General features: G+C 30.9%; 25 protein-coding genes and 4 pseudogenes across 42 annotated transcripts; 21 read left to right on the top strand and 8 right to left on the bottom strand.

Moving 5' to 3' along the window:
- The first annotated feature begins 3,425 nt into the window (after window positions 1-3,425).
- Window positions 3,426-8,348, top strand: LOC113849012 (glucose-6-phosphate 1-dehydrogenase, chloroplastic-like). 3 transcript variants are annotated; one of them, XM_027478536.1, is made up of 10 exons: window positions 3,426-3,713; window positions 4,779-4,963; window positions 5,088-5,182; window positions 5,431-5,545; window positions 6,044-6,249; window positions 6,325-6,474; window positions 6,569-6,689; window positions 6,844-7,073; window positions 7,171-7,371; window positions 7,778-8,189. In XM_027478536.1, exons 1-10 carry the CDS (start codon window positions 3,518-3,520, stop codon window positions 8,025-8,027), a joined length of 1,749 nt encoding a protein of 582 aa, XP_027334337.1. In that variant the 5' UTR covers window positions 3,426-3,517; the 3' UTR covers window positions 8,028-8,189. The 3 variants fall into 3 exon arrangements, with proteins under 3 accessions (XP_027334337.1, XP_027334336.1, XP_027334335.1); XM_027478535.1 differs by having other exon boundaries at window positions 3,427-3,713; window positions 4,773-4,963; window positions 7,778-8,348; XM_027478534.1 differs by having other exon boundaries at window positions 3,427-3,713; window positions 4,770-4,963; window positions 7,778-8,343.
- Window positions 8,139-10,256, bottom strand: LOC113849013 (pentatricopeptide repeat-containing protein At4g26680, mitochondrial). The gene has a single exon (XM_027478537.1). It carries the CDS (start codon window positions 10,037-10,039, stop codon window positions 8,453-8,455), a length of 1,587 nt encoding a protein of 528 aa, XP_027334338.1. The 5' UTR covers window positions 10,040-10,256; the 3' UTR covers window positions 8,139-8,452.
- A 648-nt stretch (window positions 10,257-10,904) lies between these two features.
- On the top strand, window positions 10,905-13,916 carry LOC113849015 (mediator of RNA polymerase II transcription subunit 6). 2 transcript variants are annotated; one of them, XM_027478541.1, is made up of 5 exons: window positions 10,905-11,225; window positions 11,310-11,484; window positions 12,010-12,079; window positions 12,435-12,544; window positions 13,357-13,916. In XM_027478541.1, the coding sequence occupies exons 1-5, from the start codon at window positions 11,011-11,013 to the stop codon at window positions 13,516-13,518; spliced, it is 732 nt and encodes a 243-aa protein (XP_027334342.1). In that variant the 5' UTR covers window positions 10,905-11,010; the 3' UTR covers window positions 13,519-13,916. The 2 variants fall into 2 exon arrangements, with proteins under 2 accessions (XP_027334342.1, XP_027334341.1); XM_027478540.1 differs by having other exon boundaries at window positions 10,964-11,225; window positions 12,426-12,544.
- A 2,982-nt stretch (window positions 13,917-16,898) lies between these two features.
- Window positions 16,899-21,214, top strand: LOC113849014 (inositol oxygenase 1-like). 2 transcript variants are annotated; one of them, XR_003502055.1, is made up of 11 exons: window positions 16,899-17,169; window positions 17,522-17,624; window positions 18,872-18,953; window positions 19,117-19,321; window positions 19,509-19,568; window positions 19,813-19,865; window positions 19,947-20,069; window positions 20,180-20,249; window positions 20,339-20,407; window positions 20,502-20,583; window positions 20,924-21,096. XR_003502055.1 is itself a non-coding variant. In XM_027478538.1 (11 exons), exons 1-11 carry the CDS (start codon window positions 17,136-17,138, stop codon window positions 20,948-20,950), a joined length of 918 nt encoding a protein of 305 aa, XP_027334339.1. In that variant the 5' UTR covers window positions 16,899-17,135; the 3' UTR covers window positions 20,951-21,214. The 2 variants fall into 2 exon arrangements, 1 of the variants encoding a protein (XP_027334339.1); XM_027478538.1 differs by having other exon boundaries at window positions 20,329-20,407; window positions 20,924-21,214.
- A 2,268-nt stretch (window positions 21,215-23,482) lies between these two features.
- Window positions 23,483-37,701, top strand: LOC113849010 (probable LRR receptor-like serine/threonine-protein kinase At4g29180). Of its 5 annotated transcripts, none has more exons than XM_027478527.1 (13): window positions 23,483-23,941; window positions 25,450-26,014; window positions 26,893-27,386; window positions 27,470-27,605; window positions 27,880-27,951; window positions 33,210-33,281; window positions 33,356-33,433; window positions 34,071-34,213; window positions 34,758-34,975; window positions 35,100-35,226; window positions 35,642-35,704; window positions 35,990-36,179; window positions 36,982-37,701. In XM_027478527.1, the coding sequence occupies exons 1-13, from the start codon at window positions 23,800-23,802 to the stop codon at window positions 37,241-37,243; spliced, it is 2,562 nt and encodes an 853-aa protein (XP_027334328.1). In that variant the 5' UTR covers window positions 23,483-23,799; the 3' UTR covers window positions 37,244-37,701. The 5 variants fall into 5 exon arrangements, with proteins under 5 accessions (XP_027334328.1, XP_027334333.1, XP_027334331.1 ...); XM_027478529.1 differs by having other exon boundaries at window positions 23,707-23,941; window positions 34,116-34,213; window positions 36,982-37,526; XM_027478528.1 differs by having other exon boundaries at window positions 23,708-23,941; window positions 25,483-26,014; window positions 36,982-37,599.
- A 2,133-nt stretch (window positions 37,702-39,834) lies between these two features.
- LOC113851016 (probable LRR receptor-like serine/threonine-protein kinase At1g51880) lies at window positions 39,835-46,945 on the top strand. Its single transcript, XM_027481508.1, has 12 exons — window positions 39,835-39,976; window positions 40,713-41,274; window positions 42,154-42,647; window positions 42,732-42,867; window positions 43,143-43,214; window positions 43,573-43,644; window positions 43,726-43,803; window positions 44,859-45,060; window positions 45,156-45,276; window positions 46,035-46,097; window positions 46,180-46,369; window positions 46,555-46,945. Exons 1-12 carry the CDS (start codon window positions 39,835-39,837, stop codon window positions 46,943-46,945), a joined length of 2,523 nt encoding a protein of 840 aa, XP_027337309.1.
- A 2,668-nt stretch (window positions 46,946-49,613) lies between these two features.
- On the top strand, window positions 49,614-54,757 carry LOC113851015 (annotated as a pseudogene).
- A 63-nt stretch (window positions 54,758-54,820) lies between these two features.
- LOC113851014 lies at window positions 54,821-59,789 on the top strand (annotated as a pseudogene).
- A 2,477-nt stretch (window positions 59,790-62,266) lies between these two features.
- On the top strand, window positions 62,267-69,380 carry LOC113851012 (annotated as a pseudogene).
- Window positions 69,381-72,047: 2,667 nt separating this feature from the next.
- LOC113851011 lies at window positions 72,048-77,191 on the top strand (annotated as a pseudogene).
- A 63-nt stretch (window positions 77,192-77,254) lies between these two features.
- On the top strand, window positions 77,255-82,237 carry LOC113851010 (probable LRR receptor-like serine/threonine-protein kinase At1g07560). Its single transcript, XM_027481507.1, has 10 exons — window positions 77,255-77,379; window positions 77,655-77,726; window positions 78,071-78,142; window positions 78,217-78,294; window positions 78,983-79,125; window positions 79,668-79,885; window positions 80,010-80,136; window positions 80,555-80,617; window positions 80,903-81,092; window positions 81,892-82,237. Exons 1-10 carry the CDS (start codon window positions 77,255-77,257, stop codon window positions 82,235-82,237), a joined length of 1,434 nt encoding a protein of 477 aa, XP_027337308.1.
- Window positions 82,238-84,995: 2,758 nt separating this feature from the next.
- LOC113851009 (probable LRR receptor-like serine/threonine-protein kinase At4g29180) lies at window positions 84,996-95,234 on the top strand. The gene is made up of 12 exons (XM_027481506.1): window positions 84,996-85,459; window positions 86,148-86,290; window positions 88,900-89,449; window positions 90,562-91,055; window positions 91,140-91,275; window positions 91,848-91,919; window positions 91,994-92,071; window positions 93,146-93,347; window positions 93,443-93,563; window positions 94,323-94,385; window positions 94,470-94,659; window positions 94,844-95,234. Exons 1-12 carry the CDS (start codon window positions 84,996-84,998, stop codon window positions 95,232-95,234), a joined length of 2,904 nt encoding a protein of 967 aa, XP_027337307.1.
- Window positions 95,235-100,566: 5,332 nt separating this feature from the next.
- LOC113849661 (GDSL esterase/lipase APG-like) lies at window positions 100,567-102,494 on the top strand. Its single transcript, XM_027479718.1, has 5 exons — window positions 100,567-101,051; window positions 101,173-101,303; window positions 101,386-101,619; window positions 101,726-101,981; window positions 102,084-102,494. Exons 1-5 carry the CDS (start codon window positions 100,811-100,813, stop codon window positions 102,278-102,280), a joined length of 1,059 nt encoding a protein of 352 aa, XP_027335519.1. The 5' UTR covers window positions 100,567-100,810; the 3' UTR covers window positions 102,281-102,494.
- A 669-nt stretch (window positions 102,495-103,163) lies between these two features.
- On the bottom strand, window positions 103,164-106,499 carry LOC113850162 (protein CHUP1, chloroplastic-like). Of its 2 annotated transcripts, XM_027480564.1 has the most exons (5): window positions 106,226-106,499; window positions 106,068-106,126; window positions 105,310-105,420; window positions 104,638-105,225; window positions 103,164-104,136 (listed from the first exon to the last, which is right to left on the bottom strand). In XM_027480564.1, exons 1-5 carry the CDS (start codon window positions 106,404-106,406, stop codon window positions 103,285-103,287), a joined length of 1,791 nt encoding a protein of 596 aa, XP_027336365.1. In that variant the 5' UTR covers window positions 106,407-106,499; the 3' UTR covers window positions 103,164-103,284. The 2 variants fall into 2 exon arrangements, with proteins under 2 accessions (XP_027336365.1, XP_027336364.1); XM_027480563.1 differs by having other exon boundaries at window positions 104,638-105,420.
- Window positions 106,500-109,860: 3,361 nt separating this feature from the next.
- LOC113849645 (DNA repair protein RadA) lies at window positions 109,861-117,189 on the top strand. 2 transcript variants are annotated; one of them, XM_027479687.1, is made up of 15 exons: window positions 109,861-110,550; window positions 111,065-111,120; window positions 111,690-111,748; window positions 111,861-111,932; window positions 112,261-112,341; window positions 112,526-112,633; window positions 112,942-113,004; window positions 113,375-113,455; window positions 113,758-113,823; window positions 114,084-114,239; window positions 114,866-114,943; window positions 115,138-115,176; window positions 115,697-115,779; window positions 116,048-116,120; window positions 116,848-117,188. In XM_027479687.1, the coding sequence occupies exons 1-15, from the start codon at window positions 110,081-110,083 to the stop codon at window positions 117,028-117,030; spliced, it is 1,668 nt and encodes a 555-aa protein (XP_027335488.1). In that variant the 5' UTR covers window positions 109,861-110,080; the 3' UTR covers window positions 117,031-117,188. The 2 variants fall into 2 exon arrangements, with proteins under 2 accessions (XP_027335488.1, XP_027335489.1); XM_027479688.1 differs by lacking the exon at window positions 115,697-115,779 and having other exon boundaries at window positions 109,906-110,550; window positions 116,848-117,189.
- Window positions 117,190-117,664: 475 nt separating this feature from the next.
- On the bottom strand, window positions 117,665-120,701 carry LOC113851008 (ATP-dependent 6-phosphofructokinase 3-like). Its single transcript, XM_027481504.1, has 12 exons — window positions 120,578-120,701; window positions 120,351-120,397; window positions 120,171-120,210; window positions 120,027-120,089; window positions 119,794-119,931; window positions 119,407-119,619; window positions 119,257-119,325; window positions 119,027-119,156; window positions 118,543-118,808; window positions 118,261-118,309; window positions 118,008-118,162; window positions 117,665-117,832 (listed from the first exon to the last, which is right to left on the bottom strand). The coding sequence occupies exons 1-12, from the start codon at window positions 120,677-120,679 to the stop codon at window positions 117,665-117,667; spliced, it is 1,440 nt and encodes a 479-aa protein (XP_027337305.1). The 5' UTR covers window positions 120,680-120,701.
- Window positions 120,702-121,473: 772 nt separating this feature from the next.
- LOC113849650 (mitochondrial-processing peptidase subunit alpha-like) lies at window positions 121,474-126,301 on the top strand. 2 transcript variants are annotated; one of them, XM_027479699.1, is made up of 13 exons: window positions 121,474-121,627; window positions 122,008-122,247; window positions 122,383-122,679; window positions 123,645-123,812; window positions 123,936-124,103; window positions 124,218-124,298; window positions 124,419-124,485; window positions 124,689-124,786; window positions 124,874-124,946; window positions 125,033-125,103; window positions 125,555-125,604; window positions 125,776-125,888; window positions 125,966-126,301. In XM_027479699.1, the coding sequence occupies exons 1-13, from the start codon at window positions 121,586-121,588 to the stop codon at window positions 126,016-126,018; spliced, it is 1,521 nt and encodes a 506-aa protein (XP_027335500.1). In that variant the 5' UTR covers window positions 121,474-121,585; the 3' UTR covers window positions 126,019-126,301. The 2 variants fall into 2 exon arrangements, with proteins under 2 accessions (XP_027335500.1, XP_027335499.1); XM_027479698.1 differs by having other exon boundaries at window positions 125,963-126,253.
- A 5,794-nt stretch (window positions 126,302-132,095) lies between these two features.
- On the top strand, window positions 132,096-135,294 carry LOC113849232 (stem 28 kDa glycoprotein-like). Its single transcript, XM_027478984.1, has 3 exons — window positions 132,096-132,522; window positions 133,255-133,464; window positions 134,952-135,294. Exons 1-3 carry the CDS (start codon window positions 132,137-132,139, stop codon window positions 135,130-135,132), a joined length of 777 nt encoding a protein of 258 aa, XP_027334785.1. The 5' UTR covers window positions 132,096-132,136; the 3' UTR covers window positions 135,133-135,294.
- A 1,842-nt stretch (window positions 135,295-137,136) lies between these two features.
- Window positions 137,137-138,661, top strand: LOC113849231 (stem 28 kDa glycoprotein-like). The gene is made up of 3 exons (XM_027478983.1): window positions 137,137-137,528; window positions 137,888-138,097; window positions 138,484-138,661. Exons 1-3 carry the CDS (start codon window positions 137,137-137,139, stop codon window positions 138,659-138,661), a joined length of 780 nt encoding a protein of 259 aa, XP_027334784.1.
- Window positions 138,662-142,467: 3,806 nt separating this feature from the next.
- Window positions 142,468-144,263, bottom strand: LOC113851007 (protein IQ-DOMAIN 14-like). Its single transcript, XM_027481503.1, has 3 exons — window positions 143,856-144,263; window positions 143,156-143,362; window positions 142,468-143,058 (listed from the first exon to the last, which is right to left on the bottom strand). Exons 1-3 carry the CDS (start codon window positions 144,261-144,263, stop codon window positions 142,468-142,470), a joined length of 1,206 nt encoding a protein of 401 aa, XP_027337304.1.
- A 6,514-nt stretch (window positions 144,264-150,777) lies between these two features.
- On the top strand, window positions 150,778-156,221 carry LOC113848973 (nuclear poly(A) polymerase 4-like). 4 transcript variants are annotated; one of them, XR_003502048.1, is made up of 13 exons: window positions 150,814-151,377; window positions 151,510-151,587; window positions 152,194-152,301; window positions 152,541-152,603; window positions 152,691-152,852; window positions 153,002-153,115; window positions 153,228-153,290; window positions 153,402-153,731; window positions 153,842-154,006; window positions 154,140-154,943; window positions 155,374-155,450; window positions 155,538-155,620; window positions 155,920-156,154. XR_003502048.1 is itself a non-coding variant. In XM_027478445.1 (12 exons), the coding sequence occupies exons 1-12, from the start codon at window positions 151,264-151,266 to the stop codon at window positions 155,563-155,565; spliced, it is 2,106 nt and encodes a 701-aa protein (XP_027334246.1). In that variant the 5' UTR covers window positions 150,778-151,263; the 3' UTR covers window positions 155,566-156,187. The 4 variants fall into 4 exon arrangements, 2 of the variants coding, with proteins under 2 accessions (XP_027334246.1, XP_027334245.1); XM_027478445.1 differs by having other exon boundaries at window positions 150,778-151,377; window positions 155,538-156,187; XR_003502047.1 differs by having other exon boundaries at window positions 150,809-151,377; window positions 154,140-155,450; window positions 155,538-156,221.
- A 1,271-nt stretch (window positions 156,222-157,492) lies between these two features.
- LOC113849722 (hexokinase-2-like) lies at window positions 157,493-161,854 on the top strand. Its single transcript, XM_027479827.1, has 9 exons — window positions 157,493-157,786; window positions 158,453-158,603; window positions 158,746-158,928; window positions 159,396-159,470; window positions 159,618-159,773; window positions 159,900-159,998; window positions 160,080-160,210; window positions 160,727-160,808; window positions 161,073-161,854. The coding sequence occupies exons 1-9, from the start codon at window positions 157,512-157,514 to the stop codon at window positions 161,409-161,411; spliced, it is 1,491 nt and encodes a 496-aa protein (XP_027335628.1). The 5' UTR covers window positions 157,493-157,511; the 3' UTR covers window positions 161,412-161,854.
- Window positions 161,855-164,006: 2,152 nt separating this feature from the next.
- Window positions 164,007-167,989, top strand: LOC113850443 (auxin-responsive protein IAA18-like). 2 transcript variants are annotated; one of them, XM_027480997.1, is made up of 4 exons: window positions 164,007-164,626; window positions 165,242-165,528; window positions 165,932-166,121; window positions 167,683-167,989. In XM_027480997.1, the coding sequence occupies exons 1-4, from the start codon at window positions 164,229-164,231 to the stop codon at window positions 167,711-167,713; spliced, it is 906 nt and encodes a 301-aa protein (XP_027336798.1). In that variant the 5' UTR covers window positions 164,007-164,228; the 3' UTR covers window positions 167,714-167,989. The 2 variants fall into 2 exon arrangements, with proteins under 2 accessions (XP_027336798.1, XP_027336797.1); XM_027480996.1 differs by having other exon boundaries at window positions 167,666-167,989.
- Window positions 167,990-175,264: 7,275 nt separating this feature from the next.
- Window positions 175,265-181,862, top strand: LOC113849684 (lysM domain receptor-like kinase 3). The gene is made up of 11 exons (XM_027479761.1): window positions 175,265-176,356; window positions 177,379-177,456; window positions 177,617-177,919; window positions 178,416-178,561; window positions 178,644-178,733; window positions 178,837-178,942; window positions 179,245-179,396; window positions 179,488-179,585; window positions 179,671-179,818; window positions 181,132-181,239; window positions 181,455-181,862. The coding sequence occupies exons 1-11, from the start codon at window positions 175,753-175,755 to the stop codon at window positions 181,617-181,619; spliced, it is 1,998 nt and encodes a 665-aa protein (XP_027335562.1). The 5' UTR covers window positions 175,265-175,752; the 3' UTR covers window positions 181,620-181,862.
- A 640-nt stretch (window positions 181,863-182,502) lies between these two features.
- On the top strand, window positions 182,503-184,102 carry LOC113851006. The gene is made up of 4 exons (XM_027481502.1): window positions 182,503-182,577; window positions 182,703-182,822; window positions 182,895-183,762; window positions 183,900-184,102. Exons 1-4 carry the CDS (start codon window positions 182,503-182,505, stop codon window positions 184,100-184,102), a joined length of 1,266 nt encoding a protein of 421 aa, XP_027337303.1.
- A 1,183-nt stretch (window positions 184,103-185,285) lies between these two features.
- LOC113849270 (protein PAF1 homolog) lies at window positions 185,286-189,574 on the bottom strand. Of its 2 annotated transcripts, none has more exons than XM_027479043.1 (13): window positions 189,377-189,574; window positions 188,393-189,272; window positions 188,118-188,186; window positions 187,910-188,017; window positions 187,645-187,825; window positions 187,492-187,568; window positions 187,281-187,400; window positions 186,994-187,099; window positions 186,476-186,562; window positions 186,305-186,373; window positions 186,061-186,132; window positions 185,812-185,955; window positions 185,286-185,726 (listed from the first exon to the last, which is right to left on the bottom strand). In XM_027479043.1, the coding sequence occupies exons 2-13, from the start codon at window positions 189,208-189,210 to the stop codon at window positions 185,589-185,591; spliced, it is 1,989 nt and encodes a 662-aa protein (XP_027334844.1). In that variant the 5' UTR covers window positions 189,211-189,272; window positions 189,377-189,574; the 3' UTR covers window positions 185,286-185,588. The 2 variants fall into 2 exon arrangements, with proteins under 2 accessions (XP_027334844.1, XP_027334843.1); XM_027479042.1 differs by having other exon boundaries at window positions 185,311-185,726; window positions 188,393-189,263; window positions 189,377-189,514.
- Window positions 189,575-191,453: 1,879 nt separating this feature from the next.
- On the bottom strand, window positions 191,454-192,976 carry LOC113850123 (histidine-containing phosphotransfer protein 4-like). Its single transcript, XM_027480499.1, has 6 exons — window positions 192,863-192,976; window positions 192,244-192,374; window positions 192,081-192,152; window positions 191,828-191,899; window positions 191,623-191,695; window positions 191,454-191,528 (listed from the first exon to the last, which is right to left on the bottom strand). The coding sequence occupies exons 1-6, from the start codon at window positions 192,920-192,922 to the stop codon at window positions 191,481-191,483; spliced, it is 456 nt and encodes a 151-aa protein (XP_027336300.1). The 5' UTR covers window positions 192,923-192,976; the 3' UTR covers window positions 191,454-191,480.
- An 8,588-nt stretch (window positions 192,977-201,564) lies between these two features.
- On the bottom strand, window positions 201,565-206,990 carry LOC113850122 (NADP-dependent malic enzyme). Its single transcript, XM_027480498.1, has 20 exons — window positions 206,756-206,990; window positions 206,247-206,524; window positions 206,013-206,133; window positions 205,793-205,867; window positions 205,060-205,211; window positions 204,830-204,935; window positions 204,663-204,728; window positions 204,339-204,434; window positions 204,155-204,226; window positions 203,982-204,065; window positions 203,801-203,899; window positions 203,541-203,588; window positions 203,418-203,471; window positions 203,232-203,330; window positions 203,056-203,145; window positions 202,892-202,969; window positions 202,648-202,722; window positions 202,472-202,562; window positions 202,246-202,374; window positions 201,565-201,892 (listed from the first exon to the last, which is right to left on the bottom strand). The coding sequence occupies exons 1-20, from the start codon at window positions 206,783-206,785 to the stop codon at window positions 201,804-201,806; spliced, it is 1,932 nt and encodes a 643-aa protein (XP_027336299.1). The 5' UTR covers window positions 206,786-206,990; the 3' UTR covers window positions 201,565-201,803.
- Window positions 206,991-210,689: 3,699 nt separating this feature from the next.
- Window positions 210,690-219,441, bottom strand: LOC113850121 (ABC transporter G family member 36-like). 2 transcript variants are annotated; one of them, XM_027480496.1, is made up of 23 exons: window positions 219,262-219,441; window positions 218,654-219,045; window positions 217,748-217,957; window positions 217,520-217,604; window positions 217,228-217,387; window positions 217,046-217,122; window positions 216,878-216,931; window positions 216,420-216,510; window positions 215,635-215,936; window positions 214,850-215,448; window positions 214,465-214,625; window positions 214,256-214,365; window positions 214,009-214,165; window positions 213,764-213,919; window positions 213,491-213,663; window positions 213,057-213,389; window positions 212,673-212,963; window positions 212,495-212,578; window positions 212,283-212,416; window positions 211,959-212,186; window positions 211,694-211,865; window positions 211,326-211,580; window positions 210,690-211,217 (listed from the first exon to the last, which is right to left on the bottom strand). In XM_027480496.1, exons 2-23 carry the CDS (start codon window positions 219,007-219,009, stop codon window positions 210,945-210,947), a joined length of 4,461 nt encoding a protein of 1,486 aa, XP_027336297.1. In that variant the 5' UTR covers window positions 219,010-219,045; window positions 219,262-219,441; the 3' UTR covers window positions 210,690-210,944. The 2 variants fall into 2 exon arrangements, with proteins under 2 accessions (XP_027336297.1, XP_027336298.1); XM_027480497.1 differs by having other exon boundaries at window positions 218,654-219,050; window positions 219,267-219,441.
- Between the last annotated feature and the right edge of the window lie 7,381 nt (window positions 219,442-226,822).

Raw genomic sequence — 226,822 nt, 5'->3', positions numbered from 1 at the left:
TGGCGGTGTGGCAATGAGTTCAACTTCGGCGATGGAAGAGGCATCTGTATGCCCCTTCGTGGAGCCTCTCTTGCGCTAGCGTGAGAGGTTGGTGGCAGTGGACACATTCTGGTCAGAGTCTTGCTCTTGCTTTCTTGGTCTTGTGTTCTTATTCTTCATCTTCGTCTTAGTCTTGCTCTTGTTCTTGTTTTGTAGATTTTGTTCTTGTGTTCTTGATCTTACTTTTATTTATGTTCATGTTCTTAATCTTGGTCTTGTTTTCTTGTTCTTGTTCTAGGAGTTGATCTTGTTCTTGGTTTGTTTTCTTGTTCTTGATCTTGTTTTTTCATGTTCTTGTTGGGGACTTTTTCTTGTTCTTGGTCTCATTTTCTTGTTCTTGCCTTCATTTATGTTCATATTCTTGATCTTGGTCTTACTTTCATTTGTGTTAATGTTCATGTTCTTGATTTTAGTCTTGTTTTCTTGTTCTTGTTCTTGGTTTTGTTTTCTTGATCTTGCTTTCATTTATGTTCATATTCTTTATCTTGGTTTTGTTTTCTTGTTCTTGTTCTAGGAGTTGATCTTGTTCTTGATCTTGGTCTTGGTCTTGGTCTTGCTTTTTCATGTTCTTGTTGTGGGACTTGTTCTTGTTCTTGCTTTCATTTGTGTTCTTGTTCTGGGAGTTGATCTTGTTCTTGCTCTTCTTGTTCTTGCTTTCATTTATGTTCATATTCTTGATCTTGGTTTTGTTTTCTTGTTCTTGATCTTGGTCTTGTTTTTGCTTTCATATGTTCATATTCTTGGAGTTGATCTTGTTCTTGGTCTTGTTTTCTTGTTCTGAGAGTTGTTCTTGTTCTTGGTCTCGTTTTCTTGGTCTTGTTCTTGGCTTTTCTCTTCTCTATTTCGGTATACTTAGTATTTGTCTGTATGTTTGGTGACTCTGTGTGCAATTTATCAAGATCAGTGCCTCTCCTGTTCCCTTTGTTGCAGTTAATTGGTCACAAAATATCAGAACAAAGACTAGTGCTCTGACTCAATAAATTGCAACAATCAATAATGCAAGAACAGAGCTACTCAATTGAATCATTGAAGCACTTACTCAGGATCCGGGTACCCGGGTGTTCCAACAACAAAGGTGAACAAATGCGTGCCCTCATCCGTGGGAAAGCTTTTGGATAGGCCAAAATCACCCATTTTTGCTTGGAACTTCTCATTTAATAAAAAATTTGTACTTTTCACATCTTTGTGGATTATAGGTGGCTTAAAAGTTTCAACCGTTACGCAGATATTCCAGTTCTGACATCAAATTTTAACATAAATAGATAGGAAAAATCAAGGGATAATAGATGGTAAAGTTTAGCTTCCTTGCAAATCTTGGGCTGCATCCAGTGCTGTTTGGAGTCTGCCTTCCCATGCCAAAAACGTTTATGTTGCTATTTTTTTCCTGCACAATCAAATCAAAATTTATTACCTTTTAGGTAATTTGATTGAATCTCATTGAATGTATATTGCCGTTCCTTGGATTCCAATTCTGACCCATTTGGAGTGTTAGGCTCCAGATCAAAATTCACAGATGCTAATTTTTAGGAAAAAGATTCTAGTTTGTTTTACAAGGTTGTAATGAATCACGACATGCCTAATAAACCACAGAAAAGGTAGTACTAGTTAGGAACAGATTTACTTTGTGTGGTTCTCTTTTTGAGGGTACATATTATAGCTGCTGCTGCTGCAATTTTTTGGATCACCAAAATCTCAGCAACTGATGCTACTACGGGAATATTCAACTGTATTAATTTTGTTCTTTGTTTGATGATGATCTATCTACTGGATGCATGAAGCAAATTCACACAGATTTGGATTTTCCCCCGTGTTAGCATCGTTCATACAAGAATAAAGTTAGAGTAATAATTGCATTTCACTATCACATTTTCATCCGGCTATCAATAACTTCAGTTGATACTTCTTACTTTTAAGTTTCTAAGAAAATAATTTTGCAGAGATAAGAAACAGTGAAGAAAGTGCAATATTTATAATGTGAATTAAATCCCTGCTGCATGCATATATGATCAGGGAAAAATAATAATAACACTATGATTGACAGTCTTCACGTATATAATGGTAAGATAAAAATATTAAGATAGAAATACAATAATTTTCAATACAAAATATAATTGTAACTATGATACATACCTCAATAATGGTGAACCTTTCTTCAAATCTGTCAACAAATCCACTGGGAACTGAACCTGTAAGATTGTTACACCCCCAAGTTTCTGCTAGAACAAGACGAATATGACACCCCTTTATCTTTTATAAGGAAAGAAATTATTTTAAAGCAGCAATATATTATTATAATTAATTCCCTTGTTACTTTTTTAAATTTCATGAACCCTAGCACACACTATTACATTCTTTTAAATTTCTTTATAATATAAAGTATCAAAATCATAAAATAAATCTGTTTATGTAGATTGAATTTTATCAATGATTAGAACTGAAGATTAATCCAGCTCTTTCCTAACCTAAGAAGACCCAGAAAAAGTCAGGGATGTATACAAATAAAATTTAAGTCACGGATATATAAGCTTTTCCAAGGCATTCTGTCATCTTGAGATACTAATCTATATAGCGAGACAAATTCAAAAAACTTATATTGTAATTAGTTGACTTTGCAAATTAACAAATTCATTATATGGATATTGAAGCACAATTTCTTTATTCTGAGAATGCATTCTTATTAAATTAATAATTTAGTAGACGACGGGAAGATAAATGCACTCATGATATATGAAATTTAGATCAATATGATCAGAATGCATTTGAAGATAAATATTAGTTCATTCGGGTAGATTAGCATCGAGTTTTAGCTAACTTTTGGTTATATACAGTAACCTTTTAATTATCTTCATTGAAAAGATAATAATTATAAGAATATGGAAAGTCATAGCGATAAGATTATCTTCAATGTTGCAGATGGGCTGACCACATACGAGCATGATGGACATAACATATAATATCAAAGAAAATGTTCTTAATACAAGTTATTTAAATAAATTTTATTTTAAAAATTTTATTTTTAAATATATTCAGTACACTTTCAAAAAATTAATTCAAAAAATAATTTATAAATCAATCCCAGCCCATTTAATTCAGGTCCCTGTTGTAGTTTGTTGTTGAAAATGAATACCAGAAAGTTTACATTATTTTTTGTAATCATTCGAAAAAATAAAATAAAATAAAATTGAAAGAAAATTTTCGGCCTCTCGTTGAGGATATTTTGTTGCGCATTTACAAAGCAACCCCTCATCTGTTTTAATTTGATTTGGTCGTTTCACAAACTCAAAGGACAACTTTGGTATGATGTCACATTCGTAAATCACAACACAACACTAAATTTATCCATTTTTTTTTATTCAACGATTAACTATATAAACTGAACTCCTACGTTGTCCTCAACTTACTTACCTTGGATTTTTTACTTTGTTGCTGAGTTCTTATGGTTTTGTTGTGAATTCTCAAAGCTTAAACACCAACTTGCATGGCCACTACTCTTTTGGGTCCATCTTTAACCATAATCACGTCCTACGCATTCAGGAATGAACCACTACTTGTCAGTACAAACACTCGTTCGCCACCATGGCTTTCTTGTACTCATCTTGGAAACTCTGCTAGAAACCATTTTCAGGTCAAATCCTCAAATGGGCTTCCACTAAATGCTGTTTCTTCTAGTGATGGTTTGTTCTTCATCTTCATTTTTGCATGATTTGCTTATATATATATATATATATATATATATAAAACTTTAATTAAGGATTGAAATGGTTGCTCATGTCATACCTTGTTACGTGATCTAGCAATCGTTCCTACCTATGGCCCTTCATTGTTGTTTTCAATTATAACTGTGGCAAATTGGTTGCAAGTGGAGGTAGGATTTGAGTGGCTCCTTAGTGTCCTTGTTATCCGAATTGTGAAATTTAATTTTATTGTAGAGAACATCTATTATCACTTCAAATGGTTGATGGTATTCACCTTGTCATAACCGCTGACTTGTTCAGGTCCTACTTCCTAGGGCTTACTTCTTATATCAGATTGAATGCACTATCTGGTCATACTTGTTTTGACAGGCTAACAAAAAACTTCATAATTGTTGAATTCCCTTGATTTGGTAATTCAATTTGTTATTCAGAAAACAAGTATGATTTTCTCACATTTTGAATAAGACGTCATACTATATTCGTTGTGTACAAGTTTCTTCGCTATCTGGGAAAATTTTTACCGCTTATCTCTTACCCTTGTGCTTCCTTGTTATATTATTGGTTTTCTCTTATTATTTTTAATTCTCAGACTCCAATTATGTTGCACACGCTAGGTATGTTAGTTGACTCTGTCAGTCCAAAAATCAAATCATATTGAAAGTTTCCACTAGAGTTGGATCTTGACTTCACATTAAGAGAAGATATGTTGCTATTTTCTTCTCTTTTTATTATTTTGATATTTCTCTAGTTAGGAATATCTATGTTCCTTGTAGTGGCATTTTGATTAAATCTTCAGGTTGAGGATTGAATCTATGAATTCTAATAATTACAATAATCATATTTCATTTCTTCTGTGAAATATATATTTTATTTGTCCGGTTGCCCTGAAACCACACCTTATGTTGCAGGCACATTTACTTTTCTGTTTGCTTCAAGCTTTTGTGTGACTGTTGAGTGTTGAATACTTGTGCATCTGTATTTCATTAAAGTTGTTTAGCTTAGCTAAATTCATATCCCATATATTCACATATCAAGTAGGTTTAGCTGGAAGTTCATTATCCAAAGAGGATACCAAGCCCCAACAACCTGAAGGATCATTTCCCTTCTCAGACTCAGAATGCACAGGACCCAACCTTAGTATAACTGTTGTTGGAGCTTCTGGAGACCTTGCTAAAAAGAAGATTTTTCCAGCACTCTTTGCTCTTTTTTATGAAGATTGGTTACCTGAGGTTTGACTTGTCATAGTATTTGTTTCGTTTGGCAGTTATGCTTAAAAGTTGGGAGATTGAGATAGATTATTTAAATGTTCTGGAACTTTATGTTTGAGTCTGTATGGTTGTAATCTTTATGCAGAATTTTCTTGTGTTTGGATTTGCTCGGACTAAAATGACCGATGAAGAATTAAGGAACATGATTAGCAGAACTTTAACATGCAGAATTGATAAGAGGTAAATGTTATTGCAGAAAAAATATTTGATACCATTTCATAATCAATCGTGGTTGAAGAGAAAAGAGTGAGTTCTTAAAAGTAAATGGGTAAATAATTAAGCGCTATGAACGGTTTCTTCACTATTCTTTTTTCTCGAGTCTATCACTACAACACATTTGTACGATTTATGTTTTATGGTGTTGTGCTTACATGATGTAAAACCTTACGTTATACTTTTCCCATATTGATATGAGTTTAAGCTTGCAGGGAAAATTGCGAAGATAAAATGGATCAGTTCTTAAAAAGATGCTTTTATCATTCTGGCCAATACAATTCTGAGGACCACTTTTCAGAATTGGATAGCAAGCTGAAAGAGAAAGAGGTATTATATTACCATCTTCTGCGTTTCCCTACAGTGCTGAGCCCTGTATCCACAGAAAATGAAAAAAATAAAATAGAATTGGCAGTCATTTTCCATCAGAAGCAAACACAATTAAAAAATGCAAGATAAATCATGTTATCTGATCTTGTATTCTATTTCTTTCTCAAATTTGACATAAATGTTTAAAAAACTGAAATACCCCTAAACATGAACCTCTTCCACTAGGCTGCGTCGCAGTTACTTTCTCAAAGTATTCCCTGGATGTTAAACTGGCTTCAGACAAGGAACTCCTGTTACTTCAGAACCTGAGTGCTGGGTTCTGGAGATCTTTCTTTAGAATAGGAAGCAAGATCCTTTTGAGCAAATGGTGATTTGAAAATGAAAAATGTAGTGCTACAAAATGGTTCTATTATCAGTCATAAAAATTTAAGGCATCTTATATTTCCCATAACTAAATCTATTGTTTCATACAAACAAAAATCAAATTCTTCATGGTAGGGTGGAAAACTATCAAACCGTTTGTTTTATTTGTCAATACCTCCAAACATTTTTGTGGATGCGGTGAGATGTGCTAGCCTCAAAGCTTCTTCAAAAGATGGCTGGACAAGGGTCATTGTTGAAAAGCCATTCGGTCGTGACTCGGAATCATCTAGTGAACTAACAAAATGTTTGAAGCAGTACCTCACTGAAGACCAAATATTCAGGTGCATTTGGTTCATTTTAAATTATTATTTTAACTAGCTAAAGTCAAAAGCTTGAACTCATTGGAAATTTTTTAGGATTGACCATTACTTGGGTAAGGAGCTTGTGGAGAATCTATCTGTGCTTCGCTTTTCAAATCTTGTTTTCGAGCCTCTGTGGTCCCGGAATTACATTCGCAATGTGCAGTTAATATTTTCTGAAGATTTTGGAACAGAAGGAAGAGGGGGGTGAGTACTGTCATGTCATATATGTTTTTTTTATGATATTCCATAGAATGATGATTCACACAACTAATCAAACTGTCTTTGTGCTTTTCTTTAGTTATTTTGATAACTACGGAATCCTTCGCGATATAATGCAAAATCATCTTCTGCAAATACTAGCATTGTTTGCAATGGAAACACCTGTCAGCTTGGATGCTGAAGACATCAGAAATGAAAAGGTACATCTATAGTGTCTATATCCATAGTAGACCTCACACTAGTAACATTTTATTACTGTTTCAATTCAGCCCTCCTAAATATTCTATAATCTTATTGAAAGATTTCAGCTAATATAATGATGTTCAGTGATTACTGAGAATGGTCTCAACTCAGGTGAAGGTTCTGAGATCAATGAGACCACTACAGCTTGAAAATGTTGTTGTTGGTCAATATAAGGGCCATAGCAAGGGTGGTAAATCATATCCTGGTTACACAGATGATCCAACTGTTCCCAATGGTAGCCTTACTCCAACATTTGCAGCAGCAGCTCTTTTTATTGACAATGCTAGATGGGATGGAGTTCCTTTTCTCATGAAAGCTGGCAAGGCTCTCCATACTAAACGGTGTGCAATATTTCTTCTTTCTTTAGGTAAATTATGTATTTGAATTTTCTGTGCATTCTTTGGGATTATTACAAAACAATCCAAAAAATGTGTCCAGTGCAGAAATTAGAGTACAGTTTAGACACGTCCCAGGTAATTTGTACAAGCGAAATTTTGGAACTGATCTGGACAAGGCTACAAATGAGCTTGTGCTTCGTGTACAACCTGACGAAGCTATATATTTGAAGATCAACAATAAAGTTCCTGGTCTAGGAATGAGATTAGACAGAAGTGATCTAAATTTGCTTTTCCGAGCAAGGTATAAGATCTTTTAGACATGTTCTGCATAGAGTTGACTGAATTATACTCAATCGTAAACTTTGTGGTTAAACATTACTGATTATTAATTTAAATTTAAAAGTGATAGTTAAAATGTTTATCTAGTTAATTCACATAAGCTCTTTTTTTTTTTTTCATGAAGGCATCCAAAAGATACAACCTGCAATGTGGAAGTTGTCTTTGACCCTTGTTATCATTTCATTTGTCTCTGTTTTGACTTTTCCTGCTTCATAATGATACTTGGACATAACTCTTGCTTGTGAAATATAGCTTAACAATCTTATAAAAATTCCGTTAGCTAAGAATGATCGTGCTGATATTGGAGGAGATACATACAAACATGGTTTGATTAGGGCAGTAATACGCAACTTTCAATTTCTGTGAAGGTATCCAAGAGAAATACCAGATGCATATGAGAGGTTACTCTTAGATGCTATTGAAGGCGAGCGAAGGCTGTTCATTAGAAGCGATGAGCTTGATGCAGCTTGGGCACTATTCACTCCTTTGCTAAAAGAAATTGAAAACAAGATTGCTCCAGAGCTCTACCCCTTTGGAAGCAGAGGACCAGTTGGAGCACATTACCTTGCTGCAAAGCACAATGTAAGATGGGGAGACCTTGGTAACGAAGACTCATAAGTTGCAGAGCTCTCTTATGATTAAGCATATTCATTCAGTTTCTTTTTCATCATTTTATACGATATTTATGTGCTTGTCTCACAATTGGTTGGAATAAGGAATTTTCATATAGAACGATAGCATACTTCAGTATGTACTATAGCCAGTGCTTTCAGCACTTTTAAGTTGGAGGTTGGCAAGTTGACTTAAAATTATAACTATTGCTTTGTACCAGTAATGAATTACAACTGAAGTCTGAAGCACTACTGGAGCAAATACTGCTCAATCTCAAAATATGTATCTTAATTTTTTGTTATTGATTTAATGGAACATTCTTTACAGTGAAATTTGTCAAGTTAGTGTGAAACAAAGATGGAACCAACAAGTTAAGAATGTAATGTACAGCTGCAGAAGTCATAGAAAACACAGGCAACAACCTGACAAATTCAGTTACTTGTCTCATTTTCTATATGGATGATGGCAACTTTTTCTTTGTCAAAACCTTCTGGCAATAGATGCCTCGCTTCCATCTCATCACACAGGGCCAACGCCAACCGATTTCTCCCGCATCTGCAAAGTCCACTACAGAGCTCATATAAGGTACTAGGAACAGGGGTTACCAATCTGTCCAACATGTCCCTCAAGACTTGCACAGCTCCATCAAAGTCTTCATTCGTGCAGAAGGAAGATATCAACATTTGGAAAGTATTCTCATTTGGATTACAACCACTCCGTATCATGCTTCTATAAATATGAAAGGCACGCTCCGAGTTGTTTCTCACACACTGCCCAGTAATAAGGGCAGAAAAGGTGGAGGCATTGGGGACCAAGTTCTCCTTATCAAGCTCTCTAACCAGCCCTGCAGCTTTCTTTGTCTTCCCGTCCTTACACAGACCCAAAATCAATGCATTATAAGTCAAAATATCAGCCTTAACCTCATTTCTCACCATCTCTTCATAAAGCCTATTACCCATTTCACTGTTTCCAACTTGACTATACCCATTTATCAAAGTATTGTAAGTCACAGTATTAGGAGCCACATTGGCAACCTTCATCTCAGTGAAAATCCCATTTGCTTCATGCAACTTCCTCTCCTTACAAAACCCATTAATAATAGTGTTAAAAGTAACCACATTTGGGTGCACCCCATTGTTCCCCATCGAAGACTTAACCTTCAGGGCCAAACCAAGCAAACCCTTGTTACAACAACCTGCAATCATCGTGTTGAAGGACACAACATTAGGACTCAAACCCATGTTCTTCATGCTCTCCAACACCTCAAGAGCCTTTTGCAGTTCCCCTAACTTGCAATAAGCACAAATAACCATGTTGAGAGTGTACACATTAGGCGAAATGCAAACACGACGCATTTCACGATAAAACGCCAATGCTATATCAGCTCTATGAAGCTGAAGCAATGAACTTAGAAATGCATTGCAAGATTCAACATTGGGGTAGAACCCATATTCCTTCATTCGAATGAAAGTGTCAGTGGCGTTTCTAAACTTGTTGGTGTGAGCAAAGGTCTTGAAAAGAGCGTCAAAAACAAAAGGGGAAGAGTTACAAAGACGGTATGAGTATAACAATGCTTCAAAGAGCTTAGAAGGAAGGTTCATAGTGGGTGAAGCAAGGATTTTTCTGAGGATGGTTTGGGTGGTTTTGAATTTGCGGTTTTTGGTGAGGATGTGAAGGAATATGGAGTGGGATTCGAGGGTGTGGGAAGAAGGGTTGTGTTTGAGAACCCAATTGAAGAATTTTAAGGAGAGAACGTTGTCGTTTTGGAGTTTGAGGAGAAGGTGTTTGACTCTGAATGGGGTGAGAGAGGGTGATAGAGGGTGGAGTTTGTCCCAGTGAGAGTGAATGACGTGGCTATGTGCAACGTTAACAAAATCTAGATCCTGTCCCATGGCTTGAGGAATCGTTCGATGAGGTATAGGTAGATAGGAGGATCTCACAAACATCCTCGTACTTGCGTTTTTGTTGTGTGGTTCGATCAAAGTCGAAAATCTAAGACGACATCCAATGTTTCTCATCGTTTACTGTTTAGCGTTCCCAGTGTGGGAACTCAGAGAAGAAGATTAAGTGAAAATATTGGGCCTTGGTTGGGCTGGCTGTTCATTTGACCCGGCCTAGATATAATTAATGCCCGTGTAATCATACATTGAGAAATATTGGTAAATTTTTTATTTTCAACACTCTTTTGAGGATTATTTAAATTTTATTAAAAAATATAAAATATGAATAAAATTATTACTTTACAAGTGAGAATCAATAAATTAAGAGCAAGATTCACATATATACTTTATAATTTTTAATAAATTTTAATCAATAATTAAAAATATTTTTAAAAAAATGTTAAAAAATTGTATTACTAATATGTATATCATCTTGCTTTTAAGGGAATGATGCAAGCCTCACATTTTGTCTATCCAAGTCTTTTTCTTTTATGATTTTAAGTTGCCAAAGCTTCAATGTGTTTAAATGACAACATAAAAGATAGATATTTTAACTTTTCAACATAAATTTATGAATGATAAGATTAAATTTTTTTATCTTCTTAAGTTTAAAAATTTTTACATTTAATTTAAGATTTTATTTAATTTAAATTTAATAAGTTATAATTTATTATTTTACTAGCTGTTAGATTTAAGATAAATAAAATATTTAAATTAAGTATAAAAATTTTAAATTTATACTAATTTAAATTTTTTTGATATATATATATATATATATATATATATTAAAAAAAATACTGGTATAACTAATTTTTTCATATTTTTGAATTGTCAATATATTTTAACAAATATTTTTTTAACATAAAGAGAAAATGACCCCTTCTAATTCTGTCCTTTTATTTTATTTTTTATTTTTTAAGTTGAAAGGGTGCATTTCATAAATAATCACATAAAATAAAATATATTAAAAAAGAGCGTTTACCTCTTTTATCAACTGTGTCCAAACAAGGCCTTACTTCCAGAGAGGTAAAACAGGGTTTGGGTTGGGAATGGCGACACCGGGGATGGAGGGAGGAGCGGCGCAACCTCCGGGAACGGACATGACCGGAATATGCTTCCGAGACCAATTGTGGCTTAACACCTTCCCTTTGGATCGCAACTTAGTCTTCGATTACTTCGCGTTATCGCCTTTCTACGATTGGACTTGCAACAACGAGCAACTGCGTATGCGTTCTGTTCACCCTCTCGATCTCTCTCAGCTCACGTAATCACTTCTTCTTCTTTACGATTCGTTGTTTCCTCTTTTCGTTTTCTAGGGTTTTAGTTTGACTGTTTTGGATAACGGTAGGAAAATGACGGGCACGGAGTACATGCTTAGTGAAGTTATGGAACCTCACCTCTTTGTTATTCGCAAGCAGAAGAGAGATAGCCCTGACAAAGTTACGCCTATGCTCGCTTATTACATATTGGATGGTTCCATTTACCAGGCTCCCCAGCTCTGCAATGTTTTTGCTGCTCGGATTGTGAGTTCGTTACCCTTTTTTTATTATGATTGTCTATATGTTAGTGATGTAGAATCAAGGACTATTGTGTTTTTATTAACAGAAATTTCAGAGATATTTCGGTATTTTTAGGGACTTTATATGTAATTATCACCTAACTAAGGATATCAATGCCTGATTGCAATTGTGATTCATCTATGGTTTTGTTGTTTTTGGGGTTATGAATACTCTTTTAATGATGTATGTTATTTAGAATTTTTGCGTTATTGATAATCTAGACATTTTTCAGGGGAAAACCCGTTTCAATCCTGAAATTTTAACTTGTTTTCTTTATGGAAGCTGGATTAGGTTCTAACTGTTTGAGGTATTAATGCGCACGATTTTGAATTTCAGGCAGCATTACGACAACAAATTTTATGATTGATGTTTATATATAAAGGCTTTACTCAATAAACCTTGTGCAGTTCAGTAGCTTGTTTTAGTCTATGCTTTTTATTATGGGAGAGAAGGTTTTGTTCAATACTGGTTGTGTCATTGATCTTGCAGGGAAGGGCCCTTTATTACATACAGAAGGCCTTTACTACAGCTGCCTCAAAGTTGGAGAAGATTGGATACGGTAAGTGGAGATAGTAGTTGTTGGTTTCTTTTGTTGGAATGATAAGACACCGTTGATGACAGTAATGTGCCAAAAACTGGACAGAGTTTGAAAAATGTGTTGTTATTAAAGTTTTTCAGCTATAGTAATTTGTTCTGATTAAGCGGAGCTGTTACAGTCTCTGTATCCTCCCTCCCTTGTAGCCTTTCAAAGTAGATAGCCAGATAGGCCAAATTTTTGTTTTTGAATTACTAGAAATCTTAGTGTGAGGTTTATCATGTACCATTTACCCCAGGTGTAATGTAAGTATGTGTTACTGTTCCATTGCATACTTTTGTGCACATTAACTAAATTGTGATTCTTCTAGCTGGGTCAGTTGATTCTGAAAATGAGACTGCACTGCCGGAATCAAAGACTGGTAAGGAGACAATTGACGTAAAGGAAGTTAAACGAGTGGATCATATTCTTGCATCCTTGCAACGCAAGGTAAGTTGAAAAAAACAAAGGTCTTTCCTGTGTTTAATTATTTAGCACGCTATTAGCAGTTACAAATAATTTCTATATCAAAGAAAGAGATATGGGAAAGGTTGAACTAAAACCATTGTCTTGAAGATCCATGAAATCAGTTGTGATATAATATAAAATGTTTATACACGTCATCTTCTCTATTATCTAAAAAACCTTAATTTATCTGTTGTGTAATTCTATATCGTTTTATCAAATCTTCCTTATTACTTGAAGCAGAAAGTATTAAATAAAAAAACTGAAGCAACGAGGCATTTAATATCTTAGGAAGCCCAAAAACATTACATTACTTCTTTTAATAATTAGTAGTATTATCTTCACAAATGAAGAATAGACGGGGGGATCATATTAATTGAGCCTTTTTCTCATGCTTTTCAGAGTCTAGAGAAAAGTGCAATCAATAGGGTTTTTCCAATCCTTCACAAAACAAAAATGTGAAATTCTTTTTTCCTTCCACTGCAATGAGGGTGGATCTAACCATAAGAAGAATAAAACTTTTGGCTGATAAATAACTCACTTAACACTTTCAGGAGGATCTAAAAAAAATTCCTTTCTCTTTGCTCTGTGTCGTCAATAATTTTATTTGGCTGGTGAAGTGCTCAAGAGATGGTGTTCTTTTTGCTCTGTATTCAAATTTGATCAAGTTGTTGTGAATTGGTTTATAAATGTTACGACTGAAAGCATTATTAGAATTTTATCACATTCTTTCATCCATTATTAAGCTCCCCGTCCTTCATTATTGGTGTGAAATGAGTATTAAAATGCTGCTGCAGTTACCACCAGCTCCTCCTCCGCCACCATTTCCAGAAGGGTATCTTCCACCTCCCACAGCAGAATCTGAGAAAGGTACTGAAACTCAGGAAGCGGCAGAATCGCAAGCTCCTCCTGTTGATCCCATAATTGATCAAGGACCAGCAAAAAGAATGAAATTTTGATGCAAAAGACATTCCGCAACAGCTGTCAATATTCAGGTACTAGAAAAGTTGACCGTTCCGTACATGCGACGCATGCCGAAACATGGTTAACTTCATGTTATTCTTTGGTCTAAAATGTGTGGCTCTATTTTTGAGTTCACCATGAATGTACATATTATCAGCTAGGTCCACTGGACGGTAGGATGACATTATTGTTTTCTCCATTCTAACAATGTATTGAGCGACCGTGTACGGGTAAACGAAACTAATCTCCTTCACATTGAACATTTCTTATTTATTCAACTTTGAGATGCGGGGACTTGGTTTCATCCTAGTTTTCCCTGAACACCTCGACAAATTGCATTCCTGTTCAATCGATTGAGATTATAATACATAAATTGAATTGTTTTAGATTATTGACTCTTGATGCTCTTAGCTAGCTGCGACATCTTGTCGTTTGAATTGCATAATCATGTACGCTTATCTGGACTCCAAAATTGAAAAGACGAAATTGAAGATTGGAATCCGGCAACAGTGACTGAAAATATTCCCTCTGATTTTTTGTCTAATAGTAAACAAATAATTAATTTATTATGTTATAATTTTATAGTATATTTTAAACATTTTCATATTTTGTTTATATGAGTAATATATGAGTGTCTTATTATAAATTTAACAATAAATAAAGGTACAGAAAGAATTTGACAATTAATAGTTTAAAACTTTTTTTTTTCAGAGTTTTTTTTATATATATAGAAGTGAAAGAAATATATTATTGAGGGAAAAGAAAGTTAATCTAAATGTATGTAATATCAAATTTGGCCTTGAGGCTTCAATCCAAATAAGCTCTTGTAGATGCGGTCGACATGCTAATGATTTTCTGATGAGGACCCTTAGTAAATAACAGCGCCCGTCTGGATGCTGGATACATGTATGTTGTAGAGGAAGGAGGGGAAGGATAAAATTTTCATTTTCAATAATATTATCAAATTTGATAATTATTTAAATAAAAAATTAAAACAATAGATTAATAGAAATTTAATCTGTTATTTCTAATTAATTTTTATAAATATTAAATAATTATCTTCATTTAAAAATAAACCATTTGTCAAACCTAATTCAGAAACATACCCTTAATTGTCTAACAACGATTTCCACGAGTTGTCATGTTGTTGGGTGTGGTGATATAGTAGTAGTCGCTGTTAACGATAGTTTTCTCCAGGTGACTTCATCATTGACAGATATTTTTTGGGTGTCTTAGGGTAAAATAAAGCACAAGTTTTGAAAGCGATTTGCGTACAGCTATATTCTATGGTGTATAGTCTATAAACAAGGTTTCAATATTATATTTTTTGTGGTGTACCTTTGATTGCATGAGCTATGGCCCTTTGGAGTGCAGGACAGATATTCACACCAAACTCTACAGAGCCTCACAGCTTGCTGAAAGTGACCACAGAAGGAATTTTTGCAACTTGTCCTTTCCCTCTTTCCCCCTTCTGTGCATGCAGTACTTCCTTAATTTGCTATATTCATCCCTACTTTAATGCCTAATATGCATAACGCACTATGATCAGGTGACCTTTGATAAGAAACGCACGTACTGTAGAGTTTCTTTTTTTAATCTCGTTGTGATAGTTTTGAAATATATAAAAATTCGAATAAAGTGATACAAAAATTATATACATCTTACTGTTTATTGTTTTAATTACTTCACATATGCCAAGTTGCACACTTAAGGGACATGCTATTGTTTTTATGTAAATGTTGAATTTTAAGCCAACGGATTATACTTGACTCGGTCAATTCTATCTTGATTGAAGGGAGAGTAGTGAGAATATTTTACAATCTGTTTATTTAGTTAAAAAATTAAATTAAAAGGGAAAAATGAAAAAAAAAACCTTACTTTATCTACTTTAGCCTCCTCCAAACTATTTTTTTATTTAAAAATATAATAATAAATTATTTCTTTTAACTCTTAAGAGTAAATATTTGTTTAATTTTTTTTTTCACAAAATTCTTCTCATTGTATTTCATTATTCAATTTAAAAAAAATGCATAAAAAGCTTATCACAAACCACTTCTTCGAAATCGGCAAAATTTCAATGAAACCACATATCAAGAATCAACAAAAATGTTGGTAAGAAACACCAACTTGTGATTAACTCAATATAATTAACTATGATGGTAAAAAAAAACGAAGGTAATAATAACCCTCATAACAAAACTTTTCACTGTAGAATATAAAGCTATTTTTCACCTGAAAATCATTTGAAACCCTCGATGAGTTGGGAACTTGACTAAGAAATTGAAACCCAAATCCATATGAGAGAGTGTTGTCGTTTATTATGATCTGATTAAAAAATTCATGTGGTCCTTATCCTCCTCCGTTTGCTTGATAACAGTGCAAAGTCCACAAGTTTGAAAAATCAGAACCCTATGAATTTTGTCATGGTGTTCACGAAATTATATGATCACATGACAATTACATTAATATACTCAACTTGTCTACCATATATCAAATCAAATTCATAAAACATCTTCTCGGGGCACATAAATTTGATATATTCCATTTTTTCCTCAACATACATATATATCTTCTGTGCATTGTTGCAATTGATATTATTATTTATCCTATCTTATTGTAATATTATATTATATAGTATTCGGAAAAGTTGATGTACAAAACAAGCACGTAAGAATATCCTCGGACGTGTAAGGCTTCAATGCATTCTATATTTCGTGTTGGATTTGAAGCATGACACGTGTCTGATTCTTGAGGTATCAAGAACGAACGGTGATTATAAAACTGGTGATGAAAAACTTGTGATTCATGAAACGCCTCATAAAAACAACACGTGTGGTACAACGTGACTCGATGCCACGTCACTGGGCCCCACTTTTTGGGAGATATTTATGTAATCCAACTCAAGCTGACTCAGTCATGAGTCTTATGACAATAAATTCCGACCAAGGTGGGACCCGCACAGATTATTTAAAAATGATTATATGGTTAATATTAACATTTTTTTATTTCTCACAACTTTACTACATGAATATAGTTTTATTTACTCTCATTAATTACAGATTAATTTTATAAAATAATCAAATTGTGTGGGGTGTTAAATGTATAGTATTATTGAAGATTCAGATTTGTGATAAGTTATATGCATAGTGATATATAATTTAAAAAATATAGCCATGTTATCATACATTATAAGTAAGATTTGATCTATATATTAAATTACTTGCACAAGAACATATGAGAAGTCACCAATCAATTAATCACAGTCTATCCGTGGGATTGTGATGTGCCTTTGAGATTGCCAACTTGGGTGGTACTTTCTTTCTCTATCCAATATTTATAAAAATGGCGGGTGGGTTTTTTCTTGGTGTAAAATGGTAGTTATTTATATTATAGGGAGGATTAAATGGTGCATAAACTTGTCTGTAGTGAAGATGGAAAGAAAGAAATAAGAAAGTGAGATTTTCAGGGAAGGACTTGTGAACTCCCAATTCTCAGGCAAGGACTCTCCGGCCAGTTATAAATACCAATCTCTCAACAGCCATGCCACCCCACCCCTTTCAACTCTTTTCTTCCCTATATTCTCTTTCACTTTCCTTCAACTCTCTCACTCAACATGACTATCCTCATTCAGCAACCTGATCACTTTGGTAATTGATTTTTGTAACCCTTCATTTCTTTAGCAAAATCTATTATTACTATGTTGAGAATCATAGGGAAAAATCTATATTTTGGTGCAATCTTTTCAATTACCCATCTAATGGAAAAATTAAGAAAGGAAAGAGGGTTAATATGGTTGTTTTTAGTGTAACTTTTAGTTTAAGATAAAATGGGTTTTTTTTTTTTTTTTCATTCTGTACCATTTTCTTGTGATAGTAATCGGTGAAAAATGTGTCCTTTTTTGACCCTAAAGAACACTTTGGATTCGGAAGTGTAAAGTGTCGACCAGATAGTGTGGTTTTTTTTTTTTTTTTTTCAGTTAATAGCTTTGGAAAATTGCAGGGGGCGATGTAGAGGCAAAGACTGCACCAATAAATGAGAGAGAACTGGTGTTGGATGGTGGATTTGTGATACCACAGACCAATTCATTTGGGCACATGTTTAGGTTCCCCTCTCCATAAACTATTCACTTTTTGTGGTACCACACACATACTGTATTATATACCCTTTTACGCCTTCAACTTAAAATTAAAGTGACTCATCCATTTTTCCTTATCCAAAATTAATACAAAAAAGACAAAGCCACTCGCCAATTTAAACCTTTTTAATGATTTTTCAACGTTAATTTGGGAGTTGATAATGATGATTAATGGATGTATCTTGGTGCCCACGAGGAGTGTTATGTGTTTTATAGCTGAACATAAGAAAAAATTTTCATATTAAAGTAAAAAACAAAATAGATATAAACTCTCTAATCCTTGAATTTCCCGTACTTCCTTTCCCTTTCACTTTCTTTTGAGATTTTAATCTTTTTTGTTTTATTTTCCTTTTGGGATGGAAAAAAGCTTTTTGATTATATCACAATTGATAATAGGAATTCATCCTTATCATCGATAAAATGACTGATTTTCCTTTGTTTTTCTGGGTCGAACAAAATCAGCGTTGCCAATAAGTGTTTTAATTGAGATTCGTCAACCATAGCATCAATATCATTGTTGAACTTTGGGATAGGCCAATCAAGTCCCTGCTCTGCTCTTCAGCTTTGTAATAAAACTAATATATATAATTCCGCAGAAAAAATAAAATATATAATATAATAAAAAGAAAGAAGTTTTGAAGTATTATGATTCAATTTTAGAATCATGCTATTCGAAAGTAATCTACCATGACTCGTCTTATGATCATTTTAATACACCTTAAAATTTTTATTGAAAGAAGTGACAAGAATTTTATTGTAGAAAAATAAGCCAAAATTATTTAACTTAGAATATTTACAAACTTCCCAAATTTAGAATCTTATAATTTTTAAAATTTGTAATTTTCTTCAAAATTGAGGTGAAATAAATCACAAATATATCTGTTAGTGAATGCCTCAAATTCATATCGGTAAAATTAGTTGTAAGCTATATATTGGTCTGATACTAATAAACTATATTTAGGATGAAAGAATCATATTTTGATTCTTAACTACTTTTTTTATTATAAGGAAACAAGTAAACTGAACGATTAGAGCTATTACCCTTTTTCCACAATTTTTGGAAAAAATAAAATGAACAAAATGCTACTTGTCATTTCACTTGCGTATTACTAAAATCGTGAAAATGAAAACTGATTAAATCTTCTAGTTCTCTATGTTCATACGTTAACACACTACTAAAATTATCTTAAGAGTGACAAGCTACTGCATAACAGGGATTACGGTGCTGAAAGTGAAAGGCAAGAAGGAGTGGAGAAATTCTACAGAAAAAATCACATTTACCAATCAGTTGATTTTGTAAGCATCCACCAGAAAATTTGCATTTATTATTATTTCTATCTCAACTTATGTTTCTTCAAGATAAATGAGCACAAAACATTTGCACAAATTGGGCTAGCATATTTTTAAAATTATAAAGATGTGAAACATGGTATTAATATGAAGAATATATATTGTACAGGTGAAGAAAATGAGGGAGGAGTATGGAAAATTGAATAAGGTAGAGATGAGCATATGGGAATGTTGTGAACGCCTTAATGAAGTGGTGGATGAGAGTGATCCTGACTTGGATGAACCTCAAATTGAGCACTTGCTCCAAACAGCTGAAGCTATAAGGAGGGACTACCCAAATGAAGATTGGCTCCAGTTAACTGGCCTTATCCATGGTACAGTTTTTGCATTATAATGACCCTTTTACACTGCTCCTTATTATTTCATTGCTTTGAAGATCACTTTGCTGTGATATATTTTTTGTATTTTTGGTTTAATATGGACTACTGGAAATGAAAGATGGAAATTTAATTGTAAACCTTCACTTCTTATACCACAATGACCAATTTGGTTTCAATGCAGATCTTGGGAAGGTGCTTTTGCTTCCTAGTTTTGGAGAACTTCCTCAATGGGCAGTTGTAGGTAAGTGACTAAGTGTGGTGTTTATATACAATCAAATAATTATAAATCTTGCTACTTTTTATACCTGCTAATCCTCTTAAATACTAAATAGAAAAATTATTAAACATTTTTCATATTTTTAAGACAATAAATGCATTTTTTATGTATTTATTACTTAACAAAATAATAGAATGGTTATTAGAAAAATTTGTAGGAAAATGTAGAAAAGCCTAATTAATCTTTAACATTTACTGTGCTCCTACAGGGGACATATTCCCAGTTGGTTGCAGATTTGATGAATCCATTGTTCATCACAAGGTATCAAGTCATTTTATTGTTGGGTGGAAAACAAACAATATGTTGAAATGAAACCTCACATATGTTCCATTCTCATTTCAGTATTTTAAGGAAAATCCAGACTACAACAATCCACATTACAACACTAAATATGGAATTTACTCAGAGAAATGTGGACTTAACAACGTGATGATGTCATGGGGACACGATGACTATATGTATCTAGTAAGCTCTTGGAAAGTCCTAGTAAAATATGTTTTATTTATGTTGGATATTTGATGCTATTATTTCATTCATTGTAAAGGACAAGTCTAAAATTTTGGTGATGTCTTCAGGTGGCAAAGGAGAACAAAACTACACTGCCCTCAGCTGCTTTATTCATTATTAGATACCACTCATTCTATGGTAAGCTCAACCTAGAATCCAAAGTTCACTACTCTTGAGTTCATACCAATAAAATTTGATGTGCTCATTTGTCTTGCAGCATTACATAGGGAAGGAGCCTATAAGCACTTGATGAATGATGAGGATGTTGAAAATCTGAAATGGCTACATATATTCAAGTAACAACATTATACGAATTTTTTCAAAATAAAGTATATTGGTAAATGATGGCTGGCTAATAAGTCTGCAATTTTTTCTTTCTTTCTTCTGTAGTAAGTATGACCTTTATAGCAAGAGCAAAGTTCGAATTGATGTTGAAAAGGTTAAACCATACTATCTCTACCTCATTGAAAAGGTCAGCACTACTCTGAAACTTTCATTTCCTTTGCTTCCAATTGAAAATGAAAAAAAATGAAAAAAAGAAGAAGTTTTTTTAGTCACCACATTAGTATATACAACTTGTTGGGTGCTAGGAGCCCAAAAACAAGGGAACTAAGCCAATGAGCCAAGGTAAAGGTAGTAGATCACAACAATGAATATGATGCCACATTTTTACCAAAACCTTAAGGAATAAGATATATGAGTGTGATCTTTTATATATCTTTATCTAGTTTATTCTTAACTAGTGTAGAACATAAGTTCACAGTTGAATTTGCAACACTAAATTTGTACTGACGTGTCTTTCTCTGGTGCAGTACTTCCCTGCAAAGCTGAAGTGGTGAAAGTGTTGGAGCCTTGAAATGCCAATAATTTAGAATGTAGGCACCTAGTTGGAGTAGAGGGAATAAGATATAAAGCTTCAGTTGCATTAATTTATATGCTTTGATGGTAAAATATTCTTGTATGAAATAATATTAGAAGTGAAAGCCCTATGTGAATTTTTCCCCCCCTTCTTTGTGGAATTAATCTCTTGAACTAAGGATAAGGTGATAAACGAATATTTAAGCAAAACCTATTCAAAGTATCAAATTCAAGATTTAAACTCCTAAAATTGCATATTTGTCATGAATTGGTCCAAGGCCCCCTCCCTGCCTACAATATATCGAGTTAGTGAATAAAATTCTGTTTAGTAAGAATGTATAAAAAGAAAATAAGATAAATTATAAGACAAAATAAATAAGCATTTTTAGCATAAATTAAAATCAATTTAGAGATCTTCAATTTTTTAAAAGCTCTATATCTTAGTTCTTTCAAAATACTTTAAAACTTCTTAAAAACCTGAATATCAAAATATTACAATTAAAACCTTCATAAATTTAAAACAGACTCAAGCAGAACCTCGAAATTGATATGGAATCCAATTGGTGATGTCGTGGGCCTCGTGGCCCTGCCCCTGTCTGCACCCAAAGGCCTTTTTTTCTGCCTTCCTGTTTGTTAGAGCTGGACAAAACAATATAATTTTATAAATTCAATTCATAAATAATGTTAAACTAGTTTTAAAAATTTATATTTATATTAAATTAATTCTTTAATTAAATATATTTATGTAAATAATTTAATAATCTAAATTAACTTTTTAAAATTAGTTTTTTTAATTTATTCAAATTAATAAGTATAGAGGTATTAATTTATGTTTTTATTTATTAAATATTTATGTTATATTAGTTCATAAAATTTTATTCTGACTATATTTTATAACTAATATTTTTTTACTAATTTTAATTTTTATAATTAAAATTAAATATTTAAAATAATATTTTTAAAATATAATTATTATATTCAAAATTCTAAAATACAACAAATATTTTTAAATTAATTACTATTATTATATTTATATTTATATTTATTTTTTAATTTATAAAATGTTGTAATAATAATTTTATTATTATTTATACTATTAATTTTTATTTTTATAGATTTTAATTTAAACTTTCATCGTTATTAAAAATAAATTATAAATAATAATAAATATTTTATAAACTTTTATAAAATATAATATAATTAAAAAATATTATTAAATTTTTTTAAAACAAACTAATTTAATGTAATTATATGTATAAAAAATTAGTTTTACTTTAAAAAATAAATTTATAAATATATTAAAAATCAATTTTATCTTAAAAATTAAATTTAAAAATAAGTTAACTTAATTTTTTTAATAAAAACTAATTTTAAAACTAATTTTAAACTAAATTTAAATTTTAAAACTACTTTTAAATTAATTAAAAAATAAAATAAAATAGTTTAAAATTCAATCTGTGTAATTAATTTTTGTGGTGGATAAATAATAAAAAGTAGAATATATATATATATATATAAATATTTATTAGTTTAATACAATATAAACATAAGAAAAATTGTATTATTAATAGATTAAAATATATAAATATAATTTTATATTAGTTATTATAAAATTTAAATATTTTTAATATAATAATTTAATAATAATATTAAAAATATTTATAGTATATTTTTTAGATTTAAAATTATTTTAAACTAAATCTAAATTTTAAAATCAAATTTAAATTAATTTTAAAAAAATTAAAATAGATTAGTTTAAAATTCAATCCATATATTTAAATTTTAAATTTAGATTGATTTTTAGAAATCCAATTCATGCACACCTCTTATACTTCTTTATATATATATATATATTCAAAATAATCTTTTAAAAAAGTATTTAATTAAATTAACATTGAATAATATTTTAATAATTTAAACTTTAATTTATCTTAAAAAGGATATTTTAAATTAAATTTAAATGTAGAAATAATATTTAAAACATAGAAATTTATAAAAAGTGTTTATTATAAATAAAAACACGTAATATAGCAAAAGTTTAAAGAACTTTTTAAACAAAAAAATGAGTAATATATAAAATTTGCTTACAAGTGGCTCCTATGGAGTGAGGTTGACCGTTGACCCCTCCGTCTACGCACAAGTATACATCACTGAGCTTTCCCCGAGCTTCACGCTCAAGTCTGCACCACACATTATCAATTATGGATTTTTCTGCCTTAGCAGATAAACTGCTCCTCATGGATTTAATAATTTTGATAATGGGAATGTTTTCAGGGTGTGGTCGGATTAAATTGTTTCTATAGATTATTATCCATTTTGTGCAAAAAGATTGTTTATGATTCTGTTCTCTCTTGTTTGGGTAATATTACTTTAATTCTGAAGTGAACATGTGTGTATATATATATATAACAAAAGCCACAAAAATATGTGAAATAAAAAAAAAATAATATACAATATCATATGGAATATCAAATTTTGATTGTAATAAAACTAGTAAAGCAAACTGAAACTCTAATTACTTTTGAAACCCACGCATCAATTTTTTTTTTCTCTAAATTTTTGTAGTACAGAAGATTATCACACTCGCCCTCAGGACACGCAAATGAAGTTTGCAACACGCACAGTAGTCAAGAAACGAATCTCTTGACCCAGTCGATGATATGACAATAAGAACTAGCTGTTCAAAAGCACACTGTTATATACATATATATAAGCCTAACAACATATCTCACAAAGTGTGATAGCTGATACTTTGCTTTGAATAAAGTTTTTGGTGAGTTCATGTTCGTCATTCTTCTCGTTGCATAAGCTCGTCTGCATTGCATAAAGCATGGAAATAGGACCACAATGGATTGTCTCCTCAAAGTTGAACACATGGCTATGGTTTGTCTTGGTTCCAATTTTCATTACTCACGCCAGCTCAAGACTAGACAAACCTGTTGGAAGAGAAATTACCAACGATAACCATCCAGGTATCTACTACTAATTAAGTACTAATTTGGCTCAAATTTTAAGAGCATTTGAGTACATTGATGTACAATGTCTCGAGTATATCCATGCAAAATGCTGAGTTTTATTGCTAATTTGTTTAGTTTTCTATTTCACGTATCCAAATTATGTATCTAGTTGACTTTTTTCGTTAACTTGTTAAATCTATTTTATGAAGTTTTGTTCAAAAATTAGAGTTGAAATGATATCTAAAATTGAAGATAAAAATGAATTAATTGAGTCGTAGAAAGGTCCATAGCTTGACCCATATTATATCTAAATTAAGTCATGTTTATTTACTAAAAGCATTAAGTTAATTTTTTTTGGACAAAAAATATCTTATTAGTATTTTTATAAATAAGTCAGTCTTTTTATTTAAAAAAATCGAGTTTAGGTTATTCACGAAAACATTTAAGTTCAACAAATCCACATGTCATTGTTTAGAAACATCATGTGAAAAAATGTGTTGAAGCTTTTAATAGGCTATTATATTTAAATTGCTAATCATTATTAACGATCAAAATAGTTAATATATTTCTTTTATATATATATATATATAATTTACCTTGGTATTGTTACACTGTTATTTTATTTACAGTATAAATAGAAATTCAACTAACGGTTTGAAAAGGATAGTTTAGATATTGTTATTTCAATTCTTATTACAGCAATCATTAAAGAATTCTATTTTTTTAAGTGTGAGATGAGTGTGGGAAACAGAGATTGGAAAGAGAAAAAAAAATGTAATAGCAGAAGAGTTATTCTATTTTGATGCTTCTTAATTCATCACTCTCTTAAATTTATAATAAAAAATTAAATTGTAATGGTTATATTATATTAATCAACAAACACTGAAAATAAAATAAGATGCACTATTAATCAACATGGTATATGAGAAATACCATTCTTTAAGACATGTTTTATCACTATTCCACTATCAAGTTTGCTAAAATGCCAACTTCTTTTCATCAATTCAAGCTTTGTTATTATTTTTTTAAGTCATGGTTGAGGTTAGTTAACTCATTTGATATTCAAGTGACTATGAAAACACTTTATTTAGAACTTGTCAACAAGTCATCTTTCTATTTATATAAATACTTTCTCTGGTCTTATTTATAATATTAACATTTTTTAAAATTATTAAAAATAAAGATTCATTTTCAGATATATAATTTGTTAAATTCTTTGTATAAAATTAATTTTTATTTATCATGATGAATTAGTTATTTTTAAAAAAAAGACAAAATATTATTATTTAATAATATTAAATAGTATATTTTTAAATATTCTTTATTTTTATTTTGTTAATCATTACTCATAGCAAAACTATATAAAATTAATTTACTTACACAAACCATATAAGTCTTTATTATTATAGTGATGATTTAGATGTGCAGATCTATTAATTTTATCTGAACTTGTGCAAATAACATTTTTCCAACGTAGCTCTTCTACTTTCACATTCATATAATCTGACATACATATTTTATAGATTTCATAAGCATAGATTGTGGATCACTCATAGATTACTTGGATCCGGAAACTGGAATTCGGTATCAGACAGACGAAGATTTTGTGGAAACAGGATCGAATCATAAGGTTTCATCAAGTGTGGACCTGAGCTATCCCTACTTTGGGAAACAATTGAATACACTGAGAAGCTTTCCAGAGGGAGACAGAAACTGCTACACCCTAAAACCTAAACAGGGCAAAAATAATAACTATTTAATCAGAGCTTTCTTTTCATACGGAAATTATGACTCCAAAAATGAAACCTCATCTTTCGACTTGTACATTGGGGTCAATTACTGGTACACAATAAATATAGATCTGGACAACGGTTACACCTTTGTTGAGGTTATTCACACTCCCTCATGTGACACTATACAATTGTGTCTTGTAAAGACTGGACCAACAATACCTTACATTTCTTCATTGGAATTACGCCCTTTGAACAATTCCATTTATCAGACAATGTCAAGTACTACTTCACAACCGCTACTGCATAAGCAGTTAAGGATCGATGTTGGCTTCCGTGGATTCCCTACCCACTCCAGGTAATATCATCAACCCCTTACCATGATGAGTTAATGGACGTGAGTTTTTCTCTCATTGCTGCTACTGTAACAAAAATTAATAAATTGTTACTGAGACATAAAAATAATCTCTTGCATTAAATTTAGACATGATATTGGTACAGCTGACAGACTATTCGGACTTCTAAAATGACTACCTTACGTCGATCATGTGAGACAATCATTATTATCATTGTTATTAGCAAATAGTGGGCTTATTTGGGTTAGTTCGCACTTGACTTAGTTTTTATTTGAGTTGGGTTAAAAACAATTCAAATTTCTTTGGGTCATTTCTTAAATTTAATTATTTAAGTCGTACCCTTTAATGAGTATATTTGGGCCGACTCATTATATTTAATTACCTTTCCAATTCACGATTGTGGTCAGCACAACGCTCGTAAACAAAATAATTTCACCATACACTCGATTTGGGGTATATGAAGTAAAAAGAAAAGAGAGAGAGAGAGAGAGAGAGAAAATTGCGATAGATGGTGTAGTATGAAGTAAAAAAAAGAGAGAGAAGAAAGAAAATCGAGGCAAGAAAGATATAAAAATATTATACAAGTATATGAATATAATTATTGTAAAAGAAAAAAGCAGTGGTCAATATTTTAATATTTGAAATAAATGAAATACAATAAATGTTAGTCAGTGGTTACCATTTCTTTGCCATGTATCATATTGGAAGAAAAAAGAAGGATGGTTTTTCATTTTAAGTTAATATTGTAGATTATTATAAAATCTCCAGACCTTTTATACATAGTTCTATTACGCCATAACGAAAGTTTAAAGTTGCTTCTTTTTCCCAACAACATTTGAATCCAAATGTAATCAACAAATAATAATTGTAAATCTTTTAGGTACAAAGACGACGTCTATGATCGGTTGTGGCGATATGACAAATATGAAGTTACAAACAGTTGGCTTCCTTTGGACGAATCAATTGATATGGATCCTTCAACCAGTGCATATAAATTGCCAGCCCAAGTATTAAGGACTGCATCCCAATCACTAAATGTCTCGTACCCCTTGAAATTTGACTATGACTCTCTGTTTAACGACCTGGATACAAATTATGAGTATCGTGTCTACTTTCACTTTGCTGAAATTGAGGCACTTCCACCGGGTCAAAATAGAATTATCAATATCACCCTTAATTCTAAACCCGTCCTCTCACACCCTTTGGTTCTTCAATACATGAAGCCAGTCACCATTAGTCCTCAAGATGCAGTCCGAGGTAGAATTTCATTTAGCATTAGTGCAACGTCAGAATCTGCTGCTCCTCCCATCCTTAACGCCTTTGAGGCCTACAAGTTGATACCCGGTCTTTATTCCCCAACAGACGCTCGAGATGGTTTCTACTACTACTATATGTTGTCTTGTTGAAGAATTAACTGTTTCAGAGAGCCTATTGCTAACATTTTCATTATGTTTTAGCTGGTGCTATTATGGACATTAAAAGCGCCTACCATATCACTTGGCTGAATTGGCAAGGGGACCAGTGTCTTCCAAAGCAATTTGCATGGGAGGGTCTCACTTGCAACTCTGACACCAATCCCAGGATCACAGCTTTGTGAGTACTAAGCTTCTTCAAGTCACTCTATATACCATCTAGGGTACAAGGGGTGATTAATGCTATTAGAAAAGACGTATAAAAAGAGAGGAGAAAAAAGATTTACTTGTGTTTAACATCACCGTAACACTTTAATGCTAGTGGAAGATTATAGCACCGCACATTGTCCAAACAGTGTGTATAAATTTAATTTCTTCTTCTTTTCATGTGTTATGCATTTATCTGTACTTTTGGTTCAAATGACTTGTTGAATTCATGTCAAACATACGAGCAGGAACTTGAGCTCAAGCAAATTGACAGGGGAGATAAATATTTCATTCTCATATCTTACAGTACTAGAAATCCTGTGAGTAGTTATTGTCGTGGCTGATTCATTTTGTGCTCAAATATTATATATACTATGTTAGAAACAGAGTACCAGTATAATAACACACCACTAAAATAAAAATGAGAAAAATAAGAGTTAAAAGAGACAGTATAATAACACACAACTAAAATAAAGATGAGAAAAATAAGAGCTAAAAGAGAGACAATACTGATGATAAAAAAAAAAAAATTTCTGGAAGAAAAAATATAAATATTACACTACTCCTCACTCTAAAATTTACTTCTCAAAATAGGAGACTACTACTACTAAGTACAAGCTCAGTGTAATACAAAATTAGTGGGAGAGAAGATTTTTGGGATAATTTGTTAAGGGACCCCAAGCCCCTATTTATAGCTTAAGAGGGGTCTCCCAAATTTTAACCCACACGATGTGGGACTAACAATTCTCCCACTTGAAGATTATAATTAAATTAATCATATCTTCACACATTACAATTATATGTTGCTTATGTTTCTAATAGGCCATACAAGGATCGACACCATGTAAACTTGTCATTGTTTACTGGTTTTGTTATTATGTCTACTATGTTGTCTTTGGTATGAATTTTCTGCATATCCACCATTCCTTCCTCTACTACTTCACGAACAAAGTGGTATTGTATACCTATGTGCTTTGTTCTGGAATGAAAGGCTGGATTCTTTGCAATATGCAAAGCACTTTGACTGTCACAATACACAGTAGTAGTCTGCTGTTTCTGCCCAAGTTCCTCCAATAGCCTTTGAATCCAGATTGCTTCCTTGCATGCCTCAGTAGCTGCCATGTATTCAGCTTCTGTAGTAGACAAAGCCACAACAGTCTGCAACTTAGATAACCAGCTTACTGCCCCTCCAGCAAGTGTAAACACATAACCAGTAGTAGATTTCCTTTTATCCAGATCTTTTGCAAAATCTGAATCAACATAGCCTTTCACAATAAATTCTGATCCTTCAAAACATAATGCAACATTAGAGGTTCCTTTTAGATATCTAAGGATCCTCTTTGCAACATTCCAATGCTCTCTACCAGGATCTGCCATGTACCTACTGACTGCTCCCACTGCTTGTGCAATGTCTGGTCTAGTACAAATCATGGCATACATAAGACTTCCCACTGCTGATGCATACGACACTCGAGAAATTTTCATCTTCTCTCCTTCATTACTAGGCTTCATACTTGAGGATAATTTGCAATTGACAGGAAGTGAGGTAGAAATTGGCTTACAATCTTGCATGTTGAAGCGCCGCAAGACTTTTAGTAAATAATTCTTCTGAGAAAGCCAAATCTTCCTATCTTTTCTGTCTCGGTGAATTTGCATTCCTAAGATCTTGTTTGCTGATCCAAAGTCCTTGATGTCAAACTCCCTAGCTAATTGTGCCTTCAATTCTTGGATTCGATCTTTGCTGGGGCCTACCACCAGCATGTCATCCACATACAACAACAAAATAATGAAATTATTATCACCAAACCTCTTGTAATACGTACAATGGTTTGAACTCAGTCTGTTGTATCTGAGGCTAACAATGAAGGAATCAAATCTCTTGTACCAACACCTTGGCGCCTGTTTTAAACCGTACAGAGATTTGGTCAACCTGCAAACCAAGTCTTCCTTTCCTTGTTCTTCAAAACCTTCTGGTTGGAGCATATATATTTCCTCTTCAAGTTCACCATGAAGAAAAGCAATCTTTACATCTAATTGTTCAAGATGTAAATCAAACGCAGTACACATAGCCAACATTATTCTAATAGTGGTAAGTCTAACCACTTGAGAAAATATTTCATTGAAATCAATGCCTTCTTTCTGAGCAAATCCTTTAATCACCAGTTTTGCACGATATCGCTCCACTTGATCATTGTCATCATGTTTGATCTTATAAACCCATTTGTTTCCAATGGCTTTTCGACCTTCTAGAAGTGTTACAAGTTTTCATGTCTTGTTTCTATGTAAGGCTTCCATTTCTTCCTGCATTGCTGCCATCCACAGAAAAGCATCTGAACTGCTCACAGCCTCTTGAAAGGTTGATGGTTCTCCTTCATCTGTTAGAAGACAATATGCATCGTGGCTTGCCATCACATAGTCTGAGTGTCAAGATGGTCTCCTTATCTCACATCTTGTTTGTTGAGTTTCTCCATCATTGGCATCATTTGGTTCTTGTTCTGCTTCAGAGTTGTCATCTTCTTTAGCCTTCCTTTCTATCACTACTGAAGTAGTGTCTTTGGTAGTACTGTCATCTTTCTGCTCCTTTTGCAGTTCATTTTCTGCAAAGACTACATCTCTGCTAACAACAACCTTGCGGGCAGTGGGATCCCACAAGCGATACCCCTTAACATTGTCAGTATAACCCAAGAATATACATTTCTTGGATTTTGGATCCAATTTTGTTCTTTCTTGGGAATTGTACATCACGTATACAGGACATCCAAACACATGTAATGAAGAATAATTAGGTGGATTTCCATTTCATATCTCCATTGGTGTCTTCAAATCAATTGTTGTTGATGGTGATCAGTTTATTACATAACAGGCAGTTTTCACTGCTTCTGCCCAAAAAGATTTAGCCACTCCTGCTATTCTTAGCATAACTCTTGTTCTTTCTAGAAGAGTTCTGTTCATCTGCTCTGCTACACCATTCTACTGAGGTGTATAAGACACTGTGAATTGCCTTGAAATACCCTCTTGCTTGCAAAATGCCAGAAAATCACCATCTACGTATTCTTCTCCATTGTCTGTCCTTAAGCATTTAATTCTTTTCCCAGTTTCAAGTTCTACTAGTGCTTTGAATTCCTTGAACACTGGAAACACATCTGACTTCTTCTTGATTGGGTATACCCACAATCTCCTTAAGTGATCATCAATGAATGATACAAAATATTTTGCTCCTCCAATAGATACTTCTGGTGATTCCCATACATCAGAATGAATCAAGTACAGTATGTGTCTGCTTCTTGTAGTCACGTTGCCAAACTTTAATCTATGCTGCTTACTTGTCACACAGTGCTCACAAAATGGTAAGGTTACCATTTTGAGGCCGGGCAAGAGATTACGTTCTGCTAGAATTTTCAGGCCTCGTTCTGACATATAACCAAGTCTACGATGCCACATCATTGTTTCTTCTTCTTGACTAATTGCAACTGATGCATCTGCTTCTTTCAACGTATCTCCCAAAAGCATGTATAAATTGGTTGTGATCTTTTCTGCTTTTATCACCACTAAGTTGCCTTTAACCACTTTCAAGATTCCACCTTCAATGTAGATCTTGCAATTGAGGTCATCCAATTGCCCAATGGATAATAGATTCTTTTTCAAGCCCTTCACATGTCGTACTCCTTGAATTGTACGAACAGTACCATCATGCATTTTCAATTTGACAGTACCAATTCCAACAATTTCTAGGGCATGATCATTTCCCATGAACACGGATCCTTCCGAGATAGGTTCATAATTGTAAAACCAATCTCGACATGGAGTCATGTGCCAGGTTGCACCTGAATCCAATATCCAACATTCATGAAGTTGTCTTCCACCTCTAGAATTTACTGCTTCACTATATAAGATTTCACCATCATCTGAGGTACTTGCAACACAACCTTGAGAGGTTGATGCTTCAATATTCTTCCCTCCTCCACTCTTCTTGTTCCAACAATCTTTCTTCACGTGCCCTCTCTTGCCACAGTTGTAGCATTTGAGCTTCTTCCTTCTCTGAGATTTTGATCTACCATGATTCTGACTCCCACTGGAACCATGTTCCATTGATCTTCCTCTCATCATCGTCAATGCTTCTACCTGTTTAGAATTTTCCAGTCTATCTTCCTTATTCTTTCGCCTGGATTTTTCTTCAAAAACTGCTCTAACAACATCATCAAAGGATAGACGATCGATAATGTTGTTGTTTGTTATATTGATGATGAGTTGATCAAATGAATCTGGTAAACTCTGGAGTAGAAGCTCCGCACGTTCATTTTCTTCTATGTTGAAATCTGCGGCTGTAAGCTGAACAAACAGCGTATTCAAATTGTTGATGTGGTCTGTTACTGATGTGGACTCACTCATTCGAAGAGTGTAGAGTTTCCTCTTCAAGAATATTCTGGTGTGAAGTGACTTGACCTCGTACAACTTGATCATTGTGTCCCAAATCTCCTTTGCAGTCTTCTTCTCTGCAACACTGGATAACACTGAATCTGCCAATGCCAAGTGCAAATTGACAACAACATTGTTATCCATTTCTCTCCATTTTTCTTCTGAAATATCTACGGGTCTGCCTTCAATTGCATCAAGACAATTGTTTTTTCTCAAAATTGCTCTTATCTTCAATTTCCACAAGGAGAAATTACTCCTATAAAATTTCTCTATCTCATATTTTGCTGCCATAATTTCTATCTTAATTATACCGACTTATGTAACTTTCACTGTGAATAGTACTACCTACTGGAACAATAATAATGGTAAACTGTGAATAAGTACACACTATATATGCACTTTTACACTACTAAAAAATTGTATACCTAGTAACAAGAATAATTCTTTTCTGATGTGACAGATCAGACAATACTGCAACCACATAGCATACTAAGAATTTTCTCTAGCACTATACCAATGTACACTACAGCGAAATAATATAAACAACCTAGAAGCTCTGATACCACTGTTAAGAGCAGAGTACCAGTATAATAACATACAACTAAAATAAAGATGAAAAAAATAAGAGCTAAAAGAGAGACAATACTGATGATAAAAAAAAATATTTTCTAGAAAAAAAAATATTACACCACTCCTCACTCTAAAATTTACTCCTCAAAATAGGAGACTACTACTACCAAAAGCTCAGTGTAATACAAAATTAGTGGAAGAGAAGATTTTTGGGATAATTTGTTAAGGAACCCCAAGCCCCTATTTATAGCCTAAGAGGGTCTCCCAAATTTTAACCCACACGATGTGGGACTAACATACTAAAGCATTGGCTCATTATAAGCCTCACTGGCAGTATTATGCCAGCATTTTGTGTACAAGTTTACGCGACTGCTCCAAATTATAAGGAAAAAACGTAGATATAATATTATAGACGCTTAATATTGTTCTTCAATTTTTATCTTATGCTTTCATCTGAATAACTAAATTATTGGCAGTTACTAATTTTAATTCAAGAATAGAACAAACAATATTCATAATTTTGTATCTATTTTTTGTCCTTTCTGTAATCTGCCCACCTGAATTTAATCCATAATGCGAAACAATGTTCCAGGGATTTGTCAAATAACTATTTAGAAGGACCTGTGCCAGAATTTCTGGCAGAATTAACCAAGTTAAAATTACTGTAAGTTTGGTGACCTTTAACTTCTTTCCTTCCTGTTAGGCACTTGAGTAATATATATTTCACTGTCTTTGCAGTAATCTCACAGGGAACAAGCTTTCAGGCCCAATTCCTAAGGCTCTCAAGAAAAAGGCCGATACAACTCTGCAATTGAGGTTTCTAGTATAATATTTTATATTCTTTGGTTCAATTGTAGCCCTCCTTTTCATTCATTTGATATTCCCCACAATATAACGAATTGTGATTTGTTGATTGATGCAACAGCGATACTGTAAAATATGTTCATATGGCTATATATATATACCAGTTAATGAGCGAAATATGTAAAAAGAAAGATATTAAAAATTTAATATCTACACTTAACATCATTTTTTATTTTAACACCTTAACAAAATTTATATATTTTAGCCCTTATAAAAACCAGTCCCTATTTCTTGCTGATCAACAATCAGCAATGGTGAGAATGAAAAAATTAAACAACATGATGCACTATGCGTTTAACTTCAACCCCTTTGCCTTTTAGATCTGTAAGTAAATTGGAGAGGTTGTTTGTATCTTTTAATATATTTTTAAAATACGTGTATATATATATATATATATAAAATAAAAATTAAAAGAGATAAAAATATAGATATTCGGTATTAATTTTAGTGGTTCAAACAAAGGCCCTTCATAATAACTGAATTTCGATGATGTATGATTGAATGTCAGTAGTTTCAAAACCTATTATTATATAATGCAAAGGTAATCCATTGTATGATAACTAATATCGTACACTTTGACCTTTTTCAGTGTGACTGATAATCCTTATATTTGTATGTCTCATTCATGCGAAAGGAAGAACTTCGTTGCACCACTTGTTGCTTCAGTTTCAGCTTTAATTGTAATCATTTTGATTGCTCTTGGATTTTGGATAATCAAAAGAAGACCGAAAGGTATTTAATGTACTTGTACCCAAGTTTCATGACTGAATGAACAATGCTATGAAGTACCTTGAAGCTATAATCGATTTATGTGAATATATTTAGCAGTTACTATTGCATGAAGAAGTTGGTTATATGTATAGTTTTGTCTTCAGTTGCCTTAATTCCTTCGCTTGAGCCTTTGGTATACTTAGATATAAAATCATTTGAAGTTTTTATCTAAACAGGTTTAAGAGATTTTGCTTTTGACACAATTATCTCTCTATTAGAGTCTAACTCTCCTAAAAGTTTTTTCTGTATTATGTTTAATGCTTGTATCAGTAATTTTAATTGAAAAGCTTTTGTAGCTTTTCTACTACCAAACGATTAACTTCTATAAATTCTGAATGGAACCATTAAAGAGATGTCATACTTGTACAAACTTATGAATAATTATTTCTACAATCAAGAGAAAGATAGAAAGAGAAGTATGAGATAAGACATGAATGTTGTGATGAAGAGAGATAGTGAGATCAACTTTGCTTCGTTTTGATTCGGTTTTTCTTTATTATTATAGTTATGCGTTCTGATTCTCAAAAGGGTAGATCATTGAAATACAAACATCGAGCATTCAGTTATAGTGAGATTCTCAATATTACTGAAAACTTCAAAACTATTATTGGAGAAGGAGGATTTGGAAAAGTTTACTTTGGCACTCTGCAAGATAACACTGAAGTCGCTGTTAAGTTGCTTTCACCATCATCAATGCAAGGTTATAAGGAATTCCGTTCTGAGGTCAGATACAGCACTCAAGTTAAAACACGTAATTTCAAATTTGATGTTAGTAAAGTAATATTTACATGGAAAATCCTACAATGTTTTTTAGTTAACTTTGGAATGGCTAAAATTTGGTACGCAGGCACAACTTCTTATGATTGTTCATCATAGAAATTTGGTCTCTCTAATTGGGTATTGCGATGAAGGTGATATTAAAGCATTGATTTATGAATACATGGCCAATGGAAATGTCCAACAGCACTTATCAGGTAATTTCTATTTTTCTCGAGTAATCAATCTATCGGCATGCATGATAGATTTAGTGTGTATTTGACACACTGAAAATTCTGTAAACGTGGATCAACCATAGAAGCTACAGCTAATAGCATTGAAGTAAATGTGGATCCATGCTCATTCAAACGTGAATCCCAACATGTTATTATTCTATCCTACTAACATAATATGAACAAAGGTGGAGTGCAAAACCTACATTAACTTTTCAGTGCACATGACATGATATCATTAGAAGGAACATGAATAAGGCAGGGAGGCTAAGAGGAGGAAATTTAATTTTGCCTAATTTTTCATTTCTGAGTGTTTCTACAGAACTGCAAGTGTGACGTCTATTTATTTTTCCATGTGAACCAAAATAAAATGGGCATGTTAATATATATTTGTGTATAGTGGACAATCCAAATGTCTTGAAGTGGAATGAGAGACTTATTGTCGCAGTGGATGCAGCACAAGGTATACAATCCATTTCTATTTCTATTTAGGACAAAACTTAGGTACAAATTTTTAATGTACTTTTACTATTATTTCTAATCACAATTAAAGTTTAACTTCAAACTGCACAATAGAAGTCGTCATTTAAGGTTATCGCAATTTATTAAGGTGAAACGCTAATGGTGATCGGAAAAATAACACCAAAAGTACTTAATTGCACCTAAGTTTTGTCATTCTATTTATGGCAGTTTGTGTTTCTTGCTCCATTTACTCTAATCTAATTCTCTCTTTCTTATGGACTTTTAGGACTAGATTATCTGCATAATGGCTGTAAACCTCCTCTTATCCACAGAGATTTGAAGACTTCCAACATATTACTAGATCAGAACATGCATGCCAAGATTTCTGATTTTGGTCTATGCAGAGCTTTTGGTAACGATATTGATTCTCATATATCAACTCGTCCTGCTGGCACAGCAGGTTATGTTGATCCAGAGTAAGTAATATTAGATTTACTGAAGTTCTATACTTTTGCAGTATTTACTCCGCAGCTGCTTTTTTTTTTATTGAAGTAGTGGATTTCATGGCTTTGAATTGAAACTACCCTCTGAACAAATTAAACGTGCATCTCTTACTAGTTTAAAACAATGTTAGCTTGTTTAGAGTTGCCAAAGAGATTGTTGTCTAAGGATTTCATTGGTCAAATTACATAATAGGTAGTGTGCTGTTTTCAGTTTGGTTTCTATGTTTATTCCTTTTTAAACCCTCCATCCTTACCAATTGATTACTATAGAGTGGATGTAATGTTGTTCAAGTAGAGCAAATGAGATAAATTTACCAATGACTTGAATTACTAAACGTTCTAAACAAAATCTTTGAATCAATCAAAACAAGATGAAACTTGAAGCTCAACAAAGCTTACTCATTTAGTTTGAAAAGGACATGAAGCATCCTATCCTCTATTTTTCTTCCCATTTGGAAGAGTTTACGGCGAGCTTATAAAAATAACTTGCGACTCTCATAACTTCTTTTCAGCTTATTTCAGTTAGGTATTCGATGAACTTATCAGAATAAGCTCTTTTGAACTCATTCCCAGAAATTTTACGGTGAAATATATGCTATAAGGTGTCGTGTAGTAAGAGCTTATTGAAGAAACATAAGCTATGTTTCAAATACACCCTCACTACAAAAAGACTTCCTTATTTTAGTTGATATCTTATGTAGTTAAAAAATGGAGGGAAAAGATGCGATACACAAGCTTTGGGTTCACTAATGCAGTTTGTTTGTTTTCTTAATAGATTTCAGAGAACTGGAAACTCAACTAAGAAAAGTGATATCTACAGCTTTGGGATAATTTTATTTGAGCTAATCACTGGGCAACAAGCAGTATTAAGAGCACCTGGAAGAAAGATTCACATCCTTGAGTGGGTTATACCAATTGTTGAAAGAGGAGATATTCAAAATGTTATTGATCCAAGGTTACAGGAAAAATTCAATGTCAATTCTGCATGGAAAGCTATAGAGATTGCCTTATCTTGCATTTCACCAGTTGCAGCTTAAAGGCCAGACATAAGTGAAACATTGGCAGAGCTAAAGGAATGTCTACCTTTGGAGATGGTTCAGAGACAAGCTGAAAGCGAAATAAGTATAGTTGATTCAAGTATTTCTCCCTCAGCTAGGTAGCTACCATGCAATGATCTCTTGTGTGCTATTTTATGTCACTGTTATTGCCTTAGTACAATTTCTCATTTATGTCACAATATACATGGAAGAATGTGCATGAAAAAGCAACAAATGATTAGTAGTTTACTCTTAAACCAAGGATTTGACAGAATATTAGTACTCAAATTGTGTGCCTTCTGTGTCAAGATAACTTTGTTATCCAATTTATAAAAAAAATCAGTGTAGATAATTTTTATAATAAGGATGCATAAAACAAGCAGTGTTCATGAAATTTGAGCCATATTGGCTTTTTCATTTGTATCCTTTGCATTGATATTTTATGAGTTTGGATTTTGTCCTCCGTACGTACGCGAGAATAGGACTATCTAATTTTATTTTTATTTAAGTAAATTAAAATTTACTTAAGAAAATCCTGCTAGAAGATTCAGGAAAAAAAGAATGGAAAGATAAAACAAACGACTAATGAAATGCTTAAAAACATTGAAAATTTAACAATTTTACAAAAAACAAAAGATGGGTTCATTATCGTTATGAACACAAATTCACACTTCCCAGAAAAACTCCACTATTGACTCATTGATTAGAAGAGTTTCTTCTTCTTCTTCTTCTAAGAGTGTTACACACACAAAATAACAGTGATGCATTGGAAGGGTACTCTCTGCTAAAGAATAGAGATTGGAAATTGAAGCAAACAAAGGAACTTTCTCTTCTGTACTTTTAAGGTTTATTTGATGAGTTCCATTACATTTCAAAAATATTGTCATTTCTTCTCTCTCTCTCTCTCTCTCTCTTTTTTAACTCGTCTGTATTTTCTGCAAGAATATTAAACTTTTGATTTTTATTTTTTTTTAGTACTTCATTAGTTATTTGTTTCATCTTTTCATTTTTCTCTAAGTCTCCCAAAATTCGTTTAAACGAATATAAACATTCTTGTTAAGATTTGGATCTATATTTTATGTCTATTACCATTAACAATCATTATCATTGTAAAACTTTAAACTAAAACAGAAACTAATATATTTAAGATGCTTGCTTATAATACCTGTAAATTTGATAGAGTATTTTATACTTTTCTTATATTAATGGGTGTTTTATTTATATTTTAATGATAATATTTTAATAATAAATTATAAGGTAAATATTTGTTTTACACACAGAAAGTAATCGTTAAATCATATAAATAAATATTTACATCACATGACACATAAATATGGCATATAAACATGTGGATAATATAATTATAGAATAATTTTTTTTCCCTTCCAAATCATTATTTGCCCTCGTGAATCGCGATGGTTTATTAATTGCATGCCCCACCTTGACCTGACCGCCTCAAGTTGCCACGATAATACCATATTATTATTTACAATTATATTATTATTAATTTTTTACACTAATTTTAAATATTTAAATATTTTTAAAATCTTTTAAAAAGTCCTATGTTTTAACTCGATCTTGTGTAAAATTATTTTAGGTTAATAATAATCACAAATCCATTGCAAAAATTATTTTTAGACCCTTTAAAGTTAGGACTATATATACCGAAGCATTTTTTTTTTATTTAATTCATCCTTGCTTTGCTTGGGGAAAAATCAGAAACAAACGGTAAATTTGGATGGATGAGAAAAAAAAAAAAAGATTATGTGCTTAGATGTAAAAGAAATTAGGAAAATATTTTTTATAATTTATTTTTAAAAATTATATAAATAATATTTTTATTGAAAAATATAATAATAAAATAATTGTTTGTAATTATTTTGTTATTTACTTCTTTTTACTCATTTTTTATTCATTTAAACAGAAGAAAATAATTTTTTTTCTTATTCCAACTTATTAATATCAAATTTGTGTTTTTCTATTTGTTACTATTTATTTATTTTACCTCTTTATTTTCTCTCCTACCCAGGTGCAACATAAGGGTAGGAATGAATTCTCGTGATATACGTGCTTACAACGTGAGTTTCGATTATTTAATGTGATTTTTTTCATTTAATTTTAGATATAATTTCTTTATATAATTTTTAAAATTCTATCACTTTATTTTAATATTCCATTGGTCATTTTTAATTTAAAATGTATTAATTATTAATTTTTTTAATATTTTTTAGTAATTTTATTAAATATATAAATTACCAAATATATTATTTAATATCGTAAATATTTAATTTTTTATTTTCTATAAAAAGGATAAACTCCACGCATTGACTTGAGCTTTGAAATCCACACATCATTATTTTTTCTCTAAATTTTTTTAGTACATGAAGTTTAAAACACGCAATCGATCGATGACATGACGATAAGAACTAGCCGTTCAAAAGCAGTGTTAAAGACATGTATGTGTGTATATATGCTAAGCCTAACACATCTCACAAAGTATGATAGCTGATACTTTGCTTTGAATAAAGTTTATGGTGAGTTCATGTTCGTCATTCTTCTCGTTGCATAAGCTCGTGTGCATTGCATAAAGCATGGAAATAGGACCACAATGGATTGTCTCCTCAAAGTTAAACACATGGCTATGGTTTGTCTTGGTTCCAATTTTCATTACTCACGCCAACTCAAGACTAGGCAAACCTGTTGGAAGAGAAATTACCAACGATAACCATCCAGGTATCTACTACTAATTAAGTACTAATTTGGCTCAAATTTTAAGAGCATTTGAGTACATTGATGCACAGTGTCTCGAGTATATCCATGCAAAATGCTAAGTTTTATTGCTAATTTGTTTAGTTTTCCATTTCACGCATCCAGGTTTTATCACTATTCCACTATCAAATTTGCTAAAATGCAAAGTTCTTTTCATCAATTCAAGCTTTGTTAGTATTTTTTTAAGCCATGATACGGTTGAGGTTGATTAACTAATATTTGATATTCAAGTGACTATCAAAATACTTTATATAGAACCTGTCAATAAGTCATCTTTTTATTTATATAAAATATTTTCTTCGATCTTATTTATAAAAAAAAAAATTAACATTGTTTAAAATTATTAAAAATTAAGATTCATTTTCAGATATATTATTTGTTAAATTCTTTTTATATATTTACTTTTTATTTATCTTGATGAATTAGTTATTTTTTAAAAAATAAAAAATATATTATTTAATAATATTAAAAAGTATATTTTTAAATATTCTTTATTTTTTATTTTGTTAATCATTACTTATAGCAAAACTACATAAAATTAATTTACATACGCAAACCCACATGTAAGTCTCTTTATTATTATAGTGATGATTTTAGATGTGCAAATCTACTAATTTAACCTGAATTTGCGCAAATAACATTTTTCCAACGTAGCTCTTCTACTTTCACATTCATATTATCTGACATACATATTTTATAGATTTCATAAGCATAGATTGTGGATCACACAGAGATTACTGGGATCAGGCAACTGGAATTTGGTATCAGACAGACGAAGGTTTTGTGGAAACAGGAACAAATCATATGATTTCATCAAGTGTGCACTTGAGCTATCGCTACTTTGGGGAACAATTGAATACACTGAGAAGCTTTCCAGAGGGAGACAGAAACTGCTACACCCTAAAACCTAAACAAGGCAAAAATAATAGCTATTTAATCAGAGCTTTCTTTGCATACGGAAATTATGACTCCAAAAATGAAACCCCATCTTTCGACTTGTACATTGGGGTCAATTACTGGCACACAATAAATGAGGACCAACATCATTTCATCTTTGCCGAGGTTATTCACACTCCCTCAAGTGACACTATACAATTGTGTCTTGTAAAGACTGGACCAACAATACCTTACATTTCTACATTGGTATTACGCCCTTTGAACAATTCCATTTATCAGACAATGTCAAGTACTACTTCACAACCGCTACTGGATCACCAGACAAGGATCGATGTTGGCTTCCATGGATGGCCTATTCACTCCAGGTAATATCATCAACCCCTTGCCTTGATGAGTTAGTGGACGTGAGTTTTTCTCTCATTGCTGCTACTGTAACAAAAATTAATAAATTGTTACTGAGACATAAAAATAATCTCTTGCTCATTAAATTTAGACATGATATTGGTACAACTGACAGACTATTCGGACTTCTAAAATGACTACCATACGTCGATCATGTGAGACAGCATTAATAATAATATCATTAAAATCATTGTTATTAGCAAATAGTGGGTTAGTTCGCACTCGACTTAGTTTTTAATTGAGTTGGGTTAAAAATAATTCAAATTTCTTTGGGTCATCCTTAAATTTAATTCTTTAAGTCGTACCCTTTAATGAGTATATTTGGGCCGACTCATTATATTTAATCACCTTTCCAATTCACGGTTGTGGTCAGCACAACTCTCCTAAACAAAATAATTTCACCATACACTCAATTTGTGGTATATGAAGTAAAAAGAAAAAGGAAATAGAAAAAGAGAGAGAAAAAAAAAATTGCAATAGATGGTGTGGTATGATAAGAGAAAAAAAAAGAGAAGAAAGAAAATTGAGGCAAGAAAGATATAAAAATATTATACAAGTATATGAATATAATTATTGTAAAGAAAAAAAGTAGTGCTCAATATTTTAATATTTGAAATACAATGAATGTTAGTCAGTATTTACCATTTCTTTGCCATGTATCATATTGGAAGAAAAAAGGAGGATGATTTTTCATTTTAAGTTAATATTGTAGATTATTATAAAATCTCTTGACCTTTTATACATAGTTCTATTACGCCAAAACGAAAGTTTAAAGTTGCTTTTTTACCCAACAACACTTGAATCCAAATGAAAACAACAAATAATAATTGTAAATCATTTAGGTACAAAGATGACGTCTATGATCGGTTGTGGCGACATGACCAATATAACGTTACAAATGGTTGGCATCCTTTGGACGAATCAATTGATGTGGATCCTTCAACCAGTGCATATAAATTGCCAAGCCAAGTATTAAGGACTGCATCCCAATCACCAAATGTCTCGTACCCCTTGAAATTTGACTATGACACTCTGTTTAAAGACCTGGATACAAATTATGAGTATCGTGTCTACTTTCACTTTGCTGAAATTGAGGCACTTCCACCGGGTCAAAATAGAATTATCAATATCACCCTTAATTCTAAACCCTTCCTCTCACACCCTTTGGTTCTTCAATACATGAAGCCAGTCACCATTAGTCCTCAAGATGCAGTCCGAGGTAGAATTTCATTTAGCATTAGTGCAACGCCAGAATCTGCTGCTCCTCCCATCCTTAACGCCTTTGAGGCCTACAAGTTGATACCCGGTCTTTATTCCCCAACAGACGCTCGAGATGGTTTCTACGACTACTATATGTTGTCTTGTTGAAGAATTAACTGTTTAAAAGAGCCTGTTACTAACATTTTTCATTATGTTTTAGCTGCTGCTATTATGGACATTAAAAGCGCCTACCATATCACTTGGCTGAATTGGCAAGGGGACCCGTGTCTTCCAAAGCAATTTGCATGGGAGGGTCTCACTTGCAACTCTGACACCAATCCCAGGATCACAGCTTTGTGAGTACTAAGCTTCTTCAAGTCACTCTATATACCATCTAGGGTGCAAAGGGTGATTAATGCTATTAGAAAAGACGTATAAAAAGAGAGAAGAAAAAAAAATTTACTTGTGTTTAACATCACCGTAACACTTTAATGCTAGTGGAAGATTATAGCACCACACATTGTCCAAACAGTGTGTATAAATTTAATTTCTTCTTCTTTTCATGTGTTATGCATTTATTTGTACTTTTGGTTCAAATGACTTGTTGAATTCATGTCAAACATACGAGCAGGAACTTGAGCTCAAGCAAATTGACAGGGGAGATAAATATTTCATTCTCATATCTTACAGAACTAGAAATCCTGTGAGTATTTATTGTTGTGGCTGATTCATTTTGTGCTCCAATATTATATAAATAAAGCATTGGGTCATTAGAAGCCTCGCTGGCAGCATTATGCCAGCATTTTGTTTACGAGTTTACGCGACAGCTCCTAATTATAAGGAAAAAAAACGTAGATATAATATTATAGACACTTAATATTGTTCTTCAATTTTTATCTTTTGCTTTCATCTCAGTAACTAAATTAATGGCAGTTACCAGATGAAATAGTAATTTTAATTCAAGAATAGAACAAACAGTATTCATAATTTTGTATCTATTTTTTGTCCTTTCTGTAATCTACCCACCTGAATTTAATCCATAATGCGATACAATGTTCCAGGGATTTGTCAAATAACTATTTAGAAGGACCTGTGCCAGAATTTCTGGCAGAATTACCCAAGTTAAAATTACTGTAAGTTTGGTGACTTTTAACTTCTTAGTTCTTACCTTCCTGTTAGGCACTTGGGTAATATATATTTCACTGTCTTTGCAGTAATCTCACAGGGAACAAGCTTTCAGGCCCAATTCCTAAGGCTCTCAAGAAAAAGGCCGATACAACTCTGCAATTGAGGTTTTCTAGTAAAATATTTTCTATTCTTTGGTTCAATTGTAGCCTTCCTTTTCATTCATTTGATAACCCCCACAATATTACGAATTGTGATTTGTTGATTGATGTAACTGCGATGCTGTAAAATATGTTCATATGGTTATACCAGTTGATGAGCGAAATATGTAAAAAGAAGGATATTAAAAATTTAATTTCTCCACTTAACATCATTTATTATTTTAACACCGTAAAACAATTTATATATTTTATATTGTATATTTCCTGAAGGAGAGGAAAAACTCTGCAGATTTTCATGAAATGTTTTGGACTTTTACTTTCGTTTTTGCTTATTTGTTCACCAACTAAACTAGTTGAAACACATACAAAGTTAAAGTTTGTCAATTTAAAATGCGAGTTCTCAAATGCAAAATAAGAAATTATGTATTTATTTTAAGAAAATTGATACAGACTCATTCCATATTATTAGTTCAATTAACTACTAACCCACATGTAAGTTTTATATGTTAGTTTTGGGGGAAATCCAAATATTTGTACCTCGACTTCATGCCACAAGGCCAAGAGAAAAAAGGTAATGATTCCATTGGTAGTATCACTTGTGGGAGCCTTCATACTTTTGACAGCAACACCCTTTATTTTTAGAAGAAAACTACAAGGTACGATATAACAACTTCTCTCATTGATTTGGAGGTACAAAATTGCATGACAAAATCATGAACTGGCCAAATATTTTCAAATATATATATATAAATATCATCTTTGAAATTTTGTTAAAAATTGATAAAATCAAAAAGAAATTGAATAACTTTCTTACTCTTCGTTGTTTTAGAAATGTTAATAACATTATTTTTAATACATGCTTTGTTATCGATTAAATTTTATTAAAAAATACATAAATTATGTGATCATACTTTTTCTTTTAATTTAATATTTTTTAAATTTTGAATAAAGTTTAACCAATTATATACATTATCCCTCTTATTATTCTATTTAACATGCTAACAAAAGTGTATTAACCAAGTAGTACTATGTTTTCTTCTATAAGATGTGAACAAGTTGAGTTGTTCCAACACATTTGATTATGTGGACTCAAATACGCAAGAGGTCACCTACGGGGAGATTCTAAGTATCACCAATAACTTAGAGAGGGTGGTGGGTAAAGGAGGATATGGAACTGTCTACTATGGTTGCATAGGTGAAAGACAAGTAGCAGTGAAGATGCTTTCTCCTTCAACTCAAGGTTTTCAGCAATTTCAGACAGAGGTATTATTTGTATTAATTATTGATTCCCTTAAACTCTCACTATACTCAATAGTTCAAGTCTCTTAAGATGAAGGAATATTAACTCTGATCTGCAGGCAAAAATTCTCACTAGAGTACATCAAAAGTGTTTGACTCCTCTAATTGGATATTGCAATGAAGCCTCGGCACTCATCTATAAATACATGCCCAATGGAAACTTGGCAGACCATCTTTCAGGTAAGAATTATTTTCTGATTCATTTTTCTATTTTCATTTTCTGAAAATACTTTTCATTTTTAAATTTTTAGTTAGAAGAGTCTTGCTAATATCCTGTGATTGGTTAAAGAATTAATATATTATATATTTTTAGTAAATATCATGTCGAGGGTACATTAAAAATTATGAAGAGAGTATTAATTTCACACATTTTTATAAACAAATTTTACTTTAAATTTCGTAAATAGAACTATTAAGACACTGTTTAACGTTTGTTATGTAAAAATTATATAAATGTTAAGTCTTAGTGATTATAAAATTGTGCTGCACATTATTTTATTCATATTACAGATTAATTTCAAATTTCTTTTGCAAAATAATTTTACATTTTATTGTCATTATAAAATGACACTTTTTGTGAATGCTTAATTAATTCAGGAAACTGATGATAATATTTGAACTTGATTTTAGCAATAATTGCATAAATGACATTATTTTCACTTTGTTTCATGTGTTTATAATATTTATATATAAAAAAAAATTTAAAGTCTTATAATCCTTATTTCTTATGCAAATCTTTCAAAATAAAATAAAATACTGTGTGATCTTTTAATTCCTTTAATTTTTTCTATAACTATACTAACTACTTACATTTCTAAAATTAAATCGTATATATTGCATATCACTTATGTGACTATTCTCCTCTTTCATAGCATGTCTGTTTGTTTGTGTTTTATTGACCAAGGTCTTGAATCTCAATACTTACAATATTCATGCAGATAAAAATCAATTTTCCCTAGTTTGGAACCAGAGACTTCAAATTGCTCTGGACTCCGCAATAGGTGAGGAAAGGGGAAAAAAGTTGTATTGGTCTGTGTTGAACCAATTCAAGCTTAACAACATTACTATTCTATCTGCATGCAGGCTTGGAGTATCTTCATAAATGTTGTAAGCCTCCAATTGTACACAGAGATGTCAAGACTAGTAACATTTTACTCGATGAAAATTTCAATGCTAAAATATCTGATTTTGGATTGTCAAGGATCTTTTCAAATGAATGTGACACCCATGTGCTAACAAAAGTTGCAGGCACCCCAGGATACTTTGATCCTGAGTAAGTAATAAATTACCATTTTAACTTTAGTGTGCATACAACTAAGTTTAAGAAAATACATTTTTTTTAGTACAATTAGAAATTTCTTAATTAGTGTTCTTCGGTTCAAAAATTACAAATAATTTTTTTTATTAAAAAACATAAAAACACTTATTAAGTAACTACATTAATTGTTTGTCATGCAGATACTACAAAACAAACAAGTTGACTGAAAAAAGTGATGTCTATAGTTTTGGAATTGTTCTGTTAGAGATAATCACGGGGCACCCTGCTATTTTCAAAAACCATGAGAACACACACATAGTTCAATGGGTGAATTCCATGTTAGAAGATGAAGGTGAAATTGATACTATAATGGATCCAAGGTTACAAGGAACATATGACACTGGGACAGCAAGTAAAGTGGTAGATGTAGCAATGGCTTGTGTAGCTCCGAGTTCTATTAAGAGGCCAACAATGAACGAAGTGATGATAGAATTAAAACAATGTTTTCCCATGGAGAATCTTGATTGTTCATCATCAATTGAATCCTCAGTGGCACCATCAATTAGCGGAAAAAGTTCTCTTGAGAGGTAGTAAGTTTGCAAATTTGAAAGGAAGAGGAATATATAACTTTAAAGGTTAAGTTTTCCATCATTTTTATTTTTTAATTACAAGAGCCATGGGAGTAGTCAACATTTTAAAAATTGTGCTACACTACAATTGTCATTTTTGCTTGTATTAAGAAAAAGCAAAGACCCATCACTAGATCATTGAAATAACATTGACATATTTGATTTTACATTTATTTCAATATTATTAATTATAATTTTTATATTATATTTATATTATCAAACTTTTTAAATAGTTGAAAAGCTGGAACTCCTGCTGGAGGAGACAGACTCAAATCCTAAACATGTGAATTTGCCGTTTGGCAAAAGTTACTGTGACATTCTCTTATGCAAGCAAAAATGAATTAAAAAAAAGAACTGATACTTCATGTGAAGACCTAACCTGCATTCATTTTCCCATAAATTCACCAAACGCTTTGTTGAAGGAGTCTTTATCGTGTTGTCTCAGAACTACAGCAACCAGCGTATATTAATATTCTGTACCCATTGCAGAACGTGTGTTGTCTGGTGTGAGCCGTTGACCAGAACTTTTTAATAAATAAATGAATGTGTACTGATCAATATATTAATTTACTCTTTATAATTATAAATAACAATTAACATTAGAGTCAAAACTACTGTAATTTAAATATTAAAACTACCCTTGTTTTATAATTTTAAGAACTATAACAATATCTGTTGAAATTTAAATAAGTTTACGTATTATAAATTGTCAACATAAATTGACAACACACAAGAAGAAGTTATGAATAGTAAATTTTTATTAAAAAAATATATAATATTATTAAATTTAATGCATTAATAATATTATAGTATAGTCATTAGTTTAACCTGGCAGTAGATTCCGGCCAGCTAAGAATTACTGGTTGGTACACAGTCTTGTGATTGAGTACTGACTTGGTAATGAAACTGAAGAGTGATGTTGCTGTGATATGAAATCCAACTAAATGGAAGACTCTGCCTCATCTGTCCACTGAAGGCAACCTAGTAATTGCTGATAGCAACTAGCACCAACTTTCATATGTTCAATTGGACTCTATTCTCATGATCCATCACTAATAAATACAACTCACAAATTTATTTGATGTCAAATATGATCAGGTTTAGTTTATAACCATCCTCTAAAGTCTGGTTAACGATATACATGGTGAAAAAAATTAATGAATAATATTTTATTAAATTATTAAAAACTTACCATACATCAATTTCTTTTTTATTTTTATCATCTAGCTAGTTTCAAATCAAATAATGATAGGTGAATATATTTTCAATATTAAATAACCTTCATTATCACTTGTCTTTATTTGACCTGAGAATGTGAGTGTAAGAAAATAAGAAACTTGTTTAAATTTTGTCTTTTTTATTTATTTATCTATATTAGTTGTAATACTAATTAACATGCGTTTATGGAAATAGATTATTTTAGAAAATAATGTTTTTTAAGTTCTTTCAAACCAAACATACACTTAATCGATTCAAATTCTATTAGACACTTGTTCGAAATTAACCGTGAATTATTTGCACCCGCTAGATTAATTTTTTATTCTGTCATTATAATCCTTTATTCAATGATAATTAAGGGAGTAAATTGGGTCTGAATGAGCCTGTAGTTAAAGGAAGTATTTTCTTGTTCTCCTTAATTTCTGCTAGATATTTTGAGAATTAATCCCTGGAAAAGTAGTTTAGTTTCCTACCTGAATAATGCTGCTATATTTCAAATTAAAGTTGGGCAGACACATCTACTTCATGATTGTGACAATATTTTGATGGTAACTAACAACTACATTTCAGTAATTAAGAGATATAACCTAATCTTTGACAAAATAATCATGATCATTTTAATCAAGTACTCTTAAAAATGGTATATTGAATTTCGGTCCATTACATGTTATTCTAATATTATAGATAAAATAAGTTTCCTTAAATTACGATTTAACATTTCTGAAACCAATTATTATTACATGAAATAATGTATTAAATCAATCAAACTAAATTTTATATGTAAATAAAGAAAATTAGAATATATAAAGAGACTCAATGTACTGTAGTTTTTATATATTGAAGAACTTTTTAAGTAATAAAGAAACAAGATTGAGGAAAAAAATTATCATTTTCATGATGGCGACTAAATTGACTATCAATAGTCTAACCAACTGTCTAATAATATTAAAAATCTATTCAAGCAAACTAAAAGCAATCAATATCGTATTCATGAACACTTAAAAAAAATGAATATACAATATCATATGTAATATCAAATTTTTATTGTAATAAAACTAGTAAAGCAAACTGAAACTGTGAGTACTTTTGAAACCCATACACATCATTCTTTTTTCTCTAAATTTTTTCAGTACAGAAGATTATCACACTCGCCCTCAGGACACGCAAATGAAGTTTGCAACACGCACAGTAGTCAAGAAACGAATCTCTTGACCCAGTCGATGATATGACAATAAGAACTAGCTGTTCAAAAGCACACTGTTATATACATATATATAAGCCTAACAACATATCTCACAGAGTATGATAGCTGATACTTTGCTTTGAATAAAGTTTTTGGTGAGTTCATGTTCGTCATTCTTCTCGCTGCATAAGCTCACGTGCATTGCATAAAGCATGGAAATAGGACCACAATGGATTGTCTCCTCAAAGTTAAACACATGGCTATGGTTTGTCTTGGTTCCAATTTTCATTACTCACGCCAACTCAAGACTAGACTAAACCTGTTGGAAGAGAAATTACCGACGATAACCATCCAGGTATCTACTACTAATTAAGTACTAATTTGGCTCAAATTTTAGGAGCATTTGAGTACATTGATGTACACTGTCTCGAGTATATCCATGCAAAATGCTGAGTTTTATTGCTAATTTGTTTAGTTTTCTATTTCGCATCCAAATTATGTATATTGTTGACTTTTTTCTTTAACTTGTTAAATCTATTTTATTAAGTTTTGTTCAAGAATTAGAATTGAAATGATATCTAAAATTAGAGATAGAAATAAGTTAAGTGAGTCGTAGAAAGGCCCATGACTTGACCCGTATTATACCTAAATTAAGTCATGTTTATTTATTAAAAGCGTTAAGTTAATTTTTTTTGACAAAAAATTATCTTATTAGTATTTTTATAAATAAGTCAGTCTTTTTATTAAAAAAATCGAGTTTAAGTTATTCATGAAACCTTTTAAATTCAACAAATCCACGTGTCATTGTTTAGAAACATCATGTGAAAAAAAGCTTTTAATAGGCTATTATATTTGAATTGCTAACGATCAAAATAGTTAATATGTTTCTTTTATATATATATATAATTTACCTTGGTATTGTTACACTGTTATTTTATTTACAATATAAATAGAAATTCAACTAACGGTTTAAAAAGATAGGTTAGATATTGTTATTTCAATTCTTATTACAGCACTCATTTAAGAATTCCATTTTTTTAAGTGTGAGATGAGTGTGGGAAACAGAGATTGGAATGGGAAAAATATTGTAATAGCAAAAGAGTTATTCTATTTTGATGCTTCTTAATTCATCACTCCCTTAAATTTATAATGAAAAATTAAATTGTAATGATTATATTATATTAATCAACAAACACTGAAACTAAAATAAGATGAACTATTAATCAACATGGTATATGAGAAATACCATTCTTTAAGACATGTTTTATAACTAGTCCACTATCTAAAATGCAAAGTTCTTTTCATCAATTCAAGCTTTGTCGGTATTTTTTTTAAGCCATGGTACCATAAGGTTGATTAACTCATATTTGATATTTAAGTGATTATAAAAATACTTTATTTAGAATCTGTCAATAAGTCATCCTTTTATTTATATAAAATACTTTTTCCGGTCTTATTTATAAAAGAAATATTTTTTTAAAAATTATCAAAATAAAGATTCATTTTCACATATATTATTTGTTAAATTCTTTTTATATAATTACTTTTTATTTATCTTGATGAATTAGTTATTTTTTAAAAAGACAAAAAATTCTTATTTAATAATATTAAATAGTATATTTTTGAATTTTTTTTTATTTTGTTAATCATTACTCATAGCAAAGCTATATAAAATTAATTTACTTACACAAACCTACATATAAGTCTTTATTATTATAGTGATGATTTTAGATGTGCAGATCTATTAATTTAATCTGAACTCGTGCAAATAACATTTTTCCAACGTAGCTCTTCTACTTTCACATTCATATTATCTGACATACATATTTTATAGATTTCATAAGCATAGATTGTGGATCACCCAGAGATTACTTGGATCCGGAAACTGGAATTTGGTATCAGACAGACGAAGATTTTGTGGAAACAGGAAAAAATCATATGGTTTCATCAAGTGTGGATCGCGACTTTGGGAAACAATTGAATACACTGAGAAGCTTTCCAGAGGGAGACAGAAACTGCTACACCCTAAACCTAAACAAGGCAAAAATAATAACTATTTAATCAGAGCTTTCTTTTCATACGGAAATTATGACTCCAAAAATGAAACCTCATCTTTCGACTTGTACATTGGGGTCAATTACTGGTACACAATAAATGTAGATCTGGACGACAATTACGACTTTGCCGAGGTTATTCACACTCCCTCAAGTGACACTATACAATTGTGTCTTGTAAGGACTGGACCAACAATACCTTACATTTCTACATTGGAATTACGCCCTTTGAACAATTCCATTTATCAGACAATGTCAAGTACTACTTCACAACCGCTACTGGATCACCAGACAAGGATCGATGTTGGCTTCCATGGAGAGCCTGTTTACTCCAGGTAATATCATCAACCCCTTACCATGATGAGTTAGTGGACGTGAGTTTTTCTCTCATTGCTGCTACTATAACAAAAATTAACAAATTGTTACTGAGACAAATAAAAATAATCTCTTGCTCATTAAATTTAGACATGATATTGGTACAACTGACAGACTATTCGGACTTCTAAAATCACTACCCTACGTCGATCGATCATGTGAGATAGTGGGCTTAGTTGGGTTAGTTGGCACTTGACTTAGTTTTTAATGGAGTTGGGTTAAAAAAAAATTCAAATTTATTTGAGTCATTCCTTAGATTTAATTATTTAAGTCCTACCCTTTAATGAGTATATTAATAGAGTTATCAAAATAAACTAAAGCTTTGACCTGTTTTTTTTTTTTTAAATCTTATATTTAGTGGATTTACGCTGGCTCTAAGCCTTAAAATAAAAATAATAGTGAGTTAGAGACAAGGTTAGAGATGATCTAACCCACTTATTTTATAAAGGAAGTAATAATTATTATATTATTTTTTATAATATTTATTAAATTATTTTATTTAAATGAATTAAAAATTATATTTAAAATATAAAAACTAATTTTAAAAATAAAAAACTATATACTCAATATATTAAAATTTTATCATAAAAATAATATTAAATATAATTATGTTATAAAATTAAATTAAACTTAGTTTTTGCACTTGTTTAATTTTATTAATTAAATTTAATATAGTATATTAATAATTTATTATTTTAATTAAGAATTAGTATTAAATATTTTTAACTAAACAATAATTAAATGATAAAATAATATTATAAAATAATATTTAATAATTATTTTAATAAATTTAATCAATTCTAGTATATTTAAATATTTTTAATGACTTTTAATAATTGTAAATTCATTATAGCTTAGGTTTATACATGGTATGATTATTTTTAATATAAATATAAATACGTAGAATCTTAAATAATTAATTTTAATAAATTTTATATAGATATATAAGTATAGATAGATTTTTATTATTAAAAAAATATAATTGTTAATATACATTTAAAATTTAATAATTAATAAATACTTAAATAAATCAACTTATAAATAAAAAATTAAATTATTATTTAATTTATCAATTTATATGTAATATATAAGTATGTATTTTAATTTATCGTATACATACTATTTTTTATATTACTTAAATGTTATGGTGTAGTTAATTTTAAGTATATTTATAGGTTTAAAATAATAAATTAATGTATAAAATAAAATTAAATATTATATATATATATATATATATATATATATTGCATGTAATTTAAAATTTTATATTAAGTTTTATCATAAATTTTTTATTAAAATAAAAATTTAGAAACACATATTATTTTAATTTAAATATAAATTTTATTAAATAAGATGAGTCAAAAATTAAATTTATAAACATTCATTAATTTTTACTATGTTCACATGTTACTTTTTTGCATCTATAAATTTTATAACATAAAATATTATATGCCTACAATTTCTATGATGAAAATGTTTATTTACTTTTTTTAACATATTAACTTTTATTTACTAGATTTAACAAATTTTTTTAGTATTATTTTTTATTGTTAATTTTATATGTTTACTATGACTTTATTTTTTGAATACAAGATATTTTTATATAAATAAAATATGACCCTGAGAATATATATATATATATATATATATATATTTAATATTTTTATAAAAAAAAATTTATAATATAAAAATTTACTTAGATATTCTAATAATTATTGCAATTCATATAGAATTTTCTTAAATATAAATTTTTAAAAACATATAATTTATTTTTTTTACTTATAAAACTCTGACCTTAATTCTAACTTGTAGGCTTTTTGGTTCGCAGGATTTTGTAGCCCAAACTCACATACACTAGGATTAAGGCTGGGTTAAATGGACTTTTTACAGCTCTAAGTATATTTGGGCCGACTCATTTTATCTAATCACCTTTCCAATTCATGGTTGTGGTCAGCACAACGCTCGTAAACAAAATAATTTCACCATACACTCGATTCGGGGTATATGAAGTAAAAAGAAAAGAGAAATAGCGAGAGAGAGAGAGAGAGAATTGCGATAGATGGTGTAGTATTGCAAGGAAAAATAAAAAGAGAAGAAAGAAAATCGAGGCAAGAAAGATATAAAAATATTATACAAGTATATGAATATAATTTTTGTAAAGAAAAAAAGGCAGTGCTCAATATTTTAATATTTGAAATACAATAAATGTTAGTTACCATTTCTTTGCCATGTATCATATTGGAAGAAAAATGGAGGATGATTTTTCATTTTAAGTTAATATTGTAGATTATTATAAAATCTCCTGACCTTTTATACATAGTTCTATTACGCCAAAACGAAAGTTTAAAGTTGCTCTTTTTCCCAACAACACTTGAATCCAAATGTAAACAACAACAATAATAATTGTAAATCTTTTAGGTACAAAGATGACGTCTATGATCGGTTGTGGCGATATGACCAGTATAAAGTTACAAATAGTTGGCATCCTTTGGACGAATCAATTGATGTGGATCCTTCAACCAGTGCATATAAATTGCCAACCCAAGTATTAAGGACTGCATCCCAATCACTAAATGTCTCATACCCCTTGAAATTTGACTATAGTTCTTTGTTTGACGACCTGGATACAAATTATGAGTATCGTGTCTACTTTCACTTTGCTGAAATTGAGGCACTTCCACCAGGTCAAAATAGAATTATCAATATCACCCTTAATTCTAAACCCGTCCTCTCACACCCTTTGGTTCTTCAATACATGAAGCCAGTCACCATTACTCCTCAAGATGCAGTCCGAAGTAGAATTTCATTTAGCATTGGTGCAACGTCAGAATCTGCTGCTCCTCCCATCCTTAATGCCTTTGAGGTGTACAAGTTGATACCCTGTCTTTCTTTGCCAACAGACTCTCGAGATGGTTTCTACTATTACTATATGTTGTCTTGTTGAAGAATTAACTGTTTAGAAGAGCCTGTTGCTAACATTTTTCATTATGTTTTAGCTGGTGCTATTATGGACATTAAAAGCGCCTACCATATCACTTGGCTGAATTGGCAAGGGGACCCGTGTCTTCCAAAGCAATTTGCATGGGAGGGTCTCACTTGCAACTCTGACACCAATCCCAGGATCACAGCTTTGTGAGTACTAAGCTTCTTCAAGTCACTCTATATACCATCTAGGGTGCAAAGGGTGATTAATGCTATTAGAAAAGACGAATAATAAGAGAGGAGAAAAAAAAAATTACTTGTGTTTGACATCACCGTAACACTTTAATGCTAGTGGAAGATTATAGCACCACACATTGTCCAAACAGTGTGTATAAATTTAATTTCTTCTTCTTTTCATGTGTTATGCATTTATTTGTACTTTCCGTTCAAATGACTTGTTGAAATCATGTCAAACATACGAGCAGGAACTTGAGCTCAAGCAAATTGACAGGGGAGATAAATATTTCATTCTCATATCTTACAGAACTAGAAATCCTGTGAGTGTTATTGTTGTGGCTGATTCATTTTGTGCTCAAATATTATATATACTGGAGCATTGGCTCATTAGAAGCCTCACTGGCAGCATTATGCCAGCATTCTGTGTACAAGTTTACGCGACAGCTCCTAATTGTAAGGAAAAAACGTAGATATAATATTATAGACGCTTAATATTGTTCTTCAATTTTTATCTTATGATTTCATTTCAATAACTAAATTATTGGCAGTTACTAATTTTAATTCAAGAATAGAACAAACAATATTCATAATTTTGTATCTATTTTTGTCCTTTCTGTAATCTACCCACCTGAATTAATCCATAATGCGATACAATGTTCCAGGGATTTGTCAAATAACTATTTAGAAGGACCTGTGCCAGAATTTCTGGCAGAATTACCCAAGTTAAAATTACTGTAAGTTTGGTGACTTTTAACTTCTTACCTTCCTGTTAGGCACTTGGGTAATGTATATTTCACTGTCTTTGCAGTAATCTCACAGGGAACAAGCTTTCAGGCCCAATTCCTAAGGCTCTCAAGAAAAAGGCGGATACAACTCTGCAATTGAGGTTTTCTAGTATAATATTTTATATTCTTTGGTTCATTGTAGCCCGCCTTTTCATTCATTTGATAATCCCCATAATATAACGAATTGTGGTTTGTTGATTGATGAAACAGCGATGCTGTAAAATATGTTCATATGGTTATACCAGTTAATGAGCGAAATATGTAAAAGAAAGATATTAAAAATTTAATATCTACACTTAACATCATTTTTTATTTTAACACCTTAAAAAAAAAAAAAATATATATATATATATATATATATATATATAATATATATATATAATTAGCCTTATGAAAACCAGTCCCTATTCTTGCTGATCAACAACAGCACTGGTGAGATGAAAAAATAAACAACAGGATGCACTATTCTTTAACTTCAGCCCTTTGCCTTGTAGATCTTTAAGTAAATTGGAGAGGTTGTTTGTATCTTTTAATATATTTTTAAAATACGCCGTGTGTGTATATATATATATGTGTGTGTATAAATAAAAATTAAAAGGGATAAAATAATAATATTCGGTATTAATTTTAGTGTTCAAACAAAGGCCCTTCATAATAACTGAATTTCGATGATGTATGATTGAATGTTAGTAGTTTCAAAACCTATTATTATGTAATGCAAAGGTAATCCATTGTATGACAACTAATATCGTATCACTTTGACCTTTTTCAGTGTGACCGATAATCCTTATATTTGTATGTCGCATTCATGCGAAAGGAAGAACTTTACAGCACCACTTGTTGCTTCAGTTTCAGCTTTAATTGTAATCATTTTGGTTGCTCTTGGATTTTGGATAATCAAGAGAAGACCGAAAGGTATTTAATGTACTTTTATCCAAGTTTCATGACTGAATGAACAATGCCATGAAGTACCTTGAAGCTATAATCAATTTATGTGAAATATTTAGCAAGTTACTATTGCATGAGAAGTTGGTTATATTATAGTTTTGTCTTCAGTTGCCTTAATTCCTTCGTCTTGAGCCTTTGGTATACTTAGATATAAAATCATTTGAAGTTTTTATCTAAAAGGGTTTAAGAGATTTTGCTTTTGACACAATTCCTCTCTATTAGTCTAACTCTCCTAAAAGTTTTATCTGTATTATGTTTTATGCTTGTATCAGTATTTTAATTGAAAAGCTTTTGTAGCTTTTCTTTCTACCAACGATAATTTCTATTAATTCTGAATGGAACCATTAAAGAGATGTCATACTTGTACAAAAACTTATGAATAATTATTTCTACAATTAAGGAAGAATAGAAAGAGAAGTATGAGATAAGACATGAATGTTTGATAAAGAGAGATAGTGAGATCAACTTTGCTTCGTTTTGATTCGGTTTTTCTTTACTATTATAGTTATGCGTTCTGATTCTCAAAAGGGTAGATCATTGAAATCAAAACATCGAGCATTCAGTTATAGTGAGATTCTCAATATTACTGAAAACTTCAAAACTATTATTGGAGGAGGAGGATTTGGAAAAGTTTACTTTGGCACTCTGCAAGATAACACTGAAGTAGCTGTTAAGTTGCTTTCACCATCATCAATGCAAGGTTATAAGGAATTCCGATCTGAGGTCAGATACAGCACTTAAGTTAAAACACGTAATTTCAAATTTGATGTTAGTAAAGTAATATTTACATGGAAAATCCTACAATGTTTTTTAGTTAACTTTGGAATGGCTAAAATTTGGTACGCAGGCACAACTTCTTATGATTGTTCATCATAGAAATTTGGTCTCTCTAATTGGGTATTGCGATGAAGGTGATATTAAAGCATTGATTTATGAATACATGGCCAATGGAAATGTCCAACAGCACTTATCAGTAATTTCTAGTTTTCTCTTGAGCAATCAATCTATCGGCTGCATGATAGATTTATTGTGTATTTGACACATTGAAAATTCCTGTAAATGTGGATAACCATAGAAGCTACAGCTCATAGCATTGAAGTAAATGTGGATCCATGCTCATTCAAACGTGAATCCCAACAATTTATTTATTCTATACTATAACATAATATAAACAAAGGTGGAGTGCAAAACCTACATTAACTTTTCAGTCCACATGATATGATATCATTAGAAGGAACATGAATAAGGCAGGGAGGCTAAGAGGAGGAAATTTAATTTTGCCTAATTTTTCATTTCTGAGTGTTTCTACAGAACTGCAAGTGTGACGTCTATTTATTTTTCCATGTGAACCAAAACAAAATGGGCATGTTAATGTATATTTGTGTGCAGTGGACAATCCAAATGTCTTGAAGTGGAATGAGAACTTATTGTCGCAGTGGATGCAGCACAAGGTATACAATCCATTTAATATTTCTATTCAGGACAAAACTTAGGTACAAATTTTTAATGTACTTTCACTATTATTTCTATCACAATTAAAGTTTAACTTCAAACTGCACAATAGAAGTCGTCATTTAAGGTTATTGCAATTTATTAAGGTGAAACCTCTAATGGTGATCGGAAAAATAACACCAAAAGTACTTAATTGCACCTACGTTTTGTCTTCTATTTATGGCAGTTTGTGTTTCTTGCTCCATTTACTCTAATCTAATTCTCTGTTTCTTATGGATTTTTAGGACTAGATTATCTGCATAATGGCTGTAAACCTCCTCTTATCCACAGAGATTTGAAGACTTCCAAACATATTACTAGATCAGAACATGCATGCCAAGATTTCTGATTTTGGTCTATGCAGAGCTTTTGGTAAACGATATTGATTCTCATATATCAACTCGTCCTGCTGGCACAGCAGGTTATGTTGATCCAGAGTAAGTAATTTTAGATTTACTGAAGTTCTATACTTTTGCAGTATTACTCTGCCAGCTCCTTTTTTTTTAATTGAAGTAGTGGATTTCATGCTTTGATTGAAACTACCCTCTGAATTAAACGTGCATCTCTTACTAGTGTAAAACAATGTTAGCTTGTTTAGATTACCAAAGAGATTGTTGTCTAAGGATTTCATTGGTCAAATTACATAATAGGTAGTGTGCTGTTTTCAATTTGTTTTCTATGTTTATTCCTTTTTAACCCTCCATCCTTACCAATTGATTGCTATAGAGTGGATGTAATGTTGTTCAAGTAGAGCAAATGAGATAAATTTAACCAATGACTTGAATTTTACCTAAACGTTCTAAACCAAAAATCTTTGAATCAATCAACAACACGAATGAAACTTGAAGCTCAACAAAACTTACTCATTATAGTTTGAAAAGGACATGAAGCATTCTATCCTCTATTTTTCTTTCCCATTTGGGAAAGAGTTTACGGCGAGCTTATAAAAAATAACTTGCGGACTCTCATAACTTCTTTTCAGCTTATTTCAGTTAGGTATTCGATGAATTTATCCAGAATAAGCTCTTTTCAACTCATTCCAAGAAGTTTTACAGTGAAATATATGGTATAAGGTGCGTGTAGTAAGAGCTTATTGAAGAAACACTAAGCTATGTTTTCAAATACACCCCTCACTATAAAAAGACTTCCTTATTTTAGTTGATATCTTATGTAGTTAAAAAATGGAAGGAAAAGATGCGATACACAAGCCTTGGGTTCACTAATGCAGTTTGTTTGTTTTCTTAATAGATTTCAGAGAACTGGAAACTCAACTAAGAAAAGTGATATCTACAGCTTTGGGATAATTTTATTTGAGCTAATCACTGGGCAACAAGCAGTATTAAGAGCACCTGGAAGAAAGATTCACATCCTTGAGTGGTTATACCAATAGTTGAAAGAGGAGATATTCAAAATGTTATTGATCCAAGATTACAGGAAGAATTCAATGTCAATTCTGCATGGAAAGCTATAGAGATTGCCTTATCTTGCATTTCACCAGTTGCAGCTGAAAGGCCTGACATAAGTGAAACATTGGCAGAGCTAAAGGAATGTCTACCTTTGAGATGGTTCAGAGACAAGCTGAAAGCGAAATAAGTCTACTTGATTCAAGTATTTCTCCCTCAGCTAGGTAGCTACCATGCAATGATCTCGTGTGCTATTTTTCACTGTTATTGCCTCAGTACAATTTCTCATTTATGTCACAATATATATGGAAGAATGTGCATGAAAAAGCAACAAATGATTAGTGGTTTACTCTTAAACCAAGGATTTGACAGAATATTAGTACTCAAATTGTGTGCTTTCTGTGTCAAGATAACTTTGTTATCCAATTTATAAAAAAAATCCGTTAGATAATTTTTATAATAAGAATGCATAAAAAAAAGCAGTGTTCATGTAATTTGAGCCATATTGGCTTTTTCATTTTTATCTTTTGCATTGATATTTTATGAGTTTGGATTTTGTCCTCCGTACGTACGCGAGAATAGGACTATCTAATTTTATTTTTATTTAAGTAAATTAAAATTTACTTAAGAAAAATCCTGCTAGAAGATTCAGAAAAAAAGAATGGAAAGATAAAACACGAACTAATGAAAATGCTTAAAAACATTTGAAAATTTAACAATTTTACAAAAAACAAAAGATGGGTTCATTATCGTTATGAACACAAATTCACACTTCCCAGAAAAACTCCACTATTGACTCATTGATTAGAAGAGTTTCTTCTTCTTCTTCTTCTAAGAGTGTTACACACACAAAATAACAGTGATGCATTGGAAGGGTACTCTCTGCTAAAGAATAGAGATTGGAAATTGAAGCAAACAAAGGAACTTTCTCTTCTGTACTTTTAAGGTTTATTTGATGAGTTCCATTACATTTCAAAAATATTGTCATTTCTTCTCTCTCTCTCTCTCTCTCTCTTTTTTAACTCGTCTGTATTTTCTGCAAGAATATTAAACTTTTGATTTTTATTTTTTTTTAGTACTTCATTAGTTATTTGTTTCATCTTTCATTTTTCTCTAAGTTCCCAAAATTCGTTTAAACGAATATAAACATTCTTGTTAAGATTTGGATCTATATTTTTATGTCTATTACCCATTAACAATCATTATCATTGTAAAACTTTAAACTAAAACAGAAACTATATTATATTTAAGATGCTTGCTTATAATACCTGTAAATTTGATAGAGTATTTTATAACTTTTCTTATATTAATGGGTGTTTTATTTATATTTTAATGATAATATTTTAATAATAAATTATAAGGTAAATATTTGTTTTACACACAGAAAGTAATCGTTAAATCATATAAATAAATATTTACATCCATGACACATAAATATGGCATATAAACATGTGGATAATATAATTATAGAATAATTTTTTTTCCCTTCCAAATCATTATTTGCCCTCGTGAATCGCGATGGTTTATTAATTGCATCCCCACTTGACTGACCGCTCAAGTTGCCACGATAAATACCATATTATTATTTACAATTATATTATTATTAATTTTTTACACTAATTTTAAATATTTAAATATTTTAAAATCTTTAAAAAGTCCTATGTTTTAACTCGATCTTGTGTAAAATTATTTAGGTTAATAATAATCACAAATCCATTGCAAAAATTATTTTTAGACCCTTTAAAGTTAGGACTATATATACCGAAGCATTTTTTTTTTATTTAATTCATCCTTGCTTTGCTTGGGGAAAATCAGAAACAACGGTAAATTTGGATGGATGAGAAAAAAAAAAAAAGATTATGTGCTTAGATGTAAAGAAATTAGGAAAATATTTTTTATAATTTATTTTTAAAAATTATATAAATAATATTTTTTGAAATATAATATAAAAATTGTTTGTAATTATTTTGTTATTTACTTCTTTTACTCATTTTTTATTCATTTAAACAGAAGAAAATAATTTTTTTTCTTATTCCAAACTTATTAATATCAAATTTGTGTTTTCTATTTTGTTACTATTATTATATTTACCTCTTTATTTTCTCTCCTACCAGGTGCAACATAAGGTAGGAATGAATTCTCGTGATATAGTGCTTACAACGTGAGTTTCGATTATTTAATGTATTTTTTTCATTTAATTTTAGATATAATTTCTTATATAATTTTAAAAATCTATCACTTTATTTTAATATTCCATTGGTCATTTTTAATTTAAAATGTATTAATTATTAATTTTTTAATATTTTTTAGTAATTTTATTAAATATATAAATTACCAAAATATATTAAATATCGTAAATATTAATTTTTTATTTTCTATAAAAAGGATAAACTCCACGCAATTGACTTGACTTTTGAAATCCACACATCATTTATTTTTCTCTAAATTTTTTTAGTACATGAAGTTTAAAAACACGCAATCGATCGATGACATGACGATAAGAATAGCCGTTCAAAAGCAGTGTTAAAGAATGTATGTGTGTATATATGCTAAGCCTAACACATCTCACAAAGTATGATAGCTGATACTTTGCTTTGAATAAAGTTTATGGTGAGTTCATGTTCGTCATTCTTCTCGTTGCATAAGCTCGTGTGCATTGCATAAAGCATGGAAATAGGACCACAATGGATTGTCTCCTCAAAGTTAAACACATGGCTATGGTTTGTCTTGGTTCCAATTTTCATTACTCACGCCAACTCAAGACTAGGCAAACCTGTTGGAAGAGAAATTACCAACGATAACCATCCAGGTATCTATACTATTAAGTACTAATTTTGGCTCAAATTTTAAGAGCATTTGAGTACATTGATGCACAGTGTCTCGAGTATATCCATGCAAAATGCTAAGTTTTATTGCTAATTTGTTTAGTTTTCCATTTCACGCCATCCAGGTTTATCACTATTCCCACTATCAAATTTGCTAAAATGCAAAGTTCTTTTCATCAATTCAAGCTTTGTTAGTATTTTTTAAGCCATGATACGGTTGAGGTTGATTAACTAATATTTGATATTCAAGTGACTATCAAAATACTTTATATAGAACCTGTCAATAAGTCATCTTTTTATTTATATAAAATATTTCTTCGATCTTATTATAAAAAAAAAAATTAACATTGTTTAAAATTATTAAAAATTAAGATTCATTTCAGATATATTATTTGTTAAATTCTTTTTATATATTTACTTTTTATTTATCTTGATGATTAGTTATTTTTTAAAAAAATAAAAAATATATTATTTAATAATATTAAAAAGTATATTTTTAAAATATTCTTTATTTTTTTATTTTGTTAATCATTACTTATAGCAAAACTACATAAAAATTAATATTTACATACGCAAACCCACATGTAAGTCTCTTTATTATTATAGTGATGATTTTAGATGTGCAAATCTACTAATTTAACCTGAATTTTTGGCGCAAATAACATTTTTCCAACGTAGCTCTTCTACTTTCACATTCATATTATCTGACATACATATTTTATAGATTTCATAAGCATAGATTGTGGATCACACAGAGATTACTGGGATCAGGCAACTGGAATTTGGTATCAGACAGACGAAGGTTTTGTGGAAACAGGAACAAATCATATGATTTCATCAAGTGTGCACTTGAGCTATCGCTACTTTGGGGAACAATTGAATACACTGAGAAGCTTTCCAGAGGGAGACAGAAACTGCTACACCCTAAAACCTAAACAAGGCAAAAATAATAGCTATTTAATCAGAGCTTTCTTTGCATACGGAAATTATGACTCCAAAAATGAAACCCCAATCTTTCGACTTGTACATTGGGGTCAATTACTGGCACACAATAAATGAGGACCAACATCATTTCATCTTTGCCGAGGTTATTCACACTCCCTCAAGTGACACTATACAATTGTGTCTTGTAAAGACTGGACCAACAATACCTTACATTTCTACATTGGTATTACGCCCTTTGAACAATTCCATTTATCAGACAATGTCAAGTACTACTTCACAACCGCTACTGGATCACCAGACAAGGATCGATGTTGGCTTCCATGGATGGCTATTCACTCCAGGTAATATCATCAACCCCTTGCCTTGATGAGTTAGTGGACGTGAGTTTTCTCTCATTGCTGCTACTGTAACAAAAATTAATAAATTGTTACTGAGACATAAAAATAATCTCTTGCTCATTAAATTTAGACATGATATTGGTACAACTGACAGACTATTCGGACTTCTAAAATGACTACCATACGTCGATCATGTGAGACAGCATTAATAATAATATCATTAAAATCATTGTTATTAGCAAATAGTGGGTTAGTTTCGCACTCGACTTAGTTTTTAATTGAGTTGGGTTAAAAATAATTCAAATTTCTTTGGGTCATCCTTAAATTTAATTCTTAAGTCGTACCCTTTAATGAGTATATTTGGGCCGACTCATTATAATTTAATCACCTTTCCAATTCACGGTTGTGGTCAGCACAACTCTCCTAAACAAAATAATTTCACCATAACACTCAATTTGTGGTATATGAAGTAAAAAGAAAAAGGAAATAGAAAAAGAGAGAGAAAAAAAAAAATTGCAATAGATGGTGTGGTATGATAAGAGAAAAAAAAGAGAAGAAAGAAAATTGAGGGCAAGAAAGATATAAAAATATTATACAAGTATATGAATATAAATTATTGTAAAGAAAAAAAGTAGTGCTCAATATTTTAATATTTGAAATACAATGAATGTTAGTCAGTATTTACCATTTCTTTGCCATGTATCATATTGGAAGAAAAAAGGAGGATGATTTTTCATTTTAAGTTAATATTGTAGATTATTATAAAATCTCTTGACCTTTTATACATAGTTCTATTACGCCAAAACGAAAGTTTAAAGTTGCTTTTTTACCCAACAACACTTGAATCCAAATGAAAACAACAAATAATAATTGTAAATCATTTAGGTACAAAGATGACGTCTATGATCGGTTGTGGCGACATGACCAATATAACGTTACAAATGGTTGGCATCCTTTGGACGAATCAATTGATGTGGATCCTTCAACCAGTGCATATAAATTGCCAAGCCAAGTATTAAGGACTGCATCCCAATCACCAAATGTCTCGTACCCCTTGAAATTTGACTATGACACTCTGTTTAAAGACCTGGATACAAATTATGAGTATCGTGTCTACTTTCACTTTGCTGAAATTGAGGCACTTCCACCGGGTCAAAATAGAATTATCAATATCACCCTTAATTCTAAACCCTTCCTCTCACACCCTTTGGTTCTTCAATACATGAAGCCAGTCACCATTAGTCCTCAAGATGCAGTCCGAGGTAGAATTTCATTTAGCATTAGTGCAACGCCAGAATCTGCTGCTCCTCCCATCCTTAACGCCTTTGAGGCCTACAAGTTGATACCCGGTCTTTATTCCCCAACAGACGCTCGAGATGGTTCTACGACTACTATATGTTGTCTTGTTGAAGAATTAACTGTTTAAAAGAGCCTGTTACTAACATTTTTCATTATGTTTTAGCTGCTGCTATTATGGACATTAAAAGCGCCTACCATATCACTTGGCTGAATTGGCAAGGGGACCCGTGTCTTCCAAAGCAATTTGCATGGAGGGTCTCACTTGCAACTCTGACACCAATCCCAGGATCACAGCTTTGTGAGTACTAAGCTTCTTCAAGTCACTCTATATACCATCTAGGGTGCAAAGGGTGATTAATGCTATTAGAAAAGACGTATAAAAAGAGAGAAGAAAAAAAAATTTACTTGTGTTTAACATCACCCGTAACACTTTAATGCTAGTGGAAGATTATAGCACCACACATTGTCCAAACAGTGTGTATAAATTTAATTTCTTCTTCTTTTCATGTGTTATGCATTTATTTGTACTTTGGTTCAAATGACTTGTTGAATTCATGTCAAACATACGAGCAGGAACTTGAGCTCAAGCAAATTGACAGGGGAGATAAATATTTCATTCTCATATCTTACAGAACTAGAAATCCTGTGAGTATTTATTGTTGTGGCTGATTCATTTTGTGCTCCAATATTATATAAATAAAGCATTGGGTCATTAGAAGCCTCGCTGGCAGCATTATGCCAGCATTTTGTTTACGAGTTTACGCGACAGCTCCTAATTATAAGGAAAAAAAACGTAGATATAATATTATAGACACTTAATATTGTTCTTCAATTTTTATCTTTTGCTTTCATCTCAGTAACTAAATTAATGGCAGTTACCAGATGAAATAGTAATTTTAATTCAAGAATAGAACAAACAGTATTCATAATTTTGTATCTATTTTTTGTCCTTTCTGTAATCTACCCACCTGAATTTAATCCATAATGCGATACAATGTTCCAGGGATTTGTCAAATAACTATTTAGAAGGACCTGTGCCAGAATTTCTGGCAGAATTACCCAAGTTAAAATTACTGTAAGTTTGGTGACTTTTAACTTCTTAGTTCTTACCTTCCTGTTAGGCACTTGGGTAATATATATTTCACTGTCTTTGCAGTAATCTCACAGGGAACAAGCTTTCAGGCCCAATTCCTAAGGCTCTCAAGAAAAAGGCCGATACAACTCTGCAATTGAGGTTTTCTAGTAAAATATTTTCTATTCTTTGGTTCAATTGTAGCCTTCCTTTTCATTCATTTGATAACCCCCACAATATTACGAATTGTGATTTGTTGATTGATGTAACTGCGATGCTGTAAAATATGTTCATATGGTTATACCAGTTGATGAGCGAAATATGTAAAAAGAAGGATATTAAAAATTTAATTTCTCCACTTAACATCATTTATTATTTTAACACCGTAAAACAATTTATATATTTTATATTGTATATTTCCTGAAGGAGAGGAAAAACTCTGCAGATTTTCATGAAATGTTTTGGACTTTTACTTTCGTTTTTGCTTATTTGTTCACCAACTAAACTAGTTGAAACACATACAAGTTAAAGTTTGTCAATTTAAAATGCGAGTTCTCAAATGCAAAATAAGAAATTATGTATTTATTTTAAGAAAATTGATACAGACTCATTCCATATTATTAGTTCAATTAACTACTAACCCACATGTAAGTTTTATATGTTAGTTTTGGGGGAAATCCAAATATTTGTACCTCGACTTCATGCCACAAGGCCAAGAGAAAAAAGGTAATGATTCCATTGGTAGTATCACTTGTGGGAGCCTTCATACTTTTGACAGCAACACCCTTTATTTTTAGAAGAAAACTACAAGGTACGATATAACAACTTCTCTCATTGATTTGGAGGTACAAAATTGCATGACAAAATCATGAACTGGCCAAATATTTTCAAATATATATATATAATATCATCTTTGAAATTTTGTTAAAAATTGATAAAATCAAAAAGAAATTGAATAACTTTCTTACTCTTCGTTGTTTTAGAAATGTTAATAACATTATTTTTAATACATGCTTTGTTATCGATTAAATTTTATTAAAAAATACATAAATTATGTGATCATACTTTTTCTTTTAATTTAATATTTTTTAAATTTTGAATAAAGTTTAACCAATTATATACATTATCCCTCTTATTATTCTATTTAACATGCTAACAAAAGTGTATTAACCAAGTAGTACTATGTTTTCTTCTATAAGATGTGAACAAGTTGAGTTGTTCCAACACATTTGATTATGTGGACTCAAATACGCAAGAGGTCACCTACGGGGAGATTCTAAGTATCACCAATAACTTAGAGAGGGTGGTGGGTAAAGGAGGATATGGAACTGTCTACTATGGTTGCATAGGTGAAAGACAAGTAGCAGTGAAGATGCTTTCTCCTTCAACTCAAGGTTTTCAGCAATTTCAGACAGAGGTATTATTTGTATTAATTATTGATTCCCTTAAACTCTCACTATACTCAATAGTTCAAGTCTCTTAAGATGAAGGAATATTAACTCTGATCTGCAGGCAAAAATTCTCACTAGAGTACATCAAAAGTGTTTGACTCCTCTAATTGGATATTGCAATGAAGCCTCGGCACTCATCTATAAATACATGCCCAATGGAAACTTGGCAGACCATCTTTCAGGTAAGAATTATTTTCTGATTCATTTTTCTATTTTCATTTTCTGAAAATACTTTTCATTTTTAAATTTTTAGTTAGAAGAGTCTTGCTAATATCCTGTGATTGGTTAAAGAATTAATATATTATATATTTTTAGTAAATATCATGTCGAGGGTACATTAAAAATTATGAAGAGAGTATTAATTTCACACATTTTTATAAACAAATTTTACTTTAAATTTCGTAAATAGAACTATTAAGACACTGTTTAACGTTTGTTATGTAAAAATTATATAAATGTTAAGTCTTAGTGATTATAAAATTGTGCTGCACATTATTTTATTCATATTACAGATTAATTTCAAATTTCTTTTGCAAAATAATTTTACATTTTATTGTCATTATAAAATGACACTTTTTGTGAATGCTTAATTAATTCAGGAAACTGATGATAATATTTGAACTTGATTTTAGCAATAATTGCATAAATGACATTATTTTCACTTTGTTTCATGTGTTTATAATATTTATATATAAAAAAAAATTTAAAGTCTTATAATCCTTATTTCTTATGCAAATCTTTCAAAATAAAATAAAATACTGTGTGATCTTTTAATTCCTTTAATTTTTTCTATAACTATACTAACTACTTACATTTCTAAAATTAAATCGTATATATTGCATATCACTTATGTGACTATTCTCCTCTTTCATAGCATGTCTGTTTGTTTGTGTTTTATTGACCAAGGTCTTGAATCTCAATACTTACAATATTCATGCAGATAAAAATCAATTTTCCCTAGTTTGGAACCAGAGACTTCAAATTGCTCTGGACTCCGCAATAGGTGAGGAAAGGGGAAAAAAGTTGTATTGGTCTGTGTTGAACCAATTCAAGCTTAACAACATTACTATTCTATCTGCATGCAGGCTTGGAGTATCTTCATAAATGTTGTAAGCCTCCAATTGTACACAGAGATGTCAAGACTAGTAACATTTTACTCGATGAAAATTTCAATGCTAAAATATCTGATTTTGGATTGTCAAGGATCTTTTCAAATGAATGTGACACCCATGTGCTAACAAAAGTTGCAGGCACCCCAGGATACTTTGATCCTGAGTAAGTAATAAATTACCATTTTAACTTTAGTGTGCATACAACTAAGTTTAAGAAAATACATTTTTTTTAGTACAATTAGAAATTTCTTAATTAGTGTTCTTCGGTTCAAAAATTACAAATAATTTTTTTTATTAAAAAACATAAAAACACTTATTAAGTAACTACATTAATTGTTTGTCATGCAGATACTACAAAACAAACAAGTTGACTGAAAAAAGTGATGTCTATAGTTTTGGAATTGTTCTGTTAGAGATAATCACGGGGCACCCTGCTATTTTCAAAAACCATGAGAACACACACATAGTTCAATGGGTGAATTCCATGTTAGAAGATGAAGGTGAAATTGATACTATAATGGATCCAAGGTTACAAGGAACATATGACACTGGGACAGCAAGTAAAGTGGTAGATGTAGCAATGGCTTGTGTAGCTCCGAGTTCTATTAAGAGGCCAACAATGAACGAAGTGATGATAGAATTAAAACAATGTTTTCCCATGGAGAATCTTGATTGTTCATCATCAATTGAATCCTCAGTGGCACCATCAATTAGCGGAAAAAGTTCTCTTGAGAGGTAGTAAGTTTGCAAATTTGAAAGGAAGAGGAATATATAACTTTAAAGGTTAAGTTTTCCATCATTTTTATTTTTTAATTACAAGAGCCATGGGAGTAGTCAACATTTTAAAAATTGTGCTACACTACAATTGTCATTTTTGCTTGTATTAAGAAAAAGCAAAGACCCATCACTAGATCATTGAAATAACATTGACATATTTGATTTTACATTTATTTCAATATTATTAATTATAATTTTTATATTATATTTATATTATCAAACTTTTTAAATAGTTGAAAAGCTGGAACTCCTGCTGGAGGAGACAGACTCAAATCCTAAACATGTGAATTTGCCGTTTGGCAAAAGTTACTGTGACATTCTCTTATGCAAGCAAAAATGAATTAAAAAAAAGAACTGATACTTCATGTGAAGACCTAACCTGCATTCATTTTCCCATAAATTCACCAAACGCTTTGTTGAAGGAGTCTTTATCGTGTTGTCTCAGAACTACAGCAACCAGCGTATATTAATATTCTGTACCCATTGCAGAACGTGTGTTGTCTGGTGTGAGCCGTTGACCAGAACTTTTTAATAAATAAATGAATGTGTACTGATCAATATATTAATTTACTCTTTATAATTATAAATAACAATTAACATTAGAGTCAAAACTACTGTAATTTAAATATTAAAACTACCCTTGTTTTATAATTTTAAGAACTATAACAATATCTGTTGAAATTTAAATAAGTTTACGTATTATAAATTGTCAACATAAATTGACAACACACAAGAAGAAGTTATGAATAGTAAATTTTTATTAAAAAAATATATAATATTATTAAATTTAATGCATTAATAATATTATAGTATAGTCATTAGTTTAACCTGGCAGTAGATTCCGGCCAGCTAAGAATTACTGGTTGGTACACAGTCTTGTGATTGAGTACTGACTTGGTAATGAAACTGAAGAGTGATGTTGCTGTGATATGAAATCCAACTAAATGGAAGACTCTGCCTCATCTGTCCACTGAAGGCAACCTAGTAATTGCTGATAGCAACTAGCACCAACTTTCATATGTTCAATTGGACTCTATTCTCATGATCCATCACTAATAAATACAACTCACAAATTTATTTGATGTCAAATATGATCAGGTTTAGTTTATAACCATCCTCTAAAGTCTGGTTAACGATATACATGGTGAAAAAAATTAATGAATAATATTTTATTAAATTATTAAAAACTTACCATACATCAATTTCTTTTTATTTTTATCATCTAGCTAGTTTCAAATCAAATAATGATAGGTGAATATATTTTCAATATTAAATAACCTTCATTATCACTTGTCTTTATTTGACCTGAGAATGTGAGTGTAAGAAAATAAGAAACTTGTTTAAATTTTGTCTTTTTTATTTATTTATCTATATTAGTTGTAATACTAATTAACATGCGTTTATGGAAATAGATTATTTTAGAAAATAATGTTTTTTAAGTTCTTTCAAACCAAACATACACTTAATCGATTCAAATTCTATTAGACACTTGTTCGAAATTAACCGTGAATTATTTGCACCCGCTAGATTAATTTTTTATTCTGTCATTATAATCCTTTATTCAATGATAATTAAGGGAGTAAATTGGGTCTGAATGAGCCTGTAGTTAAAGGAAGTATTTTCTTGTTCTCCTTAATTTCTGCTAGATATTTTGAGAATTAATCCCTGGAAAAGTAGTTTAGTTTCCTACCTGAATAATGCTGCTATATTTCAAATTAAAGTTGGGCAGACACATCTACTTCATGATTGTGACAATATTTTGATGGTAACTAACAACTACATTTCAGTAATTAAGAGATATAACCTAATCTTTGACAAAATAATCATGATCATTTTAATCAAGTACTCTTAAAAATGGTATATTGAATTTCGGTCCATTACATGTTATTCTAATATTATAGATAAAATAAGTTTCCTTAAATTACGATTTAACATTTCTGAAACCAATTATTATTACATGAAATAATGTATTAAATCAATCAAACTAAATTTTATATGTAAATAAAGAAAATTAGAATATATAAAGAGACTCAATGTACTGTAGTTTTTATATATTGAAGAACTTTTTAAGTAATAAAGAAACAAGATTGAGGAAAAAAATTATCATTTTCATGATGGCGACTAAATTGACTATCAATAGTCTAACCAACTGTCTAATAATATTAAAAATCTATTCAAGCAAACTAAAAGCAATCAATATCGTATTCATGAACACTTAAAAAAAATGAATATACAATATCATATGTAATATCAAATTTTTATTGTAATAAAACTAGTAAAGCAAACTGAAACTGTGAGTACTTTTGAAACCCATACACATCATTCTTTTTTCTCTAAATTTTTTCAGTACAGAAGATTATCACACTCGCCCTCAGGACACGCAAATGAAGTTTGCAACACGCACAGTAGTCAAGAAACGAATCTCTTGACCCAGTCGATGATATGACAATAAGAACTAGCTGTTCAAAAGCACACTGTTATATACATATATATAAGCCTAACAACATATCTCACAGAGTATGATAGCTGATACTTTGCTTTGAATAAAGTTTTTGGTGAGTTCATGTTCGTCATTCTTCTCGCTGCATAAGCTCACGTGCATTGCATAAAGCATGGAAATAGGACCACAATGGATTGTCTCCTCAAAGTTAAACACATGGCTATGGTTTGTCTTGGTTCCAATTTTCATTACTCACGCCAACTCAAGACTAGACTAAACCTGTTGGAAGAGAAATTACCGACGATAACCATCCAGGTATCTACTACTAATTAAGTACTAATTTGGCTCAAATTTTAGGAGCATTTGAGTACATTGATGTACACTGTCTCGAGTATATCCATGCAAAATGCTGAGTTTTATTGCTAATTTGTTTAGTTTTCTATTTCGCATCCAAATTATGTATATTGTTGACTTTTTTCTTTAACTTGTTAAATCTATTTTATTAAGTTTTGTTCAAGAATTAGAATTGAAATGATATCTAAAATTAGAGATAGAAATAAGTTAAGTGAGTCGTAGAAAGGCCCATGACTTGACCCGTATTATACCTAAATTAAGTCATGTTTATTTATTAAAAGCGTTAAGTTAATTTTTTTTGACAAAAAATTATCTTATTAGTATTTTTATAAATAAGTCAGTCTTTTTATTAAAAAAATCGAGTTTAAGTTATTCATGAAACCTTTTAAATTCAACAAATCCACGTGTCATTGTTTAGAAACATCATGTGAAAAAAAGCTTTTAATAGGCTATTATATTTGAATTGCTAACGATCAAAATAGTTAATATGTTTCTTTTATATATATATATAATTTACCTTGGTATTGTTACACTGTTATTTTATTTACAATATAAATAGAAATTCAACTAACGGTTTAAAAAGATAGGTTAGATATTGTTATTTCAATTCTTATTACAGCACTCATTTAAGAATTCCATTTTTTTAAGTGTGAGATGAGTGTGGGAAACAGAGATTGGAATGGGAAAAATATTGTAATAGCAAAAGAGTTATTCTATTTTGATGCTTCTTAATTCATCACTCCCTTAAATTTATAATGAAAAATTAAATTGTAATGATTATATTATATTAATCAACAAACACTGAAACTAAAATAAGATGAACTATTAATCAACATGGTATATGAGAAATACCATTCTTTAAGACATGTTTTATAACTAGTCCACTATCTAAAATGCAAAGTTCTTTTCATCAATTCAAGCTTTGTCGGTATTTTTTTTAAGCCATGGTACCATAAGGTTGATTAACTCATATTTGATATTTAAGTGATTATAAAAATACTTTATTTAGAATCTGTCAATAAGTCATCCTTTTATTTATATAAAATACTTTTTCCGGTCTTATTTATAAAAGAAATATTTTTTTAAAAATTATCAAAAATAAAGATTCATTTTCACATATATTATTTGTTAAATTCTTTTTATATAATTACTTTTTATTTATCTTGATGAATTAGTTATTTTTTAAAAAAGACAAAAAATTCTTATTTAATAATATTAAATAGTATATTTTTGAATTTTTTTTTATTTTGTTAATCATTACTCATAGCAAAGCTATATAAAATTAATTTACTTACACAAACCTACATATAAGTCTTTATTATTATAGTGATGATTTTAGATGTGCAGATCTATTAATTTAATCTGAACTCGTGCAAATAACATTTTTCCAACGTAGCTCTTCTACTTTCACATTCATATTATCTGACATACATATTTTATAGATTTCATAAGCATAGATTGTGGATCACCCAGAGATTACTTGGATCCGGAAACTGGAATTTGGTATCAGACAGACGAAGATTTTGTGGAAACAGGAAAAAATCATATGGTTTCATCAAGTGTGGATCGCGACTTTGGGAAACAATTGAATACACTGAGAAGCTTTCCAGAGGGAGACAGAAACTGCTACACCCTAAACCTAAACAAGGCAAAAATAATAACTATTTAATCAGAGCTTTCTTTTCATACGGAAATTATGACTCCAAAAATGAAACCTCATCTTTCGACTTGTACATTGGGGTCAATTACTGGTACACAATAAATGTAGATCTGGACGACAATTACGACTTTGCCGAGGTTATTCACACTCCCTCAAGTGACACTATACAATTGTGTCTTGTAAGGACTGGACCAACAATACCTTACATTTCTACATTGGAATTACGCCCTTTGAACAATTCCATTTATCAGACAATGTCAAGTACTACTTCACAACCGCTACTGGATCACCAGACAAGGATCGATGTTGGCTTCCATGGAGAGCCTGTTTACTCCAGGTAATATCATCAACCCCTTACCATGATGAGTTAGTGGACGTGAGTTTTTCTCTCATTGCTGCTACTATAACAAAAATTAACAAATTGTTACTGAGACAAATAAAAATAATCTCTTGCTCATTAAATTTAGACATGATATTGGTACAACTGACAGACTATTCGGACTTCTAAAATCACTACCCTACGTCGATCGATCATGTGAGATAGTGGGCTTAGTTGGGTTAGTTGGCACTTGACTTAGTTTTTAATGGAGTTGGGTTAAAAAAAAATTCAAATTTATTTGAGTCATTCCTTAGATTTAATTATTTAAGTCCTACCCTTTAATGAGTATATTAATAGAGTTATCAAAATAAACTAAAGCTTTGACCTGTTTTTTTTTTTTTAAATCTTATATTTAGTGGATTTACGCTGGCTCTAAGCCTTAAAATAAAAATAATAGTGAGTTAGAGACAAGGTTAGAGATGATCTAACCCACTTATTTTATAAAGGAAGTAATAATTATTATATTATTTTTTATAATATTTATTAAATTATTTTATTTAAATGAATTAAAAATTATATTTAAAATATAAAAACTAATTTTAAAAATAAAAAACTATATACTCAATATATTAAAATTTTATCATAAAAATAATATTAAATATAATTATGTTATAAAATTAAATTAAACTTAGTTTTTGCACTTGTTTAATTTTATTAATTAAATTTAATATAGTATATTAATAATTTATTATTTTAATTAAGAATTAGTATTAAATATTTTTAACTAAACAATAATTAAATGATAAAATAATATTATAAAATAATATTTAATAATTATTTTAATAAATTTAATCAATTCTAGTATATTTAAATATTTTTAATGACTTTTAATAATTGTAAATTCATTATAGCTTAGGTTTATACATGGTATGATTATTTTTAATATAAATATAAATACGTAGAATCTTAAATAATTAATTTTAATAAATTTTATATAGATATATAAGTATAGATAGATTTTTATTATTAAAAAAATATAATTGTTAATATACATTTAAAATTTAATAATTAATAAATACTTAAATAAATCAACTTATAAATAAAAAATTAAATTATTATTTAATTTATCAATTTATATGTAATATATAAGTATGTATTTTAATTTATCGTATACATACTATTTTTTATATTACTTAAATGTTATGGTGTAGTTAATTTTAAGTATATTTATAGGTTTAAAATAATAAATTAATGTATAAAATAAAATTAAATATTATATATATATATATATATATATATATATTGCATGTAATTTAAAATTTTATATTAAGTTTTATCATAAATTTTTTATTAAAATAAAAATTTAGAAACACATATTATTTTAATTTAAATATAAATTTTATTAAATAAGATGAGTCAAAAATTAAATTTATAAACATTCATTAATTTTTACTATGTTCACATGTTACTTTTTTGCATCTATAAATTTTATAACATAAAATATTATATGCCTACAATTTCTATGATGAAAATGTTTATTTACTTTTTTTAACATATTAACTTTTATTTACTAGATTTAACAAATTTTTTTAGTATTATTTTTTATTGTTAATTTTATATGTTTACTATGACTTTATTTTTTGAATACAAGATATTTTTATATAAATAAAATATGACCCTGAGAATATATATATATATATATATATATATTTAATATTTTTATAAAAAAAAATTTATAATATAAAAATTTACTTAGATATTCTAATAATTATTGCAATTCATATAGAATTTTCTTAAATATAAATTTTTAAAAACATATAATTTATTTTTTTTACTTATAAAACTCTGACCTTAATTCTAACTTGTAGGCTTTTTGGTTCGCAGGATTTTGTAGCCCAAACTCACATACACTAGGATTAAGGCTGGGTTAAATGGACTTTTTACAGCTCTAAGTATATTTGGGCCGACTCATTTTATCTAATCACCTTTCCAATTCATGGTTGTGGTCAGCACAACGCTCGTAAACAAAATAATTTCACCATACACTCGATTCGGGGTATATGAAGTAAAAAGAAAAGAGAAATAGCGAGAGAGAGAGAGAGAGAATTGCGATAGATGGTGTAGTATTGCAAGGAAAAATAAAAAGAGAAGAAAGAAAATCGAGGCAAGAAAGATATAAAAATATTATACAAGTATATGAATATAATTTTTGTAAAGAAAAAAAGGCAGTGCTCAATATTTTAATATTTGAAATACAATAAATGTTAGTTACCATTTCTTTGCCATGTATCATATTGGAAGAAAAATGGAGGATGATTTTTCATTTTAAGTTAATATTGTAGATTATTATAAAATCTCCTGACCTTTTATACATAGTTCTATTACGCCAAAACGAAAGTTTAAAGTTGCTCTTTTTCCCAACAACACTTGAATCCAAATGTAAACAACAACAATAATAATTGTAAATCTTTTAGGTACAAAGATGACGTCTATGATCGGTTGTGGCGATATGACCAGTATAAAGTTACAAATAGTTGGCATCCTTTGGACGAATCAATTGATGTGGATCCTTCAACCAGTGCATATAAATTGCCAACCCAAGTATTAAGGACTGCATCCCAATCACTAAATGTCTCATACCCCTTGAAATTTGACTATAGTTCTTTGTTTGACGACCTGGATACAAATTATGAGTATCGTGTCTACTTTCACTTTGCTGAAATTGAGGCACTTCCACCAGGTCAAAATAGAATTATCAATATCACCCTTAATTCTAAACCCGTCCTCTCACACCCTTTGGTTCTTCAATACATGAAGCCAGTCACCATTACTCCTCAAGATGCAGTCCGAAGTAGAATTTCATTTAGCATTGGTGCAACGTCAGAATCTGCTGCTCCTCCCATCCTTAATGCCTTTGAGGTGTACAAGTTGATACCCTGTCTTTCTTTGCCAACAGACTCTCGAGATGGTTTCTACTATTACTATATGTTGTCTTGTTGAAGAATTAACTGTTTAGAAGAGCCTGTTGCTAACATTTTTCATTATGTTTTAGCTGGTGCTATTATGGACATTAAAAGCGCCTACCATATCACTTGGCTGAATTGGCAAGGGGACCCGTGTCTTCCAAAGCAATTTGCATGGGAGGGTCTCACTTGCAACTCTGACACCAATCCCAGGATCACAGCTTTGTGAGTACTAAGCTTCTTCAAGTCACTCTATATACCATCTAGGGTGCAAAGGGTGATTAATGCTATTAGAAAAGACGAATAATAAGAGAGGAGAAAAAAAAAATTACTTGTGTTTGACATCACCGTAACACTTTAATGCTAGTGGAAGATTATAGCACCACACATTGTCCAAACAGTGTGTATAAATTTAATTTCTTCTTCTTTTCATGTGTTATGCATTTATTTGTACTTTCCGTTCAAATGACTTGTTGAAATCATGTCAAACATACGAGCAGGAACTTGAGCTCAAGCAAATTGACAGGGGAGATAAATATTTCATTCTCATATCTTACAGAACTAGAAATCCTGTGAGTGTTATTGTTGTGGCTGATTCATTTTGTGCTCAAATATTATATATACTGGAGCATTGGCTCATTAGAAGCCTCACTGGCAGCATTATGCCAGCATTCTGTGTACAAGTTTACGCGACAGCTCCTAATTGTAAGGAAAAAACGTAGATATAATATTATAGACGCTTAATATTGTTCTTCAATTTTTATCTTATGATTTCATTTCAATAACTAAATTATTGGCAGTTACTAATTTTAATTCAAGAATAGAACAAACAATATTCATAATTTTGTATCTATTTTTTGTCCTTTCTGTAATCTACCCACCTGAATTTAATCCATAATGCGATACAATGTTCCAGGGATTTGTCAAATAACTATTTAGAAGGACCTGTGCCAGAATTTCTGGCAGAATTACCCAAGTTAAAATTACTGTAAGTTTGGTGACTTTTAACTTCTTACCTTCCTGTTAGGCACTTGGGTAATGTATATTTCACTGTCTTTGCAGTAATCTCACAGGGAACAAGCTTTCAGGCCCAATTCCTAAGGCTCTCAAGAAAAAGGCGGATACAACTCTGCAATTGAGGTTTTCTAGTATAATATTTTATATTCTTTGGTTCAATTGTAGCCCGCCTTTTCATTCATTTGATAATCCCCATAATATAACGAATTGTGGTTTGTTGATTGATGAAACAGCGATGCTGTAAAATATGTTCATATGGTTATACCAGTTAATGAGCGAAATATGTAAAAAGAAAGATATTAAAAATTTAATATCTACACTTAACATCATTTTTTATTTTAACACCTTAAAAAAAAAAAAAAAAATATATATATATATATATATATATATATATATATATATATATATATTAGCCCTTATGAAAACCAGTCCCTATTTCTTGCTGATCAACAATCAGCACTGGTGAGAATGAAAAAATAAACAACAGGATGCACTATTCGTTTAACTTCAGCCCCTTTGCCTTGTAGATCTTTAAGTAAATTGGAGAGGTTGTTTGTATCTTTTAATATATTTTTAAAATACGCGCGTGTGTGTATATATATATATATGTGTGTGTATAAAATAAAAATTAAAAGGGATAAAAATAATAATATTCGGTATTAATTTTAGTGTTTCAAACAAAGGCCCTTCATAATAACTGAATTTCGATGATGTATGATTGAATGTTAGTAGTTTCAAAACCTATTATTATGTAATGCAAAGGTAATCCATTGTATGACAACTAATATCGTATCACTTTGACCTTTTTCAGTGTGACCGATAATCCTTATATTTGTATGTCGCATTCATGCGAAAGGAAGAACTTTACAGCACCACTTGTTGCTTCAGTTTCAGCTTTAATTGTAATCATTTTGGTTGCTCTTGGATTTTGGATAATCAAGAGAAGACCGAAAGGTATTTAATGTACTTTTATCCAAGTTTCATGACTGAATGAACAATGCCATGAAGTACCTTGAAGCTATAATCAATTTATGTGAATATATTTAGCAGTTACTATTGCATGAAGAAGTTGGTTATATATATAGTTTTGTCTTCAGTTGCCTTAATTCCTTCGCTTGAGCCTTTGGTATACTTAGATATAAAATCATTTGAAGTTTTTATCTAAAAGGGTTTAAGAGATTTTGCTTTTGACACAATTCTCTCTCTATTAGTCTAACTCTCCTAAAAGTTTTATCTGTATTATGTTTTATGCTTGTATCAGTAATTTTAATTGAAAAGCTTTTGTAGCTTTTCTTCTACCAACGATTAATTTCTATTAATTCTGAATGGAACCATTAAAGAGATGTCATACTTGTACAAAACTTATGAATAATTATTTCTACAATTAAGAGAAAGATAGAAAGAGAAGTATGAGATAAGACATGAATGTTATGATAAAGAGAGATAGTGAGATCAACTTTGCTTCGTTTTGATTCGGTTTTTCTTTACTATTATAGTTATGCGTTCTGATTCTCAAAAGGGTAGATCATTGAAATCAAAACATCGAGCATTCAGTTATAGTGAGATTCTCAATATTACTGAAAACTTCAAAACTATTATTGGAGGAGGAGGATTTGGAAAAGTTTACTTTGGCACTCTGCAAGATAACACTGAAGTAGCTGTTAAGTTGCTTTCACCATCATCAATGCAAGGTTATAAGGAATTCCGATCTGAGGTCAGATACAGCACTTAAGTTAAAACACGTAATTTCAAATTTGATGTTAGTAAAGTAATATTTACATGGAAAATCCTACAATGTTTTTTAGTTAACTTTGGAATGGCTAAAATTTGGTACGCAGGCACAACTTCTTATGATTGTTCATCATAGAAATTTGGTCTCTCTAATTGGGTATTGCGATGAAGGTGATATTAAAGCATTGATTTATGAATACATGGCCAATGGAAATGTCCAACAGCACTTATCAGGTAATTTCTAGTTTTCTCTTGAGCAATCAATCTATCGGCATGCATGATAGATTTATTGTGTATTTGACACATTGAAAATTCCTGTAAATGTGGATCAACCATAGAAGCTACAGCTCATAGCATTGAAGTAAATGTGGATCCATGCTCATTCAAACGTGAATCCCAACATGTTATTATTCTATACTACTAACATAATATAAACAAAGGTGGAGTGCAAAACCTACATTAACTTTTCAGTCCACATGATATGATATCATTAGAAGGAACATGAATAAGGCAGGGAGGCTAAGAGGAGGAAATTTAATTTTGCCTAATTTTTCATTTCTGAGTGTTTCTACAGAACTGCAAGTGTGACGTCTATTTATTTTTCCATGTGAACCAAAACAAAATGGGCATGTTAATGTATATTTGTGTGCAGTGGACAATCCAAATGTCTTGAAGTGGAATGAGAGACTTATTGTCGCAGTGGATGCAGCACAAGGTATACAATCCATTTATATTTCTATTCAGGACAAAACTTAGGTACAAATTTTTAATGTACTTTCACTATTATTTCTAATCACAATTAAAGTTTAACTTCAAACTGCACAATAGAAGTCGTCATTTAAGGTTATTGCAATTTATTAAGGTGAAACTCTAATGGTGATCGGAAAAATAACACCAAAAGTACTTAATTGCACCTACGTTTTGTCTTTCTATTTATGGCAGTTTGTGTTTCTTGCTCCATTTACTCTAATCTAATTCTCTGTTTCTTATGGATTTTTAGGACTAGATTATCTGCATAATGGCTGTAAACCTCCTCTTATCCACAGAGATTTGAAGACTTCCAACATATTACTAGATCAGAACATGCATGCCAAGATTTCTGATTTTGGTCTATGCAGAGCTTTTGGTAACGATATTGATTCTCATATATCAACTCGTCCTGCTGGCACAGCAGGTTATGTTGATCCAGAGTAAGTAATTTTAGATTTACTGAAGTTCTATACTTTTGCAGTATTACTCTGCAGCTCCTTTTTTTTTTAATTGAAGTAGTGGATTTCATGGCTTTGAATTGAAACTACCCTCTGAATTAAACGTGCATCTCTTACTAGTGTAAAACAATGTTAGCTTGTTTAGAGTTACCAAAGAGATTGTTGTCTAAGGATTTCATTGGTCAAATTACATAATAGGTAGTGTGCTGTTTTCAATTTGTTTTCTATGTTTATTCCTTTTTAACCCTCCATCCTTACCAATTGATTGCTATAGAGTGGATGTAATGTTGTTCAAGTAGAGCAAATGAGATAAATTTACCAATGACTTGAATTACTAAACGTTCTAAACAAAATCTTTGAATCAATCAAAACACGATGAAACTTGAAGCTCAACAAAACTTACTCATTTAGTTTGAAAAGGACATGAAGCATTCTATCCTCTATTTTTCTTCCCATTTGGAAGAGTTTACGGCGAGCTTATAAAAATAACTTGCGACTCTCATAACTTCTTTTCAGCTTATTTCAGTTAGGTATTCGATGAATTTATCAGAATAAGCTCTTTTCAACTCATTCCAAGAAGTTTTACAGTGAAATATATGGTATAAGGTGTCGTGTAGTAAGAGCTTATTGAAGAAACACTAAAGCTATGTTTTCAAATACACCCTCACTATAAAAAGACTTCCTTATTTTAGTTGATATCTTATGTAGTTAAAAATGGAAGGAAAAGATGCGATACACAAGCCTTGGGTTCACTAATGCAGTTTGTTTGTTTTCTTAATAGATTTCAGAGAACTGGAAACTCAACTAAGAAAAGTGATATCTACAGCTTTGGGATAATTTTATTTGAGCTAATCACTGGGCAACAAGCAGTATTAAGAGCACCTGGAAGAAAGATTCACATCCTTGAGTGGGTTATACCAATAGTTGAAAGAGGAGATATTCAAAATGTTATTGATCCAAGATTACAGGAAGAATTCAATGTCAATTCTGCATGGAAAGCTATAGAGATTGCCTTATCTTGCATTTCACCAGTTGCAGCTGAAAGGCCTGACATAAGTGAAACATTGGCAGAGCTAAAGGAATGTCTACCTTTGAGATGGTTCAGAGACAAGCTGAAAGCGAAATAAGTCTACTTGATTCAAGTATTTCTCCCTCAGCTAGGTAGCTACCATGCAATGATCTCGTGTGCTATTTTATGTCACTGTTATTGCCTCAGTACAATTTCTCATTTATGTCACAATATATATGGAAGAATGTGCATGAAAAAGCAACAAATGATTAGTGGTTTACTCTTAAACCAAGGATTTGACAGAATATTAGTACTCAAATTGTGTGCTTTCTGTGTCAAGATAACTTTGTTATCCAATTTATAAAAAAAATCCGTTAGATAATTTTTATAATAAGAATGCATAAAAAAAAGCAGTGTTCATGTAATTTGAGCCATATTGGCTTTTTCATTTTTATCTTTTGCATTGATCGATATTTTATGAATTTGGATTTTCTCCTACGTACGTACGCGAGAATAGGACTATCTAATTTTATTTTTATTTAAGTAAATTACAATTTACTTAAGCAAATCCTGCTAGAAGATTCAGGGAAAAAAGAATGGAAAGATAAAACAAACGACTAATGAAATGCTTAAAAACATTGAAAATTTAACAATTTTACAAAAAACAAAAGATGGTTCATTACCGTTATGAACACAAATTCACACTTCCCAGAAAAACTCCACTATTGACTCATTGATTAGAAGAGTTTCTTCTTCTTCTTCTTCTAAGAGTGTTACACACACAAAATAACAGTGATGCATTGGAAGGGTACTCTCTGCTAAAGAATTGAGATTGGAAATTGAAGCAAACAAAGGAACTTTCTCTTCTGTACTTTTAAGGTTTATTTGATGAGTTCCATTACATTTCAAAAATATTGTCATTTCTTCTCTCTCTCTCTTTTTTTTTTTAACTCGTCTGTATTTTCTGCAAGAATATTAAAGTTTTGATTTTTATTTTTTTTTAGTACTTCATTAGTTATTTGTTTCATCTTTTCATTTTTCTCTAAGTCTCCCAAGATTCGTTTAAACGAATATAAACATTCTTGTTAAGATTTGGATCCATATTTTATGCCAATTACCATTAACAATCATTATCATTGTAAAACCTTAAACTAAAACAGAAACTAATATATTTAAGATGCTTGCTTATAATACCTGTAAATTTGATAGAGTATTTTATACTTTTCTTATATTAATGGGTGTTTTGTTTATATTTTAATGATAATATTTTAATAATAAATTATAAGGTAAATATTTGTTTTACATGTAAATAATTTTTTACACAGAAAGTAATCGTTAAATCGTATAAATAAATATTTACATCACATGACACATAAATTTCGCACACAAACATGTGAATCGCGCTGGTTTATTAATTGCATGACCTTGACCTCACCGCTTCAACTTGCCACGGTAATACCATATTATTATTTACAATTATAATATTATTAATTTTTTACATTAATTTTAAATATTTAAATATTTTTAAAATTTTTTAAGAAGTCCTATGTTTTAACTCGATCTTATATAAACTTCTTTTATGTTAATAATAATCACAAATCCACAGCAAAAATTATTTTTAGACCATTTAAAGTTAGGACTATATATATCCAAGCATTTTTATTATTATTTAATTCATCCTTTCTTTGCTTGTGGGAATAATCAGAAACAAACGGTACATTTGAATGGATGAGAAAAAAAAAAAAAAAAGATTATACGCTTAGATGTAAAAGAAATTAGGAAATTATTTTTTGCATATTTTATTTTTAAAAATTATATAAATAATCTTTTTATTGAAAAATAAAAAAAAATTATTTTTAATGATTTTATTAATTATTTATTTTTGCTCATTTTTTTATTCATTTAAACAAGAGAAAAGAACTTTTTTTTTTCTTATTCCAACTCATTAATATCAAATTTGTGTTATTCTATTTGTTACTATTTATTTCTTTTACCTCTGTTTTTTTTTTTCTCTTTATTTTCTCTCCTACCCAGGTGGAACATAAGGGTAGGAATGAATTATCGTGATCTACGTGCTTACACCGTGAGTTTCGATTGTGTAATGTGATAAATAAATATATATATATATATATATATATATATATATATATATAATTTAATTTTAGGTATAATTTCGTTTTGTAATTTTAAAAATTTTATCATTTTAATTTAATATTTCTTTCGATTATTTTTATAAAAAACAAAATAAAGTACTTTATTAGTTCTAATTATAAGAAATATAAAATACATTTAAAATGTATTAATTGTTAACTCTTTTATATTTTTTTTAGTAATTTCATTAAATATATAAGATACCAACTACAACTACATTATGATATTTTTAAAATATATAACTAATTTAATAACTTTTCTTAGTCTTAGTAATTTAATTTTTTATTTTTTATAAAAAAATAATCTCCACGCATTGACTTGAGCTTTGAAATGTCACATTTCTTAAGGTGGACCATTTAATTCCGCTTGTCCTATACTGCTATATATATGGAAGCAATTCTCATTTTGGTTTCAACAGAAGTTGGATGAATTTGAGATTTTGATAATCAGTGTATTGTTTTGTTTTTTCTTCTTCTCTTCCCATTTATTAATATTTTATATATAACATATAGTATGGGTAGCGTACCAAAATGGATTATTACCTTCAACGTATGCCTTATTTGCCTTCATTTTTTATTTATTCCCAGCAACTCAGAACTACGTCCATTTCTCAGAGACAAAATCTCTACGGACAACAATCCTGGTAAGTCCAAAAACTTTGATTCTATGTGAACTTAATCGTATGAAATGTTTGTTTGTTTAATTAAGATTCTCTCACCCTTAGAATGACATGGGATCAAAGAGATGACACTCATTTATTTTCTGATAAACGCTGGCAACAAATTGTAGGATTCATAAGCATTGACTGTGGAGCAAGTAGGGATTACGTGGACGAGAAAACGGGTTTTTTTTATCAGACCGACAAAGATTTTGTAGAAACGGGACAAAACTTTGAAGCATCACTCAATATTGTTAACGTAAACACCCCTGATTTTGGAAGAAAAATACACACACTAAGAAGCTTCCCTGAGGCAGATAGGAACTGTTATACGCTCAAACCCAAACAAGGTAAACACCAAAGTTACCTTATAAGAAGGGCATTCTTTGCATATGGAAACTATGATGGCAAAAATCAAACCCCATATTTTAATGTGTATCTTGGGATCAATTATTGGGACACCGTTGACATGGATATGTATTATGTTATTCCAATATTGCTGTCTCCAACTTTATCATGTGATGCAGCAAGGTCACCACCATGTAATGACCCAAAACCTTCAATACTCATTTTCTACCCTAATATTTCTCTGCTTTTCATGATATAAGTATGCATAAAATAATTAAAACTTGACAAAGTAAGATTTATAACTAAAAAATGGAAATATTTGATTTTATTGAAAAAGGGTAAAATAGATAATAATATTTTATGAACACACAATTCAAAGAACAAAAATTCATTTCCTTTAATTCTGAAGTGTACATGTGTATATATATAAAACAAAAGCTACAAAAATATGTGAAATAAAAAAAAATTAATATACAATATCATATGTAATATCAAGTTTTTATTGTAATAAAACTAGTAAAGCAAACTGAAACTATATATAAGTACTTTTGAAACCAACACGTCATTCCTTTTTCTCTAAATTTGTTTAGCACAGAAGATTATCACCCTCCCTTCACGAGAGGCAAATGAAGTTTGCACCACGCACACAGTAGTCAAGAAACGAATCTCTTGACCCAGCGATGATATGACAATAAGAACTAGCCGTTCAAAAGCATACTGTTAAAGACATGTATGTATGTGTGTATATATGCTAAGTCTAACAACATATCTCACAAAGTATGATAGCTGATACTTTGCTTTGAATAAAGTTTTTGGTGAGCTCATGTTCGTCATTCTTCTCGTTGCATAAGCTCGTGTGCATTGCATAAAGCATGGAAATAGGACCACAATGGATTGTCTCCTCAAAGTTGAACACATGGCTATGGTTTGTCTTGGTTCCAATTTTCATTACTCACGCCAGCTCAAGACTAGACAAACCTGTTGGAAGAGAAATTACCAACGATAACCATCCAGGTATCTACTACTAATTAAGTACTAATTTGGCTCAAATTTTTGGAGTATTTGAGTACATTGATGTACAATGTCTCGAGTATATCCATGCAAAATGCTAAGTTTTATTACTAATTTGTTTAGTTTTCTATTTCACGCATCCAAATTATGTATCTTGTTGACTTTCTTCTCTAACTTGTTAAATCTATTTTATAAAGTTTTGTTAAAAAATTAGAGTTGAAATGATATCTAAAACTAAAGATAGAAATAAGTTAAGTGAGTCGTAGAAAGTCCCATGGCTTCATCCATATTTTACCTAAATTAAGTTATGTTTATTTACTAAAAGCGTTAAGTTAATTTTATTTTTTTTTGACAAAAAAATATCTTATTATTATTTTTATAAATAAGTCACTTTTTATTTTAAAAAATTCGAGTTTAGGTTATTCACGAAAACTTTTAAGTTTAATAAATCCACGCATTGTGCTAAACTCGGTTTTCTAGCTAGCTATATCATTCTTACAATTGTTGAAAAGATGTGCTGAAGCTTTTAATAGGCTTATATTAGAATTGCTAATCATTATTAACGGTCAAAATAGTTAACATATTTCTTTTATATATATATAGGAGAATAATCTTTTTACACCAGTATAAGTCTAAAAATTCTTACACTCAATCTGAGTCTTTCATTTAACTTAAATTTAATGGTCAGTGAAATAATAAATTACAATCCGTAAGATTTAAGTTAAATGAAAGATTCAGATTGAGTGTAAGAAGTTTTAGACTTAAAAATATTTTACCCCATATATATATATATTATTTACCTAGGTATTGTTACATTGTTATTTTATTTACAGTAATAGAAATTCAACTAACGGTTTAAAAAGGATAGCTTAAGTATTGTTATTCCAATTCTTATTACAGCAATCATTACAGAATTCTATTTTTTTTAAAGTTTAAATATACTTTTACTACCTTTAAATAAGGCTTATTTCGAATTTCTACCTATAAAAATATTTTTTTTATTTTAATACTTAACTATTTTTTTTTATTTTGCATCTGACGTTAAACTTCATCAGTTAAGTGGTGACGTGACTCTTAGTTTGTTATGTCATCTCAATCTCTCTCTTTCATCTTACCTTTAAATTTTCACATCACGAATGTTTTAACTACCTCTAAATAGAGTTTATTTCAAATTACTACCTATTAAATATATTTTTTTATTTTAATGTCTAACTAGTTTTTTTTAATTTTATATTTAACGTTAAACTCGTCAACTAAATAGTGACATTACTCACAATTTATCACGTCACCTCAATCTCTCTTCTCCACCTCACTCTTAAAATTTCAAAAAATTGTTGTTGAAAGAAATAAGGTGAAAATTTTAAAATATTTAGTGTTTGTTCTTTGATTTTTTATTACCATTGTGAATATAGTGATTGTGCTTTGGTTTTTCACTTGAAAATAAAGATTAAGAATATACCCCTTTAGGGTGACATGACAAACTGTAAGTCACATTACTATTTAAATAACAAAAGTTAACGTCATGTATAAAATTGAAAAAATATAATTAGGCATTAAAATAAAAAAATAAATTTAATAGGTAATATTTGAAATAAGCTCTATTTAAAGGCAGTTAAAACATGTGTGACATAAAAATTTAAAAAGGAGATGGAAGAGGAAGATTGGGGTGACGTGGCAAATTATGAATCACATCATCACTTAACTAACAGAGTTTAAGGTCAGGTGCAAAATTAAAGAAAAAATTAGTTAGATATTAAAATAAAAAAAATATAGGTAATAATTTGAAATAAATCTTATTTAGAAGTAATAAAAATACATTTAAATCTTTTTTTTAAGTGTGAAATGAGTGTGGGAAACAGAGATTGAAAAACCAAAAAAAAAATTGTAATAACAAAAAAGTTATTCTATTTTTATGCTTATTAATTTATCATTCTCTTAAATTTATAATAAAAACTAAATTATGATGATTATATTCTATTTATCAACAAACATTTAAAATAAAATAAGATAAACTATTAATCAACATGTCATATGAGAAATATCATTCTTTAAGACATGTTTTATCACTATTCCATTATTAACTTTTCCAAAATGCAAAGTTCTATTCATCAATTCAAGCTTTGTTAGTATTTTTTTTAAGCCATGGTTGAGATTGATTAACTCATATTTGATATTCAAGTGACTATGAAAACACTTTATTTAGAACTTGTCAAGTCACCTTTCTATGGTCTTATTTATAAAAAAAATTATTTTTTTTTAAATTATTAAAAAAATATTCATTTTTCGATATATTATTTGTTAAATTATTTTTATATAGTTAATTTTTATTTACCTTGATTAATTATTTATTTTTAAAAAAAGATAAAAAATATTATTTAATAATATTAAATAGTATATTTTTAAATATTCTATTTTTATTTTGTTAATCATTACTCATAGCAAAACTATATAAAATTAATTTACTTACACAAACCCACATATAAGTCTTTATTATTATAGTGATGATTTAGATGTGCAGATCAATTAATTTAATCTGAACTTATGCAAATAACATTCTTCCAACGTAGCTCTTCTACTTTCACATCATATAATCTGACATACATATTTTATAGATTTCATAAGCATAGATTGTGGATCACCCAGAGATTACTTGGATCAAGCAACTGGAATTTGGTATCAGACAGACGAAGGTTTTGTGGAAACAGGAACAAATCATAGGATTTCATCAAGTGTGTTCTTCGACAATCCCTACTTTGGGGAACAATTGAATACACTGAGAAGCTTTCCAAAGGGAGACAGAAACTGCTACACCCTAAAACCTAAACAAGGCAAAAATAATAGCTATTTAATCAGAGCTTTCTTTGCATACGGAAATTATGACTCCAAAAATGAAACCCCATCTTTCGACTTGTACATTGGGGTCAATTACTGGCATACAATAAATGAGGACCAACATCATTACATCTTTGCCGAGGTTATTCACACTCCCTCAAGTGACACTATACAATTGTGTCTTGTAAAGACTGGACCAACAATACCTTACATTTCTACATTGGAATTACGTCCTTTGAACAATTCCATTTATCAGACTACTTCACAAGCGCTACTGCATCAACATTTAAGGATCGATGTTGGCTTCCATGGATGGCCTCTTCACTCCAGGTAATATCATCAACCCCTTACCATGATGAGTTAGTGGACGTGAGTTTTTCTCTCATTGCTGCTAATGTAACAAAAATTAATAAATTGCTACTGAGACAAATAAAAATAATCTCTTGCTCATTAAATTTAGACATGATATTGGTACAACTGACAGACTATTCGAAATTCTAAAATGACTACCCTATGTGAATCATGTGAGACAGCGTTAATAAAAATGAGTTTTGTTGACTTTAGCTTATGGTTGAGAATAAATAACTAATAATAATAAATTTTTTTAGAAAAAGAAAATTTATTCTATTTTTATAACTTTAATATAATAATAGAGTATTTTTTTATAAAAATATTTTATTTTTAAATATTTATCCTCAATTTTATAGGCTAAGGTTAGCAAAATATAATAATAATATCATTATAATAATTGTTATTAGCAAATAGTGGACTTATTTGGGTTAGTTGGCACTTGACTTAGTTTTTGATTGAGTTGGGTTAATAACAATTCAAATTTATATGGGTCATTCCTTAAATTTAATTATTTAAGTCCTACCCTTTAATGAGAATATTTAGGCCGACTCATTATATTTAATCACCTTTTCAATTCACGATTGTGGTCAGCACAACTCTCGTAAACAAAATAATTTCACCATACACTCCATTTGTGGTATATGAAGTAAAAAGAAGAGAGAAATAGAAAGAGAGAGAGAGAGAGAGAGAGAGAGAGAGAGAGAGAGAAATTGCGATAGATGGTGTAGTATGACAAGAAAAAAAAAAGAGAAAAATGAAAATTTTGGCAAGAAAGATATAAAAATATTATACAAGTATATGAATGAATATAATTACTGTAAAGAAAAAAAGTAGTGCTCAATATTTTAATATTTGAAATACAATGAATGTTAGTCAGTATTTACCATTTCTTTGCCATGTATCATATTGGAAGAAAAATGGAGGATGATTTTTCATTTTAAGTTAATATTGTAGATATATTATTATAAAATCTCTTGACCTTTTATACACAGTTCTATTACGCCAAAACGAAAGTTTAAAGTTGCTTCTTTTTCCCAACAACACTTGAATCCAAATGTAAACAACAACAATAATAATTGTAAATCTTTTAGGTACAAAGATGACGTCTATGATCGGATGTGGCGATATGACCAATATAACGATACAAATGGATGGCATCCTTTAGACGAATCAATTGATGTGGATCCTTCAACCAGTGCATATAAATTGCCAACCCAAGTACTAAGGACTGCATCCCAATCACTAAATGTCTCGTACCCCTTGAAATTTGACTATAGTTCTTTGTTTGACGACCTGGATACAAATTATGAGTATCGTGTCTACTTTCACTTTGCTGAAATTGAGGCACTTCCACCGGGTCAAAATAGAATTATCAATATCACCCTTAATTCTAAACCCGTCCTCTCACACCCTTCGGTTCTTCAATACATGAAGCCAGTCACCATTAGTCCTCAAGATGCAGTCCGAGGTAGAATTTCATTTAGCATTAGTGCAACGCCAGAATCTGCTGCTCCTCCCATCCTTAACGCCTTTGAGGCCTACAAGTTGATACCCGGTCTTTATTCCCCAACAGACGCTCGAGATGGTTTCTACTACTACTATATGTTGTCTTGTTGAAGAATTAACTGTTTAAAAGAGCCTGTTGCTAACATTTTTCATTATGTTTTAGCTGGTGCTATTATGGACATTAAAAGCGCCTACCATATCACTTGGCTAAATTGGCAAGGGGACCCGTGTCTTCCAAAGCAATTTGCATGGGAGGGTCTCACTTGCAACTCTGACACCAATCCCAGGATCACAGCTCTGTGAGTACTAAGCTTCTTCAAGTCACTGTATATACTATCTAGGGTGCAAGGGTTGATTACTGCTATTAGAAAAGACGTATAAAAAGAAAGGAGAAAAAAAAATTTACTTGTGTTTAACATCACCGTAACACATTAATCCTAGTGGAAGATTATAGCACCACACATTGTCCAAAAAGTGCGTGTATAAATTTAATTTCTTCTTCTTTTCATGTATTTATGCATTTCTCTGTACTTTTGGTTCAAATGACTTGTTGATGAATTCATGTCAAACATACAAGCAGGAACTTGAGCTCAAGCAAATTGTCAGGGGAGATAAATATTTCATTCTCGTATCTTACAGAACTAGAAATCCTGTGAGTAGTTATTGTTGTGGCTGATTCATTTTGTGCTCATGAATTTACGTTTTTTCTTATGCTTTCATCTCAATAACTCAATTAATGGCAGTTACCAGATGAAATAGTAATTTTAATTCAATAATAGAACAAACAATATTCATAATTTTGTATCTATTTTTTGTCCTTTCTGTAATCTACCCACCTGAATTTAATCCATAATGCGTTACAATGTTCCAGGGATTTGTCATATAACTATTTAGAAGGACCTGTGCCAGAATTTCTGGCAGAATTACCCAAGTTAAAATTACTGTAAGTTTGGTGACTTTTAATTTCTCACCTTCCTGTTAGGCCATTGGGTAATATATATTTCACTGTCTTTGCAGCAATCTCACAGGGAACAAGCTTTCAGGCCCAATTCCTAAGGCTCTCAAGAAAAAGGCCGATACAACTCTGCAATTGAGGTTTCTAGTAAAATATTTTCTATTCTTTGGTTCAATTGTAGCCTTCCTTTTCATTCATTTGATAACCCCCACAATATTACGAATTGTGATTTGTTGATTGATGTAACTGCGATGCTGTAAAATATGTTCATATGGTTATACCAGTTGATGAGCGAAATATGTAAAAAGAAGGATATTAAAAATTTAATTTCTCCACTTAACATCGTTTATTATTTTAACACCGTAAAAAAATTTATATATTTTATATTGTATATTTCCTGAAGGAGAGGAAAAACTCTGCAGATTTTCATGAAATGTTTTGGACTTTACTTTCGTTTTTGCTTATTTGTTCACCAACTAAACTAGTGGAGACACATACAAAGTTTGTCATCAATTTAAAATGAGAGTTCTCGAATGCAAAATAAGAAATTACGTATTTATTTTATGAAAATTGATACAGACCCATTCCATATTAAAGTTCTTAATTAGTTTCTTTTTATTAGTTCAATTAACTACTAACCCACATGTAAGTTTTATATGTTAGTTTTGGGGGAAATCCAAATATTTGTACCTCGACTTCATGCCACAAGGCCAAGAGAAAAAAGGTAATGATTCCATTGGTAGTATCACTTGTGGGAGCCTTCATACTTTTGACAGCAACACCCTTTATTTTTAGAAGAAAACTACAAGGTACGATATAACAACTTCTCTCATTGATTTGGAGGTACAAAATTGCATGACAAAATCATGAACTGGCCAAATATTTTCAAATATATATATATAAATATCATCTTTGAAATTTTTTTAAAAATTGATAAAATCAAAAAGAAATTGAATAACTTTCTTACTCTTCGTTGTTTTAGAAATGTTAATAACATTATTTTTAATACATGCTTTGTTATCGATTAAATTTTATTAAAAAATACATAAATTATGTGATCATACTTTTTCTTTTAATTTAATATTTTTTAAATTTTGAATAAAGTTTAACCAATTATATACATTATCCCTCTTATTATTCTATTTAACATGCTAACAAAAGTGTATTAACCAAGTAGTACTATGTTTTCTTCTATAAGATGTGAACAAGTTGAGTTGTTCCAACACATTTGATTATGTGGACTCAAATACGCAAGAGGTCACCTACGGGGAGATTCTAAGTATCACCAATAACTTAGAGAGGGTGGTGGGTAAAGGAGGATATGGAACTGTCTACTATGGTTGCATAGGTGAAAGACAAGTAGCAGTGAAGATGCTTTCTCCTTCAACTCAAGGTTTTCAGCAATTTCAGACAGAGGTATTATTTGTATTAATTATTGATTCCCTTAAACTCTCACTATACTCAATAGTTCAAGTCTCTTAAGACGAAGGAATATTAACTCTGATCTGCAGGCAAAAATTCTCAATAGAGTACATCACAAATGTTTGACTCCTCTCATTGGATATTGCAATGAAGCCTCGGCACTCATCTATAAATACATGCCCAACGGAAACTTGGCAGACCATCTTTCAGGTAAGAAATATTTTCTGATTCTATTTTCTATTTTCATTTTCTGAAAATAGTTTTCATTTTTAAATTTTTAGTTACGAAGAGTCTTGCTAATATCCTGTGATTCGTTAAAGGATTAATATATTATAAATTTTTAGTAAAAATTATGTTGAGGGTACATTAAAAATTATGAAGAGAGTATTAATTTCATACATTTTAATAAACAAATTTTACTTTAAATTTCGTAATTAGAACTTTTAAGACACTGTGTAGCGTTTGTTATGTAGAAATTATATAAAAGTTAAGTCTTAGTGATTATAAAATTGTGTTGCACATTATTTTATTCATATTACAGATTAATTTCAAATGTCTTTTGCAAAATAATTTTACATTTTATTGTCATTATAAAATGACACTTTTTGTGAATGCTTAATTAACTCAGGAAAGTGATGATAATTTTTGAACTTGATTTTAGAAATAATTGCATAAATGACATTATTTTCACTTTGTTTCATGTGTTTAAAATATTTATATATATAAAAAAAAATTAAAGTCTTATAATCCTTATTTCTTATGTAAATCTTTTTAAAAAATAAAATACTGTGTGATCTTTTAATTCTTTTTTATTTTTTTCTATAACTATACTAACTACTTACATTTCTAAATTTAAATCGTATATATTGCATATCACTTATGTGACTATCTCCTCTTTCATAGCATGTCTGTTTGTTTGTGTTTTATTGACCAAGGTCTTGAATCTCAATACTCACAATATGCATGCAGATAAAAATCAATTTTCGCTAGTTTGGAACCAGAGGCTTCAAATTGCTCTGGACTCTGCAATAGGTGAGGAAAGGGGGAAAAAGTTGCGTTGGTCTTTGTGTTGAACCAATTCAAGCTTAACAGCATTACTATTCTATCTGCACGCAGGCTTGGAGTATCTTCATAAATGTTGTAAGCCTCCAATTGTACACAGAGATGTCAAGACTAGTAACATTTTACTCGATGAAAATTTCAATGCTAAAATATCTGATTTTGGATTATCAAGGATCTTTTCGAATGAATGTGACACCCATGTGCTAACAAAAGTTGCAGGCACCCCAGGATACTTTGATCCTGAGTAAGTTATAAATTACCATTTAAACTTTAGTGCACACATAACTAAGTTTAAGAAAATACATTTTTTGTAGTACAATTAGAAATTTCTGAATTAGTGTTCTGCGGTTCAAAAATTACAAATAATTTTTTTATTAAAAAACATAAAAACACTTATTAAGTAACTACATTAATTGTTTGTCATGCAGATACTACAAAACAAACAAGTTGACTGAAAAAAGTGATGTCTATAGTTTTGGAATTGTTCTCTTAGAGATAATCACGGGGCACCCTGCTATTTTGAAAAACCATGAGAACACACACATAGTTCAATGGGTGAATTCCATGTTAGATGATGAAGGTGAAATTGATACTATAATGGATCCAAGGTTACAAGGAACATATGACATTGGGACTGCAAGTAAAGTGGTAGATGTAGCAATGGCTTGTGTAGCTCCGAGTTCTATTAAGAGGCCAACAATGAACGAAGTGATGATAGAATTAAAACAATGTTTTCCCATGGAGAATCTTGATTGTTCATCATCAATTGAATCCTCAGTGGCACCATCAATTAGCGGAAAAAGTTCTCTCGAGAGGTAGTAACTTTGCAAATTTGAAAGGAAGAGGAATATATAACTTTAAAGATTAAGTTTTCCATCATTTTTATTTTTTAATTACAAGAGCTATGGGAGTAGTCAACATTTTAAAAATTGTGCTACACTACAATTGTCATTTTTGCTTGTATTAAGAAAAAGCAAAGACCCATCACTAGATCATTGAAATAACATTGACATATTTGATTTTACATTTATTTCAATATTATTAATTATAATTTTTATATTATATTTATATTATCAAACTTTTTAAATAGTTGAAAAGCTGGAACTCCTGCTGGAGAAGACAGACTCAAATCCTAAACATGTGAATTTGCCGTTTGGCAAAAGTTACTGTGACATTCTCTTATGCAAGCAAAAATGAATTAAACAAAAGAACTGATACTTCATGTGAAGACCTAACCTGCATTCATTTTCCCATAAATTCACCAAACGCTTTGTTGAAGGAGTCTTTATCGTGTTGTCTCAGAACTACAGCAACCAGCGTATATTAATATTCTGTATCCATTGCAGAACGTGTATTGTCTGGTGTGAGCCGTTGACCAGAACTTTTTAATAAATAAATGAATGTGTACTGATCAATATATTAATTTACTCTTTATAATTATAAATAACAATTAACATTAGAGTCAAAACTACTGTAATTTAAATATTAAAACTACCCTTGTTTTATAATTTTAAGAACTATAACAATATCTGTTGAAATTTAAATAAGTTTATGTATTTTTTTTATAAATTGTCAACATAATTGACAACACGCACACAAGAAAAAGTTATGAATAGTAAATTTTTATTAAAAAATTATATAATATTACTAAATTTAATGCATTAATAATATTATAGTCATTAGTTTAAGCTGGCAGTAGATTCTGGCCAGCTAAGAATTACTGGTTGGTACACAGTCTTGTGATTGAGTACTTACTTGGTAATGAAACTGAAGAGTGTGATGTTGCTGTGATATGAAATCCAACTAAATGGAAGACTCTGCCTCATCTGTCCACTAAAGGCAACCTAGTAAATGCTGATAGCAACTAGCACCAACTTTCATATGTTCAATTGGACTCTATTCTCATGATCCACCACTAGAAAATACAACTCAAATTTATTTGATGTCAAATATGATCAGGTTTAGTTTATAACCATCCTCTAAAGTCTGGTTAATGATACACATGGTGAAAAAAATTAATGAATAATATTTTATTAAATTATTAAAAACTTACCATACATCAATTTCTTTTTTATTTTTATCATCTAGCTAGTTTCAAATCAAATAATGATAGGTGAATATATTTTCAATATTAAATAACCTTCATTATCACTTGTCTTTATTTGACCTGAGAATGTGAGTGTAAGAAAATAAGAAACTTGTTTAAATTTTGTCTTTTTTATTTATTTATCTATATTAGTTGTAATACTAATTAACATGCGTTTATGGAAATAGATTATTTTAGAAAATAATGTTTTTTAAGTTCTTTCAAACCAAACATACAATTAATCGATTCAAATTCTATTAGACACTTGTTCGAAATTAACCGTGAATTATTTGCACCCGTTAGATTAATTTTTTATTCTGTCATTATAATCCTTTATTCAATGATAATTAAGGGAGTAAATTAGGTCTGAATGTGCCTGTAGGTAAAGGAAGTATTTTCTTGTTCTCCTTAATTTCTGCTAGATATTTTGAGAATTAATCACAGGAAAAGTATTTTCCTACCTGAATAATGCTGCTATATTTCAAATATAAGTTGGGCAGACACATCTACTTCATGATTGTGACAATATTTTGATGGTAACTAACAACTACATTTCAGTAATTAAGAGATATAACCTAATCTTTGACAAAATAATCATGATCATTTTAATCAAGTACTCTTAAAAATGGTATATTGAATTTCGGTCCTTTACATGTTATTCTAATATTATAGATAAAATAAGTTTACTTAAATTACGATTTAACTTTTCTGAAACCAATTATAATTACATGAAATAATAATGTATTAAATCAATCAAACTAAATTTTATATGTAAATAAAGAAAACTATAATATATAATGAGACTCCTTGTACTGTAGTTTTTATATATTGAAGAATTTTTTAAGTAACAAAGCAACAAGATTGAGCAAAAAAAACTTATCATTTTCATGATGGCGACTAAATTGACTATCAATAGTCTAACCAACTGTCTAATAATATTAAAAACCTATTCAAGCAAACTAAAAGTAATCAATATCGTATTGATGAACAATTAAAAAAAATCGTATTGACGAAATTGCAAATTAAAAACTAAAGTGTTGAACAAAGAAAAATAACAATTAATAAAAGTTAGGGATCCCACTTTACTTCCCCACTTCAAATTTCAATTGGGTACATTGAATTTTAAAGAATGTGTACTTTTAATATATGATTTACGTCTTTTCTTGTTATTTATTGAGTAAATTATACTATATAGTCTATTTTATTATAAATATTTTTTAATAATAGAGAATAATTATAAATTTATTTCTCAAGTAGCGATTTAAAACTCAAATTAAACTAGATATTTGACATGATTGATAAGGAAATCAGCCTGGTGACTAGTCTGAATGACCCTCAATCATATAGCTATTAAACTGATCAAGAATTAGTTGAATCAATTAAGAACTGGTAAACCCGATGTTAATTAATGGAAAATAATTTCAGTTTCTTTTTATGCTCCAAAATAATGTGATTTATGTAGGTTTATATAACTTTGCTTCATACTGCAACAAGTGTGTGACACCAAACCAAGCATCTTCAACTCACCTATTGGCGAGCCAGTAAGCAAATAGATTTAACCCCATTTTGTATAAGGCCCTTAAATACATAACTAAACGAGTCAACTCATGTAAACTCATATTTAAATGATTTTTTTTTTTAAGTTTACATAAACTCTACATATTTATATTAATTTCTTACCATAAAAATGCTACATTTGTGGGGTAGTCGATTGAGACCACAAACTCGTTTAAACAGAAAATTTTGCTCACTAACTTAAATAGGCTTGTTATTAAACATAACAATATTTTACCTAACTTAATTAGAATTGATAAAATAGGTAAGTTGAATAAGTATGCTTAAACACAAGACTTGAGATTTAAATTTTAGATCCAAAGATATGCATCTTGTTTTAAAATTCTTTAAATTTAGTGATCTAAATGCATGCAACTCTAATTCTATTCATTTTAAGAGCCTGAAACATGATGATTTAAATTATAGCATGCATCACTTGAAGTTAGATCATTGTCTCTATGTCACCCAAACATGTCTCTATACCAGAAGTTTTAGTTTAATGATTTTTTTAACTTGTACAATACACAATAAAAAGTTATATATAATTTTTTTACTAAAAATTATAAAATTCAATGTAACCAAATGCATTGATAATTATTTTAAAAAACTATTATTTTAAACAGTGAGCATGCTCACTTGTTAGTTTTGTAGCATAGGTAAAAGCCCACGTAGATGTGAAAAACAAAACAGGGAGTTGAATAAGGTGGTCTAAAGCAAAACCGAACCACTAAAAATGGTCCAAAGTGATATTACCACATTAATGTTGCTATATATGACTGAGATTTATAACTTGCTACCTAGAAAGCAGACAAATATAATAATATTTTAATTACAACTTTGTATTTATTGTAAAACTTATTTCTTATGAGATTTTGACGATCAATTTTATCTCTACTTAACGACTTCTCTATAAAAACTCAGAAGCACCCACCATCGTAGTACCATTCTCCAATGTCACAAACACCTTTCCGATCCCCCTCTTCTCATGGCCCCATCATCACATTTCTTTATTGAATACTTTTAAGGAACCCCCCATATCTAAATGAGTTCTAACTTTCAACTTATTGCCATTCACAAGGAGTGTCTTAGAATTGGTGGCGAAGTCCTTTCTCATGGCTTGCTCTTCCCAATTAGTAAAAGTGAAAATTTTGTGTGTTATTATTTAAGTACTATTATTATTATTTATTAAATAAAAGTAAAGTTTTATTTTAATAAATATTTATATTTAATGTGATTATAAAATATTGAGATAAAAATTTAATTATGATTAATAAATAATACCTTTGCATATTTAAATTTTGTTCTTAGTCAAAACCACTCCAAAAACTCCACATAGTGAAACAGACTTCAAATAAACACAAAATCAAATTTTGACCTCAGAACCAAAAGCCCAATTTGATCAAATAAATCCATGAAGACACACCCAAAAAAAACCATCAAAAAGCTTGCTTTTTCAAAAAAGCCCTAGAACATGCAAGTAGCAAAATCATGAAGTATAATCAGAGCAAGGGATGAAAATACTAACCGATTCAAAGCTCACCTATGTTCTGAGCTTTTGGATTAGAGATATCCCAAACATGAACATCCTTTGCATTTGGTTGTAACTTCTCACGTGTGTTCCTTTTGCGAGGTTAATGTTTCTACACTTAGAAGGAACATATTTCCCATCATCTGAAAGAAAAAAATGAGGCATTTCAGAAGATGAATTGACTGCTGCAATATTAGATGATAAAGCATTGCGATGTGTTATTCTAGAGAACGGTGCCTTAACTATGTTTTTCCGTCAACATTTCCTGATTTTCCTTCTGAAACAAAGCATTAGTGTTTTCTTCTTTTTAATCTAACTCACGTAATTCACCAATTATACAAGTTAACTCGTGAATTTTAATTTAAATTATCATTTTCTTATTACTATAAATTTATTTTATTATTTTAAAATTTTGAATGGCTAATTAAATAACCTTAAAATCTTAAAATACTTATGCAAATCAAATTAGTCAATTTGGATATTCTATTTTTTAATATCTATTTGAATATATGTATTCATATTTTTTATTTAAATTTGATAAGTGAAGCCAACTCACCAAGAAGTTAACGAGTTGAACCCAACTAGCATTTTTTACCCACTTGAAAATACTTAATATTAAACTCATCTGAGTTCACTATATCTAATATATGAGTTGCATGCATTAACAAAGAGAGGAATTTTTAATTATCCCAGAAAGAATAAACAAAAAATAAAAATAAAAATAAAAATAAAAACGGGGGAGTATACAGGGCAAGTTGAAGAATGAAGGGTGTACGTACTGAACCTTTTGATATGCAACGACCGAAATAACTCATGCACATGCTCCTCCATAATTATTCATAACCAAGATTGCTACGCCACCTCTCTCACACACAATCTCAACTACTTAGCCTTACCATAGTAAATGAAAGGAACCAAAAAGTCATAATATTGTCGAAACATAAAGAGAGTGATTGATTACTAAAAGAGAAAATTCACATACAAAAGCTAAATTGAATACTTATTTCAGCAAACTATGGATTACGATGAGTTAAAAGTTAAATAGAAGAAACAAGTCCCGAATGTATCAATGGAGGGTATGCATGCGTATGTATGTAATGTAACCACTCTACGCGTTCTCATTTAATGGCTATGCCTAACTCCCACCTTCCTTCTTCAATAGCCATCATTTTCTGGTGCCATATAAGTTCTGGTACACGCAAGAGTGATTCCTAAAGCAGAAAAAAGATGAAAAATACTGAAGCACTTGTTCTGCTCTTTGCATCATTTCTCTTTTTGACTTGTGCGTATGCACAAGACACCCTTGTGCCAGCAATCATAACATTTGGTGATTCTGCTGTGGATGTAGGGAATAATGACTATCTTCCCACTATTTTCAAGGCTGATTACCCTCCTTATGGAAGGGATTTTGTCAACCACCAACCCACTGGGAGGTTTTGCAATGGCAAATTAGCTACTGATATAACTGGTAAGGGAAAACCGTCATATCAAAATTGGAACTTGTACTTTAAACTAGATGGTTACTTAGAGTAGATGTTGCATGCATATATACAAGTTTCATTCTTGTTGGAATGTTTCCTTTTTTGCAGCTGAAACACTGGGTTTTAAGAGTTATGCACCTGCATATTTAAGCCCACAGGCATCAGGGAAGAACCTCCTTCTTGGAGCAAACTTTGCTTCAGCTGCATCTGGTTATGATGAAAAGGCTGCTACTTTGAATGTAAGCTTTGGAGTGAATAACTTTGTATATATGTGGTTACAAAAATTCTGTTACTAACTTGTTCTTTTATTCCTTTTGGCAGCATGCAATACCATTGTCTCAACAGTTAAATTATTTCAAGGAATACCAAGGCAAACTGGCCCAGGTAGCTGGCAGTAAAAAATCAGCTTCAATTATTAAAGATGCTTTGTACTTACTGAGTGCTGGCAGTAGTGATTTTGTACAAAATTATTATGTCAATCCTTGGATCAACAAAGCCCTCACTCCCGATCAGTATTCCTCATACTTAGTGGGTGCATTCACAAGCTTTGTTAAGGTATTGTATTATTAATATTTTGTTGAAGTGTTGCAGTTATTTTGTCACTTGTAGAATACATATTATTGAAGAATTAATGGTTCCACTGATTTGTTTTGACACACAGGACTTGTATGGATTGGGAGCCAGGAAAATTGGAGTGACTTCACTTCCTCCATTGGGGTGCCTACCTGCTACAAGGACTTTATTTGGTTTCCATGAGAATGGTTGTGTCTCAAGAATCAACAATGATGCACAAGGATTTAACAAGAAGATCAACTCGGCCGCATCAAGTCTTCAAAAGCAACTTTCCGGTCTTAAGATTGTGGTTTTTGATATTTACAAGCCTCTCTATGACCTTGTTCAATCCCCTTCAAAATTCGGTAGTCCACTCTTTGACTAAAATATATTCAACAGAATAACATTCATCTCTTGCACCAAATTGATGTTATTATTATTCTAATCTCTCTTATGATGTTTGATAGGTTTTGTGGAGGCAAATAGAGGTTGCTGTGGTACAGGGACTGTAGAGACAACATCCTTGTTGTGTAATCCAAAATCACCAGGAACTTGTTCTAATGCCACTCAGTATGTGTTTTGGGATAGTGTCCATCCTTCACAAGCTGCAAACCAAGTTCTGGCTGATGCATTAATTTTACAAGGCATAGCTCTTATCTCATAAGGACCTGTGATTATTTATCTTTGTTAGATATTATGGTGTACAACTACACATCGTGCAAGTGATGCAATAGTTTCCTGTTTTTCTTATGTTTCAAAAATTCTGTACTCTGTACTTTAGCTCTTGAGAAATTTTAGATTGAGTCGTTTGTAAAACTTTTTATAACAGATAAATTTGTGCTTATTATCTATAAATGCATTGATCTATTTTTGGTTGTTACACCTGGAATACCATGTATGAAAATTGAATCATGGAAAATTTAAAGCAAGGCCTAAAACAATCAAAGAATCTCCATATAACAAAAGGAAACATTAAATTAAATCACGAGGCCTAGGATTATAAGTATAACCCATCCGAAATATACCATAAAAGCAGCATGAAATTGCTATAGGGAAAAACTAACGGTTAGTTTTCATCTTGCAATCAAAGAACTTGACAAGTCCTGATTTACCCCTCCTCTTGCAACCAAGTAGGTTTGAAGGGGAAATTAATATTCAGTTTTGTTAACTTCAGCTGATTTCAAACATACAAAAATAGAAAGTTTTTATGAAAAAGAAAACATTATTATACTTTTTGTATTTTTTATGTAATAAATACTTACTTCTTTTAATAAAATATTTGTTACTTTATATGTTTAAAATCAGTCTTGAGAGTTGATGTTAACACTACTCATTAATATCAATTAATATTAACCTTGACAGCCCAAAAGTCAAAAGTTTCCATTTTTCAACAATGTCTTGCAATATAATTGAACTGAAAAATTAGTAGCTAGAGGAATAACTGGAAGTTAAAAATGTTTCCATACTCAAAACTGGGTTACTGTTCCTGAATGCTTTTCAATGATTATAAAAGCATCCTTATTTAATAATACATGGTCAGTGTCTGATCTGATCTGAACTGCTCCTAACAGCTAATATTGTATATGTCAGAATTGACTACTAAATAGCCTGCTATATGTAACATTCACTGTTGGAATAAACATAAAAGCTTTGCATATAGCTACTAAGTTAAAATGAACTATATGATGCTGATCTTCTACGTACTTTATGTTTGGTACTTCCACTAGAATCTCTTAAAGCTTCAGCATATTTAACCAAATTAGATTTCTCTGCGGCAGCGGATTCTGAGAAAGAATCAAGACGGTTTTTGAAATCTCCTGAACCTGTTTTCCTTACACCGAAAATCTTGGACCTTTTTGGTGTATGGCTGTCTGAATTTCTGCCATTTTCATCCTTCAAACACATTGTCCGAAAGTCATAGGAAGCACTAGAAGCGGCAGTGGGAGTTGCATACTCACTCCTGAGACTTTCAGTTCCAGTTGATATACTCAAGCTGAAATTTGAACTATTGATATCTTCTCTAGAGATAGACTTTTCTTGAGATGTAACACGACCACGTTGGTGTTGGCTCTCTTTACCTCTTATTAGCTTCATAAGCTTGCCAAAAATCTTTGACTTGCTTGTGTTGTTAACTTTGGTATCAGATGATGGATTATCAAGAGGAGAATATTCTTCACACTCTCCAGAATCAGTGAGAAAAGAAGCTTGGGAAGAGGACCATTGATCTGAATCCAAATCAGAAACACTCCCTCCTCCTTCAGTGTTTGCATATTCAAGTATAAGTTGCTTGGCTTTCTTCTCAGATGTTGGACTTAAGCTTTTGCTTAAGTCCCTTGCAGCTGTTTTACCATGTGGAGGTTGATAATTTCGTAGTTCATGTCTTAAGCAAGCATTTATCCAACGCAAGTAAACTAATTCTTCAAGGTCTTGACATCTGTCAGCATGTAGTTGTTCAACTTCTTTCATCAAACCCCCATTCTCTTGTCTAAGACGCTCTCCTTCTTCCTTCAAAGCACTTGCCTGCATCCAAAACCACAAGGTTAAATCGTGTTTATCAAACTGAATGAAGAGAGTATATTCAACTTAAATATGATTTCAATCTTTATCAATTTTATTTTAGGATGTGTTTAGATAAGTTCTTATTCTATAAATTTAACTAAATTTATTAGGATAGGTTAAAAATATCTTTTTTTTTATAAGATACCAAAAAATTTATTGAAATAAAGTTATAAACTAAAAAGATCTTACGAAAAATATAAATTGTCTAAATTATAAAAAATTTGAAAATAGTCTTTATAATCATTTAACAGTGACATGACATAGATGTAAGTCTTACCGCATCAACTATTATTATGAGGCGGCATATGACATCGCATAGCTACATATATATGCTATGTCAAATGCCACTAAGCAGTGACAGGATTATTTTTTAATTTATAAAGATTAAAACTAACAAGAAGTTTTTGAAGAATTAAAATGAAATCATGTTTTCAAGAATTAAAATCATATTATATATATTACATCTGGGTCTTCTAGAACAGCATTTGCAAGGATCTGAGTAGAATCCAATCTTCGAGCTAAGTCAGAATTGTCCATCTGCAGTCTCAAATTAGATTTCCTCAACTGTTCTGACTCAGACTCAAGATCCTTTAGCCTTTTAATTTTCATTTGAATATCTTGATCACTAGCAGCAGCTTTACATTCATGGTCTTGCAACTTGGCAACTTTTTGTTTCAGATTCATGATATGCTCCCTATTCTGTTCAGCTTCATACCTAATTTTCTTCTTCAAAAATTTTACTTTTGTTTTTGCAGCCTCAAGCTCAGACAGCACTTTTGCATGATCAGCCACTTGTGCCACTAATCTCCTATTCTCAGACTGTAAGGTCACAACTTTCAGATTGAACATTTTTGCTTCCATACTACTAATCTTCAATCTATTTTGGAGCTCCATCACTGCTGCTTCTTGCTCTCTAAGACCACAATACTCAAGAAGTTGAACCTCAAGGCTTCTCTCTCTCTCTTGAAGCATTCTGATCATGCTCCTTAGTTTCCGAATCTCTTGCTCATAATCATCCTTCTCAAGACTTGTTGAATATGCTAGAGGAGATCCTACTTTTGACCTTGGTGTTTCTACATCTTTCTTAAAAGAATTACCTGCAATGGTGGCTCCAAAGTCTGCTTCCTTTGTAGGATCATTACATTCAGGTAGGAGGTACTCATCTTTATCTGCACTTTGTTTTGTACTTGGAGAGAGACCAACTGGGGAATTTTTAGTAATCACCTTGGTAATGCATGTTTCTTCCTGATATTAAAGAAATTTAATAACCCTTTGTTAGTTGAACAAAAGAATCTTAGCAATTTTTTACCAACTTTCAATGGCTATTTAATTTTGTAAACTTCAGATTATGAGCAGATGATATGTCATCAGAAGGTTAAAGCAACATGTCTATTTGTTTGCACAAGTGTGTCTTAGATTAGACATAGTAATGAAAACAGAGAAGGTTCAAGATAAATTTCAATTGGATTTCAATTGGAAGTCAAATTTCTGAACTCCCTTCACTTGGTTATTCCCCCCCCAACACACACACACCGAAGTTAAGTTTCTACATAGATACATTGAGAGGGAAAAACAAAATTCTGCTAAAGCAGAAACTCAAAAGCGTTTCTCATATAGAACGTGAATTTTCAAGGGGAAACCAACCAAGAAAGGAGAAATTTTTCTCTTTTCCTTGTAACAAAATTATAAACTTTTGGTTTTAATTCCTCAAAATCATGTTGTGAGACTTCCAAATTCCACTTTATGAACAACGCTACAAGATAATAAACAAGTCAACAGTATCTAGGAAAGCTTGATGGGAAAAATTATACTCAACCTATAAACAATTAAAATGAGAAAGTTGAAATAACAACCAAAAAAGATGTTTTTTTCTCAGGTAAGTTGTTACTCACAGCTTCCAAAAAATTTTCATCTGCAACAGTGCTGCAAGAACTAGATGCTGCCCTTCTACCTGAGAAATACATTATAAATACAAAATATCACTTAGATTCATCATTCGAGAGAGAGAGGGGGGGGGGAGGGAGAGGTGTTTATATGTTTGATAAACAACCTGAAGCGTGTCGCCTGGGGGAAGTAGGGGAAGGCTTGATTCTTTTGGTTCTGATGTGAGAGTAGAGAAATCCAGCAAAGGTAAGAGCCAAAGCCAAACCACATTTGAGGAGAATAGGCTTCATACCCTTATCCTCCCTAGCTATCACAATTAAAAACCTTTTAGCTATGCTTTCCTTCATGATGAGAGAGAGAGATCATATAGCTCCTCTTCATCATCATCCTCCATCTCATGTCATCCCCTCCAAAAAAGCACAACACCCCATTTCTGGTTTACGCCTATAAACACAACAAACCATCATCAATAAGCAAAACTCACATATTCATCAGGAATATCCAATGTGTCCAAAACCATTAAACTCACATGCACCACGTCAAATCAAACATACAAGACCAATGGTATAGAAAATCCAACTTTTTTGAAAAAAAAAGTTTATGATACACAACTTAGAAGGCTTAATGAATCAACCCAATTCAACTTGTGCTGTAAAAAAATGAGTAAAGTAAAAAATACAAAAAAAGAGAGAACATATTAACATATTAAAAAGAACGCAAAAGCTGAAGCATATTAACATATTAAAAAGAACGCAAAAGCTGAAGCAATGAAACCTCTTTGTTTCGGGATATAGAAGAATAAAAATAAGGCTTTACATTTATAGGATCATGATCAAAAGCCTAGCTCGTGCTTAAATTAAAATGGAGTGAGAAGAAGCGTAGCGTTTTGTTCATGTTTTGTTTTGGTAACAGGTTCAATAGCGTATATGGTTGTCCCTCTCGTAGACAAAAGAACAACGTAACTGGGTATGAACGCAACCTTAAAGGAAACACCGAATATGTCTTTACCAACAAAATCTTCCTATTGATTTTTGTCTTAAGTAAACGGGTCATGTCACAGGGAGAAATAGAACTTGAATTGTGAACACAGACCGAAAAGGAAAAAATGGGTAGGAGAGAGAAAGCAATAAGAAGGAAGAAGATTCTAGTACCCTCAGTCAACAACCTATGAAAAGGTTTAAAGTGTTATAAAAGGCAAACTAATTATTAGGTAAATTATATTAGGTTCTAATTTATCCATCTTAGTTGTTTAATTATGGAGATGATTTATGTCGCTAGAGAAAATATAGTAAACACAGAATCCTAATTAAGTATAAATTCCCTTTCAAATCTTTTGCAGTTTTCCCTCCAATGCTGCTTTCCTCGCCCTTCTAAAAATTTTTACTATTTTATTATCATATGTATAAATTTTAAACATCTAAAAATATAATAATTCATTTAATATATTTATTACATAAAGTATAAATTTGTATTAATGAATTTTTTTTATAAAATTTATTATTTTTCATTATTTAAAATCAACTTCTAAAAACTGGATATAACGTTTTTTTTTAAATGTTAATTGCTCTCAGTCTTCCGTTAATAATAGTGAGAATTTATTTACCCGCAAGACTTGACAATTTATTCAGTAAAGTTGAAGATTGAATGTATTATCTATATATATTCAGATGATTTTTGTTCCTTGATAGTAATTTGGTGGTTCAAATCACATGAATATATGCATTAGATTTGGGGTTCAATCTCTAAAAAACCACCAATTCCTCCTCACTTCTGTCTCCCTCTCTCCATCACTATTTGATTTGAATTTGGCAGAAAAACTCTAAAGTTGGATTGATTTGAATTTTTTTATAAAAAAATTGTAGTATTTAATATTATCAATACATTAATTAAATTAAAATTTATGATTTTTAATAAAAAAAAATTATCATATATAACTTTTTATTATATACAATATAAAAAAATTGTTTAAATAATAAGATTGAATCTTTGTTGTTAAATTATACAATTACAAGTTCATCCAACTCGTTGGCAACTTAAACTTTTGTTATTTGTAAATTGACCTAGTTTTTATTTTATTTTTTATATTATTTGTAAATTGACGTCTTGACTCAAATCAATTTCAATTTAATCAAAATTATTCAATTTAAAAGGTTGAACATTATAATTTGTCAAATAAATAGACAAAATAAAGTTTTATATTTAAGAAAAAAGTTATTTTATTTTATGTTTGCATGAAAGAAATGAGTTAAAACCCCTTTAAGGAATGGACGAATTTAAACTAACGCAGATTGAGTTAGGTGTATGTAATAAATGTAGGATTAAGATTTTTAATGGCAATCACAAGGCTTTCTTTTTCAATTTGTAAGATGATGAAGCATCTCTTCCTCCACTTGTTTTAATTTCATTCATTCGTATATTTGGATTGACACTTTTCATCAACTAATTTTCGTTGCAAATTTAATAATTTCCTTTCAAAATGTTAATAAATAACTTAACAATATTTAATGATTTACATTTTTGTGTGTGGGAGAGAGATTATAGTTATAATATTCATCTGTTGAAACATTATAATGTTGTTTTTCAGGACATGATTATTCTTCCTTTGCTTATATAAATGCCACTCGATTATCTTTTAGATAAAGATTATTATAAAATTGTCAAAAATCAATAAAATGAAATTTTAATTAAAAAATCCTATTAAAAAAGGTAATGCATTCTATTTAAATTTGGTTGTTTTTATTTTGAGTAGTTTAAGTTTTTTGCTAAAATATAGTATATTTAAAAATAAATTATCAAAATAAGGGTTTTATGAAACATTTTCTCAATCTAAAATAATTTTTATCTCGTTATGTTGAGTATTATCTTTTACATGATCGATATTTATTTTTTTAATAATAAAATATTAAACATCAATTATATAAAATTTTATACTCATATTCTAATAACAAAAATATAAGTGTCATTAGTGTATAAATTGATACTTATTTTTTAATTATTAAAAAATAATATTATGAATTAAACAAGGAATGAATCTAAGCTACCCTTTGCACATTTCATTCCACTATTTTTTTTCTTTGTATCTTCAAGCAAAAGATCTACAAAGGAACTTGGGTCTTTCACATTCTCAAATTAAAAAAGCAAGAATTTTTTAGAATAATTAGAACCAAATGATATCATTTACTTTAACATATTTTTAACAGCACTATAAAAAAAATAAAACAGATTTTTAATAGTCTTTTTTTAAGCTATTTAATATATTAATAATTTTAAAAATTATTCATTCATGAACGCTATAATCACTTACTCCTTTAGTATTGACATTCTTACGAAACCTTTTTTTTTTTTACAGTTAGTCAAAAAATAAAAACAAATGTCAGTTCAATTTATAATATTATTTTTTAATAATTAAAAAAAATGTTGGCCACACATATAATACTTTTTTTATTAATAAAAAATAATATTAATTTTTATATAACTGATATTTAATATTTTATTATTAAAAAATAAATATTAATCACAACACTTAACATGACGTAAAAAAAATAATTAAAAAATATTTCATAAAATCTTTATTTTAGTAATTTATTTTTAAATTTATCATATTTTAACAAAAAAAAAAAAGCTATAGTTATATTTTATTCTTATAATTTTTTTGTATATTTCTAGTTTAAAACTCATGTTAAAGTAAAATAATTCTTTTCGGTTAAGTATGAAATTTGTATATTTTAAAATAGTAAATACAATATTTTATATAAAATAGAAATAAAAGGTTATAACATTGCTTTCATATCTATAATACATGAATTAATATACTTATGTTTATTATTTTGTATGAAAAAATTAAATATTTGAATGGCTGATTGAGTATGTGATGGGTGTCCAGCGAAGAATTGATGCTTCCATGGGAACAGGGATTGAATGCTGCGATACTGCCCCAAACTATGTTAAGGTGACATAACTTTTCAACTAAAACCATGTTTTAGGGTTGGTTCATGCAAACCCTAACCAGTAACTACCATAAATGGCAATGCTTGCTTTCACCATCTCTGGTTTCCCTTCAAACCACTCGTTATTCCCTCTTCGCAAGCCATCGCCAACAACAAATGCAACATTTCGCATTGACACCATCAATTCAACCCCCACTCATGCCTCGGAATTGCAACAGAACGCTTCATCCGAACATTTTGGAAAAGGAAATGCGGGTGGCGGAGGAAGGAAGAAGAAATCGAAGGAGAAAGTTCAGTGGGTTTGCAGCAATTGCGGATTCACCACTGGGCAATGGTGGGGTGTGTGTCGATCCTGCAGTGAAGCTGGCACTATGAAAGAGTTTCACGAGCCTAAGTTCAGTGATGGTGATAGTAAAGTTAGTGGATTTTCGGTTTTTGATGACTGTGTGGGGTCTTGGCTCCCACAACAAGAAGGTGAGTTGCGTCCCTTGAGATTGGCTGAGGTTAACAGAGGATTTGATCATCTGCATTGGAGAATTCCTTTGTAAGTTTTCTAGGCCTTAAAAAAAGAAAAAAGAAACTTGGTAATTTAGGATGCGTTTGGATGCATAATTTAATTCAACACTCATTCAATATTTTTTTAAAATGATGACTTATTTTATAATTTAATCATGAAATTTATTGAAATAAGTTTATTTTGATAAACAATATTAAAATGCTTATTGAAATAAGTTAAACAGAGCAGAGAGTCATAACTTATTTCATAAGCTCTTTTAAACAGACCTTTTGTTAGATACAATGACACTGGACACTCAGATGCGTAAATGTGAATGATGTAATAAAATAAAATAAAGATTTTAAATGAAGTCTCAGAACCAATAATAAGGATATTTAAATCTTAATCTTATCTTCTACAGTCTCATCTGGATTACGATCTGAATTACTTAGTCTATGTATTGGTGTTGGAGAGCATCTTAGCATGTACCTGCACTTTTAGTCTGAAGGTAAATGTGGTGCCTTTTGCAAGTGTTATACTGTGTAGCTTGCATGGATTCCAGGTCTGGTTCTTTTGGAAATGAAGTTTCCAGAGTGCTTGGTGGCGGTCTTGTACCAGGTTCAATCCTATTTCTTATTTACATTGAGAATATTTTGTTTTTCCCTTCCCTTTGTTCTGCGGGAATGAAGGATTTTTCTGCACAAAATTCTTAGATGCATCAGGCAGCAGGGGTGTCTAACACCATGATCTCCTGAATTTAATTTTTATTATTTTATGCCAGCTTTTAGTTATATATTGTTTGACAAGAACTGTGTTAGCATACCACTCTTATTTATTTTCATCAAACGTTGTTCTTCTGTTTTGACTGCTGAGATTAATCACAACTCTAATTAAATTATGCTTATCTTTGCACAATTTTTTTGTCTTGATCATGTTTGATGGGTATGACTAGTTCAAAGAGTTGCTACTTGGTGATTTATCTTGGTGAATGGATGGTCATTCTTGGTATTTCTGGATTCTGGATTTTTTTTGTGCCTCCCTATGATCCTAATATTTGAATTCTCCTATGAATGCTTCTAGCTAATTGTCTAAGGAGTTATCTTTCTTAATTCAAGTTCACTAGAAGCCTCATTACAAACTGCATTGAGTATTAATGGCTAACTTTGTTAATAATTCTTGGTTTGAAGGCTCATTGACTTTAGTTGGTGGTGATCCTGGTGTTGGGAAGAGTACTCTGTTGTTACAGGTATGAATTATGCTTGGGACAGTAAAACTGGATTTAGATGGTTAAGTTCCTTTTTTTTTACTTGGTAAACGCTGACTAATATTTGTTTTAATTATGATATTTGAATTGGAAGATTGCTGCATTAATTGCAGAAGGAAATCATGATGGTGTAGCATCTCCAGTTGTGTATGTCTCTGGTGAAGAGGTTTGCTTTAATGGTTTTAAATTTTGAAATTTATTAAAGTTCCATATTGCTGAAAAGCTCACAATGTTTGTAAGAGTTTATTCATTTTACTTGTACTTCTATATGATTGAAAAATAATAGAATTTGATGCTAAATTAATCTGCAGAAAATTACTGGTAAGCCATATTTCAATATCATTGACCCCTTGTTTCCCACCCACATAGTATTCCATTGTAACCAAAGGTGGATAGTGTAGCTTTACCTTTGATTTGCAGCTGTTATTTAGGGTTTGTTATTCTTTTTTATTTAGTTTGCATTTTAACATTAATTTTGGTATTTTGTGTGACAGAGCATTGAACAAATTGGTAACAGAGCAGATCGCCTAAGGATTGAATCAGATATTTATTTATATTCAAGTAATGATATTGAGGTGCTAGCATTTTCTTGCACCATTACTTTTTACATGAATTTTGATTATTTATAATATGTTATTGCTATCTAGAAGTTTATTTGACTTAAATGCTATTCTTAATAATTAATCAGCTTGAGTGTAGCATTGTACATGAGTCCAAACAATTGTTTTTCTTTTAAAATTAATTTTTTTATGGTGTCAGGACATATTGAAGAAAGTTCAGATTCTCTCCCCTGGGGCCCTAGTTGTTGATTCAATACAAACTGTTTATTTAAAAGGAATAATGGGAAGTCCTGGAGGGATTATGCAGGTGAGGAATCCAACCTCCTTCATTTCTACCTTAACTTATGGTCATAGCCATGAAGTCTTTATTTTTCATTGGAATATTTTTCATTGGAAAAAGGACAGCAGTTGTGATGCAGTAATCTTCTGTTGCTTTAAACTTTTTAATTAGTTAATTTAGTCTACTTTCCCATGCCACACCTTATTCCATATTTGAAGTTTCATGAATAAGACAGGTTAATCCTCTATACCAAAAACTGCATTAGCCATACCCTTTTGACGGTGAAATGAAATGCTTGGTTCCATGGTTCATGACGTTTAACCAATGTTATACAGGTGAAGGAATGTACTTCAGCTTTACTGCGATTTGCAAAGAAGACAAACATCCCAGTTCTTTTGGTAAGCAATATGTCATCCAATTTTGTGGGCTATACCTTTTAGATGAGTTTAGTGCGTTGTACTTGAGTGGTGAATCATTTATAATTTTTTAAGCCAGAAAATCTTGCAAATATTTCCGTTCTTTTTTTTTTCATTTCTCATGGTTTAGTGTTATGGTAAATGTGGAAATGCTTTATTATTCACTGTATGAACCTAAAACAGCAGTTATGTGTATTATTTAATAATTAATTGGCATTGCTTGTATGATTTCATTTATGAATTTATGGATTATTTGTGGGCATTTCTATAAAACGCCTTTGAATTGTTGACATTCACGGCCATAGTTTTACTTTTCCCCAACTTTCTTTTATTTTTTTGTTCTGTATTTCAGATTGGACATGTGACAAAGTCTGGAGACATAGCAGGACCTCGTGTCTTGGAGCATATCGTTGATGTTGTTTTGTATATGGAAGTTGGTATCTTGTCACATCTTTCTTTCTTTTTAGGGATTGTTGGTAAAGCTGATTTATACTCATCGCTGTAGTTTCTACGAAAATATTGTATTCTATAATTTTGTAATTATATTCTGAAATTTGGTATTGCAGAACATCGTTTTTCCTGTTTCCTTTTCAAAATTTGATCTGAAATATTTTCCAAACTAAACTTTGGAAGTTATGTTTGTAACACCTTGCATTTGTTGTTCATGATACTTGGAGTTGGCTTTTTGAAAAGCACTGTATCTTCCATATGCTAATTACTCATTTCAATGTGCAGGGTGAGAAGTTCTCTTCCCATCGTATGCTTCGAGCTGTGAAAAATCGATTTGGATCCACTGATGAGGTATGGTACTATAATTATGATATGGATCTAGCATCCTTTCCTGATGGTAATGACTTTATTTCTATCAATGCTTTCTATTACTTTAGATAAAGTAACTGTTGGCAATATTTAATATTTGAATAGAGTGTACTGTGTACCGGCATTGCCTACTTCTTCTGGGGATCTGCTTTTACCTATCATCTGTGCTTAAATGTTTTTGACTTGGGCTTATTTACTACATATTTATTTTGATCTGCATTGCTATTGATTTATTTGGTCAGCTTGGAGTGTTTGAGATGTCACATTCAGGACTTCAGATTGTTTCAAATGCCAGTGAAATGTTTCTCAGTGAGCAACACTTGGATTCTGAAATTTTAGCTGGACTAGCTGTTGCTGTAGTAATGGATGGGAGCCGAACATTCCTTATTGAAATTCAGGTATTTTCTTTTGTACTTTGATTGTGTCAAATATTTTTAGTTTTGAAGCTCATTATGAATTTCCTACTATATTATTTAGAGAAACATCACCTCAACCCCATCACCCTTGTCATCAATACACTATTTGTAGTCTTTGGATTTTGGATCAAATATAATATACGGTGTTGAGGTGAAATAGCATTATCGATTTACCGCCTCAGCACCTTTTGTTGGAACTTGTATCAGGTTGAAACCTAAGTGCTAATCAGTGTGATAATGTAACAATGTATCTTTAATTAAACTTCTTAATTGTTGTTGCCCTGTAGTCGTCTTATTTCTCTTATTATTTCTTCACAGTGAAATGAAGCAATAAAAATATGCTTTCCTTCTTTCAAAGAAATCAAGTGTATGATTATTTACAATGTCTAATTTGAAGTAAATCCAGATAAGTTCTTACTGAAGTCTTCTGATCTACTTGCTTTGGCTTTCAGACTTTCAGTTTGTAGTGCTCATTTTTTTCTACATGTTAGAGAAGAAAACACTAGGAACACACCATCATAATGTCGTCAGCATCCTTTCTATTATTTTTTTCTACTCTGACACCTTCAAAAGAAATTTTTAGCTAATTCCAATCGTATTTTTTGCAGGCACTTTGTCTTTCTGGTTCAACAGGTTCAAGGCAAGTTAATGGGATCCAAGTAAATAGAGCTGATATGATCATATCTGTGAGTTATTGTCTCACGTTTTATTAGCATTTTTATCCCTCCTTCCATACTATATGCATTCACCCATCTTTTAATCTTCTCTTGGTGGAAAGTGAATGAAAAGATCTTGATGGGTATTGCTTTCTTATTCAAAGTATAATCTGGCAATTTGCTGCATTGAAATGAACAGTGTAAATTTGTTCCTTGAACTGCAGGTTCTTATAAAGCAAGCAGGTCTTCGTCTCCGTGAACATGTAAGCTGATTTATGAATGTGATATCATTTCAACATTGAAATTTTTACAGTATTAAATCCTCTGAATAAACAGATTATAGAAAAACAATGGGAATACAACAACAAAGTAAAACTAATACCAACAATGAGAATATTGACAAGTATGCGTGTTCTTAGTTCATTGATCTCTTATTTGGTTGCAAGAATAGCATAAGTTCATTCATTAGCCTACTTTGCACTCTTCTGTGGGGAGAAGGCGATACTAATGCGGTCTGCACCTTTCCTTTTTAGAATTCAGAATTTCAAAGAACTAGATAGACTGCAAAAAATAAAATTATTCACATTTGACTTCTCTTTCTGATTTTTGCATGGTCATCTGGAGTTTTCCAGCAAAACTGTGTAAATTAGCTTATCATTCACGTCACTTAACTTTGACTATGAAATCCATTGCCTGTTTGGTGCTTATAATGGAACCAGCGGATATGTATTTTTATATTTTTACTGATTATATTCTATTTCCTTGGCTTGCCTTACACAACAGGCTGTGTTTTTGAATGTTGTTAGTGGATTGACACTAGCTGAAACTGCAGGAGATCTTGCAATAGCAGCAGCAATTTGCAGCAGGTTCATGTTTTTTTATTATCATTAAAATGATGTAAAATATGTTAATCTGATGATGGGTCATTATCATCTGAGGATTGAGGAGGGTGTTGACCATTTCATTTCATGCACCATGTTTGGAGAAATGAATTTTAGAGCCACTATATAACAAGTTAACCATGTGCTTTTTCTCCCATTCCGGCAATTGTTCCAACCTCCAAATACTCTTATTCTAGATTTTTGTCTTAAGTATTTTAACTTCTTACATCTGTTGTCTTTTCCTTTTCCCTAGTTGCTTGGAGATCCCTATTCCAAATGACATTGCATTCATTGGTGAAATTGGCCTTGGTGGTGAGCTTCGCACGGTGAGAATCTTTTTTGTTATGTTAATATTTCTTTTATGGTATTTTAAGGCCAATTCAGATTCAGTAGCATAACAATGTGCTGAATACAATGTTGAGATTAGCCATTTGCCTATTAGATCTCATGCCTGGTGTCTTCAGTGTCATTTTAAGACTTCTAATAGTGATAATGCTGTAAAGATATTGTGGTATTGAACTCTATTATGGGTTTGAATTATTTGATCAGTTACAGATCTAGAAGGAACCAAGTGTTTAGCTGCTTCATTTTTGTTAAAAACTTTGGGCTTAACTCACTGGTAAAAGCTAACTCATAAGAAAAGGATCTATCTCTATTCTTAATTTATATGAGACATTTTAATACACCTTCCTCACACACTAGACATTTGTAGGCAGTCCAATAATCAAACTGAATAGGCTCTGGTTAAGAAATTTAAACCTAACTTAATCCCAAAAACTAAATCATAAAAGGAGGGTTGTCCTAGCCTTTATAAAAAATATTTTGACTTTATTTCTAACCAATATAAGACATCTTCACAATCTTCAAAAAAATATTCATTGGAAGTTTACTAGATTTTGATTTTATCGCTAGCTTCCACCTTAGATTAAAACCTTGAGGTTGAGTTGACCGAGATTTTCAAGAACTTCACACTGCTTGTATCCATTAAGTCATACTTCAACATAGTGGTTTATTTATTATTTATTTTGCATTCTTATTTATGCGATGATACAGGTTCCTAGAATGGATAAAAGGGTCTACACCGTAGCAAAATTGGGTTACAGAATGTGTATAGTACCCAAGGCGGCTGAAAAAGCTTTAGGAACTGAAGGTTTAGAAAAGATGAAAGTTGTTGGTTGCAGGAATCTGAAAGAGGTTATGAACACTGTATTTCCCAGTATAATGAGAAGAAGCTAGTGATTGGTCACACACAGGATATTTGTGTTGTGCTTGTGCAGATCTTTCATATTAATCTTTTAATTTGTATGATGTAAAGTATGACTTGTTATACTTTTGTAAATATATAGCTTACTTACAACAAGATTTGTTCCAGGTATTCCAAGTATCCTTTTTTTTATTCATTAAAATTTGCAGTAAGTTTAAATTTCCTCAACCATTGTAATACATAACAAGAATTTAAGACCCGAGTTTTCATACTATAATATGGGCTATACTTATATTCAAGTGATACTGCGAGGAGTGGTGTAATTATTGAGATTATTTACTTTTAAAAATGGTATTGTAGCGGGCGTGTAAATTCGTCTGAAAGGTTTGTAAAAATAAATGGCCATGGTATGTTAGACATCACAATAAATAAGAATTTCAATTTTTTTTTAATCGTTGTTAAAACGATGCAACTTCCGTGCTTGTTTCAGTGAATTTTTTTTTTCAGGGTTATTTCAATAAAATTTTATGCATGCTATTTTAAAGTTAAACAAGTTAACCCATATATAGTTTTCTAATGACAAAACATTAAGAAGGCAAGTGTCCACACACAACACAAATAGATAAAAACACCTTACTAGGAACTAAACAAGTTGGTCTGTTCTTCTCATTTAGTCACGAGTTGCTTCCCGCTTGATGCGTGGTGTTGCGTTCTTGGTTGTGTTTCTCCAATGATGTCTTTAGGATTCAAGAAACTAGGTTGATTGGTTGAAGATAGTAACCTTGCCCACATACGATCAGTTATAACTACCTTCTTTTGTCTCTCATTTATACGCTGCACATTACACACAAGTTTAGTTTACAATGAACAAACTATGCATGATTAGGAACTTCTCAAAGGATAATATCAAAGACATCAGAATAATTCATAATAATAATGTTGAGAGTTTTCTATCTAATTTTACTTAAATGTTTAGAGATAAGCAAATGTAGAAGTGACAATAACTTACATAAAATGGAATATAAGCATGTCTACCATTGACCGGGCCAACTGTGAAGCCTGTGTATCCAGCCATTGCACCATGAACTGCACTTTGAGCAAGGAGAGTGCAATATACATTATCAGATGCAATACTTGGAACAGCACGAATCATGTAGGTAGGATCTGCCACACACCAAAATTTCCGATTGGTTACAACATAAAGTTTGTAGTTATATAGGTAATACACAATCATTTGCACCTTTAAAAAGAATAGAGCTCACCAATGTACTTCAGATTTATAGCCATTTTTTTACTTTTTGTGAAGTGGTCCTACAAAATAAACAAATAAACTTGTTACTGGGAAAAACGAAAACTGTTATATATCCATGTAGCTAATATAAACAATCAATTCTAAATTTGATCTAATTACATGTGGTTTTTCTTCAGATGCTTGGACGTAACAATGTAAGATACTTGAAAATTGTTAACTATAATGCAAAAATAGTGACTCTCTCTTTTACTAGAAAACACATACTTCAGGAGTATTATTCCAGTTGTTTTACCTTAATCTTCTGGGATAACCAAAGACCAACATCTTGAAGTAACTTTTTGCCAGAATCATCCTGCTTGTCCATAACAGATAGGCTTTCTGAAATAAGCTCCTGACCTGCACCTTCAGCGATTACTATAACTATGTGCCCATTTTCTGTGAGTCTTTTCCTGATGAACTCAAAGAGTCCACCTGGACCCTCCAGGTAAAAGGGTGACTCTGGAATTAAGCAACAATCCACATCTCGGCTAGCAAGAGTCGCATACATAGCTATAAATCCTGTATGATTAGGTCATGTCAAATAACCATAACAACTAGTACTAAAAAAGAAGGAAATGATAAAATTCACAAAAGAATAACTACCAAAAGAAAATGAGAAAGGATTATGAAGAATTTTTAGCATAATCAAGCATGACAAGTAATCTTTCAGATCTTCCACTCTATATAATTACCATCAACTAAACTTGTAAATTACCATAATAATAAAGGATACATACCACTATTACGACCCATTAGCTTGACAACACCAATACCATTCTCAGTGCTTTCTGCTTCCACATGAGCAGCATTTATAGCTCGTTGTGCTTCTACAACGGCGGTGTCAAAACCAAATGACTTATCAATTACCTGATTAATTAAGTGATTTGTTTAAAATCAAATCCCTTTTCCTTCTAAGAAAAATAGCTTAAATTGTAGGACTTCGAAAGTACAATTCAAGCATGCTTACTGGGATATCATTATCAACAGATTTTGGAATTCCCACCACTGAAACTTTCAAGCCACGTCTTCTAATTTCCTGTGAGCAACATAACAAAACCTCAATAATTATATCAAAATTTAAATTGCTGCAAACTGCATACTAACATCAGCTAACTACCTCAAAAATCACAGAAGCCCCTCTCTGAGTTCCATCTCCTCCAAGTATGTAAACCTGATTAATTCCGCGATCCTGAATGCTATCAACAATCTTTGAGGTGTCATGACCTCCTTGTGAGGTACCAAGGATGGTTCCACCACGTTTGTGGATATCATTGACAACCTTTGGAGTTAAAGGAATAGTATTTCGAGAATAAAAACCTCTACAGCCTCCCTGCATGCAAGTGAATGGAAGTGAGGGAAAAGAGAAAGCCATGTTATACTTGAACCAAACACCAGAACCAAAAATCTAATGGTCGTGAAAATTTCCAAATGAAGCAACAAATCTGTCATAGTTTGAAATAAAGAAAACACGAAAAGTGATTAAAGTGTGGTCCATAAACAATACCTCTATTCCCAGGACTTTGTGTACTCCATACATATGGTATAAGCCGCAAACTATTTCTCTGATCACTGTATTTACACCAGGACACAAACCCCCACATGTGACAATACAAGCATACACATCATCTGACTCAAAATATACCTGGGAAGCATTCAATCATTCTTATAAGTTACCCCATAAATCACATAGAACATAGCTAGAAACCAAAGGTTCATCGTTTTTAAAAGAAAAAGAACCTTCTGACGAGGCCCAGCACGGCGAAAATGGGTTCCTCTTGGGCTATTCTTATGTATCACTATCTATACAAAGAAAGAACAAAACTTGAATCAACATTTGAGGAACACTACACAAGAGTACCACAAAAGATGAGAATAACTTGCCTGTTGCGCAACAGTATCATCAACGTTAACAAAATACTGCCTGATGAAGCATAAACCAATCAACTTTATCATCAAATTGAGTTACCATAGCAATGTGAAAAGTCACAACATAGTAACACTAACTAACACCAGGAAGAATCAATGTTCAATTTTACTACAGAAAGCAAGTAAGTAACGTACTTAACAACTGAATAGGAAGGATTGTCTTGCAACGGATTAGGATATGTCTGCATGATTATGACCCAAAAGTGTAACAAAAAAGAGAATCAGAACATGTTTGTAAGCAATCAAAGTCCAAAGACATGCATGAACTCATGCATGCAAATGTAGCACAGAGAATCATTATTTTTCTTCTTTTTCTTTTATTAAAGCAAACAAACAAAGGCATTTGGAGAAGAACAGCTTACAGAGAGATGAGGGATGTAGTCAGCTAGGTGAGGAACATCTTCAAGGATATAGCCAGCAACACCGGTGATGAGCTTGTGGTCTGAGGTGGCAGAATTAACCATGGTGAATGATGATGGTGACGGTTGATTTGGAGAGAGAGGGAAAAGGTTGCGTAATAGTAGTAGTAATGGCAGGGAATGGAAGAGAAATCAGAATATGTGTTGGTGTGATCAATTATCAAAGCAGAGGAATCTGAGAGAAGAGCTTGAAGAAGAGGCCATGAAGGTCGGTGGTAAGTGGAATTGGTATATATAACGGAGTGCAGGGGTGGATATAATCACAGCCGTTGGTTGATGAAGATGAATCATGAATCCAACGGCTAGAGATACAGGTGGGGTTGACCACAACCAAGTGTTTGTTACAACATACTAGTCCAGCGTAAGTGGATCAGAACACAGAAGAGAATGCTAGAACCAGAATGACTACCAAAACATGCTTGTGTCAATTAAAAAAGCACAATCCAATGGCAGGGTGAAACGTGTTCTAGAACTTTGAAAAATTTGGGGTTAAGTAAAATGTTACTCTAAATGGTAAATGGTAAAATTTACATTATGCTGATGACAAAGTAACAAAAAGCAGCGGTATTAACTATTTTAAGACAGTTTGGATTCGGATTCGCATTCTACTTGAGTAGTTAAAATAGTTAACAAGTTTCTCTTTTGTCAAGAAATAATTGTCTAGTTCAAAATGTGGGCCTTGCAACTTTTACTGGGGCAGATACTATCGGCCCAATTACTTTTGGGCTTGGTGGATAGTTGTTTAATTTGATTAAAACTAACATTAATATCAAGGCCGAAAAACAAACTAAAATTAATATTATTGACCATTTCCAAATTAATGTGGTTCTCTATCGTGTGTTGCCCTGCTTCATAGGCGTCTTGCTTTGCGGTGTCAGAAGAAAACAAGCACATACAATACAAGTTCTCTCTTCATTTTGATTTAGGGATTCATTCTCCTTCTAACTCGCCATGTACAGAGCAGCAGCTTCATCACTCAAGACCCATCTCAAGGTTACTACCACTACCATCCTCTCCTTTTCATCCCAACTCAACTGTTGTTCTTATTATTATTTAATGTTTAGAACAAGAAAAAATTTGGAAACTACCCAGATAACAAATTTTGATTTTGATCGGTAAAAATTGTTTTTTTATTGGTTTTCTGAGAAATCAGTTTGGTGGGGTGGGATATTGGACCCTTTTTTTATTATTCATTATATGAAATTAAATCCTAGGCAACCGGTGTTGCTAATTCCTAGATTGTTTTCCGTGTTACAAATGACTTTTTTGTTTATTCCTATGAAGGGGGGGGGGGGAATTGGTTTAATGGAGTGTTCATTTTGTGGTGAATGATGTTTGTGTGATGATGTTGTGTAATGAAACCTTGTGATTAGGGCAATGGAGGCAAGTTGGGATCCGCTAGGTTTGCCACTTCAGCGGCGGTAGCTACAAGGACTTCTTCAGGTGGTTTGTTTAGCTGGCTTACTGGAGAGAGTTCTAGTTCTCTTCCTCCTTTGGACATACCACTTGGTGGTATTGTTCTACCTGATCCACTTCCAGATCATGTTGAACCAAGCAAGACCAAGATCACAACACTCCCCAATGGACTCAAAATAGCATCAGAGACTTCACCGGTATGGACATGTTTCTAGCTTTTTGATGTTTTGATATATGTTGAATGACAACGTTGTTGTAAGATTTAATAGTGTTGTTGAGGTGTTTGGCTAGCATGTTGAATTTTTTGCTTTTCCATTTTGGTTGTTTATTAGAACCCTGCAGCCTCAATTGGATTATATCTTGACTGTGGTTCCATCTATGAGACGCCTTTGTCTAGTGGGGCTTCACACTTGCTGGAGCGAATGGCTTTCAAAAGCACAACAAACCGTAGTCACTTTCGTATTGTAAGGGAAGTTGAAGCAATTGGTGGTAATATAGGAGCCTCAGCCTCTAGGGAGCAAATGGGTTATACTTTTGATGCCTTGAAGACCTATGTTCCCCAAATGGTTGAATTGCTGGTTGACTGTGTAAGGAATCCAGCCTTCATGGATTGGGAGGTCAACGAAGAGGTATTTATTTTTCAGTGACTCTCTTTTCTCTAGGACTGATATTGTAATTCTTAAGCGAGAAACCTCATTCTTCATTTTCTGCAGCAAATTTCAATCTTTTGTGGTCTAGAGTATGATGGATAAACAATTACGTACATTCCTTTTATAGAAAAAATCATGGACCCTGTCATGTCGGGTGATACTCGGTTGTTGATGTGAAAATAGTTATGGGAAAATGAAACACCAATAGTGTCTCTTTATGTTTTTATACAGGATATTCCTCTCTTTTATGTATACCTACGCTTTAATTACCTCCAACAAAAGCATATGAAAGGGAGACAAAGCTATTCATTATTTTTCTTCAGTTACCTATTCTACCCTGCTTAGTTCTAACTATACTAAGTCGTGTGCTGAGTGAAAAATTAATTATTTCTTAGCCCTGACTTCCTTTAAGTATTATCTCCACTTTCACTTTCAAATCTTTTTGTGTTCCGAGAAGGATGATAACAAACGTTGGGAGAACCACACTGCAATAGCAGAAAACCTAGCCATCCTAGTGTGAGATCCCAAGGCCATAGAAAACCCACATTAGAATCCCTTATTTCCAATGTAGAACTTAATTTCCCTAGCTTGCAATTGGACCCTAACATTTCTTTCTACCTAGCTCACTAGCTGTGCATAGTCTTTAGACCCATATATTTTTAGAAAGCTTGGATACTAATTGATATCAACCTCAAGAGAACCACACCATGAAAACTAGCCATTATGCTGGAGATCCCAAAGACATATTAAAACCCATGATGAAATCCCATACTTTTCCAGTGTGGGACTCATGTCCCTTGCCTTGTAATTGGATTATAAGAGTCACACAATACAGGAGTCTTGATAAAAGCATGCCACTCCATTCTGACATTATACTATTATGTGCTGATAGCTGTTATGGTAATCCTTCTGAACTTTTTGACTTGAACCCTCTATTGGAACAGCTTCGGAAGGTAAAAGCAGAGCTTGGAGAACTCTCTAACAATCCCCAGGGCTTGCTTTTGGAAGCAGTTCACTCAGCTGGTTATTCTGGTGCATTGGCTTATCCTCTTTTGGCTCCTGAATCAGCACTGAACAGATTGGATGGCCCCAGTTTAGAGGAATTTGTTATTGTAAGATCTGTTATCCTCTCCGATACTCCATGAATTCTACTGGTATTAATTTATGTCTTACAACTTATTCAGTTATTCCTTTCCGTTTTTTTAATCTGACTGTTGCCAAATGTGAAAAATCAGGAGAATTACACAGCACCTAGAATGGTACTTGCAGCATCTGGGGTTGAGCATGAAGAGCTTCTGTCTGTTGCTGAGTCACTTCTATCCGATCTACCAAGTGTTCCTCGTCCTGAAGAACCAAAATCTATCTATGTTGGGGGTGATTTTCGTCGCCATGGTGAATCAGGGGTGCGTGAAAATTGTTATACAATATTATTTCCATTTTCTTGTATCTCATTCTTTTCAGTTATCGACTTCAAAGACATACTGTTATTCACCTGTCAAGAAATGTTGAAATGGCAGGCCACACATGTTGCTATTGCTTTTGAAGTGCCTGGTGGCTGGCAAAAAGAGAAAGATGCAATAGTTTTGACTGTTTTACAGGTAACCATTTTGTCTGAGTCTTTATGATAGAAATACCGTGCCTTTTGTTTTTCCATCTTTACTTCTGTTGCACAGAAAAGGAAGAAATGATTGAATGGAAATAATAATTGAGTCATGCAGATGCTTATGGGAGGAGGTGGGTCATTCTCAGCTGGGGGCCCTGGGAAAGGGATGCACTCAAGGTTATGTAAGTTTTGCTTATGTCCTCTTGTCTACTATTTAGTTTGGTCATCATCTATGCGCATAAACCTTGTCATTATTTTTTACTAACTTCCATTTGTGAAGAGTAACACTTATCTGCCTAATACCCACTTTGCTTTCTTCTGTCATTGTATGTACACACATTCTTTAACTCTTATATTTAACTTTTGCATGTACAATTGAGTCCAGATCTTCGCGTCTTGAATGAATATCAACAGATTCAATCCTTTTCTGCATTCAACAGTATCTTCAATAATACAGGACTGTTTGGCATTTATGCAAGCACTGTAAGAAAAACTCGCTATAGTTTCTCGGCTTTGTCACTTCTTAATATGTTATGCTTAGGTTGACACATCTGAAATTTGTGGATGTAGAGCCCTGATTTTGTGCCAAAAGCTGTGGAAATAGCAGCCAAAGAACTAATAGCAATTGCATCACCTGGACAAGGTTTTACTTATATTCTTTATTGTTACTGCTGTATTTTAATGACAATCTTTATTTGTGCAAAATTAAACTAGCACTTCTTGATGCAGTTTCACAGGTACAGCTTGACCGTGCCAAAAAATCCACAAAGTCAGCAGTTCTAATGAATCTGGAATCAAGAGTATGCTCTCACTTTTTCATTACATAAACTGTGATGTTTTAAATACTGTGGAAGATTTCTTTCACCTAGACTCTTCTTGTTTACGCACCCTCAAGCAGCATCAATTTTTCCAAATCAATTAGTCTTGCATACTGGTAGGAACTGACAATATATGAATATTATTTATCCATCTAAAAGGGAGCTCAGCCTCCTTACAACCCTGAAAAATCCTCCAGAAAACACCTTCAAAGCAAAACTATGAAAATTAACAAAGATACCACCTCAAACATACAATATCTTGTCTAGCGTTGCCACTGGCTCCTTCCCACCTGAACCAAAAAAGCCTCTTTTAAAAGTATGTGACTATATCATCATTGCATGCTTCTTCCTTTTTGTTGATTACCCTTCTCATTCTTCTTTTAATTAGATTTCTTATCAATTCTCATATGCTAAAAAATAATACTATTTGCAGATGATTGCATCAGAAGACATAGGAAGGCAGATTTTGACTTATGGAGAAAGGTAAACAATCAATCCCAGAAGACCTTAAGAGATTGTTCTTTTCATTCATGTCATCATTGTCATGTCTCTTTACCTTAAGAGACATAAAGAGACATAGGTTACTCAATGCTACCTTTTCTTCTCTCTCTTTGTAAACTGTAATATAAGAAATTTTTCTTATCTATTTCACAGGAAGCCAGTGGAGCAGTTCTTGAAGGCTGTAGATGAAATCACGTTGAATGATATCACTAAAATAGCTCAGAAGATTATTTCCTCTCCTTTGACCATGGCATCATATGGGGATGGTAATGAGTTTTCCCTTTAATTATTTATTTAATGATAATGCTAATCTCCTATTAATCTCTTCTTTCTTTTGTGGCAGTCATAAATGTGCCCAGTTATGAATCAGTTAACAGAATGTTCCATGCAAAATGAAATTGCATGTTATTGTGAATCTTTGGGTCATCATATTTTATAGATCACACGGGTGGCTACTCCCAATTTTCATGAGCAATGCTGAAAATAATTCCCAGAGAAATTTTTGTCCGGATCTGAGGAACCATTCATAATTTCGGTTCCGTGTTTCTCTCTTTCTTTTTTCTTTTTCTTTTTTTTTTTTCTTGTAACGATTTGCCTAATGCATTAGGTGAACGATCTCATGGCTAATGATCACCTCAATTTTTGTTTATTTTTGAATTTATTTTATCTTGTTTCGTGGCTAAAGAGAGAAGATAGAAAATTAGTTTCGAGATAATTATTAATATTATTATTATTATTATTATTATCTTAAGAGTAAAATTGGAAGAAAAAACTAAATCTACCTTCAAATAATAAAATAACTATTATTTTGAGAGAGAAAAAATTAGGTAAAGTATTGTTTATTGTCGGTAATAATTTATTATCAGTCTTTCATTTTAAATTTTTATTACTTTTAGAGGACTGAAATTATTAATATTGAAATAAAAGTTTTGGCCAAATCTAATTAAAATATTTTATCGGTAATATTCTAATAATATATGTTTCTTTCAACTTATTTTTAACGTGTTCTTTGATATTATCAATTTCATTCAGCCTTTGTTCTACTTTGGATAAATTTTAAACAGGTAATGAGGAGAAAAAATTAAAAAATAATAATCAAATTTTTGTATGTTAAAATCAATTTACAAATTTCGTGTTTTAAATTAAAGAACTTTTAAAATAATAAAAGATTATGAATTAGTTTAAATTTATAAATAAATATATATATATATATATATATATATATTTTTACTTTCTTAGCTCCTATAAATATTTATACAAATTAATATAAACAAAGTCTTTATCATTAATTTCTAATGGTATGTTTGTTTATATGTTGTTCGTATCCTATAAGCACAATATATATATATATATATGTGTGTGTGACTTTCAATTTATTCCAACTTTATTTGCATACGTAATATCATTTGTATATATTACCTTTCCATTGATTCATTACTCATGCATGAGTCTCTGTAGGACGACAATGTTGGCCATTGGCAGATCATTTAGTAATGGTATGGAATATCTCGTGCAAAACTAAAACAATATAAAAATCAATTCTTTTATATTTAACTCTTTTTTCTTTCTCTCCTTTGAATTTTTTATTAGCATGCTGTATTTGCTATATCTTACCAAGTATGAAACTATTTAGATGAAGTATATCAATTTTTTTATTTTGCTTTTTTACTATGAAAATCTATTTCTAACTTTACATTTTTTTTTTTTAAGTCTGCTTGCATTCAAGTCAAGAATATTTATAAATATAAATATGAAGCAAAAAATATAATTAATAACGTCAAGATAAATATACATTTATTATTAATTAGATGTGGGTCCAAAAATATTATTAAATATTTTATTACATACTATTAAGCACGTAGATTAATTGCCAGAGAATTATTTTAGTTAAACATGCAGTTTCGAGTTTGAATTTATACAAAGGCAGTAGAGAATATTCATATTACAGAAAGAATAAAATTCTCCGTTGCATAATTAAAAATCACATGCAATCGACAATATCAGAAATGAATCAATTAGGTGGAATTTTATATCATATTAATAATAGTTATTTTAAATAAAAAATAAATACTCTGTTATTCAATCAGAGTGGAAAAACGGGGTGTGGACTTGGAACTCGCACGATCTCTCTTTGCAGATCATTACTAAGAGAATATTTCGAATCAAACAATTTGATTTTTAAAATTAAATTAATCTCTTTTTTTAATGTGTAGTCAAAGACACACAAAATTCATTAATTATATTTTATTAAATACTCTAAAATATATAAAAAAAATACTAATTCAATGATTTTTATATTTTTGAGATGATAAATATCTTTATTTTTTATGAAAAAAAAGAGATTTTAACTGATGCGCTTGAATACACATTGAAAAAATTTAATTATTAATTTGAAAATTTATAAAATACCAATTAATTTAAATCTTGGGCATGTAACTCAAATCTGGTCTGTGGTTGAAGTGAAATTTTCATTAAATATTGAACAGAGATAATGATGTTTACAAGGGTTAGTTGGGGGTGTTCATCTACTAGCATCAACATGGTTTTCTTTTATTTGAAGAGGAAAACTATTGTTTAGCTATGGTTAGTTAACTACATACATCATCATTAAAGCTTTTGTATTATCGTTTTATCTTCGTGAAAGCACTAATTACTATAGGGATAATAAGATAAATACAAATCTAAAATATATATTATTTGTATGTTAAAGAATGATTCACGTGTTGGCAGAAAATTCGATTTAGTTTTGTCATCAATTAAAGTAAATTCGATTTGTACAAATTAATACTCATTTAAAACCAGCGTGGCACAATTTTAAATATTTACTTGTGTTGAATATTATTTTCCCTGAATTAAAAAATGACATTATTCTGCATTTGAAACGCAGTTCTTCTCGTCCCCTTGAAGCTTTGAATGCTAAGATATGATAATTTTAAGAAGTGTATTGTTCTTTTATAGAGAAATTTGAAAATGTTATAATTTCATCCTTATTGTGAATTTAAGATTATATATACTACTAATTCTAAAAGAGGAACATATTTATATTTTAATTTAGACCATTAAAATATGCTACGTGTCAATTTTTAGTTTGACTTCGGTATTAATAACTAAAAATTAAATTTTATAAAAAAGTAAATACTAAAATAAAAAATTATTTAAAAAAATTAAAACAAAAAATTTATTAAAATCTGAAAAAAAAATATTTAAGCTTTTATTTATTTATTTACATGAGGGGTTGACCATTAAATTTTTCTGATTGGATAAGAAAGTAGCTACAAGCCAACAATTATATACATATAAAAGAAGTATATTAAATAAAAATGTTTTTTTATGTAAAAACATGTGAATAAATTTTAACCGTTAAATTTTATTGTATATAATTAAAATTAAAATATAAAAAATATGTAATTCAAAAAATATTATCACTGTATATACAGAGAAAAATTATCAAAACATGGTATCGTAATCGATTTATTTTTGTCCAGAATATTGTTGCCACTTAAAGGAAAAATATTAGACAAAAAGGGAAACGAGCAACTCAAAAGTAAAAAAATTGTGTGAAATAAAAAGTGAAAAATTATTTACAGTTAATTAAAATATAGACATAATTTAACTTAAAGTACAATATAGGATCACTGGTTATATATATAGTATTTTCTCACTGTTAAATAATTTTTTTAGAAAAATAAAAAATTTGAAAAAATTATCAAAAAAAATTTAGAAAACATAAAAGATATATAAAAATATACTTTTTTAACTTAAATTTTATAAAAAAATTGCCATTGTTAATATTTGAAACTTTAGTTATTCAATTTTTCAATTTTTATATCTCCATTTAGAATCGCTAAATTTTAAACTTAATATTTTTTTAATTTTCTAAAAAAAAAAAATATTTTAATAGTTATTATTTCTAAATATCATTTATAAAAAAAATAATCATTTGTCTAAAAACATCCAAATATTATTTTCCGTAAATTTTTGCCTTTAGTGGCGACGGGTACAATAAAGACTGCGCAGAAAAAGTAGTCTGAGAAAATGTAAAAGTAACGAGCAGCACATGGTAATAAAGTAATAAAGGAAAGGAATATTTTTTTATTATTAATTGGAAAATGACACACAAGCCAGAAAATTCAAAATAATGACCTATTTTCCCACACAAAACCAAAAATGAAAAGTGTGTATACATTAATAAATTCTATATATGTGCTTGAGAGAAAAGGAAAAAAGAAGAAAAATTATTTTTCTTATAGTTAAAATAAATGAATAGCACTCTCTTTAGTTCATATCCTAAGTATCTAACTATTTCAGTTTATTTCAAAATATTTATTATTTTAAAAATTTTAGAAAGTATTGATTATTTTTTAATAGTATTCACATTTATTTATATCTCACGAGTAGGTAAATTTATAATTATATTTTAACTCATTGAATAAAGATAACTTAGTTTAAGTAAATTATATTATTATAATAATTTTTATGAAAAATATTTTTAAAATATGTTTTGTCAAAAGATAAATAATACGATATTCATGGAGTCAGATTAGTTTAACGTTGTTATGCATTAGAACATTGTCTTGTATCAGAGCGATCAAGACCAGACTCAATCCTATATCATTCTTCAATAACAGTGAAGATGCTCTAAACATACAATTTAATTAAATATTTATTTCTTAACACAATTGAATATATTATAAATCAATAATAATAAAACTTATTAAAATACATTTCAAAATTAAATATAAATATATATATATATATATATATATATATGCAGTTTTACTAAAAATATTTTTCTAAGCTGCTTTAAGTTTGTACTCAACTTTTTAGTGTGAAATAATAATAACATTATCTTTAGATGACGAAATTCTTTGACATCACATTTTTAATACTATCCTTCAGCAAAAAAAAATGTAAATAAAGGAGTCTATCTATGCATACCTTTAAAAAAAGTGAGTTAATATTTATTTATATTTAAAAAATATAATATTTATTAAAATAAAATAATAGAATAAAATGTTAAATAAATTTTATTTTTTTATAATTTTAATAAGTTAGTATATTTAATAATGTTATATTTATTAATTTTGTATTCTATTAAAAATAATTAAAATATTCAAATTCAAAAATATATTTCTTTTGAAAACTTTTAAATTTTTTTAGCATGATCATACTGTATAAGACGTGCTTTTTTAAAAATAAAATATAAATTATTTAACAACAATACGACTTATAATATAAAACATGTTTAAATTTAATATAGTTGTACTTAAATTTTTTTATTTGAAACTTAACTTTTAAAGGTCATGACATTTTATATATAATTCTGATTTATACAAATTATATATTAATTTTATATAATTTTTTTTAGATTTATTTAACCAAACTCACACAAAATTGAGAATATAAACTAGTTAAAGATGATGTGATTGAATAGAATCATGTTAAAACATAAAAAAAATATGAAGAAAAAATGTAAAAATACTTAAAAATAAAAATAAAGAAAATGTTATATTTAAAAAAAAAAGTTATAAACCGTCTATAAATGTTTTTATTGAATAGATTTTAAAAGATCATATAAAATAGTATATAATTTGTATAAAAAAATAAATGTAAAAAAACTAAGAAATACATAAAAAAAGGAAAAAATGTTAGAATTAAAAAAAATTGAACGTCGTGTAAGTGTTGGATTATATAGATTTTAAAATGTTATACGAATCGCTTAAATTAAATTTTGTACGTTTAAAAGTTTAAGACTAAAAAACTTTTAAATTGAGCATTTCCATTATACTAACTAATCAGCGTGTGATAATGTATGCACAAGTTGTTTCACTTGAACGCAGTCAAATTACAGACGATTTTACTAATATTTAAAAACGATCATGCTTAATATTATATCACTTTGTACTTGACTGCAAGTCATTAAAGTTTTTTGCCACTTGTATACAAACTATAATTTATTTAAAAACGGATATTTTCATATGATTTTCTTTTTTTTATTTGAAAAGCAATATATATACGTGTGTGTAACCTTGGGACGCGAGGATCACGTGGACTAAAATAGTCTCTTAATTCTCCACACATGTATAGGGGTTGGGTGACTGAAGTGGACCACAAAATAAAGTTGAAAGAAACAAACCATGTTCGTAAATTTAAATTCAGAATTTTGTTATATTTTTTATAAACATTTTTAAATAATATCTTACTGTGTAATAAAATATATATTTATTATTTGTAAATATATATTTTAAAAGGTTAAAATTATTCTTAAAACTTATGCTAAATTCTTAAGTTAGAAGTAATAACTGATAAAAGTAGATTCAATATATATTTGCCAACTGATGAAATCTTATCAGATAAAAAGTGATGTTAATAATTAAAAATAATTTATATCACGTGGACAATAAATAATTAAGGGCACTGTTCACAAATTTTATATCCACTAGCAGGAGATATTGTCTATATAAAGAAGGAAACCCTGAACAAGCAAGGTGCAGTAGTTTCTTGTGAAGCAGTCATGAGAACTAAGATAGTTGTTTTCTTTCTTGCTACCATTTTAGCATCATGCCATGGCTTAGAGCATGGTGCTAACTTTCAAATTTTCCCTCTCCGAATGAAAACTGGTTCTGGTGGCCATTACATTCCCGAGGTATCATGCCTAAGTTGGAGGCTTGGTGTTGAAGCCCATAACATGATTGACTGGAAAACTGTTCCTGAAGAATGCAAAGATTATATTGGAAACTATATTATTGGTGATCAATATAGATCAGACTCTAAAACAGTTTGCCGTGAAGCTTATCTTTATGCTAAGAAACTCAATCTCACTGCCAAAGACATTTTCGTGTTCGACGTAGATGAAACTACACTCTCCAATCTCCCATATTATGCTAACCATGGTTTTGGGTATGCTCTTTTTGTTTTCATGCATTTTCTTTTTCGTTTCATACACTGTTTTCTTTCTCCCACAAGCATGGTTTTTTGGTACATTATTGTTTTTTCCGAATAATAACATTGCTTTTATTAAAAAAATTATAATTCATTTTGTAATAAAGGAAATCTTTAAAAGGAAAGAAACATGAGAAAAGATGGATGGTGCTATTAAAAAATTAAAAAAATGTTGTAGAATTTTTTAGTGAAAATAATTAGCATTATTTATATTTGATATCTAACAATCCTTTCTGAATGCAAGCTTCAAATCCGACCGTTCATTTGTTTGACTTTTGAATAAATATTTTTAAATGAATTATAACTTTGTAAAGTAAATAACAATAGTATCCATCATCATCAAGGAACAAGGTTTTAACTTGAAAATAGAAAGAAATAAACAATAATCGTTTCTTCATTACTAGCTCAGCTGATTTAGATTAGTCAGGTCTTGAGTTAAACAGTCATAAACAATTAATAATGATAACATTTATTTAAAAAAATTTATTATATTTTTATAACTTCAATACAAATTATACAATAAATATGAAATATTTATATATAATATTTTGATTTACGTATGTTTAAACTGATTCCTTACGTTAACCAAACACTTTTATTCTTATCTAATTAACATTCTTCTGCATACACCTTTTACATTCTTATGACAGTGTTGTTTTAATTATTTATTGACAAAGAAATTGGTGATAGGGTGGAACCATATAATCCAACGTTGTTTAATGAATGGGTAGACCAAGGATCAGCACTAGCACTGCCTGAGAGTCTTAAACTGTACAACAAATTGGTGTCTCTTGGCATCAAGATTGTATTCTTGACTGGAAGACCAGAGAATCAAAGGGATGTAACTGCTACCAACTTAAAGAGTGTTGGATACCACACATGGGAGAAGCTAATTGTCAAGTGAGTTTCTTTTTCTCATCAAACTTTTTATAAATATGCAATAGTTTAACTCGTAATTTTAATAATCATAATAATAATTTATAGATCTACTTGCACAATAATTTTATGTAACTTACTTTCTATCTTGTTCGGATGCTCTTTATAAAAGTTCAATTTGCATTAAAGTAGTCAATCATCGTCAAAAATTCAACATCAGCATATTTTGTAAGTTTTTTAATGTAAACGTAATTTGTTAATTATTGATTTTAAATAATAACTGTGTATATTTTTTACAACCAAAAATGCTAATATATATTTATTTATTAGTTAAAATATGTTAATAAATTACACTTATAGTATTTTAAAAAATTATAATTATAATTTATTAACATGGTTCTTCTTCTTCTAATAATAATAATAATAATAAAATATCTTATTTAGATCTTTATTTAAGTTCTTCAAAACAAATTTGAGTATTTAAAGAAATATTTTTGTGTTAAGATAACTAGCATGACATCACTCTTAATAATTGAAGCATATTTATATATGTATAGATAACCAATAATTCGACTACTTTAACATGTATTAAAAATTATCTCTCTCAATAAATTAATAATTCATGTCACACCATCCTTAGTTTTGTGCATAATTTATTGAAGGCATTTACTTTGGTGATACATAAAAACACGATTAAAGCATGTGAAAAGCAATCGATTAACCGAAGAAAAATGTTAACAATGTTCTTTTTAGTATACTCTTAATTATTAATTAAATTGATTAAAAGTTATAAAAGTGTAAGAGATGAAAAGATTAGCATAATTTTATAATTTATAATAAATTTTAAATAATAATTAAAAACACGTTAAAAAATATATTGAAAGCATCCCATTCCGATTTATAGATTAGATGTGGTAGAACGATTCCATGCTAATGTTTTGATTTTATTCGCACTGTGTCGTAAGGTGTGAAATAAATGAAAAAGAAAGATACGATGCATAGTATGATTTAAAAATAAAAATAAAAAAATAAAAATATTTATATTTTCTTATATTATTCTTTTTATGAATATTAAACTAAAAAATATAAAAGAAAAATATCATCAAACGAGCATGTTGTGGTTTTTATTAAATAATTAGAACCAATGGAACAAATTTGTTTGAATTTTTATATACATACATGATACTAATTTTTTATTATTCTTTGAATTACATGTCACTTATTACAATTTTTATATACGTATTTTAATCTGATTATGTACGTATATACACCCTATGAGGGTATGACAATTATTGTCCGACAAAGTTGGAGTAGGGTAGTGGACAGTGGAATGGGGTTGCAGATATCACTGACAGGTGTGAGAAAGAAGACAAGTTATCGTAATTCGTGAATGTTAATGGGGTGGGGTTGAGACTTTTTATGTGAAGTTCATGGCGTTTATTGCAGTGAATCATATGAGATTTTGCAGGTTCATATATACTAAAGTTTAACCAATGGGTTATTGGGTACAGGGATACATCAGTGTATGCGGGCAAAACAGCAGTTACATACAAATCAAGTGAGAGGAAGAAGCTGGAATCACAGGGATACAGAATCATTGGAAACATTGGTGACCAATGGAGTGATATTCTGGGAACCAACACAGGCGATAGAACCTTTAAGTTGCCAGATCCTATGTACTACATTAGTTGAACAACTTTGCTTGCTACTGTGTCTTAATTCTCAAATAAGATAAGATATGGGAAGAGTTAACGTTGAGCAGTAGCTATGTGGCTTTTTTAGTTATGGGGTCTATGTAACATTGTCACAATGTTGTTTTCTCTTTCTCCGTTTTAATAATTATGTGTCCTTGTTCCATTTACAAATTCCCCGTTCGGTTTAAACATTTAAAAAAGCTTAATATATTTTAATAAATATTAATAAATATTGGAAAAGGATTCCGATGAAAGAAACGCGGAAATCAGAACGCGACCACTTTGGGCCCAAAGTGGTCCAACACTGAGTGGGCCTAAAGATAATGAGCTGACAACGCAGTACGTTACCTGAAAAATAATAACCTTCAAAAAATCTTTTAAAATATCTTCTAATTTTTTCATAACATTAAGTGGTTTATAATAATTTTATATTTACACTCTTATTTTTATCAATTTAAATATACTTATATATTTATATAAAATATTAATTTAACTTTTTCAACTCGTAAAGATCAACATAAAATGTGATTTCTCCGGTTTCAGCACAGAATCCAGCACTGCAAATAGATGATATACGGGTGAATAAACAAAGCAACGTTGTAAACTAAACTGATTTTTTTGCAACACCTTTCAAGTGTACTTAACAGTAATAGATCTTATCCTAATTCAAATAAAATTTTATAAGTACTTATAGAAAAGAAAAATATTTAAAAAAATAATTTTTGAAAAATTTTGAATTAAATTATTTATTTCAAATTTTAGAAAATAATTTAATGAGAGAATTTTTTAAAAACATGAGATGTATTACTTGATTTTATCTATTAAAAAAATATTTTATGTTCCTATTTTTTTGTTGAAAATTTTATATAGACCTATCTATTTTTACAGACTTTGGTTTCATCTATAAATATTTTGATTTTTTTTCCTTTAATTTTTCATGGAGTAATGCCTGACCATATAATTAGGATTTTAGTTTCACCTCCGAACTTCTTCTTTTTTCTTTTCTTTTTTCATGGATTAATCCTGACCGGGTGGCTAAATCACTTATTTTAATTTTATTATTATTCAATTATCATGCAATAATACTATTTTTTTTATATTAAAATCTCTAATGACCATGCTAAAAACAAATAATAATGAAAAAGTTTGTTACTTTATTACTAGATTTTAAACCTACAATTTTGCTTGATTCTCTAAAATCTTAAGTTTAGTTTATTTGATAGAATTAACTAAATGACAGTGTGATCACATCTTACTTAATTAACTAAGAAATGTTAAAAGTGATTTTTTAAATAATAAAATAAAAATAATGAGACAACTACTATGGTACCAAAAAAAAAATTCATTCTAAGAAAAAGGCTTAAAAATCAATAATTTACCATAATCCTTCGCTATGAATTTTATTACTCGTATTAATAAAAATATAAAATAAAATCAATTCACAATCTTACATAAAAAGAAACTAGAAAGAAATTTGTTTGTATTCAAATGCTTTGACGCCATGGAATTAGGGATGGATCCTATATTTATAGATATTTGATGCTTTTGAAACTCCAATTTTTTGCGTGGGAAAGGGATGAAACACATGACAAACAAGTAAGGAATAAGTTGAAGACAAGAAAATTATCTTTTAAAAAATATATATAACGAGATAAATAAAAGATAAGAAAATCATAAAGTATAGATAACAGATATTAAACTTCAATTTAAAATTTAAAATTCTGTTATTCTTTTAGAAAAACAAATTCATAAATATAGATAAGGGAGTTTTTTTTATTTTATCTATATCTTTAATAAAATAAGAAAAATAGATCAATAGGAAATAATGTATCTAAAATCCTATAAATAAGCAGAGAAAATAGTTAATCATATCACGTAAAGCATGAAAATTAACGGTGTTTTTATCCTCTAGCTAGAGACAGTGTCTATTTAATGAACGAAATTAGCCGGCAGCAATCGGCAAAACTTGTTCTTGTGGTACGTAGAAGAAATTGAAGCATTCATGGGAACGAAGGTAGTTTTTTGTTTTCTTGCTACAGTCATAGCAACATGCCATGGATTAGAGCATGGCACAACCCATCAAGTGTTTCCTCTCCGAACGAAATCTGGCTCCGGTGGGCACTACATTCCGAACCTTACTTGCTCAAGTTGGAGGGTTGGCGTGGAAGCACACAACATCATTCAGTGGAAAACTATTCCACAAGAATGCGAAGGATATATAGGAAACTACATTCTAGGTGATCAATATAGATCAGACTCCAAAACAGTGTGTCGTGAAGCTTATTTTTATGCCAAGGGTCTCAGTTTCGAAAGACACGACAAAAACATATGGGTGTTTGATATTGACGAGACTTCACTGTCTAATCTCCCATATTATGCTCGCCACGGATTTGGGTATGCTATTTTCTTTTTACTGTTTGTATTTTGTTTTGTGTTTTTGCCATTAGAGAAGAAAATTGAAAATTAGAAGGTGTGAGAATTTGCTAGAAATAGAATTTGAATCTTGTCTAGAATGTATATGTTCTGTTAACTCATATTATTGATCTGTCTAATAATAAAAAACAAAGTCTGTCTCGCATATATATTTGTGTGACTTAATATTGAACTCTGATTTGAGTAATGAAAACAAAGTTTTGGTTAATCATCGATTCTTGTTGCATTGAAAAATATTGTTAATAATGTTTGATTGAATTTATGCCTGTTAAAAAAATGAATCCATTTTTGTGTTAATGTAATTTTTCTTCTCCTGATAGGGTGGAACCATTTAATGAGACATCGTTTAATGAATGGGTGGAGCTTGGCATAGCACCAGCACTGCCGGAGAGTCTTAAACTGTACAACAGATTGTTGTCTCTTGGCATCAACGTTGTATTCTTAACAGGAAGACCAGTGGATCAAAAGGATGTAACGGTTAAGAACTTAAAGCTTGTTGGATACCACACGTGGGAAAAGTTAATTTTCAAGTGAGTTTCCTTTTCCTGTAAAACTTTCTTACAATCCTAAAATTGTTTGTATAGGCAGTTCATCCTTTAAACCCATCAAGAAAATAACATTAGGCATTCAACTTAATTATTGAAATATTAAAGTTTTTTTTTTTTCAATTGTTGAATCTAATCATGAGGGAAAAAGGACTAGAATGATCATTGATCATGTTATATTAACAATGGTACTTAAAGTTTAACTAATAACATTTTTATTAAAACACATGTAGAAGTATTTAACTATTAATATTAAATACTTTTTGTTTCGGTGCTTCCCATGCACCGAGGCACCTGTTTGACTTTAGATTCGTGCATATTAATTTTCAGGTTCAAATAATAAACTTTTCTTATGTGATTTTTGGTTGCAGGGATCCATCATATTTTGGTAAAACAGCAGTTACATACAAATCAGATGAGAGGAAGAAGCTGGAAACACAAGGATACAAAATCATCGGAAACATTGGAGACCAATGGAGTGATATTCTGGGAACCAACACAGGCAATAGAACCTTTAAGTTGCCAGATCCTATGTACTACATTAGTTAAGCTCTCTAAGCTCTAGCCTGCTACTATGTTTTGAAATACTACTAAGTTTAATGATGGGAAATTTATAGACATTAATTCAATGCAAAAGTTATAATTAGTAACATAAAAATATACATAAATCTATTTTGAGTCACATAACTCACCTCTGGTTTCCCTTTATGCGTTTTTGTTCCATTTAGAAATTCATCGTTTAATTAAGGGGTAGATTTTTATTTTTTTTGGCAAATGAATAATCTCATTAAAAATATATGTCGAAATATTTTTATCTTAAAAAATTGTCATTCTCGTAAACTGAAAGGCGAAAAAAAGAAGGCTTTATCGGGATTTTTATATATCATCCAAATGCATGTTAAATATCGATGGAGAAATTATTTTATACGATTTTAACAAATCTTATACGGTTAATGATTTTAAATAAATTACAAATTTTAATTTAATTATCTATGTCAGATTATATATATATATAACTAAACAATAGTAAGAATAGAATGAAGGGTTTCTTTTTTATATATACGTTAGAAGTTTACTATGACATTAACATCATCATAATCAATAACTTTGGATAAACGAAAGAAATATTTAGGGTTCATTTGTTCTTTAAGAAGTTTGACCTTGGGCCTATGTTACCGAAGTGGATAAATGTCCTTTATGCGTTCAACAAAAGCCCAAGACAGAAAATATGGCTACCAATACCAGTGGGAATATCATGCATATTGCTAACTACTGTTTTCATAGTTTGTAAAAATGTCAAATGCTATTATCGTTTTTACCTTTTTGAGAAATTCATGATCCAATACTTGTGGAGATTAATTTAATTATTCAGTAGCTAAAAATAAAAAAATAAATATAATTATAAGAATAAATGGCGGGAAGGGAAATGTTTTGAAAACACTTTGGACAACAGTGAGTGATGCCTCGATTGGAATAATTTTCTGACGGAATTAATCAATTTTGTTTCCCATGAGCCAAACATGGTCTAAGTAGTTCACTAAATGGTGTGGAATCTTTTATTCACGCATTACTAACATGCTGTTTGTTTCCAAAAGACAACGACACCATCGAATTGTTTTCGAAACTTCCAAACACAAAATGCCTATAATAAGTGTACGTTTTGGTACAAATGGATGCCAATTACATACCACAATTCACCTTCAATTACTATAATTTTAAGGTATTGATTAAAAATCCATCTTATTAATTGGTGGTTAACCCTAATTAACTGCTCCACTCCAAGGTTACGAATTAAGTCATTAATGTTAAACAAACACTTTAGTGTGAAGATTAAACCTATTTCGGAATCTGGGGTGATGTGGATATTGCTACGGACAAGAGGCCGGCGAAAGGCCCATTTCAACAAAATTAATGGACACGTGGAAGTTGGAATTAACAGACATCATTTGAAGAAAAAGAAAACATGAATAATGAACACAACCTTTCATTCTATTATTTTCTCTCTCTTTTAGTCATTAGCAAGTTAGAAAAATGAAAATATAGATAATTCATAACTAGTGTTGAAATATACGTGTATCCTTTTAAACCAAATCCAAGTTTGTATAAAATAATGTGAATAGTGACGAAAGCAGCAGCATAATAAAGCTTATCGGCCAAACAAATTGGACCTCCATTTCCTTGAACCCTGTGCTGCTTCAGACCCCCGTTTTAAATAATCACTTTTAGTAATGTTGGAATCACAACTTCACAACGCATGTAATAATAATAATAATCTTTCATTAAGGAAGCACTTTGTAATTTAATCCATCTTGGCCATTTCTCAACGTCTCTTTCTCTCTGTTCAAAGAATGGGGTTATCACATTCAATTCCTTTTTTTTAAATTATGACAAAACTATATTAATAAAAGTTCATCACCCTTTTATTAAACATTTTTCTTCAATTTTAATTATTTTACCTTATCTTTTATATCGACAATAACAACGATCCTCAAACTTCACACCCATAAAAAGCTTGATAGTAATTTTATGAGATTTGTTTATTTCATTAGTTAATGAGTAATATTCCCCCAAATATTTATTAAATCAGTATTTTAGCTTCAATTATTACATTATTTAAATAAATAAATGATTATTATTTGAATTGGTTGGAAGACAGGGAAGAGAGAAGGACCATATCGGCACTCTGCACGAAAATATGAGCGATGATGTATGGATGAGGGCATAATTATTCTGCGAAAGAAAGTGTTAATTACCAAAAATACCCTTTTGATAACAGTTTTCACGCAAGCACGTGAGGCATCATAGATGCGATGCATGAAAAAGAAATAGCGACTCGAAATTCAATAACAAAAATGTTCTCAAAACCCATCAGTCAAATGAAACCCTAATCATTGCTGATATGAAATTTAAGATTCAAACAGTGCCTTCCGATTAGACTCCATCTCCATTCAACGCCCACGCTCCTCCTCAGCGCGTCAAACCACGTGGTCAAATTTTTCATTTTTCATTATTTTCCATTTTCTCGTTACACTTGTTCAAACTTCAATCTTGATCGAGATTTGAGCTAAATAAACGTTCTTTATTTATTACTTCCTGCTAAAGACACATACATGGGACGAGCTCATGACATCCAACATTTGTTATTGAAATTGGGTTTGCGTAAAGGGTAATTTTCCTCATGTTTATATATACATTTTTATAAATTTAAGTGTTGATATGATTGTATTTGAATTTAAAAGCAATTTACGACTGCTGAAACCGAAATATAATCATATGTACTACATAATTATGCATTGTGGTTAAAATATTAAGTGACACAACATAGAGAAAAAACACAATACACGTTGAGAAAAAAAATTGAAAATATCTTTGATATTTATTGATTTAAGGCACACACCAAAAATTAATGATAGAAAATTCTCTCGAATTAAATTGCCTACTGTCACGAGAGAAGACAACGGAAAGGAACATTTCTTGTAGTGTCACTGTCATTGCCACTTGATGCTGTGCCATTTCACGCAATTTTTAGAGATTCTTCCCAATTGAACGGCACTAATTGAATTCTAGCTGGTAGATATTGGCAAGCCTTCACATAATTAGCTGGCAATATTAGTAGGAACATTGGAGCTTGGTGAATAAATTAGTGGCATGAGTTGGGTTTAAATTTGGCAAAAGATTAAGCAATGAATAATAATAATAATATATTTAAAACATAAATATTTAATAAAATTTGATTTATATAACTAATAATATTTCTGATCACCCAACTAACGTTGTTCCACTGTTGATTGTCGAACACATGAAGTACTATCAATGGCAAACTCCTTTTTCAGTGACACAGACATTTCAACCATTAGTAGTGAGTGAAACTATTCGGAGTCAGCAATATGATACCCCACAGAGACACTCCATCATTTTGTTTGGACTTTGAAAGCCACCACCAAGTTTCACTTAACAAGCTTTCCTTTTATGGCGTACTAACACAATAGGCAGTTTTAAGTTTCTGTTCATTGGTCTTTACTTCATTCCAAAACCAACAAGCACTGCGAAATAGTTCAAACTAACTACTACAAACCAAAAACAAGCAATTAGTATACAAAAACTTTGCTCTAATAGAACCCAAGCCAAATTCTTTACTAGTAGATGTAAATGAACCGGTACAAGAGAAAGGGCATGGGTGAAAAAAAGAACTCTTTGAAAAAGAATGTACACAAGCAGAATTTCATTCTTGAGTTTATAAGTTGTAAGCACAAGTGGGAAAACAACTTCTAAAAACTAACGTCATTTAAACTTGAATAATTTACTCTCAAATTTTCCTTTTGATTCTGATCCAAATTCTGATCCAACTGTGATTGTCAAAAATTCCAAGACTCTTGAGTTTGGAAGAAATTGGATGGCCTTTGCATTCTAACACCACTAATGCTATTTCTAGCAGCCATCATTTCATTAAGTGAGAGCCTTTTCTTGGGTTCCGGTCTTTGTTTTGGAGCACTATGAGACCTTAGTTTTGCCTTGAATGACTGAGTATTGGCCATGTAGTTTGGGAAATTGGAGCATGGTCTATAGAAGGTGTCTCCACAAAAACTCTTGGCTGGTGTAGCTGGTGCATTAGGACGCACATAGTTTGTGAAACGTGGGGTGCTATGAGCAGTGGAGAACTTACACTCATCGACATTGAAGTACCAATCATAATCTGGAACATGTCTGCAATCAGGAACTGAGATTCTACCTGGGATTGGGCAAGGAAGTGGTGATGAAATTGCATGACAAGACATGTCTTCACCACATTCAGACATTGTGGATGTAAAGCGCCTAGATCTTGATCTAGTCTTGTAAGTGTCAATTTCAACAATTTTGGGGCTTTCATCAAACCCATTCAAGGGTGTTTCATAGGGTGAAGCTAGCCTTTTACTGTGGAATTCACTCCTTGTTTCATCAAATCGTTCCTAGAAGTAATAAAGGACACATGAGCAAGTAAGGCATTGTTTGCTGAAAGGTAAATGAGTGAAGTTGGTATGCAGGGTTAAAGAAACAGTTTTTTACCATAGATTTTCTTGCAAGAACTTCAGGTAGAAATCTGTTTTCTTTGCTCATGGATCGACGAGCTCGTTGTGTTCTAACAGCAGTCTGGGCTCTTATTAGAGCTTGCATACTGTGAAGTGTTGCAGCAGCTCTCTTCCTAACTAGGTAGCCTCTAACAAGAGCTTGAATCTTAACCAATCCTTTCAATGCTCTAAGAGCCTTCCGTGCCTGAAAGTAAACAACATCAAGTTTGAATTTAAGTGCTAATAAAAGTATACATTACGCATTGAAAACCATGAAATTGGTAAGGTGGGTAATGTCAAAAATTCAAAATTGTCAAATATTGAAGATGGTTTGAAAGAGCATCAAACAGAAAATAAGGATGCGAGTGACAAGCCAAGTCAACGAGAATGTGAAGAATGGAAAGTGCTTCTTTCTTGCTAGTTTCACTTTCTTTGACCCAAACAGAAACTAAGAGGCACTGTTTCATTAAGAATCTAAAATAACTTTTCCACCTTTTGAGAGTAGACAAAGGAGTAGGAATCAAGCAAAGCACTTCACTTATACCAACCAAAAAGATTTGTCCCACAGACAGAATCACCTCAAACACATAACAAGGCCAATTAACTAAACAACATTTTCAAAAACTAAAAAAACAGACATACCCACATCACTAACACAAATTTGATTTGAACCTTGCCTAAAAAAACAAGACACATACCAAATAGCCTCTGAAAAAAGTTTGAATCTTCACAGCAGCCCACTTCTCCCTGCTCCCACTGAACAATGTACCTCTCCCCTGGCTTGTTAGCCTCACCACAGCCACCGCCGCCTGTGCTGCAGCCACGGCAGCATCGGCGGCGGCGGCTGTGGCAGCTGCCACAGCAATTGCATGCTTGTTCTGCTCATTCTCAGTCTCAGCAATATAGGATCTGAGCCAGGTGTTATCAGTGCCTGAAACAGCAGTGGGAGTAGAAGTAATGTGAGGTGCCACATCCTTCCCTGGCTTAGCAAAACTCCACCTTTTCTTCTCCTTCTTGTCAGGAGCCAAAGACCCTGAATTGTCACTGTGGTCCTTCTCCTTCTTCATGCCCAACAACCCCTTCAGCCACCTGCTAGCCTTCCCCATATCTTCACTTTCTCACCACAACTTTTTGGTCAGGATCTGAAGGGAGAAACAGTGCCAAAGTTAATCTCAATCTCAATCTCAAATGTGAGTGCAAAACGCAAGTTAAGTGGGTTTGCCTCTTGTAGTTATAGACTTAAGATAAGAGGAAGGGCTTGTAAGTGAACAAGTGTAGCAACCAAACGTTGAATACAAGGGATGTGGTAAATGAAACTTTTTGGTTTAAAAAATGGAGGGACAAATAAACAGGTGGAAATTATTATTGCAAGGGGAGGGTGTGAAGAATCTAGCTGAATCTTTAGCAGAGAAGTGATGAGAGCAAGATGTGGTGGATGAAAAGATTAATAAACGGTGCAAAAGCATCAAACCTTAAAATTAAAATATAAGTGGGAAAAAATTGGATAAAGATGGAACTTTTTTTGAAAATGAACCTCTGACAGCACCTCGTGAAGAATTGCATTAGAGGACAAAAAGAGGTCACAGAAAGTTATCAGAGACTCAAATAAAAAAACTAAAATAGTTTTTGCATAATACACTTCAAAATCTCTCTCATCTCAACTCACCCCTTGGAGTAAAGAGACAAGAATTACAGACAAAGCACAAAGGTGAAATCCTATGAAAAAGTGACATTAATCATAGGAAAAAGCCCCCCCCCCCCAACCCAAGACCAAAAACAGGTTCTTATCTGATCTTGAATTCAAAAAAGAGAAAGAGCGGCGAATTCCCTTCCCACCCAACTCACTCACTCCAATAACCGCTGCAAAACTTTCTGGAGCAACGTGTACTACATATGAAAGATACCCACTGTCACAACAATCCCGTGAGCTTGCATTGAGCAAAGCCTCAACTCAAACAAACCCATTGAATCTCTCAACCTCTCATTATCAAAAGTGTGCTCCTTCATTTGAAAGATAAGAAAAAAATGAGACTGTGACTGTGAGTTAAGTTCTGAAACCAAATACGAAACACTTTAAAGGCTAAAACTTTCTCTCATTGATAGTACCATTCATTAAAGGCTATATCACCAACTAAAAGGGTCCCTTTATATCATCATCTTTTTTGTCTCAGACAATAGGCCAAATTTGGGTCTGAGATTTTGCTTTGGTTTGGAAAAGATTTTTCGGTTTCCGTATCTCATAACAACAGTGATTCCAGAAAACTTTCTCACTGACCATCATCATTCCATTGCTTACCTTCTCTGCCAACTGCCACACTTTCTTCAAACCTCTAACAATGCCTCCATCAAAACTCCCCTTCCCCTTTCCAAACGCCAAACGTGATAATACTATTGTTATTACTCTTATTCATAACATTATCTTAATCTGATTTCAACCATTAATTATTGGGTTAAGATTCAAATTTCGAATTTAAATGTTTTTTTTAAGTTCTTTTTAATTTTGAACTGATATCTTGCCGAGTTTTCGGAGACTACAGTTTATTGTTTTCTTTTTTACTTTGTGTATGATTGCATGAAGGTATATATTGTTGCTTTACCTGAATTTTAAGCTTATAAGAATTAAATGACAAAATAAAACTCTACGGTGAGGACCCATTAGGTAGGTTTTAGTTTTATCATAACGTGACAAAGTGACAAAATACTCTTGTGAGAAACATTTTCTCCGATGATTTTGGCAGACAGTCGGAATCCTAATAAATTCAATTGAATATGCCATCATCTGTTTATAAGCATGGAAAAAGAAATTGAAATCCATCTAATTAATTATTGATACCAATTTCTTAGTGCCAGTGAAGTCTGATTTTTAATATAATTGAAATTACATTTAAATTGTGTGCTTTTATTAGAATGTTTAATTTTTAAAACCTTAAGATAAACAAAGCCACTTGCATCACTGATATTTGATAATTGATATGACAAAATGAAAATATAGGTGTGTTGAAAATCAAATCAAATCAAATCGGTTGCAATCAAATAATAAGCATTATAAAAATGTGAAGCGACGTATATACATTATGAGTGAATATGTAAATGAAAAATATGAGTCTATATAACAGCTGGCGTATGGAAACTCATATATAATTTACAATGCCTTCTAAAAGATTGTAGTTTGAACATTTCACAAACTCAACCAAAATAATTCTTATAAATTGGAAAAACAAAAACAAATTAATGTTTCCTGAGGAAAACCAAAAACACCATGCACCCGGGAGTTTCTTTTCTTAGTTTATTCCCTCAGAACCATGGTTACTGTTAAGTTTCCTCTTTAACTTTCACCACCCTCCAAATCATCACAAACTATCATTACTATTAAGCATTTTACATCATAAATAACAAAACATGCTCAACATTACAATATTAAACAACTTTTTGCTATGATGCAAGCTTTTAATTAACAACCTTCTAAATATACGATATCAGAAAATCCATTGACAATGCAAAGTTTTATACAAGACTGATAAAGCCAAAACTGAAATCTAAACAAATTACTATCAACCACAAAACGTAACGATTCTATACTTGCATAAGAGATTGTTGGAATTTTTATGCATAAACCGATACCCCTTGACTCAGAGTTGTAAAAGTATAAGCATGTATTAAATATAGTGTGGTGTATAAATGTGTTGACTGTATCTACCCACTGTACTCTATAGTTATAATGTGAAGTGTACAAAATGGTCCCGAATGATTGCAATGAGAAGTGGAGTCTGGTATTTTGTACACATTACTGGGATTTAGTGATAGAGAATGGAGCATGGATTTGTATATCCAACCATAGTAGGTAGTATTGGACCACATTCCTTTATAGTATTTGCCTTAGGTAAACAAATTCCTTGTAACAAACACGACCTGCTTCTCTGACTCTGCTCTTTTTGTGATGGGCTGCATGTGGGCTCAGCTCAGCTGCTTGTCTCTTTGAGCCCAAAATCACTTTACAATAGCCCAATCAGTTTCATATTGCACTTTCTTCTATGTACTTTATGTGACAGAAATTGTGACCACGACTTGGACCACCTTATTATTATTATAATTAAAGATATACTCGAACGGGTGAAGGTCCTGAAAATATTATAACTATGGAGATCATAGACAAATATAACAAGTATTTTAAGTTATTGCCTTTCATCTATGACTTAAAAAGGTAATAAAAAGGTAACATATATAATTAATGCAAGATCAGTATGGTGGGGGGTCCATCACGTCATTATTGACTCAATTTAATTAGTTATATGTAATAATAATGGTGGAGGTTTACTAAAAGTGTGTTTTTAAAGAATAAATTATTGAGATTATGTTGTTTTGAAATATATTGTGAAATTATAATTATGTTACAGTTTAAAAAGTGCTAAAAATTCACATTTCTAAGTGATATAATTATATTTTTAAATGATAAGTTTAATTGTTGTTTGGTATTTATAGCTTAACTTATATATAATTGTAGTCACCGAATCGTCTATCTCAAAAATTCACCTGATAATTATAAAAAATATAGAATGTATTATTAATTTCTGTTGATTCAAATAAATATATAAAATAATTTATACATTTAAACAATATCTTATATTTTATTATATATTTGTTGATTATTAAGCGAGTTTTGATGTTAGAATTTTTTTAAAGATGTGAATAATTAAAATTTATAACTGTGTATAAAGCAATGTATAAAAATTAAAATAGTGTTATTGAAATGGTTCTTTCAAAAGTATTGTTTTATTAAATCAATTGAACGAAGCAGGATGTGGATGGTAACCTTTTGGCATAGTGTCCAATTAGGGTGGCTAATTAATTGATGAAAAAGTTAGAAATATATTTTTAAGACATTTATTGTAAATGGTTGGTTTTGTAAAAGGTTAAAATATTTTCTAAAAATATTTAATAACATCAGTGCTTTAAGTTTTCAAAAACAAATCAATCATAAATTGTTTATTTAAGATAGTATTTAAATAAACATATTGCTTGTATTTATACAAATTGACCAAAGGAACCGTCCATATAAATTACAATGCAGATGGCACAAAAATATACATTTAAAAAAGTTTTTTTGCTTACTCTTAAGGCAACCCTTTCTTTACACAGTTTTTTATTAAATAAATTGAGATATTAAAATTTTTTAAATATTAAAAAAAATTAACAATAAAAATATAAATTAAAAAGACACAAATGTGTTGTTTCAAAGTGTGGCTTTTGAAAAATATAAGGACTTAATTGATAAAAAATGTTTTCTTTTCTTTTCTTTGACACTTGACACTTTTGTTCTATTTACTTTCTTTATTTTATAAAATTAGTGAACTGTTAATTTTTTATTTACATTTAATAATTATTTTTTAAAGAACCCTAATAATTAATGTTTGTTTGTAAAGAATAACAAATAAGTGAAGTAATTAATATAACAGATAAATAGTATAATAATAAAAATAATAGCTATTTATAAAATTTAGAATATCAATTGTTTTTTTAATTTACGCGTAAAATCTTAAACATTGAATTTAAAAACAGATGTATTAGTTGATTTAAAAAACCTTAATTAAATAAATTAATGAAAGTAAAGTTCCTTTAAATAAATAATAAAATAAGGAAAATATTGATTTAATACATGTTAAAAAAAAGTGTTTATATGAAAAAGATGCACATTAAGATACTGTCACTCTCAAGAATGACAATTCATATTTTTAACATTAATGTTTGCCACAAATATGAAAAAATAAAATAAAATTGGGGACCTAACCTTCCAAACAGAGTCTTAATTTGATCATGTACTTTGAATTTTAACTTTGTTATGTGATGTTTTCTTTTATTATTTGATGATAATTAGTATATATATTTTAGTTACATTAAATTTTATAAAGTTAAATTAATTTAATTTAATTCTATAAACACATATATTATTTATTGAACTAAAAACTTGTCAGCTAGATTATAATAACTTTAAAGTTCAATATTTGTATCTTATAGCGCCTGAGAATTTTTTAATTAAGCGATAATAATAAAAATTTATCATATTACAAGATAATAAACTATAAAAATACAACATATGTAAAATGATTGCCAAATCAAAATTCAAGATCCACAATTAAAAATTCAGATAAAACAAAAGATAACAAATCAACTTATCAAAAATTTATTAACACGTCTAAAATTAGTTGATGTATAATATTAATTACAAAGCAATATATAGTGATATTTTCATAATTATGTTACAATTATTAATACTATTACACTTTACCTTAATAAATATTATTATTTATCACAATTATGTTTCTATTCTATGTTTTATTAGTTTTTTATGGTAATATTTTTATTTAAATTTTAAACATTACTACACAACAAACGAATTTTGTTTTTAGTAATAAATAAATGAATAAATATTTTATATGGCTGATACTTATTCTTTTAAAATGATATTTAAATTCAAAAACACAGTTATCAATAATTATTAAGCGTAAACCTCTGTTATTGTGAATACTAATAAGATTGTCTAATATAATAAAATTAAGCAATTTGATCTCATTATCAAGACGACGTTTATATAGGTAAGTCAGTTTTATCTCACCATTTGTTTTTCTAAGAGATTCTGTTTATTTTGACAAATATTTAAAATTTAAATATAAATAAATGTATTTTAAATTAATATTTATTATGGTTGTTGTATATATTTTAAATTATTTAATACTAGTTCATACTTGAAGCAAAAGCATTAAGATCAAAGCATACTCTAACCAGTATAAAGAAAGTATATACTCTAACCATTTTGTTTTTAAGCAAATTAGTGAATTTCGTGCATCGTATATGCAATTGATTGAACTAAAATAAATATTTATATTATATTTTTTTAAAAAGCAATAAAATTTATAATTTTTAAAAATATTCTATTACTAGTTTATTGCATTAAATTAAAGAAATAAGATTTGTAAATTAGAAAACTTTAAAATTTAAATTAAGATTGAATTGAAGCTCTTTTGATTTTCACTGGTGTATGAAAAAACAAATAAATTAAATTCAAATAAATATTAAATAATATTAGCTTATTTTGTATTTTTATTAGTATATCAAATTTAAATATTAAATCAAAATAAAAATGAATAAGATTATTATAATCTTAAAATTAAATTTATCTATTTTTAAAAAATGATCAAGCATATGGAAATTTAAAATTAAAATAAAAGTAGCATAAGAAATAATAAAAAATAAAATACCTAATTTAAATTAGACACACAAAATAAAAACATAAAAATTAAACTATTTTTATGACAAATAAATTTAAACATAAGTTTTTTGATAATTTTAATAAAAAATTACAAAATATATAAATTTAAAATCATGTCGAGTGGATCATCCATAGAGTACAAGGAATATTTAGACAAAAAGTACTAAATGGAAGAATTTTAAATTAAACTTTGTATTCAAATAAAATGGGGAAGAATCTCGTAAATCAGAAAATATTTGTTATAAAAACTGAAAATATAGTGAAATTAAACTATGCGAAAAATAATAAAACGCGTGAGTGTCGAGTTTCTAAGAAATTTGGATTAATAAATAAGAAAATAATCGGTTGCATTTGAGATGATATAAAATATCTGAGAAAAATCAAGGAAGGGCTTGGCTTATTAGCTATTCCCCCCATTGCGTATCTTCCTCTCTCTCTCCTTTTCTGAGTGCTGAACCGCTTCGTTGTCCCTTTTTCTCTCAAACCTTCTTTCCGAATCACCGTCCTCTTCTCCTTTCAGATCCAATTTCGCCCTAATCTTCTTTTTCCGCCGCCAATTTCCACCCCTTCTCGTATTTTTTCGTCGTTGGGATCTAGGGCTTGAAATTCATCGTTATAATTGCAACGCTTCCCTTTTTTTTTTTTTTTCTGGGTTTCTGTTTACTGTGTTTTAGGGTTCCGATTTTCCATTGTGGGTGACTTTGATTTTCGATTCGTTCCTTGTTTTTTCAAATCGTTTTCTGGGGTTCCATTTATTTGAACTTGTTAGTCTGCGATTAAAAAAGGGGCAAACTATACATATAAAAAAGATTTCTTTTTTCAAATTTGTTGGCGTTGCGATCATGGGGAGCTCTGAAGGGGTGGGAACCTCGACGAAGCAATATGGTGTCACGAAGCCCATATCAATGGCGGGCCCAACGGTTGCTGATTTGCAAAGGACTCTTGAATTGGAGAAGGTTAGTTTCATTGCTTTCAGTATATACACAATCACACACACACCCTTTCTTTTACCAAGGTTTTTAATTATCAACTAATTGTAATTAATGTTAATTGGTTTGTCTGAAAAAATTCTCTGTTGGGTGTGCTAGTTTCTCGTTGATTCCGGCCTTTACGAGAGCAAAGAGGAAGCTGCCAAAAGAGAAGAGGTCCTTAACCGACTTGGACAGGTAGTGGGAGAGAGCTAGATTTTTTATTATTCTTCGTTATGATGATCGTAGTTGCTGAATCGGTGTAATTCTTTGATGACAACAATTTTTATTGAGATGCTAAATTAAGAGGTGTATGGGTAAATATGGAAATATATGTTTGAATGGATGAGCATGGACGTTTATGGGGAGGGTAGTTATATTGTTTCTGCATTCTGGACTTTGGTGATGATTATCCTTGGAGTGACTAATATTTGCTTATTAAAATTTGTCATTTATAGAAGTTGTTCTGTTACTTTATTCTGCTGGTAATAATTATTGTTGTAGTTTAACTTGCGGGTGTGGTGGTGATTTGGGGTAATATGTGTGCCTATTGCGGCTGATGTGGTCAGCAATCACATCCTTCATGCATTGAGGCGGCCACCAAAAATGGGATGTTGTGATTGCATCACATGATGTGGTCCACTATTTGAGACCCTGACGGTTCTTATTTCCATTTATCAGCTATTGAAGCTATTTTGTTGCTTTGTTAGTGTTTAATGTAACTTAGGGAAATGGTGTATTTTATCTAGGATTCAAATCATTCAGGGCAACTGGTTTTGCTTATAATGTATTTATTTATTTCAGGTAGTAACTAGTTGGGTAAAGCAACTTACCCGCCTAAGAGGATACACTGATCAAATGGTGGAAGATGCAAATGCTGTTATAATCACTTTTGGTTCTTATCGACTTGGTGTGAGTTCACTTGTCCCTTGCATGACATGCCAACCTTTTTGTTTTGGTTTGTTGTTGTTGGATTAAACAACAAATTATATGGATCTTTCTACTGTGTTTGGGAATATGATGATCTTGTTTGCAAGGGATTGTATTGGGTTTTTGGCTGTTAAACTTTGTTTTTACTCTTCATCAAGTATGACATGTAATTTCTATTTATGTTAATTAGGTCCTTTTTTATCGAATTTTTTATGATGTAGGTTCATGGTCCTGGGGCTGACCTAGACACACTATGCATTGGGCCATCCTACGTAAACCGAGGGGTAAATTTGAAGTACAAACAATTTTGGAATCTGTGCTCCATCAAAATTATCATTTCTGTATGTGATCTTTTCGTATTTCTTGATCAGGAGGATTTTTTCTACACATTACATGATATCCTAGCTAACATGGAGGAAGTCACAGAACTGCAACCAATTCCGGATGCTCATGTCCCGGTTATGAAATTCAAGTTTGATGGAATATCAATTGACCTCCTTTATGCAAGTATTTCTCGCTTAATTGTACCTGAAGTAAGTGAAATAATTTTCTTTTCTACTTATATGAAGACACTTGATATTATTAGGTTAATTTTTAATAGTTTATTTGTGCTGTTGATCTGCATCTTGTAGGTTTTTGTCATATATTGTAGAACTTTGTTATGTTTCCAATTTGTGTACAGGATTTGGATATATCTGATGTCTCTCTTCTACACAATGTGGATGAGCCTACAGTGCGAAGTTTGAATGGTTGTAGGGTTGCAGATCAAATTCTAAAGCTAGTTCCAAATACTGAGGTACTTTTTTAGGTTGCTGCTTGTTTCTTATTGCTTCAAGTCATCCATTTCTTATAATTAGTAGTGCCCCTAAATCTTTTAATTTATTGAGTTTTTTGTGTTTGGAATATAGCATTTTCGTACAACACTCCGTTGCTTGAAGTTTTGGGCCAAAAGGCGAGGTGTTTATTCCAATGTGAGTTATATTTTATTTCAAGTCATTTTCCTGCTTTGCATATCCCTTTTTATTTTTTGGGGCTAGTTGTTTAAAAATTTTCCTGTTGCATTTTTGTATGTTCATTTTCAGGTGACAGGTTTTCTTGGTGGTGTAAACTTGGCGCTTCTTGTTGCCCGAGTGTGCCAGTTGTATCCAAATGCAGTTCCAAGCATGCTTGTCTCTCGATTCTTTAGGGTTTATACACAGTGGCGATGGCCAAATCCTGTAATGCTATGTCCAATAGAACAGAACGAGCTTGGGTTTTCTATGTGGGATCCTCGCAAAAATCCTCGTGATCGAACCCATCATATGCCAATCATCACTCCTGCCTATCCATGTATGAATTCCAGTTATAATGTTTCTATAAGCACACTTCGTGTTATGATGGAGCAGTTCCAGAATGGCAACAGGATCTGTGGGGTAATAATTACTCCTTTCTTGTTGAGTTTGCTTGAAACGTCATGGATATTATTGATTATTTGTTTAAATAATTGATAATTGAAGGCTTTGCTTTTGTCAAACAAAACCAGGAAATAGAACTGAATAAAGCCTGTTGGAGTTCTCTGTTTGAACAATACATTTTCTTTGAAAGCTATAAAAACTACTTGCAAGTTGACATAGTTGCTGCCGATGTTGATGACTTGCGTGCATGGAAAGGTTGGGTGGAATCACGCCTTCGACAGCTGACTCTGATGGTATTATTGTTTATTTGTTATGGTGATATTGGTCCTTTTTTAAAAGGAGGTTTTTTTTTAGAACATGTAATTATGTGTAGTTTAGAAAGATGAACATTGACGGGATTTGGCTGGGTTTGGATCCTGTTGGCAGATTGAGCGTGACACTTTTGGGAAGTTGCAGTGCCATCCCTATCCTCATGAGTATATGGATAATTCAAAGCAGTGTGCACATTGTGCTTTCTTTATGGGCTTGCAGAGGAAGCAGGGGGAAGTTGTTCAGGAAGGTCAGCAATTTGATATACGAGGGTCAGTGGAAGAATTTCGTCATTCTGTCAATATGTACAATTACTGGAAACCAGGGATGGACATTTATGTTTCTCATGTTCGTCGAAGGCAAATCCCTGGCTATGTGTTTCCTGATGGTCACAAACGATCGCGACCATCAAGGCCAACACCACAATTGGAGAATCCTCACAAATCATTTCATGAAGATGAGGTTTTTGGGACTAAACAAATTGAGAGAAACCACAAGAGGAAGTACAATGACAGGGTGGGTGAAAGGCTGGATGCATTGAAAAGACAATCTATCAATCCGCCTGTGCATAGCTTGGCAATACACAACAGCCTTCACTATAGTGGTTTGTCTGTTGATGCTATGGCTGATGGTCAAGAGTTGAGAAATGTGGAGGGTGCTCATTTGTCCAACAGCAGGCAAGATGATTTGGATCGAACAGAGTCTCCTGAACCTGCCTCAAATTCTAGTGTGATTACATCTGTTACCAGTGATGCTGGTTCTTCTGAGGATATTGGATCTGGTTATGTTGAGGATAGCACCAAGGGTGTTGAGGCGATAATTAATGGGAGGTTTGGGGATACTACTTATGGGGAGTCTGTGAAAAGTACAGTGGCAAGTGAAAATGAAGTATTACAAGATGAGCTACATGAGCAGTTAGAGGTTTTGGCTTTCAATTCCTACCCAAATTTCTGCTTTCTTACTTTTTTTGCTGGGTTGATATATTTTACCTGTTGTCTTGTTAGTCTAGTAATTGGCCATTTGATCAATTCTTATTTTTCCGTCATTTTTCTATGATTGTGTATAGATTGTACAGCCAAGTGCACTGATGTGCAAGGTCTTCCCTGAAGTACTGTTAAGCCAAAATGCATTGATTGTCGAGCTTTTGGTGATGCATGATATCTTCAGTGAAATTGTGTCTAGTATTAGATAGGCTATCTATGGTCTTCACTGTGCTGTACTGTGTTTAGGAAAAAGTTCACTATGTCATTTTGTACATCTATGTTTATATTTCAATTTTCTTGGTAAGCTTATTATGGACAAGGTTTTGTATTGACCATTATTCCTTTTTTTTTTGGGCTTTTTTGTGAAGCCCAATGCAGTGCTAGGGATGGTTCTTGATTCCAAGCGACAAGTTCGTTCAAATGCGGTGCAAAAGCCAGTTATAAGGCATGTTAATGTTCAATAATTACTGTTTTAAGAGATTTTATGTCAGTATTTTTTCTTTATGCTGTCTCTCGTGCTTTGTGTAAACAGGAGATTGAGTGTAACATCGGCAGTGTGACAGATCAGTAGTTCGATGCTTGTGCGACGGAGAAAGAGGAGAGCCAGCAGTTTGGGTAAGTACTAATTTAAATGCTGGCTTTCATTTCGCTAATTTTTTCAGGCTTGCTTGTTCATTCAAGCTTGCAAATTGGAACTGATTGGCATCAAGCTGAAAGACTTGGAGCTGGGATCAGCCATTTGTATAGTTGGCAATTTTTGTGCATTATGGTGTCTATTGACTAAACTAACTTCATTAGAGCTTTTTTTAGGATTGTCCCTAAACTTAAAGAGGGCATACTAGGAAGGCTTTTGCTGTACTTTGCTATTGTTGACCGTTTGGTTTTTTTCTTTTTAATTTTTATTTTTCTTTTAGAGCTAGAGAGACGGGGGCAAAAGGGCATATAGGAGAGGGTTAGGGTGGTTGAGGGGTTGGCTATGTGAGTGGACTTGGCCTTTTTACTGATTGTTGTACTGCCTCTGAGAGGTTACTGTATAAACTCCACAGTGATTTGGCAACTATCATCTCCACCTTCTTTACATTTGCTTTGTCCCTTGCCTCACATAGGAACAATCAGTGTCTTTCCAATACCATTGATTCAATACATTTTAAAATATTAACAATTATGATTCTAAACTTGTTTTTAAACATGGATTCAATAAACGACATTGACATATAATCTATAAACACACTGACCCTGTAACTCGTTTCAATTGATGGCTACTTGCGTGGGTTTGTGAACAAATATTATTTTTCTTATGAAATATCGCGAACTTAACAAAAATATGTTTCGTGTCTCGCTTGGATTTCAATGGGGATAAAATTTAACCGAATCATAACAAATATGCAGCTGTATTTGAACACTTCATCATCTAGCGTGAGTCCATTTTGACAAATCTAAGATTGTAAATTTATGTTAGTTGGAGTATTCCCGCAATATACAGATTTTAATGTATTAATTATGAATTATTATATCATTGTTGTGAGGATTATTTTGAATGTATTATTTAGGCAAAAATTTATTCGTACAGTTATTAAAATTGAATTCGTTGTTTTTCAATGAAACAAGTGGAACTATATTCGTAAACTTTTCACACATTGATTATAACTTCTAAAAGTATGGCGATGGCGACGTGCTTTTTGCTTGAATCAAGTCTTATTCCCGTGGTTCTAGTTATTTTCTAATAATGATTTCAAGTATTTTCTCTAATGGACAGTACTTTGAGTAAAATTAAAATTTAACTTGGATTAAATAAATTTACTTAAGAAGTGCCTTAGATGCAACTAAGTAATTTGAATGGCATTAGTAAAGACATTTTTAAATATATGATTTAATATTTTAGGATAGATTAGAAATAAATTAATGTGTCCAATTAAATATCAACAAACATAAAGTTCAATTTATTTTACCATAAAAGTTAAAAAATCTTACTTTTATCATTAGGGAATCGAAGTAAACTTTATTTTTAAATTTAATTTTATCTCAAATACTGTCAAACATACTAAACACAACATAAGAAAGCGAACCTCACCTAAATTTATGGTGTAGAGACATGATAGCACAATCTTATTTTGTATTTAATAATTAATTTGTTTATTTAAACTATTATTAGCCTCAAACATGAGTTGCTAAAAAAACACAACGAGGGTTGTTTGCGAACAAGTAGCTTTATTTTTGTCGTGGTCTTGTTCCCAACACAAGTTTCCTTTCCCCATCTCACTTGTTTATACCCACGTGCGGTAAATTCTCAGCTAAAGCATCATTACACATAATAATTGCACGGTCATTCAATTTTATTTCCAATTAAACAATTACTTAAAATTAATTCGTACATCAAAATCGTTATTTGTCTTCCTAATTAGCCGCACTAGTCAATTCAGTAATTTTATTTGACTTTCTATTTATATACATTAACATGATAAAGAGACACATACCGTTTGTTGAGCGTTAAACCCGAAAACGGAAAATGAGAAAGGTGGTGGTGGTGGTGGGTGCGACGGTGATCGGCGTCTGCGCCGTGGCGGCGGCGATGGGGGCGCTGCAACGCTACGTGAGTAAATCTAAACGGTGGGGACGAGCATTGGCCATATTGAAGGAGTTGGAGGAGAAGTGTGCGACACCTACGTGGAAGCTGAAGCTTGTTGCCGATGCAATGAGCGTTGAGATGCACGCTGGGCTTGCTTCCGAAGGTGGTAGCAAGCTCAAGATGCTCCTCACTTACGTTGATAATCTTCCAACTGGGTATTCCATTTCCTTGTTTTGTTTATCTTTCGTGCTTTGATCCAATCTACCTTTATCTTATATTGCTTTATGTTTATGTACTTTCTCTTAAGTCTTTTAGATCAATCTATATCAATTTCCATATCTTTATTTTTTTTCAAAAATAAATAAAAATAAACAACTAAATTTATATGTAGTACTCCAGTTCCTTCTGGTGCTGTTCTCTGATTACCAAGGTGAAATTTCACTTTTAATAGGAAAATAGCGTCAAAAGGACCTAAGTTTTGTCTAAAAATAAATGTTTTTGTCTTGTGGTGGTAGATTTGTTATTGCTCGAGGCTTGGCTGATCATTATTCAAATGCAATGTGTTACTAAAATGTGTGGCTAGGAAGCTAAGAGCATAACCTTTGTATTTTGTAGTTGTGTGTGTGTTGTTTCACTTACTTGAAGAATGCTATGAAATTGCAAGGTAATAATGATGATGGTGAATCAGGTGTAATTGGTTTTCCTTAGTCATATTCCAAAAGAAACGATATCCCTCGATTTCCCATTTTATGCGGTTTATTGATATATCCTCTGTAAATGGATGTCAAAGAGAATCCAGCCACTGACATTTCATACTTCAACTGCTAAACTTTTGAGGTTGCAAACGAATTTGATACTGTTTTGTTTCCCTCCCTTTTTAGGAATGAGGAAGGACTATACTATGCATTAGACCTTGGAGGAACCAACTTTCGTGTGTTACGGGTGCAACTGGGAGGCAAGGGTTGTGGTATTATCAATCAAGAATTTACTGAGGTGTCAATTCCTTCTAATTTGATGGGTGGAACATCAGATGTAAGCCCTTTTTTCCTATCATTTTGAAATTCCTCCTTTTGCCTACCACATGTTTTGTTCACTCTTTTTCCTTAACGATTGTTTATTGCTTTATGCTTATCACGTGAGAAACAAGACCAATCTAAAAAAAATTGTGATTCAGGCACTCTTTGACTATATTGCTGCAGAGCTTGGAAAATTTGTTGCCCAAGAAAATCAAGATTTTCAAGTTCCTCCTGGTAGACAGAGAGAGCTAGGTTTTACCTTTTCCTTTCCTGTTATGCAAACGTCTATTGCTTCTGGGAACCTTATCAAATGGACAAAAGGATTCAACATAGATGACATGGTTAAGTTCTGGATTGCTTTGATGCCTTTCACATTCTTTAAGACTGAATATTTCCTTGTCTTGCTAGCTTTTCAGAGATTTAACCTATTGATTATTAATTCTTATGTATCCAATTGCGAAACACAAGTTGAGTCTACTATTGTGTCACATTCATGAGATCCAAACATTTAATTTTTCATTGGTTTTAAATGTCATCTACTGAGAGATATTCTATATCTCTTCATTTTTTCAGACAGCGTAGATGAACTCCCCTAAACTTAATAACGTGGAAGTAGTTTATACTTTATACTTAGTTCAGGAAGTGTTGAAAACAGCACAAAAATAACAGAAAATCATTAGAAGCTATAAGTTCTTGTATATTTACTTGTTGCTATTGTTGAAACTATTGATTTTGGAGAGTGATGGGTTTTCATACTACTATTCTTTCACCTTTGCTTTCATACTTAGTTTTGTTGTTGTTTAAATAGGTTGGTCAAGATGTTGTGGCAGAATTGACAAAAGCCATTGAGAGACAAGGTCTCGATATACATGTTACAGCTCTGGTAATTAAAATTTTGGACTATTTTGCATAACATTAACTAACTGACAAGACTTCAAAATTTTTTGGAGTTTTTGATAGATCTCAAGGGAAATACATTTTCAGTGTATTTTGTCTGTAGACTCTATACTTATATTCAGTATCTATATAGGTGAATGATACGGTTGGGACATTAGCAGGAGGTCGATACACACACAACAATGTTATTGCTGCTATTATTTTAGGTACTGGAACAAATGCAGCCTATGTGGAGCGTGCTCAAGCAATACCAAAATGGCATGCTCCCTTGCCAAATTCTGGAGAAATGGTGAGCACTTTCTGTCTTACTTTCCATTGGTTGAGTGTGTAGTGTTAAAAATGGCTACAGATTATTTGATATGACTGAATGATAGATAAAATATTGAAGCTTATTCGATATATGAGATGACTTTAGGTTATCAACATGGAGTGGGGAAACTTCCGGTCATCACACCTTCCATTAACTGAGTATGATTATGCATTAGATGCTGAGAGTTTAAACCCTGGTGAACAGGTGAATTTCTGTTACTTCTAATCTCCATCTAGTCTGCCTTAATAAATGATGTTATATAATTATTTTTCGACTATGTTTCAGATTTTTGAGAAGATAATTTCTGGTATGTACTTGGGAGAAATTGTTCGTAGAGTACTATGCAGAATGGCTGAAGAAGCTGGTTTTTTTGGTGATGATGTTCCCCCAAAACTAAAAGTTCCATTCATATTAAGGTATAATGTTAGGTGTTCGACTAGCTGCTCTGTCAACGTGATTTTGTTTATTCATTATTTTTTTGCCTCACTATTTACTCTGTGTGAATAGCTGTCTGTGGTAAACATTTATCCATTGAAGCAAAGAAGTGTGACTTCACTTTGAAAGAGGGTGGTTGGTTTTCAATTGCATATTACTGAATATACAAAGAAATCTTTTAAGCTTTTCTAATGGGTATAGATAGAGGTATCCTTTTGGCTATTGTCTATTCTTAAACAAATAAGCAATTTGTCTAGAGAGGAGAGAATCGCAAGGAGTCATACAGCTTATAAGGTTCAATTCTGGCTATGAGATCCTCACTATGGTGCAAATTTTCAAAATTCACTGGTTGATCCATCAAAGATAACGTTCTAAAGTTGCTCAAACTAGGTCATGATTCAATAAGAATTTTAAGTTCCAAGATTTCTGTGCTTGTTATAATTACTGATATTGTCATAAATTTTTTTGTATCATGATCATCAGCTTTGGATGTGCAGGACACCTGACATGTCTTCAATGCATCATGATTCATCTCCTGATCTCAATGTGGTTGGAAGCAAACTGAAGAATATTTTCGAGGTAAATGAAATTCTCTGTTCTGTTTGGATAAAGATATTCCAAAAAGGCTTTTTAAAACCGTCTGCATATTTACGTTAAGAAAGCTTATTTCAATTGACGGAGATATACACGTTCTCTATGTACTAATAATTAAAGTCCTCATTTTCAATATTTTAGTTCTATTTAAACTTGTAATGCAAGTTGAGACTTCCAACTTTTAAAGGTGGCAATATGATTGAAACTTTTATCAAGCTAACTTTGTTCTCTTTCTTTTAATCACATTAGATATCCGATACCTCCCTGGAAGTGAGGAAGGTGGTTGTTGAGATATGCAATATTGTTGCTACCCGTGGTGCTCGTCTTGCAGCTGCTGGCATCTTGGGTATCCTGAAGAAGTTGGGCAAGGACACCGTCAATGATGTTGAGGGTCAGAAGAATGCAATAGCTATGGATGGTGGATTGTATGAGCATTACACTGAGTATAGCAAGTGCCTAGAAAATACCCTTGTAGAGTTGGTTGGCGAAGATGTCTCAGAAAGTATCACCATTGAGCACTCCAATGATGGTTCAGGAATTGGTGCTGCCCTTCTTGCTGCTTCACATTCCAAGTACCTTGATGGTTAACTACAATGATCATGATAGGATGGTTTTAATCAATTATTTTTGTGGAGGTCATAGTCCGTTTATGACTCCAGCTGTCTTGTAAGGCTTGACTTGTAGGCATATTCTTCAAGCCAATCTTAGCTTAACACCATTTCTTACGTTTATGTATTTAATTCTTTCAGGAGAATCCTACATTTTTCTCTTCCTTTGTTAGCTTTAACATAATATTTCACATCACCTGGGTCTATCCATTTGTTAGGATAGAATACCTTTTGTGACTAAATTGTTGGATTACTTGTTGGTGGTAGGACTGTAGTTATTTTTGGATCAAATATGCAAAAGATTGTCTTGGAAGCAGCCATGTGATATTCTAGTTTCTTGAGGTAAATTTGATGGCCAATTTCGATGTCATTCAAAATTAGCAGTCTATTCTCATTAGCCTGTCTATTCCTCCTCGGATTTTATTGAGCTTGTCAAGGGTTTGTTCAATATTTGATTATCTTAATTAAGGTTAAAAAGTTGAGAGTTTTTAGTTCCCTGTACATTTTGAATAAGCTCTTATAGTATAAAAACTATAAAATGAATCTCTATAATTTGATAAATATTTTTTCAATAGTCTCTTTATCCCGTCCATTTTTATGTCTTAGAATATCCAACTAAGATAGACTTTGAAACTACGAGGACATATTTGTATATATATATATATTTAAAAAAATTCCAAAACATTTTGAGATCCCAAGTGATTTTACATATATAAAATAACACTATGTTTTGTATTGCCTTATACGCATGTATGTACGTATAAAATATAATAGTAAATTAATAGCTTAATTTTAATTCTGAAAATATATTGTTTTTCCTCTTTTTTCTTTTAAATTCACGAGCTCAATTCAATTTTAAAAGGTTGTCTTAGTTTATTCATTTTTTAAATTAATTAATAGCATAAATAAACTCAATATAAATTTCATTTGAATAGTTTACTATTTAATATACAAAATAATACTTGAACAAGACTCTTTTTTTTCTAAATTATACCGAAGTCCATTTCCTTTTATTTCCATTAACGTATTAAATTGAATTGGGATGGTTAAGTTTTTTTTTTTTTTTGAGGAAAATAAGGGCAAAAGTTATTCTTCTTTGAACTGTTATGATCAGCTATCAAAGTCAACCCTTTTTTTCAGCGTAAATATAAAAAAGGAAAATTTAACATCTTTCTGGGTTCAAATTTACGTAAAATATAGACAATACTTCGGATGAAAAGTAATTTGAAATAATACTGATTGTTGCTATTAATATCTATTAACAATTCGTTTGACTTATATATTTTAAAAATAAAGATCTACTAGTTTACTTTATTTTAATCTTTATGGCTAGAATCCCTAGCTTATTTAAACATTAACTCAACACTCATTTAAAAGTCTTGACTCAGCAATTTTTTTACAGGTCTTGACCCAACACTTATTTAAAAACTTAAATGTAAAATAATTCTTTAGATATATTTTCCAGCTAAATGATGCTTAAAAAAAATCATGTCATGGCTAAAAGGTACCTGTATTAAATAGGAAGTTAATGTCAAACTTTATGTTTATAAAATAAATTTAGCCTATCTAAATTAAGGGTCCTGCTAACAAAAATTTTTAGGAAACTAATTAAAACTAAAAAAAGATTAAAAATTATAATAAAATTGTATTTATGATATTTTTAATAAGGACACTGAATAATATTTTTCTTAAAGCTGGCATGCCCTTGCCAATTTCATGCTTAGTTTTCTCATACATCGTATTGGCCTGTGTGAGGAGAAATAGAGAAAGTGCAGAACAAGACAGAGTTACAGATCAGACAAAAATCATGGGATCTGCATGTTTTATTGCAGAATATGGATCATGCAATTCCTCTCACTTCAAAAAGAGTTTTTCTTGAGAAAAAAGAAGAGAGAGAGAGAGAGATTGAGAAAAGTGACCATAGACATCCCATCCATCAATTCAATTTGTTGTTTCTTGTGTGACATATAAAAAAAGGCCAAGTAACACAATTTAATTATGACTAATCCCTTAATATATGTTTATATCTAATCGAAAGTCTTAACCAACTTAACCGGCACTTAACTAGACAACTTTTGAATCGATTAACATCATTGACAAAAGGGAACAACTTTGCCCGTGTTTGTGCCAACAAGGAAAGAACTTGAGTGTGTTAGCGCACCTCTTTTTATTCGAACTTTGAACTTTGACTCCAACCAAAGAGAAAAAAGATGCAAAAGTTTGGAGGGCATGTTTGGAGTGGTGTGCCATCAAGGCAAAGTCATTGTAGGAGCCAAGTAACTGTGTTAAAGGCATGTTTTATGAGAGGTCAGCGCTTCAAGGCTTCCTTGCTTGCTTTGCTTCCTGTGCTAAGCAACCTAACGTTGTTGTTTCAGGTTGCGTGTGTTATGCTCTAATTCCATTCCTGTTTTGTGCATGTTAGGCACAAGGGAATCTCACTACCCTCTTAACCATCTCCTTAAAAAGAGGAAAGAAAGAGAATCCACTAAGCGGGTGAACAAAAGATATAAAAGCAAAGCTAGTCAACAATTCCATGCCATTATGTAGTTCCCTTTCTCTTTGCCTTTGAATGTGTTCCCTTTTCTCTTTGTGGGGTGTCTGTTGTGTTGTGATGATGCTTGTGTTGGCTTGTGTCTTCTAGTACTACGGCTGTTCAAGGTTTCCACTTGCTGATAGCTGGAAGGTTTATCTTATTATAGGTTCTTGTGGCAAGTGCTTCAAGGTTCAATTATTTGTTTGAATCTATCATCAGAAGCTTGTTTGTGAAGGCAAAAAAAGAAACACAACTGGAAGCAAGATGTGGCAAAGAAACCACAAGTCTTCAGAGGAGAGGAAACTGGAGCTTAGGCTTGGTCCACCTGGTGAGGAGTCTCTCAATGAAAGCATAAAAAATGGCAACATAGGAAGAGATGAATCATCATCACTCCCGCTTGGTTACTTCTCAACTCAGAAAATTTCTACTTCTGACAAACCAGGTCCAGGTGGGGTTATATTGCCCCCTGTGTGGCCTTCCACATCCTACCATCACCACAGTCAACACCAGGCTAAAGCTTCATCATTTCTTAGGCTTCCATCAAGCCCGAAAAACATGCTAGTGATGGGAAAGGATGTGTCACAGCCCTGTTGCTTAGACTTGCAGGTTGCAGAGAAAAAAGAATTCAGACCCTCTTCTTCATATACAGCTGTGTCCAAAAGGTAATCCTGCTTTTCTCTGTTGTATATATTATATATTTTATTTTCAACTTTTTATAGAGTATATTCATTCATAGAGCCATCTTTGATATTGTTGTATCCATGCAAAGTTCTGTATTTCCACAGTTTTTAGATAATAATGTTATATTATGAAGCTTTTCATTATTGTTAATTGCAAGTTGTAACATAATTTCTGAATATTTGCTCAGCCATAACAATCATCATTCAATCTTTGCTGGCTTTTTAATTTTCATTTGTAATCCATGCCATGCTAACTTCAGAGATGCCTACATCTGATTACTGATGCTATCTGTCATTTTGTATGTGGCTCCATTATCTATCAAATTTTGACATTGGCATGGCATGTGAATAACTGATCCTACTTCTATTTTCTTCCCTTTCTTCACTCTTCTTCCACTGTCTCTTTTGGCCCCTCTTGGTTAAAGGGTAATTTTGCTTGCGTGGTGGGTTCTGAATATGAGAAATTGAATGCTTACTGAATTGTATGTTTATGCTGATACTGATGTGCTTTGCTTTTGTCTTATTCATAGTGTAGTGCTTATTATTTTTACTGTTCATTTTCATGCCTAACTTTGTATATGGACCCACCAAAAACAGAAATGCTTCTGGGCCAGTAGTGGGTTGGCCACCAATTCGTTCATTTAGGAAGAACATTGCTAGTGGAAGCTCTTCTAAACTGCCATCTGGGTCCCAACAACATCATCAACATGTTGTTCCAGACAAGTTTGCTAGTCACAAACCTACTCACAACTCTGGTAAAGGCTTGTTTGTGAAGATCAATATGGATGGAGTTCCCATTGGGAGAAAAGTGGACATCAGTGCTTATGATAGCTATGAAAAGCTTTCCTCAGCTGTTGATGAGCTCTTTAGAGGCCTCCTTTCAGGTAATATTTGTAGCCATATATTTCAATCCATGTGTCCCGTGTGGTCAATTTAATAACATTTTTTTATTCATTTGTTGTTGACATAATTGTTTGAATATGGGAATTTGTTTCTTTGTGTATGGAATTTAGCCTTGATTGCTATTATCCTTTTGTTAGCTACACTCTTTGACTAACTAGTGATCAAGATGTTATCAACCTTTCAACCTCCTGATATAAAATCCCAACCTTGATCTATTGCAATTGAATTTCCATTAGCTTATAGTCATTTTTTTTTCACCTAACAAATTCTTTAATGTAAAATTTATATGTTACATTTTATACATATTTGCTTTCAATTTATTTTTTATTCTTTTGTTATGTTTTTAAACTCACTTCTAGATTGTCATAATGAAACTTGATGCAGAGATGAATTTATCTCACATTATCTCTTCCCGCTGCTGTTCTGCTCAAAGAGATTCCTCTGCTAGTGGAATTCAAAACAAGGAAGAGGAAGAGAAAATGAATATGGGTTTATTGGTTGGAAGTGGGGAATATACTCTTGTTTATGAGGATAATGAAGGAGACCGGATGCTAGTTGGGGATGTGCCATGGCAGTAAGTATCTTATCAATATGGTGAATCTGATGCATTTTTATCTTACTCTATTCAATATTATATTCCACCACAAGAGTTTGGAGCCAATATAAATATTTCATAATTAGGTAGCATATATTAAATAAGAAGAATGAATTTGAATCATTAAATTTTATTATGAATGATTAATATTAAAATATAAATATTATGTGATATTTTACAAAAATTAAATTACTTCTAAAAATGATCATATAATTTAATTTACCTTTTAATTTTTATCAATCATATATAATTGTAGAACTTAAATATACTCTTCTTGTTCTCGTATAGAAAGTCTTTTTCAATTTTTGCTGGGATAGATAGTGGGATCCGGATTGTCTCCAGTTTTTTTTCCGCTTAAGCAAAAAAATTCGCTTAAGTGAAAATGGGTTATTTTCGCTTAAAATCATGACAAAATAGTTTAAGCCAATTTTTATAAAACAAATGGCTTAAGCGAAAAAAAATAGCTTAAGCAAAAAATGGCTTAAGCGAAAATAATAGGCTTAAGCGAAAAATGGACAGAGAGTTTTAATTTTCACTCAATTTTCTCTTCTCCTTCTCCCTAAATATAACATTTCCTCATCAACCTCCATATTCAACTTTCTTTTTTCTCTTATACTTAACTCTTCTCTTTCCCTCTTAACTCTCTTTTTCTTCAACTTCATATCTGACTCCTCTTCTCATTCTCACCTCACCCAATACCCATCTTTCCTTCTTTTATCTATACTCAACTTTTCACTTTCTTCTTCCTCCACTGCCAAAATTTTTTTTATGCAAAATTAGCTTAAGCTAATTTTCCTAACTTAAGCGAATTGTATATTCGCTTAAGCAAATTATTTTATCTTAAGTGAATTTTGTGTGTTTGAAGATATGAAGGTTGAGTGTAGAGAAAAGAAAGAATTAAGAATGGATGTAGACAAGGAGAGCGATTGATATAGTAGTGACGGTGGAAGAAGAGGAAATTGAAGAGTTGAGTATAGAGAAAAAAGGGAGAGATAGGTATTTGGTGATGTGAGAATGAGAAAAGGAGGAGAGGAGTTAGGTATGAGGTTGAAGGAAAAGAGGGTTAGGAGGAAAAAAGAAGAGTTAAGTATAAGAGAAAAAAGAAAGTTGAATATGGAGATTAAAGGAGGTTGAATATGGAGGTTGAGGAGGAAATGTTATGTTTAGGGGGAAAGAGAAGAGAAAATTGAGTGAAAATTAAAACTCTCTGACTATTTTTCGCTTAAGCCTATTATTTTCGCTTAAGCCATTTGTTTTATAAAAATTAACTTAAGCCATTTTGTCATGATTTTAAGCGAAAATAACCCATTTTCGTTTAAGCTAATTTTTTCGCTTAAGCGAAAAAAGAACTGGATGTCTAGTTCCCGCCTAAACTGGAGACAATTCGGATCTATAGATAGTGATACCAAGCACTACATGCCATGCAATGACTTTTTCTTACGTGAAAACACAAAACTATAAAGAAAATAACTCTTGCAGTTGGATTTTCCCTATGATACAATTTTCATGTGTTTGCTTGGCAGCATGTTTGTGTCAACAGTGAAGAGGCTGAGGGTGTTGAAGAGTTGTGATCTTCCTGCTTTTACCCTTCAATTGGAGGCTTCAACTTAACTGAGAAGAATGAGTTCATTATTCCCCCACGGTTTTGTTTTGGTTGTGATCAATGGTTGAAGTCAACTAGCTAAACCACTTGGCTTGGCAATGAGAGATGAAGGATGGGGCTGTTTGAGGCCTTATTCCATGATGAAACTTGAAGTGTTTTTATTTGACTTTTTACTTTTTGCTTGTCAGTGTTGAAGATCAGGGAATGAAATGTTCAACTTAAAAGTTAAATTGTATGAATTTATCTTGTTCCTAGTGATGATATGAATTGTTTGTGCATTGTAAAAATATAAGTAAGGAAATCTTGATGGATATGTGCACTCATGGTTTACTGTGAGTTTCCATTAACTTGTGTTGGCTTGTATATTCTTATAACATGTTCACAAAAAGGGTGGGAAACTCCATAAGGGTACATGATTTTGGTTTCAATCTAAAATTGATTTGCTCTTAAAACCATGTTTGACTAGAAGTGAAAAAAAAAAAAAAAACCGTAATTTTTCCGTTGAGTTGATAATTCTATATTAAAATTTACTTCAAATTTTGAGATAATTTTTTAAAAATTTAAATCACTTCACTTTAAATTTAATTTTGATTTAAATTATTATTTTTTATCAAGTTTATAATCACTCAACTAAACATACATCGAATCACTTTCATTGCCCTGTATATAGGGTTGTTTATTGTATCATTTTCATCTGAATATCATAAAATGTATTCAACTTGTTTGAGTGAGCATTTACGAACTTAATTTTATAAAATTAATTTTAGATAAACTGATTTAAAAAATCACTTTTAGATGCGTAATAATCAATATATCAGCAAAGTAAAATCAAAATCATGAAGACATTATATCAATACGTATGGTAGTCGTTTTTTTCTACCAAAGAAAAAAACCACAAACTATGGGTTGCATTCGTCAAAATGAAGGTTTTGGATGAAAATTGATTTTGAAAAATTATCTAACTGCTACAATTTTCCAAACACGATGACACCCACTTAACATGATTTTAAGGGTCTAAACTTCTTTAAAAACTTTCAATAATTTCAATTTTATTTTCTGAGTTTTTTATAAGCTAACAATTTTAGTTCCTAACGATTCTGTGACTGTATATTGACACGAAGTAATATTTTATCTAGTTACATCATTAAAGATAAAAAACATATTGAATTTTTTTAAAATGACAAACTAAAATAAAACATATTTTTAGAAGAACCAAAACCAAAATTTTACAAAAATATATTTTTTATGACAAAAGTCTCTCAACTCTAAAATTAAAATACTAGCGATTCACGCAATTTAATATCAATTTGATGAAACATTGAAGTGGATTTGGTAATCTGTAATTCTCATGTTTGGGGAATTGACTTAGTACTAAGTGGTGTAATTTGGAGCCTTTAATCACGTAAATAATAATGGACGATATGGTCAATAGTTAATTGCCCAAGGACATGCAACAAATATCTATGCTTCATGTTTCACAGTTTTAAACAACTGTTCAAGTGGAGTGGATTTAGTTTGTATATTCTTATTAGTTGTTAAATTTTTTAATAAAATTTTATTATTTTTAATAAATTTTAACTAATAAAAAAAGTTTGAAAAGGATGCAACAAGCACGCAATTGACCTTTTACTTTCCCTCTTTTTACCGACAACGTGCATTTGTTTCGCAAATTTTATAGAATGACACTTTTTTTCTTTCTTGAAATAAAGAGTCAATTTCATTTCTAAAAAAATCATTAAATTTATTTTTGTTCTTAAATAGACACCCAATAGAGTGATATCACCTAAATAAGGGTAAGCCCCATACCATTTAATGAGTTTTGCATAAACATTATTGAATTATATATAATAACTTTAAAAACTCATAATTAAAGAATAATATATTTGGAATTGAATTAAAATAGCATGATCGGTTTTATAAGGATTTTTTTTTTGGTCGATAAGGAACGCCGTTTGATGCTTCATGTTGGACAGCAGACCCATTAAGGTGCGATGATGGGCTCGGCGTGGGCCATGTAAAATTGGAATTTTGAAGCAGTACCAGAAAATTTATTTATCTTAGTATTTTAAGCAAGGTTGTTAAACTCATAATAATTGAATAAAGTTTAATAATAAAGTTAAAATCATGCTTAAACAATCAAATCATATAAAATTAATAATAATAGTATAATAATTTTGATGTCATAATTACAAATGTAATGCTTCACAACTTGTCGAAGAAGAAAAAAATTAGTGTTCTAATTCTAAATGGTGTTATTTTGGGGGGGAAAAAATTGTAGTCTTACCCTTTGTTTTATTAAACTCGCAAAATTAGGTATGAATTCATGAGTTTATCCAATTCACTTAAATTTATTCAAAAATAAGTTTACGTGTGATTTGACATAGATTATAAACTCGTAAAACTTTGAGTTAAATAGAGTTTAACGAGCATGATTTAACAATTTGCGTTAGACACATTTATAACATTTGCTATGTCTATAATATAAAAACTCACATTCACTTTTAATACTTTGTATTTTATATGTTACGTTGTAATTATATTTTGTTTTATGATTTTACAAACTTATTGTGCAAAGTGTCTAACTGTCTATGTGTTATCATATCTGTATCAGTTTTATTTATAATTGATTAGTGACTTATTAGGACCAACCGTGTTAAAAAAATATTATTAGTGTGTTTATCTTTTATTACAAATTTCAAATAATTATTTAAGCAAAGAAAATATAAAAGATTAAAAGCATGCTCTAACTTTTTTTGGTAAATCATATTTTAAAAATTTTCAGGCTGAAACCCAAAATAAGCACTTATTAGTGCAAAACTGCAAGTCATGACAATAACCTAGTGCCGATGGAGTGGACCGCATTCAATTTTATTGTGATGCACGTATTAGGTCAATGTCAATGTCAATGTCTAGTTCTTATAATATTATAAAATGTTACACTTTCTCTTTTCTTTTTATATGTGTGTGTATGTTTTAGTAATTTCTTATAATATTATTCTTAACAATTTAATACAAATTTAATAAAAATTAACAAATAAGTGAGATGTTGATTAGTATAATAAATAAAATATAATATAAAATTAAATAATACTTTAATAGCAAAAATAAATAGACAATATTTTTTTATAAAAAATTAATTTTTTTTTTATTTTTGTACAAAACCTTAAATGTAAAAAAGGGACAGAGTAATAATTTAGAGAAGAAAAGTCAAAATATAAATTAGCTTAGCTCATTGCAATTCAATACGTACCCTGTGTAATTGATGCAACCTTAATTACTATTTATAAACCAACCAGCCTCCATGACTTGACATACATATATATACACAATTCTTTCGCCATTAAAATTGGGTTTTAATATAGTTGAATGTATTCATTATTGTAGAGCATAAGTTATTAATCTCTTAAATTAGTTCAGTTGATCAAGACAAAAATTATAGGTATACGTAATTTAATCTCTCATAATGTTTTTTTTTTTTTTTTCATTTTTTCCTTTTTTCTTATAATATGTAAATAAGTTTATCTTTTAAAAAAAGTAAAAGGTTTTTATTTTAAAATAAAACATTAATAAATTATAATTTCTTATTTAAATTGAAATACTTCTATCATTAGTTATCAAGTCAGCTTTTTCTTTATCATAAATTTTCTTCCAAAATGAGAAGATGAAAGGTTGTACACATTGATAGGACTATCACGTTGAGTTGACTCATGGGACTAATTTCTTTACAACATTTCTGAAAAAATGTTTGATGGAATTTTATTAAAAACCCCAACAAGTAGTGTTTGGGTAACGTAAATGAGCTTCTTAGAAGCAATTAATTAATCAACTCCTGCTTCTTGTCACAACATATCTCAAGCATATAGCTACTAGCTACACTCTTAATTTTGTCATTAAAACTTACCAAAACCAAAGACCCTCTATGTTGTAAGGAACGCTAAATAGGGGAAACTTATCATGCAATGGTGATGGGCATTCTCAGACAAGATCCAAGTGTTGTGGGACTTTAGAACCAAAATTATCAAAGAAGAGAATTATGGGTGAGAGAGAATGATATTAAATAGTAGAATTGCACATCTTGCTGAAGCATATTATTCATCAACACATACTAAATACAAAAAAACAATACCCAAACTTGAGTGCTTTTTGCTTAATTTAATACCATGATGAAACGTAAATAATGAGTTGTAGTGTGATGATGCTTCGTACACATGCTCTGGCTTGGGGTTGTGTTCAATGATTTATGCTTGCAAGAGCTTCACATGCAACCCACGTCACCAATGGCCCCATCTTATTCTGATGAACCTTTTATTTCATATAATTTTGTTCCACGTATTAGGTTGATTAGGTATTATATCTAAGAGTTTTAAACATATTTTAATAACACTTGAAAACGATTCCCTTTCATGATGATATGATATGGTGCATCTATTTTTCAAATAGTCGTTTAAATGTTTTTGAGAGATGCTTGTTTATAAGAGTGAGAGATACTTTTTATTAATTTAACATTTCAGTAACCAAAAGTGTTGTGTTTTAGTTTTTAAATTTTTAATATTAATTTAGTTTCTTAATAATGTAAAGTATCATTACTTTATTTTTTAATTGTAAAATATTATTAGATTATATTAGATCATAAACTAATAAGTATACAGTATTCGTTTATTTTAATGTAAGGGGAAACATTTTTGAACAATCGGTTTAATGATAACTAAAGACACTTATACTGAAAACGAAGGTTTGTTTTATTAACTATAAATGCTGTATCTACCCACTGATTTTGAAACCCTGCACAAATCCTCTTCATACGTGAAAATTTATTCATGTTATTGTTTATTTATATGTATTTTTTTAAAGTTTCCCGACTATTTTTCAAATTATAAGTACACTATACAATTTTACAGACTAGTTTGACTTAAAAAATATTAAATATTAACTATTTACATAATTTTAACTTAAAAATTTGATTAATTCATCAAGTCCAGATATAATAAAATATTTTAAAATTATCTTTTGTCTTATCAATTTAAATATAAAACCTATTTCTTATGTATAATTATCATAATAATTAGTTATCCATATAAAATTATATATGTATTTTAACTAATCTAAGCGCGCAAAACCATCCTTTTGAAAAGCAACGTTGAGATCTGTGTCCCACGTGCGGGCCTCACACGAGTCCCCCATTTTATGTCTCTCTAATATGTCGGCTTTCTACAGTGTCAACTTTGTGCCCACTTACTATAATACCATTACCACTTTAGTTGAGTTTTGCTACATTTTTTTAATTGTTTAATAATATTTCTACTCATAATAAAATAAATATTAAATAATATATATCATCTTAAAGCTATAAAAATTATAAGTATGAAAAGCAAAGAGTTTTAGAATTATTTCTTCAAGTTATATCCAATAATTCTTCTTAAAATAATTTTAAATCTTCTTATTTCTTATGTTTATATTTTTTTGTTATTAAATGAATAAATTATTATTATTATTATTATTATTATCTAAATTTAATAACAATAAATGTATATCCTTTTTTATTCAATGTCTACTTTATAATATTATAGAAAATTTATTAGAGAGTTATACATGAGGATAATTATAGTAATTTCAGAATTAATGCTTCGTTTGAAAAAAAAAAAACTATGAAATAAAATCACCTGATTTATATTATTTATGTTTTAAATAGCAATATTGTTATGAGATAAGTTGATATTAATAAATTATTTTTGTGTATGTCTGATTTGCGGGGTGAATTTCTTGTCAAGGTGTAGAGTTAATCTGGTTAGTGTTCAAAGTAGCATGTTTAAGCTGAAGTAATGTAAATCCAAATACTTGTTTTATATATTAGATTAATATTCTTAGTCATACACTTTTTTATATTATGATTAATATTCAGATACTTATTTTGTAAATTATTTTTTGAAAAATATTTACTTGTTAAAACACAATCACAATAAATATATTTAATTTAATGATTTTAAACTTTTATGTAATTAACATTTCTCTTGAGAGGATATCTCAGATTGTCAATATCAATAATAAATTTATTTTAAAAAATAAAAAAGTCCTTAATTTTATTGCATCATTTAGGTAAGAAAAAGCGAGTTGACAAATGAAAAAGACAAAAAAAAGTGAAAAGTCGAACCAGTTCTTTTTAATTATTATTATTTTCTTAACTCTCGGCCTTTTATCTTTTTCTTTAGATATTGGTCCATGTTTTTTTTAATAATAAAAATATTCTAAATTATGAATTTATAATTTTAAATTTTAATTTCAGTGCATTGTTAAAATTGAACTGAAAAATGTTTAATTCAGCTTTAGTTTAGTATTTCGTATGCTTCTTGATTTATAACAGGGACTACAGTATTACTTAATTAATTTTTAATATGCATAAAAATATCAATAAAAATATGTACGTAACAAAATTTCATTAAAAAGCATAATATATTACAAAATTTTGTATATTACATGAATCGATGTTTAATTTGTTGTTTTAACTCTGGTTCACTTTATTACGTACTTCGTAAAGTCACAGACAGAGTGAGGTAAGAATAGACCACGAAGCAGAGAATCATATCTCACACTCTCTGTGTCGGTTTCGGCGAGTCAAACAACCGAAGGGTCAACGCATTCTACATTATAATGGCCGAGTCTCCGATTATTTGAGAAGTCCTCGGCGAGGTTTTGGTCGCATTGGAGACCCTTTTCTGTCACCAAAATTGTCCTTTTCCTTTGCTTATTGCCAGCTATTCGCTGTATAGTGCCTTCGCTTTTCCGTAACTACATGTTTATTTCCCATAATATCCTCACACCAAAAAAATCTCACAGGCATTATTAATATACATATATATTCTAAAATTTTTACTGTAACGTAGGACTAGAACATTTATGAAACAAGATTTTTGCTTATGGGTCCTGTGTTTGTTTGATTACCCAATGAATTCTTTTTGTTCCCCCCACAGTTAATACTTATAAGTTCATATACACCTCTAATAATACCTACCGTTAATGTGCATATTTATATGTATCTAAATTATTATTGTTACAAAGCCTATTATCAATGTTGTAAATGTTGATGAACAGCTATATTTTTTTAAAAAACTTTAAGTCATCATAATTAATTAGCATAATCAAATTTGAAAGTGATACAAACAAGCTCTTAATTAATAGTCTTTATGACCAAAAAAAAATGTTTTGTGAAATTTAGCAAAGATACTTAAGTAAATAATGAATACCATTCAAAAAAGAATAACTTGATTAAAATAAATAGACAATTGACAATGAGATTTACTTGCTCTTACCTTAATTATGATCTTATCTTACAATTAGAAGTTGAATTTGGTTCGTTTATTTGCAAAGAATAGAAGGAAGGGTGAAAGTGTCAAAAGAGAAGTATCTTGAAACATATGGCCTATGGAGGGTGTGGTGGGTGGTTCTGAAAGTTGCCTCTTTGCAGGTCGCTTTCTCTTTTTACTGTGTCCAGTAAGCAGTTTACCAGACAGAGTGAGTAGTAGATTACTAGATTGTTACTTACACATACAAATGCTGTCTTTACACTCCCTTCATTCCTTTCTTCTTCGTCCCTTCAACTTCAAACCCCCTTAGGCCTTTGTTGGTAGTACCACACCACCTTTTTTCTTCTTCTATTCCAGGACTCTCATTTTACCATTCTTTTGTTTTCTTATTTTTGTTATCTTTCGGTTTCATCAAATTGTTAAAGAAGAAAGAACAAAAACATGTTCTTTTGAGCTGGAGCATTAAAATCCCATGACTTCGCTTTCTAGTTCCTGCTTAATCTGGATGCTCCCTTTGGTTTTTCTTAGCTGAATTTGTGGGTTGCGCCATTTTCCTTCAAACTTAGATCAAGTTGATTCCTTTATCTTGCTTCTTCTTACTTTCCCTGGATCAAGCTCGTTTATTTACGTTCTCTGAGTTCAAAGCTGTTTCGGTTCCAATAATTTCAGCGACCCTTTTAATCAAAATTCTTTGAAGTGTTTCCAAGCAATGATTTTTGTACGAAAATTCAATTGGGAGTTGCTTCTCTTTGTGCTGATTTCGTTTCACTTTCACTTCTCCACTTGTTATCCCATGGAACCCATGAACTGTACGGACACAAGCCGTGTTTGCACTTCTTTCTTGGCCTTTAAGCCTGAAGAAAATCAGACACTGGCGGTGATTGAGAGCATGTTTGATGTGTTACCTGGTGACATCACTGTTGAAGGCAATGGGTGGGGTTACATGTTCATAAGGAAGAACTGTTCTTGTGCTGCTGGTATCAAGAAATATGTGACCAACACTACTTTCACTGTGAAATCCAATGAAGGGTTGGTGTATGAAATGGTGATGGATGCCTATGATGGCCTTGCTTTTCTTCCCAACACTACTAGGAGGGCAAAGAATGGTGCTGTTGTGTCACTGAGGTTGTTTTGTGGTTGCTCCAGTGGACTTTGGAACTATCTGGTGAGTTATGTGATGAGAGATGGGGACAGTGTTGAATCCTTGGCAAGCAGGTTTGGGGTTAGTATGGATAGCATTGAGACTGTGAATGGCATCGATAATCCTGATAATGTCACTGTTGGTTCACTTTATTATATACCCATGGATTCGGGTTAGTCCTTCCTTGCAATCTTCTTCAATTCTTTTCTTGGAATATGCCTGTGTGTGTATGTTTATTTAGGTACTTATATATCTGAGAGGGGTGTTCGATTAAACTTTAGTTCTATATTGCTTAATGCTGTGGCTTATTGTTTGTTCGTTACAACTGCTAGATGGGATGTGACAATTGGAGGTTGTGTGAAAAGGGATTTGTGAAAAGTGGCTGAATATAGTGCTTTTTTAGCTTTCTAATTTTAAGGTGTTTAGAGATAGGGTACACATGTGACGATGATGTTTACATGTAACAAACTGACTATCAAGTGAAAGTGATTTCGCATATGTAGTTGGGAATTGGGAAAATCCTTTGTTTGTCATGAGTGGTAGCATTTAATGTGTTGAGAGGTTCATGCATGTATGTGACATACCTTTTACCTCATATCAATTACTAGAAATTTAAAACAGAGCATTGACTATTTTTTGTGCATTGATGAATTAGACAAGTAACTAGACTGGAGGGAAGTTTTAAACCTGGGATTTTTCTTTCAACCTTCTCTTTTCTCCAAGGACTGTCGCATTCTGTTTCCAAATGATATAAATTTTAATATTAAATCAATAGTTAATTGTTGTTATACGGTGGTTTATGTTAGTGTCTCCATGCAGAGTAAAAACTGAAGAATGTCCTATTTTCTATATTGACAATGTCAATCTGTCTTAGACCTGGAGCTTAAGTTAAAGAACGTTATTGTGGATTATATTTTAGTTTCTCTACGTATTTGGGACAAATATGACTGGTTTCTTTGAGGGAATGGATTTGCTACATATGCTGTTTAATTTTGGAGGATATGCATTGGACAGCATTCATTTTTCTTGAATTGACCAAATTGAAACTGCTCATTCAAATATCTGTCTATATCCTCTGCTTCATTGTTTTACATGTATCGGATTTATCTATATTCCCTGTTCATTGGATTCATGAAAATATTACTAGGTGCCTTCAAATCTTGAATGCAATTTGATCATTTCACTGGATTGCAGTTCCTGGTGATCCATATCCCCTGAATAATGCGGCTCCACCAGTTCCTGTTCCTGCCCCATCCGATAATAACTTTTCAGGTATTGATCAACATATGCTGTAAAAGGAAAAATAACTTTTCCTTTGGCTTGTAGTTTGTCTGTTTTCTTAATGTAAATACTAAACCTAGTTAGAATTTTCTAGTTATTTGTGCAATGATAGAATATGCACTTTATTTAATTATTATTTTTTTTGTTACAGCTGATCAAGTCAATCACAAGACTCATGTTCCCTATGGATGGATCGTTGGGGGTTTAGGAGTTGGTCTTTTATTGATAATATTAGCTGTAATTCTCTGTGTTTGCCTGAGATCATCAAAGTGTTTTGCTGAAGCCAAAAGTCATGAGAAAGATGCCGAGGGCAAGATCTCTCATAAATTTCATATTCTTCGGAACCCAAGTTTTTTTTGTGGTTCTGGAAGGTACATATGTGGCAAACCTGTTGACCAGAAGCAAAAAGATGGTGAATCTAGCAATCACACAATTACCATTCCCAAAGCTTCAAGTAACTAAGCTACTGATTGGATCCTCAATTTGTATTTTATACCTATGATTTCAGCTTGAAGTAATCATGTTTTGCCTGTACTGTATTGAGCATGAATGTGCATAGTTCCACTTGCAAGCTAGATCAATCCAGAGAGACACATTCACAAAGTCAGACGCTTAAAAATGAATTCTTAAATGCCAAATGCGATTATGTTATTCAAAGTTGAGGATTTAGGTTGTGCAGTTCTGCATCAATGCCTGGAAACTGTAGATATATGAATTAAGTTGATAGTGCTGAACATTCATTCGGACCTAGTTTTCATGTTAAGTTAATTGTGTTCTTGGGCACACTCCTAAAATGTTTTGTGGTCTTATTTGTTTAAAGGTTCCTTTTCAAATATACATATCTGTATTCACAACTGTATGTTTTGTTATACAACTCTGTCTACCAATATTAATGATTTGTTTTTTAAAATTGGAAGTTATGCATAATACACATACAATTATTATTGCAGCTCTAGGGCCTGACGTATTTGACATGGATAAGCCTGTAGTCTTTTCATATGAAGAGATTTTTTCCTCAACTGATGGTTTCTCAGATTCAAATCTACTTGGGCATGGAACATATGGTTCTGTTTATTATAGCCTCCTTCGCGACCAGGTTTGTTTTGCATACTTTCAGTCTCTTATAATAAGAAGTGAGCATTTTTTTTCTCATACCAATTTTGCTTAAATCCTTCTAGGAAGTTGCTATTAAAAGAATGACAGCTACTAAAACAAAAGAATTTATGTCAGAGATGAAGGTTTTATGCAAGGTTCATCATGCTAATCTGGTAATTTCTTTTTCAATCAAAATAAATGATATGCTTTGATTTCGAAGACAATTGCTTGGCCCATTTCGAAAGTCTGAGTTGTCTTTTGATTGACTTTGTCAAGGTAGAATTGATTGGCTATGCAGCTAGTCATGAAGAGCTTTTCCTGGTTTATGAATATGCTCAGAAGGGTTCACTCAGAAGCCATTTGCACGATCCTCAAAATAAGGGTAAGATTATGAAATTCAGGGTTAATCCAACTGTGTCAACAGATTACCATTTTTACTTTGAGCAATTGATTGTTTTCAATATCTGTTGTATTGGGGCAGTAGTAGGCTGTCAAGTGAAATGTGTTGAAATACTTGAACGAAACTTCTTGTAGAGTCAGTACTGAGAAAGTTCTTATGTTATTCAAAGATGAGGCTTGAATTGGTGTCAACACCCTGGACTGCCTAATTTCCATGTTTTATTGTAGGAACAAGTTTAAGCGTTGCATTTATAGTTCATGACTGATTTTTTGTGTTGCTTATAGGTCATTCCCCACTTTCTTGGATCATGAGGGTCCAGATTGCGCTTGATGCTGCTAGGGGCCTTGAATACATACATGAACACACAAAAACTCATTATGTCCACCGTGATATCAAGACAAGCAACATTTTACTTGATGCTTCTGTTAGAGCAAAGGTAATAACAAATTTATACACTCTTACATCATTTTGAAATGCTTCACATTTCTTGATTGTCATTTTTCTTGGATCTCTTTCTGTTTCTCTAGATTTCAGATTTTGGGTTAGCAAAACTTGTTGGGAAAGCAAATGAAGGAGAAATTTCAACTACTAAAGTTGTTGGTACATATGGATATCTTGCACCAGAGTAAGCAATGTGCAATATTTTTTTTTCAAATTTATTCCTCCTGCATAAAATAATATTTTTCTTTGTTATTTCTCATATTTTGCAGATATTTGAGTGATGGTCTTGCAACTACTAAAAGTGATGTATATGCATTTGGTGTTGTCCTTTTTGAGATTATATCAGGAAAGGAGGCTATTATTCGATCAGAAGGCACAATGACAAAAAATGCTGAAAGACGTTCACTGGCATCCATAGTAAGTTCTTCTTATAAGACATCATTTTGAGCAACAGTTCTACCAGCATATAGTTTTGGAAAGGATTGTAAGGATTTGAATAACTCTAGCAGTCACTCATGAATCTTGATGATGATCTCATCATGTCTTCACTAATGATTCAATGTTCAAGATTGTTAGTAGGGCTGGAAATAACCAGATTGTATTCCCCAACACTTTTCTCTGAAAAACAAATACATGTAGTAAGCCTAGTTTAGATAAACTTCTAGATAAATATTTATAAAGAAGAAAATAAAGACGTAAAATGAATAAAACATATTTTGTAAATTAAAAAAAAATTATGCACTCTAGTTTTAGTAAGATTAAATGAGCATTTCTAAAAAATTAAAAAGAGTTTAAGTTAATTTTAACACATGAGAGGAGATAAATTCATTTTGCTTCTGTTTTTTGTCTGTCATAGGTACTTATTATGAAATTTAGTCAAACTGAGCTGCAATGAAGTCCTCAGATATGTCAAAAGTGAATTTTTGTTGTCACAATATATGCGATATAACATTTTAAATTTACATATTACAATATATGCAATATAATTATTAATTGATCTGTAATAAGTCAACCTCCTGAGATGGTTGAGTTGTGTAACAACCACATACACAGAAGAGTAGAGGAGGGAGACTTGAATTACATTTGAGCCATGTGGCAATATATGCATATGGCTCAATGGATAAAAAATTTGAAGTATATTGTCAATTGATGGTAGCTTGGGACTGTGAAACCAGTATCATACTTGGTAATGATTGCATGGTTGAAGGTTAGACCTAGGTAGAGGTGAGGAGATAATGGCAAATGAAACAACCAATACATTGTATGGTTGTCCTTAGCAGGAAGTATTGCGTGAGAACTTTGTTGAATCATATGCTAATGAAATACAATCACAAACCACTTCCCTGCCTTTCACTAGAGCCTTGGGTGGGGTAGTTGGTTTAGTCAAGGAATATGCTAGATGACCTGGAAGTCCTTATCTGTCATTTGAGCATGTTGTGACTGAAGGAGTGACACAAATTTATGAAAAGTCATCCACACCAAATCTATATCTATATAGTAATTCAAAGGAATCCCATAGTTATGCTACAATTGTGTGCTTGTAGATTTCATAAAAAGTAATGGTGAATTTATTAAATAAGTTTCGGTGGATGCTACTTGTGTGCTTTTCTCAGCATCAGTTGTTTGGTTATGTATGTTCTGAAACCTTTATATTTCTTCTTATTTCATATATGATGGCATCCTTTGCAACTGTTTTCTGGGGTATTGCCTTGACATTTGTCAAATTGCAGATGTTGGCGGTTCTTAGGAACTCACCTGATTCAATGAGCATGTCAAGCCTGAGAGATTATATTGATCCAAATATGATGGATCTGTATCCCCATGATTGTGTATTTAAGGCAAGTTATTTTCTTTATTTTCACTTATTTTTCTTCTGAAGTTTGTTTAGCTCAGAGCATAATCAAAGTTAGTACTTTTAAATTCCTAACACAAGGAATGCATCCAACTGTGTAATTTAACTTCTCATAGTATGATATTATTAGTTTGAAGAAACAACGAGTCCATTTATTTTAATGTTGTGACTCATTTTTGACTTGTTGATTTGGTATATTAGATGGCCATGCTGGCAAAGCAATGTGTGGATGATGATCCCATCTTAAGACCTGATATGAGACAAGTTGTGATTTCACTCTCACAAATTCTCTTGTCTTCTGTTGAGTGGGAAGCAACACTTGCAGGGAATAGCCAAGTATTCAGTGGCCTTGTCCAGGGAAGATAAGTTACACAGCGACCATATCTCTCTTCAACATCATTCTTTTCTTGTGTATCCTGCTTCATTATACCTTCTTGGTTGGTGGGTTGATAATGATGAGTCCATAGGAACTGATGGACCTGGTGGTGGGTCAATATCTATTTTTGGCCATTTATTTTATTCAATGTTTTATGAGCTAAGCTATTCCTTGATTTTATTTAGCTTCATTCCAATATGTAGAAATTTTTTGATGTAATTTAGAGTGTGTGATGAGGATCCAAGTAAACATTTTATTGCTCTCTGATTTGTATTCATAATATAAGTTGTGATTCGACATTAATCTATGTATGTTTATATTCTTTTATTCCTTGCATTTCTCGTGTTCTAATATCTTTTTTGGAGAGTGTTATGTTAAGGCAAGGTGTGATTGTTACTTAAAAAAATCATTTTAAATAAAGCTTGATGCTGATCTTCATCTTCTAACCTCTTGTGCGGCGTTGCTTGTGTTAAAATAATTATATCTATTCCGGTATTGCATACACCTACAATTTTTTCTAATTACAAAATAAAGAAGAAAATGGTTTTAAAAAATGACCACTTAAATATTTAATTAAACTAGTCATGGTTGTTTATTAACTAAGGTTTAAATATTGTTAACTAATTGAGTAATTAATTATTCTTAAAATGAAAGTAGATTAACTAAAAATAATAAATGGCAAGCCCAAGGTTTACACGGGCCGAATCATACAATTTCCGGCTGGAGAGGACAAATTTATGGGCCCAATAAATCTAATATGGCTGATACCAAAACGACGTAGTTTGGTTCCGTTTATGAACCCGCGTGACCAAAAATTCAAATAAGAGAAACGAACGTTTGTGTCGATTCTGGAACGTGAAGAAGAAGAAGAAGATGGCTTGTGAAGTTGAAGATAACGCTTTTGATCTTCATCGTCTTCGTTCCGATATTTCATCTCTTCTCCAACAGGTACTACCAACTCTCTCTCTTTGTTAATTCAATGCTTTCACTTTTCACTTGCAATTGCAATATTTCATTATTAACCCTAAAGAATGAATAAATAATTCAATTAATTACTAAACTACGTTTTAATTAATTCACAGGTTGACGAGCTTGTCGTGGAAGCGATTAAACTGAAGAGGATAAGCAAAGAGGGCGAAACCAAAATTCAATCGTTCTCTTGTGTTCTGTCTCACATGCTTTCCTCATTGAAGGTCAAAGTCAAACCCTATTATCTTTTTTTTTTCTACTCTGCATTTTTTGTAACTTGTTGCTTGCAATTTCAGCCATGGGTTTCCACATTTCAAAGTGCATTTCGCACTGAAACCCAACAGCATCAACCTGTTTCCTGTGATGAGAGCAGAGTCTGTGACAGTCCTCAAGAGGCAACCTTGGACTCTTTGGTGTCTCCCTCTCCCCTTGTTTCATGGCGTGCTAACTGTACTGTTGAGAGGGGGAGACAAATGTTTATGCTCACACCTCTTCCATTACCTTCCAAATCACACTTAAAGGAATTTGCACACTCTAAATCAACCACCCTTTTAGCTTTGCCTAGAGATATGACTAGTTCGACGGGTAGTGTTGTGGTGAAACCAACTCCGATTAAGCTTGTTAATGAAGTGCCAAGGAATCAAGAAAATGGGGTTATTTCTTCACCAACTTTTCCTAAGAGAGATGGGTCCATGCTTGTTATGATGACTCCTTGCTTGAAAATGTCGCCTCCTAAATCTTGTGTTTTACTAGAACCTATATCTGAGATCTCTCATATGGGTAATGACAAGGTTCGCAAGTCCACTCCCTTTCCTGTTGGGATTAATTACAGTGATTCAGAAGGTTCCGAGTCTCCCGGTGGCGATGACGCTTCGCGGGGTTTGGCATTGAAGTATCCAGAGCTCTTGGGGATAAGACATGTTTCTAAGTCAGGAATTGGAAAGAAAACGGTGCAAGAGTCGCCGGATTGGCTTATGTCACCTCCTAAAACTTGTGTTTTGCTGGAGCCAACTGATGAGAAGTCATTGAAGTTGGAGGAGAAGACTGATAACGAGTCGTGTATAGAGATAACCGAGTCCATTCTTAAGCAACAAGTCAGCAAATTTGAAGGTGATGATGATGTTTCTGAATATCATAATCAAGCCAAAAAATCTGGTAACCAAGGTAATGCTAATTGCTTGATCTATTTAATATTTGTACATGAATTCTGGCTTGTGGGGGTTAAAGGTTGCACGCTTGATAATAGCTGTTAAATTTTTGCTTCTGTGCAGGTCATTTCGTTGGCAACTTATCACATGTAGAGAGCACTCCCATGTGGCATGAACCTGAAAGCTTGTTTCAAACAGGGAAACGTCCTGGTGAAAATACTTTGAAGAAGGAGTTATGGACTAGGTTTGAAGCAGCATCCACCTGGGGGTGTCAACCCAAATTACTCACAGTTCAAAATAATACTCAGAAAGGGTTTCTTGACCTACTGGAAGAAGCTTCCTGTGATGATGAATAAATTAAAGATACGAAAATGTCAAAATTTAAGCAAGCAAATAATCTCATTCGAAAATTTTGACATGTATATGCTGGTTTATGTTGTAACATTTGTAACAAAGAAGTCTGGTGCTTAGTGATGATGCGCGCAAAAAAATGTGCTGGTTTTAATACGTTTACATCACATTTTTTATGTTTTTCTTCCTTTTTCATCACATCTTCTACCTTTCTTTTTGTACTTCTCTCTTTCATCATATACCCCATTTTTGGGTACAAATTTTTTTCTAGGCTAATTGTCATTATTATTATTCTCTGGCATTTTCTTCAGTATTAACTTTTTTTGGTCAATATTCAGCATTAACTATCAATATGGACTTCAATATTGTGTACAAAATCCTAGTAAGGGGGTTTCATTTTTTGAACTTTTTCTAGAATTTTAATTTTGCAAAATCTTCCAAAATTTAATTCTGGAAGTGATTTATAAATTATTTTTAAATTTTAATTTTGAAAATTTTCAAAAAAGTCATGGGAGGTGCGAATATATAAAAAAAAAGGTATGAAAAAAATAAGCCTCTCATTAAATATTGAGTTTGGACCTGGGCTCTACAAAACTTCAGATCAAAATATTGGATCCCGGTAATGAATCATCATTGAAGCTCCTACTCTGAATTGTAAATTCAATGACATTAACATACTTTGGCTATTTTTTAATTTTTATTTAATTTTTTTCTTAACGATTACTTTGTGCAAATGCTCGATTATTGCCATTTTTGAAATGTTATACAAAATGAAGAATAAAAACTCTCGGTGTTCCAGTAACTAGGAATTTTTGAAAATTCGTCATAATTTAAAGCCAAGTCATGTATCAAGTTTTGTTAAATTAACCCATAAATGTTGACCTGAAGTATCTTCAAATATTTTGCGAAATTTAAATTACACGTCTCAGTAACATACTATTCATCAAAGGGACAAAACCTTAATAATGTGCAGTGGTTTACAACACCACCATTCTAATTTATAGCATGACTCGATTATAACATTAGTTTCATGTATTTATAAATATTTTTTAAATTCACGTACAAATTTTAAATACAAACATATTAAACAATATCACCATTATTAAATAATGATAAAATAACTTATTTTCAAGAAAAGAAAAATATAATAGATATCTTTATTGTCAATGATGAGAAAAAAATTAATCCAATTATGAACATAAATTGTGTATATCACAATACATCTCAATATCGATTAATTTGATATAATACGTCAAAATTTAAATTCATTTCGAGATTGACTAAATTCAAATCCTTATGGAATGATGGCTAGCCATCTTAAAAGATACGTGTAATTTTACAGGCAATGTATCACATTTAAAAAAAAAATGGGATTTGTCATATGTTATCCTTCATTGAAGCATCACTACAGGTTCAGCTATCTGCAGCCAATCCCACCACCACTTCATTGGACAACTTTCTTTTTAAGGCAGAAGCATTTGCATTAAATAATTAATCAGACATGTCATCTTCTCCTCCACTAGACTGATAATTGTCGTGGTGCGGTGCAACTCTATGTTGATGTTCAAGACCATCATCCATTTCTAAATCCCCTCTCTTCGAGGAATTGCCCTTTGAACTTGTATAAACCTTGAAACGCATCATGGTACAAAATAGCAAATCATTTTATAATTCAAGTAGAATGGCAAAATTATAGAATAATTAAGTGTCATACCCCAGAATCCTTCCGCTCAATTGCAGCAACACTAGACCTCCGCCTTACGGTCACTCTTGAAGGTATTGGACATTGTTCAACCTCATCACCCCATCTTCCCTCTCTAGCCCTCTTTTTTCTTAAAACAAGTTTAGTTGGAAGAGGCTGCATGTAGAATTTATAAAATTAGCACATCGAGACCGAGTAACCAAGAAAGTACGTACCGGAGCATAAGTTGAGAAAGACATAGATATTGGCTCCAGTAAATACCAAGTAACGTGCTTCTGAATCGTCAAATGAAACTAAGAATGTTGTAGGGTCATCTGCATCATCACCCCGAACCTATTAAGATATTTTAAAATATGTCAGAATAGTGTTAAAAAAAGGGGGAAATTTCTTTAACAGTAAAAGGGTTCATGAATCATGACATCAAATTAGTTACAGAAACTTAAAAGCACAAAATGATGTAATTTTAAGGTAACACTATCGGAATTTTTAAAATATTGCAACATACATCCCAATTATACTCGCGGATCCAAGAATACGAGACTTCTTCATTTTCATCATATATATCCTTTGACAGCTGCCATCACAAAATTTAGATAAATCCATAAGTTAACCACAGAATTATGTACAATAACTAGTGTTTCAAAAGTGAGATCCACATTTAAATTTAATTGCATACCTCTCCTGGTGCTGGGGTCATGTATGCCAAAAACTTATCAGGATTAGCAGGATCTGAGCTCGTTGCAACATAACTTTTCATAACAGCCTGCAGGCAATGGATGGATGGAATCAGTCCAACAACAATTTGCAGTCAGCACCATTGATCAACAGAGTAACCAAAATAAATAGTCCCAATATATATCTCATAAGTTGCTTCTTGCAAACACATTCACAGAACCAGAAGATCATCAATCAGGAAATTAATACCCATCACTATCCCATGAATAAACAAAAGGTAAATTGAATACTTCAAGAGTACATAGCTCCACCCCAAATTGAGTCAAAACTAAAAGAGCAAATTAACAAGACTGGTAATGTATGCAACTTTGCAAACAGGTACAGTATCAATACATTTCCTTTTTATTCTGTCATATATCCTTTTCTGAGCTTTTGAACTTTCAAAGGGTGGGGTGGGGGGGGGGGGGGGGGGAATGAGTTATTGATTAGTAATACATTCATCCTTGCAACACAGTCTACCTTTGATTCAAAGGCATCACGAACAGATTTGTCCAACTTAGCATACATTTCTGAATCAGCTGTGGGAGCATTATCAAATGCAGCAACAACAAACTGTTCATCATACCTGCAGATCAGAACAGAAGAAGGTAGTTTAGTCGTTATTAAATATGAATGTTGTCCAGCAGTTAGTATTATCTAGTGACAAAATATCAGGCTTTATATATTACAAAAAAAAAAAATCAGATTAAAAAATAAGCCAGTGTGTGTAAAAAATTTATTGATGAAAGGTACACACGGTGCCATACCTATCAAAATCAGGTAGCAATGGCATAACCTCAACAGGATACAAATCTTTGTTGGTTGCATGAACAAGATCTGACTTAGCTGCTTCAAATGATGCTTCTATTTCCCTGATTTGTCTTTCCCTATGAGAGAGAATTCAATTATAGTTAGAAGATATTAATTACTTACACATAGTAATTTGTGTCCACAATTGACTTTGTATGGGTGGCATACCTATTGTTAAGATTGTCCAAAATGCTGCGGCCTCCTTTCATCTCTCTCAATTCCTTAGCTTGTTTTTCAGTTAAAGACTACAAATAACATATTCATTAGTTATTGCTAGTAGTGAGAGTAATGCATCATTATATCAACATATATGCCTAGTACCTGCTTTGTCGATTCCATGCTTAGAGGAGATATATATTGTGTTTTGACAAGCCAAGCTACACCTTTATCAGTAGGCCTCTCTTTCCTTTTTATGCCATCTTTTTTTATAGGAGTAATTGCTTCATCATCTCGCAACAAATCTTCATCTTCTGGAGCAAGAGGTGGTCTGAAGCTGGGAGGACTGTATAAAAGGGTGCATCAAACCTTCGCAATCAGCATAATCCACTCAACTATTCAAATTTACTAAAGGAACTGAGGACAATACTTGTAAACACTGAGATCAAGCAGGTCCAGAGGTATCCCTAGATCTGGCTCCACAAATAGCTTGGGTTTGTACATTTTCTCCAGAGATGTGATTGTATATTTTGCATATCTGGCCAATGACCATAAAACTAACGTTAGATTACGTACTAATTTTTATCTGTATATTTCCCAGCTACATACTGATGTAAAGTGAGAACAAGATTCCATACTGATCTTTATCTTTCTTGAATGCCATAAGCTTAGGCTGTGCACTTGGATCTGGAAGTTCATTTCGAAACCTTAAATGAGAGTAAGCATAGAAAATGTGTCAGTATTGGAAGTAAATACAACAAAACCACGAGACAAAATAACGCATTATCCAAAAAATAACAACATATCATTTGTCTGCCATATGGACCATTACAAACACCCATAAGATGTAAGGACTTGAAACAATAGAGCTTTGAAAAAAGAAATTATAGCACAAAATGATCAACGCACTCACCTGAGCTTACACAAAAATGTTGTGGGCTTTTTCAACCTATTTTCAACCCTCTCGCCGCTCAACAATGGAGTAGTTCTCCTTTCTCCCATTCGAGACCCTACAATCGAACCATGCCCCTTCCCAGACGACAACATTTGAGTCTTTTGCAGAACAGTGTTCTGGGATTCCTTCAACTGCTGTCTATGCTTTTCTTCTTGCCTTTGCTTCTCATACTCCCTCTTTTTCCTCAGCCTCTTTTCTTCCTCGGTCTCAGGCCTGCCGGGCGGCCCATTCATCTTCTTCCCTGGCACGGGAGGAACAGCAGGCTGCTTGTGCTGCTTGTGAGCAACGCCATGATTGGAATGCTCGTATTCGCGCCTGCCAGACGTGGAAGGCTCCTTGAAACGCCTCTCTTCATTGTTTTGAGTTACCAGAGGGGGCGAGGGTGAAGCAGGGGGAGGTGGCGGTGGGGGCGACAAAGGAGGTGGCGGCGGGGGAGGTGGCTGATTGTTATACTGATTATTAGGAGGATAATACATAGGAGGTGGTGGTGGAGGAGGCTGGTATGAGGCTTCAGGTGGCGGTGGAGGTGGTGGTGCCGGTGGAGGGTATGGAAAATGAGGGTGATGGGAATTGGGAGGAGGTGGAGGTGGTGCATATGGAACATGTTGTTGTTGTTGTTGATGATAATTGGAATTTGGAGGGATTTGGGGGAATGAAGAAGTAGAGGGATCTCCATAAGAACCCCAATTTTGATTATACTGATGATTTGTACCTGCACCTGCAATAGGGTTTTGAATTTGACTCGATTGCGGAGGGAAAGGCCTGTAAGAGGCCATTCCTTACAAACTCAAATTTAAATCGCTAGGGTTATCTTCTTCTTCTCCTTCTTCTTCTTAAACTTCAACAACAGAGAAAAACCCTAAATTAATAATTAATAATAATGATAATCAAAACGAACCGGTTTGGGTTCCAATTCCAAATCAGAGTGATAAAATCGTGTACCTCTGAGTGACGCTCAGTGATCGATATTGGAAGCGATGGAAGATTGAAAGAGGTGTAGATACCGGCGTGCGATATACTTAACAGAAGCGGTGAATTTTGTGCTTACGAATGCAGCTTCTGCTATTGCTATTATTTCTAACACACACTTCCCCCTTTTTCTTTTTTGCTAATCATTCCCCATCCTGGGAGTGCAAGGGTTTGTTTTTGGGAAGAAAAAATATATATTATACAATGAAAAATATCAGAACATAGTTTATAATCATAAAAATAATTATGTATAAATATTGTAACTCAATTAACATTAAAAGTTAATGATTAATCTAATTACGATTTTTACTAAAATATATTGATAAAATTACACTATATATAGATATATTATGAGAAAATTTATATTTTTATTTAGTCATATATTAACAGATTAAAAAGTTATAGTGGTGGTCATTAGTTGATGATATAATTTTTTTTATATTTACGCAATATTAAAATTAAATTTTAATTTAATATTATTAATTTTAGAATAATTACTTGTTGATTTAAATATATTTATTTTTATTATTCTACTAAAAATTTGTTAATCTAATATTGGATTTAATGTAATATTAATATTTTTTTAACTTATACAGTATTATACATGGTAAAAAAATTGTATATAAATTTTTTTTATTAATAATTATAAAATTTAATAAAAGTTAATACATTAATAATATTAAATACTATAATATTTTATAAAAAATTTATCATATGTAAAATTTTTGATTTTGTAAAATGTTGTATAGATTAAAAAAAAATCAATATTAATATACTACCTTTAGTTTAAGCTCGATAAGCGAAATTTTTATTTTTAAAAAATATAAATAAAATATTTAAAAATATATAACATATGTATCACATAAAAAAAAGTAGAAATATAATGATATAAGTCGACATCTTAAAAGATAAAGACGTAACTCATTTTAATTGTTGACCTATATGTTATCGATTACTTTTATGCATTTTATTTGCATTAAGTTCTATTATTTTTCATACATAGTCGAGACTCCAGAGTTCAGATACATAATGACTTGCCCTGAAAAGGACATTTACACTTTTAATATAGCTTAATTAAATATTGATTTGATACTTTTTAATAGAATAACTTATGTCATAATTTTAGCTATAAAATTTATGACAGGAATCATAAATTACTACTATAAATTGTTTATAATTTTTTAATAAAGTAAGTTCAATAACTCTAAAAACTTCATTGTAAATAATATTATAAATTACATTTTAAAATATTTTAATAAATTAATTAATAGATTTTTTTTCAAATAAGTTCTTATAAACGATTTAACTCTTTTTTTTAAAAAAGGATATAAACTACAAAGTAAATATCTATTTGTATTAGTTTAAATATTTGAATTAAAATTAACAATAAATAGATTTTTATTTTATTACTTTATATATTTTATCAATTTAGAGAATTTTAATTTTTATAATTTTTTTACAAAAAGAATCCTTCATTTTTTTTCGTTTTTGACCTTTCTCAATGTCACAAGTTTTTCATTTAATATCTTGTTTTAAGGGAACTAAATGAAAAATATCATGATATTTCTAAAGACTACATGACGGGCTATTTGGTAAAAGAAATTGTTTTAAATGACTCATTAAAAAATATTTAAAATAATAAATTAAATGAAAATATCATAAATTTTTAGAAACTAATTATTTAATTAAGTCTAGTTTAATTATAAACACATTATTTAACCAGCCCGTAAAATGGACAGGCTTATATACTTAACTATATATGAAATATAAGTTTCAATTCTTAAATGAGAGTATTTTATAAATTATTTTTTAATTACAAAAATTATATTTATTTAATATAATAAAACATTTAATTTAATAATAGTCATCCAATGTAAAAAAGGAAAAAAAGAACTCACAAATATTGTATAAAGTGGAAGAGTAAGATTCCTCTAACATTTGAAAACAAAAGGGATATTTAGGAACAAAATATCTCAAAAGGGCGAAATCACTTTCCTGTGGTGAATATATATTTGTTTATGATACAAAATTCACCAATTACATTGCATTTGCCCTATCTATAATTTTCATTAACTCTCTATTTGGAGCGACACGCTGTTTCTTGCGGCCCAGCTTGCCTCACCAACTGCACAAAATAAGGAACTTTCATTTAACATAACATATTACCAAACACTGCATATTTACATTTCATACAACACTGCTTTACTATATAGTCTCACCTGAAAATAAGCTTCAAGTTTCTTTCTCAGTGAAGCATATTCTTTCTTCAATTGTTGGAAGCTCTTCATGCATCTGCATATATTCAAACAAGATTAGTACCATCATTGTTTAGGAAACTGGGTGAGTGAAACATCACTCTTTATTCATGTTCTACATATACCAAAATGCATTAAGAATGCTAGTTATGATCGTTATAGAAATTACCCTTCTGCATTTCCTGTCCTGCAATATTCCCTAAACAGATTGCACTCTGCTTTCACCTTTTTGGCTCCGATGCTGCAACCCATTATTAAACAAAATAATTAATTCAAATAATTTGGATTCTTTGTTGTGATAAAGCCAACAAAAGTATGTACCTGATGATACTTTTAAATAATAATTTCACTCAAGTGATAATTATAATAATAGTATTAATTATTGTCTTTATTATTTTTCTGTTGGATTATTCTATATTTACCTTGAGCTGCTTCCTTTGAACTGATGCATAAGTGTGTCCAGTTTGTTGAAATCCAAAGGGTTCCTCTCCTTGCTGCAAACACAAAAATGAGTCAACTTTATATACCATTTAAAGAAACGAAAAGTTAATAAAATACAAAGAATGGTGAAATTAATTTACTTACAGAGCCTGTTCTATGTTTGAGATAAGCCGTGATGAATCACGGTAGTAAAGAGTCACAATTTCCTCAACAAAGTTAGGATTAGCATCATCCTGCAATTCTTCCAGCTGGATAAACTGTTCATCCAGTAATCCCTGAAGAAAACCAATGTTTAAACTCATCACTGAACTGTTATGTTGTGTAGCTAGGAGAACATTGCATAATCTATACATTCAAATGATTCCATTCATGGCTGCAATCAATTGCACAAATGCCACCAATCCACCATCAGAAGGTGTGGATTCTTTGTGTTTGGAAGCAACAATATTGAAGGAAGTCTCCATTATCTGTTATTAGTTCCAATGCATGAAACTTTCCTTACAAGTGTCCAAACTTAAATGTCATACCCACTATGAAATACACACAATTTTCCTTAGTCTTGTGATCTAACTATGATAAAGTGAACATATTTGAATGTGTAATTTTCGTTAACCACCAATTAACTATATATTTCAACATATGCTAAAAATAAAATGAAAAATGAAGATAATTTGTGGTGTTTTGGCAATACAATGAAGTTAAGAATTAAGATCATACATATGACATGAATACAATTATAGAAATGGTAGGATAAGGGAAGAACCTGGTCAAAGAGGGATTGTTTCATTGCAGCAACTTGCCTCCGGGATTGGTTTCTATCCATTAGAAGAAAATGTGAAGAGAGAAGGCAAAGGAAAATTACAGTGAATGAAGGGTGGGGAGGGAATGCATGATATGGAAGGAGGTGTGGGAAATGAAGGGTTTTATAGAAGAGAAAAAGATGTCAGGTGTCTAGGATCTAAGAAGTGAGAAGCACGAGACAGAAAGCTTCACCTTTTCCTTTTCATCATTAAGGAGTGGGGCTACTTGCAAATTCGAATGTTGCATTGCATGCACTCTCTCCTTTGGACATTTGAGAGTGAATTTGTGTCAAGGAAAAAGGGGCACTTCATAAGCACTAGGGGACGAGTATCTTCTTGAATGGTATTTGCACATTTGAATGTTATTATATCACCAGATACAGAAATTGATGGATTACATACTTGTACTTTTTTGAAAGGAAATTTTGTAATCATAGTGTAAAACACCTTGCTTTATGTATTTTTCTTACTTATTTTATTATTATGTGTGTTTTCTTTTTGTAATTAGGCAAAATTGATCCTTCTTTTTTGTTGTATTAGATTTATAAAGTATATTAATCTAGGTCTTCAATTAGTCAAATTGGTGAAACTTTTTAAGGGGATAAACCTATGATCTGGTACTAAAAATTTTCATTTACAAGCTTTAACGTTAAGAAAATCAAGCTCTTTACTACTTAAATTAATAGGTATTAGAAATTAATTCTTCAACATTTTATATTTCCATGTGCCTACTCAATTTTATTTTTTTTAAATTTGGGGTCCAAATAAGAAAATGTGAAATACTTAGTATCCGGCGAATTGTTACCAAATTAAACCTTTCTAATGGCAAATTCAACTTATATAATTATATGATAAATTTCTTAAATACTTTTTTTTTAATATAAGAGTGCTGCTACTTATTATAATAAATCGTTTACAAATTCGTTTATGGAAACACTCGTTATTGAGCGTAACTAAACGAATTTTTTATGTGACTAATTCAAGTTTTACAATTACGTATTAAAACCTTAAGATCTTGTTAATAAATTTAAAAATATTAATTAAGAAACCAATAAATATTGATTTTTATTAAAAATTATACTAAAATATATTAAAATGATCAAAATGAGTGAAATACTATACTTTGAATGAAATATTTTATTATTATGTCCTTTAGCATTTTCTAAATTTCAAATACTTTTTCATAAAAGTAGAAAGATAGAAGAATCAGATACTCTACCATTTCAAATACAAGAGTAATGATACTTGTTTTTACAAATCTTTCACAAACTTTAAGATAGATTCATTCAGAACATTAAAAAGGCTACGGTAAGACTAGATTAATTCTTAATGACTTGCATGAATGTTTATAAAATAGTACAATATCATTTTCTAAATTATATTTTTTTATCAATAATAAGAAAAAAAAAATCATAAGGTGTACCCCTTTCAAGAAGCTCAGATATTTAAAATTCACCAGAAGAATCTTGTGACAAAGATTAAACTTATGCTAAACATAAAATAATCTCACGATGAAAAGATGTGATTACAATTCTACCTTTTTTTTATTTCTTTCTTTAAATAGTATTTAGCCGCAAGAAATAGTGGCTGTACGGAACAGTGGGGGCCATTGCATGAGCATCGTATCGTAATAAAGTTGATAGAGAACTTTAATGCAGAACATTGAAATGACACGATACGTGGACGCATTTTCAGTCCATATCCATTTAACCCTTGGTGTTTAATCTGTACCTCATAAAACTAGAGAATAAAGGTTTATAAGTTGCTTTGGTTTCCAAAATTTTGTTAATACAAGTCTTTACAGTTAATTCTATATATTAAAATGTATTTATTATGTTAAAAATATCAAATCATAATAGATATTTTAATTATTAAGTTTTAATACTTTGAAATACTTAAAATTTTAAGTTAATAAAATTGTTCTTTTATTTATTTTGACAGAAAGTATATTTTCTGTAAAAATCTATGTATGGAATATTCGAACATAAGATTTTATCTCTGTGTGCTTTCATGTTTATTATAAAATTTCAAGTATTTTATATAAATATCTTGCGAATAAAATTCTGAAAGTATTTAAGAATTTTCGATTACTGTATTCCAATACAATCGAAACCAATTTTAAAGAATCAGTTTTTTCAAAGAAAAATAGTTTACAAACATCCTTTTGAATATATACATGTAGAAAAAGAAGGGATAAATATATTAGATAATGGTGTAATAAAAAGAGAAATAAAAAAAATTAAACAAGCATTTATAAATTAAAATTATTCAGCTCGAAATACCAAAACTGTGGAGATTACTATATAATTATATGTAACATTGCTTTATGGACTTGGATATATTAGACTACGAACAAACTTTCTCATAATGACTTAGATACGTTTTGTTTTTTTTTTTTAATATAATGTTTTTGCACTTTTTATTGATTTTTTAATTTATTTTTACTATTTTAGTTTAACTAAATTAAAATAGTATGTTTTTAATGTATAACGGGTTAAAAAAAACAAATGAAGATTAAAAGCAAGATCAATCTTATAATAACAAAAATATACTTGAGCTGTATAGTTTTTATCTATTAAAAAAAAATTGCTTCGAACATGAGTAAATCACTTGTGAAATTTGAGTTAGTGCAAATATAAATATCATAATATCTAACTCCAAAAGCACTTGCATACACTATGAGTGGAAATAAGTAAGTTTAAGTTAGATTTTACTTTTTATATATAGCTAATACTCCTTTTTTCCCCCTTATTTGTTACATTTTTAAGAATTTTTTTATTATTTATTTATTATTTTAAAAAGTTCATGATAATATTAATAATTTTAAGTATATATATATATATATATATATATATATATATATATATAAACTTAAACAATTAATAAACAAAAGAGATAAAATGATATAATAAGAAACCATATAGTTTAAAAACATTAATTTGTTATTTTTGTATGAAAACCTTAAAATAATAATTAAAATAGAGAAAACAATAAGTAAGCCATCTTAAATTCTAGTCTAACCTAAAAACTTATATAAAAATATATTTATCGTGAGACATTTACAAAGTCTATTTAAATTATTGATTTCTCAGAGACAATACATACATTTAATCTGATCACTAACTTATTGTCATCCTAACACACATACACATAATAATTACATTTTCATTATAATTTACAGTAAGACTTAAAACTTTTTAAAATTGATTTATATATACTATACGTTTTTAAGTAATATTTTAACAATTAATATTAATTTTAAACAAGAGTATTTCATTAACTTGTAAAAAACAGAATATTGAACTAAAACAGGAATATAGACATAGATATGAATATATATAATTGTTAATTAGAGATAAGCACCGACATTAAATTAATGTTTCATTATGAATATGAGTCATAATTAAAGTATTTATTTTTTGATAAATAAAAAATTATATTTCTTAGTGATTATCATCCTCGTGTCATCATTAACGCCGCACCACGTAAATGCAAACGGTTGGAAAATGGGATTAGAAAAGTAAAGTTTATGGATGTGAAAGAAAAAAAGAATAAACAGAACCCTCTCCCCCTTTCAATGAGACATATACCTAATTAGCATATGCCGTGTGCTCTCGAACAACTCATGTTTGGATATATTTTTTTTCACACTAAGTAACATAAATGCAACTATATTAAATATTTAAAGAGAAAATTTTAATACACATAATAATCTTTAAAAAATTGTAAAAAAAATATATTAGATCAAAGTTCAACCATGATTCGTGAAGCTCATAAATCGTTTATCAAATTTAATTTCTACATTTCAAATTATAATCTGAATATACTAAGAGTTACTTTCATTAGTTCCATATATGATTTGGATTTTGATATTTGTGGAAGGAGAAAAGACAATGAAACAAGCGTTGATTGGAAGCAAAGGAAAATAAAATAAACAAAATTCCTCCCAAAAAAACGATATTGGGCATCGCATGAGACAAAGAATTTATCCTAATTAATATGAGAGAGCCAAAAAGTTTGCTTACGGACACTAAAGCATTATATATATATATATATGAATAATAATAAAAATCTTTCCCCTTTGTTACTACCATGCTTTCATAACACTTATAGAAGGAATAACTTACGAGAAAGAAAAGTGAAGCAAATCGTTGATTCTATGAAAAGACATTGCTAATATTCAAACATGGTTCTTGTCTGACAGTGACACATTATCCCATTCCTGAATTCTAGAACAAAAATATGTATTTCATATCAGATGTGATACAATTATAACACAACACAAATGCAGATGAACTGTCATATAATCTTATAATTTTGAAAGTAAAAATTTATGGCTGTAAGCAAGGGTACGAAAATAGCATATTCATTTTCCCTCAAGTATATATTAACAAAATCAAATAGAAATTAATGATCATAGTAATCATTAGTTACAATCAAATGAAATTAAAAAAATTTAAACATTAACTATTGTCAACTGTAAAAGAAATTTACGTTGACAACCAAAAGTTCCACCATGTCCATGTCCTAGTTTATGAAGAAAAAAAAATATTGTGTATCTAAATACATATAAGGAGTAAAGAATAATTTTTATTTTAAAAATATCTATCACAATAAAAATACAGAAGTGCCATATTTTAAAATAAAATGTATTTAATACTATAATAGCATCTGCATATAAACCCATAATAAGAAATCCTAAAAACATCATATTAATAAGATTTGAAATAATTTCATTCAGGAAATATGATTTGTTTATATGTAAAATTACTGCTTTCACGCTTAACCATATATATATATATATATATATATATATATATATATATATATATATATATATATATGTAATTATAAAATAAGAATTTCTATATTTCTGAAGAAAGGAGGGAGGGTAAAGGGACATGTTGAGTATGAATAAAGTCAACTCCTTTCACTCAGGATCTTTATAGGACACGTGCCATTTGTTTATTGCTCAGAATGGAATATTAAAACACTAGTGGCCATTGCACTTTAACCAAGTAGAATGCGATGGCAACGGTGAAAGGAAACCTCAAATTTAACAGTGTTGAATTGAACTATTTAATTGATCTTGGTAGTTTCGATTTGTGTTTCCATAATCTTTCTTGCTTTCTTGTCATGTCAGTGCATCTTTGTTGAGATCTAGAGTTCATAGACAATTGCTACATAAAGGTGAATAATGAAGCAATGTAGAGGCAAGCCTCAAGGGCCACATATTACATAAAGTACTCAAGTTAGTTCTCTTCTTCAATGTTTTTGCCTTCTGTCTATGCTTGTAAAATTAGCAAAACTTGGACAGAACAAAACCATGTTACTGTTCTAAGGTATGGTGCATAGAGAATAATGAAGAGGGGAATCAGCGAGTGACCAAAGAGGGAAACAAAATAGGAGAGAAAAATTCCCAATGATTGACATGAGAATTTTGCCATGCACCTCAGTGGTCCATCATGTCCCTCCCTACAATTTCAGGAAAGCAAAATGTTTTAAAGGAGAAATAAGTGTTGGAGAAGAGATACTCTTTCTATTCTTTCTTTATTCCTCTGCCACACTCATGTGAAAGGACCAATTCAACCCTCTTCCCATCCCTCCCTTTGTGCTCTTCTTTCCCCTCTTCTCCAATAACATTGTTTCTTTTGCATGTGTATGATCACATCTGCTTCTTTGTAAAGAGTTAAAAAGCTTCATGTTTTGAGTGGGTGGAAGAGTATCAGAATCTGGTTTCTCAGTCATTTTCAAGTTTGGCAGATTGTGGCTTATTTTTTCCCTTCTCTTATTACTATCTCCTATCTTGATAAGGATACCACCCTGGACAATCATAATTCCCTACTTGTACTTGCATTGACATCAGCTACTTAGGATGAACTAACTTAAGTAAGATATTATTAGTCTATTTTTCTCACCCAATTGTAGAAATACATCTCTAAACTATTGAAGTCATATGTGAGTGCGATATCAAGTGTCTGATTGGAAAAACTTACCATCAATTTATGAAATTCAACTTATTACAAAATGTTTCTTGATATAATTTATCAAGATAAGTATTTTTAACTTATCCCAACAAATTTCATCATTAAATTTATTATCGCTTAAAAAGAGTTTATTGAATAAGTGTTTAATTAAGTACTACTCTAATAAGAGAAGAAAATACAGTATGTGCTGATGTTTGCTACGACCATGCAGAATCTTTGTTAGACATATCCAAGAGGAATAAGAAAATATCATATGCAAATGTAATTCCATTTTAATATATGTCCTAAAATTGGGATTTTTTTTAAAAAATGTTGTGAACCAAACTAGAAAGTAGGCGCCAAAATGAAAGAATCTTTAATTAATAATTAAGCAAGCACAACAAATTATTAAAGCTAGAATCTTAACATGTCGAAGTGCCTTCATGTCCATCTTTATGCCAAAAAACATTGATTGCATCAACTATTACCTAAAGCGGGGAAGATCCCATCACAAAAGGGACATGGAGGCATTGCACTCTACCACAGAAGGGATGCCACGTCAAAGAATAAGCTTCTGATATAGGAGCTTCTAGGATGGGTTGCCACGTTGAAGCATCAACAGATGAACAAGGACCTGAAAAAAGGGTATACCTATTCTTTCCTTTCCTCATCAAGAATAATCCAAGCCTGTGGGTATGGAGAGGTTAGCTGAAGTTGCTTTCACAGCGACTCTATTCTTCTCCGGCAGCATCAATTCACAACAGAATCCATTGCTTGGAAGACAAATTGTTGAAAGCAGCTAGCATGCATTGCCCACTAAAGACAACTTTTGATCTGTTCCCCAAAATTTTATCCAAGAAAAGATAAGATGAACAAGACACGATCCTCGTAGTAAACTTGAAAAGGCAGGGACCAAACAACATTACATGCCAACAAAGGACGATAGATAACTGCCCAAATCATGAAAAAGTAAGACTGCCTCATGCAATCAGCAACACTAAATATCACTCACAAATGCAGTTGTCACCATGCCCAATAGACACGAGAGTTGTCAATACCATTACAAATGCTTGTATGTTGTCATAAAGTTTTTATTCTTCTCAAGCAAATACAATGCTAGGCACAATTTCAGATTCAGAAATCAGAATGAACCACACCCTTCACCTAATCACGCCTTCAAAAGAAGGGTCAATAATTTATTATACAGAATCTGCAATAACACCAAACCGCCATAAAATTTATCATCAGAACCCCACCTCACAAATGATTGCTTATTGGCCCTTTTAGTTCTTTTTATAAAACTATTTATTAAAACGAGACGAACTTAACATTTTTGTAAATCAATTTAGCAGGATTAAGGGAAAAAAAAGGTAATGATAATGTTAGGAAAAAAAATAATGTGCATTGTTGTGGGATTTTAATTAGAACAATTATAAACCCTCTTACTTTTTATTCCTACATATCATCCTAATTGTTAAATGAAGAAAGTATTTAATGTGTTTTATGTTTTCAACACAATAATAAATGAACATTTTCATATAATACTTACTTTGTAAATTAGTAAGAGGATTATTAAGAAAATATAAGAAAGCTTTTTTAATTACGGTAGTAAATTTCTGTTGGGAAGAGTGGGATGATATAATACTAAATGCACAAATTTTTAAATGACAAAGAGATAATTAATGTTTAGACCAAGATACGAGTTAAACGTCAAATCTCCTTTCTTACGATAGTGTTGCTTCTCTTCGGTGATATATGGGGCTGAGAATTGGTATAGAAAATTCCATTTAATATTTATGTAAATTCAGAAATAGTATAATTGATAAAAATTTCTGTGAATTTTTACAAGAACAACTTATGCTTATATGATTATTCTAAAGAATTATTGATCAATGTGAATTCGATGCAAAATAAAGAAGGAACACAATCTACTATTGAAGTCAAACATCCGTGTTAACTGTTCAGAGCTTGTTTATCAAAATTAGAAAATCAATTCTTACATTTTTCAATAAAAAACACACTCATAAAAATGTGGTTCATATTAATTTATATATACATATCTCAATCATATTTAATGGATCAAAATCAATTGTACACAACCTTGTGAAATAGTAAAAGAAAACAGGAAGTGCAATTATATGATGTTGAACTCGTACGTTAATAGTATGCTGTAACCACTCAGTACATGGAATCTATCCATGTTCCATTACATCTCTGAGATAACACTCTTATTTACTTACACATCGTGCCTCTGTTTAGTTTCTTGTTAGACAGACCAGACTTCAGACCCAACCAATGAGTCCGAAAACAATGCATAATGCGTCCAAAAACATCAAATTTTACTCGTCAGACGGTCAGTGATGAACTATTGTTGCTTTGGGTGGGTGTTAGCCAATTTTTAAAATTATATAATTAAGTAAATAGAAAACGAATTTTAACAAGTTATATGTTTATTTATTTTTATTTATGTAGTAACTTATTTCCGTTTTAATTTTATTTATCTTGAGTTTTTTTTTTTTATAAGTTTTCTTCAGCACATTAGATTAGATTTATTAATGCTTTATTGTTGAGTATGAAGCACATGGGCGCACTAAATCTTAAACCAATGATTTTAATGAATAAATAAAAGGGGGTGAGAAAGGAAACAAGAAATGCATAATGGTATACAACTTTATTTTTGGAAGGTACTAGCATTATTCATGGTTGAAAATGCTTTCAAATGCTTCATTTTCTAATTTTTAATTATTGTCAAATAAAACTTATGGCGAAATACAAATATTTCAAGCTATAATACAAGTCCATCTTCCTCTACTACCAACCACCTAACTTCTATTCCAACAAATACAATAACTTACAAGAGTAGAAAAGGGACAAGTACAAATAAAATAAAATTATTTCATGACAAAAACCCAAATTTGAAAAATGAACTATTGTTACTTCACCGGTAGCTTCTATAGGCTGGGGTATACATACAGCTCTCAGCAAAGTTCACCAAATCCTTTGGTTGAGGAAGGCGAGTGGCCAAGCCTGAGCAAGATGGGAACTCAATTTCTTTATTGTTCTAAAATTATTTATAATATTTCAAGGAGAAAGAGTATAGTATTAGGTGTGCGCTTTTATAGACAACATATTTAAGCATTTATTCAATAAGTTCTTTTTAAACAATTACTTGTGCTATAAATTTAAAGATAAAACTCATTAGATTAAGCAGAAAACAACTTATTTTAATAAACTATATCAATAAGCTTATTGAAATAAGCTGAAAACAGCCTATAAGAGTCATAAACTGTTTTCTATAGGCTGTTTATAAGCTCTTCCAAACAAGTTTTAAAACATGAAACATAAATCCTTTAGATACCAAATGGAAAACAAAGCCTCACCAAGCTCATAGGCCTTAGCAGCCACATTGGCAGCTATGTGTGCTGAAATCTTTCTGATGTTAGTGAATGGTGGGTATATGAGCCCCTTGTCATAGTCCTCCTGAGTCACTTGTGAAGCCAAAGCCTCAGCTGTTCCAAGAAATAGGATTTGTCATTTACATCAAAGGTGAGTTTGTCCAAAGCTTAAAATTGAACTAAATGTTTGAATCTCTAATGCACTACTTACAAGCTGCCAGAAGCAGGTCATCGTGTACACGAATGGTCCCAGACATTATTAAACCAAGACCAAATCCAGGAAAAATGTATGCATTATTGGCCTGATTGAAAAAGAACACGTTCAAATTAAAATTCATTTCATGTGACAAGTCTTTAACGTTTCTAAAAATTCCATGAACTTAGAACCTGGCCAGGCACAAACACTTGTCCATCGTATTCAAATGGGGCAAATGGGCTCCCACTAGCAAAAATGGCACGTCCCTGATACAAATTCAAATGGATTAGAAACATAAAAAAATGAATGTAGACATTACTCATCCATTCCAACCAGATAATAGCAATCTAACTAGACAAACAGCTAAGCTAAGTAATATTTTAATAAATAAGTTCAATTTCTAATAGGAGGATACCAGCAGAATCTTCATATTACCTGGCTCCATGTATAAGCTTCTTCAGCAGTGCATTCTGACTGTGATGTTGGGTTGGAAAGAGAAAGAATAATAGGTTTCTACAAGCAATTATCAACCACTAGATAGATTAGCTTATGTGGAGATCAAATTGCATGGTAGGTTGACGAATAGATTGACATTTTACCTCATTAATGGAAGCCATAGCTTCAATTACTTCTTTAGTAAATGTTCTCCCTTGTCCTGATGTTCCAATTAGCACTGTTGGCTTAATTTGCTGAGATGAAAACATTGAAATGTGAGAAATTTGAAACTTATGTTCTCTCTACATGTGGGAGAGAGAGAGAGAGAGAGAGGTCATACATTAATAGCATCTACAAGTTCCTGAACAGGTTCATGTTCATGAGCCCAGGGCTTCTTAAAATGTTGAAGCGATTCTTTACGGGAACTCACAATCAAACCCTACGAAAGTAGGAATGAAAGGTTAATCAGATGAAGAAACAAGAAATTACTTTCCACAGGAATGAGCTAAATTGGATTATGTATAACCTTTGAGTCCACCAACCAAATGTTCTTGCGAACTTCATCCAGTGGGGCATTTATCTGCAAGGGCAATAGTTAGTTTTTGATGAATCTAAATCATTCATGCAATGCTCATTTCATAAATCTAACCCGTTTTGATGTTTCAAGTGCTATGAGTTCTGCTATTCCAGTGCCAGCCTGCAACCACAAACCATACAATTCATCCATAAGGATATAGATGATAGAATATTTATTTGTAAGGAAATGCAAGTAAACAATTCAAATTAATCTTGATAATGTCCAACACTCTTTTTCTTTCAGCTTTTTCCTCTGTCATGAAATGATAAAACTTTCCTATCTTCAAGAAGCAATGAAGAAGAAAACATTATTATAGAATGGGATAAACTTACCTCTCCAGCACCAAGGAATAAGAACCTGTGATCAGCCAAGTTTCCCCCAACCAATTTCAGAGCTGCAACTAGTCCTGCAAGGACCACTGAAGCTGTTCCCTGCAATGAAGTAGATAGAATATAAGAGATAATGATTGGCTACCAAACTATCTAAATTAAGCATTTGAGAGGAATTTCTTACCTGAATATCATCGTTAAAAACAAGATGTGTTGACCTATATTTTTCAAGTAGATCAAAAGCATTGTGGTTTGCAAAGTCTTCAAACTACAGCAAAAGGCAAAACAAATATTAGTCTGCGTTCCACTAGCAGACCAGAAAACCAAAAACTGATGTCTTTGCATACTGCTCAGTACCTGAATGAGAATTTTTTCACCATAATTTTGCTTGACTGCAGTCATAAATTCATGCAAAAGTTCAGCATACTCCTGGAATTAAAAAAGTTGAAGGAAATTTGTTAATATGGAATGTTAGATAAAAGAATGGTTGAACTTGAAAATAAAAATTTGGTCAAGTAAAGAAAACAAATCATGTACCAACCTGCCCAGTTACTCGCCTATGTTTGAGCCCTATATATAATTCATCATTCAACAACTTCTCATTGTTTGTACCCACATCAATGGTAATAGGAAGGCACTGAAACAATTGGATAATATATTATTATAGTTGCAATAAGAAATTGAAGTCACATTATACAAAATTAAAAAAAAAAGAAATGCAGAGACTTTCTGACCTAGTTTTAGTTAAATTCCAAAAATTGAATGATATCCGTGAAGCTAGTTTAGAACATTATAACTATTCCAAGTGTTTTTACTTTCTCTACATAAATAATCATAACAATCACAGCAAATTGAAAATACTTACAGCAGAAGGACGAACTCCACCAAGCGCTGTGTATAAAGAAAGTTTTCCAACTGGTATTCCCATCCCCTGATAATACACCATAGGTTACCAAAGGAGAGATTACAATACTAGATCACATAATACAATGATCATAAATTTTACATGCTAACAAGTATAATAGAAATTACTTGACAACCAAGATCCCCAAGACCCAGAATCCGCTCTCCATCAGTTACAACAATGACTTGGATGTTCTTCTCAGGCCAATTCTTTAGTACTTCAAGAATCCTCCCTCTTTAAACCCACACGAGAAAATAGAATAAGTACTTTGACAAATAATGCACACATTATTTTAAACTAAAAGTGTAAAGGGAAAAGAAATTCAAGAAGAGAAAGGAGCAACTGAACTCAAACTTACTTCTCCTTCAAACTTATATAAAGACCCTGAGGTTGCATGAAGATGCTCCCATATTTCTGGCAAGCCTCACCAACTGTTGGAGTATAGACAACTGGGAGTAACTCCTCAACATGATCAATTAGAAGCTTGTAAAACAGCCTTTCGTTTGTCTCCTGCAACCAGCAAATAACAAATAACAAATGGAAAAGGATTAGAGTCCAAACCCAAAATTGCAAATCATACCATGAAGAAAGTTCCACAAAGAAGCGATTTTATGGTATATTCTAAATTCAAAACAAAATAATGACAAAAACAATACAAATGCATAGACAAGAGCAAATCTATGGAAACAGAAATTTATTCAGATATTTCTACGAATAAGTTCTGTTGTTGTCATTCACCTCTAATCTTATGCACTTGCAATTTTGTCGCACAACAGTCTACAAATATCTCAGTTTTATGTTACAAGTAAAAGTGTCTTGCCATCAAGTATCGACTATAGTAAGGATACTAGTTAAGGAACTTTTAACGCAGTTCAAATGCTTCTAATTACTTAAAAAAAGATTATATTAAATTATTTTTTCTTTCATAGATACTTTTCTCTTTTAATAAAAACTTTTTACTGTTGTTTCTTTAACCAATGTCTGCAACATTTTCCTAAGTAAAAAATAAAACGGAGAAGCAGACCAAACAAAAACAATACTAATCAAATAACTCTCCTGGAAAGTAAGAAAAGGAAATGTCAGGAGGCTACCTGAAGATCCATCATTGCCATGTACTTCTGCAATGGAACTTGATATTGGCGTATATGTTGGATCAGTTTCTTCACCTGGACAAAAGAGGCATCAATAACCATTAGTAAATGTAGTATTATCAGGGTAGGCTCACAATCAGACACAATCTAACCACTTCCCACATCCTTTTTTTTTTCCAAAAAGATTATCAGAAACAAGTGATATAGTGAGATGATTAACCTGAGTTTCTTGAGATATAACTGTAGGGGGAAGAAGACCACGCAAGTAGTGAGCATCTCTCTCTGTTTCAGTGAAGGCCAATCCTTTGTTAAAGTGTGGATCTCTCAACAAAGTATATCCACTAAAAACCAGCACAGTGTCAATGTCCCATTCATCCATTCATTCATTCATCATAACACAAACACAAAAAAGAAAATGGAAGTTCATCAAAACAAGTCTCACTCATTCACTCACCTAGCTACAGAAACACTCCATGGAGTAACAAACTGATCCTCCGTGGCCTTATCTTCACCATACACATCCTGAACGCCACCGCCGGAGGTTGGGTTGTCGTCGACGTCAGCCACCGTGGAATCTCCGTTCATCTCTTTCAACGGTGTCTCCATCACAACGCTGCCGTGTCTTTTGCTGCTGCTGGGAGCAGAACACGTGACTCTGGAAGGACCCAAACGCTTTCTCTGCGAACCAGAGTAGTTGGTGCAAAAAGGCCACCCACCTACACCCGAATTGCACTGTGTACAAAGTTCACACAAAAACGGAATAAGGAGAGGATTTCATCAATACCCAGATAAGCAAATGAAGTAATCTGAACGAAATTAGAAGAAAAATCAAATTTTTGTTTGTTGGCGTTATACCAAACAGCAAACAGTGAGGAAAAAGCGGGAAAGCGTAGTAGTTTTGATTGGGTGGTGGAACAGTGGATGAAGAACGTGAATTGAGAAGAGTATTGTAATTATAATTACCATGAAGGAACATTTGTTGGAGGAGATCATGATGGCGGAACAAGTGTGTGAGAGAGAGAGAGTTTCGGTTATTGCTAGTGCTGTGTATGTATCACACACGGGGACACACACACAGAGAGAGAGAGAGAGAGAGTCTTAAGGGATGCTTGGTTTTCTCTTTTCTCTGAGTCTCTCTCTGTGTCTCCCACTCCCTCTTCGCCAGAGGAGAGGAGAGGAGAGAAGGAAGTTAGATCATAATAAATCAAACACGTAAATACACACTCAATAACGGTTTTTTTAATACCTGAAAAAGTACATGCAATAAAAATTTATATAATTTTTAAAAAATTACAAAATAATATATAATTTAATGTGTTAAAAATAATAAATACTATAATTTTTTATAAATTATTACTTATTATTTTTTATTGTGTGACTAAAAGTATTAATTATAAAATTGAAAGTAAAAAAATTATTCAAAATTATGTTAAAATATATTACAAATTATAAATAATGTGTATTAATATTTTTTTAACAAAAATGTTATACTTTTTATTTCATAGTTGGTGTTTAAGAATTTAATTAGCATTCGCCTATTAACTATCATTTTAAATACATTTGATGTTATTATTTCTTATATATATATATATATATATATATATATATATATTATTTTTCATTTTTTATTTTTAAATAATGACATAAATAATTAAAAATTGTTACATGTTAATATTTTATGAAATTGTATTAATAAGATGAACTAAACTTAAACACTCACGTTAATGTAAGGACTTAATTTTGAAAAAAGTTGGAGAATCCAAAAAAATTGTTAAAATATAAAGAATTACAACATATTTAAGCACATTATTTTAGTCGAAATTGTTGATATTTTTTACAATAAATAATATTATTCAAGTTAAGAATATCTTGAATAAGGGTTATTTAAAGTGAATTTATTTATAAAATATTAAAAAAATAAAAAAAATTACTTATCGTTTACTTATTTTAAAATTCATAATAATACTAAATCATAAAAATTTAATGATGAATAATCTCCTACTCTTTTTTTTTACTTCACGAACAAATTCACGTTAAACATGAAGTAGAAATCTTAATTAATAATAGCACAATTTTAATAATATAAGATACTATAACTAAATTTTATTCATATTAAGTATATTTACTATTTTTAATAATAAAAAAAAAAAGATCTTTCGAGGGAAACTGTGGGTTGTGAGATGAGGGTAAACATGGAGAGTGTGGTAGCAACCATGTTAAAGAAGAGGGTACGATGTAAGTTTGCAACTGAAGTACTGTGATGTCATCAAATTGCTTTAAGTTGGGAAGCGTAGGATGGATAATAGTATCCAAACCTTTGAGATTTACATACAATAATGTATTTTTCGCAGACTCAATCAACAGATTCTGAAGCTGTCATAAGTCAGAATAGAAATTGTCCAAGTTTTTTGGAGTCTGAATCTTGTCGTGTATTGTTCTTACTGTATAATACGAGAGTTTGAAGTACAAAAGCAGCACATTCCAAATACCATTTGGGGAACTTTCAAGGATGGTTTTATAATTCTGCTGCCTTCTAATAGAAAAACTCTTCCTTTTGTCTTAGCTACTTGTTTTTTTCACGAAAGGACATATTCATATGCTCATAGTCTTTCAAATATAAATGCTTTTAAGTATTCTTCATGTTGTTGAAGACCCTAACATCTGGCATAAAATATTAATAATCACAAAAATTGTTTTCCATTTTTGTGTGCTAATTTTTAAAGATTTAAATAGAAAATTACAAAAACAATATAATGTTACTTTTTAAAAAAATTTCTTATATATATATATATGCTGTTAACAAACTTAACATGTTTGACTTATTTCATTAAGCCCATGGCATCCAATCTAGTTTTGTAGTGGAAAACAACCACCAAAAGGTGGACCATGGCCCATGGGAATGTGCCCCAGCAACCTATGCCAATTTCTTCCATCACATTAATGCATGTTTTGTAGGGCTTTCAACATCATTAGCCAGTCCACATAAGAAATACAATGCGTTCTTAGTTTTTGTTATTTTTATTTCAAGCAGAACAGTAATTTCACCACTTTTTATTTTTTTTGGGGTAAATTATGTCATGCTAAAAAGAGTTGGATGTTTGTTCTGATTGAAAATTTAAGCTTTGAGACAGGGATCTGAGTAATTTTCAGATGAAGTTTATATTATGGTATGGTTTGAAGTGGGGTGGGTTGAGCTTATCCTGCTTAGTCTATAATCTGATTTATTATCACCTTTTCCACACCCCACACCCCACATTAAACCTTACACCTTATTTATAACAAACAAAATAAAATAAAAATGTGAGGTGGGTTGATATTAGGTTGTATTTGTATCCAGCTACATAACACCTGGGATGGTCAAATGGCCCAAACTCAAGTTCATTTATGGCCACACAATGACACAAATTGTTAGGTAGAGTGGAGATGCCCAAAAAAAAATGTAAGTCAAGTTGAGTTAGTGTAGTAGGGTTTGAGCATGACTTATTTCATAGTATTTTATAATAAAATTTTGTTTGAAAGTCAAAAAATTATCTTTAAATAGATTAGTAAAACTAAACTTACATGTAAATCAATAAAGATAAATAAATCAATCTATTAAATACAAAAGACTTTTTAGATTACTCGAAACTTTTAAAAAAAAAACACCAAATAGACTTTTAAAAAAATATTGTCTTCACTTATTTTCTTAACCTAACCTAAACTCAATTTACATTGTTCTATAACAGCCTAATTTATTTTCATCTTTAACGATTCAAGTTTACTAAACAAATGAGTATTGGTTATTCATTCTTCATGCAAGTCCTTCCCTAATCTTTAAGGTAGATTTGTTTGAGTTATTCTAATAAAAAACAAAAAAAAAATATTTAAAAAAATGCTTTACTAGTATTTATCTTTCCTATTTTAATGTTAAACTATATTGTACCTATCCATAGCACACCTCATGACCTCAAATGTGACAATAGCCACCTAAAGTGTTATTTGTCCCATCTATTAGGCACTCAAGTCATAGACATGATAAAATGTCTATAGTTTTTGTGGTTGCAAAACTGAAAAGATAGGAGGTACTTTTTACGTGCCATGTCTTCTCCACAAAACCATGCTTTTCTCAGTTTCACGTTTTTTTTTTTTTTTTATGAATGTTGGAAGGGGATATCATGTGAAAATTCCATTTATCAAAAACAAGTACACAAACGGTTCATCACATTTGTTGAAAACAAATTCTTCATGCACACTGCAAACACTTGACATTGTTGCTGTAGTTATCTACACTAAACTTAAGCTATAATTGTATAATTAAAACAACCGCAAAGGTTCCTCGAGATATGAAAGTTAATGCGACAAACATAAAACATAATCTTTTTTATAAGTATTACAATAAAGAAATTAACAAGAGCTTCGTGTATGTAGTATACCCTATTAACATTCTGGATTATCAAATTCCAACTTTTATAAATAAATATTTAGCATGGCTTAATTATACAATTATAATGTCATTTCAAATTATGGCTTAATTATTCTCTATCCAGCTTAGATGGAAGTTAGATTTTGGGATAGTGGACAAACATCAAAGCAAACTATATATATATATATATGTAAAAGTTATCAATCTAAACTTTTCATTTAACTTACATCTAACTACCAGTGAAATAATAAATTATAACTTGTTAGATATAAACTAAATGAAAAGTTCAGATTTAGTATAAAAAATTTTAAATATATATTCAAAATTACTACCAATTGAAAATATCAAAGTAAATCCTACGTTACCATTTAACTCAATTATTTAATAAAACATTATTTTGACTCAATTATTTAGTAAAAATCATTGTAGGAAAAAAAAAAGTTAATAAGAGAAGAGTTGCTGTAGGCAAACAAGAGTAACAACAGAGTTTCTAAGAAAATTGATGTAAAAGAATAATTTTTTATTCATAAGAATAATATTGTGACAAAACACCTAATTTTTAGGTAGCAAACCAAACTAACAGTAACATGATCCAAATGATTTACACTTCGTAAACAATCTTCTACTAACTAGACTATCATCAAGTTTCTATTACTAATAAGTTCAAAAACATGAGCTGACTACAGCCTCAGTTATATATATATATACACACGACACTTAATACTGTTGCAATAACATAACTCCCATCTTTTATCTCGTCTGGAAGTTAAGTGCCTTGATACAGAAGGAAAACACGAAGGCAAAGAAGACTGTGAAAGCTACCAAAACTGCAGCAACTGGACCCATGAAGTCTGATTTAAACCCATACTGGTGTTCAATATATGACTTTACAGTGAAATTCCGGCTACTCCCAGGCACAAAAATGTTTTCCTCTATATCTCTGTATTGAGAGACAATTAATCCATACACTGTCCAAGCTACTGGACAAATCCAGTAATACCACACCCACCATTTAGGAATTTTCTGAAAAAAAGTTGTTGAAAAGTTGTGTTAGTAAAGATTATGAAAGATTTGTTCTTATTTCTTATGTTATGTGTTTCAATAGAATAGCCAAAGTAGAATGGTACTTACGGGTCTTGGGATAAAGAAACCTGAGAAGAGATTAAAGACACCATAGAATGCTGCTGCAAAGATTGATGCCACTTGGTGGTTTGGTGTGATGGACACAGTCATCATCCCATAATATGTGAAGTACAAGAAGGAGAAGAAGCTGACAAAGAAGAACCAGAAGAATTTTTCCACTTTCCATTCAAAGCTCACCATAGCATACACTAAGAGTGAGTAATATACGGTTTGGAAAAACACATATGGTATTTCAGTAAAAACCTGCAATTGAAATGCATTTGTATAAGAATAATGTAACAAAGGCAATGACATCATATCAAAAAAACAGATACTAAAAAATATTACTATTCTTTGAAGTTAATCGGTCGTCTAACCTGTGCAATGGCATAAGGCAAAGGAGCATACATTCCAGCAGCTCTTTCGCGATAGAACACGGTTCTTTCAACGGCTACAATTGGTTGAACAGTTTGGCAATTGTTAATTCCAACAAAAATAACAGCAGCATACATTGCTCCTATAATCATTGTCAGGTCGGTTGAGGTCCCCCTAAACAAAGAGAACAAGAGAGAAATTAGCTAAAATCCAAAACTACTGGTTGAAGAGAAGAGTATAGATTTAACCACAGGAAGCAACACTTACTTGTTTTTGCCAATTCTCCAAAATACTGTCCCTATCATGAGGGCACAAGCCAAGGTGAAGAAATATCTCACAAGGTTATAATCTGGACTCCTCCAATATGTCAGCCACTGCTTCCATAGACAGGATTTAAATTGCCCCCATGTGGACTGAGAGTACTTTGTGGGGAAATACAAATCACTGGCTCCAGGTGGGGGTGTGCTTAACTCCTTTACAAGAGCTTTGTTTCTCCTGTTCAACAAGCAAATGTGTATGTGTTAGTTCAAACCAATAAAAATATGCAAACTTATTTGACAATAACGGTATTCTAATTGTTTGTTGACTTACTGGAACAAAGATGATGACTTGTAGTATTCAGCAAAGTCCATTCCAAGACGGACTTCAGCTGCCACTGAACTCACTTCTAGCATCCATGTTGCTGGGTTGTACATCTCTTTAATTTTTGGGACCCCTGGAATTGCCTGCCAAGGACATATAGGATGTTAAACCCCATATTAAAGCACATGAATGAAAATAATATAACTAAATAGTTGTAATACCTCAAAGTATTCTACAATTTTGTGGGAATTGCGGCCTAATGGTCCTGCGTAGATAACTTGTCCTCCTCTTTTCATCAACAAGAGCTGGTTCAGAAAGAATATTTCATTAAGTACCAAAGAGGCTAAGAGGTACAAAGATAAGAAACATATAACAAATGGTTTATAGGTTGGCTGGTACCTCATCAAAGGCTTCAAAGATATCAATGCTAGGTTGGTGAATTGTACAAACAACTGTCCGTCCAGTGTCCACCGTGTTTCTCACCGTCCTCATAACAATAGCCGCAGCTCTTGCATCTAGACCTGAAGTGGGTTCATCCATGAAAATGATTGAAGGATTTGCAACAAGCTCAACAGCAATGGTCAACCTCTTTCTCTGTTCAGTTGACAATCCTGTAACTCCTGGAAGCCCCACTATAGCATCCTTGAGATTATGTAGCTCTACCAAATCCATTACTTGGTCCACAAATTGCTGAAAAGATTAAAAAATAAATAAATTTTTATATTACCATTCTATGAACCTTTATTGAGAGAAGAATCAAAAGATATAGTGCTCAGTACTTACTATCTTTTCCTCGTTACTGACTTCTTTAGGTAACCGAAGGAAGGCAGAGTAAAGCAAAGATTCTCTAATAGTAACTTGGGGTGAATGAATATCAGTTTGCTCACAGTAACCTGAGACTCTTGCAAAGGTTTCTTGATTCTTGGGGAATCCAGAAATTCTTATATCTCCTTCAATGTAGCCACCCGTCTTTCTTCCTGCTAAAACATCCATTAAAGTTGTCTTTCCAGCACCACTAACTCCCATTAGTGCAGTTAGAACCCCAGGCCTAAAGGAACTAGTTACTCCCCTAAGTAATTGAAGCCTATCTTCTGTCACTCCTTGCTCTTTCATTTCCTGTGAAAGTTATCAAAGTTAGAACTTTCTTCATATGTGTACCATGGATTGTTAAGGGTGTAGATTATGAAATCATACTAAACAAGTAATCGAATCCTTACCGCAGGCATGTCCACGTAGTAGTTAACACTATCAAATGACATTGCAAGTGGTTGAAAAGGTAGAATCATTCCTCTTCTTGGGGCAACTCCAGTAGCTGAATCGTTTGCTGAATCAACTTTTCTTAATCCATTGGAATTAGCCTGGCTACTCATTCGTTGCATTGCCACTTCTCCTAAAATGATTCATTCAGTAACAACCCACATTATGTCAATAAGAACATCTTTTTACTTAAGTCATCAAAGATTATTAATATTATCTGTTTTAAAACTTACTTGTATTATTTCCATCAGCTGTAGATAATGATCGAAGCATTGAATCTTTGTTAGACTGAGGGGGCCTTACAAGTCTTGGTTCTTCGTTTAAGTCTCCTCCGGCCTCCATTTCACTTGCATCTTCTTCAGAAATAATTGCTTGTTTCTTTCCAAGAGCTAGTGCACCAAACAAGACAAAAGCTTTATTAAGATAAAAGTGAAAGATGTAATTCACTTGAAAGATTGATCAGAATGTGAGTTCTTACGGTTAAAGTACATAAGTGCAAGAGTGAAGAGAACATTGTACAAAATAGTGAAACCAAGAAGAGCAGCAGCACCAATCCAGTACCATCCTTTGCTAGAATAAGCATCAAAGTTTCTTAATATAGATAGACCCAATGTGGTAGTTTTATCTGAAGAAGTCTGCAGTCAAGGGCATGTTCAAGTCAGAAACTAACAAATTTCTTCGAATTATTCATTTTCATATTTTAATCGAAAGCTTATGCTATTTACCTGTGGATGCATCCACCTTGGAGCAAGCATTTCATTCACAGACAAGGCATTGAAAGCATATGACAATGGTGACACCCAATAGGCCCAGACCCACCAATCAGGAATTTCACCTGTAACCATTAAGCATTTGTGTGAGCACATTCTTGGAAAGTGTAATTTTGGAGTCAGTTTTCAAATGCTTTTGCTTAAAAGTTTGAATTATCACTCACGTTTGGGAAGGATGAAACCTCCAAGTAGAAAAACAAGAAGAAGCATGAGGGCTCCACCAGTGTTAGCTATAATCATTGTCCTGCACACTCCAGAAATGACCCTAAACATCCCAGCAGCCATTTGTTGGATAAGAAACACCAACAACAGTTGCTTGAAGAACCTAAAAATTGGAATAGCCACAAAAATACTCACTTAGTAGTTATGGCATGAATACATTACATTATATCATGATATTGATCATAGTGTCTAGTATTTGGTATCAATAATATTACATAAGCCTACTCAATTTAATGAAATAAACTTGTTGTGTTGGTTGATATGGAACACACATAAATGAGTCCAAATGTACATGCATTTATGAATAAAAAAAGAATTCAACTTTACCTGGTGGCTTCAGGAGCAAATCCTATGGTGTAGTAGGTAACAACCACCCAAACAAGAGACTCAAACACAGAAATGGGAATACGCAACAGGAAGTTGGGGAGGGTGTAAGTCCAAGCAGGGTGGAAAAGATGGTCTCTGTGCTTATAAAACACAGGAAGCCTTCCAATTGTGAGTGCTAGCTCAGCAAAACCATTAAACATGTTCATGATCATGGAGAACAAAATTGCACCAATGTAAAGTGCACCATTATCTTCATTATCTCGGTGCATTTCGGTCCTCAAGAACACAGTTGCAGCTACGATGGCAATGATGATTATTTGGACTGTCTTGAATATGTAGACAAAAGAGTTCCTCTTGATCAGCAGCCACTCCTTGTCCCAACATGCTTTAAAAAGATCCCCTGTAGGCACAGAGTTTTTACTATAAACAAGAGCTGCTTTATGTGCACTTGACTTGTCAAATGGCACAGACAACTCATTCTCAAGCTTCATTCCAACATGAAACCGCTTGAACTTGTTTGCAAACTCTGTCACTGTAACATATCTGTATGGCATGTTTTTGTCTGCCCAATATTGCTCTTGGTCCTTCCTTGAGGTAACCTATTCAAAATTTTCAAGTAACATTAAATTACCTATACTCTTTATTTATTTATTTTTAAATTAATACCAACTTGGTCTAGATAACTTTTTTATTTTTTTCAATTAACATGTTATGATTTTAAAAAATAAATAATTATATAAGGTTCCATGATTAAGCCTAAAACTTGGTGTTATTGTGATCAATACCTCTTGTAAGAAATCAGCGGTTCCCTTTCTTTCAGGGCAGCGAAACCCACAGGACTCAAAGAATTCAACAATGTGCTCACGTGGGCCTTGGTACACAATTTGTCCCTCTGATATGAGAATGATGTCATCAAAGAGATTGAATGTCTCAGGAGCAGGTTGGAGAAGGGACATTAAGATAGTTCCTTCAGTGAGGTGCACAATCTGTTGTAAGCACTTTACAATCTGATATGTTGTGGAGCTATCAAGACCCGTTGATATTTCATCCATGAATAGTGTTTTTGTTGGCCCAACAATCATCTCTCCTGTATAAAATCAAAGTCATTTCATTGTAAGAAATAATTGTAATTCACATAATTAGACATTTAATTCTATATATTATGAAAATTATAAGTGGCAAAAAAAATGTATTACATAATTTGGGCAGATTATATAAATTTTCAAAAAGAAAATAAGAAAAAGGGAAACTCCCTTAACATTTTTCTCGGACAAAACAAGGTAGAAGGTGAATGAAAAGGACCAAGTCAAACAAAAAAGAGTTTGGTGGGCAATAGTACATGTGGCCACTTTTTCTTAATCTATAGAAAATTGTCTGGCCGGTATATGTGTACAACTTGTACCCACCTTCCAATTAAATTAAGCTTCTTCAAGCAGTGTTGAACTTGAAAATGTGAGAGTAGAAAAATATAATCACATTGCAAATAATTCAATGCATAATTGAGGATCTTTTTTCAGTCCTAAAAAGAGGCACAACAATTCTCTTCTTTTTAGTCCTTTTAAAATCTAACCTGTTGTCACACGCTTCTTTTGGCCTCCAGATACACCTCTGTGCATTTCATCACCCACTATGGTATCCTTGCAAATATCAAGCCCCAGTATCTATTTCATAAGAACAAGAATGGATTATTAGAACATTAACCAAACCGTTAAGCACTGTGACAAGCAATAATTATGTTAACTTTAAAATAAGTAAATAACTAAATTATGAGAGTAGTTAGTGTAATCCACATTAGTGTAATCCACATAACACAAGTGGTACTCCAAATGGGACCTAGTTAGCCACAATATGTTGAAACTTGAAAGCAGTTAGCACTTGGGGGTAGGTGATGAGTAGAAAATTTTGACGAGGAATTTTTTTAAAACTTTTTGTGGGGCAAATACAAGGAAAACTTTGAGAACATATCTTCCTGACTCTCCCTCTCTTTTCTAGGAAAAAGAGAAATGTTGGGGAAAAAGAATCACTTACTTTGAGCGTATAGTCAGTAATAAGACTGCTTTCTGTTCCTTCCATTGCAGTAGCCTACAATGCATGAATCTAGTGAGAACACTTTCACATATTAAGAATAATGGAGATAATTATTTAGTATTGTTTAGTCCATTAAGTATTAGTTAAATGGGAAATTAGTGAAAATACCTTCATGAAAAGGTCAACATCTGCCTCTGGAAATATGCCAGCTTCCTTTTCCCTTCTGGCAAGCTCGCTTAATAGGTCTATAATGACATTATTTAAGGAAAAATAAATCTGTTAATAAATGATTCAAAGGGGCAAATGGTAAAAGGGAAACTTGGTTTAAGAGAAAATGTTGATTCAATTACCATATCGAGTTCCAACCCCTTGGCATCTAGCTGAGAAATCCAGTGTTTCTTTCACAGTCATTTCTCCAACATGAACATCATTTTGGCTAATGTATGCTGAAGTCTTTCTTGGGACAAATTCATTAAGTTTATGTCCATTGTAAGTGATGTCTCCTTTTACCTGTTTCATCAAAAACAATCATTTACAGTTAACTCTTATTCATCATCATTATTATTCCTGTTGATTAAAAAGGTAATAATATGTATAAAAAATAATTTTTTTCATTAAAAAAATTATGGGGATTGAGTCTACCCTCAAATCAGGGTCCAATTTTCCAGCCAATGCCAACAAAAGGGTTGTTTTCCCTGAAGAAGGGGGACCAAGTAAAAGGGCCATCCTGCACAGAACCAAAAGTGTCATCAAACACAGTACTATACTATAAGGTCAACGTATAGTTGACTTTTAGCCAAACAAAATTTTTGCTTAAGATTGTTCCAACCACCCCACATAGGTAACGTTGTAACAACTTGGTTGTGGTACCTTGATGGTTTAACAATTCCAGAAGCATTCTTAAGAATTGTGAGCTTTGTTCTCTTAGCCGTACTAATCCCAAACATGCCAAGAGCTGATTCAAGAATATTCAGTGAAACATTTGGTAGGGTTGGCAGAGCTCTGCTGCCAACATAGGAATCAGCCTCAACAGTTAAGTTTTGAAACCTCACTTCTACTGTTGGAAGTCGGATTCCAACCCTGAAATTAGTTAAAAATAAAAAACAATATGAGCAAATTTGTGCACATGGTGTTATTAATTGTAACATTACTCCAAGCAATTGAATCATATAATATAGCATTGAATACCGAATAAATTAGTTCTAAAAGCTTATTTCACCTTCATATACAACAATTTCATCCATTCAAGTAACGTGAGAAGTAAGGTATTGACAAATTATATATTAGGTATGCTTTTAATTCGATTTGAACTCTGTTTTGACAATGTTAAGTTGGAAATTTGGCACTTGATTTTCTAAGTTTAAAGTAAGTATAGCTTTGAAAAAGCAAACTTAATTAATAAAGGATTAAAGTTTATATATGCATCTGCAATAATCATCATATGTAGATCTGGTTCCTCTCTATTGCATAGCAGAAATTGTTCTTTAATGTGTTTTTGTTAGCAAATGACAAAGACAAATTGAATATGATAATAGATAATATTGGGGGGGGGGGGGGGGGGAGATGAAAGAAAACAAATTAGATTATAGAAGAGAGTAAGGGTGTCAAAATAGAAGGGGCTTCTTAATTCAAAAGATAGGGACCAAAAACTTATTTAATTTTTGTTTATTGTAAGTTAATGAAAAAGTTTCCAATTCTGTTTGAAGCCTGAAATCTGAATTTTCTTATGTGGGGTAGGGGGAATTGAGAACACCACATGTGAAAAGCCAAACTCACTTGTCAATTCTGTTTCTGAACTTCTTCAGAAACTTTTCATTATCTTCTTCTGCTACCTTGAAAATTTTATCAATGATTTGTTGCCTTTCATTGACATCAAGCTTTCTAACATCCACTTCCTTGTGTTGCAAGTTGTTTCCATGTTGTTGATCACCCTCAGCAAAGGTTTGGATGATACTTGTCCTTAACCTATCATAGGTGGGTAGTTTCTCTATTGCAGCCCATTTGAGAGCTTCCTCATCCTCATCAACATGAGAAGTCCTTCGAGAATACCTTCCACTTGCAAACACTTCCTCCATCTTCCAACTCGACCGGCTTATGCTCCTGCTTATGCTTCTGCTGAAATTTCCATCCATTTTGCCTCCTCTTGTTCTGAAGTGGACTCAAAGTTGAAACAGGAAAACAAACAATGTGTTACTATTTTCACGCCATAACAAAATATGGGTGCTTCACTAATCCTAACCAAACTTGAACAAAACAAAAAAAAGAGCGACCCGTTACTTTTGAGCTAAAAGATTGTCATATCATAAACAAAAGGAAAAAAAAAAACTTTTTTTAATCTTATTTCTTCCATATTTCATGAACAAAACATGAAAGATCATATACTTACATGACAAAACAAGGAGTAAGAGAATCCTCCACTCAACCCAAGGAGGAGAAGGTTGGTTGTGGCTGTTTAAAACTTCACTTTTTTTCGTGTAATGACTCTCCTCTTTTAAACTCTCTCCCTTGTCTGTTTTGTTTTTCGTTTTCTGTTCTTACTTCATGCGGAATTATAGGCCAAATGACCTGAAGTGATTCTCAGCTATGAAGGAAGGACTATACATATATATACACGCAAATGTGTGTTACAATATGTATATGATTAAGTGGGACAGAGTGGCTAACAAGATAGAGAAGGTGAGGCTAGTGGAGGAATTGTCGTTACTATTAATACTATCATCCAATGAGAAAATTATTAAATTAATGGCTTCCACTTTATTATATAATAATAATAAATAATAGTAGGTCCCTTGTGTTGAATGCAACCTTAGTAATGAAGTCCATTCAAATATGACCAGCGTTTTCGCTTTCTCACCAGCTTCCTCCAAATGCGCTGTTTTGAATGAAAATACATATTTTTTTAGTTCTATGAATTTAAAATTATATACTGATCCTTCATTTCTTTCATAAAAAAATTATGGGTTTTTGTTTTTTATATTTTAAATTTTGGTTCACTTAATCAATGAACAATCGTGCCATGTGACTCAATTGGGGATCCGATAAGGTATTAGGTGATAATTTGATTAATTTAATTTGGCAATTAACAGCTAGGAAACTATTTGTCACATATGATGCTGACGTGGAATAAATTTTCCTTTTTTGGACTGATTCCGCTGTTAATTAAATAACAAAACATAAATAAAAACTAAAACATCGGTAAATAGTGGTACGAATGAATCATGTTTGTCACATTTTTTTTCATCTCATTTTTTATATTTAAAAAAAAGAAATGAATGCTCTGTCAATATGTAAGTATGAATACATATACGCCGAGAACGGAAGAGAAAGAACAACTCGAATGGTTCAGTTGCGTAAATTGAGTAATTAACATGTAAACTATGCTTAAGAGAAAAATATTAATATTGATATATGACTAAGTTATGTGTACCTGTAAACTCTGCGATAATTGGTGAAAGAGAACAAAAAGTCCTCTCTGGCACCTAAGATAAAGCGTGGGTTATGCTACCAAACTCTCTTTTCACCTACCATTACCCACTGTACATGTACAATTTTATTTTTATCTTCTCTTCCTTCGTTTCTCAAATCCAAACCCTCACAACCCAAATAATTAATGTTTCAAAGTTGTTGTTTAAAATGCTTTTTTTTTTGCTATAGTTGCTTAATCATTTACACTATAATGTTAATGACTTTTGTTTCACATATGACAGTCTGTAATAGTAGTAATTGGGAATGAGAATCATCCACTCTTTATTCATCACAAGTTTATGCAAAACTATTAATTCTTGTTAAAAATATATGACATATAAGAAGGCATTAAAATTTAATTTGATGTATTATCTTGCTATAATTTTATACATTGTCGTTGAAAAGTTAATTTTCATATAATAAAACTAACATTATATTATATTATATATATATATAATATTTAACATTTTATTAATAAATACTTTTCCAATTTTCATAATGAAAAAAATGTTAGTTTTTAATTAAGAAAAACTGAAAACACTAATATTCATTTAGGCTGGCTCAAATTGAACTAATCTATCACAGCTGTACTTAGAAAAACGGCGAGAAGAAGTGTCCTTTAGTTGATTCTTCCGATGTTCATGCATATTTAAAAGGATGAGATTTAACTTTAATTTTTACAATAAATTTAATGTTATTTTAATTAAATATTATATTTATAAAATATTTTTATTTTATATTATCACAAGTTTATTGTAAAACAAACTTTAATTTTAATTTAAAAATACTTAAAAAGTGTAATTCAATTTTATCCTATTTAAATTTGACCAAAGTAAGATGCAGAGCCTGTTTGATAAACGGTGGAAGTTCCCCCAATCGATTAACGTTGCAGCTTGCAAGTTTTGTCCTATTTTTTTATCATTCGAAATGTACCTTCCTTTTCATGTGTTCACCGCGAGTCAATCACAGTCAAAAGAAAAATGGGCTCCACATCACTCTAGTCTTTTAAATTTATAAATTTTTACTTTACTTTTTATTCTTATTAAAAAATAAAATATATATTAATTTATTAAATTATAAATTAACATATTCAAAGAAATAACTTTATTATTTATAATAATTCTATTTGACTGAGAGAGAATTGCTTTCGGTAGACTATATACGTGATGTAGATTAAAATATGAAAATAAAATATTTATAAAATGTAAGATTAAAACAACCAACTTATTTTAAAAAAATTTAAATGATTAAAATAAAAATTTTAAACTCCAAAAAACACTGTAGCATAAAATTTAATCTACAATTTATCATAAAATTTTAATTCTTAAGACTGAGTTTAAATATTCATAAATAAAAAATTATAATAAAAATATATAATTATTGTAGTAAAATTATGTGTATTATTTTATTGGATAGTTATTAAATAAAAAAACAAAATAAAACTTTTTAGGGAAATCATACTGAATTCTTTTATAAACTGTTTTCATTTATTATTCGTGTAAAATTTCCGTACTACAAAGCATTTCTCAAAATCAAAGATCCTTTTTCATTTGTGTATATATATTGTTGTATTGTTAAAACGTTAATTATACATTATAAATTTATAACTGATATTATTTATATAACATTTTTATAACGCTGTTTTTAATTCCTTTCTTTCGCATCAATTATTCTATCTTTTTTTTTAATCTCTTTTATCATTAAAAAAAACTATACAAATTATCTGTGCAATAAGATTATGAATAGAATTAAATGGGAGCTTCTAGAAGCACTTCGTTGGAGATATTTTACTTAACCATTGTACGGATTATATTATAATTATGATATTATAATATATTCGATGCTAAAAAATATTTTTCCCAAAATATTCCGTCCCAAATATTTAAGTAGAGACGTACGAAAGTACACGTTAGTCCCTTAAATATTGATTAATTCAGATTAAGGGTGTCAAGATGGTTAACCTATCAAATATTTCGATATATGATATGTAAATTGGTTTTTAATCAAAACTTCAAACTCGATCTTTGTTATTTGGTATCGTCAGTTATTTCTTTTATAATCAATTAAATATACAGTTATTTCAATGATTATATTAGATTGAATCAGCATGTTAACAACTAAAAAGAAAAAATATTAATCTTTTAAAAAATATATGATGAGTTTATCAAGTTATAAATATATTAAATATCGAATATTAAAATTACGAGTGAACATGTATTCTGACATCTTAAATGAGTTTGCTGAACCGTTGAATGGTGGTAGTCGTAAACACATTCGCAGACGTTGTATTGTCAAATACTTGACACAGTAATTAATGCATTTAATTACCATGTTCGTTTCTTTTCCATTCCTTGATTATTCAAACGTTACAGGCACGGTGTTTGTGTTTCCTTCCTTCTAGAACTGGAAGAGGTAGAGTAAGAGAAGATATATCCAATCAGTTTCACGTTGATCTTCAAGTCCTTAAACTCTTTAGTAAACAGATATAATTAATCGCAACAACACAAGGACTCAGATTTCAGGCTCAACTCTTTGCTGGTTTGAGTTAATTTATAACATCTAGAACTTGGAATTGTTTTTGTCCATTGGTATTGGTGGTTTGAGTTTTGACTAATAAGTTAACAAAGAATAATATAGCAATAGAAAAATTATTAAAAGTTAAGAATGATATTCACTTAATTTTGATAAATTTTAATTAATAACTAAAAATATGTTACGGCAAATTGGATCAGGAGCTTGAAAATGGAGTAAGCTTTCACGATTCGCTAGAGTAAGCTCTAGCTGGTAATTGAAATATTCATTTTATAATATTTAATTATCCTACATTAATTAATAATATATATTATTTGCGACTTCACACTCGTTCTCAAGTCCACTTTGATTAGCGAGATTAATCTCAAATTATTTTCCCAAAACAAAACAAAAGTTTAGCACACAATATACTTTTTATTAATACTGTAATTACAATTTTAAACATATGAAATCCTCCATTGAAGTTTAGAACACTTCCCAGTAATTAGTAATTACATGTTTTTAATTAATGTACGTGTGTGTTAAAAATTATATATTGCATTTCTCTAATAGATTAAAAAAGAATTACAGAAAACTACGTAAACCTAATTAGATGAGCAATTAATGTTCAGTTGTTGTGCATATACACTGCTGAGTAGTTTGAATCTGTGTGGGAAAGTAAGCAGAGTTAATTTAAACTGTAATACGTGAGCTGCCACCATTATTTGTATTTTTATTTTATTTTAATTCTCCTCAGTTGTTTAGCTACTTTTAGCAACCCCCACCCATATCTTTGTCTCTCCTTCTAATTTAACATTTGCATTGACTACATATGTGACAGTTTTCTAACCATCTATTATAATATAGATACTTAGTGTATGTTATATATAAAAATTATCTTTTAGTTTATTTAACTAGTTTAAAAGTATGTTTGAATAAAATGTAATTATTTATTAAAAAACATTTCATCAATTTATAGTGTTTTTTTAAATTCTACTTTATATACTTAGTGTTTGGACTTGTAAATTTACAGGTTACGTTTTTTCTTATCCTCACTGTAATATTGGAATTCTTCATTTAATATTTCTTATGTTAAGAAACGTGTCCTAACACTCTTTTTCATTCTCCCTTTTCTCAAATATCATTTTTCATATCATCAAAATTAAAAAAGTTATATTATAAATTTATTTGTATGAGTCCATTTTTCATTTAATAAGATATTTAAAATGTGGATAAATTAAAAAATGATCATCCTACTATATTAAGTTATTTGAAGTAAATTAAATTCTGAAGAGTGATAAATATTTAATTAAAAATATATATTTCTCAAATTTCAAGTTATGGCTTAGTCATTAAATATGCTCTTCTATATTTATTAATTAATTCAACAACCAGATTTATTATATAAATTAGATTGTTAATTTTTAACTAACTTTTTTATTTTAAACTAGTTTGTATGTCAAATACACCTAGAATAAAAAAATTTCACTATTATTTCTCATTTTTTCAATGTAATTTCTTTTGTAAATTATTTAATAAGAATATTTTGATCCATCTCATCTGACTAAGTTGTCTCACTAAAAATTTAATTATGATGTGCTCAAATTCTAAAAAATAATTTAAACTTAAATTAAATGAACTTCTCAATCAGACTTATAAAAAAAAATTAGTTTTTTATGAATCTAAATGAATTTATACACATTAACTTTTGAATAAGTTAGATGAAAAAGGTTTTTAAAAAAGTTAATGAATAAAAAAATATTTTAATTTATAAAAATATTTTTTTTATTTTTTACAAGTACTTATTAAAAGATTATTTAAATTAAACTTTAATATATTTGAAGAAAAATTTCTTATTATAATTTACATAATCTAAAATCAATCCAATATCTTGAAATTTTTTAATAACTATATATTAATAATATTTTTTAATTTAAAAAAATGTTGTACATAAAACAATATCATATTTACTTGTATTTATGTTATTTTTAATAAATTAAAATATATAGCATAAAGCTGTCTTAATTTTAGTTCTAGATCTCTTTCATTTGATGATTTCATTATGTATATATAATATTAAAATTAACATATTATATTTATAAACTAGTTGAATCTACTCTCATCTCATGTTTTATTAAGTGTTGATAAGATATAATTTGAATCCAAGACTAAAATGAACAAATGTCAATCCATTTTACCAACACCCTCCCATTCTCGTTATTGTGTTTCCCTCCCAATTCCTCTTTCATTCTTCCCATTTTCCATCCATTTCTTCGCTACACAACCTTTCCTACTGAACGGTTCATGAAGACATTCTGTTTTTTCGTGAAAGAACAATCGATGGAGACTTGACGCCATGGCTGGTCGCGAGCGAAATGGTTAATTAGACGCCGCCAGATGCGAACCAAATTAACATGGGGCCATAGATCATTTTCCATTTTTCTAATTTGTGCTAAAAAAATACATAATAAAAAGTTATAATATTTAATATTATTAAATATTATAATTTTTAATAGAAGTTATTAATTATTGATTTCTATTAGGTATTCTAAAAAAATCTACATTAAAAGAACAAGATATTTATTATATATCCTAAACACACGTTGAAAATATCAAATCATGCATGTATCGTTTCTTTCACTTCACGCCTTGAAAGCTATTCCTATTCGTTAGGCTAGGCAAGACCGGCAAAACATTAATAACATAATTGAATTCTGGTTGCCGGGCATGCATGGACTTTCTTTTTTTTTTTTTCATAAAAATTATGAAAAAGTTAATAAATATTTTTAAGCTTACATATGTATATATATATAAGTGTATTTTATAAATATTTATACTGCTTTATTTAGTAAAGATGTACATAAAAAATAGTTGAGAATGTAATGAATGGTTGATAATTAATTTGAAACAAAACAATCTCCTTAAAACATTAATTATTTTGAAATGGAAAAGATCATTATGGCACGACCATTCTGTGAGTGCATTTATACCCTATTTATATAAACAAATATAGTGTGGAGAAATGCTACTATTAATTGGACCACAGAGATGGAGCCTATGAAGATAAAAATGATTTATATACGTAAAAAACAGTACATAGAAATTGACACTACATGTGCATGTAACTAAGCCGGGAAACAAATTATCTGGATATATAGTAATTCATAGTTTGAATTGGTATATAAATATAATTATATAAATATAATTATTAGAATTTCTATTTCCTTGTGCCCTTGTCCGTCGGGAATGTGCCAAATATCTGTTTAGAAGGGGTAAACGGAAAACTGTGGAATCATAAATAATAATAAAATATATTATACAGTTAATTAGAGTTATATATATAATAGAAAGAATAAAATAATTGTGGGAACTATAATAAGGAGGACGTCAACGTACGCGGTCGTTTTGAGTTTGACCTTCTGACAGGTACGAGCTTGTCCTGCGTTCGAAATTTCAACACGACTATTCAACTTTGGCATTCTGGGATTTTTATTATTATTAAGGGTTGATTACTTGGTCAACAGGGAAATAGACGCACAAAATCTGGAAAAATAATAATAATCAGCAAACCCTTTCTCTGTTATTTTCAATTGTTTGGGACTTGGAATGTATTTGAAAAAATGTCAGATACTAATAGCTAAATAGTATTTTTTTTTTATTGGTGTAATTTTTACTAAACTGTTAATTAAACATTATGGGTTTAATACTATATTAATAAGAAATTTTATATAATGAATTATATTATAACATAATTTGATAATAGTTATATTAATAATATCATTTTTATTAAGCAGATGTTATACTAAAAAGCAAAAACACAACATTTATTTATGCTAATATATGATTTATTTATTTATTTTGGATTGTACATCAAATTTTATCGATTTTCAACTATTTCCTTTAATTTTATTTTTTTGGTTCCGCCACTGGTTCCAAAATATCGTCCAGGTTCAATTTATAAAACTGCAA

The sequence above is a fragment of the Abrus precatorius genome, unplaced genomic scaffold (genome assembly GCF_003935025.1).
Source record: "Abrus precatorius isolate BTA unplaced genomic scaffold, Abrus_2018 Scaffold9, whole genome shotgun sequence".
Taxonomy (NCBI): Eukaryota; Viridiplantae; Streptophyta; class Magnoliopsida; order Fabales; family Fabaceae; genus Abrus; species Abrus precatorius.
This window is presented reverse-complemented; position numbering and strand designations above follow the sequence as displayed.

Bases quoted from the DNA above. Each gene is read 5' to 3' on its own strand.
- LOC113848973 (XM_027478444.1), top strand. From the start codon at position 151,264: ATGGGGAGCTCTGAAGGGGTGGGAACCTCGACGAAGCAATATGGTGTC. The intron at 153,732-153,841 runs GTAATAATTACT...AAACAAAACCAG, and splicing joins ATGGCAACAGGATCTGTGGG to GAAATAGAACTGAATAAAGC. The intron at 154,007-154,139 runs GTATTATTGTTT...TCCTGTTGGCAG, and splicing joins TTCGACAGCTGACTCTGATG to ATTGAGCGTGACACTTTTGG.
- LOC113849650 (XM_027479698.1), top strand. From the start codon at position 121,586: ATGTACAGAGCAGCAGCTTCATCACTCAAGACCCATCTCAAG. The intron at 124,787-124,873 runs GTAAGAAAAACT...TTGTGGATGTAG, and splicing joins TTGGCATTTATGCAAGCACT to AGCCCTGATTTTGTGCCAAA. The intron at 125,104-125,554 runs GTATGCTCTCAC...TACTATTTGCAG, and splicing joins TAATGAATCTGGAATCAAGA to ATGATTGCATCAGAAGACAT.
- LOC113849232 (XM_027478984.1), top strand. From the start codon at position 132,137: ATGAGAACTAAGATAGTTGTTTTCTTTCTTGCTACCATTTTAGCATCA. The intron at 132,523-133,254 runs GTATGCTCTTTT...AATTGGTGATAG, and splicing joins TATGCTAACCATGGTTTTGG to GGTGGAACCATATAATCCAA. The intron at 133,465-134,951 runs GTGAGTTTCTTT...TATTGGGTACAG, and splicing joins TGGGAGAAGCTAATTGTCAA to GGATACATCAGTGTATGCGG.
- LOC113849014 (XM_027478538.1), top strand. From the start codon at position 17,136: ATGACTATCCTCATTCAGCAACCTGATCACTTTG. The intron at 17,625-18,871 runs GTTCCCCTCTCC...ACTGCATAACAG, and splicing joins TCATTTGGGCACATGTTTAG to GGATTACGGTGCTGAAAGTG. The intron at 18,954-19,116 runs GTAAGCATCCAC...TATATTGTACAG, and splicing joins TTTACCAATCAGTTGATTTT to GTGAAGAAAATGAGGGAGGA.
- LOC113849684 (XM_027479761.1), top strand. From the start codon at position 175,753: ATGATTTTTGTACGAAAATTCAATTGGGAGTTGCTTCTCTTTGTGCTG. The intron at 178,562-178,643 runs GTTTGTTTTGCA...AAATCCTTCTAG, and splicing joins ATAGCCTCCTTCGCGACCAG to GAAGTTGCTATTAAAAGAAT. The intron at 179,586-179,670 runs GTAAGCAATGTG...CATATTTTGCAG, and splicing joins TATGGATATCTTGCACCAGA to ATATTTGAGTGATGGTCTTG.
- LOC113851010 (XM_027481507.1), top strand. From the start codon at position 77,255: ATGGACATTAAAAGCGCCTACCATATCACTTGGCTGAATTGGCAAGGG. The intron at 77,380-77,654 runs GTGAGTACTAAG...ACATACGAGCAG, and splicing joins AATCCCAGGATCACAGCTTT to GAACTTGAGCTCAAGCAAAT. The intron at 78,295-78,982 runs GTTTTCTAGTAT...GACCTTTTTCAG, and splicing joins GATACAACTCTGCAATTGAG to TGTGACCGATAATCCTTATA.
- LOC113851008 (XM_027481504.1), bottom strand. From the start codon at position 120,679: ATGGTTAATTCTGCCACCTCAGACCACAAGCTCATCACCGGTGTTGCT. The intron at 119,157-119,256 runs GTAAGCATGCTT...TTAATTAATCAG, and splicing joins CTGTTGATAATGATATCCCA to GTAATTGATAAGTCATTTGG. The intron at 118,809-119,026 runs GTATGTATCCTT...CTAATCATACAG, and splicing joins GCTAATGGGTCGTAATAGTG to GATTTATAGCTATGTATGCG.
- LOC113849013 (XM_027478537.1), bottom strand. From the start codon at position 10,039: ATGAGAAACATTGGATGTCGTCTTAGATTTTCGACTTTGATCGAACCA.
- LOC113849661 (XM_027479718.1), top strand. From the start codon at position 100,811: ATGAAAAATACTGAAGCACTTGTTCTGCTCTTTGCATCATTTCTCTTT. The intron at 101,304-101,385 runs GTAAGCTTTGGA...TCCTTTTGGCAG, and splicing joins AAAAGGCTGCTACTTTGAAT to CATGCAATACCATTGTCTCA. The intron at 101,620-101,725 runs GTATTGTATTAT...TTTGACACACAG, and splicing joins CATTCACAAGCTTTGTTAAG to GACTTGTATGGATTGGGAGC.
- LOC113849015 (XM_027478540.1), top strand. From the start codon at position 11,011: ATGGCGACACCGGGGATGGAGGGAGGAGCGGCGCAACCTCCGGGAACG. The intron at 11,226-11,309 runs GTAATCACTTCT...GGATAACGGTAG, and splicing joins CTCGATCTCTCTCAGCTCAC to GAAAATGACGGGCACGGAGT. The intron at 11,485-12,009 runs GTGAGTTCGTTA...TTGATCTTGCAG, and splicing joins ATGTTTTTGCTGCTCGGATT to GGAAGGGCCCTTTATTACAT.
- LOC113850162 (XM_027480563.1), bottom strand. From the start codon at position 106,406: ATGAAGGAAAGCATAGCTAAAAGGTTTTTAATTGTGATAGCTAGGGAG. The intron at 105,421-106,067 runs GTGAGTAACAAC...CTTTAATATCAG, and splicing joins ATGAAAATTTTTTGGAAGCT to GAAGAAACATGCATTACCAA. The intron at 104,137-104,637 runs GTAATATATATA...TTTTGGATGCAG, and splicing joins CTGTTCTAGAAGACCCAGAT to GCAAGTGCTTTGAAGGAAGA.
- LOC113851006 (XM_027481502.1), top strand. From the start codon at position 182,503: ATGGCTTGTGAAGTTGAAGATAACGCTTTTGATCTTCATCGTCTTCGT. The intron at 182,578-182,702 runs GTACTACCAACT...TACGTTTTAATT, and splicing joins TTTCATCTCTTCTCCAACAG to AATTCACAGGTTGACGAGCT. The intron at 182,823-182,894 runs GTCAAAGTCAAA...TTGCAATTTCAG, and splicing joins ACATGCTTTCCTCATTGAAG to CCATGGGTTTCCACATTTCA.
- LOC113849270 (XM_027479043.1), bottom strand. From the start codon at position 189,210: ATGGCCTCTTACAGGCCTTTCCCTCCGCAATCGAGTCAAATTCAAAAC. The intron at 186,374-186,475 runs GTATGCAATTAA...TTGTGATGGCAG, and splicing joins TGACCCCAGCACCAGGAGAG to CTGTCAAAGGATATATATGA. The intron at 185,956-186,060 runs GTATTTACTGGA...TTCTACATGCAG, and splicing joins ATTCAGAAGCACGTTACTTG to CCTCTTCCAACTAAACTTGT.
- LOC113851007 (XM_027481503.1), bottom strand. From the start codon at position 144,263: ATGGGGAAGGCTAGCAGGTGGCTGAAGGGGTTGTTGGGCATGAAGAAG. The intron at 143,363-143,855 runs GTATGTGTCTTG...GTTTACTTTCAG, and splicing joins CTTTTTTCAGAGGCTATTTG to GCACGGAAGGCTCTTAGAGC. The intron at 143,059-143,155 runs GTAAAAAACTGT...TATTACTTCTAG, and splicing joins TTCTTGCAAGAAAATCTATG to GAACGATTTGATGAAACAAG.
- LOC113849645 (XM_027479687.1), top strand. From the start codon at position 110,081: ATGGCAATGCTTGCTTTCACCATCTCTGGTTTCCCTTCAAACCACTCG. The intron at 111,121-111,689 runs GTTCAATCCTAT...CTTGGTTTGAAG, and splicing joins TGGTGGCGGTCTTGTACCAG to GCTCATTGACTTTAGTTGGT. The intron at 113,456-113,757 runs GTTGGTATCTTG...TTCAATGTGCAG, and splicing joins ATGTTGTTTTGTATATGGAA to GGTGAGAAGTTCTCTTCCCA.
- LOC113850443 (XM_027480996.1), top strand. From the start codon at position 164,229: ATGTGGCAAAGAAACCACAAGTCTTCAGAGGAGAGGAAACTGGAGCTT. The intron at 165,529-165,931 runs GTAATATTTGTA...AACTTGATGCAG, and splicing joins CTTTAGAGGCCTCCTTTCAG to AGATGAATTTATCTCACATT. The intron at 166,122-167,665 runs GTAAGTATCTTA...TTTGCTTGGCAG, and splicing joins GTTGGGGATGTGCCATGGCA to CATGTTTGTGTCAACAGTGA.
- LOC113851009 (XM_027481506.1), top strand. From the start codon at position 84,996: ATGACATGGGATCAAAGAGATGACACTCATTTATTTTCTGATAAACGC. The intron at 92,072-93,145 runs GTTTCTAGTAAA...GAACAAGTTGAG, and splicing joins GATACAACTCTGCAATTGAG to TTGTTCCAACACATTTGATT. The intron at 94,386-94,469 runs GTGAGGAAAGGG...ATCTGCACGCAG, and splicing joins TGCTCTGGACTCTGCAATAG to GCTTGGAGTATCTTCATAAA.
- LOC113850123 (XM_027480499.1), bottom strand. From the start codon at position 192,922: ATGGATAGAAACCAATCCCGGAGGCAAGTTGCTGCAATGAAACAATCC. The intron at 192,153-192,243 runs GTAAGTAAATTA...TTGTGTTTGCAG, and splicing joins TCAAACATAGAACAGGCTCT to CAAGGAGAGGAACCCTTTGG. The intron at 191,900-192,080 runs GTAAATATAGAA...AATGGGTTGCAG, and splicing joins TTCAAAGGAAGCAGCTCAAG to CATCGGAGCCAAAAAGGTGA.
- LOC113851016 (XM_027481508.1), top strand. From the start codon at position 39,835: ATGGAAATAGGACCACAATGGATTGTCTCCTCAAAGTTAAACACATGG. The intron at 42,648-42,731 runs GTTTCTACGACT...ATTATGTTTTAG, and splicing joins CCCAACAGACGCTCGAGATG to CTGCTGCTATTATGGACATT. The intron at 43,215-43,572 runs GTGAGTATTTAT...ACAATGTTCCAG, and splicing joins CTTACAGAACTAGAAATCCT to GGATTTGTCAAATAACTATT.
- LOC113849010 (XM_027478527.1), top strand. From the start codon at position 23,800: ATGGAAATAGGACCACAATGGATTGTCTCCTCAAAGTTGAACACATGG. The intron at 27,387-27,469 runs GTTTCTACTACT...ATTATGTTTTAG, and splicing joins CCCAACAGACGCTCGAGATG to CTGGTGCTATTATGGACATT. The intron at 34,976-35,099 runs GTCAGATACAGC...TTTGGTACGCAG, and splicing joins ATAAGGAATTCCGTTCTGAG to GCACAACTTCTTATGATTGT.
- LOC113849722 (XM_027479827.1), top strand. From the start codon at position 157,512: ATGAGAAAGGTGGTGGTGGTGGTGGGTGCGACGGTGATCGGCGTCTGC. The intron at 159,471-159,617 runs GTAATTAAAATT...GTATCTATATAG, and splicing joins ATATACATGTTACAGCTCTG to GTGAATGATACGGTTGGGAC. The intron at 159,774-159,899 runs GTGAGCACTTTC...AGATGACTTTAG, and splicing joins TGCCAAATTCTGGAGAAATG to GTTATCAACATGGAGTGGGG.
- LOC113850121 (XM_027480496.1), bottom strand. From the start codon at position 219,009: ATGGATGGAAATTTCAGCAGAAGCATAAGCAGGAGCATAAGCCGGTCG. The intron at 215,937-216,419 runs GTTAGATTTTAA...GATTTTATACAG, and splicing joins AAAGAAGCGTGTGACAACAG to GAGAGATGATTGTTGGGCCA. The intron at 213,390-213,490 runs GTAAGGATTCGA...TAACTTTCACAG, and splicing joins ACTACGTGGACATGCCTGCG to GAAATGAAAGAGCAAGGAGT.
- LOC113849012 (XM_027478534.1), top strand. From the start codon at position 3,518: ATGGCCACTACTCTTTTGGGTCCATCTTTAACCATAATCACGTCCTAC. The intron at 6,250-6,324 runs GTGCATTTGGTT...GAAATTTTTTAG, and splicing joins ACTGAAGACCAAATATTCAG to GATTGACCATTACTTGGGTA. The intron at 7,372-7,777 runs GTATAAGATCTT...ATTTCTGTGAAG, and splicing joins AATTTGCTTTTCCGAGCAAG to GTATCCAAGAGAAATACCAG.
- LOC113849231 (XM_027478983.1), top strand. From the start codon at position 137,137: ATGGGAACGAAGGTAGTTTTTTGTTTTCTTGCTACAGTCATAGCAACA. The intron at 137,529-137,887 runs GTATGCTATTTT...TTCTCCTGATAG, and splicing joins TATGCTCGCCACGGATTTGG to GGTGGAACCATTTAATGAGA. The intron at 138,098-138,483 runs GTGAGTTTCCTT...TTTTGGTTGCAG, and splicing joins TGGGAAAAGTTAATTTTCAA to GGATCCATCATATTTTGGTA.
- LOC113850122 (XM_027480498.1), bottom strand. From the start codon at position 206,785: ATGATCTCCTCCAACAAATGTTCCTTCATG. The intron at 204,227-204,338 runs GTTGGTACATGA...TTTTAATTCCAG, and splicing joins ATAGGCGAGTAACTGGGCAG to GAGTATGCTGAACTTTTGCA. The intron at 203,331-203,417 runs GTTATACATAAT...CTACTTTCGTAG, and splicing joins TTTGGTTGGTGGACTCAAAG to GGTTTGATTGTGAGTTCCCG.